This window comes from Notolepis coatsorum (genome assembly GCF_963971535.1).
Source record: "Notolepis coatsorum genome assembly, chromosome: 1".
Classification (NCBI taxonomy): Eukaryota; Metazoa; Chordata; class Actinopteri; order Aulopiformes; family Paralepididae; genus Notolepis; species Notolepis coatsorum.
Genome location: NC_140165.1, coordinates 151,300,599 through 151,588,956, shown reverse-complemented (window position 1 = coordinate 151,588,956; position 288,358 = coordinate 151,300,599). Strand labels below are relative to the sequence as shown.

At 43.4% G+C, this 288,358-nt stretch overlaps 3 protein-coding genes across 5 annotated transcripts; all 3 read left to right on the top strand.

Annotated features, from left to right (window-relative positions):
* Positions 1 to 30,634: 30,634 nt before the first annotated feature.
* On the top strand, positions 30,635 to 44,395 carry syn1 (synapsin I; the record flags this gene model as incomplete). Its single annotated transcript, XM_084327309.1, has 13 exons — positions 30,635 to 30,948; positions 31,666 to 31,723; positions 34,537 to 34,628; positions 35,538 to 35,694; positions 35,856 to 35,945; positions 36,914 to 36,976; positions 37,334 to 37,476; positions 37,648 to 37,722; positions 37,810 to 37,912; positions 38,024 to 38,173; positions 39,396 to 39,465; positions 39,588 to 40,152; positions 44,260 to 44,395. The coding sequence occupies 13 exons, from the start codon at positions 30,635 to 30,637 to the stop codon at positions 44,393 to 44,395; spliced, it is 2,016 nt and encodes a 671-aa protein (XP_084183435.1).
* Positions 44,396 to 111,017: 66,622 nt separating this feature from the next.
* On the top strand, positions 111,018 to 114,236 carry unm_hu7912 (un-named hu7912; the record flags this gene model as incomplete). Its single annotated transcript, XM_084327298.1, has 1 exon — positions 111,018 to 114,236. One exon carries the CDS (start codon positions 111,018 to 111,020, stop codon positions 114,234 to 114,236), a length of 3,219 nt encoding a protein of 1,072 aa, XP_084183424.1.
* Positions 114,237 to 122,334: 8,098 nt separating this feature from the next.
* gapvd1 (GTPase activating protein and VPS9 domains 1) lies at positions 122,335 to 258,760 on the top strand. Of its 3 annotated transcripts, XM_084327271.1 has the most exons (29): positions 122,335 to 122,469; positions 123,318 to 123,384; positions 178,093 to 178,311; positions 181,941 to 182,208; positions 182,731 to 183,303; positions 191,376 to 191,459; positions 191,552 to 191,686; positions 216,852 to 217,044; positions 219,910 to 220,067; positions 228,300 to 228,429; positions 228,566 to 228,691; positions 236,508 to 236,681; positions 239,302 to 239,439; positions 243,398 to 243,424; positions 243,560 to 243,694; positions 244,258 to 244,377; positions 244,816 to 244,893; positions 245,778 to 246,124; positions 246,320 to 246,407; positions 250,517 to 250,588; positions 250,703 to 250,837; positions 250,942 to 251,068; positions 251,629 to 251,741; positions 254,528 to 254,687; positions 254,854 to 255,041; positions 256,404 to 256,617; positions 256,777 to 256,849; positions 256,958 to 257,155; positions 257,771 to 258,760. In XM_084327271.1, the coding sequence occupies exons 3-29, from the start codon at positions 178,127 to 178,129 to the stop codon at positions 257,909 to 257,911; spliced, it is 4,380 nt and encodes a 1,459-aa protein (XP_084183397.1). In that variant the 5' UTR covers positions 122,335 to 122,469; positions 123,318 to 123,384; positions 178,093 to 178,126; the 3' UTR covers positions 257,912 to 258,760. The 3 variants fall into 3 exon arrangements, with proteins under 3 accessions (XP_084183397.1, XP_084183399.1, XP_084183398.1); XM_084327273.1 differs by lacking the exon at positions 243,398 to 243,424 and having other exon boundaries at positions 219,913 to 220,067; XM_084327272.1 differs by lacking the exon at positions 243,398 to 243,424.
* Positions 258,761 to 288,358: the final 29,598 nt, after the last annotated feature.

Below are 288,358 nucleotides of genomic sequence, written 5' to 3'. Positions count from 1 at the left end.
CGTGTTGAGATACGCCACGCCACTCCTGCGGCGAGAAGGAATGCCTACTTTCCACGCCAAGACAGACGCCACAGAACGGTACCTGCTGAACACGGAGCGGCGCTTAGCCAAGAACCCCGCCCAAGAGAGTGTATACCGCGCTGAGATTGAGAAGCTCATCACAGCGGGACACGTCACAAAGATGGACATTAAAGAGGCTGACCAGACCACTGAATCGTGGTACGTGCCTCACCACAAGGTCCATCACAACGGTAAAGACCGCATAGTATTTAACTGCAGCTACCAGATCGGATCCCAAAATCTGAATAAAGAGTTACTGCCCGGTCCCACACTCGGCCCCTCCCTACTCGGCGTTCTACTCCGCTTCCGCCAGGAAAAGGTGGCCATCAGCGGGGACATTAAAGGAATGTTCCTGCAGGTGAGATTAGTAGAGGAGGACAAGCCCCTGTTACGGTTCCTATGGAGAGAGAAGCCAGGAGATGAGCACCCAGCCATCTACCAATGGGAAGTCCTCCCCTTCGGAACGACGTGCAGCCCCTGCTGTGCTACATTTGCACTACAGAAACATGTAGCAGAGGACCCAGCAGCGGACGAAGAGGTCCGACACAGCGTAAAGAACAGCTTCTACGTAGACAACTGTCTACAAAGCCTTTCAACCCAGGAAGAAGCCGAGGCTCTCCTGATTAAACTCCGCGCCTCATTGATCAAAGGCGGCTTTGATCTCAGGCAGTGGGCCAGCAGCGATCCGCAAGTACTGCGCAGCCTCTCCTCCGAGGACAAGGCAGCCAGCAGCGAGACCTGGATGGCTACAATCCCGGGAGAAGCCCAGGAGATGACCCTGGGATTGGTGTGGCGATTCAAAACAGATTCGCTTCACTACAGACACAAGCCCCTGACTACGGAGCAGGGAAGGCCGGCGGCGGCGCCGACCACCAGACGGAGTGTGTACACAACACTCGCCCGACAATATGACCCGCTAGGATGTATTCTACCGTACACCACCAGGGCAAAAATGATTGTACGAGCATTGTGGGACAAGGACCAGGGCTGGGACGACCCCATTCCCGCACACCTTGCATCCACCTGGAGAGAGTGGGAGATGGAGCTCCACTCACTCCCAGGCGTTAATATGCGCCGAAGCTACTTCCCACCCACGGTGAGGCCAGAGACATGTAAAATGGACTTACACGTCTTCAGTGACGCCTCAGAGGTCGCATACGGATCAGTAGCCTACTTGCGGGCCCAAGAAAAGGGGGGAGAGATCTACACAGCATTTGTCCTCGCCCGCTCGAGAATAGCCCCACGCAAGCAACAATCTATCCCACGTCTAGAGCTCTGCGCAGCCCTAGCCGGAGCGCACCTAGCCACGCTCATCCAACGTGAGCTCACCATACCGGTGTCTAGAACAATCCTGTGGTCAGATTCCACGACAGTACTCGCCTGGATCAAATCGGACTCATGCAAGTACAAAGTCTTCGTGGGAGTCAGAGTCACCGAGATTCAAGACTTAACCGAAGAGTTAACCGGAGAAACAGAGTGGCGCTACGTTGATACAAAACAGAACCCAGCTGACGTCATCACCCGGGGGATGCCCCTGGATGACCTCACCCGTCGCAATGTCTACAGTGACGGCCCAGCATTCCTAAAGCTCCCGGAAGGAGAGTGGCCCACGCCTATCCCGAGGGAAGCCAGTCAGGAGGAGGCTGAGAATAAGAAGCCTGTGTTCTGTGGATTGAGCACTGTTATCTCCGCAGACCCCAACACACTCCTGATGGGGCGGCTAGATCCCGCGTTACCCCAGACAATGTACCGGCCTGAAGAAGCGAACGGCCGACGAATGTGGAGGTACAGCCAAGTATTAGCCGACAAGTTTTGGAGCAGTTTCCTACTGCACTACCTACCGTCTCTACAGACCCGCCAGAAGTGGGTAAAGGAGAGAGACAATTTGACAGAAGGAACAGTCGTCATGATTATTGATCAATCACTGCCCAGAGCTATGTGGCCGGCCGGCCGCGTAAGCAAAGTGATCACCGGTGCCGACGGCAAGGTCCGAGCAGCTGAAGTGCTTGTCCAGGGTCGCACTTACACCCGTCCCGTGGCGAGGCTCATAGAACTGCCCCGACTCCCAGACACAATCGATGATGACCATGACCCTATAACCCTATGACTTTGTGAAGTTGACTGACCCCTACAGCAAACCCTTATGTGTAAATAGACAACGCGATTAATCTGTCTCTGCTTAACTGATTAGGTCTGGGACCAATCAGGGGGTGGCTGTTGTGAAGGGCCAGATTAAACCGAATATATATATATATTTATTTATATATATATATTTAATTGTATTTGTATATTCTCTAATATTCCTTGATATCCCTTGTATATTCCTTGTACAATATGCATTGAATATCCATTCTAGCCTACTGAACATCCCATAATAGTCTCCATTCTACTATTGGTCGAGACCTTGGTGCCAGGCTGCCATACCCCCCAGACCCAGTTCAAACGTACCGCTCAACATGTACGAACAAGTCCTAGTTCCGCGTAGGAATCTGGCTACCGCACCACTAATGGGACTATTTGTTCATAGTGCGTATATATACTGCGCTACTAAGGTAGGACTTCCTTTTCAGTCCAGTTTCTTACCCTCCAATAGAGTCACAGACGTAAAGCCTCCCCGCGACGCCACGTGTGGGAGTAAGGCCAAGTTCGGCCTACCATCGGTATTGAGACATCGTGTATATTAATATTTGAATAGTCATATTTGGCACTATATCGTCGAGTTGGACGTAGTCTATTAAGCTAATAATAGTCTGTTAATATATAGTGCTTCGTGCGGTGAGAATACTACCGTGGTCAGTACCCCATCGTTTCGGGCAGAGAACTGGCTGCTTACCCAGGATGATCGACCCCATGTGAGATTGCACCCGAGGAGCCCCAGAGCCGACGAGCGAGTGGACCTGTATACCGGATTATTCTACCGACGACAGCCCGCCTTCCCAGGCACGGATTATGCTTTGTATACGTTGATTATTCCATGGATAAAGACCCCCGACACTGCCGTGTGTTGGAACCCCCCCCCCCTGGAGAGGACGCAAGGTGAGGAGACGCTCTGCAAGACGAGGTCGCTTCACGTCTCTCCTCCGTGGACCGGAGGACGCCGGCCCACAAAGAGTCCATCTGCTTTCATCTGTGGTCCAAGGATCGCCGGCGCATTGAACGGCACTACAGTGGGTTCACCTGGGATACCCTTGGCCGGATGAGGCAGCCGGACTCTACCCCCCCCCCCTTCCTACTCCTGTCGGCTTACAAGCGACCGGATTAACCCCCCCCAGTGTATCCAGTCTATAATCATTAAAGTATCATTGCTGTTATTCCTTAACTATTCCAGGTCGTATATGTACCACCTGCGCCTTCAGAGATTGGACATTCTCTATTGATATACCGACGAATACTCTTGCCATAAAAGTGCATACTAATTCCCATTCATAAATGTGATTGATTTGATTAAGTGCTTGCTCTACACACCATCGCTGTGTAGAAATAAAGACCTATTTCTAATTCGTACATTTGTGTTGGATCCGTTTCATCTACGTGACAGTGTTCATCATAATATATTTATGCCGAGTACTGGGTGGCCGAATATTAAGTACAAAGGTAGTGGTAGTAAGTATCATATCTAGTAATACAGTCAGGGAATTGTACCCCTCAGTTACAGTAACTTTATGTGGTAAATAAATAACTTAACTCCCACATATTAAACAGGTTGGTGAACTTAAAGGGGGATTATTTTAGGTCTAATTTTACCTAATTGCAGACCCTTCAGCACAGCCGCCCCCTGATTTGCGGCGCTAATCAGTACTGAGGTCTGCTGAATGTCTAGTAGTCACTCAGGCTGGTCAGAGTCAGAGTACGGGGGTAGTCGGATCAGTCGAGCCACTGGTCTGTGGTATGTTCTTCCTCCGACATCCACGATAGCCGAGCGGACTCTTCCGTCTTGCCCTTTTACCACACTCTTCACCCCTCCGGTGAGCCAGCAGGCTCGGGGGAGCGCCTGATCCACGATCATGACTGGGGTTCCTGGTTCTAGGTTGCCTCTTTCAGTGATCCACTTGCGGCGGCCTTGCAGCGATGGGAGATATTCGGTGGTGAACCTCTTCCAGAATTGGTCGGCTAAAGCCTGACTATACCTCCATTGTCTTCTGCCGATGATCTCGGTGGAGGCGTAGACCGCAAAGGGAAGGGCCGCGTCTCGCCGCCCCATCAAAAGGCTGTTGGGTGTTATGGGGTCGAGATCGGCCGCGTCGCTACTGACGTACCCCAGTGGCTTGGAATTCAGAATGGCTTCAATCTCCACCAGCACGGTGTTGAAGACCTCTGCCTTCGGAACCTGTCCTCTGAGCGCGGCTGCTAGAGCAGCCTTTACTGACTTGACCTCTCTCTCCCACGTTCCACCGAAGTGGGGTGCATTTGGAGGGTTGTAGGAGAAGGTGACCTGTTGGGAGGCCAGCTCGTCCCTCAACTCCTCACTCATCTGGTGGTAACTCTTGATGAGTTCAACTTCTCCTCCCTTGAAGTTCGTCCCGTGATCAGACCATAAGGTATGGGGTCGCCCTCTCCTTCCAGTAAATCGACGGAATGACTGGAGGAAGCTGTCTGTTGTCATTTCAGCCAGCACCTCGAGATGGACGGCTCTCGTGGTGAGGCACTTGAAGATGATTCCCCATCTCTTATCAGTTGCTCTCCCGATCTCCGCCTTGATGGTGAAGGGCCCGAAGCAGTCCATGCCCGTGTTGTGGAAGGGCACTTCTTGGAGACGGAGGCGGCAGGATGGGAGGTCAGCCATTCGTGGCATGATGGGTTGGGCTCTGAGCTTCTGGCAGTCTGTGCATGACCGTTGGTAACGCCGCACAGCCTCCCGGCCGCGAAGTATCCAGAACCTTCTCCTGAGCTCCGCGAAGAGCCGCTCCGCTCCAGGGTGATACAATTTGGTGTCATAGTGACGAATCACCAAGTTAGTCACCGGATGCTTCGAGGGGAGTAGGGTGGGGTGTTTGCTGTCCTCGGTGAGGCCCTGAGCCCGTCGTAGGCGGCCTCCGACACGTATGAGGTCTTTCTCGTCCAGTTCGGGGGCCAGTAGCCTCAGCTTGCTGTCTTTTGGTAGCTCCATCTTCCGTCCCAAACACGCCATCTCGATCTGGAAGACCTCCCGCTGCACCCTCTGCAGCAACATGATCTCAGCTGCGGCGTAGTCGTCGGCGCTGAGGGGGGTCGGGTCTCCGGGACCGGGGTTCCGGTGGTGGAAGGTACGTACTTGGAGCTCTTCTAGGGTCTGGCAATCCTCAACCTTGGGACCGTCGGTGTTTGAAGGGTCTTGGAGTCCGGTGAGGCCGCAGAAGATGGACTTCTTAAGTTCCACCTCCACCTCTGCGTTCTCCAAGTTCGGAGGAGAAGGCCAGTCTTCTTCTGGCTTGCGTAGGTAGTCGGGGTCTCTGCTGAGTCTTCTTTCAGTGCTAAGCAGACAGTGCTTTCAGTGCTAAGCAGACAGTCTCCAGGGCGACGGGACATCCGGGTGGACCCGGGATGATGTGCTTGGGTAAAGTGAGGTTCACATTATCGGAGCCGAGCAGGAGGGTGGGCTTCACCTCCATTGCAGCGTTGATCCCCAGAATACGGAGATGTGGGTACCTCTTCATGAGGGACTCCATCGGGTAGCCGTAACTGGAGAGGCACAACCCGGCAGCTGTGAATATGCGGCTCACCTTGAAGACTTCCTTCGGCCGTCCGGCCGGTGTGAGGGTGAGGGCCACACTTTCTCCTTGAATAGTGGTGCGCCCTGGTTGGATGGTGAGGAGATCCAGCTCCTCTGCGTCGCCCACGAGTCCAAGGGCGATGGCAGCCTCACGCATCAGCAGCGTGCGCTCCGAGCCATCGTCAATAACCGCGTAGGTCTCCAGAGTCTTGTCGCGGTTCCGCAGGACCACCGGCACAATCTTCAACAGCACGCGGGGAGTGCTGCCTCTCACGGGGCCCACGTAGTAGTTGCGTAGCTCTCTAGAGGGCTCATCACGGACTTCCGCCACATAAGGCTTAGCCTTGTCGTCTCTATTGTTGAGGTCGTGGAGGGCCGTGAGGTGGATCTTCCCGCACACGCTCTGTCTGCAGGGTCCCTTGAGGGTGCAGTCCTTTGCTCTGTGCTCACGGGCGCACTTCCAGCACCGCTTATTCTCTATTATCCACTGTTTCTTTTCCTCTGTAGTCTTCTCTTTGAACACAGGACAGTTGTCTAGCCAGTGGACCTCTGTGCAGCACTGGTATGGCGGCGGAGTCTTCTTCTCTCCTTTCTTCTGGGAGGAGAAGCCTCGTTGGCCTTTCGGGGGCCCTTGGTGCTCCTTTGATGTGGTTTCATGTACGGTGGTCAGCACCCTAACGGGCCGCCCCGTTTGGTCGGACTTGTCTCGTCCACTGCGTCCATTGCCTCTCGGCTCTTCCCACTTGGGGAGGCGGATGTGCCTCATCTCCGACTTCAGGAACTCTGAGAGCTCCATCAGGGTAGACAGTGGCTGTTGAGGGTGGAGACGCTCGTGTTCCCGTCGGAACCTCTCTTCCCTTTCCTTTGGAAGCTTCCTGACGAAGTGTTCTACGTTGGAGCCTGCATAGAGCTCAGTGCGGCCGGCGGCTCCTTGAAACGTCAGGAGGCTCACCAGAGCCTGTACCTTCAAGGAGTATGCGTCCAGGGCGTGGTCGTCCTTTATGTCTGCCATTTCTCCCAGCTCGTGGATCTCATCCAATATGTGGTCCCACGGGCGTCCCCAGCGCTCGTCCAGGGCCTGGATAGACGAAGTATAGGGGGTGGGGGAGTATGCGTTGGCAGTGCATATGAGCTTGGCCGCAGGCAGCCTACAGTGCATAGACAGCTCGATGAACTTCTGTTGCTCGCTGTGGTTGGCGGCGCCCAGGAGGAACTCCAGACACATCCTCATGTCATGGTACTGGCTTCTAGAATTGTCTTTGAAGAATGGGATGGCGCTCCCTGGCGGGCGCTGTGGGAGCGGGTCGTACCTAGGGGCCGGTGCAGTTACGGGCCAATGTTGATGGGATCTGGAGGTTGCTCTGTGTGTGGCGGGTAGCCGCCCACATTGAGAGCGGGGTGGCACCTCTCCTGGTGCCGTATATTCCTCCTGCAGACGAGCCAGTCGCCTTTCCAGGTCTTCGGAGTCGGCCTTGTCCCCTCTTCGGGGTCGGGGATACGTAGCCGGGTGCTCCTCCCTTTCAGGCTGGCGGCGCTGGGGTGAGTTATTCCTAGTGGATGCTCTTGATGATTGCCTGGAGGCAGAGGCCGATTGCAGTTGGGCGGTAGCGAGCCGGGCGTACTCCAAGGCCTGGGCTGCCGCTCTATCGCGCTCCCGCTCCAGTGCTTCCGTGGCTCTTCTCTCTCTGTCGAGCGCATCTTGGCGTCGTTGAGCCTCTCTTGCGAGCACATCTTCGCGTTGTTGTTGCATGCATTGGAATATGAGTTCCGTTTGGCTTGTAACGCTCCCTCTGCTTTGTGCTCTGCTGGGGGGCCTACCAGTTCTGCGAGTGTCTAGGAAGAACTCTCCCGGTTGGAAGTGATTGAAGTCCTGCCTGCCACGTGGCTCCACTCTGTCTGGGGGATTGATATCCTCTCCAGGTTGCAAGTCGTTTTCAGCGGAGTCACACTCCTCTTCTTCTTCAGGCTCATCTTGCTCATACTCATCTTGGTTGGCGGTATTCAGTGGCGAGAAGGTAGTTATGTCTTTACTACACGGGACTGCCACCTGGTGTCTCTTCTTCTCTTCAGGCCGCTGGGGGGTGTCAGTCGGGTCTGACTCTGTTCTCAGAGTCTGATCTAACTGCGGTGTGGCAGCAGCACCCTCTACTAGCTGGGGTGTGCCTGCCGTCTGATCTAACTACGGTGTGGCAGCAGCACCCTCTACTAGCTGGGGTGTGCCTGCCGTCTGGGTTGTAAAGTCCCCTACTGTCCGGTCAGCTGATGTGTTTAGCACATGCTGATTGCTCTCCGAACTAGGGCTACTGGGTGTACCCAGGACACAGTCATCCAGTCGGGAGGGTAATCTACGCTCCCTAGGAGCACGTGTCTTCCCTTCAGGGAAGGGGGGGGGGGGAAGGAACCCTTTGAACCTACCTCGCTCTTTCGTGACATCCTATCTGGTTTAACTCCGGCTCGAAGTGACCAAATTGTGCGGGAGCTTAGAGGACTGTATATAATTGTCACCTTAGGGGGTGTGGTAGGATGCCTTAACTCTTAAACTAATTGTACCAAATACACAACTGAGTGAATAACTTAAAATGGAGTCACCTAAACTAGAAAGAGCGAGAAAACTGTTTGAATCATAATGCCTTTATATAAGCAAAAAGGGGAAAAAAGATACATACAAATATTGTTATCACGTTACACAATGTATAATTAAATACTATTACTAAATTTAGATGGGCGCCCAAATAGTTCTATTAAAGTGTTCTGGCCAAACGTTGCCGCGGTTACCACTGTGTCAGAGGAACAAGTCCCTCTGCAGTATGAGAGAGGTGGAGAGAGTTAATAATCCTGGGGGTGATAAAAGGACCCGGATGGGTTCTGTGACGAGGAGTAGTAGACCGCTGCATGGCGATGAGGGCGGGAAGACGCTGCCCGGTCCAATAGGCGCCACCAGTCTGCTCCTGCAGACCAGATGCTCCGCTGTGGTGGATCCGAGTGTCTCGCTCCGCTCCGTGGTGCTGCACGGTGCACGCCGACAGCTGCTGCAGACACGCTGGTCCCCTCTGTACCACAGGCTACTGCTATGGCTACTACATAGGACTAGTTGTGTCCTTTTACAGCGTCCCTTCGACACAGACCCTATCTAAATGTTCTCTGGTCTGTGTTATATATCGACTGATATGTCCAGTATAGAGCAGCTATCGAAGCATGAGCCGAAGCTACTTTAGGTATTAGCGCCGAGCTAGCTAGCTTCGGCTAACTGTTAACGATAGATGGGGAATACTATAGTCCGCTGTAATGTGCTAATCCCAGACGTTTACTAAACATCGAATTAGCTGGGTACTAAAACTCACTCTCTCTTGGTGGTATAATGTCCGCTTGGTAAGCAACTTTACATCCTTGGTCACCGTCAAACTATAACGTTACGAGCAACGCTGGATGTACGTTTGTTCTCTGAACAAGTCCGGTCCAGTTCTAACGTCAACAAACTCCTAGAGGAAGTGACGCACCTACGAGGGAACACTACCACCTCTGGCCCACTAGATGGCAGCACCGTCATATAACCTGAGATGCCATAAGTAGGCACTAGGCAGACAGTGTAACTTTATGTGGTAAATAAATAACTTAACTCCCACATATTAAACAGGTTGGTGAACTTAAAGGGGGATTATTTTAGGTCTAATTTTACCTAATTGCAGACCCTTCAGCACAGTTCTACTTTTTCATTCACATATTCATACTAAAATACGGACTCTAAAGTATAAATATGTTTTTATCGTTTTCTGCAGCATTCTGCAGAACGTGATTTATAGCCCTAAATACATATATTAGATCATCAAATGTAGTTTGATACCGATTGACGTCAGATTAAAAATGTCAATTGTACAAGGTCCTACACCTCATGCCTCATCATCTGCTGGTGACCGGAGGGGGGGGGGTTATAAGTCTGTGGCCGACGTTAAATCATTTATTTAGTATGGGTGATATGTTGATCGGAGCAGTGTGTATGTATAATAATAATCAAACACGCTGAAACTCACAGCAGCTTCCTCGTAGCGTTGGGCGATCAGCGTGGAGCAGAAAGTTCGCTATTATGGGATGTCGATCTAGTTGGTCCAGTTCCAGGTTGTATAATACTATATACGTCCAAATCATGTTGTTTATCGAGTTATTGGCAACGGATCGCTCTCCAGTGTATCAAGCTGGAGTCCCGCTAGCGATAGCGAGTGGCCGGACGAAATATGGGTGAGCACCACTTCCTGCCGCTCACTTCCGGTTTTGGCGATTCGCCGATCGGCCACCAGATGGCGGTCTTGAACCGTTGGAGAGTTGAGAGGAGATCTACAGGAGATCTCAAGTCTCCGTGGGTGAAATATGATTGCCATGACAGATTTTTGAAATATTGATCTCAAAGACGCTGTAAGACGTCATTGGCAGATTACGCATGGCAAGGAATGACGTCTAAAGTTGTCCTTGGCGATTAAAGGGTTAATATTTCCCATTACAAGCTCCTTTATCATGTATCTGTCCTGATGTACTTGATAGATAGATAGATAGATAGATAGATAGATAGATAGATAGATAGATAGATAGATAGATAGATAGATAGATAGATAGATAGATAGATAGATAGATAGATAGATAGACAGACAGACAGACAGACAGACAGACAGACAGACAGACAGACAGACAGACAGACAGACAGACAGACAGACAGACAGACAGACAAGCAGCTAAATGGACAGACAAACAGATGGACAGACAAGCAGCTAGATAGACAGAGAGACAGATGGACAGACAAGCAGCTAGATGGACAGACAGATGGACAGACAAGCAGCTAGATAGACAGACAGACATACAAGCACCCCCACCCCCCCCCCACCCACCCAACCCTACCCCACCTACCCAACCTCCTCCAATGTACAGTTTCTACGTCAAATGTATATACTCTCTTTTCTGGATTATTTTTGTATCACAAACAGTACTGTATTTGCAAATCTGGTATGTCATAAATGTATAGATGTAGCAGTACTGTCTATCTGTATGTCGTGTTAACAATTGTATCTATTGAGCTGTACTGTACCCATTCTGCAATCTGTTAATAAAGTTTTCAATCAATCAATCAATCAATCAATCAATCAATAGACACACAGATGGACAGACAAGCAGCTAGATGGACAGACAAGCAGCTAGATAGACAGACAGACATATGGACAGACAAGCAGCTAGATAGACAGACAGACAGACACACAGCTAGATAGACAGACAGACAGATGGACAGACAATCAGCTAGATAGACAGACAGACCATTTGCACACACAGCACCATTGTCCTTAAAATGGGGGTGATGAGAGTGACAATGACAGTCTTTAACATGAACACCGACCAAAGACCTCCTCACCCCCACCCCTCTCTGACACACACACACACACACACACACACACACACACACACACACACACACACACACACACACACACACACACACACACACACACACACACACACGCAACCACACACACACACACACACACACACACACACACACACACATCATATGTTGCCACACATTGCCTCATATGGACCTTTCACATGCAGGATATGGATATTTTTATCACTTTGGATAAGAACATTCCTAAATCAAACACTTAATTTTAGGGATCAGCGAGAATAGCAATCTGGGTCAAGACCATTGTCACATTTACATACGAATTTACCATGACAACAGCGTTTGTATACATCCCCTAAAGCTGACTGATTTACATCCAAAGTGTTGGAATGTCTTAAGCATTGTTTTACAAAGTGACATACTTGTGTCAGAGAAACACCACTCACTTCCCATTTTAAGCCCCTTCCACTCACTGTATGATTTTGACCATCCTCGTCCAAGACAAAATGTCCCCTTCATGGACAAAATATTTCCTCATGAATGATGTTCAGTTGACCTGGGACTCTTTAACAGGGTCATGGACATGCTGATCCATGCTGTTCTAGGCTCAGAAATGTCATGTAGTGTAGAAGAATGAAGAAGAATGTAAACATGTCCAAGTTGAAAGAAACTTTACATGGACCTGAGATCAATTAATTGCATCATCTCACTAATTTCAATTAGAATATGTGCCCATATTAACATGATTTTATTTTAAAGGAGCCCCACTACACTGTTAAAAGTACAAGGGCACTAATTTTGTCACATTCTTCATCAAACGGCCATAGAAATTAGTATTCCAGAGCTGGGCCATAGCACTTTAGAAGTTTCTTGCTCCAGGGGGCCACAGGCATATTTATACAAGGTGCAATACTTGCATTTGGATGAATGTCTCTGGACAGAAAATGGCATAGCTCCTTTATCATGTATCTGTCCTGATAGATAGACAGACAAGCAGCTAGATAGAAAGTCAGACAGACAAGCATCTAGTGCCCCTTTTCCACTGCATGGTACCTACTCGACTCTACTCTACTCTGCCTTTTTGGTTTTCCATTGCCAAAATAGATAGACAGAGAGACAGACCATTTCCCATTTGCACACACAGCACTATTGTCCTTAAAATGGAGGTGAGGACTTTGATCAAAGACCTCCTCACCCCCACCCCACCGCTACCCCCTCACGCACACTCACGCACCCCCCCCCCCACACACACACAGCCCATGGGGAGAAATAATGGAGTTATTATTATTATAGGTGATATATAATAATAACAATACTGATGTGGACTTTGGGTCTATTTGTTGAGTTTTGTACAAGGAATGTGAGAAAAAGTTAAATTAATTTCATGATGGTGAGAAAGCTACATTTTGAAGTGGCCATACGACTGCTATATGGAGATGTGTTTCATGAAGGCAACGAATCTCGTAATCTCATTAACGTAACATTACATGTGGTTTGTGTGTAGATTAGTTGCATCATCTCACTAATTTAATTGAAATGTGCCATACTAACACAGTTTTATTTGAAAGGAGCAACACTACACTATTTAAAGCACAAGGACACAAATTTTGTCACATTTAGCATTTAAAAATATATATATAAATCTGTTAGGAACCGGTTACAGGTAGGCTCAAATGCACAACACGGGAGACAGAGGAAAGTTCAACCCCGAAGGGCATTTAATAATACATTGCAAAAAGTGAACTCACTCCAGTCTCCATCCATCAGCGTGATGATTATCAGCTGTGCCTTTTGCGTGCCCGTAGAGCGTGCGCCGAAGTGCAGGGAGTGAAGGGACAGACACAGGGTTAGAGACAGAACAGAATGGCTTTTATGATACTCTTGAATCTGGGTGTTTAGCTGGGGTTGAAGATGTAGAAAAAATTCGTATTGGGGACTGGATCACGGATATGCTACGTAAAGAAGCACCCATCTTCAAGGCCTTCAGTAGGTTTTGTGATCTGTAGTGTCAGCCAGCTAATCACCCAACCCACAAGAGTATGTGATTCAACACAAACTACCATTGATCTCATTCTGACCTCTGACATGTCCAGGATCTCCAACGAAGGGGTTATAGCATGTGGGTTAAGCGATCATTATATGATATTCTGTACCCGCAAAAAGCTAAAACAAGGGGAGCTCCAGTAGCTCACTGCGTACCTCGGACGCTATTTCGGCGTCGGGGACAACCGTGCGCGTCACGGATCTGGGGTACACGAGTTCGACTCCCGGACTCGCCGTATTTTCTCAGAGTGTCTTTCCCCCCATCTATACCCCATTCAACCTGTTTCTGTCGGTCATACTTGACCAGAAAAAGCGATAAACGCGAAAAGAACCAGCTGACTGGTCAAAGTTTAAAAGAAAAAAGCTAAAACAAAAGGCAGACTGTCACAAAACAGTCACATCTAGGGACCTCAAAACCTACTCTAGCGAGGCCTTTAACCAAGAACTGGAGAGCCTGGACTGGTCTGATGAGCTCAGTGGTACACTAGTTGAAGAAACATGGCTTGGATTCAAAACCAAATTCACAACAATACTTAACAACATGGCCCCCCTAAGAACCACCAGGGTTAAAAATCGCGCTGAGCCATGGATGCACTCTAAAATACTGACTGGTCGAAAACAGGTTATCCCTCCACCTGGGTAAAACCGAAGCTATCCTTTTTGGCTCGGCCATACGACTTAAGAGGTCTCCTGGGTTCAAAGTAGTGGTAGGAGATATCGAGGTAACAGCAAAGGAGGAAGTCACATACTTAGGATGTGTTTTGGACAACACCTTATCAGGGGTGAGCATGGCACAAAAGGTGGTCACAAAGATCAATCAGAGAATACAATTTCTCGGTAGAGTGTCCACCTATATTAACAGGTCAGCATTGGAAGTCCTGGCAGGGGCACTGATCCAATGTCATTATGACTATGCGTGCTCCTCCTGGTACACTGGCATCACAGTAGCACTGAAAGGTAGGCTACAGACAGCTCAGAACAAATGAGTTAGAATGATTTTAAAACTCCATCCCAGGACTCACCTTACACAGACACATTTTAACAGCCTCAAGTGGCTCAGGGTTGAGGAGAGGGTCTCTCAATTAAAACTCAACATGACACACAGGATACTCTGGAATACTGTCCCTCAATATCTTAGTGGATATTTTAACATGGTAAGGGATGTACACGGACATGCCACCAGGGGTAGTACAACAGACATCGTCCCAGTGAGATGTAATAGAAAAATAGGCCAAAACTCATTCCTGTATTCAGCAGCAGTACTATCGAATAGCCTACCAATGGAGTTGAAGCCCATAAACCCCTTCTCCACTTTACATTTATTTATAATTCATTTATAAAGAGGTGGATCATAAGTAGCAGAAGCTGGGAGTAGTGACCAAAGGGTTTCTAATATGTGTTATTCCTTTTTATTCTTTTATTGTCTATAAAATGGAATATTATTGTATGTATTTTTTTTATACCACACATCCTGACATACAGACACTACAAACACCCACGTCCACACACCAGTACATACATCCACTGACACCAATGATGAAGGACCACAATGGAAACAAGCCTATGGCTTTATTGTGTTTATTTGAATCCTATTGGTAAATGGAGAAATGTATACCTGTTCATATTGTGATCAAATGTATATGTGTGATTTCCATTCTAAATCAATAAACTATTTTTTCTATCTATCTATCTATCTATCTATCTATCTATCTATCTATCTATCTATCTATCTATCTATCTATCTATCTATCTATCTATCTATCTATCTATCTATCTATCTATCTATCTATCTATCTATCTATCTATCATATCTATCTATCTATCTATCTATCTATCTATCTATCTATCTATCTATCTATCTATCTATCTATCTATCTATCTATCTATCTATCTATCTATCTATCTATCTATCTATCTATCTACCGCTGTGAAAACCAGAGACAAAAAATGCTCTGAACTTCATAAAAGTCAGTCAAAGCTTGCCAAAAGCCCAAACAGAGATCTCCAAGCCCACATGGCTGAACTCAAAATACAAAGAAACAGACTGAGAAACAATGTAAACACCATGATCAAATCATCAAAATAAAATTTCATCAATGACAAAACTGAGGAAAACAAAAACTGTGAACTTTGGAAATTACTCAACAACCAACTAGGCTGCAGCAAAAAACTAAAAACCAGATTTACAAACATAAACATAAAGACAGAAAACACTCTCATCACAGACAAGCTGGATATGGCCAAATACTTAAACATTTTCTTTACAAACATAGCCACAACACTGGTTAATAAACTACCCTCCACTCAGGGCATTTTGGGGTAGAACACATCCTAGCCTACTACAAAAACCTAGGGGTCCGCAAAGACAACTTCAAACTCGAAATGGTAACAACAATTGAGGTACTCAAAAAATGTAGCGCCCTCCAACCTAACAAGGCCACTGGCCATGAAAATATCCCCTCCAAATTCCTCAGAGACACAGCAGCCGCCATCACGACACCCAGTCATCACACACATAATAAATCTCTCCATAAAACAGGGACACGTCCCCAAAGACTTCAAAATTGCGAGTGACCCCCCTGCACAAAAAAGGCAGCAAATTAGACCCAGGCAACTACCGGCCTGTTTCTATTCTTACCCCCATCTTGAAAGTCATGGAAAAAATTGTCTACGAACAGGTTGAAAAGTACCTCACGGAAAAAAATCTAATCTATGAATTCCAATCTGGCTTCAGAACATCCCACTCCACTGACACATGCCTTCTCTATTTGAACGACCACATCAAACAAGAGGTGGCCGCGGGCAAATACTGCGGCATGGTCATGCTGGACCTTCAAAAGGCTTTCGACACTGTCAATCACTCCATTCTGATTGTCAAGCTAAAAGCAATAGGTTTTGATAGTTTATCAGTGAGCTGGATGCAATCCTACCTGGAGGGGAAAGAACAGATGGTAGAAGTAAACGGTACACTACCCCCCCCCCCCTCCCCTCCCAGTGAGCTGTGGTGTTCCACAAGGAAGCATACTAGGACCTTTACTGTTCCTAATTTATGCAAATGACATGTCATCAGCTTGTGACTGCAACTTGTTCCTATTCGTGGATGACTGAGCCCTGCTGGTCTCTGACAGGAACAAGTTGCAGGTTGAAAAATCCCTCAGCTCTGAACTCTGCAGAATCTGCACCTGGCTCGCTGGGTAAAACAGAGTCCATTCTCTTCGGATCAAATAACAAACTCAGCAAGACAAATGGCTTCTCTGTTACAGTGGGTGACAATATTGTCACAAGCAAAGGCGTAATTCTTTTTCAATGGTGGAGGGGACACATTTGGGGGCGTGGTCACAGTGGCGTCGTTTCAGTAAAAGCCAAGGTATGGCAAGGAGGGAGGGTGGCTGTTGCGGCCGGTGCTACGTATTGTTATGGTTTGACACCGACCCCAAACGCAACGACACAAGAGAGTAGGATTCAGAGTTGCCAAAAACAGGGGCTTGTTTATTGAGACTAACTAAACAGCACAGAATAGGAAGAGTCTAAACAAGACTGGACTTCAAGCAAGGATGAATTGTTCTGCTGCTCTGCAGCTTCTCCCGAGGTGGTAGTAGGGGGTAGCAGATGCTGACGTCAGAGCCGCTCTGCAGACTTCTCTCGGCAGAATCTCCGAGGTGATGCGGGACCGAGAGAGAGAGAGAGGGAGCGAGTCAACACAGGGTGCAGGTAGAACGAGCAGGAGAACAGGAGAGGTGACTTGTACCCAAAAACAAAAGTTATCCAAGTGAACTAATCTTCGTGTAAACACACACAGTGAGCAATGTTCCAAAACACAATCCCAAGCAGACCACGTGAGCGGATCGGCGCGGCCGAGAAATCCGCTCTTCGCTCTTTAAAGCTTGGTCCGCTCCGCTAATCACTCATGTTGACCCCGCCCCCAAGTCGCTCTCCGCTCGCTCCCCGCTCACCTTGAATCGAGCGCTCCCCGCTCCCCGCGCCAGATCGCTCGGCAGTTTTTTTTCTTCTTTTTTTGGAGCATGGTGTAAACGAGCTCAAACTACAACAGTCTACACCCCCTGGGCCCCTTAACAATTGTTTGTATTGAGCCGCATTGTAATTGTAGCCATTCTGCAATGTTAAATAACGTTGTTTATCCATTCACTATCTCTATTAAGCGATGATAGGCTAGCCGAGCCACAATGCTATGGTCGCTGCCATTAACGTTAGCATGTAAGCTAACGTCAACAACAATGGCGTCGATATACTTTTTCTAACTGGAGTGAGTGTGGGCGTCTCTACAGTGACAAAGCCTGAACGAACAGCCTATCACAGGTTCACCCTTCTCATTGGTTGAAAATGGCCTTCATGTTTGTACATCGCCATCTGTTGCTTTGGCATTGTACTGCATGTATATATTACATCAGTGTTAAACCACTGTGAGCGGCCTGGAGTGGATTGGAGCGGAGGAGAACTCTCGCTCCGGACGTCGCGCCGACTCATTTTAAAACCCACTCCTCGCTCACGTCAAAACCGGCCGCTCCGCGCCCCGCGCCGCTCACGCTCCGATCCGCTCACATGCACTGATCCCAAGTGAAAAATATCTTCGGTGCAAAAATAGACACTGAGAGCGAAGTCCAAAATACAATCCAATGTGATAATATCTTCGGTGTGAAAAACACACAGTGGGAGATGTTAGGTCAAAATATTATCCCAGTGAAACAATCAAAAAGGCAACCGCTGGGTGAGTGACTGTCTGATAAAAAGGTGGTAATCTTCAGTGTTATAAAAACACACGAAAACGGAATTTGATCAAAGACAGTCATTAAAACTCACCCAGGCGTTGTGCGTAAAGAGCGCTGGAACAGCAGCGGAGCGAGCGCGTCGCCACGGGGAAAAGGTGTCCAAGAGGAAGGCTTCTTGGATATCCTGGAGGTAAAGCACAGGGAACAACAGCAGCAGCAGGAACGGCGAATGCAAACAGAAAATATCAAAACGATCCAACAAAACTTGAGTGGGGAAACGGGGTATAAATAATACGGGATTGATTGATTGACAAGCAGTGACAGCTGGGGGATGTGATTGAAAAGCGTGTGGACGGGAGAGAACCAATCAACGACGTCTCTGGGAAGAAGCGTGTGAATGGGGGAATGAAATGATTAACAGAAACAAATGGAAAACAGAGCGAGGTGGTTTAAAGGAACAGAGCGAGTAGGTGAGCAAGGACAGAAACCTCACAGTACCCCCTCCTCCACGGGAGCCACCCGGCGACCAGGCCGACCCGGCTCGTCAGGATGGGCACGATGGAAGTCAGTGATCAAGCTGGGATCCACGATGAGCTGCCGGGAGACCCAGCTACGCTCCTCAGGACCGTAACCCTCCCAGTCTACCAGGTATTGGAACCCCCGGCCCCGCCGACGAACGCCCATCAACCGGCGGACCTGCCACTGGGGGTGACCATCCACCAACATGGGAGGCGGAGGATCAGGAGCTGGAGGCATAAGGGGACTGAGGGAGACGGGCTTAACCCGGGAGACATGGAACACGGGGTGGATGTGCATGGACGCAGGAAGTTTCAGGCGCAGGGCCGCCGGACTGATTACCTTCAGGACCTCGAAAGGTCCGACGAAACGGGGGTTGAGTTTCTTGGCCGAGGACCGTAGCGGGAGGTCCCTTGCGGAGAGCCACACCCTCTGCCCAGGGCGGTAAGTCGGCGCGGGAACCCGGCGCCGGTCGGCACCACGACAGGCGCGCTCAGATGTCCGGAGCAGCGCGGTCCTGGTGATCTCCCAAACTCGTCGGCAGCGGTCGAGGTGGTCCTGCACGGAGGGAACTGCCACTTCCGCCTCCTGTGCGGGACCCAAGGAAGCCGGCGATCAGGGGCACCGGAGAGGGGGACAAAGACAGAGGCCCGGAGAGGGGGACCGGAGACGTGGACAGAGGACCGGCGAGGGAGGCCGGAGACGGGGACTGGGACCCGGTGAGAGGGCTGGACGGCACCTGAAGACACCGGGCACGACAGGAGGAGCTCCACCCCTTGATGGTACCGGAGGACCAGGCGATGTGGGGCTCGTGCAGCGCGAGCCAGGGCCTGCCCAGGACCACAGGGACAAGAGGAGAGCTGGTGACGAAAAACTGGAGCCTCTCAACGTGGTCACCAGCAACGGTGAGAAGGACTGGACAGGTGCGTTGAGTGACGTCAGCCAGGCGGCGATGATCCATTGCGAAGACCTCCAAGGGCCTCTCGAGGTCCTCAAGTGGAATGTTGGCCCGGGTGGCAAACCCAACGTCCATGAAACTCCCATCAGCACCAGAGTCCATGAGTGCACCCACCGTCGCCCGCTGGTCCGCCCAGGCTAGGGTGACGTCCGCCAGACGGTTGGGTGGTGCACGGGTGGGGGAACAGGAAAGACGGCTCACCAGGATCTCCCGGGGTCTCGGCGAGCCTGGTCCTCTTGGCCAGGCACGGCAATTGGAGACACGGTGTCCACCCCGGCCACAGTAGAGGCAACGGCCGGAGAAGAGCCTGGACTCCCGTTCGGCCGGGCTAAGGCGGTTGCGTCCCAGCTGCATGGGTTCCCCCTCGGTCACGGCTCGGGAGGGAACAAACCCACCAGTCACGGAGGGGGCAGGGCGGTCAGCACTGTAGAGGCGGCCGCCGGGAAAGGGGGCCCCTGAGCGGAGGTCGATGGCACAGTCATAAGGCCGGCGAGGCGGAAAAACCTGAGCCCTGGACTCCCTGAAAACCCCCTCGGGGTCGTGGTACTCGGGGGGTACGTCTGGGGTACAGAAAACCTCCTCGAGGTCGTGGTCCTCGGGGGGTACGTCTGGGGTACTGAAATCCTCCTCGAGGTCGTGGACCTCGGGGGGTGCGTCTGGGGGTCCCCGTCGGGTTCCCTCACGTCTTCTCTCCTGGAGGCGTCCGTCGATGCGGATGGCGAGGCTGAACAGGTCCTCGAGGGAATCAGGTTCCTCCCGGGTCGCGAGCTGGTCCCTGACTGCGTCACTGAGCCCACTCATGAAGGTTAGGCGAAGTGCTGAGTCGTTCCAACCACTCTCCACCGCCGCCAGTCGAAACTCCAGGACGTAGTCTGTTACCCCGCCGCTCCCCTGTCGGAAGGTACCCAACCGGGCTCCAGGGTCCAGACCACGGGCTGGATGGTGGAACACCCTGCGGAGCTCAGCCACGAAGTCTGGATAGGAGAAACAAAAATCTGCATCCATTGCCCAGGAGGAAGTGACCCACTGGGCTGCCCGGCCTGAGAGCAAGTTCGTCATATAGGCCACTTGGGACCCTCTAGCAGTAAAACGGCTTGGTTGATGACGGAAAACCAACTCACATTGCATGATGAATGTGGCACAATCCTCGGGATTGCCGTCGAACAGCCGTGGGACGGAGAGACGGGGTTCCCGAGGTGCGGGATCGGGAAGCGTGGGAACTGCTGGGACTGCGGGGAATGCTCCAGAAGGAAGTGAGAGAATTAAAGCGTTAACGGTGTCGCTCAGCGTGTGAAGCTGAACGAGAATACCTGACTGTTGTCCTGCCAGAGCGGCCAGGGACCCTTGAATAAGCAGGACCTGCTCTCGGAGTCCCTGTACAGCAGCTGCAGCCGCATCCAGCTGTAGGCTGTGTTCCTTGGCTGACTCTAACTGGACTGCCGCTGCTGTGCTGACTCTCTTGCGGGCGCAGACCGCGCAGGCCAGTACGAACCCCTTGACGCCGTTCCTCATGGTGGGCCACCAGAATCGACGAGCCAGGAAGGAGAACGTGCGATGAACGCCCGGGTGGCAGGCGAACCGGCTGGTATGGCCCCACTGGAGGACCCGGGACCGGACTGAGTTGGGGACAAAGAGACGATTAACCGGTACATTGCCTGGAGCGCGATGGAAGCGTAGGGCACGCCTTACCACCCCCTCGATGCCCAAGGTGACTACTCTCTCTGTGTCGGCTGGGGTCGTCATTGGTTGGATCGTAATGTTATGGTTTGACACCGACCCCAAACGCAACGACACAAGAGAGTAGGATTCAGAGTTGCCAAAAACAGGGGCTTGTTTATTGAGACTAACTAAACAGCACAGAATAGGAAGAGTCTAAACAAGACTGGACTTCAAGCAAATATGAATTGTTCTGCTGCTCTGCAGCTTCTCCCGAGGTGGTAGTAGGGGGTAGCAGATGCTGACGTCAGAGCCGCTCTGCAGACTTCTCTCGGCAGAATCTCCGAGGTGATGCGGGACCGAGAGAGAGAGAGAGGGAGCGAGTCAACACAGGGTGCAGGTAGAACGAGCAGGAGAACAGGAGAGGTGACTTGTACCCAAAAACAAAAGTTATCCAAGTGAACTAATCTTCGTGTAAACACACACAGTGAGCAATGTTCCAAAACACAATCCCAAGTGAAAAATATCTTCGGTGCAAAAATAGACACTGAGAGCGAAGTCAAAAATACAATCCAATGTGATAATATCTTCGGTGTGAAAAACACACAGTGGGAGATGTTAGTCAAAATATTATCCCAGTGAAACAATCAAAAAGGCAACCGCTGGGTGAGTGACTGTCTGATAAAAAGGTGGTAATCTTCAGTGTTATAAAAACACACGAAAACGGAATTTGATCAAAGACAGTCATTAAAACTCACCCAGGCGTTGTGCGTAAAGAGCGCTGGAACAGCAGCGGAGCGAGCGCGTCGCCACGGGGAAAAGGTGTCCAAGAGGAAGGCTTCTTGGATATCCTGGAGGTAAAGCACAGGGAACAACAGCAGCAGCAGGAACGGCGAATGCAAACAGAAAATATCAAAACGATCCAACAAAACTTGAGTGGGGAAACGGGGTATAAATAATACGGGATTGATTGATTGACAAGCAGTGACAGCTGGGGGATGTGATTGAAAAGCGTGTGGACGGGAGAGAACCAATCAACGACGTCTCTGGGAAGAAGCGTGTGAATGGGGGAATGAAATGATTAACAGAAACAAATGGAAAACAGAGCGAGGTGGTTTAAAGGAACAGAGCGAGTAGGTGAGCAAGGACAGAAACCTCACACGTATAGTTGTAAGGTTCGTAGATTTTTTTTAGTCAATAGTCAATTTTGGTGAATTGTTTCTATACAATTCACTTATGACAAGTCATAACGCCGCGCGAGTCTCGGGACATGCGTACTGCGTTGTGTGTGTGTGTGTGTGTGAGAGAGAGCGAGAGAGAGAGACAGAGAGCTATTTATTATCTAAAAAGCAGGCATGGCCAGCACCCTCATTTCACTGTCTGTATGCGCCCCCAGACATCATATTTGAAGACCCTGATCAGATTTTGCTTGATCCATTGGCTGCAACGATACATTGGCCTGAGCTATTGTTATGCAAATACAGGTAGCCAGGTGGGTACTTGGCGGCTTGGTTGTTTATTCTGAGACAAAGAGCAGCCACCTCTCTCTGGCGTTCAACTACAACGTGGCAGCGCGCGTCACAAATGACACGCAAATTAGATGATTTTGTCACAAGCCAATGGCTCGTCCCTCGCCAAGTACTCACCTGGCTACCACGCCGCGTCTCCGTTTATTATCGTGTAACATTGTTTTGGACGGTAAAAAAGTGCGGGGGGACAATAACTGCCTTCTGAAACCATGCAGGGGACATGTCCCCTGTGTGCCCCCCCATAAGTATGCCCCTGGTCACAAGGAAAGATGAAATTACATACCTGGGCTCCATCCTAGAGGCAAATCTTTCCTGTGACAAAATGGCAACCAATGTAACAAAAAAAGTCAACCAACGAACAAGATTCTTGTACCGGACCTCCTCTCTGGTAAACAAGAATACTGTGAAGACTCTAGCAGGAGCACTCATTCAAGGGTACTACGACTATGCTTGCACCTCATGGTACCAAAGCACCTCAAAGGCACTAAAAACAAGATTAAAAACAAACTACACTACACCACTAAGGTACCCATGTACATGTCGAGGTACTTCCCAAAGGTCAGTCAATACCACAACCACAACACCAGAGGGAGTTCCACAAATCATGTTCAACCCAGATTTGGCTCAAACAAGGGACTAAACACGTTTATGCCACATCAATGTGGAACGCCCTACCCACAGCCGTAAAAAAAAATTTAATCACTACTCACCTTCAAAACCGCTCTCAAAGAGCACCTACGGGAGGCTGCAATTTGAAACTGGCCCCTGTAAACATCCAACCCCCCCCCTCCAATGTACAGTTTCCTCCCCCTCAAATGTATATCTCTTTTAGAAACTCTGTCTCTTAAACAGTACTGTATATTTGTATATCTTGTATGTCATAAATGTCTGGATGTAACAGTACTGTTTATCTGTGATGGATGAGTTCAGTGATGTAGATAGGGGCCTGACCGTGGAGTGCTCTGAAAGTAAAAGTGAGGACTTTGAAGAGAATTCGTGAAGTGTACCGGGAGCCAGTGCAGGGATGCCAGAATGGGAGTGATGTGACATGATTTTTTTTGACCTTGTGAGTAGCCTGGCTGCAGCATTTTGGACCATTTGTAGTTTGTCTGTGGATGATTTAGTGAGACAGGTGAAAAGTGAGTTGCAGTAGTCAAGCCTAGAGGAAATAAAAGCATGCACGGACAGTTCTAATTCAGAGTGAGATATGATGAAAAATCTGCGCCTAGAAGGGGGACGGCTACATTAGCGGTGATAAAGTCCCAGCCAAACCGTTGGCCACTAAACCACATTTCGACAGCCCCGCGTCACGCTGCTGGCGAGGGGCTGTCGCTGCGGCGGTGATATTCCAGTCTCCCGGCGGTGAAACAAAGGCTTGGGTTGGGAAAACTGCCGCTGCACAGTGCTGTTGACCAGCCAAGAAAAACGTATCAGCCTCCTCGGCCAGAGCACGGCAATCGTCTATAGTGGTGTTGGCCAGAGCGGCCCGAACCGGAGAAGGCAGCTGCCGCAGGACAAGTTGCATGAAAAGGAAATCGGGCTTGTGCTCCCCCAATAAATCCAGCATCCTATCATGAGATGCGATGGCTTGCTATCACCGAGCCCTTGCAAAGAAAACAACCGGCTGGCCCGCTCGGTATCGGAGAGTTCGAATGTCTTTAATAGATGAGACTTGATTGTGCAATATTTATCCTGAGTCGGAGGGTTCTTGAGGAGGCTCACCACATAATAATATTTCGTGGTATCCGAGGTAATCTCCCGCAGCTCGAACTGTGCCTCCGTTTGTGCAAACCATGCCGAGGCTGACGACTCCCAGAACTCAGATAATTTCAGCGAAACTGCATTCGTAGACATGTTGCCGCGAAAGCGTCTTCAAAACTAATAGTAGGGTCACCAATGTAGAAATCGTCGGAAAGGAGAAACGCACAATTTCTATCTTGCGACAACACAAAGCTGTGTGTCATTTATTTCATTATAGCACAAGTGACAGCTGTCAGAACTATGCCGTGCAAGCCTCTGACAGCTTGTAGTAACCAAAACATTTTATCAATGAATTCCCACCAGGGCGTCTTCTCTCAGCCCAACCCCAAAACCAACTTACTTAACACTTTGAGTGCCAGCAGGGGGCGCCAGAAATAGCGCTTGAGTGCCAGTGCTGTAGTCAATGGGAGGGCCATCACATTTGTGAACGCATAAACTATATCTTAAATTATGGCATAGCTGTCAACCCTACCGGTTTTTCCGGTATTCTCCTGTTTTTTTAACCCTCTTCACGCGCTGTTCACGGCTCACGGATTGGTACGTATTTTGTACAAGTTTATTATTATTTTTTTTTACAAAATGGCTGCAATTCTCCTCCGTGACGACAGGTGACAGCAGTGTAGATTAGACCGTTATCACAGGAAGTCAGACCGTTGCGACCCGAAGAAGACAGCTACGCGACCGGATAAAGCTCAGAGCTCAGGGGAGAGAGTAGACTGATGCACCGAGGCGGCCGCGGACCGAGGGTGTCAAATCAACTTAGCCAGTGTCTCTTGATTGCCCACTCTGTGGCTTTTGTCTCTGGAACAAAAGGTTTGCAAATCTTCTGTGGATAAAACAATACAAATGCAGGAATGTGTAAATGTATTGGTTGGTGAACACTAACAGCCGTTTGCTCTGCGCCTCCACTGTCCCCTCCTGCCATTCCTCCACGGATAGTATGCCTTCACTGACGCCCAATTTCCTGAATGCGATTTATACATATAAATAAATTGATCCGTTTTAAAAGTTGTCGTGAATTGTCATGGTATGACAAATACAGTTACTGGTAACTCGCAGGCATTGCAGAGATATTGAGGAAAAACACAAAATCGCATTGGCTTTTTTTCTATCTCATTTTTCTCTGTAGAATGAATGAAAACTTTATTTAACAGATTGCAGAATGGGTACAATACAGTACGGCTCAATACAGACATACAGACATACTACACAGACATAATAGACACACACACTGTTCCAAAAATGATATTCCCATTTCCCACTGCTAAATTAATGACCATAGGTATTTTTTATAGCTTTTTCAGGAACATGGCATGTCTTTTTTCATCATGCATATCCTGTTACCTATATTTTTTTGCATTTTGCACAATCAATGCGGGCGTGACCACCTGCATTTCACAGTATGTGACAAATAAACCTCTTGATTCTTCTTGAGTTGTCGTATTAATATGTAGCCTACAGTGATGAAGGTATAAAGACACTGGTAATACATTGATTGATTGCTAACTTTAACAGATGGGTACAATACAGTATTGTGCAATACACAATTGTTAAGGGGATGCAGACCAGAGAAGGACTTCTTCCCCCATTTTCAATTCATCATAACATTTATGTATGAATTGTAAGATTTCAATAAATATGAACATGTTAATGCTACTACTACATAAACTGAATTTATACTGAATTTGTCTTACACTTAATGCAGGGATGTTCACAGCATTTCACTTTCAACCAGGTATCTGATTAATTTAATGTAGCAACTAGTTCACCCAGTCCTTGTTGGACTGATAACTTTAAGTGGTTGCCTAGTGGAGATTTAGGATTCACTGACTGTAGACTGTAAGAAAAAAAGCTGCAAGAAAACTAAATGTCTGGCATCTATGGTTTCCAAATACTGTCAAATTACAGTAAAATCAAATGCATTTACAGATTACAACCTTTATTTAATGGTTAATATTTTGATAAAAGGTAATTTACTGTATTTTTATAGCATTTACACTCTACACAGTAGGAAAACAAAATAATACCGGTTTTGACCAGCAGCGACGAGGCAGCTCCATTGGGAGGGGGCGGGGCCGGGTGGGAGGGGGCGGGCTGAGGGGGCGGGGCCAGGAGAAGGGGCGGGGCTAAAACCTGCACGTTTTTTCAAATCGAAATGTTGACAGCTATGAATTATGGTCATGTGTCTAATACGCCCGTCGCTTATCAATGACTTGTTTCCAGGATTGTTTTTTAATCGGTAATATCCGTTTTATACCATTTTGAAAAAAACGATAGTTTTTTTAAACTTAAAAAAAAAATATATATATCTGCAGGAATCGAGCTTTACTGGAATACACAAAACACGTTGTTATTTTTCTGCCTATTTATGAATAGTTTTCAAATAAACGCTAGATTATCGATAGTATATGTGTACTTATGCACGCTAGAGAAGCGGGCTGAAAAATCGATTCTTTCCTGATCAGCACACACACACTCACAGCCACACACACATATGGGACACGCTGAGATATAGGTGAAAAGAGCTCTGATTATCCCAAGACTGGTAAAATAGATTCCTTACCTTAGATCAGATGTTCTCCAAAAAGATTATTCCAATTCCTGATCGCCATTCCAAATATCTATCGCGTTTATTGATCCAACGCTGGGTACTGGTAACACATATTCCACGCTGTTCTGAGGGTGGGCAATGACTGGGATTGTCTCCGGTTACATGCCTGACAAGTAAAATGTGGATTCTGGACAATTTTTTCCCCATCTATTTCATTCAGTCCAATCCAATGGGTGCAATACCATCCGGAGAGACGATAGGGGGCGGTATTTTCTCAGACAGATCCCCACTGGTAACGTGAGGCTAGATTGATGAAAAATGAATGGAAATCGATAATACTGTAAAAAAAAAGAACGATTAAATAACGAGATTTCTCGTTCTTGGCACTCAACGCATGGCATGAACTAACGAGATTTCTCGTGGCTGGTACTCAAAGTGTTAAAGTGACAGTGCCCCATCAAAACAATACAATGGTGAATTATGTCTATAAAACCCACTACAATGGTACAATTGAAACGCCCCAGGAAGAGCACCCAGCGAGCCTGATGTGAGGTCAACCGTCTGGCCGATCTGATGTACGTCAGGTTCTTGTGATCCGACCAGACGGTGACGGGGTGTTTGGCAGTCTCCAGCCAGTGCCGCCACTCCTGGAACGCCTCCACGACAGCCAGCAGCTCACGGTTCCCAATGTCGTAATTGGCCTCGGCGGGGGTGTAACGACGGGAGTAGAATGCGCAGCATCTTCTGGTCAGTGGATGCCTGAGAGAGTACACCCCCGATTCCCGTGTCAGAGGAATCAACCTCCATGATGAAGAGTCTCGAAGGATCAGGGTTGACTAGGACCAGTGCCAATGTGAACCGAGCTTTAAGGTCCGTGAAGACGGCACTGGCTGCAGGGGTCCAGACGAAGGTACGCAGGAAGGAGGTGAGTGCCGTGAGAGGAGCGGCCACCCGATGTTACGATGAGGCATGGCGATGGTGGAGGTGTGTAGAACCCAAGCGCAGACAAGCAGAGGAGGCGGAAACGGTGGCTGCTTTGTCACAATAACAGAGTTTCTTTATTGTGAAACAAGCTCCGCAAACGTCAATAAACGAAAACAAACACTTTGAAACAGTGAAAATGAAATGGGAAACAACAGTCTCCAAAACACAAGAAGGTAGTCTTAATCTGAACTGAGAGAATGTTTGCAGGGCAAACAACGACACGGAAATACACTTTTAGAAATTACACAAATTCAATAAAGGCAAGCACGATCCCGACCGCGGAATCACAATTATCCTCTCCGTGTGAGAGATAACAAATACTTCAGAGAATTACTCACGACTGTGGACAGTGAAACAGTGACAGGGGTAACAGGAGTAATGACCCAGCAAGGAAGGCAGGGCAGACAACACTTATATACAGAGACTAATTGACACATGAGGGTGATTGGGAACAAGACACAGCTGAGTGGAAAAGACTGAGCATGATGATGAATAAAGCTTAAGAAATAGAGGTAATGTCAAGATACTTGCCAGGCCGTCAATAAACGAAGATCTGACGCTGGTGCATGGAGATCCTGGTCTTCTTGTAGGTGGTGTGGTGATTAGACAGCAGGTGTGGAGTCTCCATCCATCAGCGTGATGATTATCAGCTGCCGAAGTGCAGGGAGTGAATGGGACAGACACAGGGTTAGAGACAGACACAGGGGTGTGTGAGGGAGACAGAGGAGTGTGCAGGTGAAACCGTAACAAAATATTTCCTTCTATCGATCCCCTATAGTTAAGTCTCTTCCCTGGGGGACAGGGGGGCCATAGCACTTTCTTGCCTCAGCGCGCTCAACACTTGACTGTCTCTGGACAGAAAATGGTGAAGCTCCTCATCATTTACCTATAATTTGGCACAGGTTTTCTAGCATTTCTATGGAAACATAATAAAAAAAAGAAATAAACCAAGCTCCTATTGTTTTTGCTCTGCCAAATGCAAACGTGCAACATTAGTCACTGTTGGCTGGTAGCTTTATATAACTGTGTTCTCTGCATGTTCATGTGAGATTCTATCACTGTCGCCTCTTCTCATTTCCGTCAAATGGTGCTGTTTGTGAAGTGGGAGTCTTGGCCAGCAAGGCCATGTCATAAGCAACACATCATCACTGTCTCTAGATCTATAATAGCACTCTTTGAGATAGACAGACAGAGAGGAAGATAGATAGATAGATGGATAGATAGATAGATCATAGATAGATAGATAGATAGATAGATAGATAGATAGATAGATAGATAGATAGATAGATAGATAGATAGATAGATAGATAGATAGATAGATAGATAGATAGATGGGTGGGTGGGTGGGTGGGTGGGTGGGTGGATGGATGGATGGATGGATGGATGGATGGATGGATGGATAGATAGATAGATAGATAGATAGATAGATAGATAGATAGATAGATAGATAGATAGATAGATAGATAGATAGATAGATAGATAGATAGATAGAGATAGATAGATAGATAGATAGATAGATAGATAGATAGATAGATAGATAGATAGATAGATAGATAGATAGATAGATAGATAGATAGTTAGTTAGATAGGCCTGGTTGATATTAGTGATATTAATTTGTATGCCACAATAGAGGTTTGCCGGGATATCTACAAGTTCATGTCTGAAATGTATCAGCTTATTATTTTGATGATTTAACTTTTTGAATTAGAGATATAGCCTACAAATTACAAAATGGCAACACAACAATAGGTAACTAAACATATACTAGGTATGTATATGTAGCCCTATATCTAGACATCCTTCTGTCCTTCTCTTGGCAGTATAGCCTACAGGCTCAAAATGGCTTTATCACATTATGAGAAGTTATCAAGAGTGTTTAGTAGGATGGTTAAATTGGCTTATCTGGGAGTCATGATTGTGCGATGGCTCGACTCAAAAGGCATAGCATCTTTCTGTTCACGCTCACCAACAGATGGCGCATTTCCGGAAATTCTGATAATAAAACAAAAGAGCTTAACAGAGTTGCTAGTCTACCGTTGTTAAACAGACTACTTACAAATATGTAGTACTAATGTGAATATCAACCCATGCATGCCACCGTGCTGAGTCAGCAGCATATCTTGTGGTCCAGGCATGCACGCGTCCCTACCAGCTACCAGTGAGAGCAACGCCCCTATACTCGCCTCTCCTCTCAGCAGCAGCACCACCCCTCATCCCAACCTTGCCCGCTTCTCTCCCAGGAGGATGATGATAGGGAGTGACGCAGGACAGGCAGGGAGAAAACTGCACCGAACAGGGGAGAATCGTAAGGGGTGATGCAAGAACGTTAGGTTGCCTATAATTCCGTAACGGTACGATTCCCGGGTGTCAGCCCGACGCATATGGCCCTGCCTGGCCGGAGGACAAGTTAGCTGGAGTCACAGGAAGGCAACACCTCTTCCCCAATGCTGCTCTATTCGGATCTGAGAGTCTGAGGTTGAATGAGGTATAGTGAATGAAAATCAATCTTCATCTAATCTTATTTTATACCTGGAGAGAGATTGCTAAAAATACATGATTTCAATTTTTTTTCTCTCCGGCTAAACAGTCACGACATCATCTCCAGCTAAAAAATCTAAAAAATCTTCTGCTAATTTACACCACAGAACCAGTTTCTGCTTATGCGACATTGCGTTGTTCTTCAAATGGGAAAGTCGTTATTTTGATCGAACAGTAAGTTGGAATTTGCATCCAGGGGGAGGATTCATCGCACATCTTTTCGTCGTTATCTTAATTGTTAATCATGAATTACCTGCGTCGACGACTATCGGACAGCAATTTCATGTCCAACCTGCCCAATGGGTACATGGCTGATCAACAACGCCCCGACCCGCCGCAGCAAAGCCCCGCAGTGTCGCCCGGGCCATCGGAGAGACGCCAGTCTATCAGCCAGCAGCTTCCCGGAGGTGGAGGAGCTAGTTTTTTCTCATCCATATCCAATGCTGTCAAACAAACCACAGCCGCTGCCGCTGCGACATTAACCGAGGCAGCAGATAGAGCAGGAGTTTCTTCTAGTGCGAAGATACTCCTGGTTATTGATGACCAGCAGACTGACTGGTAAGACCTATATTACCAGTGACCAGTGTGATGTCCCTGTCTAGACAGAGAATGTGTGTCAGGATGCCTTACTATCTAGATTAGAAGGTCGTCTAGGGTTATGGGATGTCAATGTTTTTTAGACCGTACATGGTTTAGACATCATGAGCTATGATTGTGCAGAAATTAATTGGCAAAAGCTAATTAGTCCAGGTCTATGGCACTAAACAGATTGGTCAAATAAAGTACGGCCTTTTTACGAAAATAATTTCACTGCTTGCAGGTTATATCGTTGTCATAACTCCTTCATTTATTGAGTAGCCTATCTCTCATAATGCCATCAAGAAAGGCCAAAAGTAGAGAATGCAGAGGACATTTCATTTTTTTCATGAAATCATGGCATCAAGTGAAATTAACTAAATAAAATGCATAGGTAATTTCAAATCATAGTGGCTAAAGCAGGAGGCTGCAGTCTTTTTACATCATATTCATTCGCCTATTGTGCTTGGTCTGCTGCAATATGCTTATGATGTTGTTGCATGATGCCATCAAGAGGGGCTGAAAACCTGATGCACATCAGTGTCCAGAGAAAACAACGTATCTCCAAAAGGTCACACAGCCATGAAACATTTTCCATATGGGCAATGATATCAGCTCTCATCTACACAAAAAACAACTGTAAATTGGGTTCTGTAGAACAGACAGACATACCTTTTCACCTGTTTATCTCTCCTTCAGGGTTAAAGTCTTCAAAGGAAGAAAGGTCCATGGTGAATTTGACATCAGAGTAGAACAGGTGGGTTTGCACATACATGTATATTTTCTTTTGGCTTTTTTTCCACAAGCAATGGCAATTCAACTCAAATAATTTAACCTGATCTGCCACAAAGGACGCTGATTGGTCCGAACCGCTGTTGTTCAGACACAAGCATGTATCTCGAAGCCTGACCAGATGGATTCTCATGTGATCTTGCAGCCATGCTGCCGTGCAAGGTTAAAAAGAATTGGAACATGAATATACATTGGCATTGAGCCACTTTGAGCAACTGCCATCTGCCAAAGGATTTCAGTGTGCAGTGGCATAGATTCTATAAGCATTTTTTTTATACAAGTGGATGTGATATAGTATTGTAGTGTTCTGTCATACCGTCATGTCAGGAAGAATGAGGAGAGTTTATGTTTCTTCGTGGTTGTTTAATTCAAATCAAATCAAAAAATGTTGTAAGGCCCGACAACACACGTTAATGTCCCCATGGGCCGGACACGTCTTCTTTAAACAAGTCAAGAAGAAACATAACAATAAGTCAAGAACAAAACAAGAACACCATAAGGTCCAACAAATTTAAAATAAAAGCAAAATAAATGAATGAATGCAAACACTCCCAGACATACCCCACGCGAAGGTAAGGAAAAACTCACTAAAACCTAACAATAGGAAAAAAATTCACCACAGACAGTGTGGAGGCGAGAAACCTTAGAAGGGCCATTCAAGGGGGGATCTCCCTTCTTAGATGTCGGTGATAGTAGTGTTGCAGACTGACAAGTTGGTAAGCATGCACTCATGTGTGTAGTGAAACACAGATGAGTGCATGCAATAGCAACTGAACAATTCCAAACTCAATCGTTTACATACAGGTCAATACCTCGCTCGTGATGTACACACAGCTACCTCCTTTCACGTATGTCCCACGACCACAACCTAACTTCCGGTGCCCCTCCTAAATCTCCCGGGGGGAAACAACACCCCCAATTAACAGAGCGACACACAAAACCCCAGAACATACAGTATGGTCCGTTTGCATAATTTTCATGTTCAACAAACCAAACAGTGGCCAATATTCACCTGTGGCTGGGATACTGTCATTGGCTTCACCATAGGATGAAGGTGATCATTCATATTTACCTTACCTTCAAAAGTCTTGAAGATGCATCCAGTACCACTTGCTTCCAAAATAATTTTGGTGCTGTATTGTCCAAGGCAGTACTATCTTATCTTTGTGTTAGTCTATGTTGCTAGTTATATTGCTACAAGATTATTTATGATGAACAGTGTTTCAGTTGCTTCAGTCCATCAGTAAGTCTGTAAGTGAGTTAGTAGTCCCATGCATGTGATATCTCAAAAAAGAACATCTGGATTGCCCATTCAAATTTGCTGTGCACATTCATGACACCAAGAGGAGCACCTCTAGCACCACCACCAGGCCAAAATATTTTAACGAGTGCATCTCCCGACCAGTTTGTCGTACAGTCACATCTTTCCTCTACTGTAACCATCAGGCCAAACTAAGAACAAGGTATCTAGAAAAATAATGTCCGAAGTGCCATACCATTTGCTGTGCACATTCATGGCCCCAACAGGAAGAAATCTATTAATTTTTATGATCCCATGAACTTTCCTTTATTAGGCCTACCCCATCAAGTCACATCTTCCATTTCCAAATGAGCGTATCTCCTGTGACCCTATGACCTTTCCTCCTGCGTTACCATATGAATTTTTTTGGGGTGATTTTTTTAATGGATTTATAGCCTGGGTCTTTTAAGCCTGGCAATAGGACTTGATAAGTCACATTTTTGGTGCAAGCCGCCATTTTTGGTGGATCAGTCCCATTGAATGTGTGTGTTGACAGGAAGATTTTTGGGTTAAAAGATGATTTGGAAGTCTTGTGTCTTGTGTGAATAACTGCTCCCGAAAATCTGACGACCACCATGGGAGAAACCTTGACTCGTATTTTTCTCCATCTCTTCCTCTGCTTTTTTCAGAGTTGACCAATTTCTAAATGTAAATTAAAGTGGCGGAGGTCTGCACTCTACCGAGTGTTGGGTTGCCAACTTTCTCATTACAGCTGAAGGGAGGGTTCTCATCACAGCTGAACAGCAAAGTTTACATTAGGAAAAGTTCCATGACCATGAATACTACCAAACCCATTAAACTCCACTATATCACATGGGTGTCAATATGAATTCGTTTTTCCTAATGGCAGATATTCCTAAAGCTGCCATGAGTGCACAGAGCGCTCTTCCGTGGTTAGAGGCAGCCTGCTGTAATGTGGATGCCTCCTTACCCTCTTGCCTTTGCAACACTAACGCAATAACCTTTACCTTGATTACAGCATGCTGCCTGTGATCACAAAAGAAGAGCACCATGTGTGTGTTGCATCTTGGAGTCCTTGAAAAATCTAAATGACACCACAGCAGCTGTATGCCTGTCCACCATTGCTGAGAAGATTAGGTTCTGGCTTGACAGCAGAGAATTATTAGGCAATTGACCTGACTGATTTTGACACCAAAATGGCCTCATATTATGTCTCTGAGGGAGACAAATGTAGGTAATCTATTTAGCATATAGCCTACTGAATGAAATCATAGGAATTGTTCCAAAATACTATAAAAAATGGCACAATTGAAAAAGATATATCAATCGATTGTTGTAGCCAAACAATTGCTTAATTTCAAGATGTTCTCACATTTCTTCCAAGTTCAGCTGGACTTTCTTTCCACTTGTTTTTCCACAAGATTTGAAATAAGCTTAAAATACTAAACAAGATTTATCTTTTTGAAGTGTATGGTCAGTGGTTGGTTTTGATTGACTTGGTTTTTGTCCTCTTTTAGGCAGAATTCTCTGAAATCAACCTGGTGGCTCAATCGGTAGGCATTCACAATGTGGTTATTGATGCCATCAGGAACGGCCATAAAGTTACCAAGTAAGTACTCAGTTTTTGTACTTACTTATCTAATTTTGTGAGAACTTAAGAGTTATAGCTATTAGTTTTGTTTAATATGTTAATTAGTACAAATAGCTCAAACAAATGCAGCACAAGGAAAAACATTGACAAAATTAACCCTTAGTGGACACAACATTTGAGGATATAATCACAAAAAACTTAGATTTATTTAGTTTAATATGTGCTAATTGATATAAATTTAGACAACATAACCATGTACCACAATATCACAATGTCATAATTACATCATTATGGGATCACATTGGGCATCTGGGTAGTGAGTAAAAGCAGTAAAAGTAAAGGTAATAGAGGTAAAAGTACTCTCCTACCACTGCAGTGACCCGGGTTTAATTCAGCGTTTGTGGGTGGGAAGCTGGTGGGGTATTAGTTCTGATCATTGCATTAGTGACTCCTACTGGTCGCTCCTCAGCAATACACCTGCCAAGAGTGAAGTCGATCGGATGGAGATAGCGTGAATCTCCACACCTGTTACGCTATCCCTGTGAAACTCCTCGCTGTCAGATGAAAAGAAGCGGCTGGCTGGCCACTCCACATGTATTGGAGGAGGCAAGTGGTAGTCTACACCCTCCCCATACCAGAGGGTAGCGCAACGCCTGGGCTGTGACACACGCGAGGAATTGGCATAATGACTAAATTGTGGAGAAAATGGGAGAAAAAGACAAAAACATTTATTTTAATATAAATTATGGGATCACATTGGAAGACACTAAACAATACCGGTATATTATGGCCCAGCTCTACTGCTGAGATGCTATTTGGTGTTTTTGTGGAATCCTATGGTAACTGACTATAGCTTTGCCTTTTCCTTTATACCCAGAATTCAAGGACTTCAAACGTACTAAATGCAGTTTAATATTTTGTCTCCAGGTCCTTTAAGCCAGACTTTGTGCTGATCAGACAGCATGCTTTTAGCATGGATAAGAATGGAGACCACCGGCATATAGTGATAGGACTGCAGTATGCCGGACTGCCAAGTGTAAACTCTGTACACTCTGTTTACAACTTCTGTGACAAACCATGGGTGGTAAGTGTGAACGAGTTCATATTTGTGCTGCATTATCAAATAAAACCCTTTATTTGAATATATTATTTTATTGGTGGCATATTGGATTTAGTCATACAGACACACATGAATTAATGAACGTATTGAACATGCTCCATCCTGAAGATGTGTGTTACTTTCAGTTTGCTCAGATGTCCAGACTGTTGAAGCAATTGGGTCCAGAGGAGTTCCCACTGATCGAGCAGGTTTATTATCCAAACCACAAGGAAATGGTGAGTGTACTGCCATCTGTTCTTTCTCCTCCCCCTCCTTCCCGATGGGGTCGTGTCCTTAGACAAAAAAAAAATACATTTTGTTAGCAATTAGTGCAGTGCCCGTTCAGAGTGCATGCCTGTTCGGAATGGGGCCAATTGCTTAGCTCCCAGTATTGCTACTTGCAGCATTATCGGGGGGTGTGCCAATTCGGAGTGTGTAGCCAATCTGTTCGCAATGGGCCTGTTTGCTGTTGCGTGGCCCCCGTAAGTGCTGTTTGCGTTAGGGAGAACCGTGGTATTACAGCTTGCAGCGTTATTGAGAACCACCCATCTGATCAACTTCACATTCGACGCTGCACTCCCTTGGGTCCTCAGGAATACACACACAGAGCAGGAAGACTGGTTCTCAATATATGTGTAAAGTTTGTTGTTATAGCACCACCATCAGGCCAAAATGCACCATATTCGAAATTGCGCTCCCCTGGGCCCTCAGCAAAGACAGCAATACACCCGTGGAGTGTAAAGTCGATCGGATGAACAGTTCTTAAGACAAGTCAGTGGGGGTGTGAAGAATCATTTTCAGAGACTCGCTTCCTGCCCCGATTAACTTCTACTATAGTATTGCAAACAAATGGTCAGGAGGCCATTCCACTTCCACGTCAATATTCCATCTCAGATAGCAGCTGTGACTCGCCTCTTTCTCAGATCACTGTCTCGCTTATAGCTCCCCGTAGTATAGAGGGAGAGAGTGTTTGATTATTCATCTGCCATTATCCTTCAGTACAGCAGGTACACTGAAGACTGTGCCGCATAGCCTCCCCCTCCTCCCCTGCAGTCACATGCTTGCACTATTGGGTTTGCTTCAGCCATCGACATGAATCTCACTCCTTTTTAGACATGTTTGCAGCTCTGAAAACCTATAATATATTGTTTGTGCATTAAAAAGCGTGCAGAGAGTGTTTTATGTTTTGGTGTATTTGTTACAGATTTCTAGCCCTGTCTTCCCAGTTGTGGTGAAGATTGGCCATGCTCATTCAGGAATGGGAAAGGTAGGTAGGACTGGAGAGTTTTTTATTGTCCTATTGAACATTGTCTGGCATGCTATTGTGACTAGTACAGGCCATCATCGCTTTTGTATTGAGAGACTTTACACTGTTTTGCATCCTCTCACCAGGCCAATACAATCATGTGTCTTCATATGATCTACTGAGGCAGTGGTTGCTAATCGTACATAGAAAGTTACAGTCAAGACCATGCCAGGCCATGTTTAAACAGGGCCTAGGTTAAAAGAAAAACAGTTACCTTTAAGTCACTCTCATGTAGAATGGGATCAAGTATTTCTGTATTGGTGTTGATGCTTTACAGGCCAGTAGATGTGTTCTCATTGATTCCTGTGCTCCCCCAAGGTTAAAGTGGACAATCAATATGATTTTCAAGACATCGCCAGTGTTGTCGCTCTGACAAAGACTTATGCCACATCTGAGCCCTTCATTGATGCGAAATATGATGTTCTCATCCAGAAAATTGGGAACAATTACAAGGCCTACATGTGAGTGATGTCAGTGTGCATAATTCTCCTCAGTCACATTTTATTGATTCAATAGATCACCATAAAAAGCGGGCCAATGATCCATTCCGTCCTCATTTAGTTGGTGAAGGAAATTACCATAAAGAGAGCTTAATCTTATTACCATAACATTATCTTTATTGTCTTTAACAGGAGGACATCTGTCTCTGGCAACTGGAAAACCAACACGGGATCATCCATGCTGGAGCAGGTGGCCATGTCGGACAAGTAAGAGTTCACCAATGTGGCATTTAGACTGGGCATTATATAGTGCCTCACCTAACTATCAATGCTTTTCATACCATGATATGGCAGGTATCGACTGTGGGTGGACTCCTGCTCTGAGGTCTTTGGCGGGTTGGATATATGTGCTGTGGAGGCTCTGCATGGTAAAGATGGCAAGGACTACATCATAGAGGTATTATAAGAGGATGGATATAATACAATACAGACATAATATCAAAGGGATACTGATTCATCAGGACGTGAAGAGCAAACATAGCCAACCTGTGTCTAATTGCTTTCCAAGGTGGATGACTGCTCAATGCCACTGATGGGGGACCAGCCGGATGAGGACCGGGGCCAGATTGCAGACCTGGTGGTTTCTAAGATGAACCAGACTGTCCCACGAACTTCAAGCCCTTCCCCAGTCCGTGCTTCAACGGGACAACCGGCACAGGTGCTTCCTTGTGTTTGCTCCAACAATTACTCTGTCATTTCCTCCATGTCTTTGTATATAACAGGGGGACATAAGAATTAAGATGGCAATGATGTGGTAGGCAATAACCATCCACCAGTAACCGAAAGGTCGCTGGTACGATCCCCAGCTGTGAGCTGGTAATTGAAGGATGGCTGGTATTACATCTACATCTCTGCCCTTGAGCAAACCACTTTTAGCATCCTGCCACACTTTATGCACACTGTCTAATGAGAAAGCCTCTGACACTTTTATGTCATTGATCATCATGTATAGAAGACTTGCCCTCCCCAATCCTTTCATGGTACCAAACTCTACCTCTCTAGATGTCTTTATACTTACAGCACAAAGGGTCAGTTTCATGGACCTAAATTGGATTGGATAGTCTTTATTATCCCCAAGGGGCTATTTGGTTTGCAACAGTAATAGTACACAGCACAACCATTACACATAAATACATTAAAACATACAATAGATAATCATAAAACTGCAATCAGGTGTAAAACAAGAACATATAGTATATATTTGTTAAAGTGTTAAAAGCAGTGTAAAGTAAATGTGGCCCTCCTATGGGAAGTGTACCTCCATCCTGAAGGCAAGAATCAAAACTCTTCATAGAGAGGGTGCTGAGCGTCCGCTAGAATGGCCTCTGCCTTCTGAGTGGCTCTCACTTGATAAACATGACTAAGATCATTCAAGTTAATGCAGATGGTCTTCCAGCACACTTTAACGATACTTCCCAGCCAATTTTTATTAGCCACGCTGAAGTTGCCAAACCAAGAAATCATTGCAAAAGTGAAAATAGATTCAATAAAAGAAGAATAGAACATTTTCATCAGTGACCTATTGTGACCTATTGACATGGACAAAAAAAATCATCTCATTTTTACAGATGTGATCAGTGTTGTCATCAAAAGTAATTTTGTCATCTAAAATGGTGCCCAGGTACTTATACTGACTTACAGTCTCCACAGCTATACCATCAATAAGAGTGGGTGCCGTGAGAAGAGGGTTTTGGCAAAAGTCAATATTATTATATATATATTGAGCAGATTCTTGCACCAAAAGAAGTAGGCTATTTCAAATGGATTCGCCATTGAACATGATTTTCAAGATATCATTTTGGTTTGTCTATCTGTAAAAAGCCTGTTTTATGTTCTCCTTTTTAAAACATTTACTCTCTGCCATTTGAATGCTGTTGTAGAGCGTTGTGTCCCCCCAGCCCATCTCTCAGCCCGGAGTGCCAGAAGCTCAACAACGTCCTCCAACTCAGGGTAAAAGGATGAACAAGTAACATGATGTTTAATGTTTGTTTGTCTGTATAATATTTAATTCTAGACAAGGACTGTGGGTGATCTGGTCAGTGTTGAAGTGAGGTCTGCTCCGTGTCCTCCAGGTGCCCCCCAGCCGGTACCCCCAGGTACTGCAGCCCCTAGCCAGGGTCCTTCCCCTCAGCAACGCCCTCCGCCACAAGGCCAATCTCCTGCACAGGCCCAGGAGCCTGCTGCCAACCCCAGCACTAATGAGCCTAATGCCCAAGGGCAACAGCCTAAATCTAACCAAGGGCCCGGAGCCCAGCAGCGGCCACCAGGTCAGGGCCCTGCCCAGGGCCAGAGACCACCCTCTGCTCAGGGGCCTCCTCAGCAAGTCCAGAGGCAACAGTCAGGCTCACAGCCGCAGAAACCTGGGGGCCCAGGCCAGAAACCTACAGGGGGTCAGCCCCAGCAGAGACCCCAACAACAAAGGCCCGGCCCACCCCCCAGACAACAGTCTCAGGGCTCCCAACAGCAGAGGGCTCCTGGCCAGCAAGGCCGTCCCGGAGCACCCACCACCCAGCAGCCTCGCCCTGCTACCCAAGGCCAGGGAGGCCCAGGAGGCAAACCCCCACTGCAGCAGAAGCCTCCACCCCCACAGAGGCCCAGCCAGGACCAGCCAGCTACTGGCGGCTCTCCACAACTTAAGTAAGTAACAGTTAAGGCTCAGTGACATGGAATCGATAGCCTCTCATTTTAGCCAATGATGAATTTGCAGCCGACCAGAACTGAAGATTGTATCAGTCTCTGCATGCAGGATATGCATGCAGCAGCCCTGTCATGCTCTTGGATGAGATATGATCCCCACTTGAATGTGCATGATTTATACAGAGCCATACTGGCTGCATCAGTTTCACAAAACATGCATTTCGGAATGACGTGAGACAGTTGACTATAAAACATACCAGAGGAAGTTTATTTGCAATTGTCGATTAGAAACCTGTTAATCTGTAGAACTATTTCTTATGTCTTCTGTGACATAAATAGCCAACTTGTATTTCCATGGCAATTCCTTTGTAGCAGACAAACTGACAAAGGCGCTGAAATTGCAACAAAATTACAATTTGTAGAGCTAATTAAATATACAGTATTCATACCATTTTTATTATTAACATTTTCATGGTCAAAAGTTATTTAAATTTTAGAGATTGGTGAAGCAAGTAAAGGTGATATAACACAATTATTATATGCACAATTTAAACCTTTTTTCACATTCAAAGGGGCAAGTTTAAAAGTGCCTTTGTTGATGAGCAAAGGAAAATATGAATTTTGATTCTTGACATGGCACAGTGAATCCTCAAAAGTATATTTGGAGGCTATGTTGAAAATGTGTAAATAATCTCTCTCTTCATTCATTTACAGTCACATAATAAAAAATGTGAGAACATATTTGGTAATATAGCTTTCATAGCCTTTTGCATTGATGGCCAGGAATTTGAAATCACCATGACTATGAAACCATGTTTTTAAATGGCAAATAACTCGCATGGCAAAATTGGATTATTGATGTAGGTGATTTTAGTCTCTGGTGATTAATGCAAAACTATAAAGATGTGTAATCACTGCCACTGTAGTGTCACTACGTATGTGGGATAGAGAGCACTGTGCATATAGTCCTGTAGGTTGAAGGAAAGAATTTTAAATCCAATCAGAAGCGATAATACAGATAGAGAGTGGGTATAATTCCCAGAGAAGCACAGCCCCCCCCCCCCCCCAAAATAATCTTTAGGCTTACACAAAAAAGAGGAAAGGGCAGCACATCCTATGAATAAAAGCTAAATACATTGTAATTACATAACACATTTTGTTGGTATTAACATGTGCTATAACGTGTTATGTACGTACAAAGCAGTATTTCTGATGTTCAATGCTCTCTCTGAGGAAGGCTTGTCAGCCAAAACATGTTCATGTTTAATTCACTATAGGGGCCCTCTACATTAAGTAAGGGCAGTGGAAGTACTATGTCATGTCTGCCTTTAACATCTCTAACCAGCAGCCGGTATAAGTTTGTGTGAAAAGAGTGGAACATAAGCTTGGACAGCGCTGCAGAGGGGCCGGGACGCGTCTATTCGAATCCCAACCGGTTCATGCTTCCGCGTTCGCGTTTTGCTAATCTGATTGGCCACTGCCGTTTCTGGTGCGATCTGATTGGCCACGGACGTTTCTGGTCATGTGACATGTGCGCCCAATCGCGTGACGCGCCCATTTCCGCCTCGACCAGCAGCAAACTACCTAACGTCTAGTTTATCACTGGTTAAGCTTAGGCGACTCTTTCGAAGTTGGTTAAGGTTAGAGTTTGGAATCAGGGCTGGCGTTCTATCGCCCTGCTCTAAGACAAACTCTAACCTTAACCAACTTCGAAAGAGTGCCTAAGCTTAACCGGCGAAAGAACTTGCCGTCACACGATTGGTGCGACCAGAAACATCAGTGGCCAATCAAAGTGCAAAACGCGAACGCGGAAGCATGAACCGGTTGGGATTCGAATAGACGCGGCCGGCACCCCTATAAAGGCCCACAGAAATGGCACCACCCTAGCCACCAGAGGGCACCACAGAGCAGGCAGAAGACCCTATTTTAAACAAGAGTCTGAGTTATATGTGCTACGTTTTTCAGCCCAATAATACTTCAAAAGCAGTAAGAGCGATGATTAAGGTCAATGTTATCTTTATTACCCCACAAGGCTTACGCAGATACGGTAATAACAGAATTTACACAGCAAACCAAAGCATAAAATCAGTCACATATACGATACAATAAAGTACAGTCCTGAATTCAGCACAGAGATTAAAATATTAATGAACGAACAAACTAAAGCAGATGTTCAAACCAAAAATAAAGGGGAACACCACACAATTTGTATACGTTACTCACACAGTCCAAAAATATTAGCGAACATGAACAGCTAAATCTCAAAACTAGAGTTCTAAAACTCAAACTTGTCATGCCATCAGATATAACGGTATTGGAGTCGCCCAATAGACCAGTGAATTGATAAAGGTGGTCAAGGTGACACTGAGAACACCCAGGATAATGCCTTGTATACATACATGGATACTTATCTGAGTGGTCAAGTTGTTCTACGGTTGAGGCTTTTTTGTGTAAATTACTTATATCCATAGCTGCAAACTTATGGAGAGTGAAAAAGGTGACATACACAAAACCTGACACAAAACCACTCAGAAATATTCAAAAATCTAATTTGGGATCGAAAAAGTGACAGGTATCAGGTAGCTTATGTTCTATATGTTCTATATTCTATTGCACTGTGCTCTCTTGAACATGGCCGTATGAACGTATAAACGCTTCTCATCGATCCATGATGAGAAAATGCATGTCTTTGCATGAATGGTCATTTATATTCAAATGTTACCTTTAAACGATAAGGTGATAATGAATGACCATTCACACTCTATAGACCTTTTTCTAACTTGACAACAACATTCCAAATAGGCCCATTTGTATTTCCTGATGCAATGTTTATTAATACAGTTGCTGGAAATAGGAATACAGGAAATAAACAGGCGCCAAAGTAGGGCTGGGAGGTATACCGAATATGAAGGTATACCGAATATCATGGTATAGCTTTTTACCGTCGTCAACGATATACAGTACACATATTGTAAAAACAAACATATATATATATATATATATATATATATATATATATAAACTGTATATTATTTTTAAGTTTTAAGATTCCTTGAATGAATGAATGAATTTATTCACACACACACACACACACACACACACACACACACACACACACACACACACACACACACACACACACACACACACACACACACACACACACACACACACACACACACACACACACACACTATATATTACATATCTTCATGTGAAAACATCATTGTCGAGATTGTGTGCGTGTGCCAGGCCCAGGTCTCCCAAGAAGCTATTTAAAGCTTTTGGAGGGAGCCTGATCACAAATATAAACAAAATATAAACAAACAAAAACATACAACGTGGGTAGGCTTACACACCTACCTACTAACAAACATACAACATAGATACATAAATACAGACAATTAATATACCTAAGTATGGATTCTATTTAGAGATATGATTTAAGCAGTTCCTCTTTCAGTGATCTTTTGAAGGTTGTGATGGATATAGGCACTGATGTCGAAAACATTCCTTACTGCAAGTTCAAATGAGTCACGGAATTATCTGTCATTCCTTGCAGCAGTATTTAAAAAGTTAAAGAAAATAATTTTTTAATGAAATAGGACCATGACAATTGTATTACGAGATAAAGACATGAAAAAAAGATGTCATATCACGATGTAATTTGCACTGGAAAACTATACCATCACATACCGTCAAAACGAAGGAAAACATCTTGATATGATATTTTGGTCATAATCGCCCAGCCCTAGGCCAAAGCTGTTCCCCTAGCAACAAATAGCAACAGAATACTTCTGAAAAGGTCTATAGGAGCTCATGTCGTCTATGAACAAGTTTTCTATCTCTATCTCTCTCTCCCTCTCTCTCTCTCTCTCTCTCTCTCTCTCTCTCTCTCTCTCTCTCTCTCTCTCTCTCTCTCTCTCTCTCTCCTCTCTCTCTATCTCTCTCTCTCTCTCTCTCTCTCTCTCTCTCTCTCTCTCTCTCTCTCTCTCTCTCTCTCTCTCTCTCTCTACTACATGCTTCAGCCTTGCCATCCCATGGGTTTGCTGCATGACTTTAATAGCCTCTTCCTTTCCCCCTATTGCTGTTTGTCTCTCTTTATAGCAAGTCCCAGTCTCTTACCAATGCCTTCAACATTCCAGAAACCCCAGCGCCGCGGCCCAGCCTTAGCCAGGACGAGGTGAAGGCTGAGACTATACGCAATCTACGCAAATCTTTTGCCAGTCTCTTCTCAGACTGAGATGGTGTCAGCCCCTTTCCCAATGAATGAAACAAAGACAGGCAGGCAGACAGACAGACATACAGACTGAGGGACGGACTCCTCCTTCCCACAGCACACAAAAAGGACCAAGGGAATGTCCCCATCCTAATCATGTACATTGACCCTGAAAACAAAAAATGCACTCACTAAACATCCACTGCCTAAGTAATTTACGACAAAAGAGGAGAAAATAGATAAATATAGGCACTGATGTCGAAAACATTCCTTACTGCAAGTTCAAATGAGTCACGTAATTATCTAGTCTTATTGTGTGAGTGCATACGCTCACTTGCTCCCATTCACGCACGCACACGTGCACATGCATGTACCCCCCCACACACGCACACACATAGCAAACGCACACACACACACAGCAAAGATACACACACACACACACGCGCGCACGCACACGCACACAGACACACACCGCGCGCGCGCACACGCACACAGATCAAACACAAATGTTGGTGCCGTAAAAGATTTTTTGGGTTTTCAAGTTTTCAAGTTTTAGATTTTGGTCCTCAAATCATGTCATGTCTAAACGGTGAAGTCCACTCAGCACAGGGCGCGGTCATACATACAGAATGTTCCATGTTAAGACAACGCTATGTCTGTCTGAGCTGTCGACCGCTCCCGGTGATGTTTTTAGCTGCATGTCAACATAGGAGAGAGAGACAAAAATGGTTGCGATTCAATTTCAGCCATGCGATCTCGGCGCTTGTAACCGTACCGTCACGTGTAGGTGAAGTAGCTTGTATATAGTAGTAGCCGTGTAGGTGTTGTTGTGAGAATGCCGCTGCTTCCCCACGTTCCCCCACTTTATGTTGCACAGGGCCTAACAAAAATAATAGTTGGTTTCAGGTTGGTTGTCAGTTTGGCCATGGGTAGGTAGGGAATTTTTTTTTTTTTTTTTTTTTTTTTATTCTTTCCCACGGCGACTATGGATAGGGAATTTCTTTATTTAATTAACCCTTTCACTGCCACACGACAGAAGGTTAGCCCTTTACTATCACACAACCGACGGCGATGCTCCATCATTAGCATCATTAGCTCCGCGGATGCGGAGCTAATGATGCTAATGATGGAGCATCGCCGTCGGTTGTGTGATAGTAAAGGGCTAACCTTCTGTATTGTCACAGTGAAACTTTATTCTAAAAAAAAAAAAAAAAAAGAAATGATTTTTTTTTTTTTAATATATAATTTTTTTTTTAAACTCATAAAATATATTGGGTCGCACCTAAATCGGCAGGGTCGGTCGGCAACCTGAAACCAACCATTATTTTTGTTAGGCCCAGGGATACAAGGCCCTGAAGCACTCCTCCTTGAAAGCATGCCTTATACACAGTCGAGAGTCCCGTCAGATCAAACAGAGTTGTCTCAGGGACGTCCTATTGATTGTGACATTGTGTGTCAGGGTGAGGTCTTCCATTGCAATAGCACAGGTATGAAGTTGTTGATGATGATTGATTATCTAGGTGCGGCCGATGAGGGTGAGAGGCGTTTATTTATTTATTTATTTATTTATTTAGGTAGAATGTATTTGTTACTTGACAATACATGCATTTGCACACAGAGTACGACATACTTGAATACATTGACATGGACTGACATGTCAAGAAAGACTATAGTGTATGTTTTGTTGTTTAATGGGTGGCCGGATGGTAAAGCCATGGGTGCAGTAAAGCAGGGTACGGTATAGTAATATACCACACAGTGCAGGACAGAGGCTCTGGTCCTCTATCTGGCTCCCTAGATCTCAGCACATTCAGAGCCAGTCAACAGGGGGGGCTACTCTCCAAAGAATGATCAGCCAAGGAATGTTACACAACATAAGGTTTAACTTACATGGTTCATCTTGAATATTAAAGGGCAGAAGAGATGTATGGGATACACCACACCACAGCAGTAGATGTAGAGATTATTACTGTCGACCAGTGACAGTCCTCACCATTCCTCCAAAGCGTAGACAACCGTTTGATCATTGTTCAGACAATCCCGACGATTCCCAATGTTTTTTCAGATTTCTAGACACTGAAAATGTCTTCCGGAGAGAGAGAGAGAGCGTTTCCCATTCCAACTTGGATGTAGTATGGCAATAGCACGTTTTGTAGAGAAGAAGACCCTTTTGAAAAGTCCCAATATCCCTGCAGATTATCCACGCTACCTTTTGTGTATCTGTCTATTTGTGTATATCCTCAAACCCTTGTGATAAATGGTCCAAAAATAAAAGAAGTGTGAATGTTGTTTTGTGACTTGCAGAACCAAATAGAAGTGTTAAGTGAGTGACGCAAAACCTTCACCTTTATTCCTCGCTGCTGGCTTGCTTGTCAATTTTACGTGTGTCCTCAAGGAGTGTATTTTGAGGGCTTGTCGGTTTATACACTGTCTACCTGGTTTTGTTTCAATCAATTTTCAATATTTGACAGTGAGTCAGTGTCAGTAGATTATTGTCAGATTTTTCTTGGCATGGCCTGGCTCTGTAAAACAGAAATTGATCGAACTAGCCTCATTTCAATTAGTACAGATGGCTTTACTTACAAAAGCAACTTGAGGCTGTCAGTCAGAGGACCCTTGGCCGTGTTTAGGCATTATATACACTATCTGCCCGGCACTCCCTGAGAACAACTGAATAAGATGTGATGGCAATTGAAATACGCAGAGTTTTCTATTTACATTTTCTTTTTTAAATGTTTGCATTATTATTAGTGGGAATGTATTTGAATGTTTGTGTATAGCATTTGTCTTATTTGTTAAAGCTTGTGTTTTTTAAATGCATAGTGCAATGATTTGAAAAAGGGGTTTTCACTTACACTTTCAATTTGGGTGAAATTGGTTGTCAGTTGATGCCCGCCAGATGTAAAAACAAAAGATTAATTTATCTGCAAGAAATAAAATGTTATTACTGGATTTGTGTTGATAAAAAATAATTGTACAACGTAAATCATGGTGGACTATAGAATTAAATGTAGGAAAAAAACTATTTGATGTTATATGCAATGTAGCTCTATAACGTGAAAATGGCTATGTTATCAAAACACGCACATATCTAATAAAGTCTATCGCCAAAAATAACAATGGTGTATTATTCTTTAAATGTGATTCTATGCTAATTAGGCTAGTCACAAACTGTCAAAAAGGGCGTTCGTTTTTGAGATACCCTTACCGGAGGTAGAACAAAACGCAACAATGTTTTCTCTCATCTCTATGGTCTCACATACAGTATATGAAATGGAGTTTTGTAGAATTTTTTTTTATTGCAAAAATGGTTTAATTGATAGATATTTGTATACACCCCAAAACTAAAAAAGTGCTAAAAATAAAAGCTGTCTGTATGGGAGTTGGGGCATATGAAAGCTTTCAAACTTGACATGCTATAGCAATCAGGATATTCCTCTACATAATAGAGAAAAACTGGTCGTTAATATCTTGATGCAGGAAATATAGACCTATTTTTCCATACCTAAAATAAGCGGAAATGTAAATAAATGAATATCTATGCTCAGGGGTGTAAAAAGTACCCAGAAAGTAAAAACGTTTTTTTATTCCGGGGAAATAAAATTTTCCGTTTGTCCTCTTCATCACTCGTACTATGGTTTGTGGCCATCTTCTGTAGCTTGTCACTCTGACTGTCTATTCTTCTGATAGTAGGTGTTTAATAATAATAATAATTATAATAATAGATCAAATTTCTATAGCGCCTTTCATAGAACCCAAGGTCGCTTCACAATCAAGACAAAAAATAGGGCTAGGGAAGTAGGGAAAAAAGGGGGATGAGGGCAGGTAAGGGATAATGGACCTAATCTAATCTAAACTAACTGATGGGGAAAAGCCTTGGTGAAGAGGTGTGTTTTAAGAGCAGTTTTGAAGGTGTCCAGGGTTGGGGCATTGCGGATTTCGGGGGGGGGGGGGGGGGGGGGAGAGTTCCAGAGGGTAGGGGACGCCACGCTGAAGGCTCTGTCCCCAAAAGTTCGTAACCTGGGATGGAGAGGAGACCTAGATCAGAGGATCGTAGGTTCCAGGATGGAGTGTGCTGGTGGAGGAGATCAGACAGGTATCGGGGGCGAGGGCATGGAGGGACTTGTAGGTGAGGAGCAGGAGTTTGAAAGTGATGCGGAACTTGACTGGGAGCAATGGAGATGGATGAGGGTGGGGGTGATGTGCTGCCAGGGCTTGGTGTGAGTGAGAACCCTGGCAGCTGAGTTCTGAACATACTGGAGCCTATCCAGGGCTTTGCTGGGTACCCCGAACAGGACTCCGTTGCAGTAGTCCATACTGGAGCCCCCCCCCCCCTACCTCAAAGATCTCCTCACCCCAGAACCCTCCACTCGTAACCTTCGCTCTGCCAACACCAATCGCCTCCGTCCCCGCAGGACCAAGCTCTGCACCTTGGACGACCGGGCCTTCTGCTCGGCTGCTCCTCGCTCTGTGGAATGCCCTCCCTGACTATCTGAGAGCACCACAGACCACTGATTCTTTTAAAAGAAGACTAAAAACTCACCTCTTCACCAAAGCTTTTTCTTAGTTTTATTAACCTTTTATACATGCCTTTGTGTGTTTTATCCCTTTTTTATATGTTTTTATGCCTTGTTTTTTAATTGCCTATATTTTTAAAGCCTATGGTTTTACCCTGTAGCACTTTGAGATTTGGTTCCAAATGTAAAGTGCACTACAAATTAAATGTATTATTATTATTATTATTATTATTATTATTATTATTATTATTATTATTATTATTATTATTATTATTATTATTATTATTATTATTATTATTATTATTATTATTATTATTATTATTATTATTATTATTATTATTATTATTATTATTATTATTATTATTATTATTATTATTATTATTATTATTATTATTATTATTATTATTATTATTATTATTATTATTATTATTATTATTATTATTATTATTATTATTGCCTTGGTGTCACAGAGTCTAAACCAGGAACCGTTTGAACCACTGGACCAGGCCTCCTTACAATGGCTTAATTTCTATCGAGACCACTCTACTTTTGGCTCATACATTTATTTTCATTCTACATACATTAGTCCTTATGATCGAACGGACTTACGAGAAAGTTACAAACTAATTTCTTCGTAACTCCACTTACGAACTTCTCGGGCCGATTTTGGCATGCTCAAACGGTTTATTTTTGGGGATTCTTTATAGCTAAGAACAGGATTTACAAACGCGGAAAAGCAGTCATAGAAAGAACAGACTGGTGTTCTTAACTCATTCTGTGCCAAAAACAGAAAATTACGTGTTTGCTCGACAAGCGGTGAGTGCCAAAAAAGAGACATTACGTTTTTGGATCGTTTGATCTTTTTGACTATCACCAGGTGGAAGTATCATCTGTTGATACACGGCCTCCTCTTTTTTTTTTCTTGGTAGGGGCCCCTCCTCCTGCTTGAACATAGATTCACATTGATCCCCCCGAAATTCCGTTGCCTAAGCGTATTTTAACATTGAAACGTGTATAGACATATACACTGGTAATCGTGATGGCGATGCGATCACTTGGAATTATTCTTCTTGGAATACCTTCTGGCTAAGGTAAGGTATATTCTATGTCTATTTGACCGAATCTGAAACGTGTTTTTCTAACGATCACAGTTGTGTTTCACCGGACGAAAAACATGCTCGGCAAACACAATCACAGTTTTGAGTTAAAATACCCCCCCCCACCTTGATGATTTTGTGAAGGTTCATATATACATGTTATATACCTTTGATTTGGGAGTATTTGGGGTTTCAGGGGATCAACCAGAATGGTTCGGGCTTATTGCATATAACTCGTTATATCTCGCAATCTATGGAAAAAGACTGGATTATCTTGGAAATGCGATGTTTAGCATGTAATAAACTACAAACTACAGCGTGTAGAAACAAACAATTTTTCCCATGTTGCACTACAAGTAATGTCTGTCAAAATGAGCCACACCACACAGCTTCGCAAACATAGTGAAACGACCGCAGAAACGACTATCAAGCTGGCAATCTAGCGGTAAAGATAAGCGATACGGCACTGAAAGAGTTAATTAACACTTTAAGGACCAGCCACGAGTTTAAACGTGTTACGGTTCCATGCGTTGTGGACCAGAGCCACGAGTTAACTCGTGGCGAGTTGTTATTGTTTTATTCCATATTAATAACGCTATTAACGTCCCCGATCGACTTGCAGGACCTACCCGCATATTTGAATTTTCGAAACATGCAATACCGGCCAGATCCGCTTAGGGGCGCCATCGCTCCACTGCAGTATCATTGAGGGCGATTGAATTTATTTTTTTACTGTCTGTGTGCATTTCATATGAGCCTCGATCCCAGCCGAACATACTCCATCTTTGATCCCGTTACCGAACGCAGATTTCAGCCTGGAATAATGGGATTTATGATGAGCCAATGGACATATCGATCTACCAGATTCCGATGACTAATGACGAAATGCTGCCGGCGATCACATGGGCTGACGGTAGGATACTATTCCCCCAAATTACAGCTGGATTGGACATTGTTTTAAAACGCAACGTGTTCGATCAGTGAAAATGGCTACTTGAACGCACACTGTATTGCTAATCAATAATAGCAATCCGCGTCCCCCGCCGCCCCCATTTCATCCATAGATGCTCTGTAATAGTCCGGATGCTACGCAGTTTGTTTTATTTCATTCGTATATATACAGCAGAAATGGCGTTTGATATAACGTGACTAGCCTTTAGCCTATTATCTAGCTCCCCAGAAAAAAGACTAGGCGAAAACTGCGATAAACCTTATATGCACGGCGCTATAAAATGACAACCAACCGATGGATTTTTATTTTCTTGAATAAATGAACTAAAACTCCACCAACACACTGCAGAATGGGCTAGCCCATACACACAATGTTAAGGGGATGCAGACCAGAGAAACACCAGTCCTTCACACAATTCATAGATTCACAAAAAGCACACCAGCCCTAGGCCTCAGCCCATCCACCCATGAAAAGGTAAACAAGCCCCCGTCAAAACTCCCAACAGTAGACACCGATTGACCGTCAGCATGAATGGTTAAGAGGAGGGAAGACCTTTTAAAAAGACAGCCCTCGGCGGGGAATCAAAGGAACAGTAACCCAGCATCGTAGCATTTAGCATTAGCTGCGCGCTCCAGGATAGCCGGGAAAACGGCAATGTTTACCCAGATATCCTGCCCCTTGCGCCAATACACAACTCGGTTGTCTCACGGGACAACGAGCAGTATCACTAACGCCAGCATTGATGCCGGGTGGCGCAGGCCCTACCTGGGCGCGACCTAGCCCGACAGCTAGCCGCCGCGCGACGTCCCTCGATCCGCTGTCAGAAGACGAGGAAACCCCAGGACAGGCCCGATGCGCTGTTAGAACGTGCCGAGAAGATTCGAGGGGCTGGCAAATCTCAGGCGAAAACCCAACATTGTTCAATTTCCTTCTGCATTTCATAACAACTAGTTCATGGAGTGCACTGCATCGTCCATGATGGAAACAAAAAAGAGGAAGGGCGAGTATGACCATGTCCGGTGTCTTATAGGGGGACACTGGGGCGGGGCCTGGTCAAGTGCATGGGTGCATTGTTTTCGTTAATGAAGTACAGTAGGTACTGGAGATAAAGATATATCTCAATATGGCGAAGAGCGAGACGCGATGCCAGTAGGCTATATAACTGCTTTTTCATTTCCTTGTGTTGGCTATCCTTTTGGTCAGGCTTATTATATTAAAGTGTAGTGCTGCCCTATTCAGCATTTAGCCTTCTTGTAGCCATCCTTGTTTTGGGCTACTGGCTTATTTTACACTTTATTTAATAGAGGCTGAGCCTTTTATGGTAGTGTTTTCTTGTGTTCTTTTGGAACTGTCCTTTGCCTACTTCGGCACATAAACTCCCTTGGTGGAGGTTTATTGTTTTATGTTTTCAATATAAACTCTGTTTTTAGGAGTTGCCTTTGTGGCTTATTTATTTTTCTACAATACCTCTTTATGTCTTTAGGTCTTTATTCAATGGATCTAGTTTTAGAATGCCAAACTTGCGAGTCCTAAAACTATATTTTATATTATAGCTATGTATGGATCTAATAACGCCGTCGACTGTCAGTGAGTTGCTTCTGGTCAACATGCAAAAAACAGATTGTTTTTTCATCCGTACATTTCCATTTTATACCGTTTTGAATATGAGTATAGTTTGAGTGATTCTGAGTAATTCCAGGAAAAGACGAGAAAAAGGCATTTTAGTGTAATCCAGTTATCACGTTGAAATTTTTCGGCTGATTATCTAATCATCCTGAAATCACTGCTAGATTATCATTATTATGTTTCCTCGTGCATGAAATGGCCCTCGTAGCGGGGCGAGCGACCCCCCCCCCCCCCCCCCACTGCAGCCAACGGTAAACAGCCACACACAGATAGCTTTGATTGCGGGAGAAAAAAATATCAGATCAACGCAAGATTTTATATATGGTGTTCTTACCTTGTCTCTGATGTAATGCAAAAAAAATAATCCAATTATCTGATCGCCATTCCAGTTATCCACAGCGATCCTGTCCCCGACATTACAGAGCGTTACACATGAACGGGCGGGCAGGGTTAGTGTTCCATGCTATCGTTGTAAAGGCCTGCCTCGCCTGAGTATGCCCCGACGTTGCCCCGTGGCTCAGATCGGCCTCAGAAAACACACCAGACCGTTTCCAATGGAGTGCAATAGCTCCGCAAGGCAGTAGAGGGCGGTGTTGACCGTCTGCCAGCTCAGACACATTCACCAGGGTCTGCAGAGGCTGCAGCCATGAATTATGAATAGATATAGCGAATAAAAGAAATAACGATCATAAAAACGAGTTAACTCATTTTTGGCGATATTCGATTGGCGGGCAATAACGAGTTAACGAGTTTTTGGCAATTAATGTGTTAATGTCTGCGTAAGCAGTTTAGTGGTTATTCATACACGGATAACTTAAAGAGTCCCTATTATCTGCTCGTGACCCACACACACGCAGCCCTTACAGATATAGCTATAGTGGAATAGAATGGACACATCTACATTCTGCTCTCACCACATCCCATGTAGGCTATATATTTGCCATGTTGTATTAATATTCCATATACCATCTTGTTCTCTATTGTTATAATTTATTGTTGGTTTTATTTATTTTTAACATTGCTTAGTGTGCACATTTTAAGAGCCAGTGGAGAAACATTCCATTGCTCATCTTACTGTTCACAAGTTGAACCCACACAAATGACAACCGACACAGAGGATTAGTTTAACGGATTCAATATAAATCTATAGTTTATTAGCAATGTTGCAGCAGCCTGATGCAGGCGGCTTGGTGAGGAAGCACACAGAGCTGGGCGCTCCTGGGCCTACACACACACACGCACGTACACACACACACACACACCCACACACACACACACACACACACACACACACACACGCACGTACACACACACACACACACACACACACACACACACACACACACACACACACACACACACACACACACACACACACAATATGGCATATCAACTGCTGCTGGAAGATATCGCTGATCGTGCACTAAGGAGGGGGCACCAGCCCCACGACCATGCAGAGAGCGATGAGTACCTACCAAGACCTGTGCAATACCCTGGAGCCAGCCAACACTGAGGAGCCGGACCAGACGCTCAAACCCTGTGCCACCACACGTCCAGGTACTGTCCACATTTGGCACGTGCGCATCAAGGCACCCTCCCCAGATGCGTTTCCATATATTTTTTTTTATGATCAAATATTTCTTTATTTTTCCATTTTAACATAAAACAAGGCAACAAAATACAGTAATAATAATAATAACAAGACCACACAGTACCATAACAATAATAATAGCAACAATAACGACATTAGCAATAATAATACAAAAACAATACAGAACATAAAAACTACTACTATTACTATTACAGACACCACAAAAGACACCACAAAAGACACCACAAAATACATCACAAAAGACATTTCCTCCCCCACTACCACCCCAGGACCCCCGGACCCCCCATATCTCGTTTCCATATCTCAACAGGAACCAATACCACTCCATCAACGTTCAAATCATCTGCGATGCCCAGAACCACCTGCTCAACGTGGTCTCCCGCTTCCCAGGAGGTGTACATGACTCCTACATCTTACAGAACAGATCTGTGGGTGTGCACCTCGAGCAAGGAGACGCATGGTTAATTGGTACATATATGTGCATAATGAATTGTTCCAGCAACAATAGGCTTATTTTAAGTTTCAAGTTCAAGTTTCTTTATTAGTTGTCATACAGAAGTACAGAATACTTTTTTATACAACGGCATGCAAATTTCGCGATTCTGATTGGCTGAAACAGTCCATTTACACGTATGTATTGGGAACACTCCACGCTGCTGGTCCCAGGACCCGCCCACAACCGAATCACATCACATCACTCCGCCGGATCACAAGATGGCGGACAATAATCTTTAACAAATGGATATGTTGATAGCGTCATAACGACTAAATATCAAGCGATTCTGTCACGGCGAATGTCTTAGTCTCTTACACAATGTTGGATTGTGTAATCTATGGGTCATGAATCATTGTGTAACAAAAGAAAAATCGCGGATTGATTGATTGATTAATTTGCCAATTTCTTTTCAATTTCTTTTCACTTCCCTCTGACTGCAGCGCTGAGCGCTCACTCTCACACTGTCCGACGCTGGCTCTAGTCTCCACCCACCCCCACACACCCCCACACACCCCCACACACACACACACACACACACACACACACACACACACACACACACACACACACACACACACACACACACACACACACACACACTCCTGTCTGCAACAGCGGGGGAAAGTCAGACAGAGAGGAGCAGCTGAGTGCTGCGCTGTTTTAAGTGAGCATGGTCTATTGAATTGATTGATTGGTTGATTGCTAATTTTATTACTGTATGCCTGGTTTCCAACTGGTTAAGTTTAGGCTAAAACAATAAATAAAAAAATAGGGCGAAGAAAACTTTTTTTTCCTATAGGGCAAAGAATTTTTTTTAATTTGTTTTACCTACTTTCTATAGAAGCATCTAAGAATGAAGTTCTATAGAAAGTAGGTCTGCATCCCCTTAACAATTGTGTGTATTGAGCCGTACTGTATTGTACCCATTCTGCATCTGGTAATAAAATGTTCAATCAATCAATCAATCATTCCAATAACAACCACTAACTTCATAATTAAAAACTAAAGAAAAGTTGGATGTGTTAGTTGGTTGGATGTCTTAGTTGAAAGGCAGTTGGATGTGTTAGTTGGTTGGATGTCTTAGTTGAAAGACAGTTGGATGTGTTAGTTGGTTGGATGTCTTAGTTGAAAGACAGTTGGATGTGTTAGTTGGTTGGATGTCTTAGTTGAAAGGCAGTTGGATTCCAATAACACACAGTTGGATGTGTTAGTTGGTTGGATGCACTTCCGAGCTGCTTCCACATGGAGGCAATTTCTCTTTTTTGTTGTTGTGGGAACAACTTTTTCTGGCGGATGGTTTTTTCAATAAATCTTCGATTAATGTGTGTTTATTGTATGAATGAATGTGGCAGTTGTATAAAAGCATTACACCACTTGCAGTTGTGATTTGTGAACAATAAACCATGCCTAGGGGGGTCTAACGACCACCCCTAGGCATGGTTTATTGTTCACAAACCACTCCTGCGCGTGATGTAATGCTTAAATACAAAATGCTTCTTTCTGTTTAGCTCCAGAGACTGTGTTAGGCAAAAATAGATAATAAAATAAGTATAGCAAGTATAAAATAGAAGTCAAGTACGTAGACAAAAATGTTCAGTATATACATATATACAATGCTCTATGTAGAGTAGAAGTAACTGAGTTACCATACAATATACTATACAGTGCAAAGCAGAAGTGGGATGAGGTACAATTTAGGTACAATATAATTTACAGTAAGGTGTAATGAGGTATGGGTTGTAGTGCAAATTCTTTACCGATAAATATAAAGTGTGCTTAGGTGTACTAAAGTGGTTAAAGTGGGTGCTTCAGTGAGTTGTATGTTTAAAGTGAGTGTGTGCGTGTGGATGTGTGTGCTGTGAGTGCATTTGATGGTTGTTACATAGTGTTATTGTTCGTTGAGCATCCTGATGGCCTGGGGATAGAAGCTTCTTCTGAGTCTTTCTGTGCTCAAAGAGGCAGTTGTTTGGGTGGCTCGAGTCTTTGATAATTCTCTTAGCCTTGCCCATGCACCGCTTGTTGTAAATGCCCTGGAGAGTGGGAAGCCCCCCTCCAATTGTGCGTTCGGCTGAGCGGGCCACTCTCTGTAGTCTGCTACGGTCTTGTGCGGTGCTATTCCCAAACCAGGAGGTGATATTGCCAGTCAGTATGCTCTCTATTGTGCATGAGTAGAAGTTCTTAAGGATCTTCTGATTGACTTGGAACTTCCTTAGGCGTCTGAGGAAGTAGAAGCGTTGCCGTGCCTTCTTCACAACACTGTCAATGTGTGAGGTCCATGTCAAGTCCTCGGATATGTGGACTCCGAGGTACTTAAAACTGTTCACTCTCTCAACCGGTGCCCCGTCGATGCTGAGGGGGCTGTAGTCCCTGACCCCCGACCTCCTAAAGTCCACAATCATCTCCTTTGTTTTGCTGACGTTCGAATAACTTGTTTTATTAGGAGATTGTGGATATGCGCTGGCTGATGACCCCACTCACCAACCCCCAGACGGAGCAGGAGGTGGCCAACAATGAGAGTTGAATTGAATTTAATTAAAAACCTTTATTTATCCCAGAGGGGAGATTCAGAGAGCCACACGTGCACTCGTTCCAAAGTCAAGCGTAGCATCGGACGGCTGAATAGATGCTGGGTGTGTTTGGATGCAGCAGCTGACACACCTCAGACAACCCTGGACTTGGACTGATTTCACGTGACATGAGCCCATTTCTTTTTCACTTCAGCCACTGTGCGTTCCTCTCCTGACACCACGTTAACCTCATCTGTTAATTCGTCCCATGTCGCTTTTTTGGGTGGCCTTACCCGTATTGACACTACTAATAAGACAGATGATGCCTTGTGTTTTTTTTTTTTTTTTTTTATTCTTTAAAAATAATTTGATCTGTATGTTTCTTCCATTTCATTGGTTGTTTTATTCATTACATTTTTTTTATCTTTATCTCCTGTAGCACTTGAGATTGTCACAAATATAAAGTGCGTTACAAATTGAATTTATTATTATTATTACTAAATAAGATGTCACTCTAAGATGTCATGTTCTACTGTATGTGTCAGGGTGAGACATAGTGGAAATGGTGGTGGGACCCAAATGCAGACAGTCAGATGAGGAAGCAGGCAGAACAAGGTGGGTAGTGAAAATAGGATCTTTATTGAGCATGTGAACACATAAAATGAAACATAGACTGGAACTAAACTACAAAATAATACCTCTCAGCCAACGCTGGAAGAGGGAAAAACACAGTGGAGAATAACACGAGCAAACCAAACATAAACTAGACTATAAACAAATACTTAGCATGGCATGAAATAGCATGGCAGGCGGGGTGAGCAACGAATCCAATAGTACAGGAACATAGACAGGAACAGAGTAAAGGCCCCAACATACTCGAAAACTGACACGTACACGCACGCGGCTGCAGACACACTGTGCACGCGGCTCTGATTATAGTCCGTGTTTGGTGTCCGGAAGCGTTGCGTCAAGTGCTTATGTGATTTGATTGATTGATTGATTGATTGAAAACTTTATTAACAGATTGCAGAATGGGTACAATACAGTACGGCTCAATACAAACAATTGTTAACTCATTGATCGCCATGCTGGGAACGGGATATGACTATGTGCTGCCACGCTAGGTGTCTATGGAGTCGTTATAGCCCTTGTTTGCAGGGCTATAACTATATATATATATATATATATATATATATATATATATATATATATATATATTATAGCTATGGATGCAATACTATGGCCCATTTGGCATCGAGTATCGTTCAAGATGTGAAAAATAAATAATCTTTCCATCTATACATTCCCATTTTATACCGTGGTGAATATAAGTATGGTTTTAGAGCGGTTTAGGGTAATTCCTGGGAGGCTAGTAATAGGCCGCGACGCATATTATACTTAATCCATTGGCATTTCGTCCCTATACACGCTACAATAAAAAATTCAAATGCATATGATTGGTATATTATGTTCCATCATGAATGCATGAAAGGGGGGGGGTTGTTTCTGATTAATTGATTGTCAATAACGGCATTCGTTAGTACAACAGCATACACTGATACGCTGATGACTATGAAAACAAGGCACAATCAAGCTGAAATTGACGTTAAATTGCTCTTACCTGTGGCCGGTGAGATTCCAAAAAGAATATTCCAATTATTTGATTGCCATCTGGTAGATCGTATGTCCATTTGGGCCACGACATAACCCACCACAGCATAATGAATCGGGGGTCCCGAAAACTATTCAATGCGATCGGATAAAGCTCTCGGTCCAGGCTACTATAAAAGTCCGCCCGGATGAATTTCATCGACACACAGCCACATACACAGAGTCTCAAAGGGAGTGCAACATCGGCCGCATACCACCAGGCAGGTATCTCAGACTCATTCCCTATGGTTACACAGGCTCCCTGGATGGATAACGATTGGAAATAGCGAATAAAATAAATAATGATCAAATAACGTATATATACGTGGTTGGCGTTCAACGATTGGCGGACAAACACGTATTAAATCGTTGTTGGCAGGGAATGAGTTAAGGGGATGCAGACCAGAAAAAGACGTTCGTCCACACGATCACAGGTATCTTTTACACTGGACCCTTGTCACTCCCTGGTACCGTTTCTACTTTCTGGAAATTTTGTGTGTGTGTGTGTGAGCACAGCGGTGTCTGTGTTTATTATTATTTCATGAAATTGGGAAAATATCTTCATTTTACATATATTTTCATTATGTCAAAAGCTTATGATTTTAAACGCTCTAAAACAAAAGTTATTAGTATAGGGTATACAACGTTGTGCCTGGCGTCCGTTTTCATCAGCACCGCTCCCATGTTAAAAGGCATTTTTTAATCTGCACTCATTCGTTCAATTCTAGATAGAATTATCAAATGCAATGTCATACACACTGTCAGTGGTCAGGCTAATTATTAATGGTGCTGTTCACGATGTAGAACACACGGTGGCGCAATTGCTCTACACCCCACTTTGCCGGCCACTAAGCAGGCAGGGGGCGGTGATCATGCTGCCGGAATGTGGCTGAAAGTGCACCACTCTGCTCTGGTGGAGGGGGGGGGGGGGTGCGAGACAGCGTTATTTAACAGATTGCAGAATGGGTACAATACAATACGGCTCAATACAAACAATTGTTAAGGGTATGCAGACTGTTTTTTTTATCAAATATTTTAATTTTCTTTTTCTTTTTTTTTCTTCCAACATGAAACAAAACATATCACAATACAATAATAATAATACATAAAAAGACTTCCCAAGACAATAACTTAACACCACACGACAAGACAATAACTGATACAGACTGTACAGTGATCATCCTACATGGACACTCGCTCGTTCTCTTCCCCCCCCCCGCTCACCCAAGGACCTCAACATGAGTCACACTCACAATACATTATTCAGTAAAAAAAAAACAAAGATCAAAAACAAAAATGTCCAAACTTATATGCGTTCTTTTAATTTTGCCACTGCAGCCAACCAAATTGCGACATTAGATTCCTTAACCCCTATAACACGTGCCGTGGATATCTCCAAATAGATCACATCAAGGTAGGTGAGAAACCATACTTTCGGGCAGAGTTTGTCTGGGTGAAACCAACGTGAGGCAATACATTTTTTTGCGGCTGTGAGGCTGGCCAAAATGAGTCTTTTCACCTGTATAGAGGTCTGTAATTGAGAGAGATCATTCAGTAATAATACAGAAGGAGATACAGGTATGGTTAAAGAGAAAATGTCTGAGAGCTGATATGTAACATTTTCCCCAAAAATAACAACAGGAGGGCATTCCCAGTACATATGCATAAATGTACCTGTGGCGCCATTTGGACACAAGGTACATAAAGAGTCAGGTCTGAGACCCATTGAATTCAATCGTCTAGGGGTTAAATAAGTCCTGTGAATAAAATTTAGATGAATCTGTTGGTGATCTGGGTTGTGTGAGGATAACCGAACATTTTCCCAGACTGCATCCCAATCAAAATCTACATCCAATTCCAGTACATCCTTTCTCCAAATCGTATCCAGGGGGAGGTCTTTATACGAGGACATGAGTAAATGGCGATAAAAGTCAGAAACGAAGCCTCTCGATGTCTCTTTGTCATAAAATAATTTGTGAAAGCGGTGATGCACTAGTGGAGCGTCCCATGGCACGCCATGAGCCTTCAGAGCTGCTCTTATTTGTAAATAAAAGAAAAAGGAGCTTCCGGGGAGATCATATCCGTTGGATATATCCTGGAAAGAGCGGAGACCAGAGTTATCGAAGATATCCCCAGTGGTGCAGTGGCAAATTGACAGTAGGTCAAACGCTCCACGCGTGAAAACTGGACCGCCTCCACCGTGCTCTCCGGCTGTCCCTGAAGCATGACTTTTGCCTCCGACACCGCGGTTTCAATCTGAGCAGCGATCATTACAGCCTTGGTCAGTGTCAGTGGAACTTCCAGTAGTAATCGCTCCCTGATGCGTGCTGAGTTGGTCTTTTCAACCAGCTGGTCCCGGATAATTTCCTCTTCCATCCCCCCGAACTCACAAGTTGTAGCTAGCTCCTTCAGGGAGGCAACGTACTGGTCCGTGCTCTCGCCATTGCGTTGGCTACGTTGACGAAAACGGTAGCGCTCCGCCACTACATTAACTTTCCGTGTAAAGAACTTTCTAATAACTGATAAAGCTGTGGCGTACTTATCATCTGCCACCGTCATTGTATAGAAAAGTCTTTGTCCTTCCACTCCCAAACAATGGACGAGCAGGGCACGCTTGCGCGCGTCAGGTAGCTCCTTCTCGGACATGGCTAGTAGGTAATTTTCGAACGAGCGGATCCATGCCGTGAATGGAATGGCTGGCTCTCCGCCGTTTTGAAGAAAAGGTGCCGGTTGGCTTAGGTTCAACATCGACATCGTCGTCGCCAATATGTTATGTCGTAGTAAGAAGAAGTAATGGACACTTTAGTACCAGCGTCTGTCTTTATTCACGTTCATGCCAAGAGCTAACTTTCTCAGTCCTTCACTCCAACTGGTGTGTCACGCCGGGGCACATCCACCCGGTGTAACCCATGCTCTAGGTTAGAGCTCCGCCTACAGGCCTAATGGAGACACCACATTCATACAGAACACTACTTACTGTAACTGAAAAGAGACCATGTTGGTTCACGGCCTGTAGATGGCATCTTGTATCTAATTCTATTTGACTGTACTCTAAAAACACCAACTAAAGAACACCATCTACAGGGCTTGGAATCAAGGGCGTGTAGACGTCCTGGGAACAATAAAAACTGTACAAAACAGATGTACTAACAGGCCCAGTATGGCAGATGAAAAAAGGTTGAATTCAGGCCATTTTTGGGGGGCATTTGGGACAGAGCTTCATTAGTTCAGAACGAATAAAACTAGTTTGGGACGGTTATTTAAAAGATGAATTGTAGGCCCTGACCACCTACAGTGGTCGCACCAATACTAATATTCAAATGTGTTGTGTATTTCACAAATTTAGAGCATCCCACTTTGCTCATCTTTGCATAATTAGCTGTAGTTTAGGCATTCTTGTAGGCATGCTAACATGACCACAAGGTGATGCAGGCTTGTAGTCAGATTAGCCTTTCGAGACTGATGAGGTTATGTAATACATTTTACTGTGAAGTTGAAGAATTCTACATGATGTTTGTCTATTCCAGTGCTTGGGAGCATTCAATCCTCGAACCATTGACCTCTAAAGGTTATGTTAAAGTGGTATGCTCCAGTCATGCTGTCTCTGATTACGTCCTCTTGAAGTTGGCAGGCTTCAAAGTACATTCTTTTCATACATTTTTGCCATGTTTTTTATGCAACATCTTTTAGTAACCAGTAACTGATGAATGTAATGGAGTAAACTATTTCCTTTGGAATGTAATGGAGTAAAAGTAAAGAATTCCCTAAAATGAAAATACTCAAATAAAGTACCTATAAATTCTTACTTATGTGCAGTACTTGAGTAAAACACTTTGTTACTGTCCCCCACTGTTAGTCACAGAGAAAAAACGTGAGTACACACACAAACAGCAATGTTTGAATAATCCTATGAATCACGACTGAGCCGGCATGCATGAGCAAATAATAGCCCTGATAAAGGCCATCATGGTGGAGACAATCTTTTCTGACTCACCATAATAGCTTGATTCATGGTTACTGAAGAGAGGACCACAATCCAAATGTATTTCAATGGGTTTTAATAACCAGTGGACTTTTGTATCAGACTTGCACATCTGAATGCATGCCAGCTGCAGCTAAGAGGGGACAATAGACTGCACTCTCAGGTCAAAACAATGACACTGCTTCATTGAAATAATAATAAAGGATAGCATCTACCATTGAACCAAACACTGTACGTCACAGTGAACATATTTCTGTTTAAAATAAATGTTTGCTTAAAAAAAACTAAAAACAATGTACCAACAATTTGGTTGGGACATTGTGCGACGTTAACACCCTTAGGTAGAGATGTGGGAGAGAGAGAGTTAGATTTTAATCACCAAATGGATCAATTTATTTCTCCCTTGAAGGTTTGCATTACAGACACAAGTGTCTGGAGTGCAAAATCCAATTTGTGCAGGAAGTTATATAGCTCCACTAACAGCTCATGGAAGGTCAGACTTTTTGTGTGTGTTTTTTAAAGCTCCGCATCCCTTATCCATCTGCTCAGTGGGCTGCACTATTTACCATACAGTAAGAGTATATTTTATGACCAATCCAGTAGAGAACTGCATCTGACTACAAAATAAGTGAGTGGGGGTGGGGGGGTACTACATATGACTATGATTCAGTCTGTGATCACAGTACTGTAACACTAAGAATCTCCAATATACAGAAATATATAGGCTGCTTTTCTTTTTTAAGAATTACATTATTTTGGTTTATTTCCTCAAAATGACCACATCTGTCTAATCCTACTTATAGTCTATAATAAACACTTCAACCTGAATATTTAATATGAGCTTAAAGAGGAACTACGCCCAATTTCAGAAAACAAACAACTATTTCCCAAGCCCCCCCCCCCCCCCCACCCCAAATAAAAGTGTTGAGACTCAAACATGTGATGTCATTGTCACATGGTGGATAGTATATTTCCTGTGTTCTTATTGTTTTTGACCACACTGTGTAAACTGTCACTTCCCTGAACTTGAACTTGATGATCAGAGGCAGCTGGAAAGTGTAATTCTTGCGTTGGATTGGTCGCTGTGTCTTTGTGCCTGCCAATCTCTCCTCCTTCTGCTGTCTTAGCATTCCTATAAGATGATGATATCATGGGCCTAAGCTTGGAGACAAAACCAGGAAAGAAATATGGAATGTCAGACTGCATGGTTCCAACAAGGAAGTCTCATGCTACACGAATGTTTCCCCTTTGCACATCATCTGTGACGGTTCTTCAACCCTCGTTAATTGATCTTGTTTTTTCAAATATAGATAAAATTGTGGCCACTCAAGTGTTTGACCTAGGAATTAGCAATCACTGCTCCACAGCTTATGTGAGAAATGTGAAGGTAGTGAACCTTAATCTATTCCAGGAGAGATAACTCCACACTGCAATAATTGTCTGACAAAAATAACAAATACAAATGTGTTTATGCAAATGTGTACAAGTAAAATAATCTACCAGTGCAGTAAGCAAATTCGGCTTGGCAAGATTTCTTGAAATAAGTAAAAATATCTAGGATTCTCTCTCCTGAATGAATGAATGAATGAATGAATGAATGAATGAATGAATGAATGAATGAATGAATGAATGAATGAATGAATGAATGAATGAAAACTTTATTTAACAGATTGCAGAATGGGTAAAATACAGTACGGCTCAATACACACAATTGTTAAGGGGATGCAGACCAGAGAAACACGTTTGTCTTGTTTACATCAGGGTCCCCCATTTTCAATTCATATAGTGGTGGATTGATAACCAATTTTCTGTTTACTGCAGAGCAGAGTTACTGGGAGACCCATGTTACTGACCAAACACTCTATCAGTGATGGCTGTTGGAATGTAGAGCTATTTAACACATATTTTAACAAAAATATACTTACAGCACCTTTAAGCATATAGTGATATCAAATTCATGGCCGAGGCCTCTGTTGTGCAGGTGGCTCTGGACTTAATTACGGATACTTTCATTTCTCACGTTGATAAACATGCTCCTTTTAAGAAGCTTAGAATTAAATATAGAATCACACCTTGGTTCTCGCATGAGCTATCAACTCAATGTTATTCAATGACAGGAATAAGGGCTTGTGCTACGCAATCTGGGAACTCTCAACATTGGATTTACTTCAAACAGCTTATAAATGAATGTACCACAGCTGTGAGGAAAGCTAAGTCTTATTATTATTATTTAGATATCATCTCTAACTCCTCCTCAAACCAGGCTAAGTCCTGGAAGCAGTTAATTTGAATATAAACAAGACCTCTAATTTGCTACCTATCCATATTAAATTTGATGAGATTTGTAATCAGAATAAAATTTGCCTGGCCTTAACAGGCACTTTGCAGATGCTGGGCACTCATTTGATAAAGAATATTTTAGGCTTATCCCAGTTGATATTGATATTGATGTTGATGCTGATGTTTCGTCCATTTTCACATAGAGAGGTACTAGATGTTCTGCAATCCATAGATCGCAGGACTTCAACTTGAGGATCATTTAGAATGATTATTCTTTTCTCAAATCAGCAGGTCCAATTATCTCTGAGCAATTAATGCATATATTAAACCTTTCCATCTTAATGGGAAGAATTCCTCATGTCTGATAATCTGCCCAGAAATCATGTTCTTTGACTTCTCCAGTGCTTTTGATACCATAAGGCCTGGGCTACTGGGTGAGAAGTTGGAGGCGATGCAAGTAGAGGCCCCCCTGGTGTCCTGGGTTGTGGACTATCTGACGGGCAGACCACAGTATGTGCGCTTACGGAGCTGTGTGTCAGACAGACTGGTCAGCAACACCGGGGCCCCGCAGGGGACAGTCCTCTCTCCCTTCCTCTTCACTGTCTACACCAACGACTTCCACTATTGGTCAGAGTCCTGCCACCTTCAGAAGTTTTCTGATGACTCTGCGATAGTGGGATGTATAAAGGACGGTGACGAGAGGGAATACCGGGAACTGGTAGTGGACTTCGTCACATGGTGCGATAAAAACCACCTGCAGCTAAATGTGGCGAAGACCAAGGAACTGGTTGTGGAGCTGGGGAGGAGGAGGAGTGCACCTGTGACCCCCGTTTCCATCAGGGGAGTTGATGTGGACATGGTGGAGGTGTACAAATACCTCGGTGTGCACATCGAAAACAAACTGAACGGGTCAAAACATGCAGAGGCACTATACAAGAAGGGCCAGAGCCGACTCTACTTCCTCAGAAGGCTGAGATCCTTCAATGTGTGTACAAGGATGTTGAGGATGTTCTATGAGTCGATGGTGGTGGGCGCCTTCTTGTATGCTGTGACCTGCTGGGGCAGCGGACTGAGAGCAGTGGACACAACCAGGCTGGATAAGCTGGTCAGGAAGGCCAGCAGCGTGGTTGGGGTGGAGCTGGACTCTCTAGCGAGGGTGGCGGAGAGGAGGAGCCTTGCTAAGCTCCAGGCCATCAGGGAAAACCCCACCCACCCACTATACACAGACTTGGTTGACAGGAGGAGCATGTTCAGTGCTAGGCTCACACTACCCAAATGCAGCACTGAACGGCACAGGAAGTCCTTCATTCCAACAGCCATCAGACTATACAATGCATCACTGTGCCTCACTGCATCACTGAGCACAGAGCGGCAGCTCAATAGGGGCAGGAGGCCGCGACTAGCGGCCTCCAGGCTCCAAAACAGGGGGCAGCGACGGCTGCCAGACATTGACCTTGGACTAATAGGAACCCAAGGAGGACAATACACTACCTGAAGCATACTGCACCTTATGTGACACTGTGAATATATATTTCATTTAGTTAGATAGTTAAATTATATTGACCAAATTGTTTACACTGCTGTGTTGTTTTTTACTACCTGTACCCCCCCTTCCCCCATGCTCAGTATATTTTTACTGTATTTATTTCTGTATATTTTATTTCATTCTTATTCTATTTTACTCTACTCTTATCCTAGGCAACTTGATTGATTTGTGTTATTATTCTAATTCGTGACCTGTCCTGTCTAAATGTTTAAATGTTGAGCGATTTGCAGTGTCAAATTTCCCACGGGATAATAAAAGTATTTCTATTCTATTCTATTCTATTCTATTCTATTCTATATTCCATTACATAAAGGTGGTGTTGATGATTTGAATAATTACCGTCCTATCTCTAAACTTCCCTGTCTAGCTAAAGTCCTGCCCTCATTTATCAACAATTCTTAGAAAGTGTTCTATTTTCGTTCTTAAGCACAGAATTTAGAATGTGTGTACGAGGGGCGGTCAGGTGGCGTAGCGGAGATTGCGTTCGTCACCAACACCGGAGATGCTGGATTCGCCGGCGTTGTCACCAGCTTGGCTGGTCGTTCACACTAATACAATTGGCTGTATTAGAGGGTGGAAAAGCTGGCGGGGTGGGTCCGGGTCGTTGTAAACAGCGACTCCTACAGTTCGGTCGGGGCGCCTGCTCAGCGCGGATAGGATCTAAGGGGGGTAGTGTGATCCTTCCACACGTTACACCCTCTCAGTGAGAGTCCGCGCTGCCAGGTGAAAAGAAGCGGTTGATTGGCTAGACGTGTGTCGGAGGAAGCACGTGATAGCCTCCACTCTCCCAGACCGACTGTGGGGGGTAGGTGCGCAGCGACCAGGAAGGGGATTGGGAATTGGCATAACGACTAACATTGGGATGGGAGAAAATCGGAGGAAAAAGGAGGGGGAAAAAGTTAAAAAAATAAATAAAAATGTGTGTACGTACAGAAAAATCGGGATTTATCAAACGTGCGTGCACAGGTCCTACGCTAGCCCCTTCCGTGACTGCGATGTGCAAGCCAGGGGCTTTTGAATCCGCAGTCACTCGCAGCTCCATAGCAGCCAGGCTAATTTGGACCACCAAGCACTGCTTAAAAGCTCGGGGTGGGTCCGAAATATATCAGATATAAATTTCAAAGGTACCCAGCGTTCAATTAGGGTTTCACACACACCTGCAGTGGGGTTTGGAAGCTCGGCGTAGCTAATAAACATTTTAAATCATTTTTATAAAACGAGTGTACTCACAGAGCGAACCTTGGCAAAATGACTGGTGCGTCCAGCAATCACTGCGCTCCCTATCGGTCCCTGTTGGTCATTACAACAATACACAGGAGACGCGCTCAGCAGATTCTACCCTGTAATGGCCTATAGGTAATGACCAACAGGGACAGGGAGCGCAGTGATTGCTGGACGCACCAGGCATGTCACAAAAGCAGTAGAAGAAGAAGAAGCCATTTTGCCAAGGCTCGCTCTGTGAGTACCACTCGTTTTATAAAAATTATTTAAAATGTTTATTAGCAACTCCGAGCTTTCAAACCCCACCGCGGGTGTGTGTGAAACCCTAATTAAACGCTGGGTACCTTTGAAATTTATATCTGATATATTTCGGACCCACCCTGAGCTTTTAAGCAGTGCTTGGTGGTCCAAATTAGCCTGGCTGCTATGGAGCTGCGAGTGACTGCGGATTCAAAAGCCCCTGGCTTGCACATCGCAGTCACGGAAGGGGCTAGTCCTACGCACACTCTGTGTTGATAAATACCATTTGTTCTTAACGTCTATGCTCGTGCACGATTATCCATATATGGTCATGAAACACCCCCATGGGATGTGAAATAATGGTCTAACCTGAGCGAACTCTGAGAAACTTCACGAGCGAGATTGATCACGGAGGTCTAACCAACAAATTGAACGTATACAGCATTTCCCGTTGTGAACAATCTTATTTGGAAACATGACACACAGAATAATAGTATTTACTAGTGTCGCGGGTGGGGGTATGTGGGTGTCTGTATGGGGGTGTGGATGTACCTGCGGGATCCCAAGAGGAGGACGTGCCCCGGGATGGTCTGGAGGAGGACCTAAAGGCTTACCTGGCTGATATAACAGGCAAGTGTATATCGGCCTATGATGGGTATTCGAATCACCGTCCCTGTACTGCACCATGCTGTCCCTTCTTTCTTGTCTAGACGGAGTCCAGGAAGTCCCGGTGGGAGAGTGGAGAGCCATCCTGGGAGGATGGTGATTTTGTGCAGAAGACAGCGACAGCAGGCGAGTGCAGGACCACCAGGGGGGGGTAGCCTACTTAACGTCATGCAGTCTACACATGTGTGCCCTCTTTCTTACGCAGCTGGGGAGTGTCGTTGGAGGGAGCAAGAAGTGGATTGGCTGGCTGGCGTGGCGTGGCGGTGCCCGGAAGTACTGGCCAGGGTTAAAAATCGCGCTGAGGCATGGATGCACACTGAAATACTGGCCGCTATGAAAACCAGAGACAAAAAATGCTCTGAACTTCATAAAAGTCAGACAAAGCTTTCCAAAAGCTCAAACAGTGAACTCCAAGCCCACGTGGTTGAACTAAAAATCCAAAGAAACAGACTAAGAAATGACGTAAACACCATGATCAGAACCGCAAAAAGAAATTTCATCAACGACAAAACTGAGGAAAACAAAAACAAACCCCGCGAACTTTGGAAATTACTCAATAATCAACTAGGCTGCAGTAAAAAACTTAAAACCAGATTCTCAAACATAAACATAAAGACGGACAACACGCTCATCACAGACAAGCTGGATGTAGCCAATTACTTAAACATCTTCTTCACAAACATAGCCACAACACTGGTAAACAAACTACCCTCCCACTCAGGGCATTATGGGGTAGAACACATAGTAGCATACTACAAAAACCTAGGGGTCCACAAAGACGACTTCAAACTTGAAATGGTAACAACCGATGAGGTACTCAAAAAATTGAGCGCCCTCCAACCTAACAAGGCCACTGGCCATGACAACATCCCCTCCAAATTCCTCAGAGACGCAGCAGCCGCCATCACCCCAGTCATCACACACATAATAAACCTCTCTATAAAACAGGGGCACGTCCCCAAGGACTTCAAAATTGCGAGAGTGACCCCTCTACACAAAAAGGGCAGCAAATTAGACCCAGGCAACTACCGCCCTGTTTCTATTCTTACCTCCATCTCGAAAGTCATGGAGAAAATAGTCTACGAACAGGTCGAAAAGTACCTGGCGGAAAAAAACCTAATCTACGAATTCCAATCTGGCTTCAGAACGTCCCACTCCACTGACACATGCCTCCTCTATTTGAACGACCACATCAAACAAGAGGTGGACGCTGGCAAATACTGCGGCATGGTCATGCTGGACCTACAAAAGGCCTTCGACACTGTCAATCACTCCATTCTAATGGACAAGCTAAAAGCAATTGGTTTTGATAGCCTATCAGTGAGCTGGATGCAATCCTACCTGGAGGGGAGAGAACAGATGGTAGAGGTAAACGGTACTCTATCCCCCCCCCTCACAGTGAGCTGTGGTGTTCCACAAGGAAGCATACTAGGACCGCTACTCTTCCTAATTTATGCAAATGACATGTCATCAGCCTGTGACTGCAACTTGTTCCTGTTTGCGGACGACTCAGCCCTGCTGGTCTCTGACAAGAACAAATTGCAGGTTGAAAAAACCCTCAGCACGGAACTAGGCAAAATCTGCATATGGCTCGCTGATAACAAACTATCATTACACATGGGCAAAACAGAGTCCATTCTCTTCGGTTCAAATAACAAACTCAGCAAGACCGACGGCTTCTCAGTTACAGTGGGTGACAATATTGTCACAAGGAAAGACGAAATTACCTACCTGGGTTCCATCCTAGAGGCAAATCTTTCCTGTGACAAAATGGCATCCAATGTAATAAAAAAAGTCAACCAACGAACTAGATTCTTGTACCGGATCTCCTCTCTGGTAAACAAGAATACCCTGAGGACTCTGGCAGGAGCACTCATTCAAGGGTACTATGACTATGCGTGCACCTCATGGTACCAAAGCACCTCAAAGGCGCTTAAAACAAAATTACAAACATCACAAAACAAACTGGTCAGACTACTACTTGACCTGAACCCCAGAACCCACCTCACCCCTGCCCACTTTGCCAACCTAGGATGGCTTAGAGTAGACGACAGAGTACAGCAACTTGCAATGGGCCTGGTCTACAAGATACACTATACGACCGGGGTGCCCATGTACATGTCAAAATACTTCCCAAAGGTCAGTGAATACCACAACCACTACACCAGAGGAAGCTCAACAAATCATGTTAAACCCAGATTCGGCTCAAACAAGGGACTAAACACGTTTCGCAATTATGCCACAACAATGTGGAACGCCCTACCCAAAGCTGTAAAGGAATGTGAATCCCTGCCCACATTCAAAACCGCCCTTAAAGAGCACCTACGGGAGGCTGCAATTCGAAACTGGCCACCGTAAATGCCCAAAACCCCCACCACCTCCTAATAGACAGTCTCCTCCCCACCGCATGTATATATTCCCTCCCCGCCGTATGTATATTCCCCTCCCACCCACCCACCCCCTCCTAATGTACAGTCCCCTCCCCATCATATGTATATACTCTGTCAGGATCTAGGGGTAACAGTACTGTATATTTGAATACCGCCTATGTCACAAATGTATCAGTACTAAATACCTATATGTCCCTATGCCATAAATGTCATGTATGTTATGTATGTCATAAATGTCTATATGAATTGAAAATGGGGGACCCTGATGGAAACAAGACAAACGTCTTTCTCAGGTCTGCATCCCCTTAACAATTGTATGTATTGAGCCGTACTGTATTGTACCCATTCTGCAATCTGTTAAATAAAGTTTTCATTCATTCATTCATTCATGTTGAAAGGAGGATCAATGGTGGACAGTAGCAGAAAGAAACGGGAGTCGAGAGGACGACACCAGAGGACGCGGAGCTGCAGGAGTATGAGGACACGCAACTCTTTTTGTTTTGTGCTTTTCTCCAGTGGAACATTTTCCTGTTGCCGACTGCGGTGTCCCCCCCGCTGTGGAACGGGTGGAGCCTCAGACAGGAGAGACATTGTCGCAGCACTGCACGCCGTGAGTAAATGGATACAAGATATCAGAATACGCGCCTGACAAGCAAACTGTTTCCCGAGCGGTCAATGAAGGAATAGAAGAACAGTGACTGCATTGGAATTATGATTATCGGAACGGCATGCAGTAAGCCAGTAAAACTGTAGAAGATTTGAGCCCAGTATTTTGGACGTTTCACCCTCTGTGAACTACCTCTCTCTCTTTGTTTTATCATATGGAGAATATATAAATTGTGCATAGTGACGAACCCGTGAACGGGGGGACTTTGCTATTACTGACTTTGCCTTCCATTGCAGGCGGGAGGACATTATTATACGCCCTCGCTTGGAGTATACTAAAACACCCCAGTACGGACAGAACGGTTTTAGCCCGAAGGCATGAGGGGCTACGGGAGCGGAAGGGGGTGGCGTCCTTCCGGCCCTCACCTTCGGGCCCCGGTCATAACTAAACCTTTTTTTTGTATTGTTTGTAACTCAGCGCTTCCACTGCCCCAAACCTAGGTTAGGATGTGAGAGGAGTATTCTAGGCCTGGTCGCAACCCCTAGCGGTGAACAGCACCCACTATTCTATCCCAGCCCCCTTAGTTGCTGTGTGACACTTAGTGTGTATTTACATAACCTGTGTTCCCTATAATCATTTGCTGTGACTCCCCGAGAGATGGTGTGATATATATACCTATTTTAGGCTATTTGCAGTGAACTGTGTTTTGAGGTGTAGTGTGATTCTAGACTAGTGTGTGATAGTGATAGTCATAGACCCGTGTGCAGGGTGAGCACTTTATTCACGTGTGTAGTGCCTCAGGGGCGGGGATAGGTAGCATGGGTGGGAGTAATAGCCTGGGGGTGGGCTGTCAGGGCATTGAGCGCTTCCTCCTTTTTAACTACCCTAGGCCTAGGAGGCGTGGGTCTTTTAAATAGGTTAACTAGTAATTATTTATGTAAAGTATAACCATTGTGTTAGATATCCATTTTTCCTACAATAAAAGCTTTCTTACTGTTTCTCAAAGCATTCTCCTGTGTCTGTTTGTGGTCTTGGGGAAATTCGTTGTGGTAGGTCGGCTGAGCCCTTTGGGAAGTGTATCCGTGCATTTGCACACCTTAACCTTAGACCTGGATACTTCCCGTGGGGGTCTGGCAACACTATTTATTTTAAACAATATTTAATCGTATGATTATAGATATTTTTAGAGAATAAATAAATCCAATGAAGTTGCCAAGTTCACAGACAACTCCGCTATCTTCGGTGCCAAGGATGTTGACTGACCCAGTCCTAGTGCTACAGAACCAGCACATTGACAGAAATAAATGACAAGCTGACCCGACATTAAGCACTGTAATGACTGAAATGAAATCAATGTCAGCAGGCCAACTCTGCGCTCTACAATGCCTATTGTGCGCCGTGGTCCGTGGTTCTGGTCAGAGTAATTATGGCTTCAGTCAGTGGATAACCCCGATCTGCATTTAAGTGATGTTTTAATTATAGATACCCCAGTAATAACATTACAATTGAATTAAATACAATTAGGCCTGAATGAGACTCTGGCCACCGGCAACGACATTATCAGCCAAAATGCGCATCGCAGATTATCTACATTGACCGAGTGGAATCCCGTTCACATTACTGGATTTGTTTTTTTTTATCATTTTTTTTTTTATTATTAATCACATGAAACAAGACAACACATTAACCACAATCACAATACACAGAACTTCACAGGAAAATAACAAAAACAATAATAATACAGAATAACAATTTATAAATTATAAAGACAAAAAGAAAAGAAAATACAGTTCAACCTTTTTAAATTTTAAATTTCAAATTTTCAAAACTTCAAGGTTTCAAGGTTTCAAGGGGGGCTATCTAATAAATGACCAAATAGTGAAGAAATAGCTAAATAGCTGCCCCCCAATAAATCCCCAGTTAAATTCAGGACATAACAAAAGACAAGACAGACAAGACATTTCCTCCTCCCCCTCCCATGAGACCGCCGGACTCCCCCGAACAAGCACCCCAACCCCGCTCAGCCGCACACGGCGGTCCTGACCTTCTCAGCTGCTGCGAACCACAGGTCAATCCCAGCCTGCCCTACCCCAATCACCCGCGCCGTGGATATCTCAAGATATCCACATATCACATCCAACAGTGTTAGGGACCAGTTAATCACTGTGAGCTTCTCCGGCTCCTTCCATCTCATTGCTATTAGCTTCTTCGCCGCTGTGACGCCTGCTAGGACAACCCTTTTCAGTTGTACGGACGCGGGTAGTGTTGTTATATCGTTCAGGAGTAGCGTAACAGCTGTGAATGGGATAGTTAAGCCACACAGATCAGAAAGTTTGTCCGCTATTGACCTCCAGAAGCGGGCCACTGGTGGGCAATCCCAATACATATGCATATAAGTGCCAGTGGCCTTTTGAGAGCACAAAGTGCACAGAGAGTCGGTTATCAGTCCCATAGCAAATAGCTTCCTAGGTGTAAGATAGGTCCTATGAATATAATTAAAATTAATTTGCTGGTGATTGGGGTTGCGGGAAGATAATGCCACATTTGCCCAAACATCATCCCAGTCAAACTCGGGGTCCAACTCCGGGATATCCACACGCCAGATTGTATCCAATGATACATTTTTATACGTGGATTGAATTAAGAGCGTATAAAAGTCTGAGACAAACCCTCTGGAGGTCGTCCTGTCCACTATGAGCCTGAGGAAGGGGTGTGGGTGCAAAGCTTGAGCCCACGGCACGCCATGCGCCCTCAGCGCTGACCTTAGTTGAAGGTAAAGAAAGAAGGACTCGCCGGGAAGATCATAAAATTCTCTTAAGTCCTGAAACGCACGGAGGCCGTTCTTATCATAAATATCCTCCAGAGTATGAACTCCCCTCCTTTGCCATTGAGGAATATTAACCGGCTTGTGCCCAACAAGTAATTGCTGGTTATTAAAAATTGGAGAGTCCAGGTGCCATGGGCATTTAACCCCACACGACCTCTGTACATTACGCCACGTTTGGATCACGTGAGTTATGATCGGTCCATACCTCAGCCGGCATTTCGAAATAGAGACAGTGGAGTACACCACATCCTGCAATCTTAGCGGTGAGACCGCCGCCGCTTCTAAGGAGCGCCAAGATACAGCATCTACAGGGTCTAGCCAGCACATCAGAGGTCTCAGTGAGAAGGACCAGAAATAAAGCTTAAAATCAGGGATTGCGAGGCCCCCATCTTGTTTCCTACGTTGAGTAGTAGCTCTTTTGATTCTCGGGCGTTTGTTATTCCAGATAAACTTAGATACCATCGATTGTACCTTGCGCCAGTGGTCTATTGGAGGGGGCAGGGGGAGCATTGAGCTAACAAAATGTATCCTAGGCAGAACGTTCATTTTGATTATGGAAGCTCAGGCTTGTAAGGAGTTAGGAAGGGACGACCATCTGTCTAGATCCTGGCGTATTTTATCATAAGTACCTGTGAAGTTGTACTTAGTAGTTTGACTCAGCGTGGGGAATATCTCTATACCTAAGTATTTAAAATGTTACACTATGGGGATATCAGCTGGTAGTCGCACCGCCTTGGCCAGCTCATTAAGAGGTAGGCAGGCTGATTTGTTCCAGTTAATCTTAAAGCCTGACAATTTACCAAAGTCGTCGATTATTCCCAATAATTTTGTGGCCGACCGGGAAGGGTCATCCATAAAAATCAGTAGGTCATCCGCATAGAGAGCAATTTTGTGTGGTGTATTATTGATCATTATGGGGACGATGTCCTCCGATTGCCTAATAAATTGGGCCAATGGTTCGAGGGAAAGCGCGAATAGTCCCGGGCTCAGAGGACAACCCTGTCTAGAAGATCTGGAGACTGGGAAAAGTGTGGAACAGTTTTTACCTGTCAGTATCATTGCCGACGGCGAGGCATACAGGACTTTAATCATATGAATAAAATTCTTTCCAAGACCCATGACCTCAAGTACCTTCCACAGGTATGACCATTCTAGTCTGTCAAACGCCTTCATGGCATCCAAAGACAGAACAGTGGATGGAGCTGTATTGTCTTTACTGTTATCGACTACATGCAACAGCCTCCTAAGATTATCTGCAGCCAGGCGCCCCGGGATAAAACCAGTTTGATCGCAGTGTACCAATACCGTCATAAATCTCTGCAGGTGGCGGGCCAGCACCTTGGCAAACACTTTTAAATTGGCCCCGAGAAGACTCAAGGGCCTATAGCTACCACAATCATTGGGATCTTTGTCCTTCTTGAGAAGTAAAGAAATCAGCGCCATGTTGACATCTCTTGAGAACTCCCCTTGTTCGATAGCGTAATTGATCATATCGAGCATCAATGGGCCCAGTTGGTCCCAGAAAGCTAAATACACCTCGGGTGGAATACCATCCCAGCCTGGTGCCTTACCCCTCTGCATTTCAGCAATCGTCTCCCTTAGTTCCATAAGGGTGATCGGTTTCCCCAGTTCCTTAGCCTCTTCCTCAGAAATGTGGGGTATCTCAAGCCCGCCAATGAACGATTCAAATTTAGAGTCGTCGAGATTAACCTCTGAGCTATATAACTGTGAGTAAAACTCTTAAAAAGTGTCGTTGATCTTTTTCGAATCAGTAGTGATTGTACCCTGTCGCGTCTTGATCAAGGGGATATCCGAGAAATGATCATTCGAGCGTATTTTCATTGCCAATAGATGGCTAGGCCTGGAGCCGTGAAAGTAGTAATTTTGCCTTGTCCTATGTATCAAGAACTCAGACTGTTGTTTAAGTATGGAGTTTATTTCCTTCTTGACTATCTTACGTTGTGTGTTTAGTCGTTCACTATAGTTAGTTTGCAAAGATGCGTATAGATCCGCATATAATGTTTCCAGTCCTTCTAGTTTTTTTGACCGGGATTTACGTAAGTTGGAGGCGAAAAAGTGTGACATGACCCCTGATAAATCCTTTCAATGCGTTCCATAGGACCCTGGGGTCATCGACCGTGCCAACATTGATCTGCAAGAATTCAGCTAGTTTACTCCTGAACTCAGAGCAGAAATCATCGTTCTTTAATAAGGTTGAGTTAAAACGCCACCTGGGAGCTCTCGTGGAGAGCCTGCCAAAGGTTGCCACAAGGAAAATCCCCTTGTGGTCCGAGAGAGCCAGGGGAACCAATGAGACGTCGAAACTATCAAACAAATTAGGGGATGCGAATGCATAGTCTATTCGAGAGAAGGTTTTGTGTCTGGCAGACAGGTGAGAGTAATCCTTGAGGGTGGGATTGGATAAGCGCCATAGGTCTGCGAGCCCAGTGTCCTGGGCCCACATCCTGAGGGCCTTAGAGGACCGTTTTTGGTCGCTTGTTTCAGAGGACCCGGACCTATCCATCTCCGCATCCCAGCACGCATTAAAATCGCCACCCACAATGAGAGCGTATCCAGTAAGTTCCAACATATTCTTCGTGATTGTATTATAGAACGCTGAATCAAATGTGTTAGGGGCATACAATGCTATTATTGCCATCTTCCTATGAGAGAACTCAACTTTTGCTATAGTAATCCTTCCCTCCGTGTCCGACCACACATCCAGGACTTTGATATCAAGGTTACGTCTTGTAACTATGACGACTCCTTTCGTCTTATCATCGGCTGAGGATGAGGAGATAACGTGATATTGTCGATTTGCTAGCCTTGACACATATCACCCACCAATAAATGCGTCTCACTAAGAAGAGCAATGTCAATATTTCTTCTCTTCAATAACCAAAGGACACTGGCACGCTTGTGTGGGGCGTTAAGACCCCCTGCGTTCCAAATTAAAATATTCAATTTAGCCATGGTCGAGTTTGTCTAAATGCGTAGAGAACATACCAGTGCAGCCAGGCTGAGTACAGAGGCGCTGATCCAGGCGGGTCCAGACGGTCAATCCCAGGAGTTCAGAGGAGGAACAATTACACACATATAAGACAACAGTACATAAAACACATAAAAATACCACCCCAGTTACAACCCCCCCTCCTTCTACTAACCCACCCGTCCTATTATAAACCCTCCTATACCCACTCTCCAATCCCCTCCCTATGCCCCATCCACTAAGGATGGTCATCTTCCTATCATTTCCCACTGGAGTCATGGATCCAATAAGACGCTCTCCACTCCGACCCCCCTCTAGATAAACCCCTGATTAAACCCCCACTAGTCCAATAAACACAAATAATAATAAAAATTAAATTCAATAAAGATATCGGTCGAAAACCACGTGAGCCTTGGTCCTAACATGAGATAACTATAATGGAAAAGATAGCCATTATTATATAATAACTCAACATCAACCCTGCAACCATCTACTTCCGAGTCTGCGCATCAACGTCGCAATGTTATAGCACAAATGGATAAAGGAAAATTCAAAACAAAATTAAATTAAAGCATACCAGCAGATAGTCTAAGGCAGGATCGGATCACAGGTAAATTGCGCAAACAGATGTAATTTAAACAACGACAATAATAAGAAAGGGAAAAAAGGGGGTTATGGTCAAAGTGCACACCTGTAACAGCCCCTCTGATCAGGCACAACGGCTGGAATGACATAACCTAATGTAAGAATAGAATTAAACACATTAATTAACCCGGGGATGGTAATAAGCAATACCTGACACAACCTGTTATCATATATTGTATATATATATATTCAACCGATCCTCTCCTACCGGAGCCCAAAGCTCAAAACAGCCTGGATATAAAAATAAAAGCATACAAGAAGTTAGTTAAGGACCCGATCACCGTTGAATTGTGCGAACCGATGACACTTAAACAGCAACAACAACCAAAGTACGTAAATATTAACGGGTCTCGAATGTCTCGGCGCAGACGATAGACGCAGCCCGCTAGCTAGCCCGAGGCTAGCGCGTAAGCTAGTGATGAATCCGGATAGCACGTTAGAGTCTGTTATGTACATTGTTCAGCTAGCTCGCTAGCTTTCATAAAGGCGATACACAAGTACGACCATGAGGTCAGCATTAGCAAGTAACATAAGTCATTGGGAAGCCCCGCTAGTTGGATGGGCAGTGGACAGTTAGCATGTCTGGGCATGACAGCAAGTATTTGTGAATAGTCGGCCCTATCAATGTATTCAGGCCCACATCGCCAAGTCACTCACCCGACATAGATATCAAGCTACAGTCCCGGGTATCCCCTCGAGATATTCCTTCGCTTTAGCCAACGACCAAAATGAACGCTGACCATCGTCCTTATCCAACACAGATAATTTCGCGGGAGCGAATAGCGTGGGCCTCAGGCCTAGTTTCCATAGCCTGGACAAGACCACTTTGTATTCGCCTCTCTGTGCTTGAACCTCCGGCGTAAAGTCCTCGAAAATGGCCACTTTGTGATCGCCAAGCCTTAGATTACCCCTTCTGGCACGAGCCGACCGCATGATGAGTTCCCTCTGCTGAAGCCTGTTCAGCTTGACAATGATGGGCCTCGGCTCCTTGTTCACTCCAGGAGTGGTCCTGCCCGCTATGCAGGCCGACTCACATACGGGAGGGGTGGGGAGGACATCATTCCCCAGTATTTCTTGCAGCAATTCCGGCATGGTCTCAGAGACGGCCTTCCCCGTTGCCCTCCGGTACTCCAACAATCCTGATGTTGTAGCGTCTCTCCCGGGACTGTATTTCCACAATTACCGACTGTAGTTTGGCAACTTCAGCCTGCCTAGCCAGCAGGGAGGACTCCAGATCCGCCATCTTCTCGCCCTGTAATGAGACCTCCGTCGTTAGCGCGGCTAGTTCGTTAGCATTAGCCGAGGAGATAACGTGCAGAGACTCCATCTTGTCTTTCAACGGGACGACCGCCAACCTTATTTCCTCTGATATCTCTCGATGAAGGTTATCACAAAAATCCGCCAGCACTTTTCTTTGTGTTTCAGCGAAGCGTGTCTCAGATTCTGCATGGAGCTTGGTCATGACCGAGAGCACAGCTTCGCTTATCTCACCGACACCGGGCGACGGCGAGGTTAGGCCCGGTGGCAGTTTGCTGGCTGGAGCGCTCATGGATCTGGTTTCCACCACCGACATCGCAGAAAGTCGAAAAAAGTCGACGACAGTAGTTGAAACTCGACGACTTAACAAGCAGACAAAAAACAAATAAAAATAAAATAAAGACTAATGGGGAGAAACGTATATTCCGCACGGTAGAAGGGAGCTCACGTGAAACACATCTACTCCATAATCGCCTAGCTCCTGTAGTATAATCCTATCGAATCCTAACAATAATCTAAGGTTATTGTACAGTAAAATGAGATTGTTATCTGGAAGGAGGAGAAAGGATCATAAGTGATAGAATTTTTGGTCTCCTCATCTGACTCCAAATTTAGCCAGCAAGGAATAAATGTGCAGTCCAGACAACAGAGTTCGAATTCAACTCATGGATTTATTTGTCTCGGCGACCAAGAGTGAATAAAAAGGTTGCTTTTCACATACAAGGATTATCAGAATACATTAATCATGTCTGTTTTGTACACAGAATCAACAAGGTTTGCATCTCAAAACCCCAACATGTAGGTACATACAACAGTCATTTGTTAACATAATTTGAACATAGAGAAAATACTGTACACATTACACATGAGTAAATCTGGTTTACAGATCAGGGATCTGTACATAATCTAAACAACAATTGGTGTTACACATGATTTACTCACGTAAAATGCAATCAGCTCACAGTAGTCTCTGGGTGGGGAGGGGTGGAGCCGCAGACCTGGGTCGGGGTGGTCTGGGCTCCTGAACTAACAATATGTTCGCTCTTATATAATAACTTCCCTCCAATCCTAACATTCTAGAAGTACACTTTGGTCCAATCATGTGGTCCTCTGTGGGCGGTCTTCTGTGGGGGCTGGCTGCCCCCACCTCTGGGTTGTGGTGACGTGATGGGACAGAGAGAGAGGGGGCTTGTCTGTGGCCCCCGTCGGTGTGGTCTTTTGCTGAGTACAGAGGGATTCTGCTGGTGGCCCCCGTCGGTGTGGTTCCTTTGATGAGTATCGAGGAGGGCGCTTTTGATGGCCCCCCTCCTTTAGCTGCTCAAATCTCCTGACTGAATAAACATTCCTTCTATATGGTTATAGATGTCTAATATCACCCAAGTACAGTCAGTGCTTTCCCAGACTGATACCAGACATCCTATGAAACCACACAAACCTTTATTCACCAGACTGAAACTCTGTCCATCTGTGATGCATATCAATCAATCAATCAATCAAATCCTTTATTTAACCAGATAAGCATCATTGAGATTAAAATCTCTTTTTCAAGAGCGATCTGGCCAAGCAAGGCAGCAGAAAGTTTCAACATAAAAAAGAACATCACAATAAAATACAGATAAAACATTTACATCAAGCTCCAATTTCAGGCAAGTTATCAAACAGGCAAATGATCAAACACAGTTGCACTGACCAAGGGAACTGAGTTCGTAGGATTTTAAAATGGCTTTGAATTCTCCGAGGGTGACCAGTCCTGGTAATTTTAGGTCCTCCTGTATCTTGTTCCAAGATGAAGGAGCAGCATATTTAAAAGCCCTTTTTCCCAATTCAGTTCTCATATGGGGAACTTCCAGTGTTAGAACAGCTTACCTTACATATACCAAGATTCCATAACAAGAGTGTAATACCACTTGTTCCTCTGCTATTTAAAGTGAGCCACTGTTTACTGTGGGGTGTGACTTCCCCTGTGGCCTTTTATGACCGGCAACTGTTGGTCTCTAATCCAGTCTTACCCCTGAGCGGGGGTTGGTTTGGAATGCACTTTTGGCTAAGCCCTGTTTTTACATTATGGATTCATTTCTTTTATTCACACATATTAGTTATGGAATTCAAGGTCAATATTACCACATTCCCCACTTTGGCAATCACATTGTCATATACTGTATATTGACTTGATTTTCTATACATACGAACCATATAATATAATAACAAAAATCATTTCTTCAAATTTTTCTCAATTTTTTTTTTCTTTTTTTTTCTCACATTTTTCTTTCATTATTCTCTGGTACATATCATCAATGAGTTTCTTCTCCTCAAGGCTCATTAGCCAGAGGCCCACCTTTTAAACAACAACTTTTGGGTTTGTTGAAAACAATAACACAATTTAATCTAAACATTACACCTTAAAGTATAATAAAACACAAATTTTAAAAACCCAATTTTCTTATGTTACAGAAAGTCTGTTCTCACATTCCTTTATATGATCTGGGAGAGAAAACATAATTAGTATCACAATATTTTCATTTTACATTCATTCTCTGAACTAATATCTTCCTTCTGCTAATTCTTTCTTTCCTAAAACAGCACAATCACATCTGCATAATCCTTCAATTGGACTTCTCATCTATCCACCCCCCTTATGACCATATAATGGTCATAAAACCTTACCTCCTCGTCGTCACCAGTCGGGCAGGGAAGGCGGAGCAACACTTAAGGAGAAAAGAATTTCACCACCTCCTCACTTTGGCCATAATCTATGTATAATAATCTACCTATGTGTATGTTTCTCACCCTGCGTTGTGTCAATCTATATCAGTTGCTACCGTTCAGTTACCTCCCGTCCTCCACACCAATCAAATTTCACATTCCACAGAGGCCCTTGCTCACCTATTCCGCACAGTTCCAGACCGGCCTAGCCTCCCCCTTCCCCCCATGCATGCTAGCCAGCTTCAGCCGTAGCACTGTTTGTAGGCCTGTGATCCAGTCACATTCTGACCTATGACTGTCCTTCCTCGGATTTACAGACGGCTCTCTCAGTCTGGATGCTTCCCAAACCTGTGTCTGTTTTGGCCTCTGTTCTCGGGGCTATGATGAAGGAGGGGCTAGCGTCCACAAGCGACCTCTTTCCACAATCTTTCCAAACAATTTCCCACAGGAAATAACTGAACAGGTTCACTCCACTGTGTCGTAATCTAATGAAATGTTTTCATACTCAACACTTATGACTCCTCTACACGTGTCGCTCCGCTTCCCCCCTCGACTGAATCTGTGAGGGAAAAAACACAAAGCAAATCCAATTACACACTACGTCAAATACTTTAAAGAGAAGCCAATGTTAAACATATGCAAACGTGATAGGGCCACTTAGCTCTTGTTGACATTCTGTCCTGATGCCATCACTCCTGCCACCAGCTCTCTCCTCTCACACCCAGACCATAAAAAGCAGATTAGAAAAAACAAAAGACAAATAATTAACAATACATGTGAAATTACCATTCATACCTAAAACAGTAAATCAATAAAAACAACAAGCAAATAATTAACAAAACATCTAAATATACCACATCCTTCAACCACATGTTTTGCAACATGTGAACTTACCATTCATACTTAAAACAGCAAATCAATAAAAACAACAAGCTTCAAACTTCACACGCACACAACTTTGTCACTCATCACCATCACACAACTGTCCCATTCAAACATGTCTTTGTGACTTGACACCTCTATGTTTAGCACAGTCCCCCATACAGGCTCCATACAAACACATTCAGTCCACACAATCAAAAATTAAAATAGACATATGTACTGACAAACCATTCTAAAAAAATCAAATCAAATGAACGCAATAAAACAAACTCCTTTCATCCAATATCTCACAGTTCACACTTCAATATCATTCATACGTATATTGAGTTCCCAGGCAGTGATTCAAAAGAAACAAAATCACGTAAAAGAAATAAAAACACTCATTATCGTCCCTATTGTTTTAACTATAACTAGACATGGCTTACACTAAAAGTGGTCAGTTGGCTTACCACAAGATCTAGCATCCTGCCTATTGTTAGGCCTTAACTAGATAACAGACTCGGTTTACTACCTGTCATCACCGGCCTCAATCATTCACTGAAATCAAACGACACTCAGACATGCAGTCACACGCCACTCAATTCATCCTCACACTATCAGGTAACCACTCAAAGACAAAGTCATTCACGCTTGTCCCACTCATGCATACCACCTGGCACACAATCATCCACAGATTTACTTTAGTGTAACATTCACAAAAAAACATTCACTGCTTACTTCACTCCTACATTCAACACACAACACAACATGACTCATTAATCATCATTCAGGTCCACAGACAAGTTGTTAGATTTCCTTCTCTCCTACTCTCAGTCCTCCCTGTACTCATCCTCAGGCTAAACACAATCTACACTCAACCTCTACACTCAAAGGGTCTAGCAGAACCCCTTTTTCAACCTGAAGTCACCCCAGCCTGCTAGAACCGTGATAACCCCAGGCTATTCCTCCAATCAAATAGGCCGCCCTAATCAATGTAAATAACCGCATCTGACTTGGCCCCTATTCAACCTACTCCCACCTTCTCTTCCTGAATTAGCCGCTTCCTGTCTCACCTTCCAGTCACCTCCTGTCTCCCTTATGCTATCCCAAACTAGCACCTTATCTTCCTGTCTCCCTGTTGTAAAAATAGCTGCATCTGTTATCACTTCTCCAACTGTTCTCTCCTATATTCACCTCTGACCTGTCTTCCTATTGTAAAGATAGACTAGGTCCCTTCTCTGAGTGTAACCGCGACCATAAACAACAGGTTTTAGCCCTCCCTCGTGGCTTCCCGTGTCCTGTCTCAAAAGGATTTCTACCCCCCTGGGCAATATAGCCCTCTCAACTTTTGCCTCTCTCGTGATCTATGCATACAGTCCCCCCTGAGCATAACCTTTTGACACAAAGACCCTATCTCCTCACTTCATGAATATAGGCCCCCTGTAAATCATTAAAAAGTTAATCAAAATATCATGTCATCTCCCCAGAGGCAAGCCGCCTCCTAGGTTCGAATAAGACACACATTCCTACTGCCTCCAGGGGAGGCTAAATCCCCTCCCCCCAGAGGTTAAGTAGCACATATTTGCAATTTCACCTAGTATCATCTCAACTACTGTAAACACAATCATATCAAACTTAAAACAGCCTATACAAACCAATGGCATTAAAGAAAAACAATCTCTTCAACTTCTGTACTCACAATCATAACCATTAAATCGTCATTGCATTAATAAAATTGTTTTCAATAAATTATAATTCCCTACAATTCTGAGGCTTGTGTCAAGCATTAAATGTCCTAATCATATTAACAGTGTATTTAAAGATTTAACTCATCTAAAACAAGCATTACCACAATCTTAAATTAATTTCATCCTAAACAGATTCTAAACTCACATCTTCACACAACCCTAATCATGCATAATACAAATATAAGCCTCATTATCAAACGCCACTTGTTAGAAATAAAACATCATTATTAGTTAGTTCCAATCATGCTAAGACTCAAAAACTGTAAACAGAATTTTCTGGGAACGTTAGCTCTGTATATAGGTGACATGTGATTCTAACGGAGATGTGTTAATCAAATATAATGCAAGCAATATGTCTTTTTCAGTGTAGAGTGTTTTCCCAACTCAGCCTATAGCTTCTCTCAAACCCCACTTGGTCAAGACTATACCCTTGTGTAACATATTACTGCCCAGTTTTACAGGTCCAATGTGTAGCTGGTTTGTGAATCCCAGCTTAGTATGGGCATGTATATTAAATCATCCCTGTTTGTTTGATAGGCTCACTGCATTGTTTGCAGCCCAAGTAAACCTCTCATTGACTATCTCCCCTTGTCTAATCATCACATGCTGCCCCTACACCCCCCTTTTTGCTACACAAACTTGTAGCAACACAACCAAAACCACCCCCAGAACATTGTTTACAACACAAAGAATGCACAATATACAAACACAACCATTTTACACAATGCACAATATTCCCTCACCTGGTATTCATCCTCAGAGCGAACAAAAATGAATGCAGCGATCCACGTTGTAACGCGCATGCGCAGTAGCGCAAACGCACAGCCACCAATGTATACCGCGACAACGTACTATTACCACAAAACACTCGGTTTCGTCCCAATACAATGCCACGACAACCACCACGTCCTTTAACCCTTCCTAAACATCATTTTCAAAACTCGAATCATAACATATGTCGCCAGCAAACTCACAAAACAGTCGCACGCAAGCTAACAACCTAGCCAGCCCTGATGCTATGTTCAATGTGCTCCCGGGCGCCGCGCGTTATGCGACGTTCGAGATCCGTACATTTCATTCAGTCCGCCCGTTACCAATCTAACTCTAAACAACTCACACATGCTTAAATAACAACCTACTTTAAAAGAAAAGAATTTAAAACATTCTCATTTACCAACGCCGTTTACACAGATCAACACGAGTCATCATAAACCAAGTCTCCTACCCTTTCTCCGCCTGGCTCCATATGGGATGTTCACACACTCCACTCAACACTATGACGTCATCAAAACAGCGACTTCTTCCTCCACCATAATAACGTACACAATTGTTACCGCATTAACTATAACCCTCAAAACGGCCACAATCTCCTCAACTTACGCCTCGATTCGCTTCTTAACAGCAATTGCCGCCACAGCGTTTCGTCAATTCTCACACATCACCGCCCTAACATCCCTAGATTACCGCGGCTCCTCCACAGAGCTAAGCTAGTTAGCCCCAACTTCCATATGATTCACAGACTCGTATTGTCCTGATCCACGTCACAACACAACAACCCGGAAGGCTGCTCTGCATACATACAATACACGCAATGTACACTTACATTTGTAAACAGTATTATTAAACAATGTGTTGCTAAGAGCTACTGTCCCCGTTTTGCCGCGACGAACGTGTCGAAATAGGACGCCGAAGCCAAACACGTTCTAATCGGATTTGCTGCAGCTTTTTGCTTTCTGTAATTACCCTTCTCACGGTTAACAAGCAAATCCCGCCTACCCTTCTAATCAACCCTCAATATCGGATCGACTACAGTTCGATCGGCTGATATTCTCAGAAAAAATCCCCTCCCCGTTAAACTGTCGAGGTGTCCGGCTAATCTGATCAATATTTACAAAAGCCTACGCGCTATGCTTCGAACAAGCCCCTGTTCACCTATATCACCATACCACGTTTATAATCTCGCGACCCGTGACGATTCACCATCATATTAGTGCCCTCTACATATCCATCTGAATCCGCGGATCTGTTTCAGCGTTGGCCTTAGAGCCTGTAAATTCCATCTGCATCGCTCGCCGATGTTTAAAACATCCGTACCCTGCCGCTCGAGAGGCGCCAACGAACGGAAATTCTGCGTTTGCCCAGCAAGACATACACCCAGTCCACTCACTGTACAGATTCACGAAAAAAATAACCATCACATTTCTACGCTCCCTGGAACGACACGGCCTGTCTTGCATCCCAGGGCGTACTCCTATCGTACTCTGAATAAACATTCCTTCTATATGGTTATAGATGTCTAATATCACCCAAGTACAGTCAGTGCTTTCCCAGACTGATACCAGACATCCTATGAAACCACACAAACCTTTATTCACCAGACTGAAACTCTGTCCATCTGTGATACATATACCAGGATTCCATAACAAGAGTGTAATACCACTTGTTCCTCTGCTATTTAAAGTGAGCCACTGTTTACTGTGGGGTGTGACTTCCCCTTCGGCCTTTTATGACCGGCAACTGTTGGTCTCTAATCCAGTCTTACCCCTGAGCGGGGGTTGGTTTGGAATGCACTTTTGGCTAAGCCCTGTTTTTACATTATGGATTCATTTCTTTTATTCACACATATTAGTTATGGGATTCAAGGTCAATATTACCACACTCCGCCCCACATTACTGGATTTGTTTATTGATGGAGCTTTGAAAGCTACATGGGTACAGTGTATATAATTATTGCTCCGATGATGTTGGGTAACCTGGCGTAAAATCCTCTCTTGGCCTCCTGTTATTGATATATGGATATTGTATGTAGTGGGGGGGTTGGGGAAATTAGACAATATCCAACACTGCGTTTTGCTCCACGCTCCAATGTGGGTCTCAAATTGCGGTACAAATCAAGGAGAATGTGTCTCGGGTAGCGAACTCTACTTAATATTATTATGTTCTCTCTCTGCAAATAGACATGCCCATGATGCCCTATATCTCTGAAAACATCTGAGTGCACACAGCGAGAAGTATTCCTATAATAACGCTATGAACCAGGCTGAATTCATTCAGAAATACCTATTCCACATGCTATTTAGGGTTTGACGATAATTACACTAATGTCGCTATTTTACAATGAACTATAGTGAATTACGGGTCATACAGAACACGTCAGTGTTGAAACCGCATGAAACTAATGAAAGCATAATGCCGTCTGTCTGCAGTCTTCATATTCTACCGCTGGGCGCCAGGTACGCATGGTCAGAGCTGTGAGGATTGGTCCGATTCCGCACGCTTCAAGGTACCAATTACCTTCGCGCACCTGAAGTGAGTTCTAACCAGCTCGGTGGAGCCCTTATATACTCTGGTGTTCCTAACATTCTGTGTCGGGTCGTTTTGGATTACCACTGGCTGCTGCTTGTTTCCTCCCGTGTTGTACCTCGTCTGTTTCTCTCCAGGACGTCTATGAAAGTCGCCGCTGTTGCTTTGCTCTGCCATCCGTTGGATCTCTGCCTCGTAGACCGCTTTGCGCATTTGCGCCTTGGTGAGTTTTGGAACGTACTTTTTTTGGATACTCTGTTTTTCTCGCATTTTCCTGGACTCGGGACCTTTCTGTTTTTTGTGTGTTTGGGTAACACTGAAGAGGAGCCGCTTGTTGTTGTTACTGACTCAGCTAAACAATTCTGGACTGCATTGTATTCCGTTCGCTCGTCTTGTTGACATTATCTCTCTCTCTGTTTCCCGAGTGGATCGTCAAGTAGCTGCAGAGCCGCAGAGTCAGAGGCGCAACGCCACAGTGCCGTCTCTGCTCTGAAGACGAGCTGCAGAGCCGCAGACAACTCTGCCAAGAACATTCTCCCTTTGTGCTTTAGTTGTTTTCGCTCATTCCTGTTTTGTAAATAAATACGCCCTGGTTTTTGGCTAACTCTGTCTGCGTGTCTGTGCCGTGCTATTGGGGTTGTTGACAAACCATAACATTACGACCCGACCATGTCAACCCCAGCCGACACAGACAGAGTTAGGGCAGCGTTGGCGGTCCAGATCCAGTTGACCAACGACCACACCCAACAGTTAGGTGCGGCTGCGGCTGCTGTGCAGGACCTCCGGGCCCAGGTCCAGCCTATTCAGGAGTCTCTTAACACTCTGGCCACCCAGCAGACAACCCAGGGTAATCAGCAGGCTGATATTCTGCACCAGCTACAGGCTCTCAGTGCAGCATTTAACACCCTGCTTTTAACCCCACCTGTCCCAGGAGTCCCAGCCAGATCACCACCCGCAGCCGCGACAGACCCCGCACCTCCCGACCTCGCACCTCGGGAGCCCCGTCTCTCCGAACCACGTTTGTTCGACGGTAACTTCGAGGATTGTGCCACATTCATCATGCAATGTGAGTTGGTTTTCCTTCATCAACCCAGCCGATTTACGTCAGAGGGAGCCCGAGTAGCTTACATGACTAACCTGCTCACAGGCCGAGCAGCACAGTGGGTTACTGCTTCCTGGTCTATGAGGGCTGATTTTTGTTTCTCCTACCCAGACTTCGTGGCAGAGCTCCGAAGGGTTTTCCACCACCCAGCTCGTGGCCAGGACCCAGGAGCTTGGTTGGGCACCTTCCGGCAGGGCAGTGGCAGTGTCACCGACTACGCACTGGAGTTCAGACTGGCCGCAACGAGAGCGGTTGGAACGATCGGGCGCTTCATCTCACCTTCCTGAGGGGGCTCAACGACACTGTAAGGGACCAGCTCGCGACCCGAGAGGAGCCCGATTCTCTCAAGGGCCTAATCAGCCTCGCTATTCGCATCGACGGACGCCTCCGGGAGAGAAGGCGTGAGAGAGCCCGACTGGGACCCCCAGACGTTCCCCAGACCCCCCGTACTCGTGACAGTACTGCTGTCCATCCTGCCCCCTCCGCGACTGGTGGTATTTTCCCCTCCCGGCCTGTGACCGAGGAGGAACCCATGCAGCTAGGACGAACACACCTTAGCCAGGCTGAACGGGAGTCCAGGCTCAGGTCCGGCCTTTGCCTCTACTGCGGCCGGGAGGGACACCGTATCTCCCATTGCCCTACCCGGCCAAAAGACCAGGCTCGCCGGGACCCCGGGAGATCCTGGTGAGCCGTTTTTCCTGTTCCCACACCCGTGCACCACCTAACCGTCTGACGAGCGTCACCCTAGCCTGGGCGGACCAACGGGCGACGGTGGAGGCACTCATTGACTCGGGTGCTGACGAGAATTTCCTGGACGTTGAGTTTGCCACCCAGGCCAACATTCCACTTGAGGACCTCGAGAGGCCCTTGGAGGTCTTCACGCTGGATCAGCACCGCCTGGCTGACATCACTCAACGCACCTGTCCTGTCCTCCTCACCATTGCTGGTAACCACGTTGAGAGAATCCAGTTTTTTATTACCAGATCCCCTCTTGTCCCATTAGTCCTGGGTCGGCCCTGTATCGCGCTGCATGAGCCCCACATCGCCTGGTCCTCCGGCATCATCAGGGGGTGGAGCTCCTCCTGTCATGCCCAGTGTCTTCAGGCGGCGTCCAGTCCTTCGCCCCGGAGTTCCCCTTGTGTGCCGCCCCCGGACCTCTCAACTATTCCCCCCGAGTACCACAACCTCGGGGAGGTTTTCAGCAAGTCCTGGGCTCTGGCCCTTCCGCCTCACCGGCCTTACGACTGTGCCATCGACCTCCGCTCAGGGGCCCCCCTTCCCGGCAGCCGCCTCTACAGTCTGACCATCCCTGAGAAGGCAGCGATGGAGAAGTATATCTCTGAGTCCTTGGCAGCAGGCCTCATTCGGCCCTCTTCCTCCCCGGTGGTGGCCGGTTTCTTTTTTGTTGGGAAGAAGGATGGGGACCTTCGACCCTGCATTGATTATCGCCAACTCAACGACATCACCATTAAGAACAAGTATCCTCTTCCTCTCATGAACTCCACCTTCGAGCCCCTCACCCAGGCTACCGTCTTCACCAAACTGGACCTCCGGAGTGCCTACCATCTGGTCCATATCCGAGAGGGCGATGAATGGAAGACCGCCTTCAAGACTCCCAGGGGTCATTACGAGTACCTGGTGATGCCGTTCGGCCTCACCAATGCTCCGGCGGTATTCCAGGCGCTCATGAACGATGTCCTCCGTGACATGCTCGAGGAGTTTGTGGTGGTATACCTGGACGACATCCTCATCTTCTCCAAGACCCTCGAGGAACACGTCCAGCATGTCCGGCGTGTGCTGGAGCGCCTCCTCCACAATTGGCTCTTCGTTAAGGCAGAGAAGTGCCGTTTCCACTCCGACTCCGTCGATTACCTAGGCTTCATCGTGGAGAGCGGCCTGACCCGAGCTGACCCGAGCAAGATCCGGGCCGTGGAGGAGTGGCCGGAACACACCTCTCGGAAGGAGCTACAGAGCTTCCTCGGGTTCGCAAACTTCTACCGGAAATTCATCCGGAACTACAGCCAGGTGGCGGAACCACTTACCAGGCTGACCTCTCCCTCCCTGCCGTTTGACTGGTCTCCAGCGGCCTGCGCTGCGTTCCGTTCCCTCAAGAAGAGGTTCACCACCCCCCCCGGTCTTGCTCCACCCAGACCCCAAGAGGCAGTTCATTGTGGAGGTGGACGCCTCGGATACTGGACTAGGGGCTATCTTGTCTCAGCGGTCGGCGACGGACCAGAAGGTCCATCCGTGCGCTTTCTACTCACGTCGTTTCCTTCCTGCCGAGAGGAACTATGACATTGGCAACCGGGAGCTGCTGGCGGTAGTGGCTGCCTTGGAGGAGTGGCGTCATTGGCTGGAGGGGGCCGAGGAACCGTTCACCATTTGGACGGACCATAAGAACTTGACGTACATCCGTGCATCCAAGCGCCTCAACGGCCGGCAGGCAAGGTGGGCCAGCTTCCTCAGTCGGTTCGACTTCTCGCTGACCTTTCGCCCTGGGTCCCGCAACATGAAGGCCGACTCTCTGTCCCGGTTACACTCCAAGGGGGCTCCAACCACTGAGGATCCGACTCCCATCCTCCCAGAGGCCAGGGTGGTGGGAGTGGTCACCTTGGGCATCGAAACCGTGGTCAGGCGTGCCCTACGTTTCCATCCCGCTCCCAGCAACATACCCGTTCGTCGCCTCTTCGTCCCCGACTCAGTCCGGTCCCGGGTTCTTCAATGGGGCCATACCAACCGGTTTGCCTGTCACCCCGGCGTTCATCGCACGTTCTCCTTCCTGGCTCATCGATTCTGGTGGCCCACCATGAGGAACGACGTCAAGGAGTTTGTTCTGGCCTGCACGGTCTGCGCCCGCAGCAAGGCCTCCCACCAGGCACCCTCCGGGCTTTTACAGCCACTTCCCATTCCGAGCCGCCCCCCTTGGTGGTGTTGGACTTCATCACGGGTCTTCCATCGTCCCAGGGAAACACGTGCCTTCTGACTGTGGTGGATCGGTTCAGCAAGGGGGTTCACCTCGTGGCCCTTCCCAAGCTTCCCTCAGCTTCCGAGACAGCGGACCTCCTGACAAGCCACGTGTTCCGCCTCCATGGTTTCCCCCAGGACGTCGTCTCGGACCGGGGTCCCCAGTTCACTTCCCAGGTATGGCGGGCCTTTTGCAAGGGATTGGGGGCAACTGTCAGTCTTTCGTCTGGTTATCATCCTCAGACCAACGGACAAACAGAGAGGATGAACCAGAGCGTGGAGTCTGCTCTCCGTTGTGTTGCCGCCGAGAAACCCGCTTCCTGGAGCCGGTTCCTTCCCTGGGTCGAGTACGCCATCAACTCCCTGGTCAGTTCCGCCACCGGCCTCTCGCCATTCGAGGTATCCCTGGGCTACCAACCCCCTCTTTTCCCTGCACAGGAGTCGGAAGTGGCAGTTCCCTCAGTGCAGGATCATCTCGACCGGTGTCGTCAGGTCTGGGAGATCACCAGGACTGCTCTGCTCCGGTCATCGGAGCGCGCCAGTCGTGGGGCTGACCGACGCCGAATCCCTGCGCCGACGTACCACCCTGGGCAGAGGGTATGGTTGTCCGCCAAGGATCTTCCTCGGCCAAGAAGCTTAACCCCCGGTTCGTCGGCCCTTTTGAGATCCAGAAGGTGCTCAGTCTCGCGGCGGTGTGTCTTAAGCTTCCTGCGTCCATGCGCATTTACCCCGTTTTCCATGTGTTCCGGGTTAAACCTGTCTCTCTCAGTCCCCTGATGCCTCCTGCTCCGGATCCGCCTCCTCCCGAGATGGTGGACGGACACCCGCAGTGGAAGGTCCGTCAGCTCATGGACGTCCGACGGCGGGGACGGGGGTTCCAGTACCTGGTGGACTGGGAGGGATACGGTCCGGAGGAACGGAGCTGGGTCTCCCGCCAGGTCATCATGGACCCCGCCCTGGTCACCGACTTCCATCGGTCCCATCCGGGGAAGCCGAGGCCGGGCAGGTCGCCGTGTGGCTCCCGTGGAAAGGGGGGTACTGTGAGGATTGGTCCGATTCCGCACGCTTCAAGGTACCAATTAACTTCGCGCACCTGAAGTGAGTTCTAATCAGCTCGGTGGAGCCCTTATATACTCTGGTGTTCCTAACGTTCTGTGTCGGGTCGTTTTGGATTACCACTGGCTGCTGCTTGTTTCCTCCCGTGTTGTACCTCATCTGTTTCTCTCCAGGACGTCTATGAAAGTCGCCGCTGTTGCTTTGCTCTGCCATCCGTTGGATCTCTGCCTCGTAGACCACTTTGCGCATTTGGGCCTTGGTGAGTTTTGGAACGTACTTTTTTTGGATACTCTGTTTTTCTCACATTTTCCTGGACTCGGGACCTTTCTGTTTTTTGTGTGTTTGGGTAACACTGAAGAGGAGCCGCTTGTTGTTGTTACTGACTCAGCTAAACAATTCTGGACTGCATTGTATTCCGTTCGCTCGTCTTGTTGACATTATCTCTCTCTCTGTTTCCCGAGTGGATCGTCAAGTAGCTGCAGAGCCGCAGAGTCAGAGGCGCAACGCCACAGTGCCGTCTCTGCTCTGAAGACGAGCTGCAGAGCCGCAGACAACTCTGCCAAGAACATTCTCCCTTTGTGCTTTAGTTGTTTTCGCTCATTTCTGTTTTGTAAATAAATACGCCCTGGTTTTTGGCTAACTCTGAACTACCTGTCTGTGCCGTGCTATTGGGGTTGTTGACAAACCATAACAAGAGCTGTGCGTATATATACACACAAAGTCAAGCACACGTTTAAATTGATAAATCCCACACTTTGCTTAGAAATGATCGTATGAACGTCGCACGGGTTACGCACATCTGTGCGTACGTGTCACGACGGGGTTAGGTAGAATGCAATAATACAGAAAGGGAAGGAATGGAGGAGGCAGAGGCGAGGAGTGAAGCTTGGAGAATGATGTTTACTGTAGAATCCAGTGCAATACAAGGAAAAATACAGAAACTAAATAACAAACTTCACAATACAAAACAACAAACACTAAGACTTACTAGAGGGAGAACGGTGCGACACGACGTGGAGGAACAGGGGGTAACAGGAGGAATGTCGCCACAACGAAGGGGAGACAGACAGACACCTAAATACCCCGACTAATTAACAAACAGAAACACCTGGCCCACACAGAACACAACAACCTAGACACCAGTCAAAGAACAACTAAACACAAAAGCAACTCCTAACAACCCAAAACAGCGCATGACATCACACCAGGGAAGGGAAAGACAATGACAGCACACACCAGGACACCACATTGATTACACAATTAATTATTGTTAATACAGTGGTCAAGATATTTGTCATTGTAGCGTGCACCAATTGTTTGTGACCACTAGAGGGTGGTAGGGCGCCAATATCAGGCCGAGGGCCAATGTCAGATGTAGGGCATTGCCCAAAGTTAGGTGGAGGGTACTGCCCACTGTCAGGTGGAGAGCACTGCTCAAAGTTACCATCCTGACCCGTCCAACCATGACCGGGCCTAGGATCCTGACACGTACGCACCATTGATAAATGAGGGAATCTTTGGTGAATATAATCAAAAAATCAAGTGCTTTCTTTCAACTCACTCAATACTAAGCAACACCTATTTTCAGAGCCAATCACAGCACAGTTTCAGCTATCCCATTAGTTCCAAATTATATCATTTTGGCACTAGATGAGGAACCATTGTGCCGCACTATTTATTGATCTGGCAAAAGCTTTTGATACAGTCGATCACAATTTGCTCTTGAAGGGATTGTCTAATATTGGTTTGGATAAGGGTGCATGTGATTGGTTTTCGGGATTATTTGTCTGATAGGCGACAATACGTAAAGTCGGGTTCAGCCCAATCGGAATTTCTATCAAAAGTGCCACAAGGTCCAATTCTCAGTCATGTCCTTTTCACTATTTATATAAATTATATTGTTATATTGCCCTTGAATGCTTGTAAAGCCCATTTGTACGTGGATGATACTATTATGTATGGTATTGCTGATTCTGTACAGTTGGCCATCGAGAACCTATAACTTGCCTTTAATGCTCTACAAGAAAATCGTATTAACCTTAAACTGGTTCTTAATGCTGGTAAAACAAAAGTCATGCTGTTTTCTTGTGCCAGAAATTTTATTTATGAAGATGTGCCCATACAGTATCTACCATAAGTGGTTCTAGCATTGAGAGAGTCACTGAATATAAATATATGGGCATATGGCTTTATGATGAATTTATATTTAAATTCCATGTGGACAACCTTGCCTCCAGGTTGGGACAGGAAATTGTCTTCCTGTACAGAAACAGAACCTAATCCTCTGATTAGTAGGAGGAGGATTGTTGAAGCAGTGTTCTTATCGGCTTTGGTCTGGTAGTACTTAGACATGCTGTGGCTTCAACTCTTAAACCCGGACTCTGGTGACAGATATGATACTTATACCGTTGCATCCTTTATGACAAGGTTGGTCGTGCCCCTAGCTGATTATTGGTAAGCTACCTCCTTATATCACAACATTGTTGGAATTTAAGTGTAGAACCTATGTGACCTGTTCTAGTGACTGGCTCATTCTTAAGGTCCCCCAAGTTTGCAAATCGGCATTTTCCTGTGATGCCCCTAGCTCACGGAATGACCTCCAACACGCTCTAAAGATTGAGATTCTCTCCTCTGTTGCTAGTTTAGGACCTTGATCTCTAGCCACTGTCTATCAGGTTGTACCTGTTTTAGTTGATTTCTTTGTTTGTCCTCGCTCCTTCTTGTCATGTTGTGATTTAAATGCTGCAATTTCTTCTGTAAATTGTCGTCATCGTTGTAAATGAGGGAAACCTCATACCACACAAGCAGGGCCGCCTGGGAGAAATGCGAGGCCCTGTGCGAGATTTAACGCGAGCCCCCCCCCCCCCCAAAAGGTTAAAAAAGAAAAAGAAAAAAAAATTATATATATATATATATATATATATATTTTTTTTTTTTTCATACAGTCAACATATTCTTAAATAATAGCGCTGCCCGAGGCGGGGCATGATACAGTCAACATATAGCAAAAGAGAGAGCGAGAGAGAGCTCCCGTTCTACAGTCAATATACAGTGTACAGAGAGAGAGAGAGAGAGAGAGAGAGACACATTGGAAAGAAATTGAAATGCTATTTGGCCCTAAACAGAGAGTACACAGTGGCAGAATACCTGAGCACTGTGACTGAAGATCCTTGACTATACAGACTCAGCGAGCACAGCCTAGCCATCGAGAAAGGCCGCCATAGGCAGACTGTGTGTGTTAGAAAGAGAGAGAGAGAGAGAACATGTGTGTTTGTCATGTGTGTGTGTGTTAGAGAGAGAGCATGTATGAGAGATCCAAAAGGACAAAGATCAACACTTAAATCCAAGAGAGAGAGAGAGAGAGAGAGAGAGAGAGAGAGAGAGAGAGAGAGAGAGACACATTGGAAATAAATTGAAATGCTATTTGGCCCTAAACAGAGAGTACACAGTGGCAGAATACCTGAGCACTGTGACTGAAGATCCATTCCTTGACTATACAGACTCAGCGAGCACAGCCTAGCCATCGAGAAAGGCCGCCATAGGCAGACTGTGTGTGTTAGAAAGAGAGAGAGAGAGAGAGAGCATGTGTGTTAGAGAGAGAGCATGTATGAGAGAGAGAGAGAGAGAGAGCATGTGTGTGTGTGTTAGAGAGAGAGCATGTATGAGAGATCCAAAAGGACAAAGATCAACACTTAAATCCAAAGAGAAGAGGGTCTATACCAGAGAAACCAAAGCAGCAAGGAGCCAATGGCCGACATCAGCTAAATAGGCTAGCCAGGTACTGTGACACCAGGCCACACACAGCTTTGGCCAACGGCCCAACGCTACCCAAGCTACACAAACGACCAAGACATTCACACACAGCACATGTCGTATCTCCAAATGTTGTGAAGTAGCATATGTTTTGCCTGGAAAAAAACATCGTTATTAACAAAACATTCGGGAGGGGAAGGAAGGAAGAGTGGGGTAATGTCATGACATTTTCATTAATCTTACCTGCACCAAGGAACGCAGGGCGAAAGGCCGCAACACAGGTCTCCACGTTGACAAAAGGCCTCTCGCTGGCGGGACAAAATAAGCCAGAACCCCCTGCTATTCTCACGGCTAATGTCAATGGTCGACTCGTAGCACAAGCTAACAGCTAACTCTAGCCTAGGCTAACTGATAGCATCAAAGTAACGTGCGCAGCCGGCAGCTAGCCGGCAGCTAGCTACGACGTTAGCTACCGGCTGCGCACGTTACTTTGATGCTATCAGTTAGCCAGTTAGCTCAACCCGGCTATCGCTAACCATTAGCTAACGCACTACCACTGAAACTACAACATGAGAAAAGCAATACAGGCGCTGACACCAGGCCACACACCGTTAGCTACTAACTCCATACTACAACAGGCTACAGCTAGTCGACCAGTTTGGCTCCAGAGAGAGAGAGAGAGAGATAGATCCACGGCGGGAATATAATAATAGTTGACTCACCATAACACAGTATCAATGCCAATGGTAAAGTTGGAAGGAGACTTTCTTGGCCCACGGTGTAATTTCTTCTGATCCATGCTGCTTTTGAAAAGACATCCACTGGCTCCTCTGAATAGCGCTGAATTAGATCATCCCTCTACCTCGTGTGTCTTCTTCTTCTTCTTCTTCTTCTTCTTCTTCTATTTGGTGTATTACGGCGGACGGGAGAAGAGCCCGGAAACACTATCCTAAAATCTGTAGAGCAGCAAAGCCGCAGAAACCGGAAAACTGCAGTCTGCAGAGCCGCAGAGGCAGGAACAAGTCAGACACATTCTACAAACGTGTCTAATGTGAAATATATAAGCATATAAGCAAAACTAGATTTTAGGTCTGTGATGAAAAAGGGCCTCGCGGGAAGGGGGGCCTCTCAAAAAAAAAAAAAAAAAAAAAAAAAATTTTCCCGCGAGGCCCTGTGCGACCGCACTGCTCGCACACCCCCTGAGGCGGCCCTGCACACAAGTATAAAGGTAGGGGTAGTTACTGGTATGGCAGAGGTTACGGGTAGAACAGAGATGGTGAAGATGATTGTTAGGATAGCGGTTCAACATCTGGGATTGGAAGGTCTGGACTGGAAGGAGGTGTGTAAAGAATTGGCTGAGGGGGCTGCGAGGGACAAGGCTGCGAGGGACAAAGCAGCCCAGGATAAGATAGCAGGGGGCAAGGAGGGTCCCGCGGAGGGGGGCTCAGACAGGAAGTAGCAGCAGTAGATGCACTCCAATGGACAATGTAGTTGATGACGGGGTCCAGTAGAAGAAGAAAAAGAAGGTGAAGAAGGATAAGAAGGAGAAGAAGAAGAGCCCATAAAAAGAATTGCGGAGGGCAGTAATACGCCTCGATGCGTCTACTCTGCCGGAAATTCAAATAAGAAGAAGAAGAAGAAATGAAATATCGCCTACTACAACTGAAGAAGAGTGGTTCCGGGTGCAGAAGCACCTTAGAATAAACTAAAATAAAAACCCACATAAACCGTGATCCATCACACCATCCGGGTTCGATTTACTTGACCTGTGACATCATCAAATGTAAAGTCTGGAGCTGCTCCGTAGACAAGTTGAGGGTGAGAAGTTATAGGTGACACTTAGAGCACCCAGAGAAATGTTCTGTGTATAGCGATAGGATACCATATCTGTATCAGAACTGAGAATACCACTATAGAATCAAATTATATTTGGTGTTAAAAACTCAAATAAATTAAACAAACATTTAGTCAAATCAGTCTCCCATTCCTGCAGCAGCTCCAAACTGTATACTTGATGACATCACACGTTTGCGTCTTACTTCTTTGGTTTCTGGCTTTGTTAGAGAGTAACTTCACAAATATTGATAGACCTTTCCTAGACCATGGAAATAACATTTGAATTCTTAATTTGGTCGGTGTTTCCCTAATGGGTGGTGGATAAATTGAGTTTAGATGGGTTTACCTTCTACTACATCCCCTGGTCTTACATCAGTATTTTCAGAACACATTGAGAGACACAGTCCTGTGTGAGATTTATTTTTGTGATCACTCTCTGAGAGACATGTGTACTGTGTAATGAAACGGCCTGTTCAGTCTGAACACCAGAGCCAGTGTGGCCACACCATTATGTGACCATGACAATCCATTCAGCGCTCATACTTTTTCAGGTCATGAATAAAGAATCAGGCAGCGTTACCAGCCAGAGTCTTGTTCTGTCAAGAGACAAGAGGACAACAGGGGAGGGGGCCGTAACGCCTTGTTCTGACTGTGCAAAGATATTTCTGGAGCTGACCCATTTTAAACAGCCGTAGGAAGCTGCAGGCACAGGTGCATCTGGGTGGCCGTTACTGATGGCAAAGACAAATGTGCAATTACATGCTTTCAGATGCTGTCAAACTTCAACATTAGCAAAGTGTCAGAAGTGACCAGGCATAAAATTGGATCTGTCAATATGCCTGATTGGCCAAACACAAGTATAATCCATGCAGGACGAGGGTTTAATTCACATTTTAATTCAGTCAATTCACAAAATTTAGAGTTTGCTCAAGTTTGCTCAAAGCAGTTGTGTAGAATATCTATTCTTATATTGACCTACATGCACATGGGTATAGTTCTCTTTGCAGGTACACCAGGCTGTTCTTCTCTCATAATGCGGCTGCCCAGAGAGGGGGGGGGGGGGCTCCTTATGTTAGACCTTATGTTTACTTACATATGTCAGTCTTTACAACATGATAATCTGGCTCATAAGAGAGAAGTATCACTGATTATCACAGCCAATGTGTCCTCTCACCATCTACAACACAACAATACTGGTAAAGGGGAAACTGAAGTTAAGGAGGAGGTAGCTTGGCTCTATTGATGCGTTTTTTATGCATTACATAATATACAACACTTTATAATGAACCGCTGCAGATTTTGAGGGTTAAGTTAAAACCTGTCCTGACAAATTATTGCAAGTTCACATTGTGTTTTCTATGGGATCAAACAGAAAGGTAAAAGAGTCTCGACAAAGGCCAGTGGGGTGAAAACACAAGCGGCTGCTGAAATACAGTATAAACCTTGGATAGAAAAGGATAATTTTATACTGTATTTCAGCAGCTGCTTCTGTTTTTCATCCCATCTGCCTTTGTCGAGACTCTTTGAGATGTCTATTGATCCCTTTGAAAACACAATGCGAACTTGCAATAATTAGTTAGGATGAGTTTCGACTTAACCTTCAGAAACCACTGCGGTTTGTTATAGAGCTTTGTATATATGAAATGCATACAAAGCTTGGCAATAGAGGTAAGGAGGAGGTAGCCTATAGCTCGTACTGAATCTCGTCATGTGTGCACTCACAAGTAGTTCCATGTTTACAAGCAATTTTCACCTCTGTTCTTCTCATCCTCGTGGCATAGATTGTATAGTCCCCACGGAGGAGCTCCCGTCAGCACTTTACTTCATTCCCTTTGAAATCAATTCAGTCTCTTTTGCTCCTGCTCAGCATGGGTTACCATGGATACTGCTCCCAAATGGTTTAGTTTCTTCATGAATTTGTTTATCAGTGTACAGTTTCTCAGAATGGATTGGAAGGCTCCTTTTTAATACAGTCATAGCAAATAACAAATCCTTGTTAAAAAAGAAAAGAAAAAAAGGCCTATTGCATACAATTGTTTCTAGAGATGTTCAGGTTCATCAAGGTATAATATTGATGTGATAATACAATCCCTCCCACTTACGTTAGCAAATACAATTACCTCTTTAAGATAATGTAGTTTTAAAACCCCCAAGAGAGTAACTGAATAAATGAAATTGAGCTTAAGTGAAAGGGGTAGTCCATATGTCTATGCCCCTCACTAGCATGTATAGCATAATACTAACAGATGCTAACATTTTCTGCTTCCAATGTCTCAAAAACGGATTTTTGGACGACTGAAAGGACTCGTTGACAAATCAGATATAATGTGTACTATCCCTGGGGGGAATGGGACAATAGAACGAGTCTCTTATTCACTCAGAAGACTCAAGAAAAAGCCTATCCATCATATACCATCCCCTGTGTGAACAATCTAGCCTGATCTTTCAGGAATGATCCAGACCAGGACCACAACCTATGGGTGGATTCTTCAGTTCCTTGGTGATCTGAAACAGCATCCAAATACTCCTCCTGACTAGGCTATGTAAAAATCCTCACAAGAACATGTGACCTCAGTGGTCTGTGCCCTCTTGGGGCTGCCACAACTGTAAACGTTAGAAAGGATAGTTGGATAAAGAAGATGGTTCCGTTTGATCTGTTGTCAACTGTTTAATCTGAGAGTCCTCTGACTCGCCAGTGTCGCCACCACACTATCTTTAGACATAGATCCCTACTGAATCTGAGCATTTTCATATTTCATGCTGGACTTCAAAAGAGCCTGCAAGATCTTGAGGAACCACTCCCATTCACGCACATGTCTTGAGGTCTAAATCTGGGTATTTTAAATATTTACTGCCACGGGGACGACAGACAACATCCCAAGATTCCCTGGGGATGTTCTGCTGAAATGGTGGAGTTGAAAATGTGTTTGCCTTGACGTCTCTCCCTAATGTGTTTCCTCTGTTACTTCGCCATGTGCATTCTTCTCATCTAATCAAAGGTGAGAGTTGATTTTACATTATCCCACAATCATTAAGCTATGTTGGGCTGGAATCAGTACAAAATGGGCTGGACTGCTGTTGTTGCTCCTCTAATAATGTCCTCAGTGAAGCATGTATAGGAAACAAGTCTGACGTTCTGTCAGAATTCTTTATGTTAGGGATTTGATACAAATTGGAAATTATTTCAATCCATACAAAAACCTTGTACATAGGTGTTTTGAAGTAGATTTGTTAGTCATGCTAGTGGAAGTCAAACCCCCCCCCAACAATTATTTAGAAAAATCAGAGGAACACCTTCCAAACAGCCTCCTAACTATGGAGGAAGTTCAATTGTATGTTCTCAGTAAAATTGTGAGAAACCTCAGTGACCTCCACTAGAATCACCAACACATACTGAATTTATACTTCAAATGTCTAAAAAATAAAAGATATATTATATTGTGCACTGGTTTTCTTTTTTCGAGTGAGATGATTTTGTGACAAATCAGATGGACATCTGTTGAAATGGAATGTAGTATCCCTTTAATTGATAGGTCCAAGAACCCCATGAAAGCCTGTTTCATTAGACAAGGCAGAGTAAATCTGTGTGTCAGTTTCATTTTGGCAGAGTAAGACGGATTGATCCCTTTCAGAGGGGTCTCTAATCAACAGAAAGCCATTGATTTCCTCTCCATGTGAGCCTGTGAGGTGCCTCGGACACCCCGCTAACAGCCAGCTGACGGATACTAATGCCTGCTAACCAACAGCTGACACGAACTGATGCCAGTGCACTGTGCTGAAGAGAATGAGTCACACTTCAAGATCCCACTCTCCACTGATATACTGTATGCCTGCTCCTCACAATGCGAGATCATCTGTACTGTCATGCTGAATCATATCTGACATATGTGCCATGCACCAGATGGAGTCAAATGTAGCAGCGGTTGTTTTGTAATAATAAAATCATGCAGGCAGAAAAAAAGGTGTAGCATAATAGCAAAGTACACACCGGGCCTCTGTACGTATCTGAGATGCATTTTGTGTGGTGTGAGGTGAGCCTGCACAGTGAGTGGTGCAACACTCTTTTCTGTACTGCAGCAAAGTGAAGTTCACGGGGGGCAATTATCAATCTCCAGGTTATCAGCACTGTACGTCTGCTCTGATTTCTCTACGAGACTGCTTAAGTAAGCGGTTTTCCTGCGCCAGTCACATGCTCTGGGCTGGTGCTTAGAGCTCGCTGTCTCCATCATCAATACATCACACAATGCCGGCGCATAGGTAAAGATTTACAGCCAGATGTGTGGAGGGAGAGTGTTAAAAGGTATTACCGCTGCATTACAACGTTTGGATTCGGTGTGCTACCACCGTATACTTTGGGACATTCACCAATGTCTCCCGTACGACCATAAATAAAGCAAAAAGGAGGTTATCCTGCTCTTTCGTTTTTGGTGTCATGACAATTAAAAAAATATGACTTTTATAACACATGATTTCCAAAATCAAGGGAGGGAGGCTGCTTTGTAATCGAGTTGCTGGTTCGATCTCCAGTAGGGGAGAACGGGGATAGTTTTCACACTTTTTACTCTATAGTGTGAATTGCTCATCATCAAAACATCTTTCAATAGTCATTCCTACATTAAATTGAAGCTTAAGATGTTGGCTTGAAATGTGTATCCCTCTCATTTTCCAACGTATTGTAACAAAGAGTTAATCACCTATCAAAGACACTCTGACACATTGTGACAACCAACCCCATCATGGGGATGGTTGTCACACACTATGGGGTTGGTTGTCACCATGTGTTTTAATGGTAAAATCTTAAATCTTAAAAATAAGACAAGAAAGCAGAACTAAATTTGAAAGTTTAATTGCCTTGACAAATACATAACTTAATGCATCTTAACATGAACATAAACAGGAACACATCTTTAGGCCATCCTATATAACAAAATAAGAACAAAATAAATGGGCCTAACAATAATAGCCTACACAACTAGGCTACACTCATTCACTTGTTACAGTGATGGCCAATGTAGGGTCTGGGCACTCCAACTAAGCAGAGCTTGTGTGCCCACTGGTTGCACATGCAACACTTCTCCCATACCTCCCCTGAATGGCTGTTGGAGAATGTTTCCATACAAACTAAACAAAAACAATCATCTTCATCCGATGAAGACTCCTCCTGTCTCTTTCTTTTCTCTGTCTTCTTCTTGCTGGCTGTCTTTTTCAGCTGGGGTGGAGTGCACTGGGATGCACTATTGGCAGGTGGTCTAGGCCTGGATGCACTAGGCTTGGCAGGTGGTCTAGGCCTGGATGCACTAGGCTTGGCAGGTGGTCTAGGCCTGGATGCACTAGGCTTGGCAGGTGGTATAGGCCTGGATGCACTAGGCTTGGCAGGTTGTCTTAGGCCTGGATGCACTAGGCTTGGCAAGTGGTCTAGGCCTGGATGCACTAGGCTTGGCAGGTGATCTAGGCCTGGATGCACTATAGGCTAGGCTGGTGGCCTCCGGGGTCCTGATGGAAAGCGATGGGTGTCTCTTCATGAACCCAGAGAACCAGTCTACCCCTGCCATCTGCTTTTCTGCCCAGTTTGGTCTGACAGCAACATTAGGCCTATTGTGCACTGCAAAGCTGTATGCCAGTTTGTGAACTTCAATGAGAGAGAGGCCAAAATAAATATCGGAGGCAGTTATCAAATATTCCTCCAGCTGACGCTCCTGCTCCTCACTGAAAGCTAGACGTTTTTTCACATAGCCTACTGGCAGGGATGGGTGGACTTCTTCTCCAGCAACTTATTGCTCATTTATTTTTGAGCAATATCTTGCCAGTGTTCTGTAATTTATACCCAAGTCCTTGCCAGTGCTCTGGGTGGACTTGTTATTTAACTTCACCTGCCTGACTGCCCTCAACATGACATCTGGTGGAGTCAGGCCCTTCTTTGTCTTCCTAATGTAGTTTCTGCTCATGTTTCTTTATAAAAATAAAAGAGAAAAATTCATTAATCTTACCATGCATGATTTTGACAACATAATGGTTGGTTGTCACATGTGACAACCAACCCCAAAGAAAATGTGATGACCAACCCCAACTGAAGGATGAATGAAGGATAACAGCCATCTAACAACTAGTTAGCTAACAACAATCTAAACTATAGCTATCCCTTCACACTTTTTAAGGGTAATAATTGTTTCATTATAAACCAATTGTGTAAAAGAAAGTGTAAAAAGAAAAATACTGAGGAGCGGAATATTTACAAATGGCCATGAAAAACACAAAAAGTCCTCTCACCTCATGTTCAGCTGTTTCACTCCAAAGATGACAATGTAGGTGAACTCTGACCCCAATTCTGGACATTTAAATACCAAAATATGGGAGACAGGACCCTCTGGTGGTGAAATATAATGAATGTGACAACCTACCCGTGTGACAACCTATACCCGTGTGACAACCATCCCCGTTCTCCCCTACAGAAAGTGCCCCCTGGCAAGGGCACCTAACCCCCCCATGTATACCAACCCACTCCAAGGACACAAGCTAACATTAGCCTTAGAGTAGACGACAGACTACAGCAACTTGCAATGGGCCTGGTCTACAAGATACACTACACACCAATAAGATACCCAAACAACTGCCTCTTTGAACTGCTGCGGTCAGGCAAGCGATACCGGAGTCTTAAGGCGAGCACAGAAAGACTCAGAAGAAGCTTCTATCCCCAGGCCATCAGGCTGCTAAACGAACAATAAACACTATGCAACAACCATCAAATGCACACAGCACACACACCCACACGCACACACTCACTTAAACAAACAACACACTGCAGCACCCACTCTCCACACTTTAGATCACACAAACACACTTTATATTTATTGATAAAGGATTTGCACTACAACTCGTACACCTACTGTAAATTGTACCTAAATTGCACCTCATCCCATTTCTGCCTTGCACTATATAGTATTGTATATTAGTACACTGCATAGTATATTGTATATTATATGGTAACTCAGTTATGTCTATTCTGCATCGAACATTGTACATATGTCTATACTGAACACTGTGACCTCATTTTTTTTACTTCTAATTTACATGCTATACTATGTTATTTTATTTCATACTTATCTTGTCTTGCACAGTCTCTGGAGCGTAACAGTAAGAAGCATTTTGTATAAAAGTATTCTGTACTTCTGTATGACAACTATTAAAGAAACTTGAAACTTGAAACCCATGTACATGTCGAAATACTTCCCAAAGGTCAGTGAATACCACGACCACAACACCAGAGGGAGCTCCACAAATCATGTTCAACCCAGATTCGGCTCAAACAAGGGACTAAACACGTTTTGCAATTATGCCACAACAATGTGGAACGCCCTACCCACAGCCGTAAAATAATATGAATCCCTACCCCCCTTCAAAACCGCTGCAATTAGAAACTGGCCCCGGTAAATGTCTAACCCCTCACACTCACTATTGAAAGTTTAAAAGTTCGATTTTTTCCTCCAGTGATGTCATTGGAGGACACTGAATCAGTGTGTTGTGTTAATTACACTTCAATGAAATTATGCTAGAAAAATAGCATACTTTCAAAAGGCATATCATAATAGCCTATATGAAAAGATAACAAGCCCCATTGCAATCCCTGTTTTTTCATTGAATTGTATTACTATTGAAATAGCCTGATAGTTAGTCCTGCATTCATTCCCACTACAATTACAGTAGACTAATTACTAGGCCTCTACTAATTACTATTGTACACATCAGACCTATAGGAGGAATAATGCAGAATCAGAAAGTGGAGGCCTTTCAGCTGCTGCACAAACATGAAACCCAATTGATAAAAATGTCCCAAATTGATGGGTTATACAATGTATTTGACCAAATCAAAGAGAAAATATACAATCTAGGCTACTCATTAGCCTATATGTAGGTATGTAACATCTGTGCAGCTCAAAACACATGGTCACTAATTGTTCCCTATACGCAAAAATGTTCACTTGTCCATGAAGATGGACTGAAGCAAGCGGCGAGTGGAGTTGGACCGCAGAAGTGATGCTCCCATAGTGAACAGTCGTCGTTCGTCGACCCACTCACAAAAACGCGCACAGCTCCGCCTCCAGAAACACGCACGCGCGCATGTATTATTACACTCCCACAGGCGCAGGCTCAGACACACCTCCTCTTTGCTCTCCATCACAGAAACATAAGCGACGGAAGCCACCGCTGAGTGATTTGGACAACATGTAACGCTGGGATGAAAGACGACTTGCTCTCAATGGCTAATAATGCGGTGGGTTAAACAACCTGCGCCACACCGGACTCAATTGATTGATCATGTTCAATGCATGCGACCGAGTGATTAACGAGATGGTAAGGCCTTTTTATATAACCATACGACATCTATTAAAAAAAAAAAAAAAAAAAAGTTACCTGGTTTTCGTTTCTGTTATGGCAAGATGTGCCGAATTTGTACATGCGCTCTCTTTCTATGAATATGATGTCATCGGTGCTCAAAGACATCAGGTCAGCCGACAGCCACAAAGGATGCAGGGGCCGCCGTCACCGTGCCGCAGCAACAAACGAGGTGCTGAAGTGCATACGATTTTGGGAATGTTTCAGAATTTAATCTGCAGTTGTTATGAAGCGACCTCCAAGGCAGAGAATTCGTCCACGGGTTATGGCATTTTCTTGTTCGACAAATGTCTTGATATTGGAAATGTCTTCTTGTGTCTTGTTTAGTTTTTGAAAATAATTAGCAAACAATCTTGTGCTATCACCATGGTTTTTCGACATTACAGTATAGAGCAGATAGTTAGCCTACCCATACACCCAACTGGTATGTTCAGAGATAGAGATTTTGCCCTTAGTCTGTTAGCTACTCCGAGTGTTTCACTGCTGTAAGCTGTAGCTAGGCGACAGAGTTATGTGGCATGTGGGCCTATACTTGTGCTAGTTCACTGATTAGTTGAAAGTGGCCCCACTATTGCAGAGCTGCAGACTGCTTCAAAGCTTATCCAAGTCAAGTGGCAAAATCTTTCCTCTTTTTACGGATAGTTTCCATGATTTCTTCACCTGATCAGATCAGCTGAATGTAGGCAAATAGCATTAGATAATGTGTCGTTACTTTTATGTTATTAGGAGCTGAGAATAGAATTGTCTTAGTTAGTGTCCAAAATGGGATTGAACCTCTCTAGCATCTCAAGACCAACATGTTCTAGAGATAAACATTTAATTCTGCACCGTATTACCTTTTTCTATGAAGAAAGAAAATGCAGGCCCTTTCAGGTATTTATTTCTGGAATCTTCCCTCTGAATTCTATCTTGGAATTCTAAAACTATAACTTTCACTTTCATGTTAGATTGTATTCCTGGGCTGTCCCTAGGCTTTTGGGGGTCCTAACAAAAAAAAATAAGGATTTCCCTCTGCTATCCTAGTGTCAGGGACTTTTCAAAATGTCATTCATAGACATTATACTTTATTTGCAATGGGTTGTTAATGTCTATATGTGGTATTGTTAATGTCTATATGTGGCAGATAGATCTTTGAAGGGATGATAACCACAATTCCTGCATACCGGTATTCCCCAAGAGCCAAGTCAATACCTGGAATATTTGAACCCACTATTTAGAGGAAACATTCAATATAGAGACATTGGGAATGTCTCTCTATGTTAAGGATTATAATTAGATTATAATGACAATGTATATCCATTATTTGTTTACTAAGAAAATTACACAAAATACTTTAAACATTTCAAAGTGTAATATGATCATAATCTATAGAGTTGGCATGAATAGATAGGCTAGTTGATATGTTGAATTTATGGACACACACACATACACACACAGACACCTATACCGTTCATACATTTTTAACAAAATGTCAGTGATGTCCTCATTACAATGACATAAATTGAACCAGTGGACAGCTTTCTGTGTGTGCTGTTTCATGTATGTGAAGAGATTGGATATTTAGCTGTAGAGATACACCATGGAGGTGGTTGGTCAGGTTCTCTCAGTATGAACAGATGGTAACTCAGGGTCAGCTCATGGGCGAGTGCCAACAACAATGCCTCTGTGTGTGTTTTTGTGTGTATGTCTTTGTCATGGACACATTAAAACCATCAAACCTGTAATGGAACCTTTCTTTTATCATTTTTGCTAAATAATTCATGTACAGTACAGTAGGCCTAAACACTGAATTAACATTCTTTGAGCTCTGGTTGACTGGTTGATTACTTCTTTGTTTGATTTAGATTTTAATTGTCCAAACAATAGGCCACAATATTTTGTGTGAATTGCAATGCCTTATTTTTCGGTACAAACTAATTGATTTATTATGTTTAGATACCTTCTGTCCTCTATCCCATTTTTTGTTTGGTTCTTTAAAGGCCCAATTAGTGATCCAAATGTAAACAAATGGGTACCCCCCACTACCAAAACATTTAACAAATAAAGCAGTAGAGCCATATTTTTATTCTGTAATTGATAGTCTGACCTCTTGATACAAGGAATAACAATAGCCAACAGGTACATATGAGTTTTAATTGTATTTGCAGTTCCAAAAAGCTTGTGAATATTTATTTAAGAAACAATGATATAGTCATCTATTAAAAACCTTATCTTACAATAATTTCTTTACATTGTACATGTAGCATTGGGAAAATTACTTTCAATATGTAATTGTTTATAGGGTATTGGATTACTTGCTTTATCAGTAATATAATCCATTGGATTCCTCTAGCTCAGTAATCTGATTACTTTCTTAATCTCCCTTGGCTCCAGAATCTGCAGAATAGGATGTTAAATCGACATTTTCTTCAATTGACAAGCTAATTTGCATCATAATCTAGAACCGTGATTAACCATTATTTTGATGAGAACAATATATACAGTATGTTGTATATGATTTGTGTTTATAATCTTACAACCATAATACTATTTTCTTCACACAAAAAACATGTTTTTAAGTAATCCAATATGTAATCACATATGTGTGTGATTGTTTGTTTTAAGTTGGTTATAAGTTTATGCTCTCCTACTCAGTTTCATGCTGCAACCCAGCCCTACATACAAATTACCAGAGGTGTGGACTCCGGTTACACGACTTCACTTACTTGAGTCACAAATTTGATGACTTCAGACTCGACTCGACAAAATCAGACTTGCAACTCGACTTTGACTTTAACACTAATGCCGAGTCATGACTTCACTGGAATTTGAGTTTATGACCTGAAAGACGTGATACTCTCCCCAAGCCCAAGATGTAAAAAATACGATTTCCCTGATTACAGTTCCACTTTGGACCAATCCACCAGCCTCCAATCAAGTTGCGTGGGCAGAGAAGGAAGCTGTGTGTCAGTGCAGAATCATCTAAATGTAATATACTACTAACTATTACTCTGTTGGCAAGTTACAAATGGCATTACATTTGTAAAGAACGCATTAGGACTTGTTTAGGACTCGAAACCAAAGTTTCAGAATTGTGACTTGCTTGAGACTTGCCAGTCTTGACTCAGGATTTTAGTGTAAAGACTTGAGACTTACAATTAAATGTTTTATTAGTGAATTTATCACCTCACATCTGATATAGTTGTATAGATATACAGTACATAAACAATATCAATATTAAACTAATCTTAAAATGTGTAACGTTACAGCACTAGTAGTAATGCATAAACAGTTTAAACAAATATTAACTTTGCATTGGTATGAATAATTTACTGTAGGTTAGGGCTGGGCGATATGGCCAAGATATCATAACAATACTTTCTTAATTTTTATGGTATAGCGGTATTTGACAGTATTTCTAGATGGTATTTCCAGTACAAATTACAGTGTGATCTGATATCTTTATCTTGTAATGGTCATGGTGCTATTTCATAAAAAAATAAATTACTTTCTTTTACTATTTTAATACTGCTGCACACATTCTTTTTCTTTTATTAACTTAAACATAATACAGCATGTATATTTACAATATGTATATATATCATGGACGACGATATAGTACAAATCCATACCTTTGCATGGGTTCATGATGGTATACCTTCATATTCGGTATACCTCCCAGGCCTACTGTAGGTCTTTGATACATTGCTCCAAACCACCTAATCTGAATGTATATAACCTGCTGAAGTGATTACTACTACTACTAAATCTATATCTTTCTTTCCCCAGGTTGTGTTGATCTTGAATCACACTGCATGGCGACACTAGGGGAGTTTCATTAAGATGACACGAACACATCCCCCTGATATACTGGTATCCACTCTATATCGGGACATCAATCTTAACCCCATCACTGGGCACTCCGTTTCCCCCTACTCCTCCCAACAATGTGACTCGCAAATGATCGACAAACCAGAAATCATCAACAAAAGACACTGCCGTAGCTTTGACTTCATTGAGTCACTGGATGACCCGCAGTCCTTTTCGTCCTCAATGGAATACCCTTACAAGAGGACAGAACATCAGACATTCAACAGAGATGTTGTGTGGAACGGGCTGGATCAGCCGGGATACCTTCGTTTCTCCTCGCCTGATCTGTTTAACGGTAGACACCTCCAGCAGCACACCAGCCAAGATAAAACCAGCCAGCCGGCACCGCGCTGTGACTCGAAAAAGAGAACAAGATCCAAAAGTGCTCCCAGAACCAAGACCACCCTCACCCCTGTGCCCATCCAGGTTTCCCCTCCCCCGGGCGCCAGGAAGGGGAGGGTTGGATCTCAGGCAGTGTCAGACCCTCTGAGGGCCACCGAAACACACCGGGAGTCCCACTCCTCCGGCAGAGCTTTCTTGAACGAGGTCCATCCGATTAAACTGCAGCCTCATTCTCCTCTCTATGTCTCAGACTGTTTTGAGGAGAGTAAACAAGATAAACAGGCCGCGACTCCTCATGTCAGGTGTCGGGTGGATATCAAACCAGATGCTGCTGTTCTACAGCATACCTCCAGACAGGCCCCTAGCGTGAGGACTGAGCACCCATGGCAGAGATACTCCCACTCTGGCAGCAGTCGAGGGCTGTATGTGCCACGGCAGATTGTCTCCTCACCAACACCCACCCAGAGTGAATGCTACAGTGGTGATTTTAGGCAAGGATACCACTACACGACCAGCATGTCACCCATCTCCTATCAGCACCCGGACATGCACAGAATGCCATCCCCCACCATGCCATATCTGACTAGGGAGCAAAGGACTTACTCAAACCCTAACATACCAACAAAGTTCTTCTACACGGAGGACCCTGTAAGATATCCTGTCCATCCATACTCTAGAACATACTTTCAGGACGATCAGTCCAGTCTAACCAGCCAAGGCAGCACCCTGGCCAGTCACTATGATCCAAGGACTCGCTGGGTGCACACCCTTCCAGTCAGGTCATACTACCCAGACCATATGTCTAACAGAGAGCCAATGCAGACCGTCTATGGCAGACCGTATTCCACAAGCGAAGCAGGCTCATATTTTTCTCAAACACCACTGTCTAGACCCTACTATGGAGAAGACCCTCGTTCCTATCAACCATATAATTCGAATGGCTCCAGGGTGCTTTACCCAAAGCCCCCCAGCCCCCCTGCAGAGCAATATATTCCACCGCGGTCATATCACACCGAGGGTCGTCAGCGCCCACGGATGTCACAGGCTTTTCCAGATGATTTGTATCGCTCAAGTATATCTGGCTACTCTAACCATATCTCTCAGCAAACACCACAGAGAGTAAGACAAGACCCTATTTTTCCTCCCTGGTTTGCTAACAGCGGTGTGGAGCCAAGTAGACTGGGAGCAGAAGTCAGAAACCACTCCAAGTCTTGGGACAATATTCTATATCCACGCCATGATAGAGAGCAGTCAGTGCCTCGTGGACGCAGCTATGATAACTTGTTTTACCAGGGAAGGAATGCAACACCTTCTGATCCTTCACCTCAGCCAGTTATACTCAATCTCTCCAGCTCACCAAGGCGGTACGCAGCCCTATCCCTCTCTGAGACATCCTTAGAGAGGGGACCAAGCAACCCTTGGAGGAACACCAAGAGTGGACTATGGTTCGTGACCCCTGAGATCACCATAACAGACAATGACATACGTGCAGGCAACAATAAACACCGCGATGTGCACTCAGTCACCTGGGATGATGTGGACCGTGAAAAGGCCCCAACTCCCAGAGTAATGCATCAAGAGCAGTCATCTGACACAGTGGAAAAGACCAAAGACTGGAAACACAACAGCTTTTCCCTGCAACAGAGTCTAGAACAACTGGATGAGCTCTTGGCTGACCTGGTTATTGATTACAAACCTCAAACTAGCAGGATGTCAAGTGAAGGTCTGTTGGACCAACTGAAACAATTGATCAGTGATGATGAAAAAGAAAGAACACCTTCTGGGTTGGAGAATCTTGGACCACTGAACACACTGCTCCCATCCGCTGAATCCAGCCCTGACACAGTCAAAGACCCCGACAGTGGCTGTGATGGTTTGCAGAGGAGTGCCGAAGAATGCTCTCCAGACCACAGCACAGATGATGATGACACTATGGTGTGTGCTAACAGGAACTGCAAGCGGACAGAGACTCTTTTCAATGCCTGCCTGTACTTCAAATCCTGTCATAGCTGCTACACCTTTTACTGCTCCCGGAACTGTCGCCGGGACGACTGGGACACCCACAAGGAGAACTGTCTCTATGGCCGTATCAGCAGTGTATGCAGACACACGCTGAAGTTCTGCAGGGAGCACTCAGAGATCCATAAAGCCTTCTCGCGCATCGCTAAAGCTGGCTATCTGTCCAGAGGGAGAGGTGTTCTCTTTTTGGGCTTTGCCAATCCAGGGACGGCCAACAACTTCCTACAGGTCGGACTTGAGAGCCTCCTCATGTCGCCCACGTATTTGTCCCTCAGAGAGCTGGATAGCTTCAAAGACAACCTTGGCGAATACTGCAAAGAACTACAGCAGGCAGGCGATGAATATGACCCCAATGAATGTTTCCTTTTGAATGTATCCATAGCTGTTGGCGAACTAGTGCCTAACAGACCTTCACCGAGAGTTCCAGCACCAACAGTTAGAAAATATGCAAAGGTGTCCTTGGCCTCTTCTAGCCCGGACAAAAAGGTATTCAGGAAGGATAGCGACATGGAAACACTCATCCTCACTCCACCCCCGGGCACACCTGACATTGGCAAGGAGGGTGAGGAGGGCAGAAAAGCCAGAGAGGTGTGCTTTGTCAACATCCAGCGTGAGCTCAGGACCAGGGGAGTCTTCCTTCGTCATGAGTATCCCAAAATCTATGCTCAGCTTTGTGAGTTTGTGGAGAGCAACAAGAGGTTCACTCCTACTACCATTTACCCAATAGATAAGAGGACAGGGAAACAGTTTATGTGTATGATCATGGCTGCTTCGGAGCCAAGAACACTGGACTGGGTGGGAACCCCTCATCTCCTAGATGATATTATATAGCCTACCAGTAGTGCAAAAATGCCAATGATGTCAGCTACACTATGTGTACATACTGTAAATACATTACAGTGATTCGACAAATTCATCTGTGGAAATAGTTTGAAGTTTTGGCTCAAATTGATTATCTCCAGACCAATCTCTCTCTCTCTCTCTCTCTCTCTCTCTCTCTCTCTCTCTCTCTCTCTCTCTCTCTCTCTCTCTCTCTCTCTCTCTCTCTGTCACACATACATACACGCACAGTTCGCAAAAACACCAATGATGTCAGCCACACTGTATGTGTACATACTGTACATACATTACAGTGATTTGACTCATTCGTTCAAATTCAGCAGTGGAAATAGTTTGAAGTTTTGGCTCAAATTGACGATCTCAGATAACTCACTCTCTCTCTCTATCTAGCTATATGTCTCTCACTCTTGCTTGCTATCTGTCACACACACACACACACACACACACACACACACACACACACACACACACACACACACACACACACACACACACACACACACACACACACACACACACACACACACACACACACACACACACATACTGTACACCCACATGTGCATGCATGCACAAACACACACTCACACACACACAGTTAGACATTTCCCTATGCTGTTTTTGCCTTGTTTTGATCCTGTTGTTGCACTAAGAGTTATTAACCTGCATGTAGACTATAGACACAAGCCCAGTTATCCAGGTGTTCCAGGTATGAAGATGTATGATCTGTGCCATTTTTGCAGACCATTGTATGAAGCACACACCATTTATAAAGTACATGTAACATCATATCTACAAATGAGTGACACATCGCCAAGTCTAACCTCTATCGTTTTCTCCACCAAATATTATGACCTTATATTGTACCTTGTCACAGTGGCTGTGTTATCACTACTGTTTAGTAGTACTTTAGTATTATTTCAAAAGTAGGCTATACATTTTAGTGTGACAGTTATCATTTGAAAATGTCATGTGGGTGATTCTTTATCTTATTGCTATATTACTTATTATTTGATAGACGAGGAATACGACCACGCCACCTATTTCTTTACCCACTCATTGAGGATTTTAGTTGCAAACTGTTCCATCACTTCATCAGATTTGATCAATCTGGTGTCATTTGCTTTGTTTCAAAGTGGCCTTCAGTAGAAAAAGAAATGGATTTGACACAAAGCAATGTATAGATGTAGTTATTTCTTAAGGCTTGATTGACTTATTTTACCTGCCATTGAAAATTAATTATTTTGCTTAAAGCATGGTTATTTATATTCAGATATTTTACTATGGATATTGCTTATAATGAAACTAATTATGCTAATAATAGGATACCATTTGAGGCTTGGAAATGTAATATGTATATTATAGTATATATATTGAATATTAGAGCTATTATTTCATTTGAACGATGACTTCGAGACACATCATTTATTGTTGAGTATGTTCAAAAACAATATGCAATAAAAATGATAAAATAGAGCAACCTTGACTACTGTAAACTGCATTTTATTAATGTAATGTAAAGTAATTCCTTGAAGCCATGAGCTGCAAAGACGTTGTTTGCACTAAAACTTAAATCATATAATACGAATGTTCCTAATGTATCTGTAGTACAGCACTTAAAGGAGATTGAATTAAGGCTTACTTTCATTGTCAATCCTGACTAATCTAAGGTTGCTCTTTTGTTTCATTATTTATCTTTGTGCGAGACCTTCCCCTCACGGACTTTCTATTTTGTGATGTTTATAACCCATATATAATAAATGGAATTAAAAGACTGAACAATCTGTTTGCATTTCTCTTTTAAGTCCAGAGTTCTTCTCAGCAGGTTCATTAATATGGTCAATTATCCAATGCTACTGAACAATATTGGTCTATTCACACAGTGTTTTTGGAGAGAAGAGAAATATTTGTTAGTGTCATTCGTCCCTTCCTCTGTCCATGTTAGGTGTGGTTCTAAAACATAGGGGAGTGCCAATTAATTTAATTAAAATGACCAAGGAGAGTTCCATCAATATTTAGCACAGTCCTGTATATGTCGAACTCAGCTGTAGCCTACAGACCTGATTTGCTGTACAGTTACTGTAGCCTCAGTTGGCTAGCAAGCACATTTTGGATTTAGCTATTAAGAAAACACTTGTTAGTTGTTCTTGGCCATAGGATACCAGTGTTCACAATGTTCACAGTACAAACTAAACTGCCTTCTCAAGCATATAGAGAAAACATTTATGTTGACATTTAGTGGCAGCATTCTAGCCTACACTGTAAGCATTCTTCAAGCATAAGAAAACTCAAGCTTCAACCTAAGCCAAGCTAGACACATTTTTATACATTCTATAGGTCTGTATAATGGGTTTCTTGCTCCAGGATATACAATAATATACCGCTAGCCTACACCTTCCAAAGTAAATCTGATGTGGATTTTCTTTTTTAAGGTGTGTGGTTTGAGTACCACCTATTGGGGAAATAATGACTTTCCTTCCATGAATTTTGTGCACGGTCTGTAAACTAGGCCAGTGGTCCTCCACCTTTTTAGTTTGTGGCCCCTAAAAAACAAGGCCTACAACTCTTGCATATGGTCAAGCATACACAAAAGGGTGAACTAAAGAATGCTTTTTATTTTACCTTTTCAGGTGATTCAAGTTGATTAATAATTTATTTAATATTATTCACGGAGGCAGACAACAGAGTCTTTAATTAAGGATAGAGTTTACTGACAAAATGACATGTTGCAACATGGAGATGTTACAGCAATGGCCCTAGCCTAGATCAATGAGAACACTACTGTTCACTCATCTCACATTATCTTAGCTATTGTGTTGAAGTATGGGGGAATAATATAAAACCATTATATATACTACAGAAGAGGGCTGTAAGAATCACACATAAAACATCCTTTAAGCTCGCTATGGAGAGAATTCCACAATTGTACACCAATAACTGAAGTACACATCTGTTTAAGTGTGGTATGTGCAAACTGATGTTTAAAATTTAATTTCCTCCTACTAAACTCACTTTCTAAATGAAAAAGATTTTGTAACTTTTCTGGCAGTATCTTATTTCTTGCCCTAAACATAATTAACACTGTTTGAAAGGTAAACATGTCTTCAAATTTAATTATTCTAGATTTAATAAATAATGTTTGTGTTCTCGATAATATTTGTCAATTCAAAAATAATTATAGAAAATATATATTTAGTCAGTATGGAATTCAAATATAAATCTGAATAGTGAGATATTTTCTTTTCTTCTTCATTATTATTATTATTATTATTATTATTATTATTATTATTTTTTTTTTTCTTGTTTAATTTGTGGATTGTTTGTTTCTTTGTATTGGTAGGAATTATTATTTTGTGTAAATTAGGTTAATTAGAGAAACCATATTTTAAAATATCTGTCTGTCAAAGGCACCATTAAGCCCCACATACACTAATAGTAAGCCATCATTCATCGCTGCAGCCCTATATATATCTGAATGGCCACTGTGAAATACAACTGGGCGTGCTATAAAGATATCTAAATTCACCATGAAATTGCTCCTTGTTCATAGGATTTGTTGTTGATAAATGACTGAAAATAATAGGCTTACCTTTTATTGACACAAGGGACGGCAACTGTCCTGCCAAGCTCAGCTGGCTGTTGTGAGCCGCCAAGAACAAAAATCAATTCCTCATCATTGATTCCATTTTAGTCAGTCAGAGAGAGAGATATGTTAGGGGTATTGTTACATTCAACCTGAGCGTAGCCATCACTGAAATTGAGGTTGGTGATCTTAGTTTGGAAACCGTTATATTGACTGGATGCTCATGATATATTCGTTGCACATCTATTAATGCATTATGCTTGTGAAACAACACTGTCCTAACTCATCCATAAGACACAATTGAATAAAGTGCTGCTGAAAGCGTTGGGTATACAATGACCCCATTTCCCATATATATCAATAATAGTAATTATAGGCAGACAGGTGGGTATACTGTTAATGGCCAGATAAAAAGGTTGTCATACTCTGCATTCCGTCTGATGGGTCCCCACATGACAACAGTAGGCTATACTGACTAGATGTTAAGTTATGACCCTCTTATTTCACAAGCACAATGAATTCATAGATTCATAGAGTAATGAATATGTTATAAATGCTCAGTTCATGAACTGTGTTGTTTTATAATAATATTTTGTGATTTTGAAGTTGAGGAGTTCCAGCACTGATATGACTCATAAATGTCATGATGTCATGTATGTTGTGTATGTCATAAATGTCACTATGAATTGAAAATGGGGGACCCTGATGTAAACAAGACAAACGTCTTTCTCTGGTCTGCATCCCCTTAACAATTGTGTGTATTGAGCCGTACTGTATTGTACCCATTCTGCAATCTGTTAAATAAAGTTTTCATTCATTCATTCATTCATTCATTCATTCATTCATTCATTCATTCATTCATTCACTCTGGAAAGCCAGCCAACAAATACGAACTACAGGAGGAGCTGCGACATACAGCAGTATAGGTTTGCAAGAGGCTACAGTATATCACTATGGGCTTAAGAATACAGATCATATACTGGTAGTTTCTCTTAAGTTTAGACAGGTGAATGTTGACATACTGTGTAAACATGGAAACAATACTGTAGACTGATTGTTATGCATCTGATATTATGTACTATGTTATATTAGGACTGTCTATTGAGGATATGAGGATAAAATACCAATATGTTTCATTTTAGATCTACCGAATCAACCTACTCAATGTCCAGATGGGGCAGCTTGAGAGAAAAACACCCTCCCTCTCCCTAGAAGTCAGTGTCATTACAAACATAATACAGCTGTGTCATCAGCGCAAAGGGTTAACAATATGAGATATATGGTGAGGGCATCCCAAGTCGTTACATCTTAAGACCTCCTAAAATAGTGGTTCTCAATGTGGGGTTCTGGGGACCTCCAGTGGTCCACGGCCAAATGTGTATCAAGACACAAGAAAAAGATTGACACCCAGGGTTGTAAAATGTAGGTGATATTCAAAGGGAAACTTTCCATGGGAATTAACGGGAATGTGTGGAAATGAACAGGAATATATCAATATATGGGAATGAAATAGAAACATGCAGGTTATTTACACAGGCTGTATTTTCCACGTCATATCATATGCGGATAGAAAATAAACCTTTTAACATATCATAAGCAGACATAATTGAAAACCCCTCTAATAGAAATAAACAACAATGAACAATTTAGTTATGAGTTGAACTCTTCTTATTCAGATACCTTGAGGTGAAAGCTCAAGGGACCCATCTTCACCACCCAACATTTAGCTTTAACTTTGGAGCAATATTTAGCCCCTTTAAGATAAGATATTAAGGTATTCCTTTATTGATCCCCTTAGAGCAATTCATCATAGCAGCACAGGGAGGGGAGGGGAGGTACAGGTATGGGCAGGGTAATAGAAAAAGACATAAATATAGACAATAAAAATGAGGGCGGCTGGGTGGCGCAGCGGACATTGCGCTCGTCACCAACGCAAGAGACACCGGGTTCGAATCTGGCTGTCGGCGTTGCCTCCGGCTTGGGCCAGCCGTCATACTAAGCAGAGTTAGCGGGTGGGAAGTCGAAGGGTGGTAGTTTGGTCGGTCGTTGTGAACAGCGACTCCTACAGGTCGGTTGGGGCGCCTGCACAACAAAGTCAGGAAAATGGCGGGGGCTGTGTGAGCCTCCTACACGTTACTCCTCGCCAAATGAGAGTCCGTGCTGCAGGTGAAAAGATGTGACAGGCTGCCTCCACATGTATCGGAGGAGACATGTGATGCAAGGCTTCTATCCTCCCTACAACCGGCCAGTGGGGGGCATATGTGAGCAACGATCAGGACAGGGGAGGGAGAATTGGCACGAGAGGTAAAATTGGGATGGGGAGAAAAATCACAGGAAAAAAGGGAGGAGAAAAAGTAGATAAAAAAAATATATAGACAATAAAATTAAATCTGAATATAAAATATGAGAAAATTAAACAGTATAAACAAAGGTGCAGATGAGGGTCTGTACCCTATTGGTCCTAATATTCATTACAGTCCATGCAGGTTTTGGTGGTTAAGAGACACACTTAGTGGTTAAGGGTCAGACATTTTATTTAAATTTTGTAATGATCCTTTTCCTCCTTCTTTTTCCGTTTTTTCTCCCCTCCCAATGTTAGTCGTTATGCCAATTCCCAATCCCCTTCCTGGTCGTTGCGCACTCTACCCCCTACTGTCGGTCTGGGAGGGCGGAGACTATCACATGCTTCCTCCGACACATGTGTACCCAGCCCACCACTTCTTTTCACCTGGCAGCGCGGACTCTCACTGAGAGAGTGTAACGTGTGGAAGGTCACACTATACCTCTCTTAGATCCTTCCCTCGCTGTGCAGATGCCCCGACCGAACTGTAGGAGTCGCTGTCCACAGCGACCCAGACCCACCCACCGGTTTCCCTCCCGCTGACTCTGCCAATCGAGCCAGTATGACGGCCGGCGAAGCCGGAAGCAACGCTGACAGCTGGATTCAATACCAGTGTCTCTTGCGTTGGTGACGAGCGCCTTGTCCGCTGCACCACCCAGCCGCAAGGGTCAGACATTCTTAATAGTCAAGTTCTACAGCCAGCTGCTGGCAGCAGTCCATGGCCCTAGTTGTGGAGCCTGATGGCCGCTGGCACAAAGGACTGGCCGAGGCGGTTAGTGGAGTGTCGGGGGTATGAGTCTGTGGCTGAACATGCTCCTCAGCTAGCTCCTCATAGAAGGGGCGGGAGGGATTCTCCAGGATAGCAGCCAGCTTCCTTCTCATCCTCCTCTCTGCCACCACCTCTAGTTTGATCAGCTCGACTGCCACAGAGCTAGCCTTCCTCACAAGCTTGTTCAGTTTGTTGGTGTCCCTTGAGTTGATATAACCCCCCCACCAACATTCAACGGCAAAAAAGGTATGTATGATATGCTTGGCATCTACAGATTCTTCAAGGTCTCTAGTTTCATATGATACCACCACTACCTTTGCGCCAATTTTTAAATGGAGCTACAGCCTCTGAAACAGAGCACTGCATTGGTGTGCAAGATGCTGAGAATTATCAGTACATCTGATACAAATGCAATATCAATGGGCCACGCTCCCGTCTGTACAAGCCCTGAGATAAATGCTGAAACCTACTTTGGGTGCACTGTGGACTAGGTTTCAGTGTTTATTTCAGGAGGGCTCCGATAGTATTAAGGAATTCTGGACTAATATCTAACAACAAAAATCCTCACAGGTAGAAGGCTCTGGAACAAAACATTTTGGTCCCCTGGTAGAGGACTTGGACAGCCTCGATCTTGGCGTCTCTGATCTTCACTGGAGGTCGATGAATCCAGGGGACTGGCATCTGGTGGTGTACTGTGAACTGATGTCATCTAGTGCTCTTCTGCCACCCTGTGGACGTTGTTGGTGTTGCCAGTTCTGCAGCAGATTCTGCAATAACAAGTCTGTTGCACTGTAGTAGCCTACTCAGTCAGTGATGGCTGGGCTGGGCAACTGGTGGCCACAACCACAACCGTTAAATCTGGCTCCTGCATCAATGTCTCACCTATCTGTGAATTTGAAGTAATCTCAGATGAACACAGTAGTCACTCTGTCTGCGACTGCTAGTCACTGGGGCTCTTGGAAGTGTCCTTCGCTTTCTTAAATTCACCAGTCCTTTCTGAATTTGCTGTGACCTCTAGGAATGTCACAGACTATACATCCTATAGTTTAAACCAAGGCTACTTCTGTTACAAGACCATAGCAGGTCTTGCTATAAGATAAAGTGCCTTGGGGCCAGGGCCAATAGAACTCTTAGCCTAAGGGCCTACATTTAAGAATTTGGGGTAACTGTTTTAAGCCTATTGTCCCCACTATAGGTACTATTCAGTTACAATTACAAGGGATTATAGATCATGTCTGTGGATGTCATGTCCCCCCCCAGGGACTACAGTATTTTGCGGCAAATTGCCCACCCCCGCCAAAGATCCCCACTCTAGTCTACAACAACCATGAGCCTTCGCGAGCATCTTTCCTCTGCGCATGCGAGTTGCGCAGGTATCCTCGTGATGACAGCAGATGACAGCTAGTGCTGTTCGACACTGCAGACCTGTCTGACGACCGCTCGCTGCAAACAGTCAACTCTCGTTCGAGAAATCTAATGCTTAGCTGTATCTAGAAAACGGAAAACAACCAGTAGACCACGTCTATACTTGGTACGTTATCGAATTGATATTTGAGTTTTGTCGCTGGCCTCCATTAGCTTGCAGTTTTAGCTAAGCTAACGTTAACATTAGCTTAGCCTATATTGATTTGGCTAGCTAACGCTAGGTAACGTTAACTTGGTTAGCCGGTTATTATTGGCTTTGGCAGTTCGATTGTTTGCTATTTCGTCGCATGTTCACAACAATAACATCAATTATTCTTTGTCGGTATTGACGTTACAGGTGTGTGAGATGGTTAATGTTACCGACGTTTGGCTATCTAATGATTAGTGAGCTGTTTTATTTGATGTGTTTTAAGTTAGCCTGACGTTAGCTTAACAGTAGCTAACGTTAGCGTTAAACTCGACTGCTGGTTTTGATGGCTGGCTAACGTTATGTTTTTGTTTAGCGAGCTCGCGTGGCTATGCTGCTAACGGTGTGTTGGTTTGGCCAGCTTGGACTGGCACTGATTTAAGTTAACACTGATATTACTTACAGCATATCAAGTTCTGCATTTTGCATACGATTGCCCTAGTTAGCAAGCACCAACATGTGGCGTTATAATGCCAAAAGATTAGCTAGTCAATGAGTAAGTAGTTATTAACGTTAGCAGCAATACCTATTAACGCTAACTATTAAAATACCGAGATAGTTGCCAGTGTTGAGTTCAACTAAGGACAGCTATCGTTACTTTATCTCGCCTCATGATTTACCACCTTGGCAGAAACGCCTAACGTCACATTACCCACCTTGGTTCACATTATAGGAGTACCGTTAGTGATTTGCGGTTAACGTTAATTAACGTGACATATTAAAATGCCTATCTAAGCAAGTGGTTCTTCCAACCTCTTTCTCACCAGGGCTCCCTGAAAGAAACCGGACCATACCCTTCAGCCCCCAACCGTTTAGGCGGGGCAGCAGCGTATGGTAATGTGCAACACATTATTTTGTAGGCCACTGGGCCAAAACAAATCAAAGAAAGTACGATTCAATTGCAAGTGTTAATTGAAACATGCCTACCAATGTTTGAAAATGATTAGATTGCTATCCTAGTAGTAGGCCTAAATATTATAATAATTAGGCTACTACTAGTCCCCCCCCACCCAGACGTTTTACTGGCTTAGGAGCTCCTTTCCCTGAACTTACTACATTCACTTCCAGCTGACATTGTTCCTGTTTTTTAGTGACAAGCGATTGAAAGCTTGAATGACTACTCCAAACAGAATCTACTCTGTGAAGATTCTGTTTCCAACACAAGTTGGAAATCACATGCTGTGAGAAATGTGTACTCTTCATTGTGGATAGGCTACTGCCAGTTTAGCCAGATGTACCTGCCTTATATAAGAGAGATATTGATTACTTTGTGCTGAATATTAGACTAATTTCTCCAAGGTATTTGTGTTCTTTTTTTCATGAATATAATGTTTGCTTCCTATTCTGTTAATGCTAGGGTTGGGCATTGACCACTGAGCCAACATTGTGATGTTTTTCTCCAGTCCACAATAGGGCTGCAGCCAGGGGTGTAGCTCCAGATTCTGGGCCCCATGAAAGAATATTTGTAGGCCCCCAGTGAATGCGAGCGTGCGTAAGCGGATTTATTTTTGGCAATTTTTTTATTGATGAAAACGCATAATATGGTTTTTACCTATACATTCAGATCAGCAGTTCAGCACCTGCACTGTTGGTGGGTGAGCCTAGTAAAGGATGTCACATTGCGTTCATCTTCAATGAATGGACCAATGCAATAGTCTACCAAAGCCCCCCCTCTCTCTCTATATATCTCACACACACACACACACACACACACACACACACACACACACACACACACACACACACACACACACACTTCAGAAACAAACATAGTATCAATGAGAGCATCAATAATACACCTGATTTTTTTTTGGGCCCCCCCCAGTGCTGGGCCCTTGGAATCATCCTAAGCTACCCCCCCCAGCTACGCCCCTGGCTGCAGCTATAGATTATTTTAGTATTTTACCCGTTATTCCATCGATTAATCAAGTAATCGGATACGAAATAATATTTGCTTTAAAGAGCAATAGTAAATATACAAAAGAGAAAATAAGACCAGTCTCTTCCTTTTTTGAATTTTGACTGCAGCATTTAATTTTCTATGGTTATTTTCTTGAGTAACTTAGATATCTTAACATAATAACTAGCCACCATATTGATTTACGTTCTTAACCAGCCATTACATGTAGTCATAATTAACGTTAAGTACATTCTTTACTAGCCATAATTTCAACTAGCAATCATATCATAATGTTAAATGCTAATGATGACAACATTTTGTTTGTTTGTTTGTTTATTTACACATATAAAAACAATTACATATATAATACAATATAATCCACAAGGGATGTGTAGGAGAATTGCCTAAAAATCCTCTAGGGGCTTGCATGTGGCATTCACCAGGAAGCAAAATTACATTATATCAAGATAAAATATAAAATCCCCCCCCCCCCCCCCCCAAACAAACAAACGCACACAAGCAGGCCTACATAGACACCGAAGCAGGCACCCATGCCATACGATTTCTGGTAGAGAAAACAATTAATGACAGGAAGAATATATAATAAAACGAAAATGCAATAACAAAATACAACAAGCCATCAGACCACAGTTTGTAAAGGAAGTCCATATGGGAAGTATTGGTGATCTAGGAGATGAGATTTCAGTGCTCTTTTGAATTTCAGAAAAGAAAAACACATTACCTTGTGTTTGCTCTGCTCTGTGGACTGGTTGCATACACTTGATGCTTTCTGCTGAGATGCTGACGCATTGACGAAGTGCTATTGTGGTAGCCTAGTTAAATTTGACAATAGACACACTGTACAGAGTTTTCCTTTTCTATCGGCTTGAAATGATCCAAAACTTTTGACAATTTCAATTTTCTAGGGCCTGTCTCTCTTTGCTCATCCCTATTTTCTCAATTTTCTTCCATTTTGCAATCGACACCTGCAATATTTTCACGTTCCACAGCGGAAGCGCGTTGTGCAACAGTAATTATCGTCCATGTGAAACACAGTGCACTGTGGGTTAAATCAGGCCTCTGGGCAAACTCGAGGTACAGGTAGTATAAGACATGGTACAGGTGACATAATTATAGTACAGTGGAGAAGTACAAATAAAATGGAATAAAAAAGCAGTGTAAACAATATAACAAATCAATATAATTAACTCTGGACATCAAAGTCAGCTTTATTGTCGCTTCTCATAATGTCAAGACATACAGAGAAATGAAATTGCGTTTCCCCCTTCCCACGGTGTATATAAAAAAAAAATCTAATATAAACATAAAGTAACATATAGGACACTATAAACATTCAGTCATTGCCCCACAATGGTGGAATGAACTACCCACCCCAGATAGGACAGCCAAAACCCGTCCAATCTTTCGCCGTCGACTAAAGACGCACTTCTTCAACCAGGGTTCGAAATTAACAGGGGCTTGGGGCATAATGCCCTTGAAAATGGACAAAATGCCCTCGAAAATCAGTTAAGGGGGGCACTTAATGCCCCCGACAGTTTACTAATTATATATATATATTTATCCGGTAATGGAGCGTCTGTGTATCGTACGGTTCAGATGACGCGCAAATAAAAAAATTCATTTGGCGGAGCCGGTGTTCTGCACTGGCTGCAGGCAGCAGCAGCAGCAGCACTGCAGCCAGGTGCTAGTCAGTTTGTGTAAAAATGGCACGCACAATATAAATCAATCTTCATTACGACTTTAAAAACATAGCCATTAACATTACATAGGCCTACACACATCTTGCCATAGCGTTAGCAGTTTGTAAACACAACGCACGTTTTAACTATGGTAGCCCGACGCAGCCCGCAAGCTAATACTGTACAGTCAATGAAATGTCACCGTAGCTACTAGCTACTGTAGCAGAGGAGGAAATGGGAGTCTGAGAGGCGGGGTGTTTAAAGACAATGATAGGCGTTTATTCAACATCCAAGAAGGCTAACATACAACTGTGTTTTACTAACTCCAACCGGGACTATTGCCGCTTTTCCACTGCATGTTGATGTTATGAACTCCTCCTAACGTTACCGGAGCTGATAACATTGCCTGAGCTGGTGGTCCGTGACGCTAAAATGTCCGTGGGGACCCGGCGCCAACCCATACATAGTTCCAACTCACCGAATTACGTAATCCACCACAGTTGCACTCAATATTTAAATAATGTTAGTCTAAATAAATGTAGACAGAAACATTATAATTTCAAGCAGAAGGGAATTTAAACATGGTTGACATTGTTTTTGTGTGTTTATATTAAAGAAAGGAAAGTCTAGTGCTGGCTGAGCATATTGTTTGTTTGCACTAAGTTAATACTTTGACAAATGTAGCCTATATTTTTCAGTCAGTTCGGTCTTTGTGTGCCAAACATTATTTAAGGCTGTAAACACTGTAAACCTTTTATTTTATTTTTAATAAATGAGAAGCATGTTTAGATTTGAGTGTTAAATTCTTTTTTAATAAAAATTAACGTATATCGAACTGAAAACCGTGACCCCAAAATCGTGATACAAACCAAACCGTCCATTTTGTGAACCGTCCCACCCCTACCGTTTATCATACAAATTCAGTGCCCCCGAAATACAAAAAAAAGCCCCCGAAAATCAATTAAGGGGGGCAAAAAAAGCCCTTGATTTCTTTTTTTATTTCTAACCCCGTCTTCAACCATTATCTGAAATAAAAAAATCTAACCCTAACTAACCTTACTATCATGCACTTGTCCTAATAAACTAACCTACACTGTAGCACTCAACACTTTGATGAACATTGTTACTCAGCTGATAGAGTTGTGCCCTTCCTGATGACTTGTCGTACAGAACTTGTAAGTCGCTTTGGATAAAAGCTTCAGCTAAATGACTAAATGTAAATGTAAACATAAATAACATAGGGACAGAGCAGAGGGTAGCCGCTGCGTCTGCTCGCGCCGCCATCTAAACATGTGCATATGGGCATTGGGCAACAAGGTGTTAGATGAGGGTATGTATGCCCTCTCGGTTATATTTGGTCACCATCACTGGACGAGTCTTCACGACATGGCAAAAAAAAGTAAGGAACGTGGAGAAAATGTACCCAGAATGAGGCGTGGTCCCACCTGGTTTGGCTGTTTGAGCAGGTTCCAGGTGTCTGAGCTGAAAATGCCACCGTGTCTGCCGTCAAAGGACCTGTTTAGACCCCCAAAAATATTTTAAATATTTTTTGGAGTGGTGTGTGTCCACAGAAAAGACCCGGTTTTTGTGTTCACGTACATATATTTATTTTTACCTTTTAGGCACAGAGATAAGGAATTTCCCAGGAGTGCCTTTTATGTTATAGGGAGGAAAAGTAAGGAAAGACCGGGTGAGGAAGTGATTATGGCTGTGAATGGACTCAAAACATTTTGCAATGTTTTGAGTCCATTCACAGCCATAATCACCCATTGCGATGTTTCACTGTGTACATTGTCATATGCCAATTCGGGAGACAAAAGCCCAACCCTAGTTAACACTTTCGCGGCCAACCCTATATGTTATTGGGCACCAACGGTTAACGGCCAAAAACGTATATATAGTTTTCCCTTTTTTTCCGATTTAAATATCCTATTCAATGTCAGGGACCTGTATGTTGCCGTTAAAAGGCATACTGGGACTCCGAAGGTGCAGTACCGGCCAGATCCTGCTAGTAGGCAGTATTTAGAGTGCAGTAGACCCTGTTCTAGACCGGGTGCTACGCTTAAACCGCTTAGGGCGCACTAGGGCTTCACTCGATCGCATTGAATCTTTTTCGGACCCCCGATCCATATGTTGTGGTGGGTTATGTCGTGGACCAGATGGACATAGGATGGACCAGATGGTGATTAAATAATACCAGTGCATACATTAAAAAAAATTAAATCTTTAAAAATATATAAATTATACTTTTTTTTTTTATACAGCTACTGTTTTATATATACTGTTTTTTTTGTAATAACTAGAAAGTAATGGTATTTATTCAACAACAGGTGATTGATTAATGATACTAATACAAATCTATACTGAGTATGGGGCTGCAGCACTGCAGATATATCCTACTCCAATGATCAGGGCTGTACAGTGCGATGATATCGTCGCGAATTGCCCCTTTAATTGGCCGTTGCGATTGGTAAATATTATCTGGGGGCGGGCTTGCGAGTAGTGCTTTCAAGCCTTGGATTCGCATTTCACTCCTAAATTATCCAAGGCGTGTGATGACGCGATGCCGTCACTCACGCGAGCTGAGCAGTGAGCACTCAGCAGGTATGATCAGCGGGAACAATCGACTGAGCACTCACTCTGATAGACTGGCTGATTTAGCTATGAAGAAAAGTAACGTTAGTATTGCTTCATATTTTCGACGCGCGACCTCCTATAGTGAGCCGAACTGAACTGAACTCAGACACACGGAGAGAGCTGCGGCATCTCCGTGTGGCTGTTGTAAACACTAGTCTCTAGTGGGACACTGGGACCTCGGTGAGCCTGCCAGCCGGCTAGCTACTGATAGCTATCAACAAATGCTCCAGTAAGTCTAGTAGTGCATGATAGCTTGCGTTAGCTTACTGTTCAAAACGAAACGTCCCATTAAACTAAATAGTTCAGATAGCTCCGTCCTGATATCAATGTCTTATAACACTGAGTCGATGCGTATTCGAGCTGAGGGCACGCTGAATAGTCAATAGGGACCAGCTGCAGCGCCGGAGAATCCTGGCCGTAGCTGGAGGCTACAGTATAGGGCCCAGCTGCAGCTCCGGAGAATCCTGGCCGTAGCTGGAGGCTACTCAGTACACACAGACAGTGGAGCTGGTTGCATATAGCGAGCATTTAGACTTGTTGCGTGGTGGCGATGTCTCGCAGATAATACAACTACAAGTATGATTATATAATATATATATTTTATAAAAAAATAATAATTATATAATTTTTTTTTTTTTTTTAAATCAAAAACAATCGATATAAATAATGGTAAAATTGTTATTTAAGAATTTGCCCCTAAAAAATATTTTTTGCCCCTAAATTTCTCATTTAGGGGCAAGTGTGCCCCTAGTGAAAAAGCTTAGCGTACAGCCCTGATGATCCACACACGGACATTACACGGTGTTGCACTCGCTACCCAGTGGCTCTGCAGATATACCCTACTCAGTCTACAAGGCTCCGTTGAAGTAGCACAGAGGATCTGTTGTGATTTTTGCACAATAAATATTCAACATTCTCTTTTGAGACTCCGCCTCAGACTCTTATCATTTGGCACTAAAAGCTAAACATTGTCACCGATATGGCTGTCCGCAACATGTCATTAATTGTGTACGTGAGGTGGTTCAGTGACGACTCTAACGTGAGCTAGGTTAGCTAGCATGAGCTACAGAGAGATGGAAAGACTAACTTTACTGGTGAAAATGTGATTTACGTTGGAATACTCCTTTGCCAACTTGCTGTACTTTGCTTGCAGGTCTGCAGCCATTATTGCTGGATTATGAATAGCCCCAACTTTAGCCAAGGTAACGTTATGGCTAAACCTTTAACGTTAGTTAATGCTAGCTTTCGGTTAGCTGTTCAGCTAATGCTAATAATAACATCAGAGCTCCCCGTCAATACCGCTCTGTCGGGAGGATGGCATTTAAGAAAGTATCTGCTGTTAAAATGACAAACAGCATTGACACTTTAATTTACGGTCGGTTAAACACACGTTTGTTTTATAATGCTCACAGCAGACCGCAGTGTTGTTGATAAATTTCGTGGGGCCGGGGGGATTTAAGTTCTGCAAAAAAAGGTTCCGCATAGGGCTGGGCGATATGGAAAAAAATCATATCCCGATAACGATATGATAATGTTATCATATTTCTCGATATCGATAATTATCGAATTGTTATAAGTATATATATATATATATATTTTTTTAACAACAGATGTATGTTTATTTTGCAGCAATTCTTTGTCATTGCCGCCATCTTTAGTGTTACATCCCCTCACACTCCAGTTCTCAGGCTGCAGCTGGTTTAAAAGCGAAAGTAAACCGGCTTCTCTGCTGGCTGTGGCTCCAGGGGAGTTGAACAGTTCTGGCTCTGCTAGTTTCTTTTCTATCTTTTGGCGCTTTTTTGGTGGACAAACCACCGCACATGTGCACCGTGACTCGTGACTGGAGTCTAGCTCTGCTAGCGCACACAGCCTACTGTGTACAGACGGTTTCAAACTGTATTTTAAATTAGAAAGCAAACAAAATAAATGGACAAGAGAAAAATAAATCTCAATTTGGTCAGTATTGTCATTTGGACAAGCAAAGCCATTACTTTAAAGGCCAACCTTCATGTTGTATTTTTGTTCAATAAACAATGTGGACTAGGCCAACGGTGACTTTCATGAAGAAGGAAAAAAAAAGTATTGAAATTGACCCAGTTTTAGCGTTTTTAATCAAACATTTTGTCTGCCCAACACAATCACCACGCACGTGGATATTTTAATCAATGGTTCATAACGTGCGTGTGTAATCGAAATGATGTCGTCACAACAGGTGCAGGGCACCAGGGGGCTCACCAGGGGGCGCTGAGAGTCACACACAGCTAGTGGCAGGCACTGAGAGCCTTGCTACTACTAGCCGAATGAAAATGTATCTGTTTCACCTAACACTATTGCTCCGTGATCATAGCCATCCATCTCTAAAGCTAACCACTATTTGTAAAAGCCACAACCACGTTACCATATTTGTAATAATGTAAATCATTGTGTTGTTGTACATATTGTGTACACCGTTATAAGCTAACATAGCTTATAGCTTGGTAGCTATTGTGCTAACAACATATCCTGACGTCCGGCTCGCTGGCCGGTGTGAACGCCCGACACAAAATGGTTCTCTCCTCTCTGTACACCCCCGTCCCCACGGGTACCCTGCCGGGGAGCCCATGGACGCGACAACGGCGGCAGCCGTAGGGTGCTCGAGCCCGCCGTAACGCTAGTGGTACACGATAGCTATGAGCTAACTAACGCTACGGCCGCCGCTGTTGTCGCGTCCACAAGCTCCCCGGCAGGACACACGCGAGAACGGGGGCACACAGAGGAGAGAACCACTATAGCTCCGCAGGGACGGCGGAGCTATAGGCTAACGTCAGTGTAGTGGTCCCGACTGTAGAAGGGACGGCGGAGCTATAGGCTAACTGTGATGCACCGAGTGGGCCACCATTGATCAACATGCAGCGACGTGTAGCTTGCATGATGCGTGTGCAGTGCTTTGCCACACAGGTCTGAGAAGAGGACCTGCACATGATTTTACTCGTTCCCCAAACTCCTCTACATGCCCCGATCTCAAATGGTTCACGACAGTAGACATAATGCTAACGTTAGCCAGCGCCATATATCGAGTAGTACTATGACCCGGACGGGCAAGGCATACGTTTCCTGAAGTGACGTCACGGCCGTGCTAGCGTCTGATAAGCTTTTAGATTCGGCTCATTAATATGCACCTGTAGTGACGTCGGCGTTTGATAAGCTTTTTTGATTTGCGCGTGCATGTTATTCGTGCGTGGACCTTTTTAACTCTTTCGGAGTGGCATTTCCGGTGTCAAATGGAAAAAAATAAATAATGAAATTATATACCAATGATGTAAACTACCCATAATTGATCAGTAGGGTTTAACCTGGATGTTGGGCTTTAAGTTGCAGGCAATAAAGACAAGTCTGTCCACTGTCTCTGGTTTTAAAATTGCCCTGTTGCAGGTCAAAAAAATAATAAAAAAAAACGATTTTTCGATTTTATTTATTTTGATATTCGATATCGATTATAAAATATATCGCTATCGTTATATCGCCCAGCCCTAGTTCCGCACCGTTGCAATCGTACGGTGCACAGCCCGTACTGTACCGGAGGACCACATTGACGCGGTACAGTACGTATCCGCGTACCGTTACACCCCTAGTTGCGCCCTATAACCAGCCTCCCAGGAATTAGCCCGGATCATTCCGAAATTATACTTGTATTCACCACGGGATAACGCGTGAACGTATTCATGAAAACATTTATTCTTTTTTACATCTTGAACGGAAGATAGTTACTGTCAAATGACCATGGTATTGTATCCATAGCTATAATATAAAATTTAGCTCTACAAACAAGGTGACGCAGTGAAACTATGTAATGGAAACCTGGCCCAGCTAGAGCTAGATGGGGAAATCGAATGGCCGTGAATGTGTTAATGCACTCAATTCATTGCAACAGTAACAATTATGAGAAGCTGTAACAGGTGACCAACCATGAGAACTCCAGACCTGTTTTGAGTAAATGGCCTTCGGTATGCAATGCAAAGTTATACTAGATATATAATTTTACCGTTTACAAAATAACTTAATTTATTGGATGAGACATCAAACAAGATATAGCAAATAAATATTTTATTCTGTATCAGAACTGTGTTGTTGGGCCACTTGTTACTTACTCTATAGACCTAATGCATAGTAGAACAGGTAGAACCGTTTGTCATTTTTTTTGCCCAGCACTCGAGACATTGTCCTGCAGTACAGGATTATGACTAAGTTAGCGAATGCTTTCACAGAGGCTCACATTTGTGTTCTCAATATTGAGGCACTTCAGCTATAACTCATTATATACATTTAAGTATATTTCACTACAGGCTCTGATCTTGTTTAGACTGTACTGCCCATAAAATATTGGAGGTTGTGCTGGTTAGGGTTAGATGTCACAGATATGCTGTTTCTTGGTATATTCGCCATCCATTTATTTATAGTAAAACACAAGATACCTGTGGGTTGTAGATAAGGGTCCAATGAAGAAACCCAATCCTGGAACTACACAGTACACACTATGAATGTACATGGCCTCTACAGCATTGCCAACTTCAACAGACCCGTGCTACATACTGTACCTTACCACATGGCCCATAATGGCCACCACACCCCAATGTGTAGATGGACAGTGAGAGCCGCCAGTGCATTCCCAGGGTTATCAAGTTGGCACCATTGTGAAGGAAGACAAAATGAGAGCAACATGGAATGCGGCACAATAATTTTTATCTCGATCTTATTTTCATGATCGTGGGAAGACAAAATCGTAATTGTAATTGAAACTCTGATTAATGAATGAATGAAAACGTTTATTTTTGAACATGTATTCTCCACATTCCTCCAAACAAATCACAATATAAAGCTCCGTCAAACAGAACAATCATAATGAAAAAAATTATAAACAAAAAAAAGTCAAGAGCAATGTAGTTACTAGTTAGTTGTCATGTTCAAAAAAGGAGTAGAGGGAAGCTAATCCCTACCCCCTTACATTTACATTTTTCTTCCATACATTTTACTTGATATAACATAAATTAGTATAATACATTATATAATATACTTTTACTTATAGTACAAAAAAAACGTGAATCGCTTGACAGCAGTAAATACAATAAAACACTACATAACACAATATAACATAACTTTGTTTATCTGCATTACTCATTTCTATATTTCTCTAATGTGTATTTTTTAAGCTGCTTTTTAAATTGTGCAATATGTTTACCCATTTTGATGTATTCAGGTAAGTTATTCCACAACTTCACTCCACAAACGGATATGCACATGCTTTTCAGCGTAGTGTGTACCATTGGTTGTTTAACACTTTAATCGCCATGGGTTAAATTCATAATTTACCATCCCTCCCCAGCTCTATTTGTCTATGGAGAAGTTCCCCTTCTTTGCAGGGCTATAACTTTTTAAATTCTATTGCTAAATTGCCATTATTATGGCCCATTCAATGTCCTATATGTATTGTTCAGGGTGTAGCAACGTTAAACTTTTTCATTCACATATTCATACTAAAATATGGTCTAAAGTATAAGTATGTTTTTATCGTTTTCTGCAGCTTTCTTCAGAACGTGATTTATAGCCCTAAATGCATTATATTGATGATCAAATACAGTTTGGTAGGAATCTGTGCGAGATAAAAAAATGTCAACTGGACGTGGTTCTAGAAGTTTCTACGCATCATCTGATGATGACCGGATGGGCGGGGGATCGTTTATAATTCCGTGGGCAGCGTTGGATGATTCATCCAGAGTGGGTCATATGTTCATCAGATCAGTTAGTATAGAAGACGTTAGAAAATAACGCTGAATCTTACCGTGGCTTCCTCGCGCCGCTGGCAGATGAGCGTGGAACAGATTTTTTTCTATTATGGGATGGAGAAATGCCCGATCCATTTCCAGGTTGTATAACGATCGATGTTCCCTGTGTCAATACGGAGTCTCTCTAACGATAGCGAGTGCCCGGACCACATATGGATGAGCACTACCGGTTCAAAGGTTAATTTCCGGTTGGCGATCTGCCGATCGGCCACCAGATGGCGCTCTTGAACCGCGAGAGAGTTGAGTGGAGCTTTGCAGTGTGTCTCAGGGCTCCGGAAAGGAAATATGATTTCGATGACAGATTTTTGAAATATTGACATCAAAGACGAGTTACGGCATCTTCGGCAGAATGAGCATGGCTAGGAATGACGTGTAAACTCGTCCACGGCGATCATAGTGTTAAGATTCCCTCAAGTTATATTCTCCTTCCCGGTCTCTGAACCATCTTTGAATGTTGCCTGGGATTAATTTATAACTGACTTTGTATACAATGAGAGCAGTTTTGAAATCAACTAGGTCGATACATTTCAATATTTGTAGCTTTATAAATAAGTTATTGGTGTGTTCATAATATCCTACATTGTTGACTATTCTTATTGCTTTTTTTTTGCATGGTGCATATTAGGGGTGGACGGTATGGTCTAAAATTTATATCACGGTATAATTTGAAGCATAGACGGTAACGGTATATATCACGGTATCATCGGATGATTTTATTTTATATATATATATTTTTTTATAAAATATATATATTATATAATTAGACTTGTACTTGTATTATCTGCGAGACATCGCCACCACGCAACAAGCTCCACTGTCTGTGTGTACTCTAGTAGCCTCCAGCTACGGCCAGGATTCTCCGGAGCTGCACCTGGACCTATACTCGAGTAGCCTCGAGCAGAGCTACGGCCAGGATTCCCCGGCGCTGCACCTGGACCCTATTGTATTGGTATAACGTTACTTAACTGTGCTCAGCAAGCCCTCAGCTCGAATACGCATCGAATCAGTGTTATAAGACATTGATATCAGGAGCTATCTGTAGCTACTGCTAGCCGGATATATAACGTTAATACAACGCCTCAGTGAATTATTTAGTTCAATGGGACATTTCGTTTTGAACGGTGAACTAACTTGCGTTAACGTGAGCTAACAGCTAACAGGTAGAGCTGCCGCGATAACCGCATTACCGCGGTATCGCTGTTGCATCACGCTCACCGCAGAGTTAGGCTGAATACCGCGTCACCGCTGTTTTTTATCATAATAATAAAGTTGGCTTGCGGCTTTGCAGATATACCCTACTCGGTTCCAAGCGACCCTATTGGGTAGAAGTGGTACCAGAAAAGTCATGTGAAACATTGCAGACCACTGACTGGTCAGAAGAGAGACGCGTCACAGTTTGGAGGCTCTGAACAAAAACAGAACGCCGCCATCTTTACTGCCTCGCTAAGGATGCATTTCATTCAGGATTTGTTTGCGACAGAACCAAGTGCAATAAACAAAAAAGAATGGATTCACTGTGTATTCTGCCTTATTTATTGATGAAACAAAACCGACATCAACCCAATTTACCACCGAGCGGAGAGTTTAGTGTCACAACAAATGTGTTAAGTTTGTTGTTGTTATTAGCCTAATACTACCGTCAGCCGATATACACGAGAGGTAACGTTAAACCCGGGTTGCTTGGTAGAATACACAATGAGAGGTAACGTTAGCTTTGGCAGAATAGACGCAACGAGAGTATGGTTAATGTTGTTATTGATTGATTGATTGATTTAAACTGTGTTAAACTCTGGCTTGCTGCAAGCCCTCGGACATGGCTAATTGGCTATGCCCACGGAGCTTTCAGTGTACACAAGCGAGCGGCACCGCCTGCATCCCCACACGGAGACAAACGGATTAGTACCTGGCTGCAGTGGAAAAGGAACGAAGTACCAGGTGCCTAAAGCGGGTCGAGTCGAGTAGGTACTATGCAGTGGAAAAGCGCCATTACACTTTTTTTTTTTTTTTGCGCACTGTGCGGTAATAACCGCAGCGGTAGGAAATATTTCGCAAATTTGTGCGGTAAGGAAAATATCAATACCGCGGCAGCTCTACTAACGGGTAGCACACACGTCTCTACTAGACTTTGTGGAGCGTTTGTTGATGTCAGGAGCTATCGGTAGCTGGCCAACTAGATACCGTTCGGTTAGACAATGCCTCATCATGTATTAATTAAACTAAAAGTGAATAGTTGACTGGGTCATTTTGTAACGGTAGCTAAGCTAATGTTAGCTCAGGGAGACGCCGCCGTCCTCCCGTGTCGCGTCCCACTAGACTACTAGACCCGTGTTTACATGCGTGCGGTAGGGGCTGGCACGCCCACTGCGCGAAGCCTCCTAAATAACTTTTTCCAGTTCGCACATATCTATTATCTATGACTAATTCTATCTATTTTTAGGGGCAAATGCGAGTGAAATAGTCGCGCTGTGGTTACATGACGTCATTGCTATTTTAGAGCTGCACTACCGGTTACACGGTATAGTCAAAATCCATACCGTAGAGCAAATTCATACCGTTTATACCGTTTATACCGTCCACCCCTAGTGCATATTGGCTGTAGAGTGCTTTTGTAGGTATTGCCTAGGGATGCACCGATATGAAAATTTGCCACCGATACCGATTGTTCAACTAACACAATTGGCCGATACCGATATTTGTGGCAAAAATTTTTTTAAATTGGTAATCTTTTTTTTTGTATTTTTTTTCATGAAACTCAAACTACTGTATATTTGTATGTCTCTAAATGTTTTGATGAATTGAAAATGGAGGACCCTTATGTAAAAAAGCCAAAAGTCTTTTTCTGGTCTTCATCCTCCAGTCCACTGAGCTGTACCCACTCTGCAATCTGTCAATAAAGCTTTCAATCAATCAACCAGACAAATGCATAGAAAAGCCCTTATTATAACCAAATAACAAAAAATTATAATATGAAAATGTTTTAGCCCTATGCATGACTATTATTTTAGCCATGGCAACAAATAAAATAATAATAATAAAATGAATAAATAAAATATTAACCCATTCTTTGCCGGAGCTTATATCCATCCTTGTAGCCTCTCTGCCAGCTCTATTTGTCATGGAGATGTTCACCTTCTTTGCAGGGCTATAACTTTTAATTGTATTGCTAAATTGACATTACTATGGCCCATTCAACATAAATCTATCGTTCAGGATGTAGGAACGTTTTACTTTTTCATTCACACGTTCATACAATAATACGGTCTAGAGTATAAATGTTTTTATCGTTTTCTGCAGTATTTCATAGAACGTGAGATATAGCCATAAATACATATATTAGATCATAAAATGGTAAAGAAAAACGCTGAAACTCACCCCAGTCTCCTCTTACCGTTGGGTGATGAGCGTGGAGCAAAAAGATCGCTATTATGGGATGTTGATCTAGGTGATCCAGTTCCGGTTTGTATAATACTAATACATGTCCAATCATGTTGTTTATTGAGTTATGGCAACGGATCAATATGCACAGTGTCTGGATAGAGTCCCGCGAGCGATAGCGAGTGGCCGGACAGAATAAGCACTTCCGGTGACTTCCGGTTTTGGCAACTCGCCGATCGGCCACCAGGTGGCGGTATTGAAGCGTTGGAGAGTTGAGCGGAGTCCTACAACACCAGCGAAGACTCCGTGGGTGAAATGTGAATACCATGACGAAAATATGAAATATTGATCTCAAAGACGCTGTAAGATGTCATTGGCAGATTACGCATGGCGGAGAATGACGTCTTAACACGTCATCGGCGGAGAAAGGGTTAAATAAATAGGCTACACGTCTTTCCTTTTGTGTTACAAATTGTGCTCACCAATATGAACATAGGCCTCTTTACTTACTTAAAAAAAGGAAACATCAAGAAATGTGTTTATGGTATTAATTCCACCATGCCATGTAGCACTATATCTCTCCCAGTATGGTCTGCCGGGCTGCAGCTGGATACTATTGTCTCAACCAGAGCTCTCAACCAATGCAATGCAACAGAACAATTTTGATTGACAGTCGATTCTGCCAATTACGTCACACCGCTTGCTAGGGGTGGACGGTATAAAAGGTATACTGTATAAACGGTATGAATTTGCTCTACGGTATGGATTTTGACTATACCGTGTAACCGGTAGAGCAGCTTTAAAATAGCAATGACGTCATGTAACCACAGTGCGACTATTTCACTCGCATTTGCCCCTAAAAATAGATAGAATTAGTCATAGATAATAGATATGTGCAAACTGGAAAAAGTTATTTAGGAGGCTTCGCGCAGTGGGCGTGTCAACACGCAATTGTCATTTCATAATAAACACATATCACCGCGGCGCACAGCAAGTTTCAATTTCAGTTCCTGGCATTTTTAACCTGTGGAGAAAGGTAAGAGATTTCCCCATCGTTTTTCTTATATGAATTATTCTACGTTAATAAAACATACCTGGTGATCAACTACAGTTTGCTGTAAACATTATATGTGTGTAGTGTTATGATAACGACGGCTGCAGCGGGAGGACGGCTGCAGCAGTGGATTTGCGAATAGCATGCAGCTGCAGAGCCGCAGAGCCAGGGGCGCTTTCAGGTCTGGTCACAGGCTCGCTCAACAGCGCCCGCCACCCAACGGCTGAATTGCCAATGGCTGAATTGGAGTATTGTAACAACAATTACATAATCCAACATATGTGTAAAGGCACAACATATTCCAGTTAACGGTATATTTTTTTAATGATTCGTTACGGCGCAATCAATACTTCCATGCGTTCGGGACCTCCATGTTTTGGGGGTATTCATCAGAAAAATCGGATCCGGGATTCGGCTCCCATCAGTCGGGCAAGAACTGCAGGTTTTCAGCCTCTCAACTCTCTCCTGGAGCTTAACACTTTAACTGCCGAAAACGCCGGAACTCGTCATTTCCCGCCATGCTCAAGTTGCCGAGGACGCCGTAACTCGTCTTTGATATCAATATTTCAAAAATCTGTGATCGAAATCATATTTCCGTTCCGGAGCCTTGACACACAGTGCTGATCTCCTCTCAACCCTCTAGCGGTTCAAGAGCGCCATCTGGTGGCCGATCGGCAGATTGAAACCGGATATCAACCTTTGAACCGGCAGGACTCACTCCATATGGGGTCCGGGCACTCACTAATGTTAGAGAGACTCTGTCTTCACACAGTGAACATCGATCGGTGGAAATAACATGATTTGGACGTATATACTATTATACAACCTGGAAATAGATCGGGCATTTCAACATCCCATAATCGAAAACTGTCTACTCCACGCTGATCGCCCAATGGCCCGAGGAGACTGGGGTGAGTTTTAGCGTGTAGTATTACCGTGTTCGATATAAACTGCTATGATGAACATATGACCCACATTAGATGAATGGTATAACGTTGCCCACGGAATTATAAACGCCCCCTCGTCCCATCCGGTCAACATCAGATGACGTGTAGTAAATTCTAGAAGTACGTCCAGTTGAAATGTTTGATCTCGCACAGATTCCTACCAAACTGTATTTGATCATCAATATAATGCATTTGGGGCTATAAATCACGTTCTGGAGAAAGCTGCAGAAAGAGATGAAAACATACTTATACTTTAGACTATATTTTAGTATGAATATGTGAATGAAAAAGTTTAACGTTGCTACACCATGAACAATACATATACGACATTGAATGGGCCCTAATAATGGCAATCTAGCAATATAATGTAAAAAGTTATAGCCCTGCAAAGAAGGGGAACTTCTCCATGTTAAATAGAGCTGGCAAGGGATGGTATATCATGAATTTAACCTTGGGCAATCAAAGTGTTAAGGGGGAGCCGCGCTCGGCCAATCAGAAACGCGGAAGGCGCTCGGCCAATCAGAGAAACGCGGAAGTGCATGTTGGTTGCCGAAAGTGTTCATGCCGCCCGACCACGGAGATCTATCTCCGTGTTTCGATTCCACCCGTTGTGGACAGAAGGACGGATATATCCGTGGCAAGTTGTTTTGGCTTTTATTCCATTTTAATAACCTATTCAAGGTCGCCGAGCTGCACTGTAGATGTACCCTACTCTTTGAATTTGCCAAAGTGCAATACCGGCCAGATCCTCTTAGGGGCGCTATCGCGATAATAGAGTGTTCCCTGTGGCAGAAGTTGTCTTTTTTTTTTTTTATCTCTAATGTAGTTTTCTACTCATCTGAAGCGATAGCTATTGTCTGTTGCACGGCATACGTTTTGGATTGCGGATTTCACTATGCAATAATGGGATTTATCATCAGCCAATGGACATATCGATCTACCAGATGGCGATCGATAACGGGGAAATGCTCGGGGGGATCCAACCGGCTCATGGTAAGATCTTTTTCACGTAAATTACATGCTGATCAAAGCTTGCTATGATACTCAACCAGCCGACCAGCGTATGTGGCTACTTAGACGAACACGGTTATTGGTAATCAATAATAAGAAACGACGTCCCCCACCCCCCCCCCCCTTTCATGCATACATGCTTTAGGATTGTGCCGATCATATGCAGTTTGAGTTTTAACTGTAGCATCTGTATAACGGAAATGCCATTGGATATAACGTTAGTAGCTATTAGTCCTTTATCTAGCCTTCCAGGAAATATACTAGACCAAATGTCGTATAACGCTTATATTCACGGCGCTATAAAATGAGAACGTATTGATGATTTTTCTTTCTTTAACCCATTTTGAAGGGACGGTTTATGGACTCAATTGACAATGAGAATGGACAGATAGCAATACTATAAAGTATAGATTTTGCTCTACAAACAGCCCCAAGTCTGTTTACAAAAGCTGGTCCTCTAGAGATTTATTAGACTCATCCCAATGGCCCCCAATGTGTTAACACTTTCCGTGCCACTCACGAGATATCTCTTTTTTTTTTTTCTTTTTTTTTTAGCGATCTGAAATCATATTGCATCACCCGAGCCTACCCGAGTATAGCTGAGCGGCGCCGGCGATCATTGTGGAAAAAAGCGGCCCCTGTCGTCTCTAGGGATGGGTACCTTTCACATTTGAACCGATACCGGTACCGGTACCTGTGAATCTATACCGGTACCCAACGGTACCTTTTTTCGGTACTTTAGTCTCAAGAAATTTAATTTACCTACCTCAGTCGTAAAAAAAGAAATCCAAACTTCAAATAACTACAATTTCGACAGTTTTCGGCTTGTCATTGCTCCGACTGCTTTGTTGTTGAATCAAGTCAAATCCTAGGTAAGCATATATTGTGAGTGTGAACGTTGACATGAAAAGAAAAAAAGTAATTCTCACTTGATTCGATACTCGGTAGTACCGACGTGTTTCGGTTCGGTGCCTCAAAAGTACCGAATTCGGTACCCATCCCTAGTCGTCTCCCAGATGACATAAGTGATTTTGGAATGGACTCAATGAAAATTAATGGGGAAAAAAATCCGGTACTCCACATTTTCCAGTCCACTGATCCAGCCGGGGTTACCACAGTTCATTCTGGAACCTCAGATCCCCGCTGATCATGGAGTTCTACTGTATCGCGTTGGATCCCTACACTTATCGATTTTTTCGAATGGTGATCAGGAATTGGAATATACCAGTTGGATACCATCTGATGTCAGGTAAGGACTCTATGTTATCAGTGTTAAGATAATCAGAGTAAGTTTGATGAAGTTATAAGCTGTTTTGTGAAATGTCCGCTTTCGGTTTCACTGTAAAAGTCAGAGGAAATCAACGGGGCGATTATCCGTGCGCGGCTCGAATGTGCTTGCGTGCACGTATAATATTGATCATCTAGCGTTTATTTGAAAACGATTCATAAAAAGGCAGACGAATATCAACGTTGTGGAATATTCCAGTAAAAGACGATTTTCATAGAATGCTCCAGAATGAACTGTTTTTTATCTGAAAACGGGTGCTTTTCTAAATGCTCTGAAACGGAAACAACGCGATAAAAAAAACAATCTGCCTTGACAGCACTGACTGGAAAATAGTCTTTGATAATGCGATGGGCAGATTAGACACATAGCCATAATTTAAAACATAGATTAGGCGATATTAACGTTAACATTGGCGCCGATGGTGGCATTCAGCGGGTAAAAAGGAAAACCCGGCGTGGCGCTCAAATTGTTAATGAGGCTATTATTATTATTATTATTATTATTATTATTATTATTATTATTATTATTATTATTATTATTATTATTATTATTATTATTATTATTATTATTATTATTTTGCAACAAGATAGCCTACATAGAACATAAATAGCCTGTCTCAGACTGACTCACATGGTCCCGATTCCAGCATATACAGACATGGTCAGACGGAGCGCATGCAGCCTGGTCACAATCAGTCCATAAACACTTGCTCGGATGGTACCGATGCCGCGGGTATACAGAGGTACTGGCGTGCCAGCCTGCGGAATCTCCTCGCATTGACTTTACACCAGTCAGTCGGATTTTTATCCAGGGATGGGGAATAGCTTCTTTTAACTGTTCCGCGAGGTGGTCTGCCATATGCCGACCCGACACACTTCTAGTTAGCAACACAGCAGTGGTGACTCGCCAGTCCTCTGTGATGTAGTAGCAAGTGACTGTAACATAGCTTTTGGTCATCAGGGCAGTCCAGCTGTCTGTTGTCAATGCAATCTTATCGATGTTGTTTTTGATAAATGTGCAGACTGACTTGGGTTATTTCCTTCATTCCACAGCGCTGAGCGTGCAACGTATTTCATTGATACTCTGGCCAGAGCCTATACTCAAACGTTCCAGTGCTGTATCAATTTGAAACAAGCCTCTTGATTGTTGGAATTAGGGATGTTAAAAATAAAATAGCTAATAATATTATTCAATATTAGACATTCATTGATCCAGAGGCAACCAGCTATTCGTCTGCTATTTGTAGATATATCAAGACAACAACACAACTTGCCCTCAGGGACAATCATTTAATCTATTTAGATAGAGTATGTATTATTTACAGATAATTGAAGGTACCTCAAAACATGAAACCAAGCCATGTCACACATCGTGTGTGTGTGTTACTTGAACAATTGTCACTGTGCTCCTAAATTTCTTTGTGTGCTCCTAAATTTGTATTTAGATTTTATTTATTAACATTTTATTTAGGAGCACATGCGCTCCTTGGGAAAAAGGTTAGCGTAGAGCCCTATATATGGAGACATTAACATTACGTTATCAAACGTAGGGACGAAGACTGTAAAAAAAAGTGTCAACAATGTTTTATAATCTTTGTTAATTTTCATTATAAAAATTGTGCCCCCGAAATACAAAAAAAGCCCCCGAAAATCAATTAAGGGGGAAAAAAAAGCCATTGAAAAGAAATGTTAATTTCTAACCCTGTTCCGGAGTGATATCAAGTAAAGTGGAAGGCAAATGCATCCTCGCTATCTCCTCTGACTGTGAGCAGTGCTCTGCATGTCCGGCTGCACTGCCTCTGTCTGTCTGTGTGTGTGTACGGGTCTGGTCCAATCACATTCAGTGTCCCGTCAGCGTTTTTCCCCCTCACCCACAGTCTGCGAATCAGATGCAGAGTAGGGGAGTAGTGCGGGTCTTCACGGACTGCATGTCGTCGGTCTCTTTCAGTCCGAGTCAGAGCAGAGCAGTAAACTCGCTCCCAGTTTTATCTCCGTGAGATAAATGTAGCTACTAGCCTAGTTTCGCCAGCAGGCAGCCAGCAGAAAAATATGGCATTTTCAAAGATGGTCAGTAAAAGAAAAGTCGACTGCAATTCAAAGGTGAATGGACTGAAAAATATGCGTTCATCCTGAGTCCCAGGCACCAAACCAATGTGACTATATGCCAAGAAACGGTAGCTCTTGTGAAGGGTGGCAATTTGAAAATAATGTATGACTGAAGTGATGGAGACCATGTGTGAAGGAAAACAAAAGCAAATCCCCCTCAGATCGCACAGCAACCAGAATAACTGAAATACTGGCTGGTGATTTGATTAAATAGCTTTGTGATAGAATAAGAAAAAATGCACAGTGCATTTCCATAGCTGTGGATGAGTCCACTGACACCACTGAGAAGCCTATGTTCTGAAGAACCATTCATGTTCTGAAGAACTGTTCATGTTCTGAAATGTTATTGCTAAAGATTGAGAAGATTGGATCAGTTGTACTTTTTTTTTTTAATACTTTAAACCCTTTTTTGTGGAATATTTGATGCGGCCCAGCCTCACCCAGACTCTACCTCCAGTGGCCCCCAGGTAAATTGAGTTGGAGACCCCTGCTATAAAGTATAGATTTAGCTCTACAAACAGCCCCACAGACTGTGCAAGTCTGTTTAGAAATGCTGGCCGTTTAGCGTGAGATTAGACGGATCCAAGTGGCCGGGAAAGTGTTAACGATTAATCGATCTTCGATTAATTGTTAACATCCCTAGTATCAGGGGAGGAAATTAGGCCATTTTACTCGCCAAATGCGAGTATTCTTTGTTTGGCGAGTGATTCATGAAGAGCACTCGCCACATTGGTGAGTAGTAAACAAAACAAATAAATCATTCTGCAATCTGCTGATTCGCTCACTGGCACAAGCCGAACTCTGACTCCCCCCTTATGATTCCTCCCATTTGCGCCTCATAATAATCCATAACCAATGAACATCATCGTTGCGCTCTAAGCTCCTCCAATGAACACTCGTTGAACAACAGCACGCGACGTGTCTCCTTCGAGTCGGATGAGAATGACAAGTCAACCAGCATTAGCCGGCTAGTAGGGGTGGGACGGTTCACAAAATGGACGGTTCGGTTCGTATCACGGTTTTGGGGTCACGGTTTTCGGTTCGGTTCGATATACGTTAATTTTTATTAAAAAAAATGTAACACTCAAATCTAAACATGCTTCTCATTTATTAAAAAAATAAAATAAAGGTTTACAGTGTTTACAGCCTTAAATAATGTTTGGCACACAAAGACCGAACTGACTGAAAAATATAGGCTACATTTGTCAAAGTATTAACTTAGTGCAAACAAACAATATGCTCAGCCAGCACTAGACTTTCCTTTCTTTAATATAAACACAAAAAACAATGTCAACCATGTTTAAATTCCCTGATTGTCAGTTCTTAATGGAAAGATTAGTTTTCTGCTTGAAATTAAAGTGCAGTATTTGAAATACAATGGCAGCATACATCAAACTAACACACACACACTGTACTGTTTAAAAACAACACTGCTCTGTTCATTCTATTTTTAAAATGCGTACATTATCTGTCTACATTTATTTAGACTAACATTATTTAAATATTGAGTGCAACTGTGGTGGATTATGTAATTCGGTGAGTTGGAACTATCTATGGGTTGGCGCGGGTCCCCACGGACATTTTAGTGTCACGGACCTTCAGCTCAGACAATGTTATCGGCTCCGGTAACGTTAGGAAGAGTTCATAACATCAACGCACAGTGGAAACGCGGCAATAGTCCCGGTTGGAGTTAGTAAAACACAGTTGTATGTTAGCCTTCTTGGATGTTGAATAAACGCCTATCAGTCTTTAAACACCCTGCCTCTCAGACTCCCATTTCCTCCTCTGCTAGCTAGTAGCTACGGTAACATTTCATTGACTGCGTTGTGTTGTACAAACTGCTAACGCTATGGCAAGATGTGTGTAGGCCTATGTAATGTTAATGGCTATGTTTTTAAAGTCGTAATGAAGATTGATTTATATTGTGCTTGCCATTTTTACACAAACTGACTAGCACCTGGCTGCAGTGCTGCTGCTGCCTGCAGCCAGTGCTCACCTCTCCCGGCTCCGCCAAATGATTTTTTTTATTTGTGCGTCATCTGAACCGTACGATACACAGACGCCCCGAACCGTGGGGGTCGTACCGTACCGTACATGGTTCAAATGCGTATCGTCCCACCCCTACCGGCTAGCTACCTAGCATGTAGCAAGCTACCATAACGCGCAGTCAACATAGTGGACTATACTGAGCGGCTTTGCTTAAATGCAGCCGAGTGACATTTTATTATTACCGAATTATTACCGGGTTTCCCCCCATATCACCACTCGCCCATATGCCCTTCATAACGGTGATGTTGTCATACAGAATACACCTGCTGAACCTCTAGCGTTGACATGAGTTTCGATTCCAATGCATTGTCATCATACAGCACAAGTACAGTATAACCAGAATACGTTTGGCATCCAACCAGAGTGCAAATGTAACAAGTCAAGTTCAAGTTGTTTTATTTAGCTATTACATTACAGTGAAATGCTTGGTTCTTTCACTGCCCAGCCCAGTCCAGCCCAACCCAGTCCAACCTAGACCAGCCCAACCCAGTCCAGCCCAGCATCTTTCACTGCCCAGTTCAGCCCAACCCAGTCCAGAATAGTTCCCTCTTTCATGTTAATGTGATATCCTAATATTTTGAAGAGTAGAGACGGTGTGATTAATAGGGGTGCACCGATATGAAAATTGGCCACCGATACCGATACCGATTGTTCAACTAACACAATCGGCCGATACCGATACCGATACCGATAATTGTGGCAAAAAATAAGTATTTTTAATTTTTTTTAATATTTTTTTTTATATTTTTTTTTTATTTTTTTTTTATTTTTTTAATGAAACTACTGTATATTTGTATGTGTGTTTGTATTTGTAGGCCTCTTTACTTACTTAAAAAAGGAAACATCAAGAAATATGTTTATGGTATCACTGATCCCTCTCCCAGTATCGTCTGGCGGCCTGCAGAGGGATACTATTTTCTCAACCAGAGCTTTCAACCAATGCAATGGAACCATTCTGGCGGCCTGCAGCGGGATACTATTCTCTCAACCAGAGCTTTCAACCAATGCAATGGAACCATTTTGATTGACAGTCGATTCGGCCAATTACGCCACACCGCTAGCACCCACCTCCTGCTTACCACCAAGCGTTTATTCATTTTTCTACTTCGGGGCATGCCGCCATTGATGATCTGCTTGCGAGAATGCGAGTCAAACTCAGAACCACAACAAGCTAATACGTTAGCTGCCCGGCAGTGCCCGCCGACCAGCGCGCTCCACAGGATGGCCAAACGAGACACAATGATTTTACTGCAACAAATGTTATAATAAAACAAAGCCTTTCTATACATTTGTCTGGTTGAAAACTTTATTAACAGATTGCAGAATGTGTAGTTGTGTACGGAATGAGCAACGGAATGTAACCGAGCTATGCACGGCTTGCTTGCTATCTTCGGGTAAATACTATGCTGATGTAATTGAACGTGTAACTAACTATAATAACGTTAATGCCACAAAACGAATGTTTGTGTCATTTTAACAGCAGATACTTTCTTAAATGCCATCCTCCCGACAGAGCGGTGTTGATGGGGAGCTCTGATGGATTCGCTTGGTTGTGTTATTACTATGCATTGAACAGCTAACCGAAAGCTAGGGTTAACTAATGTTAAAGGTTTAGCCATAACGTTACGTTGGCTAAAGTTGGGGCTATTCTTAATCCAGTAATAATGGCTGCAGACCTGCAAGCAAAGTACAGCAAGTTGGCAAAGGAGTATTCCAACTTAAATCACATTTTCACCAGTAACGTTAGTCTTCTGCCTCCCGGCTATGAACGGACTCGGAGTAATGCCTTGCTGCTATGGGTAATAATAATATGCTGATGTTATTGTCCGTGTAACACTAACTATATAACGTTAATGCCACAAAACGAATGCCTTGTTAATCATAAATAGTAACTTTGATGCAGTAGCTTGTGTGTGTGTGGGGGGGACGGCGGGCGTTGTGCAGGTGGGTCGCGAGTGAATTTTTTATTTTTTTTTGCCTTTTGCCGCTACACAAATGGATGGTTAGTTATCGGCGACTGCTATCGGCACATTTGAGCTTATCGGCCGATAGGCCGATAGCAGTCAACAAGGCACTTATCGGCCGATACCGATACCCGACCGATATATCGGTGCACCCCTAGTGATTAATATGTTTTATGCTAATATTGTGAAGAGTAGAGACGCTTATTAATGTTTTATGGTAATAAATATTTTAAAGAGTAGAGACACGGTGTGATTATTACTATGATTGAAAATCAATTTAGACGAAGAAGACATACAAAGAAGTAATTAGCGATTTATTTATGGCTGGTAAAAAATCTGTTTGGCTGGTAAAAAAAATCATATACTCACCAGTTAGCTGGTAAGCCAAAAAGTTTGTTTCCTCTCCTGCCTAGTATAAACAAAGGCACATATTGTTTAAAGAGAACTGGACTCATCAGGTTCAATAAAGTGTTACAGACAGTAATTGGGAGATAAGCATGATCAGGCCATCACTATCCTACGGTATCTATTCTTGCTTTATCAAGGGATTTGATTGTGAAGTTCATCTAATATCTTTTAAATTGTGTAACGTTCAATCTGAGGTATCAGTGATTTTGTTGTGGTTCTGTTTCAGCGGGCAGATTGCTCTGCCCAGCAGTCATGCCTGTTCTGAAGCAGTTTTCTCTGGGCTGCTTTCATTCTCGTCCTAGTGTCTCAACTCCACAATCTGTTTCGTTTACCGTGTTAGCAGCCAGCCACAAAGAGCCTTTTGTGCATCAAATCGTCTGGGAAATCATTGAAATTTCATGCGTTCAGTCTGGTTTGTTTGTTTGTTTATGGGGATATCTATGTATATTTAGAAGATAATGTGATTTTCATAGATTGGTGTGAATGAATGACACCAGTATGTTGTGAAACAAGCTTGCTGGTTGAAATAGGAGTGTTGCTGTTGTCAGAATGCAATGTCAAGCGATTCGCTCAAGAGACTTCCCTTGTATAACGATCGCATCATGTGTGTGTGCTAGAATTCTGCCTTTGCAGGAAGCAGTGCATTTTCCCTGCTTCACTTTTGTATGTTTTCCTTAAAACATTTTGAATGTAACATAGAAACTAGGGCTGGCGATAAAACGATAACTATAATTATCGCGATATATTTTAATCGATATCTATTTTTTTTATTTCTTTTTTAATTTATTGTGACCTGCAACAGGGCATCTTTAAAACCAGAGACAGTTAGACAATACTGACCAAATTGAGATTTATTTGTCTCGTCCATTTATTTTGTTTGCTTTCTAATTTAAAATACAGTTTGAAACTGTCTGAAACAGTAGGCTATGTGTGCTAGCAGAGCTAGTCTCCAGTCACGAGTCACGGTGCACATGTGCGGTGGTTTGTCCACCAAAAAAGCGCCAAAAGATAGAAAATAAACTAGCAGAGCCAGTTGATACAGAGTCCCGATCAGATACTTCTGCAATGCATTAACTCATTCTGCGCCATTGCTTAATCCGCAAGATGGCGCTAGAACGCCACCGCTTTAATCAATGGGGGGACTGCGAGATTTACGAGTGCTAAATTAGGGATATCATATATTATCGGCCTACCGATATTATCGGCCGATATTGGCATTAAAGGTGACATGCATTATAAATGTCATTTTTCAGTCTCTAGCACTGTATTATAGTAATAGGAGTTAGTATCAATGTGTTTGTGTCTAAATACCATATTGGCGGATTGCTCTGATTCAGCTCAGACCATTTCCTGCTCCAGTAAATTAGGCCATCCTGATTTGAGCCATGTCGTGACGTCACTCGGGCTCTGGGTAGCGGACAGTGATGTGATTGGCTCTGTGGTTGTAGCTAATGCCCGCCCACAATCTACTAGTGTTGTCACGATACTGGAATTTCGACTTCGATACGATACCTTGAAAAGTATCGATACTTTCGATACTTTCAATACCAAAAAAAAAATATTATAATAATTTTTTTTATTATAATATATATATATATATTTTTTTTTTTTTACAAATTTTGCTTTTGTTGCTGGTTGATTCTCCTCAGCTTCTCTCTGGTACTATACGAGAAGATAAATACACTTTTAAACCCCTTTGTTTATCTTTAGATCAGAGAGAGAGAGAGTGGCTGCTGGAGATTTTAGGTCTCCTGATCCGCTGCTGCTGCGTGTGTGTCGAGGGACTGGGGGGGGGGGGTTAGAGTTAAGACCACTGAGGATGAGTGTGAGAGTGAGAGAGAGTGAGAGTGAGAGTGAGAGTGAGAGTGAGTGAGTGAGAGGGTGAGAGGGTGAGAGAGTGAGAGAGTGAGAGAGTGAGAGAGAGTGTGAGAGAGAGTGTGAGTGTGAGAGAGAGTGTGAGAGAGAGTGTGAGTGTGAGTGTGAGTGTGAGAGAGAGAGCGCGCGTTTGAGCGTTCTGATGCTCCGTAGCTAACCACACCATGATGGCATTTTGTCAACAACACAGTTTGAACGGAGGAAGCAATATAAAGAAACGAATTGCCAATAAATGTGAAGTTATCTTTGAACCTGTTGTCAAGCGTCGTCAATATACCCCCCCCCCCATTTCCTCACTAATGGAACTGGTGTTTCAGAGTCACGTTAGTTAGTTAGATACTGTAGTTTAGCGTTAGCTGAACGGCTAACTGGCTAACGTTAGCATGCGGCTACTAGCGTTAGCCAGTTGATCAATTCTATTCATGTCTCCTCGACATCCACTGTTTGTTGATAACTGTGACGCAGCTCTCGCTTTCTGTAGTAGCGAAGCAAAGATAGTATCTGCTGTGGGAGGAGGCTGCAGCAGCTTGTGTCTGTTGCTCTGAGCGAGGAGGAGGAGGAGGCGGCGGAAGGGCAAGGCTCTGGCAGCGCGTCTGTCTGTCAACAACTTGCGGGAGCAAGCCAGCTGGTATCGATACTGCAGAAAGTATCGGTACTTCGGGAAATGAGTATTGAAGCCGTTTTAAATATTCAGTATCGATATGTATCGATACTTCGATATTTTTGACAACACTACAATCTACCTAGACTGACTACACAGCGAGTGGAAACCACTTCCTCATACTGCGGCAGAGTGAAACCCACCTCTGCATGCACTCTAGAGGGAGAGAGAGGGAGAGACGGAGAGAGTCAAAGAGAAAATTACAGCACTCATAAATCAACTTCACAATTTTATCCAAGTAATGAAGCCTAACTAGCCTCATGCAGCGATCCTGTCCCTGACCTTGCAAATCCCTCCCCCTTGTCCTCTCGTCCAATGTCCTGTCTCCTGCTGTGCCACGTGTCCTTCCCCCCTCCTTCCTCCTCCCCCTGCCCCTCCCTGTGCGCGCAAGCGAGAGAGAGAGAGAGAGCGAGAGGCCCTGCCCCTGCCCCCCCCCATCAATCTATGGCCGGCCGGCCCCGCCTCTCTCTCTCTCTCGCTCTCGCTCTCGCTCTCGCTCTCGCTCTCGCTCTCTCATATATATATATAACCCAGGACGTTATACGAACAACATTAAAATCTTTTCTCATGTCAAGAATGATTGTTATAGATGCCAAAAAAAAAAAAAAACATCATGTAATGAGGGATGGCGGACCTCTAAAGTTGACCTAAGTTACCGGGAATACCAATTCACTATCTCCTCCAATTTAAGAGAGAATTAAAATGTTTTTGTTGTTTTGTAGGGATATCATCATCATGTAACATAATACCATAGTTCTCTCCGAGTTATCTCAAGAGAATTCAAATGTAGCTGAATCTGAAGGAAAAATACGGGTAGAGGGATATGAGTCAACATAGTTCATGGCCTTCAATTGATGACAAACAAAAAAGGCTTAATTTTCATGGCAGATGCATGATATGTTTTGGGCATGATCTTGGCACCCCAATGAACAACCAAAATGAGTTTCGTCTTTTGTGGCCAATTATTTTAGGAGATAATTACGTTTCACATATTGATCCCAGGTTACCGCGAATACCTATCCTCACAATTCCAGATAAACACTTAAATCTCCTATTTTACTAAAGATTGGTGAGATTTTTTCTTTTTTGGAAATCATAACAGCAATAATAAGGGTTAGGTGTAAACCAGAATTACTAGAATGTGTTGTGTTTTGTCTGTTAAAATGAGCAAAAACAAGGAAAGGGTATTCCCAGTAACTTAACAAACAAGTGCAAAAAATACAGTTCTAGAACAAGTATTTTAATTTTTTCTATATTCAAGAAAGTGGAAAGGAACCCAACATTTTCAATTGTCTGCACACAATCGTTGTTTTGTTATTCCAAGATGGCATTTGAACTGAATTTTGGAAAAAACAGGTATTCCTGGTCACCATGCCCCTAGTCAGTCTACACCACCATGCCCCTAGTCAGTCTACACCACCACCATGCCCCTAGTCAGTCTACACCACCACCATGCCCCTAGTCAGTCTACACCAACCTGCGCCTAGTCAGTATACACCACCACCATGCCCCTAGTCAGTCTACACCACCACCATGCCCCTAGTCAGTATACACCACCATGCCCCTAGTCAGTCTACACCACCATGCCCCTAGTCAGTCTACACCACCATGCCCCTAGTCAGTCTACACCACCATGCCCCTAGTCAGTCTACACCACCACCATGCCCCTAGTCAGTCTACACCAACCTGCCCCTAGTCCGTCTACACCACCATGCCCCTAGTCAGTCTACACCACCACCATGCCCCTAGTCAGTCTACACCACCACCATGTCCCTAGTCAGTCTACACCACCACCATGCCCCTAGTCAGTCTACACCACCACCATGCCCCTAGTCAGTCTACACCACCACCATGCCCCTAGTCAGTCTACACCACCACCATGCCCCTAGTCAGTCTACACCAACCTGTCCCTAGTCAGTCTACACCACCACCATGCCCCTAGTCAGTCTATACCAACCTGCCCCTAGTCAGTCTACACCACCACCATGCCCCTAGTCAGTCTACACCACCACCATGCCCCTAGTCAGTCTACACCACCATGCCCCTAGTCAGTCTACACCACCACCATGCCCCTAGTCAGTCTACACCACCATGCCCCTAGTCAGTCTACACCACCACCATGCCCCTAGTCAGTCTACACCACCATGCCCCTAGTCAGTCTACACCACCACCATGCCCCTAGTCAGTCTACACCACCACCATGCCCCTAGTCAGTCTACACCAACCTGCCCCTAGTCAGTCTACACCACCACCATGCCCCTAGTCAGTCTACACCACCATGCCCCTAGTCAGTCTACACCAACCTGCCCCTAGTCAGTCTACACCACCACCATGCCCCTAGTCAGTCTACACCACCACCATGCCCCTAGTTAGTCTACACCACCATGCCCCTAGTCAGTCTACACCAACCTGCCCCTAGTCAGTCTACACCACCATGCCCCTAGTCAGTCTACACCAACATGCCCCTAGTCAGTCTACACCACCACCATGCCCATAGTCAGTCTACACCACCATGCCCCTAGTCAGTATACACCACCATGCCCCTAGTCAGTCTACACCAACCTGCCCCTAGTCAGTCTACACCACCACCATGCCCCTAGTCAGTCTACACCACCACCATGCCCCTAGTCAGTCTTCACCACCATGCCCCTAGTCAGTCTACACCACCACCATGCCCCTAGTCAGTCTACACCACCATCATGCCCCTAGTCAGTCTACACCACCACCATGCTCCTAGTCAGTCTACATCACCACCATGCCCCTAGTCAGTCTACACCACCATGCCACCATTCTATTATATATGCTAGCCTACCCCTGATAATATTAATACATTTAATTAATGTGTTAGCTTGTAGCTAACGGCCTGGGCCTCCATGTTGTGTTGTTAGCTTGTAGCTAACGGCCTGGGCCTCCATGATGTGTTGTTAGCTTGTAGCTTGTAGCTAACGGCCTGGGCCTCCATGATGTGTTAGCTTCAATTAATTAATTACCGGAATACATATAAGTTACCGTGAATACCTATATGGTAATGGTATTCCTGGTAACCTCTCCTTTTCACAAGTCACCGGAATACATATCAATATCTAAAGTTACCGTGAATACCTATCAGGTTACGGGAATACCTATTTAGGTAACCAAGAATACCTAGGCATGGTATTCCTGGTACCTAAAGGTATTCTCGGTTACCTATAGGTTACGGGAATACCTTTCTCCAGTTACCGGGAATGCTTTACAGATACCTCTCTCGCTCTCGCTCTCGCTCTCGCTCTCGCTCTCTCTCTTCCCCCCCCCCCCCCCCTCCTCACAGGAATTGTTTAAAGTTGCCCAAATAGTGCTAGGAATAGCAATGCATGTCCCCTTTAACACGTTTCAAGTTCATGCGAATTCTGTCATATCCTGCGCGAGCCATCACAACTCTGCAACGCTTCAATACTGCCACCTGGTGGCTGATCGGCAAGTTGCAACCGGAAGTGGATCTCTTGTGATACCGGTGCGTCTCCCTATTCCGTCCGGCCACTCGTTTATCGTCCCTGGACTCGAGACACACACCGTGGATATGAATCTTTGCCATAACTCAATAATCCACATGATTTGGGCGTATATTAGTATTATACAAACCGGAACTGGATCGCATCGATCCACATCACATAACTGGGATCCGTTTGCTCCACTCTCATCGCTACGAGGAAGCTGCCGTGAGTTTCAGAGTTTTTCTTTATCATTTTCGATACAAACTGCTCTGATCTATATATCACCCATACTACATAAATCATTTAACGTCGGTCACGGAATTATAAACGACCCCCCCCCCTCCGCTCACCCGCGGATGATCAGTCATAACGCTTAGGACCATGTACAGTTGAACATTTTTAATATAATGTTGATCGGTATCAAACGGCATTTGATAATCTAATATATGCATTTATGTCTATCTCACGTTCTAGGAAATACTGCAGAAAACGATAAAAACATATTTATACTCTAGACCAGGGGTGGGCAATTATATTTCCCGGGGGGCCGAATGAGCAACTGAAAATATGTTGGAGGGCTGGGCCAAAATTCCAAACTCAATTATGCATAATATAAATTTTATTTCTATATAAAAAGCAGTAAATGGCATTGTTTTGACCTCTGGTAAGAGTGTATGTTATTATTTGGCAATTAAAAGGTGAGGTTAGCTTTCAAAAATATCATTTATTCAAATAGAATTTATTTCCAAAATGATAAACAAAATGTGAAACATTAATAACAAAGGGCATGTATGAAAAAGTGCTATACAAATAAAGTTATTATTTTGAGTTTCATATACTATTGAAACAAGGATTTTCTTAGCTTTCTAAAGATATCACATCATCTTATAGCCAAAATAAACAAGACATGAAAAGTGTCCCAGTAGCCTTTTTTACTCTACATGCCTATATTAAACATTTAATGTTTTCAGAACTGAAAAAAAAAGAAAAGAAAAAATATCAAGTGTCCCATTTCACTTGTTATATTTCCACATTTTAGTGTTCTTCAGCTCTTTTTTTTCATTCAGTGTGATAAATCCAGTCTCTGTTGAGCTTTAACAAGTCCATCAAAGTCAGGTTGCATGTCTGAGGTGGAGATGCGAAGCACAGCTGCCAGATGTTCATCAGTGAGAGAGGATCTGTACCTGGACTTGGTAAACGTCATGACTGAGAATGTCTGTTCACATATAGGTGGATCCAAAGAGAACCAACATCTTCTGAGCATGTCTCCTCATGTTTGGAAAGTTCTCCTCCTTGAGAGCAGAGTAGAACTCTAGCAGTGATGCTGACTTAAAGTGCTCTTTCAGTAGTGAATCAGACTGCAGGTCAATGAGTTCAAGCTGAACATCAGTGGGTGCACTATCAACACTGCAGGTAAAGGGAGAGGAAACCAGCTGCATTTCATCCCCAACCTTTTTGAAATCTTGAAAACGCCTTGAAAATTCATCATGCAGTGCTCCCAACATGGATGAGTACCTGTGCCGGTGATCAGCTGATGGTTTGACTAATTTCAGTGTTTTCATGTGTTTGAGATTGTTGCTGCCTAGTTGCCTTGAAATTAATTGCAACTTTGTCATGAAGGCTTTCACATCGCTATGCATTTCATGAGTAAAAATGCCCTTGCCCTGCAGTTGTGTGCTCAGTAGGGATGGGTACCGTTCACATTTGAACCGATACGGTACCCAACGGTACCTTTTTTCTGTACTTTATTCTCTAAAAATGTAATCTACCTACCTCAGTTGTGAAAAAAGAAATCCAAACTTCAAATAACCACACTTTCGACCATTTTTGGCTTGCCCCGACTGCTTTGTTGTTGAATCAAGTCAAATCCTAGGTAAGCGTATATTGTGCGTGTGAACAGGGAGCGAAATTAACTTTTTGACTCACCGGCCAGTGGCGGGTAGATGGGAAGAATCTACCCGCCAAGCATATTTCTTACCTGCCAAATTTTTTTTTATTAAAAAAAAAAATATATTTTATATAATTTTTTTTTAAATAAAATATATATTATATAATCATACTTGTAGTTGTATTATCTGCGAGACATCGCCACCACGCAATAAGTTGCTCGCTATCTGCAAACAGCTCCACTGTCTGTGTGTACTCTAGTAGCCTCCAGCTCCAAAAAGGATTCTCCTGTGCTGCAGCGGGACCCTATACTAATACTCTACATTCAGCATGCAAGGATTCTCCGGCGCTGCAGCTGGACCCTATTGGTATAATGTTAGGGTTCTTTGGTCAAATCACATTCATAAAGCCCTCAGCTACAATACGCATTGAATCAATGTTATAAGACATTGATATCAGGAGCTATCTGTAGCTACTGCTAGCCCGCTAGGTAACGTTAAGACAATTTAGTTTACTGGGACATATAGATCAAACGTGAGCTAGCTAACGTGAGCTAGCTAACGTGAGCTAGCTAACGAGGGAATGGAGGTATTATGCACTCGAGTCGACTATTGCTGGAGCATTTGTTGATATCAGTAGCTAGCCAGCTAGATAGTTAGACAATGCCTCGTCATGTATTAAACTAAAAGTGAATAGTTGACTGGGTCATTGTTTAAACAGTAACGGTAGCTCATGGAGGTCCGGTCTAGACTAGAGCAGACTGCCTCTGTGTTGATACGAGCAGAAGCCAATAGTATCCCGCTGCAGGGCTGGGCAGATATGACTCGTTGCCACGGTTTCTTTCAAAATAAGAGTATCATACGAACCGAATGCTGCTAACTGCCGGAGCCATCGATATTATGACTGGAGCTGCGCTTGGAAATGAGACCCGCACAGATTTTCAAAATAAGAGTATCGTTATGAACTACACGTCTACACGCCACACGGCGGGCAGACCCCCCAGTGGCAAGCGCCAAAGGTAAAAACTGAGCGCCCCTGGCAGGCGGCAGGCTTTAATTTCGCCCCCTGCGTGTGAACGTTGACATGAAAAAAAAAAATATTATCATGTAATCTTTCGCGGGCCGGTCAGAATCATTCCGCGGGCCGGCCGTACAATGCCCAGGTCTGCTCTAGACGGTATTTTCGTATGAATGTGTGAATGAAAAAGTAAAACGTTCCTACATCCTGAACGATAGCTAATCGATCTTGAATGGGCCATAGTAATGTCAATTTAGCAATACAATTTAAAAAAGTTATAGCCCTGCAAAGAAGGTGAACATATCCATAGACTTACAGTACTGGCAGAGAATGGTTTAGGATGATCAAAGTGGTGGCAGAGAATGTGTTAAAATGTGATATCGGAAAATATCGGTATCTGTTTAAAAAATTAAATATATATCTTTATTTTTATTTTTATTTATTTTTTACATTTCTATAACCTTTATTTACCCAGGCAAGCAAGTAAGAACAAATTCTGATTTTATTTATTGTCAAAAGTATGCATAATGTTATGTTAATTCCACAACAAGACATATGTAATGTTAATTACCTGAAATTATTCAGTTTTTTGGCGGGGGAAACCCTGCATATATCGGTATCGGTTGATATCGGTATCGGAAATTAAGAGTTGGACAATATCGGTATATCGGTATCGGTAAAAAAGCCAATATTGAGCATCCCTACTTAAAATATATCTTAAATTATAGCTATGGGTCTAATTAGGGGTGGGAATCGCCAGATACCTTACGATACGATACTATTGCGATACTTGCGTCACGAATCACGATACGATAGTATCGCGATACTAAATATATATTGCGATACGCTGAGTATTGCGAAATTTTTTAAACACATTTCTTTGGATCACATTTTATTTATTACCTTTTTTCAACTGCAAAGTAAAACTTTGTCAACATGTTTTATCTAATAAAACAAAGTTCAGTCTGTTCATCTCACTTCAATAATTTTTATTGCAGAACATGGTATTTTCAAAAGCAGACGGATGTAAACACTGTAATCTGTGTTGCATGTACCTGACAAACTGAACTGTTTGTATTAGTCATATTCCAACTTAACTATTCCAACTTAACTGAATGCACATGTGTGTGTGTGTGTGGACTACTGTACTATTACAGGTATTGAAATGAACAATGTAACTTTCTTATACAATTTCTTTTAATTTTTATATGAATAATTAAATATCGATACAGTATCGCCACGCAAAGTATCACGATACTACTACGTATCGATTTCCCCCCCCACCCCTAGGTCTAATACACCCGTCGATTATCAGTGAGTTGCTTCAAGTCAACATGTTACAAAACGGATTGTTTTTTCATCGGTACATTTCCGTTTTATACCGTTTTGAATATGAGTATAGTTTGGGTGCTTCAGAGTAATTTCAGGAAAAGACGCGATAATAGCCCTTTAGTGGAATACACTAAACACTAGGGCTGCAACGTTTAGTCGACATAATCGACGACGTCGATTATAAAAAATCGTCGACGAGAAATTGTTGCGTCGATTAGTCATTATTATATTTTTTTTGCACTACCTATCTTTGTGAGAGTGGCTTCTCAGGGTTCCAGACAACATCATAACATGATGATCCCATAGCAAATTTTGGACATTGAAAACATTGTTCCCCTGCAGGAGATGATGATCAGAATAGACACACAATACATTACACACGCACTCCTCTCACTCACACACAGCGATCAGAGTAAGACACACACATACACACTCCTCTCACTCACACACAGCGATCAGAGTAAGACACACACACATACACACTCCTCTCACTCACACACAGCGATCAGAGTAAGACACACACACATTCACACTCCTCTCTCTCACACACAGCAATCAGAGTAAGACACACACACATTCACACTCCTCTCACTCACACACAGCGATCAGAGTAAGACACGCACACATACACAAATTACACAGTACACACCTCTCACTCACACAGCGATCAGTAAGACACACACACAAATTACACAGTACACACACTCCTCTCACTCACACAGCGATCAGAGTAAGACACACACATACACACATACACACACGGACTCCTCTCACACAGCAAACAAGACCTAGAAGTCTGTCTGATCTGACTCATCCCCCTCTCCCCTTACAGCTGTTCCACGTCACCCTCCTGGTCCTGGACCAAGTTACAGCCCCATCAGCCGCGGTGCTGGGGGCAGATGCTGCTAGTTATTTTTCTTTTTTATTATTATTTTTTTAGTTATTTAAAGTACACTTCCACTTTAATTTGTATTATTTAATTTATTTATCTTGTTATGAGTGATTGCTGTATTGTTCTTCAAATACAATTTCATTTAAAGTGGCTTAAGATCCAAATTCAAATGTTTCATGAGTCATTATTTTAATTTGCTATGGGATCATCATGTTATGATGTTGTTGTTTGGTCCTGACAAGAGTCTCAAAGTCTGGGGTGATGGTAGACAAGCAACTCTGAGTTCATGCTCAATGTCCAATCTGTTCCTCTGCTCGGTCTTCAGCTGGACCAGAGCTGAGAAGCCACTTTCACAAAGATAGGTAGTTTATTAAAAAAATAAAATAAAAATAAAAATAAATATATAATTTTTTTTGTTTTTTTTGTTTACATAATTGGTTTTCGATTAGTCGACTAATCGAAAAAATAATCGACAGATTAGTCGACTACCAAATTAGTCATTAGTTGCAGCCCTACTAAACACGTTGTAATTTTTCACTTGATTATCTAATCATCCTGAAATCAACGCTAGAGCATAGGGGTGTAACGGTACGTGTATTCGTCGCGCGAATTTACGGTACAGCCGTCACGGTGCGGTAAGTGCAGCCATACGAAGAATACGCCTCACAGCGCAAACACACCAGTCGCACATGCAGGCACTCGCGAGGTCCGTGCGAGAACAGCGCTCGTGGCCGGGCACACCGAGGCACATTTACATTGGAACAGCTGCAGGGTCATTACAATTTTACAGTTTTCTTTCGTTTTCTTGTTCGCCCAATAATGTTAACCAAAGGAAACCAATGGAAAGAAACACACCAACAAACACACCAACATTCTCCCCCGCCGGACTCGAGTAGGGTAAATCTGCAGTGCCGCAGCCCCATACATTGCCAGCCTCACAGGCACAACTGATCAAATAAAAAAAATAAACATACTTTTCCTATATAAAATTATTCTATTTAATAATTATAATAATTATCATAAATATAATATAAAAAAATATATAATTATATTAACACATTGGGCGCAGGGCATTGTGCCCATCATTATACCCAGTCTGCCAGCACTGTAACCCTATGGAGATGTTTACCTTCTTTGCAGGGCTATAACTTTTTAAATATTATAGCTATATTGACATTACTATGGCCCATTCAACATCGATTATCTATCGTTCTGGATGTGGGAACGTTATATTTTTTCATTCATACATTGTTGTGTTAATACCTTCGAGAATATAAGTATGTTTCTAAGCTTTTCTGCTGTAATTCCAAAAACGCTAGTTATAGGCCCTGACGCATATGATTGGCGTTTCTTTCCTATACACGCTATATTAAAATTTTTAAATGTATATGATCGGTATACATTATGCTTCATCATGCGTGAAGGAAGGGAGGGGTCGTTTATAATTCCTTGATCGTCAGTAACGGCTTTAGTATGGGTTGATATATTGATCAGACTGATTGCAAACAAGGAAATGGACAATCGGGCTGAAAATAACGTTAGTGTCCTCTTACCGTTCGCCGATGAGACTGGAGGAAAAAGATCCCAATTATTTGACGCCGATCTCCTAGATCCGACTTACGCCGTTTATGGCGCACAATGTGTTAATAATAATAATTATAATTTCTTTTTTTTCTGTTGTACCGAACTCGTACTGAACCATGACCCCAATACTGAGGTACGTACCGAACCGTGGCTTCTGTGTACCGTTACACCCCTACTAGATCATCATTATTCAAATCAAATCAAATCAAATTTATTTGTAAGGCCTGACAACACACGTTAATGTCCCCATGGGCCGGACACTAAACAAGTCAAGAAGAAACATAACACCATAAAGTCCAAACAATTTAAAATAAATGCAAAATAAATGCAACACTCCCAGACATACCCCATGCGAAGGTAAGGAAAAACTCACTAAAACCTAGCAATAGGAAAAAATCCCGTGTTACCAAGTAAAGAAATCACGGAGATGGCCAGTTAGCCCGCAGCATCCGAGTGCTACTATCGTTAGCTCTCAGAATGGTAGCCAGAAGCCCACATCATCCTAGTACTACTAACGTTAGCTCTCAGAATGGTAGCCAGTTAGCCTGCAGCACCGTAGTACTATTAACGTTAGTATTGTGTATTCAAAAACGCACCGGACTGTAGGCTTGGGCGGTATGACGGTATTACGGTATACCAGGGTATTTCGAGATCCCGCCGGTATGATTCTCAATACCGTGACGTCACAGACTGCTATTACACTGACACTGAGTTGATTGTAGTGCACTGCACAGCACGTGCCAGCAGAGGGTTACGTGGATATCGTTCTGGGACTGGGAGCTAACGTTATAGTAGTACCTGGATGGTGCGGGGTAACTGGCTACCGTCCCGGGAGCTCACGTTGATACCGGGATGGTGCAGGGTAACTGGCTACCGTCCCGGGAGCTTACGTTGATACCTGGATGGTGCTAACTAACTAGCTACCGTCCCGGGAGCTCACGTTGATACCTGGATGGTGCTAACTAACTAGCTTCGTCCCGGGAGCTCACGTTGATACCTGGATGGTGCTAACTAACTAGCTACCATCCCGGGAACTCACGTTGATACTTGGATGGTGCTAACTAACTAGCTACCGTCCCGGGAGCTCACGTTGATACCTACTAACTGGCTACCGTTCTGTGATTTGTTTACTTCGAGGTTGAAGAAAGTGCACTTTTAGGTTGAAAGAACGGCCCTAATCTCAACGTTTCAATATAAGCGTTATGTATGGTGATAACGAGTATATTGTTAGCTCCGCCCCCCCCCCCCCCCCCCCCCCCCCCCGCTGATGAAAATGAAAGTCATACGTCATATACCGTATACCGGGGTATTATGTCAGCAAGGTATGACTATGAAAAAAATTATACCGCCCAAGCCTACCGGACTGTGACGTAACGTTTTACCGTTTATTTGCTTGCTCCATCAGTGCACAACAACACACACTCTCGTTACCACAACGCTTTACGGTATTTTCACAGCACTGTCGCAACATTACGTAAAACGTGAACACCTTGTGATCCACATACACACAACAGTTAGCTCTCAGAATAGCCAGTTAGCTCGCAGCACCAGCAACGGTAAGCGTGTCTCATTTAATTTCCACCACTGAAGCGGGGTTTCCCCTCCTCCTCCTCCTGTGTGTAGATAACCAGATCTGCGGCTCGCTCCACTAGTGAGGACTGGTCTCGCCCTCTGCTGGCGCGTGTGTGCACTACAACCAACCACTGTTAAAACTCTGTTTCAGTGTAATATAAACTGAAACGCATCTGATTTTGACGGTATTGATTTTCAATACCGTCGGGATTTCGAAATACCCTGGTATACCGTAATACTGTCATACCGCCCAAGCCTAGTGTGTAGTGTACTGACAATCATTTGCATTAAACAAATGGATGGGTGCACCAGATTTAGCAAGAAGCTATCATTTCCATCTATAGTCCTATGTACTGTAACGTTACATAGCTATTTAATCACAATAGTGTCTGTGATTAGCGAGTGATCTTCCCACGTGTTTTTGGGGGTCTAGTCCACGGTACGTTGACAGAATTCGCAAAACACCTTATCGCCGGAGGCATAAAAGTCATTAGGATACTGATCTGCTCTGAATTTAGGGCTTATTGCGGAATTTCTTAGCTTCTTGACGACGTTAACGCCGAAGCAGCGAGAAGCTTGGACACTGCTGCATGTTGTGTGTAACACGCTGTAGCGTCCCCGCCGGGGGGACTCCCCGGTCATGTTTGCTTTGCACCAAACGTGCCATCTCTTCCCGAAAACGGAATTTCAGTCCAGATTAGGCCGATTAGGCAGATTAATTCTGCAATATTCCACGTTTTACAGTTGATTTCATTTTTTTATTGGTCAATTCCGCGATTCCGTCCGCGATTCCGTGAACGCGGATTTCATATGGCTCTAGTTAACCCGACTATCATTGTGACTGGCGCTGAATGAGTTAAGAAAAAAATAGCTTTTAAAATGTTTTATTTTAATTTTTTATTACAAAAGAATCAAGTAAATAAGTAACAACCTAAATATGTTATAAATAGCTCTTATCAATTCCATTTAGTGGAGCACAAAATAAATAACCAAGTAAAGAAACAAAAATATGTCTTTAAAATTCAAATAAATAGCCTAGTTATTTTTTATTCCACTTAGTGCAACATTGGTTTTCTTTGTCAAATTAACCAGACAAGTAAACTAACTTAAATAATGTCTTTACTCTTAATAAATGGCTCCCGTCAATTCCACCAAACTAGAACACTAAAATTAGTAATGCATTACAATTTCACTTTGAAAGTGGTGTAAAAGATTAACTTTAACGGTCACAACAAATAAATAAAATCCCGCTCAGTGCAGAGTTACAGTAAAACCAGAAAGAAAAGTTTCATCTTATTGGAGTTGCAGCATTACAGTAAAACCTGTAACGGAACGTAGACCAAATGCGTCCACATTTTTATAGGATTCTAGCACATTTTCATAACAATAGCGAATATTACCGTTTTCATTGAGGTTTCTTACAAATTAAGGATGCTTTGTGTTGTCTTTTATATGCCGATTATCATTAAAATCTTAAATTGTACCATATGTCCCCCTTTTCCGTTAGCCGGTAATTACCGGTATTTGACCGGCAAAATCTGTTGAAGTCCGACATATTTAATCTCTCCGGTCATAATGTCCGGTGAAAATAATTCCCTCTAAGCACAATTTGATTATTTGAATTGTATTCAAATAGGCTAAAATTAAATAGCCTATGCGATGAACGAAACAATCATTACATTTGTTTCATCGTTGCTTCACCAAGCAGCCGGTCTAATAATGACATCGCTGTTGTCAGCGCGAGCTGGCTGCTGCTAGATTTGTGACAAGCATCCAGCTGCAGACACACAGAACCCGCCAGTTTTGCCGGCATAGTGCAGTACTCCAATTCAGTCATTGGCAATTCAGCTGTTGGGTGGGGGGCACTGTTGAGGGGACCCCAGACCCAGTCTGCAGCTGGATGCTTGTCACAAATCTAGCAGCAGCCAGCTCGCGCTGACAACAGCGATGTCATTATTAGACCGGCTGCTTGGTGAAGCAACGATGAAACAAATGTAATGATTGTTTCGTTCATCGCATAGGCTATTTAATTTTAGCCTATTTTAATACAATTCAAATAATCAAATTGTGCTTAGAGGGAATTATTTTCACCGGACATTATGACCAGCACCAAGTCGTTGGGAGGTGGAGATAATATACATCACGCAAACCCACAATAATGTTGCCGTCTCTCTCTGCCAAATTCCTCAGTTCTTCGCTTGATATAATTAATACAAATGTCCAATATAACGGAATTCGTTAGCTCATAAAAATGTGACTATTACAGACTGCTGTTTATTAATGTCGGGCAGACTGCCCACCGACACCTCAAGTCGGCAGCAGCACGAAGTCTCGAGGGACTTATTTTATTTGGAATATATTAATGACTGTATATACTAGGGCTGACCTTCGAAGCTTTTTTTGGCAATCGAAGCTTCGGGGCCGAGCTTCAATTTAAATTCGAAGCTTCGATTTTTTTTTTCTTTATTAATTTTTTATCTTATGTTGTGGGACTTGTACAGCACTTTCGTAAACGTTGTTGTTTTTAAATGTGCTCTATAAATAAAGTGGGTTGGATTAATTAATTAAGTAGCCCCTTTCGTGACTGAGCCAACAAGGTTTCACTCGGCTGTGTGATTTAATTCAAGGTGGATCGCTGTTGTCGTTTGAACAACTTCAGATTTCATGGGAACTACCAATCCCCCAAATCAAGAATGTTTAAGATGAATGAAGTTTGATTATTTGAAATATGGCCTGTGTAGACTAAACTATGCACAGAATTATGTCAGTCTAGGGCTGGGCGATATGGAAAAAAATCATATCGCGATAACGATATGATAATTTTATTTTATTTCTCGATATCGATAATTATCGAATTGTTATAAGTATAAAAAAAAATTAAAAAAAAAAGAAAACATTTTTTATTTTTTTTTTAACAACAGGTGTATGTTTATTTTGCAGCAATTCTTTGTCATTGCCGCCATCTTTAGTGTTACATCCCCTCACACTCCAGTTCTCAGGCTGCAGCTGGTTTAAAAGCTAAAGTAAACCGGCTTCTCTGCTGGCTGTGGCTCCAGAGGAGTTGAACAGTTCTGGCTCTGCTAGTTTATTTTCGATCTTTTGGCGCTTTTTTGGTGGACAAACCACCGCACATGTGCACTGTGACTCGTGACTGGAGTCTAGTTCTGCTAGCACACATAGCCTACTGTGTACAGACGGTTTCAAAATGTATTTTAAATTAGAAAGCAAACAAAATAAATGGACAAGAGAAAAAGAAATCTGAATTTGGTCAGTATTGTCATTTGGACAAGCAAAGCCATTACTTTAAGTTGCAGGCAAGAAAGACAAGTCTGTCCACTGTCTCTGGTTTTAAAACTGCCCTGTTGCAGGTTAAAAAAAAAAAAAATCAGATTTTTTTTTATTTCGATATTCGATATCGATTATTAAAATATATCGCGATATTTATCGTTATCGTTATATCGCCCAGCCCTATGTCAGTCTACAAGGTCCGGATTCTACATGGTCCGGCAATGTAGACCTTGTAGACTCCACTACAGACCAATTATCAGTGAATGTTCATGCATTTTTAAGAAGGGCAACTTCCACAAAAAAACAAAGAACTCACCAAAACATCTCAGTAGCACCTTATCTAAATTGTATTTCCTATTTTGTTTATTCATCCCAGTATCTTTCTTTCTTATGTGTGGAATTCTACAAGGCATGTAGGTGTATATGTATTTGAGGATGATATAATTTGGGCAGTGCTGAGCTGGGTTACTTTCCTCCAGTGTATTTGTCCCCCGGCCCCACCCAATGGAAACACACACACACACACACACACACACACACACACACACACACACACACACACACACACACACACACACACACACACACACACACACACACACACACACACACACACACACACACACACACACACACACACACACACACACACACACACACACACACACACACACACACACACACACACACACACACACACACACACACACACACACACACACACACACACACACACACACACACACACACACACACACACACACACACACACACACACACACACACACACACACACACACACACACACACACACACACACACACACACACACACACACACACACACACACACACACACACACACACACACACACACACACACACACACACACACACACACACACACATTTACATTTAGTCATTTAGCTGACGCTTTTATCCAAAGCGACTTACAAGTTCTGTACGACAAGACAGCAAGAAGGGTACAACTCTATCAGCTGAGTAACAATGTTTATCAAAGTGTTGCGTGTTACAGTGTAGGTTAGTTTATTAGGAAAAGTGCATGACAGTAAGGTTAGTCACGGTTAGATTTTTTTTTTTTTTTTTTTTTTTATCATTTCAGATAATGGTTGAAGAAGTGAGTCTTTAGTTGACGGCGAAAGATTGGATGGGATTCGGCTGTCCTAACTGGGATGGGTAGTTCTCTCACACACACACACACACACACATACACACACACACACACACACACACACACACACACCACACACCACACACACACAGGGACCGAAACTAAAGCCCGCCGCCCGCCAGGGGCGGTCAGTTTTTACCTTTGGCGCTTGACACTTAGAGGGCTGCCCGCCGTGTGGCGTGTAGACGTGTAGTTCATAACGATACTCTTATTTTGATTGTGCGAGTACAGATTATAGCCGCTCTCGTCTTTTTTTTCTCCGCCGCGAGATCGTTAAAAAACGACAAGTCCCACATTGCACTCAAGTCAACGGTCCAATCACAGTAGAGTGACGTGACTGGTTTCATGAGAAAGAAAGCAAATGACCAATCGGAAGCTCATTTGGCTTGTTTACTTCCTGAAACGCCACCATTGCGATATGCGGGCTGAGCTACCGTTACTGTTTAAACAATGACCCAGTCAACTATTCACTTTTAGTTTAATACATGACGAGGCATTGTCTAACGGTATCTAGCTGGCTAGCTACTGATAGCTGCTGATATCAACAAATGCTCCAGCAATAGTCGACTCGAGTGCATAATACCTCCGTTCCCTCGTTAGCTAGCTTAGCTAGCTCACATTAGATCTTATCTGTCCCAGTAAACTAAATTGTCTTAACGTTATCTACCGGGCTAGCAGTAGCTACAGATAGTTCCTGATATCAATGTCTTATAACATTGATTGAATGCGTATTCTAGCTGAGGGCATGTTGAATGTGATTTGACAAAAGAATTGTAATGTTATAAATAGGGTCCAGCTGCATCGCCGGAGAATCCTTGCATGCTGAATGTAGGGTCTAGCTGAATATAGGGTCTAGCTGCAGGGCCGGAGAATCCTTGCTGGAGCTGGAGGCTACTCAAGTATACACACAGACAGTGGAGCTGTTTGCAGATAGCAAGCATTTTGTCTTATTGCGTGGTGGCGATGTCTCGCAGATAATACAACTACAAGTATGATTATATAATATATATTTTATTTCAAATTTGTTTTTATATAAAATATATATATATATATAATTTTTTAATCAAAAAAATTTTGGCAGGTAAGAAATATGCTTGGCGGGTAGACTCTTCCCATCTACCCGCCACTGGCCGGTGAGTCAAAAAGTTAATTTCGCTCCCTGCACACACACACACAAATCGAAGTTTTTTTTTTTTTTTTTATAACTTCGATTTTTTTTAATGTTCGAAGCTTGTGCCATCGAACGAAGCTTCGAAGTATTTAAGACAGCCCTAGTATATACGCAAAAGTAGCCTAGTTTTAAGTTAAAATATTATAAATGCCTTGATGATGTCATTCTTTATATAGGCCTATCAATTGTTTTTAAGCTCAATAAACTCTGACCGGAATTTATCCCATTTGTCCGGTAGATTGAAATCTACCGGACACTCAGACCTGCAAAAAAAAATTCTAACGGAAACCCTGCTTTAGACAACATATGTAACGCTACCAGCGCACTTTTGTTAAGATAATTAGTTTACCATTCACGGTCGCTATACCGAGGTTACTTGCAGTAATAGTTTACCGCTGTTCAGATCACATCGAAGAATATAGACACATCCCAGTGACCTTGTGACCTGTGCTAACGCTCTTGGGAAATGCATTGTTGTAGTTTTCAACATTTTCACCTTTTAATTTTAAACCAATGCTGCCATCTACTGACAACAGAAAGTGTTGTCTAATCGTCACCTTGAGAGCCACTTCCGTATACACAGGGCTCTACGCTAACCTTTTTCACTAGGGGCACAGGTGCTCCTAAATGAAAAAAGTTAGGAGCACACAAAGACATTTAGGAGCACCCAAAAATATTTAGGAGCACAGTGAAAATATTTCAAGTAAAAGAGTTTTTTTTTTTTTTAAATAAATGTATATTTGTACTGTGCGTGCATGTGTGTAAATTAGCTCTTGCTACAACCCTGCATGTTTACATTTTGTATTTTGTACTTGATGTTCATTAACATGTGCTGTCCCTATCAAATAAACTATCAAATCAAACTACTGCTACAAAAGTAACAGTCACTTAACTTTAGCTTTTGCCCCTTTTATGCCTATGTTTTGGCTTTGTTGCTCTTCTAGAGAAATAATCCTTTCAGGGTTGCCTATTGAAATACTGTACACCTCCAGTACAGAAACATTGTTTATGAGTTTGCGTGTCAGGTAGACTATTGATTGACAGTCGAGTCTGCCAATTACGTCACACCGCTTGCACTCCGGCCGTCCGGCGCTGCAGCTGGACCCTATTGCCCACCTCTGCTGTTGATAACGCTAGCCAAGTTAGCTGTACACACATACAGTCGGCCGGCAGTTACTTTGGTGTAGGGGTGTAACAATGCATCGATCCTAAGGGGGAAATTCAACTGCATCGATTTGAAAATGATAGAATCGATTATCGCAATTTGAATGTGTACACAGTGTTATGTTGTTATCATGTCCGTTACAGTCAACACAACGGCATACGCTACTGCATCAACGTTATGATTAACAAAGCAAGGCATTCGTTTTGTTGCATTAACGTTATATTACTATTGCTATCGCTAAATCTAGGTGTTCTAAAATATATTGCTATTGGTAAGACTAGAAGTTACATGTCTCGGGAAACTCTCATATCGCAATGGTGGCGTTTCAGGAAGTAAACAAGCCAAATGAGAGCTTCCGATTGGTCATTTGCTTTCTTTCTCATGAAACCAGTCACGTCACTCTACTGTGATTGGACCGTTGGCTTGAGTGCAATGTGGGACTTGTAGTTTTTTTAATGATTCTCGCGGCGGAGGAAGAGGCTGTAACGAGAGAGGCTGTAATCTGTACTCGCACAGCGTGCGCGTAATTGATTTTTACGGTTCGCACACACATATTTTTAGGGGCATATGCGAGCAATTTGGTCGCACTGTAGAGCCCTGATACAGCCCAAACCCATTCCAGAGATTCCCACTTTTTACTGGGAATGGGATGTGACCGTATTTGGTCCCAAACAATAAGAGTGGCTGCGATTGGTCACTGTGACGTTATATCTAAATAATAAAAATGCAAGGCACTCTCGTTATCAAGGAACGCCAGTTTATTTATTAAGTGCTTAATATTGGTGCTCTCTCTTGTTTATTTGTACTCTTACTCACTTCAAAATTAAGTGAAGGTTCTTTTTGAGGAAAGTCAGCATCTATTCTCTACCCTGTTGGGCGGACAGCCAGTTCCTCTTCTCATCAATGACTTGTTTTGAGACTTACCTCCATTTCCCTACCTCTTAATTGAGAGCATGCTTAACCTGCTTCAGGTTGTCTGCATTTGTGAAGTATCTGAAAATAGATCAATAATGTAGTGTACTTAATAATTAATCTAACCATTTGGCTTAAATTATTGATACTGGTGACTTAGATTTCATTCATCATAAAGCAAAATACTAAAATAGGCTATCATAGTATTTAGAAGGTACATTTACTGGACTTGCCTGTCTTTGTATCTGGGATCCACTAAAGTGTCAATGCAGTAGACTAGAGTGACTCAGCCTCAACCTGGCTGAAGCATCTATCCACCGCCTCTAGGAGAGTGCTTTACATTATCTTGATTCCCTGGTCAGTGCTAGTCTCATGAGAAAGAACATGTTTAAGGACGTTATGGCAGGGATTACATCAGCTGCTGTTGCAGTCTCAGCGCTCACTACCCTTGTCAGTTCTTCAAAGGGAGCTAAAACCATGACCGTCTTCTCAACCTGGAAGGTTGTGGTCAGCTGCATAGACACTGAGTCTGTTTTTGCTTCAGAAGGCTCTGCAGCATGTAGTGACTGCTGTTCCATCTAACTTGCACATCTAGCTGTAGGCGCTTTTTCAGATCAATTTGGATATCTTCCAGATGTGCTTAGGCCTGTGGTGAATGTTTGGAATGGCCTATCTTTCTTGCATCAGCCAGTGTGTCTGTGACACTGCGCTGAGAAAGCAGACCCTTGGAAGTTGTGTACGACCAGGTGAAGTGTGATACTGCGCTGAGAAAGCAGACCCTTGTGTTCGACCAGCTGAAGTGTGTGCACGATGCTGCCCCCACATGGTACTCTCATATCATCCATGGCTTTATTCATATTTGTCTATTCCCCATGTGTTCAGCATCTCCTCGATTGCCTGTTTTACATGCTTTGCTGTATGCAATCCGTGAAACTGATGAGCCTGCAATATCGCACGCTTTAAATCAAAAGTGGAGTCGATCCAGTGTGAAGCAAGGACATCGGTCAAACATCACAAATCCAAATGTCTGTGGTAAAGCCAATGGCAGTCACATCAGATAAAATTAGGGATGCCCCGATCACGTTTTTTGCCACCGATCACCGATCACCGATCGTCGTGAGCCATATCGGCCGATACCGATCCGATACCGATCGTTTTTGATTAAAAGGAAATTAAAAATTATTTTATATAATTTTTTTTTTTTTTTAATAAAATATATATATTATATAATTAGACTTGTACCGGTACTTGTATTATCTGCGAGACATCGCCACCACGCAACAAGTCAAAATGCTCGCTATCTGCAAACAGCTCCACTGTCTGTGTGTACTCTAGTAGCCTCCAGCTACCAAAAAGGATTCTCCGGCGCTGCAGCGGGACCCTATTGGTAACGTTATGCTTTGGTCATTTAACATTCAGCAAGCCCTCAGCTCGAATACGCATTCAATCAATGTTATAAGACATTGATATCAGGAGCTATCTGTAGCTACTGCTAGCCTGCTAGATGACGTTAAGACAACTATTTAGTTCAATCGGACATTTAGTTTTGAACAGTGAATTAACGTCAGCTAACGCGAGCTAACGCGAGCTAACGGAGGTATCAACATGCACTACAAGACTTGCTGGAGCATTTGTTGATATCAGGAGCTATCGGTAGCTAGCCGGCTAAATACCGTTAGACAATGCCTACTAAAAGTGAATAGTTGACTGGGTAATTTTGTTTAAACAGTAACGATAGCTAGGTAGCTAACGTTAGCTCAGGTCGAATGCACTATCTAGACTCAGCAGAGGAGGTCCGTGTTTACAAACTCTACACGGGTACGGGCGGGGCTAGGGAGGAGGAGCAGTTTGCAGGTCCTGTGCGTCTGAGACAAGCAAGTGAGATATCCACTTGATCAGTTTCCGCGATCTGCGAATATGACTAATTATCGGAATTCCCCGATCGCATATTTATACTAATTATCGGCCGATAACGATCGGTGGCCGATCGATCGGGGCATCCCTAGATAAAATGCCTCTTGGTGGTCACAAACCTTGTTGTAAAACTCATAATGCAGTGTTGAGACGGTAGGGCATGTCGTGGCTCCTAGTACAGCTCCAATAGACGGCGAAAACCTGTATTCGCTACCACAGTGATCTGATGGGCTGGCCATCCAAAACGATTAATGAAATAATGTTTTTGGCCTTGTCACTGTCTCGAGGAAATGTCTGTCTTTTTAAAAGTGTCCTCCAGTGTGCCTGTATTGCCTGAATGAACTCGCTGAGTGTTTGTTTTTCATGTGCCATATCAAGTTTTTTTTTATTGAACACAGTACTACTGCCTAGTGAAATGCTCACATTGTACACATTACAGGTGGCTGTTGGACTGCTTTTTGTTTTTAAATTTCAAATATTTCCACACTGCAGTCATTTTAGCTAAGCTGCCGCGCCACAAGGCTTGTACACGTGTCACAAATTGTGCTCTTGTCTCGTTTACGGCATGAGACGTAAAACAAAGGATTGGCTTTAGTTAGTGCTCAATAAAGCCCATACCGAGCAGTTAGCCTTGATCAACCCCGATCTCAAAGATCTGATTTGGACATCCCAGGGCTGTACACTGCAACGAGATGATCGCAAATTGCCCCTTAATTTGGCCCGTGCGAGTGGAAAATTATATTTGGGGGCAACCTTGCGAGTAGTGATTTCAACCCTTCATTCGCATTTCACTCCTAAATTAATCCATACAAATTGGATAAAAAAAATAGTAAAACATTAGCTTACAACCAGGGCTGTACAGTGCGACATAATGTCACGCCGGTGCTATGAAAAAATCTGTCTGCGATGAATGAATTTACTGCGATAGCCTGTGGAAAAAAAGATTTGCGTGTGGAGTGAATCTGGGCCACGCAACTTGGTAGTTGTAGTCTATCGTGCGATTAAATACCATGTCCCCATCTGCGTAGAGTCCATACATCCAACACCAAATCCCATAATTCCTAGCGAACAATCTAATCGAAAGTGAATGTTGCATCGTCAAAGAAGAACTTCCTTTCAATACGTTTAAGCCGCTAATTATGCTCTGCAAGAACAACGGAGCGGATATCAGTCCATCTTATGACAACCACGTCCGATGTGGAGAGATGATAAGAGACCATAGCCGATTAAATTAAGTCTGATCTGGCAGTGATGATTACAATGACGGGGACACGGACACTTCTAACGTTCAGCCATGCATTAGGTGAGTCACCCACAGGATGTTTTTCAATACTTAAATACTGTCTACTTAAATTTCCCTCCGGGGATCAATAAAGTATCAACCTATCTATCTAATAATGAGACAATATGCAAATAAGATAATACTAATAATTGTCACGGTTCCCCGTATGAAAGTGGCTTGCAACTTACTGCTGGTAAAATCACTGTTTATTTCTCGTTCTGCATAGTATTACATTCCACTTCTATAAACAATCAAAGTCCCACCGTAAGAGCCTCATACGGGTAAATTAAAGCTTTTTGATTAGCGTCTTTCCTTCGAGCTAAGTTGAACGGAACATTTCACTGTCAAAAGCGCAAATGTAAACAAGGTTGCGTCGCAACTAGGGATGGGTACCGAATTCGGTACTTTTGAGGTACCGAACCGAAACACGTCGGTACTACCGAGTATCGAATCAAGTGAGATACCAGGGGGAAAAAAAAAACTGTCAATTGTAGTTATTTGAAGTTTGGATTTTTTTTAAGGTAGGTAAATTAAATTTCTTGAGACTAAAGTACAGAAAAATGGTACCGTTGGGTACCGGTATCGATTCACAGGTACCGGTATCGGTTCAAATGTGAAAGGTACCCATCCCTAGTCGCAACACTGTTTTCAAAATAAAGGTCACATATACACATACCGTAGTAGGCCTCTCAATTCTTATAAAAAAAAAAGTCCCGGATATACATAAACATTAATTGGCATAGATTTCTATAAACGGCCCAACACATTGATCACTTTAGGCACACCCTGAAACCAGTAACATCACAAATATGAAGCGGGTAATTACCCATAAAAATAATAAACCTTTCATGGGGTTATTTACAATAATAATAATTCATTTTATTTATAAAGCACTTTTCATTGTGAAACAAAGGTATGCAGAGTTTCTTGTCCTCCTGATTAATGCAATGGTGTGTGTGTGTTGTGGTGATCTCATTCAAGGAGCACTACACAAGCGCGCGCACACACACACACAGTTTGTTGTTTTTGTTCTATTAGTGATTTACACACTTTCTCAGTTGGTTCATTATAAAAGATACAAACCTGAAAACAAACGCACTTAAATGTTAAATAAAAGGACCACAGTAATGAGGCAGGAGGAACATATTTTTTTGCATTATAATGGTAAAATAGTTATTTAAAAATGTGCCCCTAAAAAATATTCTTTGCCCCTAAATTTCTCATTTAGGGGCAAGTGTGTCCCTAGTGAAAAAGCTTAGCGTACAGCCCTGCATCCGTATTTGCTACATATGTGAATACCTGCTGCAAATAGAATATAATTTGAGATGATAAAGCTCTACTTGCTCTGCTCTAGGCTTCACATTAACTCATTCAACGCCAGACCCGATGATAGTCTGGTTAACTCGCCGACCGTTCAGCGCCAATCACGAGTATAGTCGGGTTTTAATCGTTATTTCTTTTATTAGCGATATCCATTCATTTTCATCCATCCAGCCTGATGTTATCATTGGGAATGGGTCTGAGCTCGCAAAAGGGAAAATACCGCCGCCTTCCAGCTGGTATTGCACTCCATTAGAAATGGTGTAGTTTCTTTTCTGGGACGATCCGAGCTGTGCGGGTGGGGTTTAAATACTCAGGCGAGGTAGGCCTATACAACGATGGCATGGAACAGTAACCCCGCCCGCCCGTTCATGTGTAACGCTCGGTAATGTGGGACGGACCTCAACAAGCAGTATTTGGAATGGCGATCACATAATTGGATTATTTCTTTTGCATTACATCAGATACCAGGTAAGGACTCTATATATAAAATCTTGCGTTGATCTGATATTTTTTTCTACCGCCATCGCGGCTGTGTGCCGTTGGGTGCAGGAGGGGACTGGGGGAGCCTCGCGCTACGAGGGCCATTTCATTCTTGCATGAGGAAGGATAATAATGATAATCTAGCGTTGATTTCAGGAAGATTCGATAATCGGGTGAAAAATGACAACGTGTTTAGTGTATTCCACTTAAGGGCTATTATCGCGTCTTTTCCTGGGATTACTAAAACTATATTCATATTCAAAAACGGAAATGTACGGATGAAAAAACAATCCGTTTTGTACATGTTGACTGGAAGCAACTCACTGACGATCTACGGGTGTATTAGACCCATAGATATAATATAAGATATATTTTAAGTAGGGATGCGGCCGAAAGGCCGAAAATGATTAATAGAAATATATAATGTATTTTTTTTCCAGCTACCTGATTATGACAAAAGACATGATTATGGCAAAACTTAACTTAAATAATATTAATAATCACTATTATGGGTCCATAAAAATTTTTTTCAGCACTTTTGAATGCATACATTAATTCCAGACTGACTGCTGAAAGATTGTACAATTTAAACATTTTCTCTTTGCATACAACAAAATGTGCATTAAAGTCAAGTGCATTTTCTTTTCTCTGTAGGATAACTACAACAAAGTGCATTCAGAACAAAGCCAATGTGCTTTAAAACGGCATAAAGATCTGCACACATGAGAGGGATAATAGCTTATAGCAGACTTAATGATGTTACTGTAGTGGCTACAGTAAGCATTTTATATAAAAGTACTCTGTATTTTTGTATGACAACTCATAAAGAAACTTGAACTACTGTCATAATTCACGGCGTTCTAGCCTACATGGAAGGACTGTTGTATTTACTACATCTCCCGTCACTATTAGCGGGGGATGACGTAGCTTTAAGAGAGACGAGAGAAAGAGGACCGGAAGCCTTGTTAGCTAGCTTAACGCTAACGTTAATTAAAAAGGTTTTTAACCGCGACGGGCATATAGTGAGGGCATATAGTGTGTGAGGATATAAACCATGTTAAAGACTCATTTATTGGACGCGTTGCGCGCAGTGTTTACATAGAAACAGCGCGACTCCCGAGTCCCAAGAGGAGTTATCACAGACTGCAGAACGCAGGACTGAAGAGCTCACGTTGCGCATGTAATGACTGAAGCTGCGTTTTGATTATGTCATCACAACAACACGTTAGGTATGTTACGAACGTCCCTGTTCTTTGACATTCTGTGATATATTTTCGGTGCTAAAACCCTTTCGGCCGAAATAACCTTTTTGACCATTTTCGGCCGATAATTATCGGCGGCCGAATATTCGGTGCATCCCTAATTTTAAGTAGGGGTGCACGATATTGATTTTTGACCCCGATATCGATACCGATAACTTTCTGCTGCTCAAGGTCGATACCGATAACCGATATATATATATTTATTGTATTATAAATCTTTTTTTTTATGTATATTCCTGTAGTTTTGACCTAACCAGATTTATCATGACATGAGCGTTACTACTATGAACAAAACAAAGCCAAGAGAACAGTTTTGACTCTTCAAATAAAGTGACTATATTTATTTTTCCAAATAAATATAATTTGAGTCGATCACAAAATTCACAATCTGTCAATGTCTAACAATGTGTTTCCCTGAACAATGAGTGAACTAAAAACCAACAGGTATTGTGCTTTGTCAGTAGGGATGGGTATACCGTTCACATTTTAACCGATACGGTACCGGTACCTGTGAATCGATACCGGTACCTTTTTTTTCTCTGTACTTTAGTCTCTAAAAATGATCTACCTACCTCAGTTGTGAAAAAAATATCCAAACTTCAAATAACCACATTTCGACCGTTTTCGGCTTGCCATTGCCCCGACTGCTTTGTTGTTGAATCAAGTCAAATCCTAAGTAAGCATATATTGTGCGTGTGAACGTCGACATGAAAAAAAAAAAATAATTTTATCGGGATGATGTCATAATTGCTGATATCGGCCCGATAATTATCGTGCATCCCTAATTTTAAGCACTCAAGTGAACAAAGCGGCCCATTGACTTACAGTGCTGGCGTAATAGTGCCCTCTGGCGCCCCGACCCGTGGCGCAGAATGAGTTAAGATCCAAATATTGGTTTAGCTCTTGCTCTGTTGCTGTTGACTCGTGTTTTCTTCAGAAGTCTCCATTATCAGTTGCTGTTCTCTCTCCCATGTCACTGACCCGCTGTTGTCTCTCCCCGGCTGCAGTTCTTTGCCTCTCTGCCTGCCTGAGCCAGTGAAGATGGTGAAGCCAGACATCCACACTCTGGCCCACCACCTGAAGCAGGAGCGGCTGTATGTGGCCTCAGAGAAGCAGCTGATCCAGCGGCTCAACGGCGACGTCCTGAAGACGGCCGAGAGGCTTTACCGAGCCGCCTGGATCACCAAGCAGCAGAGGATCAACCTCGACCGCCTCATCCTCACCAGGTCAGAATGGCCAAAAGTAATCCAGTCGGAAGAGCGACGGAGAAACTCTGCTAGTGCTTAGGCTACTCTTGTTATTGCGTCTATTTCTGCTATAACTGCACTCATGGCTGTTTATTTATATCCGCTTGTTGCCATTACTAAACTAACGTCATCAACTACGGGAACCAATCATGGGCTACATTCAACTGGGGGACAGAATAGCAGTTAGAATGTAGTCCCTGATTGGCTCTGATTGTATTGTAATTTCTAGAAATCGAAGTGGTTTACGAGGAAGTCCAGTCTGTATCACGAAAGTAGACTTTTTTTTTTATATTACTGAATACAATGTATTTAGTAACGGTAATTATTAGTGCTGTCAGTGTCAGGCGATTAAAAAAATGTATCTAATTAATTACAGGATTTTTAATTAATTAATTAATCTAATTAATCGCATTTTAATCGCATAACCATTTTAGGCCTTATATTCTATAATCATATTTCAAATGGCATGTGTCCGGATGGCAGAATTCAGTGCTGTATCTACAAAACCTTCTGTTTAATCATCTTCCATTTATTAATTTGCTTAGATTTTTCAGGTCTGGTCAATTTTAGCATGGTGTTATTCAGTCAAAGATAAAAAAAAAAATGTAATTGATATTCTCATTTGGTTCATTACAATTTACTAGTGATGCACCGATGTGAAAATTGTGGCCGATACCGATAACCGATATTAACACTTTCAGTGCCACGGACGACATAACTCGTTTTATCAGCCCCCCCGTTGAGTGCCCACGACGACAAATATTGTTTTATTAGCGATCTGAATTCATATTTCATCAACCGAGTCTCCCGTTGGTACACCAGCCCCTACAGGAGCTCAGATTGGAAAAAAGTGCCCCCTATCGTCTATCCCTGTGTAACTGCAGGTCAGTCGCTTAGACTGACCTGGGATCTGTAGCCAACTCGCTCTTTGTGCTGGCAAGCTGTCTGCTCAAGAGGGATCTGCTCGCGGGACGGGAATCATTCTGGAATATATATTCACAGCAGCCAATAATCAATCAATAAGCGTGATCGATATTTGGAATGGCGATCAGGAATTGGAATAATTTTTTTGGAGAACATCTGTTCTGAGGTAAGGAATCTATTTTACCAGTCTTGGGATAATCAGAGTTGTATTCGCTGAGATCTCAGCGTTTGCCCTATGTGTGATGTGTCTGTGTGTGTGCGATCGCTGATGAGGAAATAAGATAATCTATTTTTTCAGCTCGCGTCTATAGCGTGCATACGTACACATATACTATCGATAATCTAGCGTTTATTTGAAAATGATTCATAAATAGGCCGACAAATGACAACGTGTCTAGTGTATTCGAGAATATTCCAATAAATGCCGTTTATGAGGGAATCTTTCTATCTTCCCGAAAATCTTCGAGAGAACGATAGCTTTTCGAAATGCTATAAAAAGGATATGAACCGATTATTAAAAAAAAAAATAAAAAAAAAAAAATCCGTTTCGACAATGTTGACTGTAAACGAGTCATTGATAAGCGACGGGCAGATTAGACACATAGCCATAATTTAAAACATAGATTAGGCGTTTTTAACGCTAACATTGAAGTGGATGGTGGCATTCAACGGGGTAAATCAAGGTTAATCAAGGGCTCTGAAAGTGTTAATATTGCTGTTCTGGCAGATACCGATATTTACCGATGTCGATATCTCCGTATAGAAAACACTTTTTTAGCTATTTTCCAAAACACTTTTTTTTTTTTTTTTTATTAAATAAACGTTTAACTTATTTTCAGAGATGACAGATATTTTGAAACTATTTAAGGCCAAAACATGTAAAAAAAATAAATAAAAAAAAGATTAAGATTGGCCCCATCTTGATATCGGACCGATACCGATGTGTAAAAAAAACTGCCATATTGGCCGATATTATATCGGCGGCCAATATATCGTACATCACTACAATTTACTCAAGCCTAGTAACAGACACAGTATTTCTAACACTGGGAATACATTCCCTGAGATCCATAGATGTCCCTAGAATCAGATACCAAGAACATGCAAATGGATCATATTAAAAAAAAAAATCTGTAAATGTGTATTCTACGTTCTTATCGAATGAATGAGATTAAAAAAAAAAAAAAAAAAAAAAAATATATATATATATATATATATATATATATATATATATATACCGGTATATATATATAAAAATAATATATATATTTAAATGTTGAGTTAATTTTCATAACGCGATCATTTGCTGTGTAATTAATTAATGCGATAAACTGACGGCCCTAGTAATTATGCAAAGTTTGTTGTTAACCTGCGCCTTGATACAAATGACACTGCGGTCACGTACTGTAACAGGTTTGTAATTTGGTCATAAACAAAAGTCTTGCTGTTCCTTGAATCTGTGACGATTTCAGCTCTGGCTCTTACAGACAGAGGCTACCGAATCTCATCTTTTTTGTTGTCGTCTTTGTGTAAATGAATGACTGTAATTTCTCCTTCACCCTCGGATGTATTTATTCCTCCAGTTTAGCGCCAGTTGCATGACCAAGACGTATTCGAGACACCCACTCGCTCGCTATGTGAATTCTGTGAACAATAATCTGCTGTATTATTCTCACATTGGCTCAGTTGGTCATTACGTGGATTTAGGACTTGGGCGCTGGGAGGGTTAAACTCTGAATAATTAAAACATTTGCGTTCGCACACACAGTCCCTCCGGGTAATTTGCAGTTAAGTTCAGGAGTCCAGTGCATCATGTGTGAAAGGGGCTTCTGTTAACCGGCTCTGCACAAAGAGCTTCCAGGTTCTCTTACCACTTCCTCTCCTCTTGCAACTGTTAAGTTGAAAGAATGACGCATGCCCCTGCTGGTGGGGGGCGGTGGGCACATCACATCACATCAGGCTTAATATGGCAGATTCTTTTTTCATGGGCACCTCAATAACCTTTAGGGGTTTTCTGTCCCAAGACTTACAAAGCAGGAGTAACCCTGGTAATGATAATAATTTAACCCCTTATGTTGAGGGGTTTTGTTTACTTGTTGCCGGATGCCTGTTTTTGAGTTCCAGCTGAGAGGTAGGAGCTGGAAAACATAACGGTTCCATAGTCTTATCTACAGTACAGGTCCAAAATTTATAACAATCTCACGGAGAATTTGTGTTTTTCAGATGTTTTTATAATCCTTGTATCAGTAATAATTCGTCCAAAATGGCTGACCGCTCATTCATTTGGACGGGCGAGTGAGGAATTCTCAAAACAAACAACTTCTTCGTCTTCTTCTGTCCCTTTTACCGTAGGGATCAGCCCTCAGCTCGCATAAGATACCATTAGCTCCAGAATTTCATTGGGTACAAAAACGGTCAATCATTTTCACCGTCAAAGGTGAAAGGACCAGCCGAAACCGGATGTGGTCACTTGTCCGAAACCGACACGTGTTGGTTGTTCGGCCTTGTAACCCGAGATTGGAAGTGCGTAATAGGTTGAGTAGGGTGTCAATCGAACGGCGGCTTTTTAGCTTTTCCAAAAAATACAGTGCTAGGCCGACAGACGGGGCAAAGTGCTGCGACGGGCAGTAACTGCCATTATACAGGCCGCCGAACGTTAATGGGTTAAGCTCCTTGTCCTACAGTGCGGAGGCCTCCCCGGCTGAATGCTGCCAACATGCCAAAGTGCTGGAGGACACACAATTTGTTGATGGCTACAAGACTCTGGGCTTCCAGGAGAGCATCTATGGTGAGTTCCTGGCCAGGATGCGGGAGAATCCCAGACTGGTGGCCTCCTGCCTGGTGGCTGGAGAGAGGCTGAACCAGGAGCACACCCAGAGTGTCATCTACGCCGTCTTCACCTCACTCTATGGCAACTGTATCATGCAGGAGGATGAGAGCTACCTGTTACAGGTAAGAACCCCTATTTGCCTCTGGCATTACTCAAAAGGCTACCAACTTTGTTATTAAATTGTTCTCCTTTTTTTTTCTCCTGAAAAAGGATGAGCATTATATATGTCTGGTAAATACTAAATGTAAAGAGGTAATTCTGCATTATTGCACGTGGGAGACTATTTATTTTAGCTTTGTTGATTTATATAGACAACATCTATTAAAAATAAACAATAGATCAAATAGATTTGCAAAATATTTCACAACTGAATAAACAAACTCCTCAGAGAAAAACTGGATACCTGGAAAGTTGCTGTTTCACTGTGTTTACATAAAATTGTTACAATATATATTCACTCTACAAAGATATTCTGTATATTCTAGGCTTAAATTTGGTTCACACTGCCTCAAAAAGACTGTTTTATGATGGAATGGAATAAGATATTATGGTTTTTTCATTATTTTTTTAACTCTTCTTTTCTCCCCTCAAAATAACCCAGTGCAGCATTGAATGGATGTCCGTCTCTTTGCTGTCACCTTCAGGTGCTGCGGTACTTGATAGAGTTTGAGCTGAAGGAGAGCGACAACCCTCGGCGTCTGCTGCGGCGGGGCACCTGTGCCTTCAGTATCCTCTTCAAGCTCTTCTCAGAGGGGCTGTACTCGGCCAAGCTCTTCCTCACCGCCACCCTCCATGAGCCAATCATGCAGCTGCTTGTGGAGGATGAGGACCACCTGGAGACAGACCCGGCCAAGGTGATGGAGCGCTTCACGCCGGCCCAGCAGGAGCGCTTCGGGGAGAAGGGTTCGGAGGGCTACAAGCAGAAGGTGCAGGCGGCCGTGGAGTACAACGAAGCCAAGCTGGTGGCCCTGGTCAACAAGTTCATCGGTTACCTGAAGCAGAACACCTACTGCTTCCCCCACAGCCTGCGCTGGATCGTGTCCCAGATGTACAAGACGCTGTCGTGTGTGGAGCGCCTGGAGGTGGGCGAGGTGCGCACCATGTGTACAGACCTGCTGTTTACCTGCTTCATCTGCCCAGCTATAGTCAACCCAGAGCAGTACGGTATCATCTCGGATGCTCCCATCAACGAGGTGGCCCGCTTCAACCTCATGCAGGTAAGTGGCGGAGCGCGTGGTCATGCATACCGATACAGTGCCCTCAAGAATTCTCACCACGTAGGTACATGTGAACGAATAAAACTGAAGATAATGTCATTGTTGTTTCATAAAAAATATGAGAGAAATCTAACATTGTAAGAGTTAAAATTGGTCAGGTGTTTTTTTCCTCTCAAAAACATACATGTCAGTCATTGGCACCTCAATAAACGATTAGATCGGTAAAATTTCTGTGACTTTTTCCTGTCCGATTTCTCCATCGTCTTCCCTAGTAAAAGTTGTCTTCCCTAGTAAAAGTTGACAGAAAAAATGGTCACTACAATTTTTACTCAATTAAAGGTTCTATTTCTCATGTTGTGAGAAATAGTGTAAGATCAAGCTGATAAATTATGACATTTCTTCCACAACCTTTTTTGTTCACATTTACCTAGATTGCCAAAAGTTCTTGAGGGCAATGTACATGCGTATTAACACTATACTAGGGGTGTGGACATTTGTCGATTCTAAGATGCATCGCGATGTGTACATGGCGGAACATAAGCGATTATTAAAAAAAAATTAAAATAATAATAATAAATTTAGAAAAAGAAAAAAAATTACTCTTGCTAGCTTTTATGTTATTTTACAATGTAGCGCTTTGGGATTAGACTAGACTAGAAGTCTTTATTTGTCATGCAGTTGAGTCGCCGATGAAATGTCTCTCTGCACTTTTCCCATCCCGTTGTCCTTCCCCCCATGGGCAGCCGGGACCAGATAGGGCGTCAACGTGAGCCGCGCCCGGGGACCAATCCAAGTGCTCCTGTCCATCTTCGTCAAGGACGCCACAGCGTTAGCGATCTGTTGTGCATGTTTTTCCATTGGGTTTATCTTATCGGGGGGGGAAACCCTTGCGAGCACGGGGAGAACATGCAAACTCCACACAGAAAGGCCTGGGAGCAGTGATGGGCAGTAGCTAGCTACAAGCAGCGACGCTACATAGCTTAACTACAATTCTCAGTAGCGTGCTGGTAGCTCGCTACTTTTTAACCAGGGTAGCGATCTCTGTAGCGGAGCTATTTATAGAACGAAGTAGTAACGTAGCGACGAGAAACGTTACACGCTACTTTCCAGTCTAGACTAGAAGATCTGCGAGGAGAAAAAAAAACTCCCAGTAAAAAACCCACTATGATTGGTTGGTTTGTTTAGATATGAGTGACGACTCACGATTGGGTATGGTAGGCCAAAACTTTACGGGTAGGCCAATCAGAGGCAGGATAGGGCGGGACTCCAGCCGCAAAGCAGGAAGTGAAAATCAAAACACAGACGTATTGAATGAATGCAATTTAACGGATTACATGAACCAGTCTGCGCCAAATGGCAGAGGGATGATGTCAATAACAACAATGACTCTCCATGGCCCTATCTGGGACACATTTATGAGTTTGACTGAAAAAACGGCTAAAACATATGCTGCTCTCTCAACACGTCCAGCACTAACTTGAGCCTCAGAGGACACATTCAGGTGAGCTGATGAAAATCAACTGTTCCCAAACAGCACACAAGTCAGTACACTTTGTCAACAGCTTTAACTTTAACTAAGATAGCTGCTATCATGATGTTTCACTGTAGGCAGAAAATGATCAATATTATTGGGGTGGAGAAAAGAAAAAAAGAGGGAAAAGCAGTGGTTCTCATCCTGTGGGACAGGACCCCCAGGGTCCCCACATGATTTTGGGGCCATGGAATGTTTTGTGAGTTACATATTTAAATACACTTGGTCATTTAGCTGACACTTTCATTCAAAGCAACTTACAAATTGTGTACAACAAGTCAGTAGGAGTGGTACATATCTAGCAGCCAAGGATAAGTAGTATTGTTTGTCAGTGTCAAGCTTGAGTGTTATACTCTGAGAGTACATACTGTAGTAGTATAGACATATTAGCATAGTTGGTAGTAGTATATACATGGTAGCATAATACTAGTAAAATGAAGTAAAACAATTCAGATATTGAAGAAGTGTGTAATACAAGTTCATGTTAAAAGGATGACACAAAAAGCCAGACCGAGGGCTTGTTTCAGTTTTATAATAAACAATCAAACTGAGAATTTTTGTCCTGCCTATTTGTTTGGTAAAAACTTGGTCACGAAGTAAAAAAAAAAAAAAAGTAGTGCCGATGTAGCTAGCTATTTTTGCCATGTTCTTGTAGTGTAGCTTGCTACATTCCCTGGGGATAGCTTCCATTGTAGTTGAGCTATATTTAATCGAGAGTAACTTGTAGTGTAGCTTGCTACATTTTCCAAGTAGCTTGCCCATCACTGCCTGGGAGATACCCCACCTGAGTACCTGGCATCATGGAAACCTGGTCCCCAAGCGGGAATCGAACCCTGGACGCCTGTTCCTTAATGACAAGCAAGCAGTGCAAGAATGCGGAAGCATTCGTCACCGCAGGTACCGTAGTGGCGTGCGGTAATGCGCCTTTCATTTTCCGCCGCCCAGCGCCCAGGTGCGTGCACCGGCGGCGGCGTGCTCGCTCAGGTGCGTGCGTGCGCCGGCGTGCTCGCGAGGTGCCCGCGCATACGCATGAGATCCCGCCTTGGTTCGACACGAGCGGATGCCAGTAACCGCCCCTTATTCAGTATCCAGAAATAGCTCAATTGGCAAGACTGCATGGCTGTGGATACTACGGCTCGTTGCTGGCGAGTTCGAATCCCATCAAATATTTTTTTTTTTTTACGTGATTTTTTTTTTTAGCGTGTATTCTTTCGCCGGTTAAGGTTAGGCATGGTTATGGTTAAGGTTAGGCATTGTTTCGGAGTTGGTTAAGGTTAGAACGGTTAAGTTTAGGCGCTGTTAAGGAGCTGGTTAAGGTTAGAGTTTGTCAAAGAGAATGGCAATATTCTTTCTATGGTTAAGGTTAGGCATGGTTAAGGTTAAGGTTAAGGTTAGGCATTGTTTCGGAGTTGGTTAAGGTTAGAACGGTTAAGTTTAGGCGCTGTTAAGGAGCTGGTTAAGGTTAGAGTTTGTCAAAGATAATGGCAATATTCTTTCTATGGTTAAGGTTAGGCATGGTTAAGGTTAAGGTTAGGCATTGTTTCGGAGTTGGTTAAGGTTAGAACGGTTAAGTTTAGGCGCTGTTAAGGAGCTGGTTAAGGTTAGAGTTTGTCAAAGATAATGGCAATATTCTTTCTATGGTTAAGGTTAGGCATGGTTAAGGTTAAGGTTAGGCATTGTTTCGGAGTTGGTTAAGGTTAGAACGGTTAAGTTTAGGCGCTGTTAAGGAGCTGGTTAAGGTTAGAGTTTGTCAAAGAGAATGGCAATAGATAGCCTATTTCCGCGCGACAGCTCCCAAAGCGGGCCTGAAAAGAAAGGCGCTTTACCGTAGTGGCGTGCGGTGACGAATGCTTCCGCATTTTTGCACTGCTTGCTTGTCATTATGCTACACGCACCCTGGACCTTCTTGCTGTGAGGCGACAGTGTTAACCACTACACCACCGTGCCGCTTGCTCCATTTGCTCCACAACTATAAAGCGCCCTACAAATCAAATATATTATTATTATTATTATTATTATTATTATTATTATTATTATTATTATTATTATTATTATTATTATTATTATTATTTATTATTTATTATTTATTATTTATTATTTATTATTTATTATTTATTATTTATTATTTATTATTATTATTATTATTGTATTATTAAAGCTAGTGCTCTGGTCATGCATCCACTCAACTCATAGAAAATACAGCATCAGGCTATTCTAAAAGTATTGATACTAATAAAGAGTATTGAACCGTTTTTAACAGCTGGGTAATCAAGATACCTATCTGTATCATGCAACACTAGTAAAGACATTTATTTTGACATTCTGATTTAAGAACTTTCTAAATAAAAGTAAATTTATTTGACTGCTTGTATTAATTGATGAAAAAGTAGCCATGTGCAGTAATATAAATTATAAAATTGAGGATGTAATATATTATTGAGCTGATCGTAGAATCTAATCGAATCGTGGACAGCTAAATCGTAATCGAATCGTGAGACCAGTGAAGATTCACAGCTCTAATTAACACCACTTTTAACCACTTAAGCATCGGGCAAATCTTTTTAATTATTATTATTATTATTGTTTTACGATTGCATACCCAAAGTAATTAGCGATTTATTATACTTTATACTTATAGCACATGCATGAGTCTGTTCTCTTTTGAAAGGTAACATTATGAAGTTTCTTACACAATAAAGAAAAATCACTGAGTGCTAATGAAATAGAGTAACATAGGTTTGAACACACTGAAGTAAAAGTTTTGTGTACTCTCATTTCTGTTTCCTGGTTGCCAGATGCCTGTTTTTAAGTTCCAGCTGAGGGGTGAATGAATGAATGAAAACTTTATTTAACAGATTGCAGAATGGGTACAATACAGTACGGCTCAATACATACAATTGTTAAGGGGATGCAGACCTGAGAAAGACGTTTGTCTTGTTTCCATCAGGGTCCCCCATTTTCAATTCATATAGACATTTATGACATACACAACATACATGACATTTATGGCATAGGGACATATAGGTATTTAGTACTGATACATTTGTGACATAAACGGTATTCAAATATACAGTACTGTAACCCCTAGATCCTGACAGAGTATATACATATGATGGGGAGGGGACTGTACATTAGGAGGGGGTGGGTGGGTGGGTGGGAGAGAAATATACATACGGTGGGGAGGGAATATATACATGCGGTGGGGAGGAGACCGTCTATTAGGAGGTGATGGGGGTTTTGGGCATTTACGGTGGCCAGTTTCGAATTGCAGCCTCCCGTAGGTGCTCTTTAAGAGCGGTTTTGAATGTGGGCAGGGATTCACATTCCTTTACAGCTTTGGGTAGGGCGTTCCACATTGTTGTGGCATAATTGCGAAACGTGTTTAGTCCCTTGTTTGAGCCGAATCTGGGTTTAACATGATTTGTTGAGCTTCCTCTGGTGTAGTGGTTGTGGTATTCACTGACCTTTGGGAAGTATTTTGACATGTACATGGGCACCCCGGTCGTATAGTGTATCTTGTAGACCAGGCCCATTGCAAGTTGCTGTACTCTGTCGTCTACTCTAAGCCATCCTAGGTTGTCAAAGTGGGCAGGGGTGAGGTGGGTTCTGGGGTTCAGGTCAATTAGTAGTCTGACTAGTTTGTTTTGTGATGTTTGTAATTTTGTTTTAAGCGCCTTTGAGGTGCTTTGGTACCATGAGGTGCACGCATAGTCATAGTACCCTTGAATGAGTGCTCCTGCCAGAGTCTTCAGGTTATTCTTGTTTACCAGAGAGGAGATCCGGTACAAGAATCTAGTTTGTTGGTTGACTTTTTTTTATTATTGGATGCCATTTTGTCACAGGAAAGATTTGCCTCTAGGATGGAACCCAGGTAGGTAATTTCGTCTTTCCTTGTGACAATATTGTCACCCACTGTAACTGAGAAGCCGTCGGTCTTGCTGAGTTTGTTATTTGAACCGAAGAGAATGGACTCTGTTTTGCCCATGTGTAATGATAGTTTGTTATCAGCGAGCCATATGCAGATTTTGCCTAGTTCCGAGCTGAGGGTTTTTTCAACCTGCAACTTGTTCTTGTCAGAGAGGGTAGGAGCTGGAAAACAACGGTTCCATAGCCTGAAGTCTTATGTAGTACAGGTCCAAGGTTTATAACAATCCCACGAAAAATTTGTGTTTCACAAAGGTTTTTGTAATGTGTACCCGTACCGGCATTCATTCGGCATGATTATCCAAAATGGCCGTCCGCTGCCATCCATTTCGAGGATCTAGTCAAAACAAAGGACTTTCCCGGCTTCTTCTACCCCTTTCTTGTTGCGATCAGCCCCTGCATGGGATATCCCAGGCTCCAGAATTTCATTGGCTACAAAGGTTAATTTTCGCCATCAGAGGTGACTGGTCTGTTCAGGACCGTTCACAACCTGATGTGGTCACTTGTCCGAATGGCTTGTCAAATGACGCTCGTCGGATGTTTTGTCATGTACCTCGAGACTGAAAGCACGCACTAGGTCGAGAGTGGTGTAGATATAACGGTAGAGCTGCCGCGGTATTGATATTTTCCTTACCGCACGAATTTGCGCAATATTTCCTACCGCCGCGGTAATTACCGCACAGTGCGCACAAAAAAAAAAAAAAATTTGAATGCATTTTTTTTTTTTTTGTAGTCTACTCTTATAGCCTGCCTCTAGTCTAATGGCGCTTTTCCACTGCATATTACCTACTCGACTCGACCCGCTTTAGGCACCTGGTACTTCGTTCCTTTTCCACTGCAGCCAGGTACTACTCCGTTTGGGGAATGGGGATGCAGGCGGGGCCGCCGCCGCTCGCTTGTGTACACTGAAAGCTCCGTGGGCATAGATGTCCGAGGGCTTGCAGCAAGCCAGAGTTTAACACAGTTTCAATCAATCAATCAATAACAACATTAACCAGACTCTCGTTGCGTCTATTCTGCCAAAGCTAACGTTACCTCTCATTGTGTATTCTACCAAGCAAACCCGGGTTTAACGTTACCTCTCGTGTATATCGGATAACAACAACAAACTTAACACATCAGCGATCTTGTTGTGACACTAAACTCTCCGCTCGGTGGTAAATTGGGTTGATGTCGGTTTTGTTTCATCAATAAATAAGGCAGAATACACAGTGAATCCATTCTTTTTTGTTTATTGCACTTGGTTCTGTCGCAAACAAATCCTGAATGAAATGCATCCTTAGCGAGGCAGTAAAGATGGCGGCGTTCTGTTTTCGTTCAGAGGCGTCGAGTAGGGGGTATCTGCAGAGCCGCAGAGCCAGGCTGGACCAATAGGGTCGCTTGGAACCGAGTAGGGTATATCTGCAGAGCCGCAAGCCGCAAGCCAACTTTATTATTATGATAAAAAACAGCGGTGACGCGGTATTCAGCCTAACTCTGCGGTGAGCGTGATGCAACAGCGATACCGCGGTAATGCGGTTATCGCGGCAGCTCTATCTAACGGCGAGAAGTTTAACTTTACATTTAACAATGTATTGAATGATTGGGAGAAACGCAGCCCGACATACAAGCGCAAAGTGCCATGACATGCACGAGCGTGACGGCCCTCTGAGATTCTTTGTTTGTCCTCTTTGAGAGGCATGCTTAATTGGGAGACAGCTGTGTTTGTGTGAAGCTGTCAGTCCTCTTCTCTCCATTGGGAGGAGCCAATGGGCAGGAATGTAGAAGCCATCAACCACCATTCCACTCATCCCCTTACAGTTAGTACAACTGCAAGACAGCACAATGAGTCCTGTTCACTTTCAGTAGCTCAAAACTCCTGGAAATAATGGCTTAGCAAAGGCTATGCTAACATTTACATTTAGTCATTTAGCTGACTCTTTTATCCAAAGCGACTTACAAGTTCTGTACGACAAGACAGCAAGAAGGGTATAACTCTATCAGCTGAGTAACAATGTTTATCAAAGTGTTGCGTGTTACAGTGTAGGTTAGTTTATTAGAACAAGTGCATGACAGTAAGGTTAGTCAGGGTTAGATATATACCTTTTCAAAGCTCATGAAAAGATAATGCTAACTGTGTTCGAGGAAGGGCTAATCCTCTCATTCACCTAGGGTGGTGATTTGGAGCAGAGGAAGGGCTCATCCTCTCGTTCACCCAGGGTGGTGATTTGGAGCAGAGGAAGGCCTCATCCTCTTGTTCACCTAGGACATGTTATGTAACTGTAATCTCTGCAGGAATGCTTTGCATTAGGGCTGGGCGATACGGCCTCTAAATGATATCACGATATTTTTTGGCTATGTCACGATATTTCCTCTAAAGCACTTACAAATGCTTGATTTAACCCTTTGATGCATACAGTCACGCCAACATGAGTATAATAGTCCCTGCAACATATGTCTGCATTAAACCATGAAGATGCTTTCAAAAATAATTAAATTAAAAGTGCAAAACATCACGATGTCCACGATAAGTTAAAAAAGTGTATCGTTAATGAACTGTACCCGGTATTTATTTAATATCGTCATATCGCCCACCCCTACTTTGCATATTTGACACTGTGGCCTTGTTGTTCTACAGGTAGGACAGCTACTGCAACAACTGGCAATGGCTGATGACGATGGGGACCCCAGGAGGAAAAGCAGTTTGGCAAAATTTGATAAGGTATGTCTCTCACCTTAATAATGTGTTTTATTATTAATATGGCTGCAATTACAGCCTAAATACATCAAATGTATCTCTTCCTGTGCCTCCAGAGTTGTGTAGCTGCCTTTCTGGATGTGGTGATTGGAGGGAGAGCAGTGGAGACCCCGCCCATGTCCTCAATGAACCTATTAGAAGGCCTCAGCAGGACTGTGGTCTATATGACACATAATCAGCTCCTAGCCATGGTAAGCTGCTGATTCAGCTGTTTTTACTAGCAATATGCAGCCGCTCCTGTCGACAGGAATAAATGTGAATCAACTGAATTTGAAGTATTTGCTATTCTTTATGAAAGCTCTTGATTTTGAACAAAATAATATATCACATGATCATTGTTTTTTTAATGACTTTCATTTTCACAAAGATTCAAGCAGGCACATTTGGCCACATTTTGCAATGTCCAGCCAGACTGGATTCCATGCATGCATGCAATGCAAAGTTGTAAAAGTGACATGTCTTGTAACCAGAATCTGTGTGTGGTGTTAAATTGTGTACACCCACATTTTAAACTGATGACAGTTTAGATTCTAATGCTACACAACATGTGCTTAACAAGCCCAAACTTGCCAGACTAGAAAGGGAGACTTCTATACGTCTTTGGATGACAGCAGAGATGACTCAAGTCGCAAATTTGAGGACTTGCAACTTGCTTGACTAATGTTGATAAAATACTCAACTTGACTTTGACTTGATATTCATGACCCGAGACTTGACTTTAGGCAGATGACTCAAACGTTTTTATTAAGTTAAAGCATTTTTTCCTAGATGTTGAGTATGAAAAATGACCATTTTGAAACATGATTGGGAGACTTTTAGTGCAGTGCATGTAACCCAGAGAATTCTCAAAGTCAACTTCCTGTCTGTTGTTGCTACAACGGTGTGGGGGAAACATGCATCCCCGGGTACATTGTGAACGCTTTATTTAGTGCAGAAACGGATCGGAAAAGCGGCAAATTAAACACAATCAAGGGTAATTTTCTTCAGTGCATCACAATGCCAAAGAGCTGCTGTGTTACGTTTTGTACTAATAACAAAAACAGAAATCCAAATCGCAAGTTAATACCAGCCGAGGCATCACGGAGGAAAAAGTGGCTGGCGGCTAACGTTAGCTACGTTAACCCTTTTTCTGCCACGCTTATGTACATCCTTATACCATCCTCTGCCAGCTCTATTTGTCTATGGAGAAGTTCCCCTTCTTTACAGGGCTATAACTTTTTAAATTGTATTGCTAAATTGACATTACTATGGCCCATTCAATGTCAATTATCTATCGTTTAGGATGTAGCAACGTTCTACTTTTTCATTCATACTAAAATACGGTCTAAAGTATAAATGTTTTTATCGTTTTCTGCAGCATTCTGCAGAACGTGATTTATAGCCCTAAATGCATTATATTGATGATCAAATACAGTTTGATAGCGATCGGCGCCAGATAAAAAATTTCAAATGTACGTGCTTCTAGAAGTTACTACTTATCATCTGATGTTGACCGGATGGGGGGGGGGGGGGGGTCGTTTATAATTCCGTGGCCAACGTTAGATGATTCATGTAGTGTGGGTGATATGATCATCAGAGCAGTTTGTATCGAACACGGTAAAAATAAACGCTGAAACTTACCCCAGTCTCCTCGGGCCGTTGGGCGATGAGCGTGGAGCAAAAAGATTGCTATTATGGGATGTTGAAATATGCGATCCATCTCCAGGTTGTATAATATACGTCCAAATAACGTTGTTTATTGAGTTAGGGTGAGTGATCGATTATCCAGTGTGTCAAGATGGAGTCCCGGGAGCTATAGCGAGTGGTCGGACCGAATTTGGATGAGCACTAGTTTCCGTTTGCTGTTTGGGCGATCCGCCGATCCGCCACCAGATGGCGCTCTTGAACCGTTGGAGAGTTGAGAGGGGATCAACAGTAGATCTCAAGTCTCCGCGGGAGAAATATGATTGCCGTCACAGATTTTTGAAATATTGATCTCAATGACGTGTTACGGCATCATTGGCAGATTAAGCATGGCGAGCAATGACTAGTTACGGCGTCCTTGGCGATTAAAGGGTTAAACCAGACAAATAGTAGCTACATACTAAGCTAATGTTAATTATATCATATCGAACCGATAGGAGCTTATCTTATCTAATCTTATGTGGATGTTTGATCAGGTAGTGGTACCATGTGTTTAACGTTAGCTGTACAGTCCCCCCCCCCCCCACCTACCCAACCTCCTCCAATGTACAGTTTCTACATCAAATGTATATACTCTCTTTTCTGGACTCTTTTCGTATCACAAACTGTACTGTATTTGCAAATCTGGTATGTCATAAATGTATAGATGTAGCAGTACTGTCTATCTGTACGTCATGTATGTCATATATGTTATGATGAATTGAAAATGGGGGATCCTGATGTAAACCAGACGAAAGTCTTTCTCTGGTCTGCATCCCCTTAACAATTGTATGTATTGAGCTGTACTGTACTGTACCCATTCTGCAATCTGTTAATAAAGTTTTCAATCAATCACGTTAAACCAGACAAATAGTAGCTACATGCTAAGCTAACGTTAATTATATCATATCGAACCGAGCTTATTTTATCTAATCTTACGTGGATGTTTGATCAGGTAGTGGCACATGTGGCACACATGGTACCACTACCTGATCAGATAAAATAAAATAAACATCCACGTAAGATTAGATAAGATAAGCTCCTATCGGTTCGATATGATGTAATTAACGTTAGCTTAGCATGTGAATGAATGAATGAATGAAAACTTTATTTAACAGATTGCAGAATGGGTACAATACAGTACGGCTCAATACATACAATTGTTAAGGGGATGCAGACCTGAGAAAGACGTTTGTCTTGTTTCCATCAGGGTCCCCCATTTTCAATTCATATAGACATTTATGACATACACAACATACATGACATTTATGGCATAGGGACATATAGGTATTTAGTACTTATACATTTGTGACATAAACGGTATTCAAATATACAGTACTGTTACCCCTAGATCCTGACAGAGTATATACATATGATGGGGAGGGGACTGTACATTAGGAGGGGGTGGGTGGGTGGGAGAGAAATATACATACGGCGGGGAGGGAATATATACATGCGGTGGGGAGGAGACTGTCTATTAGGAGGTGGTGGGGGTTTTGTGCATTTACGGTGGCCAGTTTCGAATTGCAGCCTCCCGTAGGTGCTCTTTAAGAGCGGTTTTGAATGTGGGCAGGGATTCACATTCCTTTACAGCTTTGGGTAGGGCGTTCCACATTGTTGTGGCATAATTGCGAAACGTGTTTAGTCCCTTGTTTGAGCCGAATCTGGGTTTAACATGATTTGTTGAGCTTCCTCTGGTGTAGTGGTTGTGGTATTCACTGACCTTTGGGAAGTATTTTGACATGTACATGGGCACCCCTGTCATGTGAATGATTGTACTGGAAGTACAATTGTGTGTGTGTCTCTAAGACCAGACCATATTAGGCGCTCATGCGCCGGAAGTAGTTAATTCCATGTATGCTACCGAAACAACGCTGTGTGGAAGTGTCTACGAGAAGGATAATAAACACCACAACCTAGGCCTAACAAAAATAATGGTTGGTTTCAGGTTGCCGACCGACCCTGCAGATTTATGTGCGACCCAATTTATTTTATGGGAGTTTCTATTGGCGGAAAAAAATACGCATTTTGTAGAGCGCCCAGAGGTAAAACAGTGCACTTGTTGCTTTATATCAGCAGCTGGCAAAGTGGATAGAGCGGACAAATGGACAGACATTGCCAACGATGTATTGTCAACCACCACCACCCAGCTTGGGTCCCATGCCGGCGCGTGTTAAACTTATTTCAATTCAAGTACTTGGCACTGAAGTGCAAGGCGCCAGAACCTGTACCCTCCACAAGCCAGTCTGCCTTCGACTTGCTGTTTCGTGCACAGCAACGTATACATTTGCCTCCGCTGAGAACTGAACAAAATAAAAAAGACGAGTTGATGAATGCCATCATCAAGAGCCTCCAAACCAGGCGAGTGGGGTTTTCTGTCCAGGCGAGCACAAACCAATGCTCAGAATTGGTGACGGTGAGTTAACTATTTTACTCAAATGGAACGAGTCTGTCTGTATGTACTGTATCGTTCTGTCATACTAATTGTTATGAAGAATGAGGAGGGGTTTATGCTTCTTTGGGGTTGTTTAATTCCATTGATATCGGTTACATACAGATGAATACCTCGCTCGTCATCACACACAGCTACATGCTTTACATAGATATAGATAGCCACTAGATAGCCCGCGCTGCCGGCCAATGGAGAGCGACGTCGTCGTAGGGCGGCCATCTTGCTCCAGGCAGCTCAGCTACCGATAACCCTCACTCAAGGCTGACTGGAGCAAAATGGCGGCGGTTCAGCGACGCTGGTGACTCCGCCTTAAGCTATCTAGTGTTCTATATATCTATGCATGCTTACACGTGTATTCCACGACAACAAACTAACTTCCGGTGCCACCCCCTATCTCTCCCGGTCGGAAACACACACCCAGCTAACAGTGACACACACAACGGCAGAACATTATAGTACGTTTCATTTTCATGCAAGCACTGTTTCTGTAATAGTATGAATTTGAGATAATATTTTTTACAATCAAGTTTAATTAAATAGTAAAAAAGTGCAGTCCTGGCATGTCAAGAATGAGAATATATAAAAAGCAAGTATTTCACAATATTTGCACAGCTCTCTGACGTCGGGATATTTAGTGAGTATATTTAGGGGTGGCATTTTTAGTACTACCTTTGTACATTGTACTTTTGTAGTACAGTGTCTTTGTATTTGAACCTTTAGTACATGTGTGGTATTTAATATAATAAAAGCTTTTTGCTGGGAGTCGGAGGCGTGGTATATCTGCCAAGTTTGTATTGGAGCTGGCAGAAGAAGCACGTTGTCAATGACTGCATTTGGTCTTTCATGCACTGTTTAACATTGAAGACTTCACTTTAAATAAATGTTCTGTTTTAAAAGGAGTTGTCCATGTCTTCAATACTATAAAAGCAACAATATATGGATATTAAACATCCTGGCAGAGTACATGCACCTGTGGTGTCAAAAAAAAAAAAATCCCTTAAAAAAAAAAAAAAAAAAAAAAAAAAAAAAAAAAAAAATACCTACCCATGGCCAAACTGAGCCAACCTGAAACCAACTATTATTTTTGTTAGGCCCTATGGAGTTAAAGCAGGTCGTCAAGAGTGTTTATTATATCGGTCATAACTTGAACATGGTGTCAGAAGTGGGATCAGTGAAGATGGCCAAGTTTAACCCTCCCGACAACTTTGATTTCACTCGCCCAGAACTGTGGCCGGAGTGGAGGCAACGGTTCCAGCGCTACCGGCTAGCCACAAAACTAGACAGGGAGGATGGACCTGTGCAGGTTAGCACGTTGCTATATGCGCTCGGCAAGGAGGCTGAGCAAGTTTTCAACACGTTGCATTTCGAGGTACGGGAGGACGTTGATGACAAGGACAACTATGTGATTGTGTTGGACAAGTTGAATCGTTATTTCACTCCGAAAGTAAACATTATCCACGAACGTGCTCGTTTTTACCTCCGCTCGCAAAAGAGGGGCGAGTCTGCGGAGGAATACATCCGGACGCTCTACGAGCTGGCCGAGACCTGTCAGTTTGGTCCGGTGAAGATAGAAAATATTCGGGATAAACTGGTGATAGGAATCCTGGATAAAGAGATGTCAGAAAAGCTACAATTAATGGCAGATCTGACGCTGGAGAAAGCCATCGAGATGGTGAGACAGTCTGAGCAGATAAAGGGGCAAATTAGCCAACAGTCTAGAGCGGGCTCGGCAGATGCAGCATTCCTCAGTGAGGTCACACACAGCTGTTGTAACTGCGGAGATACTACATTCCTGAGTGAGGTCAGACACAATGCGCGCGCTGCGCCTTTCCAACAAAACAGAGGGCGGGGAAGAGCGCGGGGCAGTGGCGGCTTCCAAGCAGCAGGTGGTGCTACAGGAACGAAGTGTTTTAGGTGTGGAAGGGACCACCCGAACAATGTGCAGTGTCCAGCCAGGCAGGCAAAGTGCAGACACTGCCAGAAGATTGGACATTTTGCCGCCGTGTGTCGCTCTGCAAGAGTGAATGAGCTGACAACAATGGAGCAGCAGGATGACAGTTACAGTGAAGGACACTTCCTTGGTGAGATAAAAACAAAATACCTCTACGTGACAGATTCCAATAGGCCATGGACTGTTGAACTGAACGTCTGTGACACTCCTCTCACTTTCAAAATTGACACTGGTGCAGACGCCAGTGTGATTTCAGATGACACCTACCATCAGCTCAAACACCTGCCCCAGTTATCCAGTGACTTCACAGCTTTCGACAGCCCCGGAGGTAGACTTGAATGTCTAGGACTGTTCACTACCACATCTAAGTACAAGGGCCGGCAATATAAGTTCAACATCCATGTGATTAAGACAGCAAATGGCAGCAACCTGTTAGGCCGTGATGTTGCGGTGGCAATGGGACTGGTGAAGAGAGTGGAGGAGGTACAGGGCACATTCGGGGCGGATCTGGGCCTCTTGAAAATAAAACCTGTGAGAATATGCCTGCGGGACGATGCTGTCCCATACAGCATTAACACAGCGAGGAGAGTGTCTGCTCCTCTGCTTCCCAAAGTCAAGAAGGAGCTGGAGAGGATGCTCAAGTGCGGCGTCATAGAGGAGATCAGTGAGCCAACAGAGTGGTGTGCTCCCATGGTTCCAGTCCCCAAGAAAACTGATGAGGTAAGGATCTGTGTTGATCTAAAACGACTGAACGTGGCTGTGAAGAGGGAGAGATATGTTCTGCCCACCATAGATGACATATTACCAAAGCTGGCGGAGTCTCGAGTGTTCTCCCTACTCGACGCGGAAAGTGGTTTCTGGCAAATTCCACTAGAGAGAGAAACCGCTAAACTGACCACATTCATCACCCCAGTGGGTAGATTTTTTTTTAAGCGGCTTCCTTTCGGGATCTCCAGTGCACCGGAGATCTTTCAGAGAGAAATGTCTCTGCTGTTCAGAGGCCAAGAGGGAGTGGAGGTGTACATGGACGACATCCTTGTCCATGGTACAGATGATAAGGAGCACGAGGGGAGACTCCAGAATGTTCTGCGTATCCTGGAGAGTGCAGGTCTAAAGCTCAACGACAAGTGCGTTCTGCGCCAAAGGCAGCTGAGCTACTTGGGGCATCGAATTGACAGTGAGGGCATCCAGCCTGACCCCTCAAAAGTAAGCGCCATCACAGATCTACAGCCACCAAGTGACGTGCCAGGCTTAAGAAGGTTCCTAGGCATGGTCCATTATCTCAGGCGCTTCTTGCCTAACTTATCGGAAGTGATAAAGCCACTCAACGACCTGCTGAAGTGCGAGGCTGTGTGGATGTGGGACGCAGCACAAGACAACGCATTCCACAAGGTAAAGCAACTCCTCTCCACCGCACCTACACTGGCATTCTATGATGTAAACAAACCTACCATAGTGAGTTCAGATGCAAGCAGCTACGGGCTGGGCAGTGTACTGCTACAGAGACACTCAGATGGACTGAAACCCGTTGTATTCTGTTCAAGGACACTAACTGATGCTGAGAAGCGCTACGCGCAAATAGAGAAGGAGTGTTTAGCTGCTGTTTGGGCCTGTGAACGATTTTCCACTTACCTCTATGGCCTAGACAGCTTCATAGTCCATACAGACCATAAACCGCTGGTCCCTTTGATCAACAACAAGGACCTCGATAGAGTTCCCCTGCGGTGCCAACGATTGCTGATGCGTCTGATGAAGTACAACCCCATTGCAGAGTACGTGCCTGGGAAAACACTGACAGTAGCTGACACACTTTCCAGGCAGCCATTGTCTGTAATTCTGAGTGAAGTGTCAGAACTAACCTCTGATGTTTCAGCGTTCGAGGACGCAGCTCATGCAGCGTGGCCAGTGTCGCCATCCAAACTGGACCGGATCAAGCAGGAGACGAGCGTAGACTACGACCTTCTGGTGGTGAGCAGACTGATCACAGATGGATGGCCGAAGCACGTGAGCAGTGTACCAGCACAAGGCAAAGCATATCACCACTGCTGTAACAGCCTGTCATTATCAAAGGGTCTTGTGCTGTACGGAGACCGCATCGTTATTCCTCACAGTATGAGGAAAGAGATACTCAACCAGTTGCATGACGGGCACCAGGGCATCACCAAGTGCAGGGAACGGGCACGCATGAGTGTGTGGTGGCCCGGGCTGGAGAGAGAGGTCCAGGAACTGGTGACAAAATGTCCCGAGTGCATGCAGGTCAGACCTACACAGAGGAAGGAGCCTCTGATTACAACGCCACTACCACAGAGGCCCTGGCAGGCGATCGGGGCGGACATCTGTGAGTACGAGAAAGAAAACTACTTGGTAGTTGTTGACTATTATTCTCGCTACATAGAAATAGCTCATCTACCAAACATGAAGAGTGAGACCACAATTGCTCGTCTGAAAAATATCTTCGCCAGGTGGGGTTGTCCAGATGAGCTTCACACTGATAATGCTAAACAGTTCACGAGCAAGATGTTTGAGAGTTTCACTGTGACATATGACTTTAAACTCATCACCTCTAGTCCTCACTATCCTCAGGCCAACGGTGGGGCTGAGAGAGCAGTGCAGACTGCGAAGAGGATCCTACGGCAGGATGACTCGTTTCTGGCTCTCATGAGTTACAGAGCTACACCAATACAAGCCACGGGTGCCAGTCCTGCACAGCTGATGATGGGCCGCCAGATCAAGACGACGGTGCCTACAGTCGATAAAGTGCTGTTGCCTGTGTGGCCCGACTTCGCTAAGGTGCGTGAAGCTGACGCCAGGGCGAAAAGGAGCTACAGGCATGCTTACAACCGACGCTATGGTGCCAGAGCACTTCCACCTCTCAGGCCAGGGCAGAGCGTGGCAGTGAAACTCGACGGTGAGTCCGGCTGGACGACAGCAGCAACAGTTCAGCAGCCACACTCAGCTCCGAGGTCCTATCTGATCCAGACAGACCACGGGACCTTGCGGAGGAACAGGCGCCACCTACGACCTACATTCCTTCCTGGAGAGGCAGAGGACATGCAGGCGAGCGAGCAACCATCGCCACCCCAGCTTACACCTCCGAGTGACGTCACGCCGCTCTGCACCCCGTCCTATCTGGAGCGGAGGAAAGCCATGGTGATCGACGACGACGACGTAGACGACGAGATCATCGGGGTTTCGGCTCTTGGAGGGGCCGTGTCACCTGCTAGGGAGCCTGTTTCCCCTGTTCGTGAGACTGTCCCGGCGCCGGCAGGGCCTGAGAATCGTCTTCCAGAACCAGCTCGGGTGACTTCCAGGGGCAGAGTCATCCGTCCACCTGAGAGATTTAAAGACTTTGTGTGTTATTAGACATGTGGCTTGCCTCAATGGAGCAGAATAACCTCCGGCAGCTACAGAGGTGACTGGGTTGTCTACCCCATACCCTCAGTAAAAAAAAAAAAAAAAAGTAACACACAATGTTGGTTTATGTTCTATTGTGACTTTCTGTTAAAAGAAAAGGGGGAAAAGGGGAAAGGAAGTATTGTTATGATGACACTTTGGTTAATGGCACTTTTCTATTTATTATTATAGCACTTTGATTAATGGCACTTTTCTATTTAAAAAGAATGAACTGATTGAGATTGTGGTTACAGTATTACCTTGCACTTCTAAGAGCTCAGATTATTTGCTCGTTTGAGAGGACACTGCACTAATTTTCTATTCAACAGTATACACTGTCTCTGACTCAAAGAAGGGGAGATGTCATGTGAATGATTGTACTGGAAGTACAATTGTGTGTGTGTCTCTAAGACCAGACCATATTAGGCGCTCATGCGCCGGAAGTAGTTAATTCCATGTATGCTACCGAAACAACGCTGTGTGGAAGTGTCTACGAGAAGGATAATAAACACCACAACCTATGGAGTTAAAGCAGGTCGTCAAGAGTGTTTATTATATCGGTCATAACTTGAACAACCCCGGTCGTATAGTGTATCTTGTAGACCAGGCCCATTGCAAGTTGCTGTACTCTGTCGTCTACTCTAAGCCATCCTAGGTTGTCAAAGTGGGCAGGGGTGAGGTGGGTTCTAGGAGTAAGGTCAAGCAGTAGTCTGACCAGTTTATTTTGTGATGTTTGTAATTTTTTTTTAAGCGCCTTTGAGGTGCTTTGGTACCATGAGGTGCACGCATAGTCATAGTACCCTTGAATGAGTGCTCCTGCCAGAGTCTTCAGGGTATTCTTGTTTACCAGAGAGGAGATCCGGTACAAGAATCTAGTTTGTTGGTTGACTTTTTTTTATTATTGGATGCCATTTTGTCACAGGAAAGATTTGCCTCTAGGATGGAACCCAGGTAGGTAATTTCGTCTTTCCTTGTGACAATATTGTCACCCACTGTAACTGAGAAGCCGTCGGTCTTGCTGAGTTTGTTATTTGAACCGAAGAGAATGGACTCTGTTTTGCCCATGTGTAATGATAGTTTGTTATCAGCGAGCCATATGCAGATTTTGCCTAGTTCCGAGCTGAGGGTTTTTTCAACCTGCAACTTGTTCTTGTCAGAGACCAGCAGGGCTGAGTCGTCCGCAAACAGGAACAAGTTGCAGTCACAGGCTGACGACATGTCATTTGCATAAATTAGGAAGAGTAGCTACTATTTGTCTGGTTTAATGTAGCTAACGTTAGCCGCCAGCCACTTTTCCCTCCGTGATGCCTCGGCTGGTATTAACGTTATATAAAACTTGCGATTTGGATTTCTGTTTTTGTTATTAGTACAAAACATAACACAGCAGCTTCAATTTGGGTATTCGAGAGATGGCCATGTATTTGCGTTGTTCTCCCAATGGTCTGCAGGTGTCTTATATGGACATGATGTCAAGTCAATCAGGGCGAGCTTTGACTCATATATCGCCTTAGAATCATCAGAAAGGCTTTCGAAATAGTGAAATGCCATGTTGGCCTCAATATTTTGAAAAACAAATTATATGAAAAGGTTATGAAATGAACAAGAATGTGATAAAAACATGTAGTAAAAACGGAGCTCAACGCATACATTTGATCGTCGAAATCCGTTTGTTTCCCCAATACCAAGATGGCGGCGGTCTCGTGACGTCAGCGTGTCTTCGAGAATAATGCAGACAGGATCGAGCTGAAAGCACATTAGAAGGATTCTCTTTCCTCTCTCTCTCTCTCTCTCTCTCTCTCTCTCTCTCTCTCTCTCTCTCTCTCTCTCTCTCTCTCTCTCTCTCTCTTATCAACTGTGTGACAAATGCTATCCTGCAAGAACAGGCAGGGCTGTACGTAAACCTTTTTTGCACATAGCACTGGTGCTACAGAGGTTGATAGTTTTGTAGCACAGGCCAAAATCTTGTAGCACAAGTATAAAACGTGTTATATTTGTAACAGTCACAAAAGTGCCTATTGTATTTGTGTTATTTAGTTGCAGTGCCATGTTTGGCTGTCATTTTCATGCTGACAAGTTGACGTCACACAGCCAGACACGTTGCGTGTAAGGAATTATGGGATTTGGTGTTGGATGTATGGACTCTACTAGGGGTGGGAATCACCAGTTTCATAACGATACGATATAGATTCTTTGGACAACGATACGATATTTGCCGATATCTGCTACGATACGATGCAGGTGCCTGCAATCGATATGAGACGATATCAAAAGCCCATTTAACACAATCGGTAACATTTAGATCAACTCAAAAAAGGTAACGAAAATATAATTCGGAATTTTTTTTATTTAGCTCTTCCAGACATTTAATTGAAAAAACAATCTATTTTTAATACAAATAGACCTCCTGTTCACTGTAAAGTGCCACGTTTTGATATATTGAGCTTTAAACTTCAAGTAAATTCTTTTAAAACTCACAACACGCAACCTAAAACCCCTTCCTCTCCCAAACTGTTTCTACAATTGTTTTATGTTGCATGATTATCATGAATTCATTTATTATTATTTAGTTTTTTATATTTGAATATCAACATTATCTGTCCATCCTCACTAATCCTCAGTTTACTATAATATACTCCTGACTGCATCGTCTCTCCAAACGCACACACACACAGTGAAAGGGAGAGTGCCCCTCCCCCCTTTCCCTTTCCCCAGTCCCCACTTTCTGCTGTTCTCTCTACTCTATGGCTCTGCCTCTGATCAGGATTAGCTTGTTAGCTTACGCTAACGTAACGTTAATTTCGGGCGATGTGGGCATAAAGGAATGGCGACGATGCAAAGCATGTTAGATGCATTAGACCCGTTGTGAGAAAAAAAACATCAGACTTATTTCGTGTCGCAAAATAGGCGCACTGCTGTGTAGCCCTGCTCTGCTTTAATGCCAGCAGAAGCACGGACTGGGCGGATACGACTCGCAGAGTTGCCACGGGATTTTCAAAATAAGAGTATCGATATGAACCGAACGTTGTTAGCTGCCGGAGCCATAGATATTATAGCTCGAGCTGCGCTTGGGGCGGAAATGAGACCCGCCACAGGATTTTCGAAATAAGAGTATCGATATGAACCGAATGCCTATCGCACCAGTGCTACTGAAGTAAATCCATTCATCGCACAGACCGATGTTGCTGTAGCACGTGCAACATATATCTCGCACTGTACAGCCCTGTCAGGCAAACGGTAGTTTTCATTGTCATTTGATGAGGATTAAAATTGCAGTGTTCTAACGTTATATATGTATAATTTATATCTATTGTGTAGACTCGACACAATCCACGGCAGAAAAGGGTAATCATCAGAATACTCTTTAGTTTTCTCACAATTGGAACAATTGCCTATATTGTAGGTACTCACGTGTGCCACTTAATCTAACTGTAAAGGAAGGAATCTGCGTGTCTGTGGTTCGCATATCTGACAACGACATTGTCAATGTGTGCAATGAATAAAGAATTCTTCAAAATGTTATCTCGAGAACCGTTCATCCGATCGACTTCACACTTGGCAGGTGTATTGCTGAGGACCCAAGGGAGTGCAGTCAAGCTGGTTTTATGGTCTGGTGCATGTGTCCGTTCCTCGGACACCGATTTCAAAATGAGCCTTTGAAGGGGGGGGGGAGCGGCGCGCGCCGGTCTAAACAACATTGCATGCGTGCACGAGGAAGGATAATAATTATGATCTAGCGTTGATTTCAGGAAGATCCGATAATCAGGCGAAAAATTACTACGTGTTTATTGAATTACACAAAAACCCAGTTTTCGCGTATTTTCCCTGGAATGACTCAGAAGCACCCAAACTATATTCATATTCAAAACGGTACAAAACAGGGCTCTACAGTGCGACCATATTGCTCGCATATGCCCCTAGAAATGTGTGTGCGAACCGGAGAAATCAATTACTTGCGAGTGAAGATTACAGCCTCAGTCGTGCTTTTTTCGCTGATAAATCGTTCAAAACTACAAGTCCCACATTGCACTCAAGCCAACGGTCCAATCACAGTAGAGTGACATGACTGGTTTCAAGGGAAATAAAGGAAATTACCAATCGGAAGCTCTCATTCGCTTTTTTACTTCCTGAAAGTCCGCCATTGCGATATGCGAGACTTTCCCGAGACAGTAACATTAAGTTAACTTATTCTAGTCTTACCAATAGCAATAGATTTTAGAACACCTAGATTTATCAATAGTAATATATAGGGCTGTCTTAAATACTTCGAAGCTTCGAAGCTTCGTTCGATGGCACAAGCTTCAAACATTAAAAAAAATCGAAGTTTAAAAAAAAAAGAGAAAAATATATATATAAATTTCTTCAATTTTTTTTTTCAATTTTTTATTTTTATTTTTACTTCGGTGTGTGTGTGTGTGTGCATGGGGCCATTGGGTGGGGCCGGGGGACAAATACACTGGAGGAAAGTAACCCAGCTCAGCACTGCCCAAATTATATCATCACTATTGCCTGTTTGAAGGATATCATCCTCAAACACATATACACCACCTACACGCCTATTCTCAGTCCTTGCCCCACAATGGTGGAATGAACTACCCACCCCAGTTAGGACAGCCGAATCCCGTCCAATCTTTCGCCGTCGACTAAAGACGCACTTCTTCAACCATTATCTGAAATAAAATAAAATAAAATAAATCTAACCCTAACTAACCTTACTGTCATGCACTTGTCCTAATAAACTAACCTACACTGTAACACGCAACACTTTGATGAATATTGTTACTCAGCTGATAGAGTTGTATCCTTCCTGATGACCTGTCGTACAGAACTTGTAAGTCGCTTTGGATAAAAGCGTCAGCTAAATGACTAAATGTAAATGTGAATGTAAATGCCTTGTAGAATTCCACACATAAGAAAGAAAGATACTGGGATGAATAAACAAAATAGGAAATAAAATGTAGAAATGCATCCAATACATAAATAAATATGAATCTCCATATATGAAATAGAACATTTAGATAAGGTGCTACTGAGATGTTTTGGTGTTTTGTTTTTTTTGTGGAAGTAGCCCTTCTTAAAAATGCATGAACATTCACTGATAATTGGTCTGTAGTGGAGTCTACAACGTCTACATTGCCGGACCTTGTAGACTGACATAATTCTGTGCATAGTTTAGTCTACACAGGCCATATTTCAAATAATCAAAATCTTACTTCATTCATCTTAAACATTCTTGATTTGGGGGATTGGTAGTTCCCATGAAATCTGAAGTTGTTCAAACGACAACAGCGATCCACCTTGAATTAAATCACACTGTGTTGGCTGCGTCACAGTCACTGAAGGGGCTACTTAATTCATTAATCCAATCCACTTTATTTATAGAGCACATTTAAAAACAACAAAGTTTACCAAAGTGCTGTACAAGTCCCACAACATAAGATAAAAAAAAAGAAAAAAGAGAAAATTATATATAATTTATTTTTAATTTATTTTTAATTCAAAGCTTCAAATTCAAATCGAAGCTCGGCCCCCGAAGCCTCGATTGCCAAAAAAAATCGAAGGTCAGCCCTAGTAATATAACGTTAATGCAACAAAATGAATGCCTTGCTTTGTTAATCATAACGTTGATGCAGTAGCATATGTCGTTGTGTTGGCTGTAACGGACAGGGGAATAACAGAACACTGTGTACACATTCAAATTGCGATAATCGATTCTAACATTTTCAAATCGATGCAGTTGAATTTTCCCCTTAGGATCGATGCATTGCGATGCATTGTTACACCCCTACACCAAAGTCACTGGCCCACTGTGCGTGTGTATCTGTGTGTGTGCTAGCGTTATCAACAGCAGAGGTGGGTGCAGGCGGTGTGACGTAATTGGCAGAATCGACTGTCAATCAATGGTCTACCCGACACGCAAACTCATAAACAATGTTTCTGTACTGGAGGTGTACAGTATTTTGATCACAGTTCTGGTTTGCCTTAAGATGCAGTTTAAGATGGGTCTTGAACATGGAGTATGTGGGGCACTTTCTAATCACAACTGGTAGGCTATTCCAGTAGTTACCACCTTTAACAGAACAGTTTTAGCAAAGGTAGTATACCGAAAAGGCACCTTACAGTCCCCTCTACTGATGGCCCTGGTGGTAATGCCAGTGTCTCCTTTTTGTTTAATGTCACTGCCTTTTTTATTAGGCCTAGTTGTTGGCTACAACTTTGCCACAGTAGGCATTAATCACTTAATAGTTCAAATGTCTGTGTCCCATTCCCGTTTGCACACACAGATACACACACACGCACAGTGGGCCAGTGACTTTGGTGGTATGTGCTATTGCACAGATTAGGCTTGGGCGGTATTACGGTATACCAGGGTATTTAGAAATCCCGACGGTATTGAAAATCAATACCGTCAAAATCACAGATCCGTTTCAGTTTATATTACAGTGAAACGGAGTTTTGACAGTGGTTGGTGGTAGTGCACTGCACACACGCGCCAGCAGAGGGCGAGACCAGTCCTCACTAGTGGAGCGAGCCGCAGAGCTGGTTGTCTACACACAGGAGGAGGAGGGGAAACCCCGCTTCACTGGAAATTAAATGAGACACGCTTACCCGTTGCTGCCTGGTGCTGCGGGCTAACTGGCTGTTCTGAGAGCTAACTGTTGTGTATGTGTATCACAACGGTGGTCATGCTTTATGGTAATGTTGCGACAGTGCTGTGAAAATAAAGCGTTGTGGTAACGAGAGTGTGTGTTGTGCACTGGTGGATCAAGCAAATTAACGGTAAAACGTTACGTCGCAGTCCGGTGCGTTTTTGAATACACAATACTAACGTTACTAGTACTAGGGTGCTGCGGAGCTCCTGGCTACCATTCTGAGAGCTGACGATAGTAGTACTAGGATGCTGCGGGCTAGTGGCTACCATTCTGAGAGCTAATGATAGTAGCACTCGGATGCTGCGGGCTAACTGGCCATCTCCGCGATTTGGGTTCCCCCCCCCCACTGATGAAAATAAAAGTCATACAGTCATATACCGTACACCGGGGTATTAGGTCATCAGGTATGACGGTATGAAAAAAATGATACCGACCAAGCCTAGCACAGATGTGTGTCCCGTTCCCGTTTGCACATGCACACGCGGTACAAATACATTTATAAAAGATTAAATAAAACTGTTACTTGAAATATTTTCACTGTGCTCCTAAATATTTTTGTGTGCTCCTAAATTTCTTTGTGTGCTCCTAAATCTTTTCATTTAGGAGCACATGTGCTCCTTGGGAAAAAGGTTAGCGTAGAGCCCTGAAACGGAAATGTACGGATGAAAAAATAATCTGGTTTTTGCACGTTGAGTCACTGAGACTCGACAGCGTTATTAGACCCATAGCTATACTATAAAATATAGGTTTAGCTCTACAAACTACAACTACGTTTACATGGGATTAATGGACGGCAAGGAAGGGGTCACTTCCCGGAAGGGGCGTGGCACTCAATGTGTTAAGAATGGCGTTCCTCTTATAATCTTTCAAGAGTGGATAATAGAAGTGGTGGTAATGTTAATTTGCCTTCCCAGCCTCCAGTGATATGTTTCGTTGATGAAACAGATTCTAGGTTGTGTGATTACACAGGAAGTCCTGCCTGGTTGTTCTCAAGCCCAATCATTACCTCCGTGGCCTCTCCGGTGCTCGGCACATAATGACATTTTTCAGGAGGTGAACGGCATGGCTGTGAACCTTCTTTATGGCCTCTGCGATTAATAAATTAAGCTGCAGTGTCTTTTGTACCACTTGGCGCTATAACAAAGATGTTTATCCAATGGACTTCATACTTGACCGGTGTATTGCTGAGGCCCAAGGAAATGCAGTGCATTTGGTGTCATTTGACCAGATGGTGGCACTATAACAATACATTTTACGCATAATTATCTCGAAGCGTTAATCCGATGAACTTCACACTTGCCAGGTGTATTGTTGAGGACCCAGCGGAGTGCACTTTGAATGCGGGCATGCGGCACAGCAAACAGCAAACGGCACTTCCGGGGGCCGAGCACTTGGCCAGGTCCAAATGGGCATGCAGTGCACACCACCGAGCAGCCATGTTTTTTGAACGGGCACTGCACTAGTAAATAGTTACAAAGTGGAAAACTGTTGCAAGTAGATAATACTGTAATCTCTGCATTCAAAGGGTGCTGGATAAAGATTTAAAAACTGCCATGATTATCACCCATGATATCAGTAATTTTAACTCTCTATTTACAACGTGACCCACTATCCTTTATGTTGAAAATTGTCAATGGCTACTTTACACTGGCTTCCTGTAACATTTAGAATTTACTTCAAGGTCCTTCTCCTTACATACAAAGCTCTAAATGGACAGGGACCTAGCTACATCGCCAACACTCAAACACATCAGGGAAGCCAACTCACTAGATATCTTCAAAAGACAGCTTAAAACCTCTCTTTGCTCAGGCATTTAAATGAAACATCAGGGATATCGTGACACAAATTGTACTTTACCTGCACTATTCTTATTCTGCCTACTTTTATACACTTCCTATCAAATTCATGTGTCAGTTCTATGCACATTTTATCTCACTACCTCTTATGCACTGTAATTTTAAGAGCTGTTGTAATTTAAAACTGAACTTTGTAAAGAAACTCAAAAGTTGAGTGATGCACTGCTCTGTTGTTCTATAAGGTAATTTAGGACTGAATTTTGTAAAGAAACTCAAAGGGTTAGATCCACAAAGAATGGATTGCACGGAGCAAGTTGCACCCTTACTTAAAATTCATTATGAATTGAAAATGGGGGACCCTGATGTAAACAAGATGAAAGTCTTTCTCTGGTCTGCATCCCCTTAACACTTTCAGTGCCCAGCAGGTGGCGCACATTTAGTGCTTGAATGCCCACCATCCACTTCAATGTTAGCATTAATATCGCCTAATCTATGTTTTAAATTATGGCTATGTGTCTAATCTGCCCGTTGCTTATCAATGACTCATTTTCCAGTCAAAATTCTCGAAGCGGATTGTTTTTTTATCGGTTCATTTCAGTTTTATAGCATTTTGAAAAGCCCTCGATTCTTAGTTCCTGATCGCTCGCACAGTCAAACAGCCATATCACATATAGGGGAAAAGCTTATATCTCCGTGAAAACAGGTCTGATTATCCTAAGACTCGTAAAATAGATTCCTTACCTCAGAATATGTTCTCCAAAAAGATTACGACACCCCCTGGTGGCTCAGTGTTAAGAGTGAACTGCTCTGTTTTATGTTAGAACTTTCTAAATAAACTCAAAGTATTAACACTTTGAGAGCCAGTCCGTGTTTTCCTTTTTACCCCCTTGAATGCCCAAATCCACTCCAATGTTAACGTTAATATAGCCTAATCTATGTTTTAAATTATGGCTATGTGTCTAATCTGCCCGTCGCTTATCAAAGACTCATTTTCCAGTCAACATTGTCAAAGCAGATTGTTTTTTTATCGCTTCATTTCCGTTTGATAGCATTTTGAAAATCACTAGTTTTTGCGGAAAAAACAACCCATTCTATGATGATCGCCTTTTACTGGAATATTCTAGAACGTTGTCATTTGTCGGCCTATTTATGAATCGTTTTCAAATAAACGCTAGATAATCGATAGTATATGTGTGCGCACGCACGCTCGTGCCGCGCGCTGATAATCGCTGCTCTTATTTCCTGATGGCTTTTACAGTCAAAACAGCCATATCATTATCACATATAGGGGAAACGCTTATATATCCGTGAAAACGAGTCTGATTATCCTAAGACTGATAACATAGATTCCTTACCTGAGATCAGATTGTATCCAAATGGATTATTCCAATTCCTGATCACCATTCGAAAAAATCGATCATTGTATTGATCAACCGTGTATACAGTAGAACACATAATCCCGCTGCTCTTCAGGCTCCGGAGTGATGCCGGTCGATGCCGGCTGCGTGAGTGAGACGTAAAATGTGGAGTCGGAAATCCTTTCTCCCATTCACTTTCATTGAGTCCAATCCAAAAGGGTGATTTACCATCTGGGAGACGATAGGGGGCGCTTTTTTCACATCTGAACGCCTCGGGTGACTGGATCTCAAACGGTAGGCTCGCTTGATGCAATATGATTTCAGATCGCTAATAAAATAAAATAAACAAATAAAACGAATATTCTCGTGAGTGGGCATTCAACCCGGGGGGTAATAACACGAGAAAACTCGTGGGTGGCATTCAAAGTGTTAAAAGCGATGCACTGCTCTGTTGTTCTATTAAGTATTATGAGCGATGCTCTGTTGTAAATGTTGTTGTATATTTTAGGTATGTCCGATATTATCGGCCTACCCATATTGGCATAAAAATGTGATATCGGAAAATATCGGTAAAAAAGAAATTATATATATATATTTTTTTTACATTTATTTAAGCTTTATTTACCCAGGCAAGCAAGTAAGAACAAATTATTATTTTATTTATTGTCAAAGTATGCATAATGTTGTGTTAATTACATGACAAGAGATATGTAATGTTAATTACCTGAAATTATTCAGTTTTTTGGGGGGGGGGGGGGGGAACCTGCATATATCGGTATCGGTTAATATCGGTATCGTAAAATTAAGAGTTGGACTATATCGGTATCGGTAAAAAAGCCAATATCGAGCATCCCTAGTATATTTAGATTTTAACTTTGATCACACTTTTTTACTCTGTCTATTCTATTTTATAATTTGTATTACTGAATGAAACCGTAAACAGACATTGGGATGTTAGATCCTAATGTGAAAAACTGTGATTTACCTTACCTTGCTACCTCTCTATCTTTTTTCTGCTCGCTTATGCCTGTATTTTTTACTGCTGTGAAGCACATTGAACTGCAATTTCTTTATGAAAAGTGCTATACAAAAAAAGTACAAGTGCTATACAAAGTGTATTAACTCATTGGAGGCCAGACCCGATGATAGTCCGGTTAACTCGCCGACCGTTCAGCGCCAATCACGAGTATAGTCGGGTTTTAATCGTTATTTCTTTTATTAGCGATATCTATTCATTTTCATCCATCCAGCCTGATGTTATCGTTGGGAATGGGTCTGAGCTCGCAAAAGGGCAAATACCGGCCCCTACGCCTTCCGGCTGGTATTGCACTCCACTGGGAATGGTATAGGTTTTTTTCTGGGACGATCCAAGCCGTGCGGGCGTGGTTTAAATAATCAGGCGAGCTAACCTGATTTCAACGATACATCTGTGACGCTGCCCCCCCCCCCCCCCCCCCCTCATATGCAATGCTGTTGAACGTGGCACGGTCCTCCGCGCCCAGTACTTCAAATGGCAATCAGATAATTGGATTATTTCTTTTGCATTACATCAGATACAAGGTAAGAACATTATATATAAATTTGATCGTTGATCTGATATGTATTTATAAAAAAGAAATTTACTTAAATTTTTATTGACACTTATAGACGTACAACATTTAGACAACACTTTAAACGACATCAAACATATAACAGTACAATGACATGGGTCCCTTGAATCCCTATGCTAAGGCTGTGTTCAGCAGCCCAGACCCCCATAAGAGGGACCCCCCCCCCTCCCGCCATCCATCCCAAGAGATTAGTGTTGTCAAAAATATTGAAAAATCAATACATATCGATTCTGAATATTTAAAACGGTTTCGATACTCATTTCCCGCAATATCGATACTTTCTGCAGTATCGATACCAGCTGGCTTGCTCGCAGTCTTCTACCGCAAGTTGTTGACAGACACGCTGCTGCAGAGCACGCTTGCCCCTCCTCCCCCTCAGAGACCCGTCTTCAGTGTCTTCTTGTCAACAAAGCATTAAACATTAAACCATTAACTTTAGTTTATGGTTGTCTACTAATGGCTCATAATATCAACAGCTGATTCGTTGTTAGTAACGTTACAGCTATTAGCTAACGTTAGCTAATCATTCTTCCGTTAGCTTATGCTAGCTAGCTGGCCACCTTATAATTACTTCATGGAAACGTAGTAACGTTATGTCGAGTTCATACTACACTACACGTATGAACTCGACATAACGTTAGCATTACCCCGTTTCCATGAAGTGTTTAATTAGCAGCAATCTTGTTGAAAATGTAACGTTAATGCTCTGAGCATAGCTCCGCAAACCGGAAACCGGAAGCCGTCATGAAATTGTTGTAGTCATATTGTAGTCTTTTAGTCTTATTAACTAAAAGATTTTAACCAAATAAAAAGCAGCAGCACTATTGCATAACTGAGTCATGTTTGCTATGTATTTCTTTCTTTAGGGGAGTAGGACATTTGTCACAGTTTTATCAGGATGTTTTATAGATGGCTAGGTTAAACACAGGTTTTTGTTTTTAAGAGGGGTGGTTTGATTTGATCTAAAGAGAAACAAAGGGTTTTTAAAGTGTTATATGTATCTTCTTTTATAGTACCAGAGAGAAGCTGAGGAGAATCAACCAGCAACAAAAGCTAAATGTGTAAAAAAAAAATGTAATTAGAAATTATATCGACGATAATTATCGATATCGAGTGATATGAAAATTATTTTATTTTATCGCGATAAAGTTTTTAGCCCTATATCGAATATCGATACTTTTCAAGGTATCGTATCGAAGTTCGATGTCCCTTGAATTGATTGGGCCAGGCCCAATAGAGGAGAGGGCCTGCCCCCCCCCCACACGAAGCCAAGCACGCTACCTCCCATGTCACGAAGAACCCCACCCCACGCACACTGACCCCACAACACACAAGACCCCCCTGGGCAAAGCTCAGCCGCTCTGACCACCCCAAGAGGAACACCTCCTTCCCGCCATCCTCTCCAAGAATCAGAACACCCCCATATCCCAGGACCACTAATAGGACTCCCCCATATCCCAGGACCGCTATACACGGAGCCGGGCACCTGCGACACGGGTCCCTTGAATTGATTGGGCCAGGCCCAGTAGAGGAGAGTGCAGGCTCCCCCCCACCGAGCCAAGCCCGTTACCTCCTATGTCACAAATAACCCCACCCCCGTACATCGACCCCACAACACACAAGACCCCACCACCGACCCCGCAACACGCAAGACCCCCCCTCTCCCGGGTCGATCCGCCGAAACTATGCCCCCCCCCCCCCCCCGACACCCATTGAAGTGGGTGCTGGCATTCAGCCAGGTAAGTACGACACCCCCTAATGGCTCTGAAAGTGTTAAGCGTGGCGGTCAATGAGTTAATGGAAGGCCTAATATAAAGGAAACATGACAACCAAATGACAAATTAATACCAATACCAAACTATTATGGTACCTAATGTAACTAGGGATGTCCGATATTATCGGCCGATATTGGCATTAAGATGTGATATCGGAAATTATCTGTGTCCGTTTTCAAATTTAAAAAACATTTATTTAATCTTTATTTACCCAGGCAAGCAAGTAAGAACATATTCTGATTTTTTTTATTGTCAAAAGTATGCATAATGTTGTGTTAATTCCACAACAAGAGATATGTAATGTTAATTACCTGAAATTATTCCGTTTTTGGGGGGGGGGGGGGGGGGGGCCCTGCATATATCGGTATCGGTCGATATCGGTATCGGAAATGAAGAGTTGGACAATATCGGTATATCGGTATCGGTAAAAAAGCCAATATCGAGCATCCCTAAATGTAACCAGAGAAGCCTATATTTTTAGGAAGGAGGTTGAACAGAAAAACACAACTGTAGCTCACAAAGGTAGCAAAAACTAGTAATATGTGGACATACTATATTACAGTCATGTTCCTATTAAGTTAGTGAAAACCAACAGAAAATGTTCAACAACTACCAGACATTTACATGATCATCTATACCAGGGGTCGGCAATTAGGTTTGCTCACGGGCCAATTTTCCCCCAAGCCATTGAATGGCGGGCCAGGCTAATTAAATATAATGATAGTGAAAAAAATTTAACTCTGTCAAAATAAACGAGCTGCATAGGTGGCATAATAAACTGTAAGCGACGCCGACATATACATGTTTGCACTGTCTTTTTTCTATTATAAAGTGCCTCTCGGGTGCATAACACATGAACAGATCAGTCATTTGAATTTAATGCAGGTGCTCGCATTATAAATCGAATGTATTATTATTATTATTATTATTATTATTATTATTATTATTATTATTATAACACATGAACAGATCAGTAGGGTGGGCATTTGATTTGCAGCACCGCGGCGCGTGTATTATAAATAGAATGTATTATTATTATTAAAACACAACTCACCATAATGCAGCCCTGCCCTGGGCTTATTATTGTTTCTGTTTCGGGTCCTCCAAAATCCCTGCTAATGTTTGAAACATGTCAAATGTCCACTCGCGTTGAATGAATCTTCTGCCAACTTGAACACAGTTGCTTCATTGCCTCGTGTTGCCATGTCAACACGCGAGAGTCACCTGTTGCAATAAACCCGTATTTTAATTATGACTCCTGTTTATTAAAAGAAGCTTTATGTGTCTTGGAGGTCGTAGGCTTCTCTTCTGGCTCCTCAGTTGGTATTTCCCCGCTGCAAAGAAGCTATCCAAAGACGTTTGTTTTGTTAACGTTAGTTGCGCGCATGATCGCATCCCAAACGCGGAAGTGAAAGTGCGTTAGGGAAAATATACATGCGGCCTGGTTCTCCCAGTCCACGTGACCATTTCTAGCATTTCAATTGGCTATAGTGACAGACATAGATATGATGAATAGATAGATACAGCTTCACAAAGACACTCTGGCGTCACGAGTGAATATTTCCTGCGCGTAAAATAAATATCATGTTCTCAAAATAAACTGACGGGCCAGAAATTATTGCTGGCGGGCCCATTTCGGCCCGCGGGCCGCCTATTGCCGACCCCTGATCTATACCAATTGGTTTGTATTGTATTGGTATGGATAAGCAGTATCGGCACTCAGCAATGGTATAGGTATTTATAAAATCCTTAACGATACCATCCCTATTAGTAGAGACTAACTAATGGGTGCAGTGTTTTCATGACATGGCTTGTTGCCATTATATCCCTCTGTCTCTTCTTTCATGGTGACTTATCCTGTCTTGCTTGCTGTTAAGTAGTGACTCTGCCTGACTTGCTTGAGTCTAAACAGAGTGACTTGAAACTTGCTTTGCACATGTGTGACATACTTGTTGTAGACCAGTGGTCACCAACCTGTCGATCACGATCGACTGGTAGATCTTTGAGACTTTCCCTGTAGATCTTTCCCTGAGAGTCCACATTACAGTTCTACTTTTGTTTTGATGTGAAAAGTGATGCTGCGTAAGAGGACTGCACTTAGCACTGACTGAGAAAGTACACATTACAGTTCTACTTTGACAAACATATTTACAATTAGCATTTTATAATGTTAATAATATGAGAGTCCACATTACAGTTCTACTTTTGTTTTGATGTGAAAAGTGATGCTGCATAAGATGTCTGCACTTAGCACTGACTGAGAAAGTACATATTACAGTTCTACTTTATAAAATGCTAATTGTAAATATGTTTGGCAATGTTAATAGGAGAAGGTCCACATTACAGTTCTACTTTTGTTTTGATGTGAAAAGTGATGCTGCATAAGATGACTGCACTTAACACTGACTGAGAAAGTACATACCGGTATTACAGTTCTACTTTGACGTTTTAATGTTGGACCAAAGCTTTGCATGTAATTAGAATACAGGCAAATAAAAGTCATTTAGTTTAAAGTACAATCTTGGCTGTCTTTTTCTCTCAACGCTTCAATAGGTAGATCTTGCCTTCACCAAAAAAAAAAAAAAAAAAAATTATTTTGCTTAAAAAGGTTGGTGACCACTGTTGTAGACTCTATGAAGGACTGAAAATGCAGTTCTTTTTCTTTTTACTAAAGATCTTTGAAAATGTGTCTTCTGTTATCCTGCTCAGGTGGACTTTGTGCGGAGTGTGATGGCAGGGGACCACCTCCGGGAGGAGGAGCACATGGCCCTGGAGACCCTGCTGGCCACCGTGCCCCAGTCTCGCACGGTGAAGAGCAACAGTCTGGAGCTAACACCCTCCAACACCCCCCAGCTGTCCCCAGCGACTACCCCTGCCAACAAGAAGAACCGGCTCCCCATAGGTATCTACCTCCGAAGCCTCCGCTATTGTTATTATACACCTGCAGTCCCCTGCCTTCCGACGTAGAATACATTATTGATTTGCTTGGATATATGACGCCAAGTCCCTGTAATTTCCCGACCATGAGGCCAATTAACCTTTTATGAATACCAGAATTTTTGAACTGGAAACTGGATCTGTATTTTCATATTCTCTCTTAACAAGAAAACAAACAAACAATGTGTGTCGAGATGATAGCTATTGAAAGGCCCTTGTTTTTTTGTGGGAAGCTAATGAGCTTCTTCTCAGCTTGTTATAAAGATAATTAGCACTGCCTGGATTGGAGCTCAATTACAGAAATGACAACCAATTAAATTACCAAATATAAATGAACTCACTTTAATTGGAATGGATGGAAAGATGCATAGCCTACTCTTCATTAGCATTTCCAAGACAAACGATTCTGTAGCAACGCCCCCTCTATTAGAAACGAACCGCTTCGACTTGCTTCTCTGAAATGTGACATTTCCATACTAGAGATCGTGACTCGCAATATACCATCATATTATACAGAATTATAAAGACATGATTTGTATTCTTATCTTAAAACCCTTCAACCCACTTCTTCCTCCTCTTCCTCCTGTGCTGCCGTTGACCAGGACAACACTTAGCAGCTATTACATCCTGGGACTCCACCACGACCACCCTGTCTGCTCATATTCCATTAGTAACCCCTTTTGGTGGGTAGCCTGCCTCACCCAGGCTGGTAGAGAACTTTAGCAGTGTGTCTTGTGTGTTTCACCCAGTTATGACGTGCTCGATAACGCTCATCCGTCATCAGCCCCATGCTAAGCTATACTAAAGTCACCCCACCTCACTGCTGCTAGCCGGCCATGCGCCTGTCCATGCCTGCTTTTTTCCCCTTTCCACCCTGCTTCGGCCAGTTTAGGGAATACATGTTTTTAACATACTCTCATTTCAATGTTTTGTTTCCTCATCCAGCGGAATATGGTTATTCATTTCAAGGTAGTGTGAAAACAAAGTGTTACTTATTTTGCTTACGCTGGTCGATGTACAAGATATGGTCAAAATCAAGGAAACCCAATCCTCTGCCATGGTGTCTGGTCCCTTGGGAGACTAAGGACATTGATGTAAAGACTTGCCTCAATGTTGGCTACTACTATGATCTAGGTAGGGTTGTGATCTGAGGCTGATTTAGGGCAAGGCCTAATCACCAACAATCATTTTGAGCCTGGGCCTTCCAGCTTTATGAAGACCTCGGATACCATTTCAGAATCTCCTCTAAATGCTCAGTTGGGGGTATTGAGAAGGCCCCAGCATTTATCATAGACATGTGTCATCATGGCCTCTGTGACCTTATGTGACCAGTAATTTGTCTCAAACCCCGCCTTCACCTCTTTTCTTGATCTTCCAAACACAACTGTTGCTTCCCTCTGACAAATAAAGTTTGTTCTGGCACACCTTGTTCATGATCAATTGTTGCTTTAGAATTCCCTTAGATCTCAAGAGTAATAGAAAAGTTCAATGTCAGGCGTTGAACTCCAACCACCAGAACCCTTCACTGTGACAGGGCTGTATGGTTGGTGTTTCCTGTATATTTGACTAAACCCTGTAGATTAAGCCTCAGTAGTACAGTACATTATAACCATGCAGAGTAGCAACCTTCTTAGTAGCAGAATGTTAGCCTAGAATCATCCACCTGAGCAGCAATCATTGGAATGGTATGCACCGACCGTCATGTGCTGCTTGTGGTGAGTGCTTCACTGTGCTCGGCGTGCACGTGGCATGTACGTGTGTGTGTGTGTGTGTGTGGTGTGTGTGTGTGAGATCCCTGAAACGGCCTGGGAGCAGGTCAATGCGGTTTTTCATTCTGTACAGATTGCAGTGTAAATGACACTGACTTCAACTCTGAACTGTGCATCTTCACACTGTTAAACAGCATTTTATGTTCCATGACAGATTTAGACTATAGGCTCTCAGTTGGAGTGGTAGAGGAATTACGCCTAATGAGCAGAGATGTCTTTACGCTGCTGTGTGTATATGTGTCCAGATGAACTTGTGCATTATTAAATGAGAATTAGGGATGTCCGATATTATCGGCCTACCGATATTATCGGCCGATATTGGCATTAAAATGTGATATCGGAAAATATCTATCATTTTTTTTAACCTTTATTTAGCCAGGCAAGCAAGTAAGAACAAATTCTGATTTAATTTATTGTCAAAAGTATCGGTATCGGTTGATATCGGTATCGGAAATTAAGAGTTGGACAATATCTGTTTATATCGGAATTGGTAAAAAAGCCAATATCGAACATCCCTAATGAATACCATTGAATTTCAGCATTGAAATGTTATTCCTGTGCCAACGGAAAGATTTATTTATTTGTAAGAATTCACAATTACTCTCTCATGGGAACAAGAGGAGAGCAGAGTTTGTTCTACCCACCAATCTGGGATGTCACACCACTGTATAGCTTCACTGAGAAGGAATAGGAAATCCATTGATCAGGTTACCATTTCTGGGTTCACTTGGATGTAGAAGTACAGACAAACATTGTATAAGTCCACCAAGTCATTCATCGTCTATTGAGCTCTTTCAGGTTGTACGTCACTACTATCACATCACAGATACATTTTTTGGGTCACAGTTTTTTTACTTGGAGGATAGAGGTGTTCGTTTCCAAATACTGATGGTGTCTTCCCTTCACCACGTCAATAACGTAAATTCTTAAATTGATTGGTATTCCCCTGTACTTCTAGTAGCTGTTTTTGCTTCTACTGCTCCAATGTACATATCTAGCATTTTGAAATGTAAAGGATGAGAAAGTAACACTGCGTTCCAACATCTCCCTTGTTCTTCCAGCAGCAGCCCGCAGCCGTAGCCGTACCAACATAGCCCAGGAGGGGGAGACAGAGGCCAGCTCCCAGGAGTCCCTTCAGGAGGTGCTGCCTGAGGAGGTGCTGGTGATCTCACTAGGAACCAGTCCCCAGACGGTGCCCGGGATGATGTCAGAGAACGAGGTAATGACGTTGGAATTATCGGAGCCGCTGGAAAGAGCAGATGATGTCATCAAGTTGTTTTGCGGAGAGAAAAAAAGGTCTAATGATGAGGTGATTTCAGGAACGACAACATTTTAAAAGGGTGCTGTTTTTGTGATGTTTTAGGGCTGGGCGATATGGCCTAAAAATAAAATTTCTTATTTTTTTTTAAATCCGATTTCCGATTTTAATCGATTTTTTTCTCTTAAACTAGAAACGCCTAGGAAATCATTCAAATAACCTTTGTTTTTATTTGACACAAAAAAATTATCAAACCAAGATGAATTTCCCTATTGGGATTGAAGTGCAAACCTAACTTTCACCAATCTTCACTTAAAAAAAATCTAAATAATAATATATATATATATATAAAAGGTTACTCTTGATCAAACAAAGATGAATGTCCCTATTGGGATTAATAGTGCAATAATTGCTTTTTCACCAAACTTCACTTAAAACAAATAAAATGTGCCTCTTGATCATCAAACAAGAATGAATTGCCCTATTGGGATTAATAAAGTGCAAATCTAACTTTCACCAAACATAATATTTTGTAAAATAAAAGGTGATTTTTTTTATTGATATTTTTTCAAAATCATCCTAGATCATTAATTCGAATTAATCGAAAAATCGATTAATCGCCCAGCCCTATGATGTTTATATATTGAATGTAGGAATGTTCATAACGGTTATTTTAAGAGCTGCCTATCCGCTGTCATTAACCCTTTCACTGCCTTTCACTGTACATCCTTATACCATCCTCTGCCAGCTCTATTTGTCTATGGAGAAGTTCCCCTTCTTTGTAGGGCTATACCTTTTTAAATTGTATTGCTAAATTGACATTACTATGGAAAAAAGAAAGTCACAGTTGCCATTTGTAATAATTAATGTTACATTACCTCCACTCAGTCTGCACTGCAGCAGCTCTCTCCACTCATGGAACGGCCGATTTCCTGAGAATAATTTTTTTTAGTACAGCCAGGTTGTCTCGGCTGTCTGGGACCTGTAGTAGATTCTGCCTATTCTGTGTCATGTGCACTGGGGTCCCGGGACGGGGTTCCGTTACCATGTCAATAAGCAGTAAAGTGTTATTACGTTAAGTCCGGTGTCCGTCTATTCTTTACCAAGAATACTACAGTGGTGACGAGGATGGGATATTATTAACAGGCATTTTTTGGAAAGTGAACGTGAAGTGAACTTGAAGAAAAAAGAAAGAAAAAAGGTTACCGTTTTGACGAGGAAAGTGAAAGTGCTGCTAGCAAGAGACGCTATTAACCGTAAAAACTTTTTCAAAACACTGACATGAACATGACTACGACCAGAGTAAGTCGTTCTGCTTAGAAAATAAATAAGGACAATAGCTACTATTGGACGGGTACCAGAGTTTGATCCAGCAAAGGAAGATTTTGAGTCTTATCTGGAACGTTTTGAGCGTTGGCTGGCTGCCAATGATATTAAAGCGGAAAAGAAAGCTAATGTTTTTCTCAGTATTTTGGGTCCAACGGAATATAGATTACTAAATAATCTCATAGAACCTGATAAATGTGTGTAGCCAAGACTTATACTGAGCTCACTGGGGCATTATCAGCCCATTTCAAGCCTAAACCCATTTTAATCGCTGAACGCTTCAGATTCTATAGACGTCATCAGACCCAAGGGGAAGCGGTGGCAGACTACATCCTGGCTTTGAGACGGTTGGCAAGTTCATGTGAGTTTGGCCAGTTTTTGGATGATACTCTCCGAGATGGGTTTGTGTGTGGTCTCACAGGTGAAGCATATCACAGACGGCTTCTGACGGAAAAGGTTCTGACGTTCAAGAGAGCCTGTGAATTTGCCCTTGGACTCGAACTTGCCCACAAGGACACCATGGAACTGTCGGAGCACTCAGAACGTCAGAAGGTTCACAAGGTACATAACTCAAGTGCGAAACGTGCACCAAAGACTCAGTTCCGCTCTCAAGGAAATGCAAAGACACAGTACACATCGGCCAGGGCAAAGCAAAGTTGTTACCGGTGTGGAAATGAGAATCACCGGCAGAGTGACTGTAGATTCATAAATGAGAAGTGCCACAGGTGTGGAAAGACAGGGCACGTGCAGAGGGTGTGTAAAAGTGCAAGACACACAGGAAGTGCTCACAATGTGTTGGAGGAAGGTGAAATTGAGATAGTCAATCTATTCACCATGTACACAGCTGAAGAACACAAAGATGGAATCTATGTGGAAATTGAGTTAGCTGGAAAAGCATTGAGTATGCAGGTAGACACGGGTGCTTCAGTCACTATAGTTCCTGAGCCGGTCTACAGAGAGTCTGAAACAGTGGCCTCTCCAGCCAGCAGCTGTCAGTCTCTCTTCATATACGGGGGACAGGATTCCTGTGTTAGGGCAAATACAGGTGCCAGTCAACTTGTCAAGTATAAAGGAAGAGAGTGGATGCTACCCCTGCGCATAGTGAAAGGTGAGAAGACGGCCTTGCTTGGCCGTAACTGGCTGAAACAGATAAAGCTGAATTGGGGAGAAGTCTTCAGTCTGAAAGGAGACAAGCATGTGAGTCCACCTACACTGGCAGCCCAGCTAGAGAAACACAAAGAGCTGTTCAAAGATGGCTATGGAAAGATGCAGGGTTTCCGAGCAACGGTCAGAGTTAAAGATGGGACCAGGGCGGCTGGGTGGCGCAGCGGACTAAGCGCTCGTCACCAACGCGAGAGACACTGGTATCGAATCCGGCTGTCAGCGTTGCCTCCGGCTTGGCCGGCCATCATACTGGCTCAATTGGCAGAGTCAGCGGGAGGGAAGCCGGTGGGGTGGTATTCTGGTCGTTGTAAACAGCGACTCCTACAGGTCGGTCAGGGCGCCTGCACAGCGAGGGAGGGAGATGGTGAGGGTAGTGTGACCTCCCACACGTTACACCTCACCAATGAGAGTCCGCGCTGGCAGGTGAAAAGATGCTGCTGGCTGTCTCCTATGTCTCGGAGGAAGCATCTGATAGAATTCAGGGCTCCCTAGACCGACCAGTGGAGGGCACATGCGAGCAACGACCAGGAAGGGGAGGGGGGAATTGGCATAACGACTAAATTGGGATGGGAGAAAAACAGGAGGAGAAAAAGTGGATAAAAAAAAATATGGGACCAAGCCTAGTTTCCACAAGCCACGCCCTGTGCCCTACGCTGTAAAGGAAGCTGTAGAGAAGGAACTTGAACGCCTAGAGAAGAATGGCAGCATCTCAAAAGTGGACAGGAGCGACTGGGCTGCCCCTATTGTAGTTGTTCCCAAGAAAGACCGGAGTGTGAGGATATGTGGGGACTACAAGGTCACAATAAATCACTGTATTCAAAAAGAAGAATACCCACTGCCAAATGTCGAGGACCTGTTCACCACCCTGGCCGGGGGTAAGGTTTTCAGTAAGCTTGACCTGTCGTTTGCGTATCAACAGTTGATGCTAGACGCAGAGTCAGAACAGTATCTAGTCATCAATACCCACAAGGGGCTATACAAGTACCATCGTCTAGCCTATGGAATTTCAACAGCCCCTGCGATCTTCCAGAGAACAATGGACCAGATCTTACATGGCATAGATCACATGGTTTGTTTTCTGGACGACATTCTGGTGACTGCCCCCACGATGGAAGGACACATAGCCGTTTTGGACCAGGTAATGAGCAAACTGGGAGACTGGATCCCCTTCACCAGCTACTGCAGGCTGAAATGAAATGGGCATGGTCCTCACAATGTGAAGAGGCTTTTCAGACATGCAAACAGCACCTACTGCAGAGCAAGTGGCTTGCACACTACGACCCTGAGAAGAAGTTGAGACTGGCGTGCGATGCTTCTCCATATGGAGTTGGGGCTGGGGCTCGCTGCATGCAAAGGTGGGCTTTGATACTGTTGGCTTATGACTATGACATTGAGTACAGAAAATCAGGCGACCATGCCAATGCAGATGCTTTATCGAGGCTACCATGCAAAATCGACTCGGATGGTCAAGACGACGCAGCTGCTTTCCAAATCTCACTCATTGAAGAGCTGCCCCTTTCTGCTTCGGACATAGCAGAGGAAACCAGGTGGGACCCGGTACTAGGGATGCATGATAATTATCGGGCCGATATCAGCAATTATGACGTCATCCCGATAAACCCGATAAAAGTATTGATAGCTCCGATAATAAAAAATAACACTTTTTTCATGTCAACGTTCGCACGCACAATATATGCGGTACTGTCCAAAGTGATGGACCTGACACTGGCCGGCTGGCCAGCATATGTCAGTGACACTAACCTTCGTCCCTACACAGATAAGAAAGATCAACTCTCCACTGATCAAGGATGTTTACTCTGGGGATCTAGAGTGGTGGTGCCTCCCAAGTTCAGAAAGAGATTGATCTCAGATCTACATGAGGGTCATCCAGGAATCACTCGTATGAAAGCTCTTGCTAGGAGTTACCTGTGGTGGCCTGGGCTCGACCAGGATATACAACAGTATGTAAGTCAAGCCTGTGGCTGCACCCCTCCATTCGTGGTCCTGGGCTACTGCACCATGGGAGCATATTCATGTGGATTACGCTGAGATAAACAGACGGCATTTCCTAGTGATCACAGACTGTCACTCTAAGTGGATGGAGGTGTTTCCTACTCAACTGATGACAGCTGAAAAGACCATCGACCTACTGAGACACCTGTTCGTGGCTTATAGTCTTCCCAAGGAACTGGTCTCAGATAATGGCCCTCCATTCACTTCAGCACTGTTTGAGACATTCCTGAGAAACAATGGGGTGAGACACACACTGTCACCACCATATCATCCAGCCTCAAACGGAGCTGCGGAGAGGGCGGTGCACATTTTTAAGAAAGCTTGGACTAAACAGGAGGTTCAGTCTGTGCCTACTCACCAGAGGCTCGCCCGTTTTTTGTTCAGTTACCGGAACACACCCCACACAGTGACTGAACGTACACCAGCTGAACTGTTTCTGAGACGCCAACCCCGCACTCGCCTGGCACTACTGAAGCCAGACCTCTCGAACACTGGTTAAGCATCAACTGCAGCAGAAGAAGGCCTATGACAAGCACTCAAAGCCTGTCGGACACTTCGGTGAGGGGGAGAAGGTGAAAGTGCGTGATTTCCGCCATCCCAAGCGCCTGTGGAACTCGGGGGGTTATCCTACATCGCAAAGGCCCTTTAACCTATACAGTACAGGTGGGTCATCGCCAGGTCAGTGTTCACGTCGATCATCTGTTGCGGTCTAACAGTGCTGCGGAAACAGACAAGGAGAGCAGTATCAACCCAGAGGACTTCGCTCCAGACTGGAGACGTGGTCAAGAGGAAGAGCCTGACGTACCAATACAACCGGGCCCTCCACCCGAGGTCCAGCTTGAGAGACGCAATCCTGTACGCCAACGAAGACTACCTGAAAGGCTTGACCTTTAGTGATGTAACAGAGATTGGGCTGTCCTGGCAGAAATATACCGAACATTGTTTGGATTTATAATCCAGTATAACTCCCTGGATTTGTACTGGGTTGAGCAGTCTACCTCAACCTAGTAGAGTTGACACGTTCTTATGTCAACGGTTATTATTGTTCTAATTGTAAAGAAAATGCTGCATTTTATTGTTGCCAGTAGAGTTGACATGTTTTATGTCATTGGTTAATTTTAGTATATTTGTTTGTTGCTGCATTTTTATTGTGGTAGGGTTATTGGCTAAAAGGGGAGGAGTGTAGTAGATTGCCTATTCTGTGTCATGTGCACTGGGGTCCCGGGACGGGGTTGCGTTACCATGTCAATAAGCAGTAAAGTGTTATTACGTTAAGTCTGGTGTCCGTCTATTCTTTACCAAGAATACTACAGGACCATGTAGCACAAGTTAGCCACGACCTCAGTGTGTCCGTCTGTAACAATATTCTATGAAGGCTATGCAAAGTAGGCCACCTCTTGTTGGCACAATTTGGAAATACACAAACACGATTGTTTTTATTTTTTTAGTAGTGCTGTCAGGCGATAAAAAAAATGTATCTAATTAATTACAGGATTTGTAATTTATTAATCTAATTAATCACATTTTAATCGCATAACCATTTAGGCCTGATATTCTACATCATATAATAGTCATATTTGAAATTGCATTTGTCCGGATGGCAGAATTCAGTACTGTATCTACAAAACATTCTGTTTAATTTAATCATCTTCCATTTATTAATTTGCTTCGATTTTTCAGGTCTGGTCAATTTTAGCATGGTGTTATTCACAGTGAAAGATAAAAAAATCTTTATTGATATTCTCATTTGGTTCATTACAATTTACTCAAGCCTAGTAACACTGACACTGGGAATACATTCCCTGAGATCCATAGATGTCCCTAGAATCAGATACAAAGAACATACAAATGGACCAAGTCTGTAAATGTGTATTCTACGTTATTATGGAATGAATGAGATAAAAAAAATAAAAAAAATAATAATATTTTATTTTTATTTATAAAAAATTTTGAGTTAATTTTCATAACGCGATAATTTGCTGTGTAATTTATTAATCTAATTAACGCGATAAACGGACAGCCCTACTTTTTAGATAACGCTAAGATATCTATATCTATCTAGGTCGTCCATCGGTGCTTCCAGTCATCCCGATCCTCCATGCATCTGGCTAGCTCACCGGTGCTTTCTGTTCCCGCATCTCTCCTGAGTACGTCCACGTAGGTTAACGTGGGACTTCCTCGTGATTGATGCCCGTGTGTTGGTTCCCACAGCACAAGTTTGCTGGTTGGCATCTCATGGTGTCTCTGGCAGTGACCTGCCAGCCTCATTCTCCTGACTGCCACTTTATCGCTCACCTTTAGCACCCCCCCATACAAGTTTGCATTAGTGACATGCTCATCCCTGTTGATGTTGAGCACCACACGCATCATTCTGGTGTAGCACCCATCCAAGGACTTCTGCAGGGTGGGCTTCAAGGTCCAGCATTCACTGCCATACAAAAGGACAGACTCAACTGTTTCATGAAAGAAGTTGAGCTTGATTTGACGGGGGAGGTTGGATTTCCACACACTGGTCATGCCGTTCAGAGCCCTCCACGCAAGTGCCTTCCTCACTTTAAGGTCTTGCTCGGACGAGTTGACCCACGAGCCTAAGATAGCTGTATTCCAAATACGCAACAAACATTTAGTGGTAACGTTACTCCAGTCCCTAGAATCCTTGTTTGTTTTACACACACACACACACACACACACACACACACACACACACACACACACACACACACACACACACACACACACACACACACACACACACACACACACACACACACACACACACGTCTTTCAGCTGCATCGCAACGCACACGCCTTACAGGATTTCAAGGCGAGACTTCTGTTTGAGCTAGAGCAGAGTGGGCCAAAACAAGCACTTTTAGTGGACGTACATTACTTGGTAACCCTAAAGAAAAAGGGGGAATAATTTTATAGGACATTATAACATTATCATGTGGACGGAAGGCCAAAAACGCACAGAAAATCTAATTTAAAAAAAAATACGAGTCACTCCATTCCTCCCGACTCTCTCTCTGTCTCTCTGTCTCTCTGTCTCTCTGTCTCTCTGTCTCTGTCTCTGTCTCTGTGTGTGAGGTTTGTGCTTGAGAACACACTGGTTCTTAGAGCAAGAGCTTCTCATTTAGCCTCAGCTGTTTCTTAACTCTGGCAGTAAGCAGGGCATGGTCTAGAGATAGACTTTGCTCATTCACTTATTACTGTCTCAGGTGTTCACTTTATTTAAAATGTTTACACTTTCACCTTATACGTTTTTATTTTTTATTTTTTGCCTTTTTTTAAACGGGTAAAGTCACATTCACAGTTACACGTTACATGTGTAAACAGCAACAGTACATTCACCAGTCAACACACAATAAATTACAACAACACAAAACAAGTGCCAAAGAGGGGGCGGAGAAAATACTTAAAAACAAGAGCAGAGCATAGAAATAGAAAATAATATTTAAATAGACGGGTTAACTGGCTAAGCGGATATCCTTGCATAAAAAAAAGGTTTTGCTATAAATGTGTGAATCGCCTAAACCAGACTCTGCGCCCAGTTCTCTTTTCACCCAGGAGGAACAAGCCACAAGAGTTATGGCAAGGCAAAAAGGAAATGCCACTCAAACAATCTGTGACAATAAAGCCGTTTAATGTCAACGGTGCAGACTGACCGCTGCGTCTCCCTCTCTGCTGTAGGTGTTGACCCTGCAGATGACTGACAGTGCTCAGGGTGACACTCCAGCAGACGACACCAAGCAGCATGGCAAACCAGACAAAACCCTGCGCTTCTCCCTCTGCAGTGACAACCTGGAGGGCATCTCCGAGGGTCAGTCTGTTTCTATGAAGAGACACGTGGGAACATTTGAATACATCTGAAAACATCTGCTGGGCAATAACATCATACACTGACTCTCTACTGAGTGTTTACTTGGTAATAAGTGATGGAATGTAATTTTTCTTAGGCCCATCCAACCGCTCCAACTCTGTGTCGTCTCTGGATCTGGAGGGAGAATCTGTGTCGGAGCTGGGAGCCGGCCCGTCTGGGAGTAACGGGGTGGAGGCTCTCCAGCTGCTGGAGCATGAGCAGGGTGCGTGTGCGTGCGTGTGTTCGTGCGGTATAAAAAAAAAAAAAAAAAAAAAACTCTGCTATAACAGGTCTATGGTGTCGCTGTTTGTAAGCAATAGTTGTAACCGTTTGTAAACAAAGCTATTTGCTTAAATGGGACATGCATTGCTATTCCTAGCACTATTTGGGCAACTTTACACAATTCCTGTGAGTCTACGGAACACCTCTGTAAGGTTTTATTAAAAAAAATTCAGAGAGAGAGAGAGAGAGAGAGAGAGAGAGAGAGAGAGAGAGAGAGAGACTTCTCTCTCAGTGCTCCGTCTCTCTCTAAACAAACAAACGCTGCTCTCTCTCCCTCGCAGAGTGCAGTCGAGGTGTCTGGTTTCACCATCTGCCTCCCTGTTTGTCTACGTTTTCCACTCGCTCTGCTATCGCTGTGTTGGCTGCCTAGGTTGTGGGCGGGCATTGGCTCCAACCACAGAGCCAATTGGATCACTATCCGCTCCATCCTCGCAACGTGACGTCACATTGCGAGTCAAATCAGCACGACCTGATTAAATCAAGCAGGAAATGGTCGGACCTGAATGAGAGCAATATGGTATTTAGTAGGGATCACGTGATTTTCCTAAGATTGGGACATTTATTTAATTTCTTTTTAACTTTTTTTATTCAACAAACATGCCCATGTTCACGTCTTAAACTCATACTGAGGCCTTAGTTTTGGTTTTAAATTGCATATCATCCATTTATTTATTGTCACACAGAGCAGAAGAATTTTGCCAAAACAAACCAATAGTATCCAGCTGCAGAACGGCAGACCAGCCACACTCTCAGACCCAAATAATTTTTTTTTTATCCCAATTTCTCACAATACATTCACCTTGAATGTTGACGTTATCCAGGTGAAAAGTTAACTTCATTCAAGCGAGGCATTGCAATCCTTGACATAAATCATTTGATGTATAATTAAATCAAAGGAAATGCGTTTGGGTCTGAGAGTGTGGCTGGTCTGCCGTTCTGCAGCTGGATACTATTGGTTTGTTTTGGCAAATTTCTTCTGCTCTGTGTGATAATAAATAAATGAATGATTATACCGGTATGCAATTTAAAACTAAAACGAAGGCCTCAGTATGAGTTTAAGACATGAACATGGTCATGTTTGTTGAATAAAAAAAAAGAATAATAATAATTTAATTTTGATCGGATCGGGAAATATCGGTATCGGTAGATACTCAAAATCACATGATCGGGATCGGATCGGGAGCAAAAAAACGTGATCGGGACATCCCTAGTATTTAGAGACACATTGATACTAACTACTATTACTATAATACAATGCTAGACACTGAAAAAAGCCATTTATAATGCAGTTTGAGTGCCAGCCATTTAACATTGGAAACCCCGTTGAATGCCAGCACCCACTTCAATGATAGCGTTGTGCAGCGTTTCCGTTAGAACATATTCGTGCCGGTCTGGGTGTCCTGCAAGATTTCTATCCCCGGACATATTCGAGAAATTCCGGTCAGCCTGGTTTTCCTTTTTACCGGCTGAATGCCACCATCGGCGCCAATGTTAACGTTAATATCGCCTAATCTATGTTTTAAATTATGGCTATGTGTCTGTTTCAGAGCATTTAGAAAAGCCCCCGTTTTCAGATAAAAAAACAACTCATTCTGGAGCATTCTATGAAAATCGTCTTTTAGTGGAATATTCCACAACGTTGATATTCGTCGGCCTTTTTATGAATCGTTTTCAAATAAACGCTAGATGATGAATATTATACGTGCACGCAAGCACATTCGGGCCGCGCACGGATAATCGCTCCGTTGATTTCCTCACAGACTTTTACAGTGAAACCCAAAGAAGACATTTCACAAAACAGCTTATAACTTCATCAAACTTACTCTGATTATCCTAACACTGATAACATAGAGTCCTTACCTGACATCAGATGGTATCCAACTGGTATATTCCAATTCCTGATCACCATTCGAAAAAATCGATACGTGTATTGATCCAACGCGATACTGTAGAACTCCATGATCAGCGGGGATCTGAGGTTCCAGAATGAACTGTGGTAACCCCGGCTGGATCAGTGAACTGGAAAATGTGGATATAATGTCGCACCTCAGCCAGGAGAATTAAACTTTCCACTCGGGCCTGAACGCTCGACATTTCTGTTTCTGTTTTCTTTCACCACGGCATCAGCGGTCTCTGTGACTTCAAGTTCAGAAGACTCATCTTCGTTGTCATTATTATTAGACCTGCTTGTGCTTGGTTTCATGAAATATTTGTTAAGCTTAGCTTGTTTGGCCATCTCTCTCTCTCGCTCGTATACCTGTTTGTCGTTATGGTGGCCAGGCAGGCTCAAAAAAAGAAAGAAAAAAAGATTCACATCCGAGCGGCGCCATCCACGCTTTATCAGAGTGAAGCAAATGTAATGATTGTTTCGTTCATCGCATAGGCTATTTAATTTTAGCCTATTTTAATACAATTCAAATAATAAAATTGTGCTTAGAGAAATTATTTTCACCGGACATTATGACCGGAGAGATTTAAATATTCGGACTTCAACATATTTTGCCGGTCAAATACCTATGTATGGCTATGTGTCTAATCTGCCTGTCGTTTATCAATGACTTGTTTGCAGTCAACATTGTCGAAACGGATCGTTTTTTATCGGTTCATTTTTGTTTTATAGCATTTTTATAAGCCCTCGTTTTCAAAGAAAATATATAGATTCCGTGATAAACGGCATTTACTGGAATATTCTAGCATACACAAAAACGTTGTAATTTTTTGGCCTATTTATGAATCGTTTTCAAATAAACGTTAGATTATTGATAGTATATGTGTACTTATGCACGCTATAGAGGCGGGCTGAAAAATATATTCTCATTTCCTCATCAGCGATCACCGCGCACACACACACGCATAGAAAAGCTTATATCTCCGTGAAAACAGGTCTGATTATCCTAAGACTGGTCAAATAACTTCCTTACCTGAGATCAGATGTTATCCAAAAAGATTATTCCAATTCCTGATCGCCATTCCAAATATCGGTCAAGCTTATTGATTACAGTGTTGGTACTGTAAATACATAATCCACACTGTTCTGATGGCCGGCGATCACTTGGTCTCTTCAGTTGGCCTTGATGGAAAAGTAAAATGAGCAAACTGACCACTCCCCCTGCATCAGTCTAAAGTAATGGGGTGCAGTTACACAGGGAGAGATGATAGGGGGCGATATCTTCCCAATTGAGCTCAGAGAGACTGCAGCACTAACCCGAGGCTCGATTGATGAAATATGAATTCAAATCGCCAATAAAAAAAAAGGCAAACAGACGCTATATAGCGTCGGGGGCACTCAAGGGTCGGCATAAACTAACAACAAAAAGCGTCCGTGGCATCCAATGTGTTAAGTAACAGTTGTGATTGGAGGATCAAGAAAAGAGGGTGGGTTTTAGATAGGTCCATTCAGAGTCTAATGTGGCTGCGTTTAACGTGATAATCCACAATATCCTAATTTCTGGGTGCAGCGATCATTGTTTTTGTACTCTATTGACTTGCTTTCCATCTTGAAAATTCATGCTAACGTAACTACTGAGTCAGTCTTGCATTTATTCCAAATAGCTGTTGCTGCTGTTGTGGGGTATTGCATCACTTCCTGTGTGCTGGATGATTTTCTTGGGAATGTCCTACCTGACACCTGTGTTTACAACAGCACATGTAAAAAAGCATTAACCCATTCTCTGCCACGCTTATATCCATCGCTGTTTGATCTCTGCCAGCACTGTAAGTCTATGGAGATGTTCACCTTCTTTGCAGGGCTATAACTTTTTTAATTGTATTGCTAAATTGACATTACTATGGCCCATTCAACATCGATTATCTATCGTTCAGGATGTAGGAACGTTTTACTTTTTCATTCACACATTCATACGAAGATACCGTCTAGAGTATAAATATGTTTTTATTGTTTTCTGCAGTATTTCCCAGAACGTGAGATATAGGCACAAATGCATATATTAGATCATCAAATGCAGTTTGATACCGATCGACGCTATATAAAAAATGTCAACTGTACATGGTCCTAAACAGGGGAGGAAATTAGGCCACTTTACTCGCCAAATGCGAGTATTTTTTACGTTTGGCGAGTGATTCATGAAGACCACTCGCCAGTCTGGCGAGTTGACAGTGCCACGAGAGCACTGCACAAGACCCGCGGACATATATAATGTTTAATAAAAGTTCCCGCAGTACTGGCCAACCCGCGGACATATATAATGTTTAATAAAAGTTCCTGCAGTACTGGCCAACCCGCGGACATATATAATGTTTAATAAAAGTTCCTGCAGTACTGGCCAACCCGCGGAAATATAGAATGTTGAATAAAAGTCCCGTGGTACTGGCCATCAGTCAAGGAAGCACTCGCAAACAGATAACGTTAAACACAGAAGATGGAAAACAGACAGACTGAGCAACGGGGAACTGCATCCAACCCTAGTACAACTCTCGAGTCCAAGGCAGGGACACATTTAAATTACAGAGGTGTATGTTAGTCTATTGCGCACCGGACTACGACGTAAGGTTAGACATTTTATTTCATGCTCAAAAGCCCCTGGCTTGCACATCGCAGTCACGAAAGGGGCTAGCTCAACCAGTGCACAACAGCAGACCAACCCAACTGACGTTACCACAACACTTGACGGAACTTCACAGCACTGTCGTAAGGCCACCGTGCCGTCTTAAAGGCACAGTGAACACTCGGATGCATACACAACATTGACGTGGCTTGACAACCGAGGTTCAAAGTTAACTTGATTGACTGATTGAAAACTTTATTAACAGATTGCAGAATGGGTACAATACAGTACGGCTCAATACACACAATTGTTAAGGGGATGCAGACCAGAGAAAGACTTTCGTCTTGTTTACATCAGGGTCCCCCATTTTCAATTCATCATAACATATGACATACACGACATACAAATAGACAGTACTGCTACATCTATACATTTCACATCTATCTATCTATACACTTCACAACATACTTCGGTTTTTTTCTTTCACTGCCCAACCCAGTCCAACCCAGCATCTTTCACTGCCCAGTTCAGCCCAACCCAGTCCAGAATAGATCCCTCTTTCATGTTAATATGTGTTATGCTAATATTGTGAAGAGTAGAGACTGTTATTAATGTTTTATGCTAATAAATATTTTAAAGAGTAGAGACACGGTGTGATTATTACTATGATTGAAAATCAATTTAGACGAAGACATACAAAGAAGTAATTATCACAATTAGCGATTTTTTTTTGGCTGGTAAAAAATCAGTTTGTCTGGTAAAAAAAATCAGATACTCGCCAGTTGGCTGGTAAGCCAAAAAGTTAGTTTCCTCCCCTGGTCCTAAACGTTATGACTGATCATGCACGGGTGAACGGAGGGGGGGGGGGGGGGGGGGCGGGGGTGTCGTTTATAATTCCGTGATAGTCGTTAGATGCTTCATGTAGTATGGGTGATATATTGATCAGAGCAGTTTGTATCGAAAATGATAAACAAAAATGCTGAAACTCACGTCAGTCTCCTCGTACCGTTGGGCGATGAGAGTGGAGAAAACGGATCCCAGTTATGTGGTGGGGATCGAGGCGATCCATTTCCGGTTTGTATATTACTAATACACGCCCAAATCATGTAGATTATTGAGTTATGGCAAAGATCCATATCCACAGTGTGTGTATTGAGTCCTGCGACGATAAACGAGTGGCCGGACGGAATAGGGAGACGCACCGGGATCACAAGAGATCCACTTCCGGTTGCAACTCGCCGATCAGCCACCAGGTGGCAGTATTGAAGCGTTGCAGAGTTGTGCTGGCTCACACAGCATCCGACAAGGCTCCGTGAGTGAAATATGAATACCATGGCGAAAATATGAAATTATGATCAGAATCACGTCGTACGCCGTTATTGGCAGAATTCGCATGAACTTGAAACCCGTTGTACGACGTTATTGGCGGGGAAAGGGTTAATGAACTGGGTATATGTAGAATCACTAATTGTGTTATAGCAATTGAACCCTTGCACTAAAGAACCATAGTCTGTTTTTACATTTTGTGGACAGCCCATGTATTCGCAGTTGTAAAATAAATCCAAATCACTTGGAGTGTGAATGTGATATATCACCAAGTACCCAGCCTCTACTGTCTTTTTTTTTTTTTATTATTATTGATCTTTTTCCCCCTCCTTTTTCCTCCGATTTTCTCCCATCCCAATGTTAGTCGTTATGCCAATTCCCAATCCCCTTCCTGGTCGCTGCGCACTTACCCTCCCCACAGTCGGTCTGGGAGAGTGGAGGCTATCACGTGCTTCCTCCGACACACGTCTAGCCAATCAACCGCTTCTTTTCACCTGGCAGCGCGGACTCTCACTGAGAGGGTGTAACGTGTGGAAGGATCACACTACCCCCCTTAGATCCTATCCGCGCTGAGCAGGCGCCCCGACCGAACTGTAGGAGTCGCTGTTTACAACGACCCGGACCCACCCCGCCAGCTTTCCCACCCTCTAATACAGCCAATTGTATTAGTGTGAAAGGCCAGCCAAGCTGGTGACAACGCCGGAGCTGTGAGCTGGATTCGAACGGTGTTGGTGACGAACGCAATCTCCGCTACGCCACCTGACCGCACAGCCTCTACTGTCTTGAACTATGACTGAACACAATACTCTAACTTACTACTGTATCTTTAGATGATACAGTTTGAAAACATTGTTCCTCTGAAAACGTCAAACAGACTTATATGGTTCTTCGTCAGAGGTACTCGATTGTCAATAGAGTGACAAAATAGACATTTAGATGAAAATATTCTAGATCAGTGTTTCTCAACTGGTGGGTCGCGACCCAAAAGTGGGTCGCGGGGCCATTTTGAGTGGGTCGCGGATGTGTGTGTAAATTTTTCTGCACTAGCTATCTTTGTGAAAGTGGCTTCTCAGCTCTGGTCCAGCTGAAGACAAAGCAGAGGAACAGATTGGACATTGAGCATGACCTCAGAGTTGCTTTGTCTACCATCACCCCAGACTTTGATACTCTTGTCAGGAGCAAACAACATCCCCAGTTATCCCATTAGTTCCCTGGGATGTTAAGCTAAGAAGTCTGCTAAGAAGGATATATTATTTATTAATATTATTATTTTATTTCATTGTGTTTTTAGCCCTAGTTGTACTTTTGTTGCAACCCCAGTTATCCCATTAGTTCCCCCAAACTTACTGTAGGTCTGTTATGTTAAGCTAAGAACAAGTCTGCTAAGAAGCATAATTATTTATTATTATTTTATTTTTATTTCATTGGGCTTTTAGCCCTAGTTGCACTTTTGTTGCAACACCAGTTATCCCATTAGTTCCCCCAAACTTAGGTATGTTAAGCTAAGAAATCTTCTAAGAAGCACATTATTTATTATTATTTTATTTCACTGGGTTTTTAGCCCTAGTTGCACTTTTGTTGCAACCCCAGTTATCCCATTAGTTCCCCCAAACTTAGGTCTGTTATGTTAAGCTATGAAATCAGCTAAGAAGCATATTATTTATTATTATTTTATTTCATTGGGTTTTTAGCCCTAGTTGCCCTAGTTGTGTTTATTTCATGTTTTTAACAGTGCATGAAAGATTGTGTATTACTGCAACAAAAATAATTGAAATAAATCATAGTCGATCAAAGATTTGAGTCGCGACTTAATGACAAGGAAGGTTCCGAGGCTAGACCAGTTGAGAACCACTGTTCTAGATTATTTTAATAAACGGACAGCGTTAGCAAATGTTTGTTGATTGTGGATACCAATGTTCCCCTCAGCCACCACACAGGACAACCTGGATGACAAGCTTCGTAAGTTTGAGATCAGGGACATGATGGGCCTGACAGATGACCGGGACATCTCAGAGACGGTCAGTGAGACCTGGAGCACTGATGTTCTGGGTAGTGACTTTGACCCCAACATGGACGAAGACCGTCTGCAGGAAATAGCAGGTAGGATGTTGAGTTACCTAAAAATGCCACTGTCAACATCTCTCAAAGACCCCTTAATCAACTCAGATTATTTAGACTATGATTTTATTTGGTCATAGTTGCTTGCTTTTGTGATTTATATTTCTTCCAAATTATGAGCCAATGGTCACATGGGTAAATTCAGGGAAATAATGTCACCTTGTGGTGAGTGGCTGAAACAGCACCTTCAGGCACAATGGCTCTGCCTCTGCAGCCAGTCAACTGGTCTTCTTTGAGAGAAAGATGCAACAGTGGTTATTGTTGAATTATTGTCGTTTCTGTGTTTTATTAACATTTTGGTGAAGTGGGGACATATATTATAATAATATATTTTGTTACCAGTAGTTGGTTGCTTGCTTGCATAGTAAAACATGGAGACATAGTAGTTGGCTGACTCAAAAACAACTTGTTTTTTTCTATCTTGTTTTTAAGACGTGAGCACAATATGGTCACAATCCATAGCGGTCAGACTGTACATTTGTATTATATTCATCCTTTGATCTAAAATATAAATTTCATGATGGTAGAGCAGATAATCAGTTTGATTCCACTGTTTGTGAAGATTTTAAGATACGGCTGAGATCATGGGGGCTCTCTGTATGAAGGGCTAGAAGGCACGAGTTATGCCATGCAGGTGGTAGGCTACAGAATGTTGGACTATGCATACATTTTGTACCAAGATGTATTTGATACAAAAAACATTTGCATGAGCTGCAATTAAAACTGCAAACTGCTTTAACCCTAACCCATAACATTTTTATAACATAACATAACCCATATATATATATATATATATATATATATATATATATATATATATATATATATATTAAAAAAAAAGTGAAAATAACTCATTAAATATGAAAACCTTTTAATTCTCAAAGATTAATATTGGATATTCATAATGCCCCTAAATTGTGGTTAAAATCATTGTAGGCACTTGTGCCTATTAATGTACATAATGGCTTGAAATTGATGTAGGAGCCATTTTAAATGGTGCTGGCTGTGCAGTTTCCCATCATTGCCTTCATACAGCAACGTTACATCATAATCAAAACTCTACATGTTACGCAGTATAGTCTATTCTTCACCCCCCACCCCCTCTCTTCCTCAGTTGGGTTGCCTACTTTTCTCTCTCCTTCCCACTCTCTCACTCACTCATTCTCCTTGTTGCTCACTCGCTTCGTCTCTCTCTCGCTCTCTCGCTCTCGCTCTCTCTCTCTGACATTCACTCAGTCCCTGCAGTCTTATTGACCTTGGTTCCTTCTCATTTGCATCCACCATTTTTCATTCTTCGGAATATGGCGTTGGGGGACTTTTCCATCATTAAGTGAATTTACAGCGATTTCCTTATGTGTTTTCTCCAAGGGATTGGGTTATGAGATGCACATTAAATATCCATTAATACCTCATTATCCCACTGATAAGATTACCATGATAATGAGGCAGAAATTCTAATTGTTTCACTTCTTGTTGTGCCACTCATTTAATCATGCACCTGAAAGACAAGAGCTCTGCGCCCCCGTACCTCCAAGACTGTAAACACGGACAGCAGGACGGAGCGCTCCCCTCGCCACGGAGAGCCCTGCCCCCGCCAGCACCCGCCTGCACACCGTTGCCTGGGCGCTGGCACGCATGCACGCTCTAGGCGTGTGTGTGTGTGTCTGCCGTGAGGTGGAAGCGCTGGCGTACCAGGGGGTGCCGAGTACCACGGGTCCACTCCTGATCTCCACCCCCGGCCGCCGCACTCCCACTCACACCTGCTCGCTCTCTTCCCCCTCCTCCGCATTCTTCCGCCTTGTTAACCCGCAGCTTCCCAAATGGAGATGGAGGGACGCCATGCCGAGGACTTTGTGGGAGGGTTGGGGGGCGATGGGGTAATTTGGTTGTGAGTAATGCCTGGCTTAATCAACAGCTCAAAGTCATAACCCAGGAGGCCAGGGCAGGGTGAGATATTACCATTAACCTCTGAACTTTGGCACAGTAGAATGTGTGCCTGTGGGCCCCCAGTATGAAACGCCTGTGACCTCCAGTCCTCCGGCGCTCTCTGTGTCTCTCTATGCTCTGTGGCTCCCGACATACCGGTCACACACAATAGCCAGCAGGAAAGCTCTATTTAGAAGTGCAGCATTGCTGGCCTCAGGCCTGAAGCACACTTTCGAAAAGTGGCAGTATAATAGATAGTGAATTCATGAAACCTGGATTTTATCAAGGATTTCAGCATTGGTGAATGATCATTTGGCTGGAATATTTAAATATAGCTGCTGCTATAAAATATTTGAGAATAATGTTGTCATGTAAATTATTATTTGTGCAGTGCATGAGACTCAGGCCATTTAAAATTGCCAGTTTGTATAATACTCTTTTCTATTTATACTCTTCTAATTCTGCGGATGCATTCCATTTCACAATAAAAAATCTTAAGAAAACACGAGTCATGGGGTTTCATATAGTTGGAACGATTTGTAGAATGAGTGATTTATTGCAAAACAAAACCCTAGATTTGTAATGAATGCAAGTTAATATTTCAGAAGAGATGGTGAATCCGTCCCATCGGTATGGTTTCCCCCTGCTCACCTGTGTGTGTGTGTGTCATACTCAGGAGCAGCCGTGGAGAACATGCTAGGCAGCCTGTTGTGTCTTCCCGGCTCAGGCTCGGTGCTGCTGGACCCCTATGGATCCACCATCTCGGAGACCACCAGCGAGGCCTGGAGTGTGGAGGTCCTGCCCAGCGACTCAGGTGTTGTTCAGCTCCCAGACCCCTCTCTCTCTCACAGCCCCAGACGGCGTGCACCCTTTACATTCTGCATGCTGGAGATTTTTGGTCATCATCCTGTCATCTTGGCTGTTGACTTGGCTTAATGCAGTACATCTGAGACAATCTCTCCTGGGTGGGTGGGTGGGTGGGTGGTGGGCAGTGGGCGGATGGACACGCCAGGTGGGGCTGTGCTGCATTCCATCCAGCAGCATGCATCTGTCATCATGTTTGTGTGCACTTGCCTGTCTTTCAGGGCAGATCTTTAGTTGCCAGTAAAAGGCAGCTCAGGGTTTTCCCTAGAGGGACCTCCAGGTGTGTTCTGCACCTGTGTTGGAGCAGCGGAGAGGAAATGCTCAAGGACAGCAGCTGTCCTCAGTCAATTTACACAGTGTCAACCCTCTGTCTGGCTAATGCTCACAAAACATGCAGACTTTACATCACCTTGTTTAGGGATGCACCAACACCGATATATTCTGGTATTTCATATTGGGCTAAAATATCCTTGGACTTTTTTGTTCAGTTCCCCAAACTTATGGTCTAAAGTCCATCCGGTCAAATGGAATGATTGGATGGGATTGGTACTTGGTACTCTGTATCGACAGTGAAAAGTGGTATTGGTACATTCCTTGTTCTGACACTCTTCATGCAGAGTACAAATCCTGCTGTTTTGTGCATTTCCAACACAATATGTGCCTCTTGTACCACCAATTATACAAATGATGTCATCACGCATGAACTAATGTCAACTCAGTTAAATAGATTAGGCTTATTGAAGTTAAGTTACACACTTGAGTCCAAAGCTTTTATTAATGCAAAATCATGTGCTGAACCCCCCCTTTTTGATTGGTGTATGGTGAAAATCAGTAGTGCTTTAATAACAGTACAGTGCACAGGCGGTTAGGTGGCCGAGCGGAGATTGCGTTCGTCACCAGCCCATTTCAACTAGAAACTGAGATCGTGTTTGCCAAGCATGTTTTGCGTCCGGTAAAACACTTCTGTGATCGTTAAAAAAAACATGTTTCAGGTTCTGTAAAATAGACATAGAATATACCTTACCTTAGCCAGAAGGTATTCCAAAAAGAATAATTCCCAGTGATCGCATTGCCATTGCGATTACCCGTGTATATGTCTATACTCGTGTATATGGGAAATAGGCTTCATGCAATAAAATCTCGAGGCGATCGCTGTGTCTCTCTGTCTCCGAGGTTTTTGGCACTCAACGCTTGGCGGGGAAACACGAGATATTATGTTTTTCGCACCCAAAGAGTTAATAACAGTATAGTGCTTTAATAACAGTAGAGTGCTTTAACACATTGACCGCCGGGAATTAGTCTAGCACTGCCACGCTTTAAAAGATAGGAGTGCTTCACCTTGTTTGTAGAGCTATAACTATATTCTATATTATAGCTGGATACAATACTATGGCCCATTTGACATCACCTATCTCTTGTTCAATATGTGAAAAAGATTTTTTTTCCCCATCCATACGTTCCCATGTTATACCGTGGTGAATAGAAGTGTGGTTTTAGAGCGGTCTAGGGTAATTCCCGAAATGCTGAGTTATAGCCGTATACGTCAATTCCACTATAGACATTGCCGTTTCTTGCCTGTACACGCTATTATTCCTAAATCAAATCTATATCATAGGTATTATGTTCCATCATGAATGCATGAAAGGGGGGTGGGGGGGTCGTTTCTGATTATTTGATTGTCAGTAACGGCATTTGTATTGAACACTAACGCTTATCAGCCCGATCGGTATAAAAGCATTGCAGGATCAAGTTAAAATTGACGTCAAATCGCTCTTACCTTTGGCCAAAAGTAAATCTGGTAGATCCAATCCCCATTTGCTCGACGTTACGACCATAACATACGGATCAAGCATAGTTGACGGGCTTCGATGTAACCGGCTGAACTGTGCGCTTCGCCGAGAACAAAAAATGAAATCCGAGACATGAGGTCATTCCACAGCCCAGGATACAAGGTTAGAAATGTAGCTCGATACCGCCGCCTGGTAGGATGCGGCCGGTACTGCACCTTCGGAATCCCACTATGCATTTTTCAGCCAACACACAGCATCCTGAGATTGAATAGGGTATTAAAATCGGAAAAAAGGAAAAACGACCCAGAAACGAGAATCTTCGTTTATGGCACTGAACGGTTGGGGCACAGAAATGAGAATCTTCGTTTTTGGCAATTAATGTGTTAAGACCCCTAGCCATATTTTCAGAAAACACGCCTAAAAGTACACATCCAAGTAAATGGAAGATTGCTCCACTTCTACAAGGGCTATTTGCATGTTCTTGGTATCTAGCGACATATATGGACCTCAGAATGTATTCCCAGTGTTAGAAATATTGTCTGTCACTATGCTTGAGTAAAAAAGAAACAAAGGAGAATATAAATTTGAACAAGAAGGAGGGCTGCAGCGTCTTTGTGGTGTGAATCCAGTGTTTCTTTGAAGGTGCTCTTGGATGAGGGGAGCCAGTTGCATAAAAATAAGGAAGTTCCAGGCACTCTTCTTGTAATAAAAAAGGCTTTAATAAATAGCTTAGTTCATTGTAGAACCATTAAAAAAACACCATGTTTCGGCCTCTATCGGCCTTCTTCAGGGCATAACAGACAAACAAATGGGTGAACAGAGCTATATTCGAGGTGGAGGCTGTGCTAATATAAATTATTCTAATTGTTTTACCATCTTTGAGGGAGAATAACACCATGATAACATTGACCAAAGGTGAAAAATTGCCACTGAGCTCACTCAGCACCTTCTTAAGATCATCCGCCATCCGTACACATGCCATTTGAAATATGAATATAGAATATCAGGCCTATAAATGACCTTATTATGGCCAAGTCATACATATATGGATCGGGCCAAATCTCCTCTTTCCAATGGCAGAGTTAATCTGGATTTAGTACCACCAGGCGCCCGTTACAGGGCAGCAAAGACTGTGAATGAAATCTACTGTAAGTACAGTTACTTTTGTATAATGTCCATAGATCTGCCATTTTTGACCGGATTGCATGCAATTTTTTTCTAGACGTTCACAGAAAGGTTACGAAACAATATGTTGTATTTTATGGCAATAACGCTAGGTTTGTTTGACCCGTGAAATATAATCATGAAAATCACGTCGGAAAAATTGTCGGCGGCTGGTGTGAGCATCATAGTGTAGTTTTATGAAATTTCGATGTCCATCGAAAGCCCTGGGTCTCCTCTTTCTTAGGACTACAACGATTTCATGAGTGCTTCTTTTTCTTGTGTCTAAATAGTCAGTTTTCCCGCGCAGATATTTTTATAAGCTCATATTTCACTGATGACACTTAAAATCATTGGTAAACAAATGTAATATAATATACACTTTGACTGCTGTTTTGATAGGGTTAGGGTCTTTACTCTTGGCTACTTGAAAATGATGTTAATTACAGTAGATTGCTTTAATAACAGTAGAGTGCTTTAATAACAGTATAGTGCTTTAATTACAGTAGAGTGCTTTAATAACTGCCGTTAAGTGTTTCTTGGAAAAGCATGCGCCTTATGTTAGTTGAAGTAACACACCATTTCAATATGTGCAGCGTTGGAATGACATGCATGAGTGTCTTGATTGCTTTTTGTTCCGTTTGCTGCCCCTGTTCTGCTCTGTAATAGCACTATCTGAGGCTTGCCCCGGAGTGCAGCGCTTGTTTCATGGCCAGGCAGCAGAAAACTACACTCCAAAGAGCACTTTGACTCCGCATTATTACTAACGAGCATGCAAATGAGTGCTGCTGTTTCCATGGAGCCTCTGGGTTCAGCCCAACAGCTCCACTGGGCAGCCAGAGAATTGGCCGGATTGGCTTTTATGGTTTCCTTTTGTCAGTTATAAGATGTGATAATATATGCTTTGTTTTGATTTCATGCATTCGATTTCTCCTGGCGACCCCATAATCTTCTCAGAGAGGGGTGAGGAAGATAATGCCCATCGTATGTAACAAGCTGTCATGAGTATAATTGTCTTATCTATGTCCATTAAACTACACTCTTGTTTGATCACATTGCCAGTGAGATATATATATTGTTGTCTCCAGCGTGTCATAGTGTGTTTGTGTGTGTTTTCAGAAGCCCCAGACCTGAAGCAGGAGGAGCGGCTTCAGGAGCTGGAGAGCTGCTCGGGGGTCGGCAGCACCTCAGATGACACAGAGGTCAGAGAGGTCAGCTCCAGACCCAGCACCCCAGGCCTCAGTGTGGTCTCAGGTATACCCTCTCTCTCTCTCTCACTCTCACTCTCACTCTCTCACACTCACTCACACCTTGTGTATTTTAAATAAGATAGACCAGAGGTTTCCAAACATCTTCATGGCAGGACCCGGCACCACAAGAGGTGCTATTTGGCTTGTGACCCATCAAGCATGTAGTAAATTGTGTGTATGCTAAATATTGTCGGCATTCTCAAAACCAAATCGCCTAGATCAACCTCCACATGTAATGGAGTTCAATTTAGCTCGAAATTGTTAGTGAAAATAATATAGCAATACTGAATGTTTCCCACGGCTCAGCTCACAGGTAAACGTCTCGGGGGACCTAACCGATGCATTGTCTTTTTCCAATTATCACTCTTATCTGAGCCCCCCACCATTCAGGGGAGCTTCTGCCTCTAGAGCAACCAGCAGATTCAATCTCCGAGAGCCTGATAATGTGCAGGCTTCTGTCTCTCTCGTTTGACTTCCTCTAAAACGAGCCCATCACCACACTGACCAGACGATATAGAGTAAATTCCATGCTCCTCTGTATCAACACAGGTGTTGTGTGTTGCACAGGTATCAGCGCTACCTCCGAAGACATCCCCAACAAGATGGAGGACCTGCGGTCAGAGTGCAGCTCAGACTTTGGCGGGAAGGACTCTGTCACCAGTCCAGATGGGGAGGAGGCAGGCCACGGTAGGAGAGGGGGGGGGGGTTGTGTGGGGGGGGTGAGAGTGTCACCTTCCCCACCAGGCTAGCTAAGCCATCACTCCGTTTCCTACCCGCTCAGAACAGCGGCGGCTAGAGCTATCAATCCCCGTCACCTCCACAGCTGCCACCAGCTCCTAGCTACTCCACTCTACTTGGACTTGCTGACCACGTCAGACAGTTGTGATTTACTGTTGCAGTTTACTCTGTTTACTTCTGTTGTTTATTTGAAGTTGTAGAGGGCGATTTATGCGGTTTTGACAAGTTCAAAACAAAAACAGAATGCAATTGTTGTGCTCAGAATACAATTATTCTGCTATACTTAATAATAAAAATAAATTGTTAGTCACTTATATAAGAGTTAGTCAGTGGTGGTGGCATTCAATGCTGATAATGATCTCCTATCCTCTGTTGTATTTTTAATAGGAGCACACCATCTGACATCTCCGCCCTCGCAGACCGACTCCTTGCTGGCCATGTTCGATCCCCTCTCCTCCGCTGAAGGTAATTTCCTTGCTCCCAGAATGGCCGGGGAGTCTGCATCGGGGCATCCAATCAGAGCTAGAAATGAGTGTCATTAAGCCCAACCTAATGTTGTGGGCTCACAGAACAGCTTGAGAGCCCTGAGAAATGAACCTAAAAGAATGCGTGTGCCCCCTCGCCCCTAAGTCTTACCCCAATTATACTGGAGAAAAACATTAGTGGAACAGGAAATATTGCCATGTGTGGGGAATCTCATTTCAATTAGCCCGTTTGTGTGTGGTATGTGATGTTTTATTTAGTGTCCTTTATTCCTCCCTTCTGTGGGCTGTGTAAACGGCGAGTGCTGCTGAGTGTTACTGTTGAGCGGTGATGGCTTGAGAGAGAGAGAGAGAGAGAGAGAGGGAGAGAGAGACGGGGAGCGCTACAGTGTGGAGGTGGCAGGGCTGTGTGTGTGTGTGGCAAGGTGAAGGGATGACAGGTTGAGAGACCTCACCCCAGGCTCTTTGGCACAGTCCCCTCCTCCCACTGTGCTCATGGCACCAGGTTGCCATTGGAAGCTTTTCAGGAGAGAGTCTACCCTTGGAACAGGTGGCCTACCTACACCTAGGGCTCATCTCCCACCAACCGCTCTCTCGCTCTCTCTGTCTCTCTGTCTGTCTGTCTCTCTGTCTGTCTGTCTGTCTGTCTGTCTGTCTGTCTGTCTGTCTGTCTGTCTGTCTGTCTGTCTGTCTGTCTGTCTGTCTGTCTGTCTGTCTGTCTGTCTGTCTGTCTGTCTCTCTCTCTATCTCTGTCTCTCTCTCTTAACATTTTCTCCGTTCCTCCTAAAAGAGAATAGAGTTTTGAATGGCTTTTTTTGACTGTGACATCACTGCTCATGTGACATATGTACCCGTGTTCTGCCTCAGGCTCCTCCACTGGGACCATAGTGAGACCCAAAGTGCACTACGCCAGGCCCCCTCACCCCCCCCCTGACCCTCCCATCCCGGAGGCCTATGCCCTGGGCCAGGAGCCCCGCCACTCTCTCTTCACGCCCCACGGCCTGGTCCAAGCTGAACTGGAGCACACCAAGCAGCGCCACTCCTACCCCGACAGGCTGGTGCGCAGCCGCAGCTCTGACATCGTTTGCCCCGGCCGCCGGCCCACGAGCGACCCGGGTCTCAACCGGCGGGCCGCGGCGGAGGAGCGCGACTCTGCCGGAGCCTTCGCCTCGGGGCCGTCCTCGTCCCCAAGCAAGGACTCCTTGAAAGGAGAGGTAATGACAGCCGCCACGCTGCCTGCCGTGATCATAAGCAGCTCGGCTTCTACTGACTGAGCTTCAGAATCACGCAGGATCATCTCACTAATTGTTTAGTTACTAAGCTTGTCTAAATGGCAGTATACGTAATAGGGCTGATTCCTTCACCACCGGTTGTTTTCTAAAAGTAACTTGCTAATCTGTCTTTTAAAGGCTGAGGAGAGGAAAGACAGTGACGATGAGAAATCTGATCGAAACAGACCATGGTGGAAAAAACGATTTGTGTCCGCCATCCCAAAGGGTAAGGAAAACACGCCGACTAAAGATCATTTTATAGCATGCTCTCTCTTCTATGCTGCAAAAAAAAGGCACTTATTTGTGGATTTATAACAGAATTCTGTCTGGTTTGCATGGATCCTACTCTTCTCTGTTCTGTAAAAATGTTCTCTTAATCACATCTATGACGCGAAATATCCCACTTTAAAGAGCTGAGCCGAAGCCATTTATAACCTGAGAAACAGAATGATGATCCATGTTCTCCGCTCCACTGCCGATGTTCCAGTTTGAAAATGATGTTTCCCCCCCCCCTTGTTGTCTGAAAGTTACTCCAGAGACATGTCCAGTCAATTTTCTTCTTTTCTCCCACGTCTCACTAGCTGCAGATTTATTTAGACTTTTCAAAGCTAATCAGTCATGAGAGAGGGGCTTTAGCTGCGTAGCCGGTGTGGGCTGTAGGCCTCCCAGCAGTGCTGTCAGCCAGCGGCTAATGGTCATTAGATAGACCTCTCTGTCATGGGCGCTGATAGATGACACATCTCTTGTTGCAGTTCAACTCTACAAACCATCTCTCATACATCTGTCTGGGAAATAATGAGCCCTGCGCACACCAGATGACTGCGTATTACTCTTTGAGATAATGATGGTCCTCCAGTAAACACTAAAACTGGTATTCATAAAATGGGATGAGATGCACACTCAGAGAAAGTAGAGGGCGAGCGAGAGAGATTAAGTTGAATACCGCCAACTACTCTTCCTGCTCCTCCTCTTCCTCCTCTGTGTACTGTAAAGTCCATTGTGTTTTGCCCTGCTGCTCTGCATGGGGACACGTAGACACTGTGTGAAAGGCCAACTCCTCTCTGTTGTGTCCCTCACAGTGCTGTATTGGACGGCTGAGAGTGAAGTCCCAGGTAAACGTTACCATGCTGTCATCATCCAGCTTAGCTAGCCTTCAGAGGTGGAAAGACGACTGACATATATATTACTCAAGTTGAAGTACTGGAAAGACTACTAACATATAAATGTATATATAAGTAGAAGTACTGTTAATTAAAAAAAAAATTATATATCCTTTATGATTATGAGAAAAGGAACCGTCATCAAGAACCTGTGCATGTTCCAGAATTATTATGTTTTCTAATATTTTAATGGGTCCTTATCAGACCAAGGTTTGGGGATGATCCCTTTTTTCACATCAACAAAACTAGAATCAATTATCAGAAGTAATGTCCAGAATGATGACGTGTGCTGATGTTACTATAAATTAATTATATCATTGGATTCACTCCTCGTATGTCTACAAATAAAACACAATACAAATAAATGCATACAAAGAAAATATAAGTAAATGCATCAAATAAATGATTAAAGTAGAGGTCAAATTTACAGGTTTTTAAAAGTATTCACTTGTAGTAACTTAAGAGTAATTGTAATGAAAGTTTCTTTCCACCTCTTCTAGCCGTAGTGCTGGAGGCTTCGTAGACGTGGCCCTTTGTGATAGATGGAGCTGTGATGTGACATGGTCCAGCCTGAGTTGATGTCCCCCACATTCCTCATTCATGCATTTGTTTTGTTTTGCCACCATGTTTCTTTTCACTCCACATAACCACCCTGCTGTATGGAGTCAGGCGTTCTCTAGCAGTATAGAATATCAATGTAGATTGCTTCTTCGTCACCCTTTTCCCTCTTGTGTAAGGATTCAACGTGGTGCCAGAGTCTGTCCCAGGAAACTATAGAGCCCCCATTTGTCATGTTAGCCCCGTGTGTTACTAGGATGAGGACTCACTTATTATTCGCTTAAAACCTGAGTTTAGATTTTCTTTGTCATGAGTGGTTACAGTAGACCATGGTGTTTTTTCGGCCTTTGACTTTGTGGATCGTCGCCGGTCAGTGCTGGCGTTTAAGCACCAACCATTAGACGGCATGGGTGCTAAATGTTGTTGGGGGGGGGGGGGGGGGGGGGGGGGGGAATATAAGTCTGAAAAAGAAATTCTGATCAAGTCTGCGCTTTAAATGTGCAGCATCAACAGGTGTACTGACGGCATTATTTGCCTCCTTTTTTAGGCACTAGATGTCAACTGCAAAATAAACAATTGTCTGCTAATGCTGTAAATATAGCCAAGCATCAGCTAATGCTGTATTCACATATATTTTGACATAGGTGTTTGAAAGAGACTTGCCAGCTTTCACCCTCTACAGTAAATGAATTGGCATAAATGTTGTTTGTGCCATGGCGAAAATCAGACATTACATTCATATTTGTAATACAGTAGTTTAACATTCTGAACATAAAAATATGTTGATTTATAATTTTCAATAATATAAAACACTAGAGGATTTATAATGCCATAAAAGCATATAGGCCTATTATATTTTGATTCAGTTTGACAGTTATGGAATTGACCACTCGCTCTAATGTTGTTATAGTGGATGTCTCCCAACCACTTTCTCTCTCTCTCACCTCCTCGAACCAAGTTTCTCTTGTAGTTTCAAACTTTTTTAATCCAGCCAGATCACGCACACAAGTATTTGCTGAGCTGCAATTAACAATGCAACAATCTGACTAATGGATGTATCGGTCAACACAATCCACAGGACAAATCACGTTTAATTTTCATGCAAGTTGAACAATAGCCCAGTCTCTCTATGCTGCTGTCACAGGAGAAAAGAATTTTTTTCTTTTTCAAATGTTCATTTGAAGAGTAGCCTGTACACGCGTGTGCAGCTTCAGCCATATACATTTGGCTACATAATATAATAATACAATAACATAAAACAATAGACTGTATTTGTTATATATTGTGGCTGTTTGTTTGTTCTGAGAGACGGCAGTCCATTTCCACTGTTGCACAGAGAGCTTGAGCGAGGGAGGGAGAGAGAGACTGAGGGGATAAATGTGGGCGATAACATTGGCAATTTTTTTTATTTTTATCTTTTTATTTGTCCTTTATTTATACAGGTTAAAACACATTTCTGTAGTTAATTTCATTATAATGTTTAAAGCCAGTTTTGCCAAGCTCAGTTTTTACATGTGGTGTATCTAAAGCTAAGTGATCGTGTGACCTAGTACCAATTATGTGCTGTATTTAAAAGCAACCCAAGAGCAGAGATAATATGGAAGTTTTCATTAGCAGAGTTTGATTGATTGAAAATTGTATTAACAGATTGCAGAATGGGTACAATACAGTACAGCTCAATACACACAATTGTTAAGGGGAGGCAGACCAGAGACAGACTTTCGTCTTGTTTCCATCAGGGTCCCCCATTTTAAATTCATCATATTATGACATACAGATAGACCGTACTGCTACATCTAGACATTTATGACATACCAGATCTACAAATACAGTACTGTTTGTGATACAAAAATAGTCTAAAAAAGTGAGTATATACATTTGAGGGGGAAGAAACTGTACATTGGAGGAGGTTGGGTAGGTGGGGGGTGGACAACTGTACATTGGAGGTGGGTGGGTGGGGCGGGGGAACTGTACATTTACAGGGGCCAGTTTCGAATTGCAGTGTCCCGTAGGTGTTCTTTGAGAGTGGTTTTGAAAGTGGGTAGTGATTCACATTCCTTTACAGCTGTGGGTAGGGTGTTCCACATTGATGTGGCATAATTGCTAAACGTGTTTAGTCCCTTGTTTGAGCCGAATCTGGGTTTAACATGATTTGTGGAGCTCCCTCTGGTGTCGTGGTATTCACTGATTCACTGTGGTATTGTCAATCAGAATGGAGTGATTGACAGTGTCGAAGGCCTTTTGTAGGTCCAAGAAAATGCAATGCATATCTCTTCTCTTAGTTAAAGAAGGCCATCCCACCTTTTCATATAAAATACAATGTTGAGTGAGTGGCTATTGGCAATCTCACAGGGTGACGATAGGACAATCTGAATATGGAGCACATTGCCCAACTCTAATTGGTTTTATTCACCATTTCAGCATTTATTTTGCTTTTTTGCTGTAAAATATTGTTCTAGCTTTTTTTTGTGATATGATACAATGACACCATTGAGATGAAGTCTCTATATACTGTATATATACATAAAAGATATATATATATTTACTAAAATGATGATGTTGACTGTGAATGGTCTCACTCCTCCCTGCTCACTCATTCCACTCCTCTCCTCCACAGCTCCGATAGCGGCGTTCCGGAAAAGAGACAAGCAGGAGAAAGACGATATGGGCCATGAGCGAGTCCCACAAGGTCGGTCCTGATTTACTGTCATCGCACTCCCCCATTTGCTGAATCAGAGGGAGTACTATGCGGGCTGGTGGATTTCTAATCCAGATTTGTGTATTTATCTTTTTTTTTTGCTAGGTTTGTCAGATGAGCTGCCCAGACAGAGCTCTCAGGCCCAGGCAGCAGAAGACATCCTTGACAAGTACAGGAACATCAAGAGGACCAGTCCCAGTGACGGAGCTACGGCCGGAGCGGCCTACGACACCACAGGGGGTCAGGGTCCAAAACACACTGGAACACATTCATATTTACACACACACACACACGCTGCTTATATTGAATGCATCTGAGAGGTTTTCTGTGTGTGTGTACATCAGATCTGTGTGTGGAGGAGAGTGTGCATGACTCTCCCAGAGACGACGCTCTACAGAACATGTCCACAGACGACCTACCAGACTCTGCCAGCCAGTCGGCTCAGCAGCATGACTCCAAGTTCTCCTTCAGGTCAGACAGGAGCATAATTATGTTTATTCAGTCCTCAAACTGCCCCTTCCCTTAGGGTTTATCTTATTATCGGGCACATGTTGAAGAATGCTGATTTCTATTATGCATATATCTACCCGCATATCCTAAAACTGTAAACGGTCTTGCACAAATTAATTTGTTTTTTGGGAGTTAGTGACTTTTACTTTGTCCTCCAGTGAGTTGTGGTAATTAACCTATATCAAGCCTTGCCCTCTTTTCTTGATCCTCCATCTCAAAACTGTTTCCCTCTGTTGACAAGTTTTTTTCCCTTAGAACAAACCGTCCGAGTTTTGATTGGAGGATCAAGAAAAGAGGGCGGGGCTCGAGATCAATTACAGCTCAATGTAATTGTGTAAATGTAAAATAGCATACCCTCTAACTATATTGTGGGATAATGGTGGTAAAATATAGTTTTAAGTTGTTTTTATACACTTTTTTTTTAAGGAATTGTAATCAAAACAAAGTATTATAACCAAATATTAAATGAACTAAAGACGTCTTTCTTGGAGAATTCATTCTTGATTAATTAAATGTTGCAGTGATGCCAAGAAGAAGTTGAGACTGGCCTTGTGTTTAGCCGACTCCGTGGCGCTGCCCATCATGGCTCTCACCACCACGCGGAACGGGCTGCCCGACCACACAGACCCTGAAGGTAGTCCAAGCCTTGCTACACCTGGTCACCTTCACCCAGTCAGCCGAGTGGTATCGCTGGTCCACTGTAGAATATAGAAGAACCGGGTGTCCTGCTGACCCAGTGTGCAAAGGCACAGACTTATGTACTCACAATATTGCAGATTCAAAACCCACCGTTGATATTTATTGCATTTCCTCCCCTCTCTTCCTCTCCCCTCTGTCCAACTGTACACTATCCAATAAAGCAGAAATGCTGTAAAGTGAATCTTTATATATAATTTAAAGGATATAATCAGGCAGATAAGTCATTTGACGTTTTCTATGCTACACCATTTCTACAAGGTGAGAGACTTGAGTTGAGTCGGTTGACTATTACTTACAGCAATTCCTGACATTTCCAGAAGCATGACAATACCAGGCCAAATAGAAAGTGACATCCTGTGATATGCTTAACCGTGAATCCATGAGACGCCATCTTTGAGGTCATCAGTCAGATTGTGGTGTGGAGGCAGCAGGCTGATCTGGTTACAGAAGGGGTGCCCAACCTTTTTTGAACCAAGATCTACTTTTTAATTTACCACCTAGCCGAGAGCTACCAGCCAAAATTGTATATTGTAAGCCGTCATTTGAGGCGTTATAAAAGCAGCATAATGAACACAAATCTGTCAGTGCCGAGTCCGACCTCATCTTAAATAACAAACAGCATTGCTTGTTGTAGTTAACAAGGAGAAACAGAGTTGATTTTGCAAAAAAAAAAGAAAAAGATTTATAATCTAATTTTATTAATCAAGATCTACTTGAAATCAGCCCGCGATCTACCTGTCGATCGCGATCGACTGGTTGGGCACCACTGGGTTACAGTCTCGATGAGCGGCTCTAGCCCAAAGATGCCGTCTCCCTCCCGTCCCCTAGCCCAGTGTCTGATGCCGTCTCCCTCCTGTCTCCAGCCTAGAGACGCCGTCTCCCTCCCGTCTCTTAGCCCAGTGTCTGATGCCGTCTCCCTCCTGTCTCCAGCCTAGAGACACCGTCTCCCTCCCGTCCCCTAGCTCCGTCTCCTAGCCCAGTGTCTGATGCCGTCTCTCTCTTGTCTCTTAGCCCAGTGTCTGATGGTGTCTCCCTCCTGTCTCCCAGCCTAGAGACACCGTCTCCCTCCCGTCCCCTAGCCCCTAGAAATACATGTGCTGCACACAGCAGCATCACACCTGGACAAGAGGAAGGGGAACTATGTGAGAATGCTATTCATCGACTACAGCTCGGCATTCAATACCATAGTCCCCTCCATACTCATAGCCAAGCTCAGGGACCTGGGCTTGAACTATGACCTCTGCCAGTGGGTCTTGGACTTCCTGACGGGCAGACCCCAGGTGGTGAGAGCAGGCAACTGCACCTCCTCATCCATCACCCTCAACATAGGGGCCCCCCAGGGCTGTGTTCTGAGTCCCCTCCTCTACTCCCTGTACACACACGACTGTGTGGCTCAGCGGAGTAGCAACACAATCATCAAATTTGCTGACGACACAGTGGTGGTGGGCCTGATCTCTGCCAACGACGAGAGGGCCTACCTGGAAGAGGTCAAGGTCCTGGCGGGATGGTGCCAGGAAAACAGCCTCTCCCTGAACGTCAGCAAAACAAAGGAGATGATTGTGGACTTCATGAGGTCGGGGGTCAAGGACTACAGCACCCTCAGCATCGACGGGTCACCGGTTGAGAGAGTCAACAGCTTTAAGTACCTCGGAGCCTACATATCCGAGGACTTGACATGGACCACACACATTGACAGTGTTGTGAAGAAGGCACGACAACGCCTCTACTTCCTCAGGCGCCTAAGGAAGTTCCAAGTCAGTCAGAAGATCCTTAAGAACTTCTACTCATGTACAATAGAGAGCATCCTGACTGGCAACATCACCTCCTGGTTTGGGAATAGCACTGCACAAGACCGAAGCAGACTACAAAGAGTGACACGTTCAGCCGAACGCACAATTGGAGGGGGGCTCCCCACCCTCCAGAACATTTACAACAAGCGGTGCAGGGGCAAGGCTAAGATAATCATTAAAGACTCCAGTCACCCGAACAACTGCCTCTTTGAACTGCTGCGGTCAGGCAAGCGATACCGGAGTCTCAAGGCGAGCACAGAAAGACTCAGAAGAAGCTTCTATCCCCAGGCCATCAGGCTGCTCAACGAACAATGAACACTATACAACAACAACCATCAAACGCACATAGCACACACATCCACACGCACACACTCACTTTAAACAAACACACTGTAGCACCCACTCCACACACTTTATAGCACACACTCACTTTAAACAAACACACTGTAGCACCCACTCCCCACACTTTATATTTATTGATGAAGGATTGCACTACAACTCGTACACCTTACTGTAAATTGTACCTAAATTGTACCTCATCCCATTTCTGCTTTGCACTATATAGTATTGTACATTAGTACACTGCATAGTATTGTATATTATATGGTAACTCAGTTACGTCTATTCTGCATCGAACATTGTACATATGTCTATACTGAACACTGTGACCTCATTTTCTACTTCTAATTTACATGCTATACTATGTTATTTGATACTATCTTGTCTAGCACAGTCTCTGGAGCGTAACAGTAAGAAGCATTTTGTATGAAAGTATTCTGTACTTCTGTATGACAACTATTAAAGAAACTTGAAACTTGAAACCAGTGTCTGATGCGTCTCCCTCCTGTCTCTTAGCCCAGTGTCTGATGTTGTCTCCCTCCTGTCTCTTAGCCCAGTGTCTGATGCCGTCTCCTTCCCGTCTTCTTTCTAGACAATGAGATTGTCTGCTTCCTGAAGGTCCAGCTAGCGGAGGCCATCAACCTTCAGGATAAGAACCAGATGGCCCAGATCCAGGAGACCACGCGCTGTGTCGGCCGCTTTGACACGCGCACCTGCAGGAAGCTGTTGGCTGTCATCGCAGAGGATTACAGGTATACGTCAGCGGGCTGGAGAGGAATCTTGCAAGTTCATTGACACAAGTTTAACATGTTGTCTTGTAGTTGTACAGTGCATAATGTTATTTAAGTAGTTAAGAAGTCTGCGGAATGACAATATGGAACACTAATGTGTGTATTTTGTGTGCGTGTCCTTCTGTAGGAAGCGAGCACCATACATAGCCTATCTAACCAGGTGCCGCCAGGGGCTGCAGACGTCTCAGGCCCACCTGGAGAGGCTGGTGCAGAGGGTGCTGAGGGACAAGGAGGTGGCTAACCGCTACTTTACCACTGTTTGTGTCCGGCTCCTTCTAGAGCACATGGAGGCCAAGATGCTGGATTTTATCAAGGGTATTTGTCCACATTCACTGCTATTAACAATTGTATCATTGTTGGATAAGTGTTTGTTCTTGAACTGGCCACAGCATAGCTCCAAAATGTGTAGATGGTTTTCCTTCCCTTGTTTTGCCAATGTTTCATGAACGGCTTTTAATCTATCTAGAAGCTAAACCCTGGTCGACATTAACCAGTGGAAACTCTGTGGTAAGCTTTTAGAACAATACGCAGCTTAAACAGAGCCAGTTATAGACACAAACAAGAGGAGCACTGACTGACATATTGTGACCAGTGTAGACCAGGTGTAATATGAGTGCCCTACACTCCTGCTCAGATTTACAAAGCTCTTTGCGTATAATTTCCAGCACAGATGAGGCACTTTGAGGCCACGCTGCACAGAACGTCTCGTATTTACTAGGGCTGACCCCGATTAGTCAAATAGTCGACTCATCGATTGAAAGGAGCTGTAGTCGTCTGCCAACCTCTTAGTCGAATGCAAAAAAATTATAATAATAATAATAAAATCAAAGGGGCCTAGAAGCGTGGCTAACGCTAATGGCACGCATACCAGAAAGGCTAAATGCCTAAGAAAATTGGCACAGGGGCACTGAAAGAGGATTCCACCCATCTAACACACTAGACAAATATCAAGATGTATCCATCAGTGGACCAATTGCATGCTTTCGCAGAGGACAAGAAGCCTCCAGTCGACTCCTTCGGACATTAAGCACCCCCCACAGCCCAAATGGAATGATCCCAGAAAAAAATGTATACTAATATATATAATTCTTTTTTCATTGGCAAATTTTGGCCAATCAAAGTCGACTATACAAATCCTTAGTCGGGGACTGGCCTAGTATTTACTAAAGGGGCACATGTGCTTGGATCAGTATGCACACTTATCTCCTTGGGTCTCTGCAATGTGTGCTTCTCTAAATCATACATATGCATTTGAGGAAGGATTGCACAAAAAGCAGGCAGAGATGTTACAAGTGTTGTTCGTTATATATTCCACTGAACTAAAGCTCACACAATATGCAGTGGCCCGTTTTGCCCGGAATCCTTCCACCTCTGTAGAGCGGGTGCAAATCTACCAACTTTTAGGAGAGTGTTGCTCAGACAGGTTACTGTTACAAACCAGGTCAAAATCGTACCAGATATCTGTCTGAGCAGTGACTAGCAGAAGATGATGATTTACCTTGATAAGGAATATTCTCTCTCCCTGCAAACACCAGAGACTTCGCCAATAGCTGGTAGATGGATACGGAATGAGCACAATATGCAACAGCATTCACTCACCACCACAGTTTGCCCTGGTGTCACTCATCTTGGTAAATCTGGCCCTCAGTGTGCTATGATGTCACTGCTCCCTCCCAGCATTCCAGGGTTGCACAGCCTCTGATGACAAGACAGCAGCCGTGGAGGACTTCCTGCGCTACCTGTACGGTGCCATGGCCAATGATGCTACCTGGCAGTATGCTAGTGAGGACCAGCTGCAGGACGCCCAGATGGCCATTGAGCGCAGTGTCATGAACCGTATCTTCAAACTGGCCTTCTACCCCAACCTGGACGGCGACAGCCTCAGAGACCAGTGAGTAGCTGTGTGACCAGCAGTAGCCCCGGCCCCCTCTCTCTCTCCTTCTCAAATGGTCTCCATTTTCTCTGCCATTCCTGTGGCAACACTGTGACATTGTCATTGTCGTTGATGTCTTTGTACTGTGCAGCACGTAATCTGTTTCTCTTCTTCCAGGCTTTTCCAAGAACATATTCAGCGTCTCTCCAAAGTCGTGACGGCCAATCACAAAGCTCTTCAAATCCCAGAGGTAAGAGTTTTCTCTTGAATCCAACATGTGGAAGAGACGTCCATACAGCAGGTCCTACTATGTGGAAGAGACAGCCGGTCCTACTATGCTTGGCTTGTGTGATTGCAGGTCTATCTGAAGGAGACTCCCTGGCCCTCCGCCCAGGCTGAGATCAAGACCATCAACGCCTACAAGACCCCGCGAGACAAGGTGCAGTGTATACTGCGCATGTGTTCCACCATCATGAACCTCCTGAGTCTGGCCAATGAGGACTCCGTCCCCGGAGCGGACGACTTCGTCCCTGTGCTTGTCTTTGTCCTTATAAGGGTGAGCTTCCTCTGCCATACTGAGAGCATACTCTTATTGTTACTGAGAGCATACTCTTATTGTTACTGAGAGCATACTCTTATTGTTACTGAGAGCATACTCTTATTGTTACTGAGAGCATACTCTTATTGTTACTGAGAGCATACTCTTATTGTTACTGAGAGCATACTCTTATTGTTACTGAGAGCATACTCTTATTGTTACTGAGAGCATACTCTTATTGTTACTGAGAGCATACTCTTATTGTTACCGAGAGCATACTCTTATTGTTACTGAGAGCATACTCTTATTGTTACTGAGAGCATACTCTTATTGTTACTGAGAGCATACTCTTATTGTTACTGAAATGTAATGTCTAATGTTGTGTACCTCCAAACGTAAAAAATAATAATTTAAACGAAGGATAATTGACTAAAGGTTTGCAAATTATATATATTTTTGTCCATACCTACTACGATTAAATTGTAATTGTGTAGTTGTAGCATAAAGACTTTTCTGTCCGATAACCTGTATGGACATATTTTCCATATTTATGGATGTAATCTGCACGGTGGTTGCGTGCGGTTCTTTCACTAGCTAATGTGGGCCCATCCCCGCTTCTCCTCCCCCCTCCAGGCAAACCCGCCCTGCCTGCTGTCCACCATTCAGTACATCAATAATTTCTATGCCAGCCGGCTGAGTGGGGAGGAGTGCTATTGGTGGATGCAGTTCACCGCAGCGGTGGAATTCATTAAGACCATCGATGATCGCAAGTGAAGCAGAACAGCCACCTGTATGGGCAGACTGCGGGGGAAGGAGCCGGGAGACTGGGAGACTTCCCAACCAACTGCTCCCTCTGCACAGCTCACCTGGCCCTCAGCCTGCTCTCTGTTTGTATAGCTGTACATAGCCAGAGACATTGAAAGATTACAAAGTATATATGATTACTGTACGTATATGTGGACAAATCCAGGTTTAGCCATGGTGGTGGTGGTGGTGGTGAGGGGGGGGGGCGGGAGGCCTTGGAAAAAATTTGCAAGATGTTAACTTTAAACTTCAGCTGATTTACATTTGTGTTGGTTTATTTTGTTTTCCTTCTATCTTTGTCTCTTCGTTCATGTTGAGGTTATTATCATTTTCTTGGTGGGTGGGTGGGGGCCTGTATTAGAAATGTTATATCCAAGGTTATCATTATAATGTTAACGTCAACACATGGAAGTGATAATCAGATGAAAAGGGACCATGCTTCCTTGTTATGATCACTGATTCTTTTTTTTCTTCTTCTTTGGTGGAATGGTGATTTCCAAGTAAGAGGGAAGGTCTTCCAAGGTTCATTTTCGTTGCGATCTAACGCTCATCCAAATGCATTGTAACCTGGAGATCTGCACTGCTTGATGGTTACTGATAAAGAGCCGGTGAATCATGTACACTGAGATCAATTCACAATACTCATGTTACTCGTTATGCTAGCACATCATTAGTGGAGCTTTTTTTTTTTTCATGCAATGTTTTAAATGTCATTCAATTCATCATGTTTCCTAAACGTTTCTCCATCAGCGAAAATTTGGACATAAGGGCCTGCATATTTATATATGAAATAAAAAAGTATTTATTTCTTTAATTCTATTTAATCTTTTTGTTTATCTTACTTTTTAAGAATGGAATCACACATATCATGCCCACTTTGGATGTCTTGAGAGGCAAGCAATTCTTATTTTAATTAAGTTATGGGAAGGCTTCACCACGGAAAAGGCACCTTAGAAATTACATGGCCTGTAGGCAGGGATGTTGGGGCGACTGCTGCGGCTTTAGATAACAGGGTCACCCCTGAGCAACTCGTGCACAGTTTGGAGTAGTGTTGGTATTTTTGGGGAAATAATGAAATTTACCTATCTCAAACCCCGCCCTCTTTTCTCTATCCACCAATCACAACTGTTTCTTGTTTGTTGAAGGGAAGCAACAGTTGTGATTGGAGGATTAAAAAAAGAGGGTGGAGCTTGACATAGGTCAATTAGTGCCTTTTTAAGGTTTGGGGGCGCTCTGTGTTTTAGTTTTTTCTCGCAAGTTTCCTTTCGAGTTTTTCCTTTTAGTGCTTGTGACGGATCATAAAGCATATATTGGCATTATTATATTATTACCCCCCATCTACCAATGGGGCCGACCACATATCTCGCTGATGAACCTCTTTGTCCAAGCCTCACGGCAGGGAAGATAAAAGTCTTCACAACATTTTACTGATCGTCATGGTTCATTCCCTTTAATGCACTTGTGTTCTAGGTATGAAAAAGAACCCCCTTTGATATTCTAGAATCTAGATCCTACCTCAGAGTTTAAACCAATGAGCCTGATATCTCCACCTGTGCACACAGTAAAACTCTCACATTGGTTGACAACAGAGCTATGGATCGTATTTGCACTGGTCAAGGGTTTGCTGCAGATTATTTTAGATCCAACACCTCCTTTATTTGTTGTAATATAACTGGGGGGCGGGGTGGGGGGGGGGGGTTGGAACTGCTGTGATGCTAGTAGTTCTGATCAAGACATCCATTCATATAGCATAAGCCTTTTGTTAGTGAACAAAGAACATTTTGGGATTAGTCCATAGCGTTCTCACTGAGACGTTAACGTGTGTATGGATATGGGCAGACTAGTGATTGGATTAGCTCTCTACCTCCACATAAGTTAAAGGGACTCATGTTAATGTGCACTTGTATTTTTCTTCATTTTGTTTTCTTTCCATTTTTGGAGTGCAGTGATATCTCATTGTCATGGTATCCTTCCATTTACAGTACAATCATTAACAAACAAATTCTCTTAAGTACAGAACTCTCCTCTGCTTTGCTTTTTTGTGTACAAGTGTGCCATAAATATAGTGTATTCTTGGTCATTAATTTGTCGCCACAGTAAATGAGCTGACAGCACAAAATAGGATAAAAGAGCAAATAATCAACACTATCGGACTTATAACTGACTTGCATTGTGTGCTTAAGTGGTCGGTGTAGCATATAAGTGAGGTTTGTCTATAGTGAATGTGAGAGGATGGTTTAGTGTGTGTGATTGGGTGACCCTTTGCCTCCTCTTGCATGATGTCATTGAATGGTCTGTACTTTCTCACTCATAATGAAAAAAACCATAGGATCGTTGTCCATCACAGGCCAGTAATTGAACTATATCAAGTCAAGCCCTCTTTTCTTGATCCTCCAATCACAGCTTCCGCAACAGTTGTGATTGGAAGATCATAAAAAGAGGGCGGAGCTAGAGATAGGTCAATTGGAAGTGTAAGAGGATGCTGAGATTTTCTTTTTGAGTTTAGCTGTGGTACCTGAGCCTTTATACATGTGCCTCAGAGCTCAACAATTTATTTTGCACAAAATTGGATGTTTTCTCCTGAAATTCAACACTGAGCAGAACATTTTATTTGATGTGTTGACTTTTTTGGCCTCTATAGCCATTAGTCACACTCATCTGACAAAAACATTTTTATAAATGATATTGTAAACAAGATAACTATGTGGGTAGTTAAGCCTAGGGCCTGACTGTTACACTTTGTATATTAAATCAAGTTGATGAACCTTCACCTTTACAGGCAATCTTAAATTGCTATATGTTTTCTTTCCTCTTGTTATTTCCCTCTGCACCTGGTTTGATGAATATGGTATATGTGGACACAGTGCTCCGCTGCAGTATCTCTAATCTCATTCAAGAGACGCAGATTGTATTCTATAATAATAATGTTTTGTGTGATGTCACTTTATAAATTAGGAGATAATATACAAACCAAATCTGATGGAACCATTTGGACCTGGCTTGTGTGTTTTTCGATGTGCCCTCGCGCTTAAGGTAAATGGCTGGTCGCAGCTCTGCTTAGTGACCCCAATGACACACTGTTGATGAACGGAACACCTGAAGCTGACGTTCCAAGTATACATCACTGTGATAACAACCTGTGATTTAGCATGGATTGTATGCCAGCTACTGGACAGACACTATAGGGGTAGAAGTGAAGCGACTGCGTCTGTTCTTCACAGCTTTGTGTTCCGCTCTGCTGCCTGTAGAGCAGAGTTGAAACCCTGAGGAGAGGGGAATGAGTTTTACATCTTACATCTACTTCTACTTTTACATTTAATTGTAAGCTTGCACAATTGTGACATGCGGGAGAAGGCCATTTGTCTTTACTGTGATTAATGCATTATGTAATTCTTTAAAAACAATAAAAAGAACCAGACGTTTTTTCCTGCGACTCCTTGCGTCTTAACTCTGATGTGTGTATGTCCAATTCATACTGTAGTTGGGAAGTAACCAAATCGATTTGTAAATGGATTGCAGTAATCTAATTTCAAAATATGGAAACTAGGCTAATGTTACTGTAAAAACATGGTGATCAAATTGCTGATACATTGATACACGTACATGTAATGCATTATCTGAATATATGGAAGAAAACATAATGGGCCATAATTTGAAATAATGGCTATAGCTTCATAATCTGGATTTTGGAGACAAAGTAATTAGACGAGGTTCATGGTGTATTCAGTGGATACTAGTGATGACAGATGTTACTATAGGTAAAAACGTAAATGTAACGGTCGGATACAAATCTTCCCAGCCCCGCGCGCGTGCGTGCATGCATGTGCACGCGCACAGTTGGTCTACACGCGCATCCTCGGTGTTTGAGAGCGGATGAATGAATGAATGAAAACTTTATTAACAGATTGCAGAATGGGTACAGTACAGTACAGCTCAATACATACAATTGTTAAGGGGATGCAGACCTGAGAAAGACTTTCGTCTTGTTTACATCAGGGTCCCCCATTTTCAATTCATCGTAACATATATGACATACATGACATACAGATAGACAGTACTGCTACATCTATACATTTATGACATACCAGATTTGCAATTACAGTACTGTTTGTGATACAAAAAGAGTCCAGAAAGAAAAGAGTATATACATTAGGCGTAGAAACTGTACATTGGATTGGGTAGGTGGGGGTGGGGGGGGACTGTACATTGGAGGTGGTTGGGTAGGATTGGGGGGGGGGGGTTGGGTATAGTGGGGGGGGGGGGGGGGGGGTTGGGTAGGAGGGGTGGGGGGGCGACACTGTACAACTGTACAAACAACACTGTACATTGGATTATTGACAAGACCATACTTGGTAATTTACTGTACATTGGAGGGGGTTGTTGCTGTGTGGACAGTGTCCACTTGTTTGCTGTGTGGACAGTGGACTGGACTACTGTGTTTCATTATTCTGCTGCTTCCTGTGCAGTGGGAGGTATGTGTTTGACAGACCACACAATAGAGTCGCCTAGATGTTGTGGAAAATGTATGCATAGAATATAATTGTTAGTGGGGGGCGCAATGGTGCAGGATCACCCCATACCAGCCACAAATAGCAACCTCTCAGAAAAGATTTAATTACCGCTGACAAGTGTACGGCGGATTTGTAATTGGAGATATCCCCCCCCTAAAAGCCTCCCTTACTTCACGGATTGCCTTCTAATAGTTTTTTTTTTTTTTTTTTTTTTTTTTTTTTTATCATAAACGTCTTCGTGGGGTGCATTGCATCCCCTGATTATATCTCCAAATTGTTAATTTAAATTCAAATATTGGTGTGTAGTTAATTAGTTGCTAATCCAATGGCAAGATTGGCCTGATTTGGAGATTCTATATTTTGTTTATGTGTCACTGGCACTTGGTTGATTTGACATGGAAGATTGGCCCCATCCCCCACCCATTCTTCAGACCTATAAAGCCTAATAACATAAAATGGGTGGACTGGAGGCAAGTTCATACGACGAGGTCGCGTGACTCGCGTGCATATCACATAGACTACACATGTGACCTGATATAATTTCCATTGCCTCATAAGGTATCACTAGTAGGCTAATGTTTCTTTTGGAATTCGTTGGTGTTGGCCGAGGGATCAAGTGGAGACGACGTGGACTAGGTCTAGGTTCCTCTGATGCAACCACGTTTCATATTGATGTCAGATTGTTGCATGATAACCAGCCCTGCGGCCGCACCCAGATGGCTGTGGAATAACAGACGATTAGTCCAGCGGGGCTTGTGCCTGACTTCACACACACTGGTCTGCTCTGCACACAGTGCTGTCTGACTCCGGGGGAACGGTTGAGGAGGGCCGCAATGTCAAACAGTCCTAGATAAGGAACGTCTGGATTATACATGTGGTTTTCATTGTTTATTCAGAGTACATCCGTAAGGCCATGGGATGTGGTTTTCCATATCAACCATATGAACTCAATTATATATAAAAAAAAATAAAAATAAAACATGTACTTGGCCTAGTAGGATTTAGCAGCCCAATCAAGAGATACAATAGTCGTCAGTGTCCTGGAAGCTGCTCGTCATGTCGGCGCTCTCCTGCAGATGGCAGACGCACCATTCATGACGACGGTCTCCAGAGCTGAGCTGAGCTCAGAGCGGCTCAAACAAAGAACACCAAGAAGCATGACGGGTTGACATTAAAAGTCAATAGGAATTGGTGGCTGTTGGGCAGGATTTTTCTATTGGAATTAAGGAGGCATTATTATTACGATTGTTATTATTATTATTATTATTATTATTATTATTATATTGCAATTATTTGTATTATAATAACAATGAAAGCTGGAGGTCAGTCTTCATGTTTGCATTATTTCCATTTCTCCTCGATTATCAGAAGCTTCCAGTCACTTGCGACTTTCATTCGTCCTGTAGAATGCTCTCTGATAGACATACTGTAGTACACCCATGAAAGATATAGGCAGCCTAACTGTAAACTGCCAAAGATCAAATGCTCTTCAAACTAAATCAAAATAGAGAGCCAGACACATATTGGGGTGGTTATACAGCCCACAGACAAGTGCCATCTCTTTGCTGTTTATTCAAAAGTTCAGGATATAGCCTATAATCATACAGCAGCAGGCATTACATGTCATGCAATAATGAAGCGCTTGTCTGCCCGCGTGTGTGTTTTAAAATACCTCCCAAGAAGAGTTGTGTTTTCCCCTTTTGACTAGAATGTAGCCCAAAGCTATAGGCCCACATATAGTGAATGAAAACACAAGCCGTTGATCATGAGAAATCCTCACTGAGGAGAAAACAAACAACGCAAGGCAGCATCAGCACGTCAATTAAATTAAAGGGGGATTCTAAATGAACAAAATGTCAAATACACATATTAAAACCTAAATGAAATAGCCGCGAGGATGCTGGGAGACGAGGAGATTAAAACTCGGAGGGATTCCAAGCGTCTCTGCCCCGAGGACGTGATACTGTACGAGACGTACACTGTGGAACTATGCTGCTTCTGTGATGGTTTTTAACACAAACTACCGAGACAGAGAGCGAGGATCATGGATGGAGATCTTACAATACAGAAAATAATTCACAACAGATCATTAGAAGACCACACTATAAAGACCATGAGATAAATCAATGCAATTAAAAATCGTAAAACTATCCAGGATTAGGTCATTATTTTTAATAAATAAATAAATAATAATAATAATAATAATAATAATAATAATAATAATAATAATAATAATAATAATAATAATAATAATAATAATAATAATAATAATAATAACATTCTTACAAACAGATGAAAACGACTGTGTATTTCAGTTTATTTTAAAACACACACACACACACACACACACACACACACACACACACACACACACACACACACACACACACACACACACACACACACACACACACTAGACTCACTGAAAATGATAGTGTTGCATCATGGAAACTGGTGCACAGTGCACACATGTGTTTTCCATCTCTACAACATGCTTTGGTCTTAAAAAAGAAAAGAAAAGGAGATACACAATTAAATTACAGTGTTCCATGTTTTCCTTTATTGCTCGCCATAAATGACATCAATTAGGCAGAGGTGTCAATTACAATTGTGCTTCTGTGGTTACTGTTACCCCCCTAAAATTGCACTTACATCATTAGAAAAGAATCATTTTCATAGGCATGGCTAATCACCTATGAGAGAAAGAGTGGGTGGTGACATGAAATTGAACCATGGAAATGGAACAAGAATTAGATGCACTTAGCATCAGAAGTTAATGGCAGCAATCAACAGCCAATTAGCCAGTGTACTTCAGTACCTTGACAAGCGCAGGTGTACAACGACCACATTTCTCTTTCGCACATTTCCATAAACGCAACAATAAAACGTCCTCTAATTTTGTACATGCATTTTCCATTGCCCCTGCAATTAAGCAGTGTTGTTAGGGAAGTGTCTCCCTGGGAATATAATGAACAGGCCGGGGGGTGGGGGGTGGGGGGTGGATTCACTAGGATGCTCTTAAATCGTGAAAGCCACTATTACCTTCCTGAAAAACACTTTTTGCTAATAAGGTTTTAAGGTCAAACTCACCTGATTGGTTGTATGTATCAATGAATGCTTAAAAGATTTATACAAGATAAATAACATGTTGGTCCAGTAATTCCACTGGCTGGCAACAGTACCGTATCACGGCAGGATACCGATGCCTGGCATTGACCACATTCACTAATCCCAACCTGAGCATGACATAAGAGCAAAATGGCTGCCATGTGAATATGGTCCATGGCCCTCATCATAAACATGATCTCTAGGCTTAACCATCTGCCATTGATGCTGATGCTCTCTGTCACAGGGTGGGTTCCTGGGGTCCTGGGGTCCTGGGCTTGGCTCGGCCTGCTGATCCGACACGGCTATACAGGAACACCAGTTAGAGGATCATAGCACCCTTTTGCCCCACTCTATGAGACCACTGTCCCCGTATGACCCACCTTTGATTATGCTGTCCTTAAGCAACAGGTGACGGCGATGTCGCTGCTTCCCCCAGATGTCAACTGTGTCATTGGCCTCTGTTCAGAGACGGTGCTTGGGAGCCAGCGAGAGAGCTGGCTGGCTGGCTGCTGGCAACACGCCACCATCTACAAGTGAGCTGTCCTATCATTGACATCAAGTGAGCTGAAGATGTCATGTCTTCATCTTGCCGCAAGTTCAATCCCAGTTTCAGGACGGATCAGGCTTTCTGTCACTTGGAGAAGGCCGGTGAAGATAAGTGTATCTGCAGATCATTCCGAGATATTAGAAAAATAACATATGTGTATAAAAGTAAAAGTATAGTAAGAGTATAGGATTTTATTTGCACTTTTCTGTTTGCCTGTGTTTACCGACACATGCTTAGAGCTTTTTCTTTATGAATAGCCCCAGAAGATATATAGCTGACAGTAAACATGTCATATTGTAAGTCACAAGTCACAGCCAGGATCAGAAACAGCAGCATAAGATTTGCCAATGATTTATTTGAACTGAGTTAAAGGAACAGAGTGATCAAGCTGGAGCTTTGACTGAAGATTGTTCCAGGACAAGGGAACAATTGATTACCTGACTCTGTTTCATGTACGTTTTATTCATGGCTAGAGAATGGGTAGTGAGATACAGTTAATGCAATCTAAACAAAACACACACAAAAGTATAATTGTACTACTGTGTATTTTTGTACAATTGTAGCCTCTAAGCCACTTGTTAGAATACACACAGTTCTACAGTATCTATCACCTTTCTTCCTCGTTTGTTTGTTTACCCTCAGGCGACTTGTTTTGTTCTGCTGCGCAAGTTTGACACCTGATCCATTTTAAGTCAGGCTCAGTAATGGGTTCCCTGACTCAACTTGCCAGACCTGAGTGAAAGTAGAGCGGGTTCAGCGCTTACACTTCAACTTCATACATGGATCACTTCAGGTTATTGGCCTAACAGGATCAGTGTTTTCAGAGGTCATGTGCGGAACCAGAGATACGTATATTGTGGGTATACCAGATCATATTTGTGAAATAAGTGCCCCCTGTCAATGGACTGTGTAAACAATATGGAGGATGTGCAAGCAGGACAGTATACAGAAAGTTATGGATTGAACCGACACTGGTGAGTGAAATTCAGTATAACTTCTGTGCAGGGGCGTCCATTTGGTATGGCAAGGTATGGCACTCGCCATACCTTGGCAAATAAAAATGTACATTTTTTTTTTTTTTTTTTTTTTACAATTTTGTATGTTGATTTAGAATTCGAATGTCAACATTATGAACGAAGCTTCGAACTATTCGGTACAGCCCTAGCATGTTTTGATATAGTCAATTATCTCACTTTTACTAGATGACTTTTGCTGTGACTAACTGAAATATGCCCAAAAAAAAGGAAAATGGACATAGGGACGTTTTTTTATCAAAGGGCAGCAGAAACAAGTGATACAGGGACACAGGTAAGGTCTGGCTTAGTGATTATAATAGTGCAGTTCAGCATTCAGTAACCCATACTTTTTGTGAATGTGTTTTTGATACTACATTCTGTTGAACACACACTTCAAAACCGTACCTAAGGAAAATTGGCTCAATTGCAAGAAAAGTAATAGACAGTTATGATATTACATTCTGCATAATTCGTATGCAAAATATTGTGGTTCCCTGCTTTAGTCTGTTGACACATTTCTATACTAAAAATGCTTGTGTAGTCCTGTGTCATACCTAAATGTCATATAACTTAATTGTATAGAAACAACTCACCAAAAGTCACTATTGCACAACTGATTTGACAAAAGAAATCCACCAAGGGGGGGAAACCCCCCCTTCACACCCCCCCCCTCCTCGCCATACCTTGCCTTTTAGTGAAAGGACGCCACTGCTTCTGTGTCCTCTCCCCACCTCTTACAATCCATACTAGATGAGAGACTAAACTAAGGACATTAGTCCATTTTTAGAGAGAAATGCAATGTAGGCTATGTTTCCACAGGCGAGGAGTTGATTTCTTTTAGGGATCTGAGTTGACTGTCATGGATCATTTACTGGGAGCTCATCTGAAGGACTCCTCAGAGGAGCAGTTGATTTAATCACAACTCAGTGTCTACAAGCAGGAGACAATACCCCAACATGTCCACACAATTTGAGCTCACCAGAATGAAGGTCACTGAAAGACACAATCCTATAAAAACATGGTTTATTATCATTATTATTGTTATTATTATTATTATTATTATTATTATTATTATTATTATTATTATTATTATTATTATTATTATTATTATTATTATTATTATTATTATTATTATTATTATTATTATTATTATTATTATTATTATTATTATTATTATTATTATTATTATTATTATTATTATTATTATTATTATTATGAGATATTCTGAATTAATGTAATATTTTGTGTCTGATTTGGTGACATACAACATAATACAATTCAAATAAATCACTGCAATTTGATAAATCCAGCAGTAAATCCAGCAGCTAGTTAACAATTCATATTAATCAGTTTTGAAAAGACATCAATAAAGCAACCCAATGGAAAAATGTCAATTAAGCATTTATTGGCCTAACAGGATCAGTGTTTTCAGAGGTCATGTGCGGACATCAATAGAAGTGTGTTTGTTTGTGTGCGTGTGTGTGTGTGTTAGTGAGTTTTTGCGTTTATGTACTTACACATGTAGGTATGTTAAAACCTTATGATGACCCACGATGCAGCCATGGAAGACGCTCACTCTGTCCTACTGCAGCAAACCTCTTACCCTCCATCACTCTGTCACCAAACCTTCCCCTGCTTACCCCACAGAGCATTCCACAATGCTATATATTAATTAAGGGTTTCAGAAATGATAATGGCGACAATAAAGATAGTCCTCCCTCCTCTCGTCCTCCACCTTCCACTGTCAGATGACATTAGGAGGCGTGTGAGAGGAGAGATAGGGGAGGAGGAGGAGGAGGAGGAGGAGGAGGAGGAGGAGGAGGAGGAGGAGGAGGAGGAGGGGGACAGAGGAGAGATAGAGCTCCTTCTCTCCAGAATGTAATCTCCCTGATGTTACATGGTGCAGCCTAAACTGATAAATTGCAGATTAAATGGCGGCCACACTCCACTTCACCCTCCAGCCTGCACCCCACCCCCTTAGTTTCACCATTTCTGCTATTCGACGCCTTCTTGGACTGTCAATTCTGCCTAATCGTGAGAAGCACTAAAACACCAGGTCTTGACAGAGCCAGATCATGAATGATGAACATCTCTCAGTGGCAAAAAAAAAAAAAAAAATAAAAAATCCTCCTAACTCTACAAGACCGCTCTCACATCACTTATGCAGAAATCAGCCATGTGCAGGCATCCAGGAATTATGCCTGCTGACAGGAGATGCACGAGGTACCGGAGATGCATGGTGGTGGCTGGAGCAGCCTTGACAAGGTATAGTTAACTGCAGCCACGGTGACCCCGAACACAAAAGGATACAGCGGCTTATTAATGATGGAGCATCCGTGTCAATAAAACCCTGCTTTTGGGTTGTGTCCAGAGCCATGCATCTTGTCTACAAACCACCACATACTCTAGTGACATATATATATACACACACACAGACTCACACACTGGATCTTACTGCACGTGCACACACACATACACAGACACACACACACACACACACACACACACACACACACACACACACACACACACACACACACACACACACACACACACACACACACACACACACACACACACACACTGGATTTTACAGCACGCGCACACACACACACACACACACACACACACACACACACACACACACACACACACACACACACACACACACACACACACACACACACACACACACACACACACACACACACACACACACACACACACACACACACACACACACACACACACACACACACACACTCACTCAATTAAAAAAGAGAAATCTTTTAGATTTAGGATTTATAGGGTCAGAAATCTTTCTCTTTTCTATACACAATGAGTGGCATACCAGCTGGCAAAAATGAAAGGTGAATATAAATATCATTGTATACATCTGTGTTTAATTATTTATCTGTTTTCTCAAAGACCTTGCCTAGGGGGCCACAGTCTAATCCACAAACCCGTGAATACAAAGAAATAAGTCATTAAAATCCTAACTGCATGTTTTTGATGTCGTCTATGGAAATATCTGTAATGTATATTCTAATTCTTCCGAATAAATTAGGGAGAGATGCATTTCCATGTAAATTTATTCAAGGAAAAAGGGAGAGCGTGTGTGTGTGGGGGGTGCAGCGAGATCTGGCAGATTATGCATAATTGTAGTATTGTAGACCTCGTTCCTACATCCAGCACAGTATTGCCTGGTCATTAAATTCTAAAATAATGGCAACCTCACAGCTTCTCTCTTCTAATTGCACCTTCCATACAATTGCCTCCTCAAGACAATATGATAAAGTGTGCGGCGGTACGTGTTAATAAGACGGCATTTCTAACTGAAGGGGACAGTCCTTTGGAGTTCAGCTCCCCATGTGCACTATAGGCGGAGTGACTTCTCTCTTTCTTCTCCGCTCACCTGTTTATCGTTTCATGTCTTAAAGGCGACGAAAAACAACCAAGCTCCATCTCTGGCTCCTCACGTATTTGGAGGGACCATGGGATTTCAGCTCGTCTCTGCTTGTCTCAATATGTGGAGAGAAATCAAAGACGAAGAAGGAAAGCTCAATAATAAAAAGCAGAGTCTCCGATCCACTTGGTAGTTGGGTAGAATTGCTTTACTTTTATTGTTTCTAATGAAATGCAACACTTTATGTAATTGCTCGGCTGTATCAAGAGCAACGGGTATACTAGGCTACATTTCAAAGGGAAATATGCATACATTACAGATATATCTCTCAATTGAGACGAGTGAGAGAAGGAGAAATCAATCTCAGTGATGGAGTGTGAAAAGGGCACCGTTCTTCACCCCTGCATACACTCTTCCTCATTATCCTTCATTTGGTGTCTGATCGTCTCCCGCTTGATAGAAACAACTCAGATACAGTTGAACATCTCAGTGTCTCTGGCCACATGGCGTGATCTGTGTGCGTCCTCACCTGAGCCGTGCCTTTCAGGCTAAAACGGATTATAGCCCAAGCCATTAAAGCAGACTGTGGGATGTGTATGACAGAGAGGGTTGTTGTAATGAAGTGTCCCCAGTGGACGTTTCTGTCCTCAGCCCTGGCTTAGTGGACTCATCCCCCAGCCTTGTATCACCGTGTGGACTGTGGACATGCGCTCTACCCCCTAGAGTCCTTACTGTATCCAACCCACCTCCACATCTTCCTGTCTGACGTTTAGCTTCGTCTCCACATCCTTAAAAGCTGAAATTAATGACAAGCACAAAGCTGCTCATTTATAATTGCTTCATTATACCGTTGTGTTCTCCTGACAATAATGGTGTTGCTGGTGTTTTTCTAATTATGTGGCATTTTTTTGCTCGTTATCAAGGACTTCAGGTAATTGTGGAGAAAATAATGACTGCCTGCCCGCCTGGTTCCACTGTCTCTCATGGATTGCACATCACAAACAGTCTCAGTGCAACCCAGAGCCTTATCAAGAAAGGCCGTTTGGTTGCCTAAAGCTGAGTCCTATTTACCCTGCTAGGCCTCAGAGTGGCTCTGGCGTCTATAATGAGCAACTTGTATTAAAGTGTTTAACTCAAGGTTTATGACAGATTACAATTAACTTCCACTCTTGTATCTTTGTTGTGTTTGAGTGCTATATGGTTCTTCTTTTCTCCCCGCATGCTTTGCTAGCACATTGCAAGGTTTCAAGTACTCCAAAGGATTCAAATGAAAATATCTATCTTGAAAGATTTTAAGCAATTTCACACACAAAGAACGGACATGACGGTAAGGGGGGGGGGGGGGGGGGGGCATACATCAAACCCCCACGCTGTGAATGTATGAGCATTGTGTGAACAGTCACCAATATGAATTTGTATTGATGACGATAACATCACTAATAATGCCGTCTGTGTGGTGTGATTTCATTCAACAGTGGGGAGATTAGTAACCTGCACTCAGCGCCCAGTGGGATCCGCTGTTTCTTTTTTCATGCAACATCGCCGGATATGGATAATGACGTTATAATAATTAAAGAATATCATGAATAGAGGGAGCTTTTCCATTTGCAACTGCACATAATGGCGACCACGACGGTTATTTCTATTTGAAGAAACCATTGAAGTGTGAAACAATAATATTCCCTCCAGGAATACCATTGTCATATTTTATTCCTGTATAAAGAAAGAAGACAAACGCGTAGGGGAGGGGGATGTTCTCTCTCTGTTTCTTTCCTAATTTTGCTGTAGCAGCATCCGGCACATAGCAGCCTGAAAACCTCAGAGGTAGACTTAATTAGTTGCTAAGAGAAAGCTGCCAGTATGGGGAGCTAGGAGAGTGGGGCAGATTTTTTGTTTGCTCTGAACTTTGCTAATTATCAGGATAGGCTGTAATTTCCCATGTTTCCCAGGAGGCTCCAGTCCTGACAGAGAGCTGCACCAAACTAAAAAACGGTAAAATACGGAACCAAGAGGAAGTATGAAATACACCACCCACCCCTGCTGTTCCTGGAGATGTGATTATAGTGTAACACCGAGACACCACTGTGAACACTTCTGTACCTGTGAAGGTGTGGGAGAGAAAACGTAGCACAATTTCACAAAATACCGATGACAGAGAAGAGAGCAAAGAACCAGGACATAGTAGCATTCAGTATGGGCAAGGAGAGCACAGAGTGTATATATCATTTATATACAGCCATGTCTGAGCAGTGACAGGGACTGTGTTTAGCAGGTTCCTATCCTACACACATCGCATTATGAATCTGAAGTGGCTTCGACGAAAGAGAGGAGCTGAATGCCATTGACTGAGTGAGCTAAAATGACATAGATTCAGACAAATAGAGCACTGAGCTGAGGGGCGAAACAAGATGGATGTGTGGTGGCACCACATTCACACGCTCCATGTTTGGTAAAGCACAGACTTTTGACATTTTCTCCTGACACATCAAATCTACAGCTGTCCGAATAGTTTTGAATTTGAATGTTTCGAAAGGCACCGTCGATAGGTCAGTCATTTAAAGTTTTTAGTTTTTCTTTTGTATAGATTATTTGAAAAGGGTTACCAAACTGCTATACCTCTTCAACGCTGATGTAGTGACTGCACAACGTTTTGACATACAGTAGAATTTCAAGACCTTTTGGACACATTCTCCTAATAAACTGATATTTCATTTCAGAGCGGCTTTTGAAGCTACCCAGTTTTAGTCTTGGCAGATTCTGCTCTCTCTCTCTCTCTCTCTCTCTCTCTCTCTCTCTCTCTCTCTCTCTCTCTCTCTCTCTCTCTCTCTCTCTCTCTCTCTCTCTCTCTCTCTCTTTCTCTCTCTCTCTCTCTCTCTCTCTCTCTCTCTCTCTCTCTCTCTCTCTCTCTCTCTCTCTCTCTCTCTCTCTCTCTCTCTCTCTGTGTGTATCACCAGGGGTTCAGCCTCTAATATGCACGCCCCAGTGCATTGAAAAAAGAGAGTACTTCATCCACACTTGGTTTAATTGTCCCTTAGAGACCTGTGGAATTGGAATCTAAGTGGAATACCAGTCTTATTCTCCAGCCCCTCCCTTCTCTCTCTCTCTCTCTCTCTCTCTCTCTCTCTCTCTCTCTCTCTCTCTCTCTCTCTCCCTCTCTCTCTCTCTCTCTCTCTCTCTCTCTCTCCCTCTCTCGCTGGGGTTCGAGACTCTTGATTTGGTCCTGTCTTTATTTCATCAGGGTGTCTTCCCGGGACTGCTCCCGGGCGGAGCGGATTCAGAGCAGAGTGTTAGGCTTTATTAACCCCCTAAGCAAGGGGTACCTAAGGGAGGTCAGACACTGGTCGGTAAAAATCTATTGTGACTTGTCTGAAAAATGAATAAATGAGCAAATTATTCCCCTCCTGTTCTGGAGCCCCGGTGCGCTGTTTGTCTAATCAAGTACGAGAGCGGGCGAAGTCATCCAGGGCTGACATGCACGTTTTATTTAAGTTTTTTGTCCGTCAGAAGAGTTTAAACGTCTAATGAACAGAGGAGTAGTGATTTGAAATATAATCCCATTACACTGATGAAATTACAAAGACGGCGAGAGTTCACAAATCACGCTCATTGTTTTCTATCATGAGTGATGCCCCGGCTGAGGTTGTGGAGCCAGGAGGAAGGGCATATCATGAATGAATAGTGACAGGGCTGCATAGGGACTGGAGGTGCAGCGGCGCGGCCCAGGCCTCACTTACACCTCAAAATGTGCTGGGAAACGCTCTAGGCTTTTGTTCTCACCTCGGTCGTGTGGCATCCAGAATGATCCACTGGCGCAAGGAAGGGGCCCACCTCAAGTCCATGGAATTTACAGGACCCTGCCCTGGTTGGATTTGAGCTGTCTCAATGCTCAGGAAAACATCATCATTTTGAGTGTCTGAATTCTCAGTTATTCTTTGTAAGATCTGTGTAACAATTTGAGAAAATAGATCTTTTATAATGCAGGACCTCTTTAGAGTGTCTTTATTCGGCATGCAACGACATGGGACATGCAATGGGCGGCACACACACACACATGCATTGTCTTTTTCTCAGGGTCGCCGATGCGATTGAGCTCTGCGCTTAACCCATCCCGTCGTCCTTCCCCCCAAGGGCAGCCGGGAGCAGACAGGGCGTCGGCGAGGTACCGCGCCCGGGGACCAATCCAAGTGCTCCTGCCCGTCTTCGTCAAGGACGCGACAGCGTCAGCGATCTGTTGTGCATGTTTTTCCATTGGGTTTATCTTATCGGGGGGAAACCCTTGCGAGCACAGAGAGAACATGCAAACTCCACACAGAAAGGCTTGGGAGATACCCCACCTGGGTACCTGGCAACGCGGAAACCTGGTCCCCAAGCGGGAATCGAACCCTGGACCTTCTTGCTGTGAGGCGACAGTGTTAACCACTACACCACCGTGCCGCTTCTCAACCAACATCAGCATAGGGGAATCTTCAGAAGTAGTTGTGGGTCTTAGTTATGCTTTATGCATTTTCCCACTTTTCCAGCAGATGTATTAAACATTTAAGATGCCTCAGGGATTACGGCATTTAAATGTAATTTGCATTTCACCAATCGAAACGTTTATGAGCAGCATCACACTCATTTGAAATTGTATACCATATTGACCATCCTTATATTTATCTCCAATGTACATCAATGCAACCCCCCAGTGAAGCATGAAGTATGGTATCAACAAAACATTGATTATTTATATTCCTGCTCTATATGAGCCTGTGAGATTCGGTCTAAAGGATGCTGTAGTTGTGAGTGCTGCAGAAGCTGCTGCGTAACCACTTTGATGTCTCCCTTTGAAAAGGAGGCTGCTAACAGTCAGGCCTTTGGCTCGGGAGAAAAAATAGTTGCACCCAACTCTGCAGAAAAAAAGAGAGAGAAACTTTTCTGTTTTAGTTTTTATACACAGCTTTAATTGGGAGCCTCATATGCCCCTTAAACAAAATCATAGGAAGCTAATAAGACTTAAAAAAGTACATCTGCCTCTAAAATGCTTACCATTTTTAACACTAATGAACATGCAGCGGTGATTGCCAAACTGCAGGGAGATGTATAGTATATTACAGAGAATTCCCTTGCTGCACTGGAGCTCATAAAACACATCGGAAGACAGGAAGTTGTATCTGGTTATTCGTGTTTAATTGGAGGCGCTGAGTGATGCAAACTAGGCTTTAATGCCCTCCCCTGCTGCCCGACTACAACCACCCCCCTTCACCCGACCCGACCACACACTGCTGACAAACAGTCTGAACTAGAAAGGTGTTCACTGCGCCTGCCTCATCCTCTGAGTGTCACAGGCACACAAGTGAAACTATTACGCTATTACACACTCACACATTATTATACTATTACACTATTACTATGACACACCATTACACTATTACACACTATTATTAGGTTAGGTTAGACAATCTCACCTCCTCTACCCTCACCCTCACCCTGAACACCGGTGTCCCACAGGGCTGTGTGTTGATCCCTCTTCACCCATGACTGCACTCCTGTACATGGCTCCAATACCGTTATCAAGTTTGCAGATGACACAACAGTAGGGATGCTCGATATTGGCTTTTTTACCGATACCGATATTCCGATATTGTCCAACTCTTAATTTCGATACCGATACCGATACCGATATCAACCGATACCGATATATGCAGGGTTTCCCCCCCAAAAAACTGAATAATTTCAGGTAATTAATAATTTCACTGGATGCATTCAAAAGGCTTTCTAAATGTAAGCATTATCTGTGCAAAATATGATAATTAAAAAAGTAAAAATTAACATTACATATCTCTTGTTGTTGAATTAAACCAACATGCATACTTTTGACAATAAATAAAATAAGAATTGGTTCTTACTTGCTTGCCTGGGTGAATAAAGGTTAAATAAATGTAATTTTTTTTTATTTTTTATTTTTTTTTCTCGATACCGATATTTTCCGATATCACATTTTACTGCCGATATCGGCCGATAATATCGGTCGGCCGATAATATCGGACATCCCTACACAACAGTGTCAAAAACAACAATGAGTCAATGGGCCCTCAACACCAAGAAAACCAACGAGCTCATTGTGGACTTCAGATAGACCGTAGGTCCCCACGTCCCCATCCATATCAATAGGATGAAGGGTGAAAAGCTCACCAGCGTCCTTTCTTTCTGAGGAGACTGAGGAAAGCCCATCTGTCTCCTCAGATTCTGGGGAACTTCTACAATTGTGCCATAGAAAGCATACTCATTAATTGCATCCCAGTCTGGAATGGCAAGTGCTCTGCCTCGGACTGGAAAGCACTAAAGAGGGTGATGAAAACCCATCACCAACACATCACCAACACATCACCAACACATCACCAGTACACCACTCCCTGCAATTGACTGTCCAGCACAATGGTGTCTGAGGAAAGCACGCAGTATTGCCAAGGACAATCAACCACAGACCAGTGGAGGTTATTGCATGACAACTAGTGAGGCAGTGCTTCACTAGTAATATACAGAAAAAAAAGAAAAAAATATTATTATTAATATAGCCTACATATATATATTTTTTTATTTGTTATTATTATTATTATTATTATTATTATTATTATTATTATTATTATTATTATTATTATTATTATTATTATTATTATTATTATTATTATTATTATTATTATTATTATTATTATTATTATTATTATTATTATTATTATTATTATTATTATTATTATTATTATTATTATTATTATTATTATTATTATTATTATTATTATTATTATTATTATTATTATTATTATTATTATTATTATTATTATTATTATTATTATTATTATTATTTTTATTTTTATTATAAATGTTTTCCACTGTGAAAAAAAGAATGCCAGTGAATAATTTTTTCTTCAAAAATGTCCATGTGACAGCTCTGAGCTCTCTGACCTGGCCTGATCCCATAACACATAATGGCCAGCTGTCAATCACTCACTGCAAAAAGAGTGCACGGGCTTGGCTTAAGAATATAATTATCCAATCAAAATAGGGTATTTGAGTTTAAAAAAGGCGGGTACTGAGGTTTAGCGCACTTGATTGATTGGTGTTCACGCCGTGCCACATTGTGTTGACAAACTTAAGATCCAATCAGAGATTGGCGCCAGCTAATGAGACGGCGCTGCGGCTGGACCCTATTGACTGTGTGCAAGCTAGTAGTTTAGTAAGCTTTCTCAATTTTTGTTCCCAAAGTCATTGAAACGTTCGCCCAGAGGAAGAACCGCTGTGCTGCCTTCCTCTTCATGTGAGCAGCACACAGCTTTGGTGAGTGAGTGCTACTGCTTTCTGCGGACATTTCGAGACTATTTTAGTTGGCAACTTGGTCCATATATTGGGCATTATGCGAGGGCGTGACGCGAGGAATTCCCCTCTGCAGTCTGCAAGCATCCAGTTTACGGAGGAGACCAGACTTACGACGGAGGAGACCAGCGCTGCTCAAGCATGCAATTATGACTTTTGAAGAGAAAACGATTATTATTGCAAGAGGACATCCAACTCCCGAACTTGTTGTCGGACAGCGGCGCTTGACTGCACAGATGCTGCACAGATTAGAATGAAGACATCCGACAGCTTTTATGACAAAGTCATCGCAGAATTCACAAAGAATGATCGGAGGATGGACTTCATGTACAAATAAGGTAGGAAGTGTGTGTGTGTTTGAAGTGTGAGATGGAGGTTATTGCTCTGATGTGGAATCAGATCTCGTTCCAGATTTTGCTGTTTGTGTGGAAGAATGATCTTAGCCCATAATTATTTGTGTAAGCCGGTACTGGAATGAGTGCATGTGGGATTGATGTGGTGATACTTCTTCACTTGTAGCCTATTGTGTCTTGGCAGTAAAGCTGTGAGTGTTGGGGAAGTGTTATTTCTGAGCATAAAATAGAACTTAGTGGCTAGATTTTTTGTGTAGTTCTGACAGGTTGTAGCAGGGAAGTGTGAGAGTGCAGTACAGTGGTGAGTCCAGGATGGACATTTACCATGCATTTTATAAGCTCTTTTTGCATGAAATTGCAAACAAATTTCATGTACAGTAGATGTGTTTGAAACAGTGAGGATGAGAAATGGTCTGATCTTGCTGTAAACAAATAGTTTTTGATTTGCCTTCTTGACTAAGCTATTGTTGTGATGTGTGTAAGTGAGGTGTGTGTCAAGAGTTACTCAAAGGTATTTATTACTAGTGCCTGTTGTCTTTAACTGTAGTGTCTGTAGTGTAGTGTTCTTTATTAAATTTTTTTTTATCTCTCCCGTCCTCCCCAATTTTTGAACTCACCAGCCACTACTGACACACACATAATGACTTGGATTTATATAGCGCTCTTCATGGCACCCAGAGCGCTTCACAGAGTCCATTATTCGTTCATACACAGTCATACCAGTGGTGGTAAGCTACAATTGCAGCCAGAACATTGGGGGATGTTTTATAAATATAATATAATAATTTGTGCTTCACCAAAAAATTTGGTCAGCAGCCGCCACTGCCACAGACTGCCCTCCACACTCTGGAAGGCGCTATAGAAATCTGAGTTCCTGGACCAGCAGGCTCAGGAACAGCTTCTCCCCCTCAGCTGTCATCTTACTGAACTCTGTACCACAGTGACAGCCCCCTGGGCCCCGACGCCCCGGGACTTAATCTCTCTCTTTCTATCTCTTTCTCTGTCTTACACACACACACACACACACACACACACACACACACACACACACACACACACACACACACACACACACACACACACACACACACACACACACACACACACACACACACACACACACACACACACACACACAACTCAACGTATTGGCAAAGATATTAATGAAATAAATACAGACAGAAATATTATAATTTCTCATCTCTGGTTGGCGTTATTGAATGATTTTGTATTGTATTTGTATGTATTTTCTTAAGATTTGCCATGTTCAAGCATGGCATGGTATTATCACGGGATACTGACCTCATCTTCAATGTCAAGAAAGTGAATTTTGGGCAGTTTGTCAGGAGAGCTATAGTCTGGAAAGACCAACATGCAATAGCAGAGTGGAGCGGAAGCCTGTCCTCTATGTGATATATTGGATCGTGAGCCAATCCATTTGGCTATATTGCATCATTCATTCAAAATATAGACGGAGGGAGGGAGGTGCTCTATAGACGGAGGCTGCCCTCTCAGGTTAGATGTATGTTTATTTCAACAATCACCTTCATTTGACAAAAAGCTTTGTCGAACGTCCAGTCTTTTGGTGGATGTCCTCCAAAACATTCCACGACCTCCGCTATGCAGCTTTGAACCTCTACCATGTACAATATAATGGCTCATCCTGTAAACATGAGAGCAGATTGAATAAAGAATACTTTGCCTTTCCCTTGGCCCTGAAAAACTGTTTTGTCATGTGCTGTCCACGCTCATCTACGCTCCCAGCTTGTTGTCGTGCCTTTATTCGACGTGACAGAGGAGGGCTGGGGACTCTTTCTCCTGGCACGCCCGGTACGAGCCACACTGACACTCTCCTCTGAAGTGGGCACATTAATTCTAATAAAGCGCTGCCTTACCAGGGCCCATGAAGACCGGGGCTGTTGGGGGGCAGGCGCTAGTATAAATGCCAGGCTTAATGGAGGGAGGCGGTGGTGGCGCAGGTGGCGTGGCAGTGCAGGTGGCACCTCTCGCCCCCAGGCTCCCGGGTGAGTCCGCTGCCACTAACCACACCAGGGGGCCACAGCAGCGGAGATTGCATTTTAATTACCAGGTACACCTTGTCTTCCTGATGGGTCACCGCCTTGGTCGGAGTCAGCCTGCAGACCTGTTCTCTGTTCTCTGTTCTCTGTTCTCTGTTCTGTTCTCTGTTCTGCAGGTCTGTTCTCTGTTCTGCAGGTCTGTTCTCTGTTCTCTGTTCTCTGTTCTCTGTTCTGCAGGTCTGTTCTCTGTTCTGCAGGTCTGTTCTCTGTTCTGCAGGTCTGTTCTCTGTTCTGCAGGTCTGTTCTCTGTTCTCTGTTCTGCATGTCTGTTCTCTGTTCTCTGTTCTGTTCTCTGTTCTGCAGGTCTGTTCTCTGTTCTGCAGGTCTGTTCTCTGTTCTGCAGGTCTGTTCTCTCTTCTGCAGGTCTGTTCTCTGTTCTCTGTTCTGTTCTCTGTTCTGCAGGTCTGTTCTCTGTTCTGCAGGTCTGTTCTCTGTTCTCTGTTCTGCAGGTCTGTTCTCTGTTCTCTGTTCTGTTCTCTGTTCTGCAGGTCTGTTCTCTGTTCTCTGTTCTGCAGGTCTGTTCTCTGTTCTCTGTTCTGCAGGTCTGTTCTCTGTTCTCTGTTCTGCAGGTCTGTTCTCTGTTCTGCAGGTCTGTTCTCTGTTCTGCAGGTCTGTTCTCTGTTCTCTGTTCTGCAGGTCTGTTCTCTGTTCTCTGTTCTGCAGGTCTGTTCTCTGTTCTCCAGGTCTGTTCTCTGTTCTGCAGGTCTGTTCTCTGTTCTGCAGGTCTGTTCTCTGTTCTCTGTTCTGCAGGTCTGTTCTCTGTTCTCTGTTCTGCAGGTCTGTTCTCTGTTCTCCAGGTCTGTTCTCTGTTCTGCAGGTCTGTTCTCTGTTCTGCAGGTCTGTTCTCTGTTCTCTGTTCTGCAGGTCTGTTCTCTGTTCTGCAGGTCTGTTCTCTGTTCTCTGTTCTGCAGGTCTGTTCTCTGTTCTGCAGGTCTGTTCTCTGTTCTGCAGGTCTGTTCTCTGTTCTGCAGGTCTGTTCTCTGTTCTGCAGGTCTGTTCTCTGTTCTGCAGGTCTGTTCTCTGTTCTGCAGGTCTGTTCTCTGTTCTCTGTTCTGCAGGTCTGTTCTCTGTTCTGCAGGTCTGTTCTCTGTTCTGCAGGTCTGTTCTCTGTTCTGCAGGTCTGTTCTCTGTTCTGCAGGTCTGTTCTCTGTTCTCTGTTCTGCAGGTCTGTTCTCTGTTCTCTGTTCTGCAGGTCTGTTCTCTGTTCTGCAGGTCTGTTCTCTGTTCTGCAGGCCTGTTTTTTCCCCTTTTTTTTTTTTTTTTTTTTACATGTTTACTTCACAGTTTCACTATTCACATGTTTACAATAAGATATTTGTTTAATTTAAATGGATGCATTCATGCACTCCAAAATAATGAAGTCAGTTTGTGGGAGAGACCCCAAGTGTTTTCTGAGTTATGGGCATGTTGCCCCCCCTGCAGGGAGGCATCCATCCAGCCCCAGTCATCGCTAACCCTCCCCTGGAGGAGCCTTCATCCAGAGGGATGTCCACACCTGTCCCCTGCCTCCCCTTCCCCCCACACATTCTGGAGAAGTCATCTCTCTCCCTCTTCCAGCGCTAACTCAGAACTCTTTTCTGGGATTTAAAGGACCACGCCAACATTTTGCATGTTAGCACAATGAACTGAAGCGGACAGTAGCGGTTAGCCAAGCTTAAACTCTGGGAGAACTGTTAATTGGCCAACGCCTAGGCTAACCGTTACTGTCCGCTTCCATTCATTGTGCTAAACTAGGCTAACGTGCAGCTGAATAGCTTTCTACTGAGCGCTCAGAGAGGGAACTGGTATCTATCTTCTTGTCTCACTCTGGAGAAGATGGTTTCCCATAATGTTGGTGTGTTCCTTTAAGTCTTGGACGATCTCACAGTGCCCCAGTGAGAAATACGTCATGGATTTTACCCACTCATCCCTCTATGTGTCAAGTCCCTCTTCAAATGGGTGAAGAGGGTGTTTGGATGGGGAGGTGGGGGTGGGGGCTTGTATGTCCAGGACATGTATAAGACTCCCCAACCCAAAGCCACCCTCCCCCCATGTCCTGTCCCCTCCCTGGGGGCGCGCCTTGCCAGGCGGCACACACCTGCACTCAGCCGCACTCAGCTGCACAGATGTTGTTGCATTGTCTGGAGCACCGGAGCCCAGACCAGCCCAACTGGGAGCTTCTTACTCATTAGCTATTGTCTCTGAGTGTCTGACTAGGCCTTTGATGAATGCAGCAGTTACCCAAAGATCCAGAGACCAGACAGAGACGGCAGAAAAATAGCTATTTCTCCACCTACATGGTCTATTTCTTTCAACAGAGAAAGAAATATTTTATTAAATCTTAAATTGAAATTATTACAGAGCCAGAGGTATATATTTCAACGCATGCTAAACTATTTATATACATAGCGGAAAAACCAGCACATCTTGGGCTTTGTATTTACCATAAAGAGCACAAGCCCTAAGCTCTTGAAAATAAAAGGGCATCATGTCTGCCACTTTGAAACTGTGGTTTTCCCCCTTGCTTATTCACCCAGAGAAAGGCCACAGTATTATCTATTTAATTCCTAATTCCCCCCCCCCTCCCTTTCTCTTCTCTCTAGACTCTCATCTACCCCCACCCAGCCAACGCAACCACCCAACCAAACCAACCAACCACCCATCCAGCCAGCCAGCCAGCCAGCCACCCAGCCAGCCAGCCAGCCAGCCAGCCAGCCAGCCAGCCAGCCAGCCAGCCAGCCAGCCAGCCAGCCAGCCAGCCAGCCAGCCAGCCACCCAGCCAGCCAGCCAGCCAGCCAGCCAGCCAGCCAGCCAGCCAGGCTATGAACACATTGTGGGGCCTGAGGGCAGTGCTGTGGACAACCTGCGCTCTGTTCACATGGCTGAGCAGGGAGCGAGTGAGGGAGACTGGCACGTTGAAACCAAACAGGTGTATGATTCGGAGGCGCGAGCTGTGAAGGGTGAATTTCTTATACAAGGCAATGTTGCTTTTGGAGCAAACAAACACTTGGCACTGTCCCAGGAAACATTCACACGCATTGTGACTCTTTCCTTCTCACGAGCCAAACTGCACTTTCATTGTTTCAAGGCTGCTTCAAGTGACTTTGTATTTTCCTGTCTTATTTAGCTAATTTATTTTGTTTGTAAAATAATGAAAGAATATATTGTTTGTTTTTCTTTGGTTTTATATCGCTTTAATCTTTTATTAGAACTAAAACATATTCATATAATTATTATTTGTATATTTCAGTGAAAAATCTAATTATATCATATATCATTTTAGCCCGCAAGCTCACTTACATTAAATATCACAAGTCATAGGAAGCTAGGTTTACACTTCCACTCATGACATATCCTAGTCTGATTTACATTGTCCTTATCCGCACGCAGTTTATTATTTCTTTTACTGTTTCCACAATCCCGCCTCTAGATCAAGAACACGTTTTTCAGCTAGTAAGCTTCACTCTCCTGATGGAAAGCATTGACGACGAATAAGAAACATTTCTCCCATGATACTATTTTGTAAGTTCCATTTTGTGCTTAGCAGCACCACCCTAGACAATTGTGATTGGTTTGAGAAAGACCACCCAGAACTTTTTCTCCCCCTAGTGAGCAATGATAATGGGTTCTGCCAGACATCTCTCTTAACGTAGTGTAGACTAGCTATATAATCTCCATTCAACATACATGACAGAAAAGAGAATTCCAAATATACCCACAAATTTAACCTGCAGTAACTTCTTCTAATTAACATTTTGTTTGAATACTTACACAAACAAAATCTGAAAATGTTTGTCACTGTCACTGATGAGTAGGGTAATGGGAGAGTTTCAATAACCACCACAGCCCCAATACTGAGTATTGCCTTCTGAAGGTTTAAGCCTGGCTCAGACAATCGGGGAAGCTGTCAGGGAAAAGCCTGTGCCTCATTGGCAGCGATGATTGTCAATCACACTCATTGATAAGCTTAGAGCAGAGAAATATGCCGGATGAAAGGGACAGTACATTTTCGGTTAAGGTGAGGTCAGGCACGTTGGAACTATAAAACGGCAGGGGGTGCTGGGGGGTCGCCAGATGATAATTTTTTTTTTCTTTTTTGCGGTCAGGCCACTGAACTTAGAAGCAAGCCAGGCCAGTGTTTCTAGTTGCACCAGCGCAATAGTTAGATAACCTAGGTGGGGAACAACCAGGAGATCACTGCAACTCACACAAGTTGGAGAACTATCTCTCTCTCTCTCTCTCTCTCTCTCACACACACTGGCATTTAAAGGGTTAGAATTATAAAATGAATATGTGGTGTTATGATCAGGGCTGAAGTTGAATAAAATATTGTATTTATCAATTACAAAAAACTGAAAATCCATAAAAATCTGTGTTGTTGCTAATCATATTATGCTAGCCTGTTTTTTAACAATAATTTGTGATGCCATCACAAACACTGGCATTTAAAGGGTACAAATAAAAAAAATGCCTGCACCAGAATGCAGGAAATGAAGTCTTTGTAACAAAAAAAATCCTGGTGGGGGACCCCCAGACCCCCTGCTTAAAAAGTGGCCTGACTAGGGCTATATTTCCTGGCCTGAATGATTTCCCCAGTCCGGCCCTGGTTAAAAGCCTCCAATGCTTATTAGTGTGTGTGCGTTTGAACGTTTGCATGTTTCAACCATACATTTCCATTTAATTTTTTTGACCTCCTATAATAGTGGGGGTCGCGGCTCTCTGACACAGTTTTTTTTCGGTCGCGGCCTGAAAAGTTTGGGAACCCCTGGTCTAGCCTGTACCCCCCAGACATGTTGCTGGCCCCGTCAAAACAGTATCCTATCAGCCTCTCCATGGGCAGGTCGAGGCGTAAATGTATTTTATACACAAAAACAGCGTCTCGGCTGTTGTGTCTGGGCCGGGCATTGTAAAAACCCCAAAAGAAGTTCTGAGCTTCCAAGTTGTCATCGGCAAACTGTATATTACACGAGAATTGTTCTTTTCCAGTGAGTGACATCAGTGGTTCCGTCAGCGCTCAAGCCAAAGAATGGGCTTTTGGATGCTTTGCCTCTAATTTGTCGCTGAATATCATGGGCAAACAGCTGTAAGATTTCGTTTTGGATGTTGTTGGACATCCAATTGTCTCTCTTTTGGAGCCAATTCTTCAACTCGGGATCAGACTCGGTGCGCACTCTTTCCATCATGAGCTGCCATAACACCCCATCCCTATTTGCATCACCCCTCAGTGGAAGCCCCTGGCGCCCGAGGGGGGGTATAGGGGAACAGACTCAGTTAACTCTTCAATACCTGATGCTGAGGCTGAACCTGTCATCTCTGTCTCTCTCTGACGTTTATCAGATTTAGTGGGACTGTCACTGGGACCGGCGGGACGTTTCGAAAATGAATCTGATATTTTTCTTTTCTGCGAGTGAGACATTCTGTGCTAGCAAAGTCTGACTACTAGCTAAAATCGACTGACTGCGCAAGCACTGTATCACAGTAGCTCAGTGGTTCGTGGCGCGTGGGAAGGGCGGGAGACGGGAGGTGAATACAATTAGTTGTTTCACCTGTCATTCAATCAGTCTGTGACAGTCTGTCATCACTCGAAAATCTACTCGGTTTTACACGTATGATTGTGTACATACAGTAGTGTAATGAATGAATGAAAACTTTATTTAACAGATTGGAGAATGGCTACAATACAGTACGGCTCAATACACACAATATTAAAATGGTGAAGTGCTTTGAGCAGGATAAACTTATAATATACAGTGTTACAGTTATACAGTTACAGTATATACAAATATATAAATACGGGAGGGGCGGAGCTAGGCGATCATGGAGTAGACGTGTTTCACGTGAGCTCCCTTCTATCGTGCGAAATATACTTTTCTCCCCATTAGTCTTTATTTTATTTTTATTTGTTATTTGTCTGCTTGTTGAGTCGTCGAGTTTCAACTACTGTCGTCGACTTTTTTCAACTTTCTGCGATGTCGGTGGTGGAGACCAGATCCATGAGCACCCCAGCCGGCAAACTGCCACCGGGCCTAACCTCGCCGTCGCCCGGTATCAGTGAGATAAGCGAAGCTGTACTCTCGGTCATGACCAAACTCCATGCAGACTTTGAGACACGCTTCGCTGAAACACAAAGAAAAGTGCAGGCGGAATTTTTTGATAACCTTCATCGAGAGATGTCAGAGGAAATTAGGTTGGCGGTCGACCCGTTGAAAGACAAGATGGAGTCGCTGCACGTTGTCTCCTCGGCTATGCTAACGAACTAGCCACGCTAACGACAGAGATCTCACTACAAGGCGAGAGGATGGCGGGTCTGGAGACCTCCCTGCTGGCTAGGCCAAACTACAGTCGGTAATTGTGGAAATGCAGTCCCGGGAGAGACGCTACAACATCAGGATTGTTGGTGTACCGGAGGGCAACGAGGGAGGCCGTCTCTCGGAGACCATGCCGGAATTGCTGCAGGAAATACTGGGGAAAGATGTCCTCCCCAGCCCTCCCGTATGTGAAGCGGCCTACAGAGCGGGCAAGACCAGTCCTGGAGTGAACAAAGAGCCGAGGCCCATCATTGTCAAGCTGAACAGGCTTCAGCAGAGGGAGCTCATCATGCGGTCGGCCCGTGCCAGAAGGGGTAAACTAAGTCTTGGCGATCACAAAGTGGCCATTTTCGAAGACTTTACGCCGGAGGTTCAAGCACAGAGAGGCGAATACAAAGTGGTCATGTCCAGGCTATGGAAACTAGGCCTGAGGCCTACGCTATTCGCTCCCGCGAAATTATCTGTGCTGGGTAAGGACGATGATCGGCGTTCATTTTGGTCGTTGGCTAAAGCGAAGGAATATCTCGGGGGGATAGCCGAGACTGTAGCTTGATATCTATGTCGGGTGAGTGACTTGGCGATGTGGGCCTGAATACATTGATGGGGCGGACTACTCACAAATGCTTGTTGTCATGCCCAGACATGCTAACTGTCCACTGCCCATCCAAACTAGCGGGGCATCCCAATGACTTCTGTTACTTGCTAATGCTGACCTCATGGTCGTACGTGTGTGTCGCCTCTATGAAAGCTAGCGAGCTAGCTGAACAATGTACAAAACAGATTCTAGCGTGCTAGCCGGATTCATCACTAGCTTACGCGCTAGCCTCGGGCTAGCTAGCAGGCTGTGTCTATCGCCCGCGCCAAGACATTCGAGACCCGTTAATGTTTACGTATTTTGGTTGTTGTTGCTGTTTAAGTGACATCGGTTTGCACAATTCAACGGTGATCGGGTCCTTAACTAACTTCTTGTATGCTTTTATTTTTATATCCAGGCTGTTTTGAGCTTTGGGCTCCAGTAGTAGAAGGTCGGTTGAATATATATATACAATATATGATAACAGGTTGTGTCAGGTATAGCTTATTACTATCCCCGGGTTAATGAAGGTGTTTAATTCTATTCTTACATAGGTTATGTCATTCCAGCCGTTGTGCCTGATCAGAGGGGCTGTTACATGCGTGCACTTTGACCATAACCCTTTTTTCCCTTTCTTCTTATTGTCGCTGTTTAAATGACATCTGTTTGCGCAATTTAACTGTGATCCGATCCTGCCTTAGACTCTCTGCTGGTATGCTTTAATTTAATTTTGTTTTGAATTTTCCTTTATCCATTTATGCTATAACATTGCGACATTAATACGCAGACTCGGAAGTAGATGGTTACAGGGTTGATGTTGAGTTATTATATAATAATGGCTATTTTTTCCATTATAGTTGTCTCATGTTAGGGCCAAGGCTCACGGTGGTTTTCGACTGATATCTTTATTGAATTTAATTTTTATTTGTGTTTATTGGACTAGTGGGGGTTTAATCAGGGGTTTATCTAGAGGGGGGTCGGAGTGGAGAGCGTCTTATTGGATCCATGACTCCAGTGGGAAATGATAGGAAGATGACCATCCTTAGTGGATGGGGCATAGGGAGGGGATTGGAGAGTGGGTATAGGAGGGTTAATAATAGGACGGGGGGGTTAGGGTTTAGAGTAGAAGGAGGGGGGGTTGTAACTGGGGTGGTATTTTTCTGTGTTTTATGTACTGTTGTCTTATATGT

Bases quoted from the DNA above. Each gene is read 5' to 3' on its own strand.
- gapvd1 (XM_084327271.1), top strand. From the start codon at position 178,127: ATGGTGAAGCCAGACATCCACACTCTGGCCCACCACCTGAAGCAGGAG. The intron at 178,312-181,940 runs GTCAGAATGGCC...CTTGTCCTACAG, and splicing joins GACCGCCTCATCCTCACCAG to TGCGGAGGCCTCCCCGGCTG. The intron at 239,440-243,397 runs GTGTTGTTCAGC...TAATCTTCTCAG, and splicing joins GGTCCTGCCCAGCGACTCAG to AGAGGGGTGAGGAAGATAAT.